The sequence below is a fragment of the Fistularia commersonii genome, chromosome 20 (genome assembly GCF_037954325.1).
Source record: "Fistularia commersonii isolate RoL2024-O1a breed Wild chromosome 20, RoL_Fcom_v1.0, whole genome shotgun sequence".
NCBI lineage: Eukaryota > Metazoa > Chordata > Actinopteri > Syngnathiformes > Fistulariidae > Fistularia > Fistularia commersonii.
Genome location: NC_141303.1, coordinates 13,963,840 through 14,221,934, shown reverse-complemented (window position 1 = coordinate 14,221,934; position 258,095 = coordinate 13,963,840). Strand labels below are relative to the sequence as shown.

The following is a 258,095-nucleotide window of genomic DNA, read 5'->3' as shown; positions in this document are numbered from 1 at the left end:
ACATCCTAGATCTAAATGAATGAAATATTCTTATGAAATACTTTGCTCTTTACACAGTTGAATGTGCTGACAACAAAATCACACAAAAATGATCGATGGAAATGAATTGTATCAACCCATGGAGGTCTGGATTAGGAATCACACTCCAAATTAAAGTGTAAAAACAAACTCCAGGCTGATCCAACTTTGATGTAATGTCCTTAAAACAAGTCAAAATGAATCTGTGTTGCTTCCTGAGTGGACACTATGATTTCACACAAGTGTGATTGACTTGGAGTTACATTGTGTTGTTCAAGTGTTCCCTTTATTTTTTTGAGCAGTATATATAAAAATGAAATTGGATATATCCACAATTGTCTCTGAGATTGTGGGGATGGGAGACTACCAGAATTTGTTAAGGAGGACGATGGCCTGCGGGAAAATTTGGTTCAGAGGTCCTGGACCTTCACAGCCTGGTGGCAAGGTGGATCTGGGGGTGAAGGGTCCCCCAGTATCCCTCCGGCCCGCCGCCTGGATCCATGACGAGCCAGTCTTCCATTTCAGGTTGCTGGTGGTGCCCAGAAAGTTCAGAGTCCACCTGTGCTGTGGAGTTGTTGCGTGAGGGCGAGTGTCTACGGAAGTTCACGATCAACCCCACCTTATTGATGTCGCGCTCCGGAGAGATAAGACTCGTCCATAAATGGTTGCCGTCAAATGTGTCGTGTTCTGTCAACAAATACGACAATAGCCCATTGAGTTCCTTTTATTAGATTCAATCACAACACAGGAAGAAGTGCAGCCATGTCGTCGGGGACACATTACATGCTACAAAAGAATCCTTGTACACGGTTGCCTTTGCATACATCCTAATAGCAGTAATAGTAATACGAGCTTTAATTAGAAATGTTATCCGGTAGCCGAGGTTGGAGTAAAGATGTTCAGCGCTTAATCTCGATTGCGATTCCGTGTTAATCCCCATCGCACGTCTAACTTCGCTCGAAAGCAAAGGACGCCTCGCTGAACTTCTCTACGTTGACGTCGCACCCGTGTGCGTACGATGTATGAGAGATGGGAGTAAAAAAGTACAAAAGAGTGACTCGCTGTAGGACGGGCACAGCTGGAGGAACGATGTGGCGATGGCAGGGCTGTTCGCTCAGCGCATGGCTTTTTCAGGAAGTTCAATGAAACGCTCCTCTCATTCCCTCCCTCTTATCTATTTTACCGAAAAAGACAAAAAGTTATGAGATTATCAGACGCCGCAGAGTTCCCCCACTCCCAGGTACCATCTTCGAATTCACCGTGTCGATATGCAACCAAATTTGAAAAGGTGAACGTGAGAAACAGCTTACAACTAAGCGGGATGACGGTCCTCGGAAGTTCGGGTGAAAACTTCTCTCGTTTAAAGTCCAAGTGAAGAATCCTGAATCAACTCACGCCAACATTTGAGTTTCTCTTGTGTCTGCTGGTTGAAAATGCCAGATTTGTCCCCTTTCTGCTCATTCGAAGTGGGATAGTGAGTTTCAATAGACAGGGATTCATTTCTAAGAGGAGCTACAACTAATCTACGAGAAAACATGCTCCCACGGTAAAAGCAGTCAAAACCAACTTAAACCCCACTCGCCGGCTTCTGCCGTTTCGGTCCCTCGCCTCCGTCCGAATCTCGAATTGCGGTTTGAAAAGGCATTCTGTCTTCGGTCACTGGGTAGGAAATGAAGAGATCTTAAGGCGGAACCTAAAGGCATGCAAATCAACTACGTTTACACTTTTTTTCGTTACTGACAGGACAGGCATGTTTCAGAGGGGAGGGCTGGACAAACACCGATCCATCTCTTTATTCTTTATTCTTCTAGAGCTAATACTGATGGAAGGAGATTCCTAGCGCAGCCTTGTATCGTAGGAAGTTGTTTGGGGTGACGTCACACACAGCTAGCATGGGGAAACTGGGAAGGATAGAGTAGCGGCAAATTCAATGTCAAGAATGAAAGTGGAAAATACTTTGCACACTTCACATTTTGGCAGTTAATCTTTAAATATTTTAAATATCTATTCATATCAATACTTCTCTATGTATTCTTTGTGCCGGGTGTGTATGTGTGTCGTGTTGTGTCGTGAGGTGAAGTGAGCGTGCACTCGCACTTGTTTGTTGCGCGTGGATCTTTTTTGTTTTTGTTTTTCATAGCCAAGAACATTCTCATGCACACGAGTGTTTCAAACACAAGAAGCGAATCCATTGAAAGGTAGTCCAAGCGTGTTTTTTTTTTTTTTTTTCTCGGTGGAAATAGCTGCAAACCGAATGGAACGTGAATTCTACAAGTCCGGGGCCTATTTCTGGAGGTCACACTGCAGCAGTAATACGATCGACGGGTCGCTCTTGGCCGCCTCTTTGAACTCCTCCAGTGAGATCTGGTCATCGTTGTTCTTATCCATCTTGGAGAAGATCTTGTCCACCCGCTGCTCCGGTGTCAGGCCGTCCTCGTTCATTTTCATCATGATCACAGTGCCCACCATCTTGTAGATCGCCTGCAGGGAAAAAGAGACAAGGTTCTCACTCGCTCATTCATTCGTCGGTTCCTCATCTACAGGACTCGTTGGACCCGGCTGGTCAAACTATTGCTGATTATGTGGCATACACACTCTTGGACAGGGACAGCTCGACTGAATTCACTCGCTTTCTGTTCCCTGGCCCGTTCACGGGCCGTGGAGCATATAAGGATTTTACCAAGAGGCCCAAAAACTGCCGGGGACCTCAAAATATCCAAATCGTTTCTATAAAACTCTACAAACCAACCTCCGATGTTCTTGAAAATAACCAATCAGAAGAAATATGAAAAGAACCACGGATTGGCCGGGATTTCTTCTTTTTTTCTGAAGAAGCAAGAATTGTGCTTTAGATGAGCAAGCGCTCCGTGCACAGACACGTCGTGACATCATGAGCCTTGGCTCAAATGCCGGACATTTCAGAGCTGCCTGAATAATCTGCTTGAGGAGATCCCAACGCGGGACTGGATCATTCTTGTTGCCTTTATCACGATTTCACAGAGTTGAACCGACAGCCTGGTCTGGCCTCGGCGCCGGGACGGCCGCGGAGTCAAGGCTTAAACGTGCAGATCTTCTTTTGGCCACTTGGCGGCGGTGATGTGACAGAAACTGTCAACCGACTCCTTGTCGAGGGGACGGCTCACCCCAACATCGTCAAGGTATTGATTGCGGATGACTTGGACTTGGAGTTTGTTCAATCGTGAGATGCTGTACAGGGCTCATTTAACAAACCCTTCAATTTAGTTTCCTAACCCTGTCTAATGGGAATGCACAACTCTCCAGAGGGGTTCTTAGATGCTCTACCTCAGGCGTGACCAATACGTCGATCGCGATCTACCGGTCGATCGCAAAGGTAGTGTGTGTAGTTCGCATGGCATTAAAACATAAACGTCATCCTATCATCCTCACTATGACATTCATCAGTTGACTGACAGTCTGTCTGTCCAATCTGACCTTTTCTGACACAGGCGTCACTGTGCAAGGGCACATAACGGTGCGCTCTAAGAAGCGAGCAAGCTAGCCTCCAATTTATGTCTTCTAAACTTATGGGTATAAAAATGAGGGGGGGAACCGGACCGATTAAAAAGACTAAAACGTATCACTTCCTTACGGAATGGGAGGTGGACTTTAATTTTTTTTTGCTATGTCATTTTCAAAGTGCGTTTGCCTCATCCGCCGGTCTGCCATCGCGATACCGAAAAAGAGAAATGTGGAGCGGCATTTTCAGAGCGTTCACATTTGACGGTCATTTTTCTCCCGGCTAACTTCAACTATGCCGCTGACTCCATTCAAGTCATCAGAATAAGTTATTTACCAAAAAAAGTAATCTGTTGTAGCGTGCCATAAGGGTTCATGCAGTTATGATCCACAAACATTTATTGTGTTAAGTACACTCAGTAGATATATGAATAAATAGATATTCAACCTTTTTAGTGGAGGTAGATCGTTTTCACATGGTCATTTGAAAAGTAGCTCACAAGGCGAAAAAGTGTGGGCACCCCTGATCTACCTCAATGATCTCCAGCATCTCCACTCGCGTTATCTTGCCGTCTCCATCCAGGTCATACATGTTGAAGGCCCAGTTCAGTTTCTGCTCGAAGCTTCCCCGAGACGTGATGGACAAAGCGCAGATGAACTCTCTGAAGTCGATGGTCCCGTCACCGTTCTTGTCAAAAGTCCTGAAGGCGTGCTGGGCGAACTTTGACGCGTCGCCGTAAGGGAAGAACTACAGAGAGGGAAAAAAAAATGAAGATTGTAGTTTGAAACCCGTTACAAACTAAAGGCCCTTTTTGTATGCGGTCTTCATGGGAGGTGACCGAGAGCCTGTCGGGAATGAAACCCTGAAGATATTATTCCAACTGTCGCGCCTGAAACAACATAGTTTACTGATGGCTTGAGAGATGACGGGGCACTTCGGTCCACCTCTCTTTGCTCCTGACTGGTCATACATGGTGTTTGCCATACATGATTATGGTTTCCGACAATGGAAGAGCTTCCCCTCGGAGGTTTTTTCCCCCGTTGGATGGAGCACTGCGCCTGGTGGTTTTATTTAGTTTGTTCTAAACAAATCGAGACTATTTCAGTACATTTGGATTAGATGTTTCAAATCAGTGAGTCTCATATTCACCAGCATTAAGTCCATTTTCAAATTAGCTTTAATTACTTCATTCTACTATTGGGAAAGGCATTGATGAAATGTGTGTGTATGCGGGGGTAACAAAGTATTCATACAACCATGATTCATCAGATGTGGAGTCAATAAACTGTGACATCTGACTGTCATCATGGACAGGAAATCCATTCTTCCTCTAAGGCCAAATATTAAAAAATTGATTGTCACTTCATCTGTCCCATCAGGAATATGCGACACAAACAAATAGAGAAATAAAGTGCAATGAGGGGCCTCTTTCCTGCAAATGCAGAACGTTGCAGCACAGTTGACTCCTGACCTCCTTCAATTTTAGCTCATAATAGCTTAAGTCTTTTTCAAAGGTCTTTATGAATAAAAAGCAGTAGGTGAGGTGCATTACTTTCCTCTAGCAAAGTGTCTGAAATGAAAGCCCTCACTTCGCTACATCTTGCTTAACTGCTTTATAGCAACAATTAATGCAAAATGGATTTGTCAATAAAATACTGCTTTTGAATTACTTTTGAAATTCAGCAGTAGCGATTTAAGTAGTAATAGTAGTAGCACTAGCAGTAGCAGTAGCAGTAGCAGTAGAAGTGGCAGTGGGCAGTGGTAGTAGCAGTAGCAGTAGAGGTAGCAGTTCTACCAGTAACAGTAGCAGTAGCAGTAGAAGTAGCAGTAGGAGTAGCAGTAGTAGTAGCAGTAGCAGAAGAGGTAGCAGTACTACCAGTAGCAGTAGTAGTAGCAGTAGCAGTAGCAGTAGAAGTAGCAGTAGTAGGAGCAATAGCAGTAGCAGAAGAGGTAGCAGTACTACCACTAGCAGTAGAAGTAGCAGTAGCAGTAGCAGTAGAAGTAGCAGTAGTAGTAGTAGTAGTAGTAGCAGTAGCAGTAGAGGTAGCAGTTCTACCAGTAACAGTAGCAGTAGCAGTAGAAGTAGCAGTAGGAGTAGCAGTAGTAGTAGCAGTAGCAGAAGAGGTAGCAGTACTACCAGTAGCAGTAGTAGTAGCAGTAGCAGTAGCAGTAGAAGTACCAGTAGTAGGAGCAATAGCAGTAGCAGAAGAGGTAGCAGTACTACCACTAGCAGTAGAAGTAGCAGTAGTAGTAGCAGTAGAAGTAGCAGTAGTAGTAGTAGTAGTAGTAGCAGTAGCAGTAGAGGTAGCAGTTCTACCAGTAGCAGTAGCAGTAGAAGTAGCAGTACCAGTAGAAGTAGCAGTAGTAGTAGCAGTAGCAGTAGAAGTAGCAATAGTAGTAGCAGTAGCAGTAGTAGTAGCAGTAGTAGTAGCAGTAGCAGTAGCAGTAGCAGTAGTGGTAGCAGTAGCAATGAGTGCTTGTTGGTCAGGTCTGCAGATGGCCATCCAGGCCTTCCCCAGGCTAGACTGTGTCTTCTGTCCTTTCAAAGCTAAACTCCAGGTAGAGCTGAGAGGAAGGAGGACTTCCGGTCGAGTCAGATCCTCCCAGAGTCACAGAGTCTGTGTGGATTATGAATCTGATCTAAAGCCGGGCTGCCCACGAGAGCGTCGGCGAGGAGGAGGAGGAGGAAGCACGACAAACAAAAAAAAGGACAGTGAGGACAGGAGCTCCGGATCAGGACAAACCCCCAGGGTGCGGGAGGCCCAGCTGTTAAGAAACAAAATGTAGTGAAGAGAGGAAAACAAGGGGCAGCGATGCAGGAAGACACGCGAGCAAATGCTCTGAGAGACAAACCGAACCGTCGTAACGGGACGGGACGACGAAAACGAGTACCGTCATCGAGGAGCTCCATCACCCAGTGAGTACAGGATGAGGGTTTCAGGCTCCAGCCCGTCACTGGTTTCTGCTTATTACTGGTTGACGGGTCTGCACAATGAAAGGCCGAGTTGAACGCCAGACACACACAGCTGCTTGGACAAAAGGCCAATGCCACTGTGTGTGTGTGTGTGTGTGTGTGTGTGTGTGTTTTAGAATTGCAATACCATCCCCAACAATTACACACACACACACACTTTTGACACAAACCATGCCGTTGTTGAGCAGAACATGAAAGCTTTTCTAATCAGAGCAGTCTGGTGCTGGTATTGATCTAATCACTTGGGGAGGGACCACCAAAAGTGTGTGTGTGTGTGTGTGTGTGTGTGAAGCTGGCGCCACACAGTGATGAGCTGCATCATTTAGGACGGATGAAAAAGTAGCTCCCAATAAAACAGCAAAAGACAGTGTTGTTGAAGTGAGCGCGAGGCCAGAGCCTCCGATTAAAGCAGAACAGCTGAGGGGCTTCCAGTGAATGGAAAGCAGTGAATAATCTATGCATGTTATGTATATTTAAATCACTAATTCTCATGATTCATAATTCTCAAGACTGTGCAGGCAGGATCTGGCGGCTGTGTTAATCACCAGTATGATATTTTCGCAGGAAAGTTGTTGAAGTAAGTGAGATCCAGAATCTTAGATGCTGGAACCGACGTCTCCGTTTACAAGCTTGAATGAATTGTTTGAAAATCAGCTATTAAAAACTTTCCTGAGATTCGAAAGATGACGACTTTGCACTTTCAATTCCTTCATCCGCTTCAGAAGATGCTAGAAGAGCTGAGGAAGGGGAAGTTGCACGTGGGAGTTCCGGCCGGGCTGCTTCTGAAACGAACATCTACCCGGCCAGAAAACTCAACCATCCTCTCCCAAAGCAGATTCCATACTCCTGCTTGGAAGAAGGATAGCGAGCCACCGGTGGGCCGCAGCAAAGACTGGAGGACAACATCACAACCAGCCTGAAAAGGGTTAACATGACTGGAACATCTCCACTGGCATAACCCTTTCATCAGAGCCTTACACGTGACTGCACTCACCCATTCACACACCACTGGGAGCACAGCTGCCATGCAAGGCACTAACCAGACCATCGGGAGCACCTGGAGGCGGATGTTGCCCAGGGACTCTTCAACATGCGGACAGGTGGAATTGAACCGGAAACTCTCTGCCTGGAGCCAATACACACACCCCCTCCCCCCAACAGCAGAGCATCTCTGTGAAAATGAGGTTAAGTAGCCTCTTGAATCCCAGAGAAGCTACCAGAGGGTCCTTGGTGAAATGAGGAAGGGGTTGATCTTCAAATTCACCATCTCAGAAATCAGAGTGCACAGTGCCTTCAGACAGGAAACATTTAACACTTGAAGTTCCTGAGGTGCCAATACCACCATCTTTTTTTCAGCAGGTCGTTCTGGAGGATATGTTTGCTCGCTGTGAGACAGTGGTGAGCTGTGCTGTAGGTATGACAGAGAAGTTCAAGGTGGAGGCGGGAGTCCATCAGGGATCAGCTCTGAACCCCTTCTTGTTTGCAATGGTGATGGACAGGCTGACAGATGAGGTTAGACAGGAATCTCCATGGTTTGCAGATGACATTGTGATCTAGAGAGGTGGAGGTATGCTCTGGAAAGGAGAGGAATGAAGGTTAGTCGCAGCAAGACAGCATATATGTGTGTGAATGAGAGGAACTCGGGTGGAACGATGAGCCTACAGGGAGTGGAGATCAAGAAGTTGGAGGATTTCAGGTACATGGGGTCAACAGTCCAGAGCAGAAGAGACACGTTCACGCTGTTTGGAATGGGTGGAGAAAGTGTCAGGGATACTGTGAGACAGAATGAAAGGAAAGGTGGAGGAGACTGTGGAGAGACCAGCCATGCTGTATGGCCTAGAAACAGTGACAATGACCAGAAAACAGGAAGCAGAGCTGGAGGTCGCGGAGATGAAGATGTTGAGGTTCTCTTTGGGAGTGACCAGGACGGATGGGATCAGGAATGAGTCTATCAAAAGGCGCATGTTAGACCAACAGGTATGGCGGAAGGTGTGATGTCCTCCTCCAGTGCTGCCAAACAGCGTGACCTCCTTGTTTTGTTGTTTGTTTTACATTGTTTTGTTGAAGCATGTCATCGAGTGGAATGACCGAGTAAGGAAAGACAATGCGCGCTTAATCCGTGACTGGGGTGTGTGTGTGTGTGTGTGTGTGTGTGTGTGTGTGGGGGCTCTGTGCTCTTACATAAACCCTCAGTGACAGGCCCGCAGACACTCACTTTGCATTGCTCCGACTGCTTCCCTGCCCCTAGGGTTCATGCAGATGCACAGCAGGCAAACACACACTCACACACACACACGTGCACACACGTGTCAACATGAATATGTTTGAACCTCTGTGCTGAGAAAGATGCACTCTAATGGTTTTAAGGTTGTTCTCGGGTACAGGTCTGCCAGCAAGGCTGAGGTGGACAATGAGGTGCCTGCAAACATGGGATGGATCATATATTGTTGCATCTGTGGTGAGTTTGAGCTGATTGGAGCCGCTGGTGAGCAGCTTCTCAGCACCTTCATCGCTTACTTTTGTTTTCCGAAGAGTGAACGCAGACATGTATCCCTGCTCTGAAGCGGCTGAGGCAAGGGAGATTTTTTTGAAATTCACCTTCAAGGAGCATCACTTCAATACTCAGACTTTCATTTTCTGGAAAAAAACAGCTTCTTGCTGTGAAAACAAAAGAACACAAAAACACAGCGGCTAAAATGAGAGGCGTCCACAGAAACCAGGACAACCACCACTGACAAAAGGGATAAAAAGGAGGAAGAATTTTTGTATTATGATGGAGCAGAAGTCTGCAACGACGCGTGTTTGTAAGCCATTCTAACTTTCTGTTTTTCTTCTAAGTACGATTAGTTATAGTGGTTAATTACTACAACCACTTACTACAGTTAAGCGGTGTGAGTAGTTCTGGCATTTAATCAAGATGACCGGTTGTGCCACTTAGTCAGCACGACGAGGTACAGTAGTAGATCTTTATGACTTCTTCTTCTTCTTCTTCATCTTCTTTTCCTTTCGGCTTTCCCCCTCAGGGGTCGCCACAGTGAATCAACTTCTCCATCTAACTTTATTCTCTGTATCCTCCTCTCTCACACCAACTACCTTCATATCCTCTCTCACTACGTCCATAAATCTTCTCTTTGGTTTTCCTCGAAACCTCCTGCCTGGCAGCTCCAATTCCAGGATGTCTTCCAATATATTCACTATTCCTCCTCTGCACACGATCAAACCATCTCAGTCTGCCTTCTCTGACCTTCTATTCAAAACATCTAACATGAGTTGCCCTCCGATGGACTCATTCCTGATCCTATCCATCCTGGTCACTCCCAAAGAGAACCTCAGCATCTTCAACTCCGCGACCTCTCGCTCTGCCTCCTGTCTTTTTGTCATTGGAACTGTCTCTCGTCCATACAGCATGGCTGGTCTCACCACTGTCTTGTACACCTTTCCTTTCATTCTGGCTGTTCTCTTCAGTCCTCTCAGTCTCCCACTTCTTCAATGCGAACCGCTTTCTCTGTATATACTCCTGCACTTCCCCTTCCTCAAAACGTTCTTAGCAAACTCTTTCAAGATAACTCCTATTCCATCTCTGCATTTGTCCACCGGGCATCTTCAACCCCCGGAGTTTGTGAATGACTACGTGTTGAAGTGAATCCCTTCACTAAATGTTGTTCTTAGTTTGATTTCATCACTGAAATGCTTGGTTTGGCACATCATTTGACTTCTAATCAACAAATAGAACAAAAAAAAAAAAAACTCTATAGAATAATGGAGGACCTTTTTCATTCAAGTAATAATTTGTGTCCTTGTCAGTTCTGCTTGGACTGTTGACAGAATGGGGAACATGCTCTTTCTTAGATTTTGGTTCAGGTCTTTATTTAGTTTAAAGCTCATCATTTATTTATTCATTTGGTTTGTTCAAATGTTCCCAGCGTGTTACCCTGCAGATGTTCATATTTTGGCTTTTACGAGTTTACTTTGTTATTCCGTCTTCCCGTCGCCCGACGTGCACTCCCGTCCTTCAGCCATCCATCATCTATTCTTCGCTCCCAAAGTCACCTGCTGGGCCTTCACTTCACTTTGTTTTTAACTCATTGCCATCTTTGTATTAGTGTGTCTGCTTTGCTCATACCTTTGGTGACAGTCTCAGTTTGCTGTATTCGAAAGTAGATGGTTCAGCTCCTGCCTCCCACCCTGTCACTCTCACAGAAAATGCCACAAGCAAATGTGTTTTTTCTGAACGGAGAGCCAAGACTGTAAAACAAGGCAGCATCGGTCGTTTGAAATATGAAGTGAGTAATTCACGTATCAGAGGCCGCTCTTTGTCCGACACGTCTGACACACAACATGGAATACGATCGGATGAAAACTGCAGGCGGCCATCTTTCATTCTCCGGCGACCTTTACGTACGGTCCAGGTTGTGGGTCCGAAGGGATGAGGGATCGATTTAGCCCTTTGGACTACAGAGAGATAGATCCATTGATCCAAACACGTAGATCCTTAAATGTACAAAGAGGAACTGGATCTGAAAAACTGTCGCTTGAACCAAAAACACATTTAATCTACTTGCATGACTTATGAGCCGCCGACTTCTAGCCAGTGTGAATGATGCCGACACGGTGCAGTTTCCTCTTCCTGGACAGCTGACAACTGTTCATCATCTGATGTTGAGAAGTTTGGCTCAGACCTGTCCCCAACCCCGGCTTATCCGCGCTTACAAAACTCCCATCTGGCAACACGGAGGGCCTTGGCGGCCAAACATGACTGCAGCAGATGGCTCCGCTGAACGCAGAGACACATTTCATTCATCAGTGGGCACCCAGGAGGACTACAGTCAGAAAGGTGTGTAGGTGTGGGTGAGCGTGTTTCTCCATAAACTGCTCGTGTCAGATATTCACATCTTAACTGTCCTTTCTGTGCGTCACTGTGTGTAACGAGGATCTGAATCTGACCGCCTCAGGTGTGGAGTGTGACCCGCTAGAAGCTGTCAGGTTTGCTGCCGAAACGCCAATAGAGGGAAGACACAGAGGGACACTGGTGTCCAAAGAGGATCAAGACTTGTTCTCAGCCGTCCCTGCAGCTGAAGATCCCCTCTTCAAAAGACACCGGACCAAAAGAATGGCGGTGCACACAGAAGATATTTCGGGGCAACCTTTTCTATATTACGCTGTCTGCTTTTTTTTTACTGCAACATTTGAAACTCTCCTATCGTTGGTTTGCTGTAACCTAACAAATGATGGCGAGCCGGGCCTTTACGTGTCCACGCGTGCGGGAAACTTCAGGATCTGCATGCAAACATTCCTGTGCTCGAACTCCCTGCTGCTCTTTGTTGTTTCCATCTGAGTTCAGACGAAGATAAAACAACCGCAAGCCACTGTCTGGTATCTGGGCCCATTTATCAAACTGGTAGATCTAAATTTATCCAACCCTAAGGTGAGTATCTGTGCTTCTTGACAGAGGGACCCTTGGATCCAGCAGGTCTGTGACCCATTTTAGCAGCACCTGCACTCAAAGGCATTGTTTGCATAGCAGCCAATAGAAATGAGTCGTCTTCAATGGTGAGACTTTATGTTGGGAATGATGAAGATCCCGTATGTGGTGAACCATCTTCTCCTCAATAGTTGGCTCTCCAATGCTGCGCATGTGAAAGCATTACCACGCTTTACTGAAGAAGACCTGAGTCCCCATGGCTACAAGCCCACGAGGGTAACCTCTTCACGTCTTCGGTCCGAGTCTCTTCAACAAGCGAAGTCCAATTTGGATCACACCTCTTGATAGTTAATGGAGGTGCTTGCTGACACGCTGCCTCAGAGTCCGGAGATCGTTTGATATCTGCAGACGTGTGAAGTCAGACACGGAGTGTGGAAGGTAGGCTGACATCTGTAGGATGGCTCAGAGACGGCTGGAAGATAACTTGGAATCAGATTGCGTTCAGGACAGGAAGCTGCGACTCATCCTCCCTGGTCTTGAATGTGTGCTCCTAATCTTTAACCCTCATATTATGTTAAGGGTCAATTTGACCCATTTCACCCATTGACCCAATGGGTCAAATTGACCCTTAACATAATATGAGGGTTAACATGCAGGTATATTTGGTCTGGTTACCTTTCGACTTGAGCTTCCCTCCCCACCGCACGCTGGAGACAAGTCTGTTGGGTTTGTAATTTTTATGAATGGAGAAGCTGCTCCTCGCTGTTAGGAATTCTCCTTTGTTTTGGAAATTGTCTTCAGTTCAGTTTCCTTTGATATCTATGTCTGGTGTTTCCACGGGACCAAACTCAGCCCGCTACGTCGCAGCAGCAGATGGATGAATACGCTGTCGTCTCGAGGGTAGACACAGGCCCTGATGTTGCTCTTCTAGAGCTAGCATGGCTTAGCAGTGTCCGATTTAAAGCGGTCATCGAGGGCCACAATAGTCCAGTTTCTGGATTGCTAAGAAAAGCTGAGACAAGAATCTGCAAGACGTCGCTTCTTTAGATCTGTCAAACTAAAGATGTAACTCCATTGCCAAGAAGACCCATCAGTCTAAGGTTCACAAACACGTTCCAGTGCATCCACATCTTCTGGTAAGGAAGAACTCTGGGGTGGAGGAGGCTCTGGGGTGGACTTCTGATCTTTTCCCAGGACGTCTCAACTCTAACAGAGCTGAGGAGAAGATGAGATGAAACATCTCAACAATGTGCAGGCCAAATCTCCTGCCCTTGATTCACATATCTGTAAATATGGATGTTCAAACTAGACATGAAGGCCTGCTGGCTGCAGCTTCTTCAGCAGGACTCTTGTAACTCTTGGGCTGAAAATGAATCCCTTCCCAACAGTCCCTCTTCCTCACACTGGAGCAGATGTTTGATAAAGGGTCCACAGGGGGAAAAAAAGGAGGAACAACAGTGAGGTCTACCGGTCAGTGAAGCTTTAACTAGCTCGACTTGACCGGGAGTTCTGGCTCAGGGCAACCGCACCATCAGAGGACGTGTGACCAGCCAGATGTTCTGCTTATTGATAAATCTGTGTTAAGGAACTCTGCAAACAACCCCTTTTACCTTCTCTGCCAGAGACTGGGATTCATTAAGCTGCTTGACCTGCAGCGGGAGACCTGGATGCGGTGATGAGTAGACAAGAGGCAGATATTTGCCGGCAGAAACCGCTTTCTCATCCTACTTTGTGAATCTTATCCCTCCGATGAGGGAGTCTCACTGCACCCCAAAGTGAATCATTCATCAATATTCAAAGTAATAAAACCAGAGAGGCCAGAAAACCCGGAAGGTCAAAAGCAGAATCCTAAACCTGTATCTGACCGTCTGGTTTCTATGAGCGTGACTACGCCGATCTGGAGCCCAGCAGCTGGTTCAACTGAAGCTCTGGGGAAACCAGCTGTTCCTCTTCCTGTCAATGACAGTTAATTGTTGATCCACTTTTTAACCATTCCCTGCTGTAATTACTGACATTCATGACGTGTGGAGGTTTGCGTAAAGACAGCGATGGAGGCACGGTTTCTGTTGTCTGAGGTGGCAAAGCTATTCATAGTGAAACATGAAGCTGATGGAACAGGTGTGTGTGTGTGTGTGTGTGTGTGTGTGTGGCACAGGAGCCAAAGCAGCTGAAAAGGCGTGACGCTTCATGAAACCAAAGAGTGGGAGGCACAATGGATATTCTGTATTCATGATTGAGTACAAACACCTACACGCTCGCTGCGGCAGCAGGGAATGTGAAGGGCTGGAACATCATACCGTCCTGCTGCCCAGAGACGCAACATATATTTATCTGCCATTTGGGGGGGGGGGGGCGTCTTCTTCTGCGTAACACAAAGTCACAGCCCAGTTTGATTAAATTCTGCAGACTGAAAGGTTTTCCGTATCTATAATCAAATTTATAACAATGTTTACACTCTTCTACCAGCACACACCCCAATGCACTGCGGACAGCAAAGTAGGAATTTCACTGTACAGGGAAACTGGTTTCTACACTGTACGTGTGAAATAAACGCTTTGAGTCTGTAAAGTCTGTAAATTGAATGACAGGAAAGAAATCCACTAATTATTTAACTGTATATTAAATGAAAGAGAGGATCTTCGCCTGCTGAAACAAACAGCAAGGAGCCTCGTCTTCCTCCTTTACACTGGAAGACAAAACGATTCCCCTCTGCTGGAGGAACAGAAGGCCATTATCACGGGGAGATGCTGAAGAGATATCGCCGCATGCTCTCGGTGAGGAGGTGTCAAAGTATTGCAAATATATTCTTCCTGAGAGGACGGGTGTTCAAGGCTGATATTCCATGTCAGCTGAAGAACCCAAGAGTGTTTTCCACGCCCGTCTTTGTGCCCGGAGACGTCCCACGGACCCACAGAACAGCGATGGAAGCATCCATATTCAGGTCGGCATCTGAAGGGAGTTGTCTTCTCTCCAAACCAGCCTATTGGTCCATCATGACTGGACCAGGTCTGGTCAGATTCACCAAGAGAAGCTCTTGTTTCGGAGCTGCACTTTCGAAGCAGCTAATGTTGGGAACAAGTGAAGACGATCTCGAGGCTGTTGTTGAGGAGCGTCTAAGAGCTATGCCAAAGCTGCAGATTAATGTTGTCAACCCATGGATTCACCAGGAGATGAGGTTTGTGAAAGTGATGAAACCCAACTTACTCAAGGAGAATGTGACTCCTGGGTGTTTGCTCACTGTGACTTTGAGACAAAATATTCTAATAACTATGAAGATGAAGGAAAGCAAGGGGACCTCCTTTAGTGAGCAGCAACATAGAAGACTGGACTGGGTAATGATAATAGTAAACTTTTCATTCATTCAGTCAATTTACCAACAAAGCCTGCAAATCCAGCAGACAGCTTCTAAATGAGCAGCTATCAACATGTCTAAGAAACTTCAAACTACCATTTGCTGCCATTCTTTGCTTAAAAAGCCCGGAAGGGTCCACTCTCCTGGGCCAAGTGTACCAGTTTGCGCAGACACACTGTTCTTTTCCTTTGAGTCCAACCGCGCTCCCCTGCTGAGGTGTAACTCTACGCCGGTCTCCTGCTCACTTTCCTCTTTCAGCCCAGAAGATGTTCCTCTTCGTAAAGCGGAGAGACACAGTGAATATGTCCCATCTGTCCGCCAAGGCACAGAATGCTGCTCTTTGCAGAGGGCTTCTGTCGCAGGTGCCAAGCGGATCTGCACTAATGCCGACCCGGCGCAGAGATAGGGGGGCACAGGTGCAAGTTGAGGCCTGGCAATCACATGCATGCATGCACGCACAGCGAGGACACCTTCATACAACACACATCTTCCATGCAAGGATTAAGACATTACTTTAAAATATTTTGGATGTTTCAGACAACCCTGTTTCTGAATTGGATCCAAGGCTAACGCATTCTTACACCCCCACCACACACACACACACACACACACAGTCACTCTTCACAGGAACAATCTGTCCTGCTAATGCGAGGTCACAGCAGACCGTTTTCCCACTTATCAGTCCCCTGCATTTAAATAAAGCCCAATCAGACACACTGTTGCCTAGAGACACAATCAATAATAGGATTTGCTTTGAAAACCTACAAGACCCAAGAGATGTGGGCCCCATTGGCCCTTTGTGAGCGCACACCTCACTGCCACGGCTGCTTGTCACTGAATTGTGCTGTTTGTTTCCCTCTGACTCCAAGCTTGATATTGTAGCTTCATTAGAACAAAAGGCCTTGATTTTCAGAAAATCATAACGGGACAAACGTTTCGGTGGAAAAAGGGAACTCCCAGAAGTGGCTGTTTGTTTCCTGGCTGGGGGATTCAAAACATTCCCTTTCTCCTGGCAGCTGATGCTTGAACTTCAGTGGCATTTAAAGAAGTGCAGGTCTGATGTGGTGCCCAGGAGGATCTTATGTAACCACAGCCCCCTCTGGCATCTCCTGACACTAGGGATGGGAGATGAAAGCCTGCTCGCAAACACTCCAGAAAGCTGAACAAGGTAGGGTATAAAATGCGGAGATATGTCGACCGAACAAAAGTGTTTGTACATTTTCCATGTAAGATGTTTATCACGCAGAATAGAATTCCTAGTCCAGGTCCTCCTCAGGGATGACGGGTCATATACCTGATGTAGAGAGGTAAATTAAACTGCGTATAATTGTTGTTTTTCTTTATGATTCTTATCTTTAGTAGCAGTATTATATCAGCAGCAATGCAGACTGCACAGATGTTGTATTGACATCCGATGTGTGTTCCGCTGCCATCGAATAAGAAACTTTGTGGCTTTATCGGTGCTTATAAACCCAAATGGAAAGGGAATGAAAGTTTGAGGTAATATTAGCATGTGATGAAGCTCATGAAGCGTCTGGGATCTGCCCTGATGCAGGATTCCTGCATAGATACAGGAGGGCAAATGTGAACATGGAGGCCTCGCCTGTGTGTTATGGAGTGGCAGAGAAACTCTTCTGGGGGTTAATGTGGTGATTCAGAACCTGTGTGACTCCACACTCCCCTTGCTGATACTACCATACACATCCCTCCTACAATCAGAGCTCATTTAAAAGCCGCTGTTTTGAATATTTTAAAAAGAAGCTACTCTCTTTGCTTACACTTTTAAATAATTACAACCTTTCCTCCAGGGATAATGAAGTCACAAGTCGTTTGTGTAAAAGTCAAATTATGATTCTTTCACAATTTGGGCTTGTTTGAAGTCATCAGATTTGTGAGTAAAGTCTGACTTCAGTCTGATCATGTGACTCCAGTACACATCTCTGATTGGAGGAGACCCGACACGGGTACGAGCAAAGTAAAGCAAAGTCTGTGTGAATTTAGTGCTGCCATTCCTTCGGCCAGTGGCAAATTTGCGCACTTGGGAAGCACGACACGCTACCTTATGACTTTTACTATTTGTTTGATTAATCACTTCGACTCATTGTTTGCCAATACCAGGGAGCATTTCGAGACTGAGCAGGAAAAACTCCACCCATAAGAAGCACTTTCTCATTTCTCCTTCTTTAATCCAAAAACAAATGAATGGGGATAATTCCCTGTCCCGCTGCAGCCCGAAATCAAATACGATTTTTACAGCTTTTTATCTGGAATGGGACTGTGTGTAGTCTGCGGTCAGAATACAGTCCAGTCATGACACTCGTTGCACCATGAAATGACTGATGGAGGACCCTCACCTTGACATAGAGCTGCTGGAACTCCTCCAGGTTGAGACGTCCACTGGGGCAGTCCTTCAGGAAACCCTTGTACCACTGCTTCAGCTCGTGTTCGTTAAACTCTGTGTTCTTCACCAGGTCCTCCATCACCTCGGGGGTCAACTTGCTGTTCTGTTTCCCCATTTTGTCCTGCAAACAATAAGATGGGGGACAACTAGTGACAGAAGGAAAGTGAAAAACATAAATTTCCTTCAAAAGAAATGCAGCAAAGCTCATGCAGGAGATGAGTGGCAACTTGTGCTTCTGATTTACGGACACTTTGTGAGACTACAAGTCCTGCCCCAGTTTCATATGTAATACTTTTAATTTAAAAAACTCTCACAATCTGACGGGTCATTGAAACAGTATTAACGGAGCTATTCCAGCCATTCTGCTTTATGCTAACACGAGGTCCTGTGCTGCATGGCGGAGAATATTCTGCTCTTCTTAATCGCATAGTCACCATGCTGTTGACTCACGGCAAATTAAATGCGTCCCGTTCAAACGAGCTTCAGCTCCTTCCCCGGGGTGAGCTGCTTCTCATCAGGCCACTCTCTAAAAGCACATCCAGTGGGTTTCACTTTGAGACGCCTTCATTCTCCAGTGCAGCTGAGGCTGGCTGATCAGACAACCCAGCGGACGAGTCGTTCATGGCAAATGTTGATTCATGTGGTTCAGATATATTTCTGCCTCTCTAGTATTAAAACACAAGGCGGCGTCAGTTGAAAAGCCTTATGCTGACTTTGTTTCAATTCACTGAAAACTAATCGGAGATTGTTTTTGAGAGGGACATCATTTGATGCCCATTTGAATGATGCTAACCGCTGAGAACCTGTGAGCTAACAGATGTCTGTAAGAAAGAATGGGCATCAGGAAATAAGCATTTTAATGTTTTTGCAAGATTTATTTAGAGCTACAACCGACCGCTATTTTCAACACCCATAGAACCGTCATAGATTTTCTTCAAATAAATGAGTGTGCTGTCAGAAAATAATGTATAATAGCTCCAAGACGATATCTTCAACTTTTAAACAGCCCAAAATATTCGCTCACTGATGTTGAACAGCACAGATGTCATATAGTGAGATGTGTCATAAAGGTCTGCTGATTCTATGTAAGTTCATTTGTTAGAAGTGAACAGTAAGCATGGAAATGATGTGCTACTGTGTCTTTGAGTTGTCAAAAGATACGACGGAGCCGGATGCCGTTACTGCACCGGGGGACGAAGACAAATGAAGATGCTCGAGGCAACATGGAAACAGCTTAAAGGTTTACGGTGAGAGGACCTTTGGAATCTAAGCGAGGAGCTCCGACGAGTATAAAGTCGCTTGTGTCTGCGGAAGACTCACTTGTCCCTGAAAGCACATGTTTGAGCTGTTCTTCAGCTGCCACAAGACACTAAAGCACCACCCCTGACCCACACACACCAAACATGCTAACTGTGTGACACTAACCAAGTCATTCAGACTCTTCCCCTGCCTGAGCAAACAAAGAAGTTGGTGGCTCTTGAAAAAAAGACACTGACGCTCGCGAAGCAACAGCACGCAGACATTTAATTCAGATTCTTGACTTCTTGTATTATTTGGCTTTGAAAAGGAATGCGTCACGGCCAGCTCTTGGCACATCACTGCTCTGCGGTTCGCTCAGCTGGGATAGGCTCCAGCATCCCCGGAGACCCTGAGGAGGCTAAGCGGCAGACGATGGATGGATAGAGGGTATTTGGACCTTGGTTCTCTTCGAGCAGTGTTTAGGATCAGTATGCTCAGATCAGATGGGTAGGATTGATATTGGACTGGCATTTGGAAATTTGAATTACAGTGGTTGCGCTTTCTTATTGGCCTTCATTTTTTATGGGCCAACAGTTCTTTTGTGGTCTTGACAGAACGAAATGACAATCGTGTCCACTCCGTCCTGTTTTGAACTGTTTCAGAAATATCTGTTTCTCATTAGGGGTGAACTGTTTTCACGCTGTGATCGGGCTGAGGTGCTGCTGGTTTGATCAGGGAAACCCTGACTTGGACCCCTTGGGGAGCAGATACCAGGGAGCACAGTGCCTTCACAGCCTTTGTTTGCCAGATGCTTCATCTTTCTGATATGGAAACATACGGTATTTCAGTTCCAGTATCGGACAGATCGCTGAGAGAAAGAAATCTAATAACAAGGTTTGGCGGTTGATACCAGTTCTTGTACAGTTACGTTTCCAAAATCAATTCTCTGAAACAAGTCTGTCTGATGCTGTTTTTGGAGGTGGTCTTCCAGCTCTCGGAGTCAGATAGCGTGGTCAGTAGATATCTGCAACATTCACTAGAGACACAGTTACATCAATTGGCCCTAAATGTCGAGATTTTGTCCTTTTTCTAAAGGAAATTAAGATGAAAAGAAATTGCAGCACGCTCAGGTTGGATCAACTGTCCGCCCATTGGGCTTGGACCGGATCCCATCACGGTGACATGTTTTCTTGTGTGCCCATTACATTTAAGGCCTTGTAGAACAGGAAGTTCTATCACCTCCAGGTATGACACAGATTATGCAATGGAAATGCACAAAAGAGTCCGGATAAAAACCTTTCAACATCCATAGAAAAAAAAGTGGTGTCACTGTGACTCCCAAGCACTAAGTGCACTCAGTTGAGTCTGAAAGGGAGAGGAAGTTGCACTATTTTATCTTCCATGACACACTGCTGGGCCACAAATCTTTTCAGACAGAGAGTCTATAAACATCAGAATGTTAACACCTCAACTCTTTGCAAAGTTCCCTAACTTAAAACATGTGACAAAGGAGTGTGAAATATGATGCTCTTTTCAGATTCAGAACCAGTGCTGATGAGTACAATTTACAGAAAATTCAAACAAGCAATAAGCGGCACGTCTGTGTCCACTACATTTCCAACATGAATACAAAGTTAGATGAAGCTCAGCGCTGACAGTCCTTGATGCTAATGCAGTCCCAGCATAAACCTTCTAGATCTCCCCTCCATGGCAGTCACAGCACAGCATATTGTGGGTTATAAATACCTGCACAGTATGTAAAGCAGATTGTCATGGTATTCATGAATAACTAGTTCCTTTGGTCATCGGTGGGTCAGTGTGATCAAGGTTTAGGATGAATATGTTAACGAACCCTCGCCTGTTATAGAGAACTCGAGGCTTTATGCACGACTGCTGTGAGACTTTCTTTTGTGCCCAGGGAACAATTATCGCTTGAAAGGTAAAAGAAGGCCATTGTCGGGGTTTCCCTCGTAAAACACCATCAATAGATCGCAGTCTTTTTTTTCCCTGGAACGGTTCACGTGTGGAATTCTTTGAAAAGTCCGACATGCCCATTTGAACTTCATTTGATTCTGCACTTCTTGTTTTGCCTGACTGTCAGTACACTGCATATATCTTTCAGGTTTCCAGGCCTCAATGCCTCAACAAAAGCAAGGCTCTTAATTCAGAACTCTAATTCATAAGTGAAATCGAACGAAAATGTATTTGCAGTGTTCCATTACCTCTATTTCTGCTATATGCTGGACCTTTCCATAAGGAAATGTGGCAGCAGATGTATAAATCAACCCGCTTTCCATGCATTTCCATCACACTGAGTACTAAAATCCATCAGTTTGCAAATCCTCGAGCTAAAATGAAGAGTATTATTCATAAACCCCTCATTGGCTTCACCGTGTCAGGGAGGGTGACAGTGCATCACTGAATTGTCTCCTTTCTTTTTTTCAAAAAGAAAAAAAAAAAAACCCGAGCTGATGCGCGAGCGATTTCGACTAACTACAGGGGAATCACACTCCTCAGCCTCTATTCAGCTGTGCTGGAGAAGAGGGTCCGCTGGGTTGTTGAACCTCAGATCCAAGAGGAGCAGTGTGGTTTTAGTCCTGGTTGTGGAACAGTGGACCAGCTCTTTACCCTCGGCAGGGTCCTTGAGGGGGCATGGAGAAGGCAATTGACCTTGTCCTGTGGAAAATCCTGTGAGAGTCCTCCGGAAGTATGGGGTACATTGCCGGTTGTAAGTCGGACCCATTTCTGATGAGAGTTGGACTCTGCCAGGGCTGCACTTGTCACCGATCCTGTTCATAACTTTTATGGACAGAATTTCTAAGCACAGCCAAGGGGATCCGGTTAACTGGCTGCAGGATCGAGTCTCTGCTTTTTGCAGATGATGTGGTTGCAGCCGAATGTGAAGCAGCCGGGATGAGGATCAGTACCTCCAAATCCGAGACCATGGTGGTCAACCGGACACAGGTGGAATGCCCACTTCGGATCAGGGAAGAAGGTCTGACCCAGGTGGAGGAGTTCAAGTATCTCGGGGTCTTGTTCACGAGTGAGGGGAGGACAGAGCGGTTGATCGACAAGCGGATTGGTGCGGCGTCTGCAGCGATGCGGACTCTGTACCGGTCTGTCGTAGTGAAGGAGCTGAGCCAAAAGGCGAAGCTCTCAATTTACCGGTCGATCTACGTTCCCACCCTCATCTTTGGTCACGAGCTGTGGGTAGGGATACAAGCGGATACAGGCGGCTGAAATGAATTTACTGCGTAGGGTGGCCGGACCCTCCCTTCGAGATAGGGTGAGAAGTTTGGTCATCCGGGAGGAGCTCGGAGTACAGCCGCCGCTTCTCCGCATAGAGAGGAGTCAGATGAGGTGGCTCAGGCATCTGATCAGGATGCCTCCTAGATGTCTCCCGGGGGTATTCCAGACATGTGCATCTGGGAGGAGACTGCAGGGAGGACCCAGGATACGCTGAAGGGACTAAGAGAAGAGACCCCGCGACCCGACTTCGGATAAGCGTGAGAAGATGGATGGATGGATGGATGGATGGTTGGTCCTCTGTTTCTGCATGAGTGAAACGTGCTGTCACCGCCCCTATCGTTTACTGCTTCCTGACAATCAAACTTCAGACTGTGGCTGAGCTTCAGTTTTGAAAATGAACATGATTCAATAGGTTAAAAAAAAATTGCTAAATATTTGATTGTATAATGATATGTACATGGGACACAGACCACTGAACAGAAAAAATGTATTTTCACTAGCTTATGTGAAGTGTTGCTATATGTATTGTATCACAATTCTTGATAAGCATCATGTGATTACGTCAATAACCATGGAGTATGAATTTATTTCCACCATTTATCGTATTAATGCATGAGTATAATTTGAACTGTGTGTAATATTTTACCTACAAGCACGCGTGTGCACCATATGCCTATATGCATTCTTGCGTTCAGATTTTTATTTGTATTAAAAACCCTGGTTGCCAAAAACTGAGGATGGGGATAAGAAGAGTATTTCAAATATGGTGCTTCAATGTGTTGGTAATGCGATCACAATATCTTCTGCTTGTTTATAATGCAGCTGTTACTCATTAATCTCCCCTCCTTCATTCTAAAGGCAGCATCAGATCACCATTTGCATCTATATGGTGCCGCAGCTGCTAGGGACCTGGCTTTAAGACACAATGTGAGCCAGGTTTCCTTGTCAATGCAACCCGCAAACCGCTTCAAGTACATCACATTGTTGCAAGTAAGGAAAAAACTTGTTTTTTAAATCATCCTCCTACTTTTTTCCATGTGTTTGCTGGCTGTTTTTCTATTTGGCCCTTCAAAATTGCCACACAAGTCAACTTCTTTTGTCATAAACCCCTTTCAATATCAACAGCGTTGTGAAGCGCTATCACCTGTCTCGAACCCTCTGTCTGTGCAGGACATCAGTCTTCATCTTTGTAATGAAATTATGTTAAACTGTCTCCTCCCAATCTAAATTGTATTGTACTGTATTCTATTCTATTCTCTCCCTTCTCTGCCCATCCAACAACGATCTTCCATTCGTATTAATGGACCTTGAAAGAACAGGATGAAATGAAATTCCCGCAGCAGCAGAAGCATGATAGCGATAGCTATCAGCTACCAACATGACAGAGATGACACACCTCCTCATACGTTCATCTAACTTGTGATCGAAACAAAAAGGAGAAATCAACACTGGGTGCACTGCAACTGGGTAAAATAAAAAACATGAATTAACTACAAAAAAAAAAAATCAAATACCAGTGACCAGGTGGTGATGGGGATGGAGCTGACCACGATCACTTTCTAGTCATGAAAGTGATCGTGACTTAAGCTTAAGATCTCTTAAGAAGAAATGATAATGTCTAAGCTACATTAAGTTCTGAAACACAGTCTAAGACATGGAGGGTGGCACGGTGACGTAGTGGTTAGTACTCCCGCCTCATGGCATGAGGGGCCGTGGTTGGATTCCCACAGGGGGCCTTCCTGTGTGCAGCCCCCACCTTCTGCCTGTGTCTTCGTGGAATTCCTCCGGGTTCTCTGGTTTTCTTCCACAGTCTGAAAACATGTGGGGGCGAAATGGAAAACTGCCCTTATGTGTGAATGACAGAGCTAATGTAACTGCCTTTTGCTCTATGACAGCTGGGATCCCCCACGACCCTAAGGGTATGATTAGCGGTAGATGATGGATGGATGGATGGATGGATGGATGGATGGATGGATGGATGGATGGATGGATGGATGGATGGATGGATGGATGGGGCAAGACATGGAGTTGAGGTTTGGTCTGCAGTGGAACCTGCTGGGTCCACCTCTGAGTCATAGGTCTTTGTCTTGTCCATTTAAAACCCAGAAAAACACTGAAGAATTGAGCATTTATGACTATAAAGAATATAAATAAATATATATGAATATTTGAATATAAAGAGATATTTTGTTCTATTTAACATCCTTGTGAGGAACCAGCAGAACTTTCACACCAACCAGGATGTTACATAACACCGTGTCCCTCTGCCATTGTCTGCCAATGGGGGATGACCTTGACAGACAGAGCCAGTCTACCCAGCCCGGCGACCCCCACCCCACCCTCAGAGCAACATTGGAGTGCTTCACCCTCTCAGTGCAATCTCATGACCGTTGTGTGTGTGTGTGTGTGAGAGTGTGTGTGTGTGTGTGTGTGTGTGTGTGTGTGTGTGTGTGTGCGAGAGAGAGAGTGAGTGTGTGAGTGAGAGAGAGGGAGAGTTTAAAAAGAGTGGCTGGGGGAATATTTGTTCATACCTGCACTAATTTGGGAAATAAAATGCAATGTGAGACTAGATTTATGTGCTGTACAACACATACCCCACCTTCCTCTGTTACACACTCACGCACATATTTGTGTGCGTGTGAGCGTGTGGGCGCCTTGCAACATCAGCACCAGTGCCAGATGCATGCAAGGATCCCCAGCCCCCCCATCCTTGCAGACCTTCATTCAGCAGTTAAAATAACTGCAGACTTTTAAATGGCCGAAGGTTGGTTTAACCATGGCCAGCTCTAACCTTCCTCACTTCTCAGCGACACCTCCAGTGTCACGCAGAAACCTTGGCGATCTCCGAGCTAAGAATGAGAAAGTCTCTCAATGAGGATGGGATCCTTCCTGTTCCACTAAAGGTGCATTAACCCTGTCAGCGGTGCGTCCCGCAGAACCCCGCAGATGTCATGACGCAGCAGCAGGTTGCATGAAACGGACCGCGGAGAGCCCCGGGGGTCGGAGACCCGTCAGCCTACCTGGATAAGGTGACGAGAGAGCGGTGATCTGGCGCCTGGTGTCCGGGGCTCCGAGCACTGAGGGCGGGCAGAGGCGGCCGGAACACTGCGAAGCTGCTCCCCAGTCGAGCCTCAACTCCTCTTGTTCTGCGCTCCTGTGTCTCTTTGTGTGAAGGTCGAGGGGGTTTTTAGTGTTATTTTCAGGCAAAGAAAGTCAGACCGGGCGGGAGGCGAGCGGTGCGGGTGAGGATGCGGGGGATGATGCTGCTGGACGCGGCTCGCTGCTCGTGATGCACCGGGAGGAGGAGGAGACACACCGGAGGGAGGGGGCGCCCTCTCCTGCGCTGCTGTGGAAGTCAGCGCGGATGTGAATAAGCACAAGTTACGCCACGGAAATAAGCAAGAACAGCCCCCGCATAGACATCATAAACACACATTTTGTTTCATCTGTAAGACTCGCCTTCGCCACCGTTTTATCGTCTGAGCAATAGGCATCATTATTTGTCTCCTTTTTCGATAAAAGTGGAGCGGGTTCGACGTCACACAATCAGACCTGCTAGCTAGCGGTGAGCTAACATGAGCTACAGCACGGCGACCTGAAGGCGCGGACTGTTCAAGGCCAGGGTCAGGTGAGTGGGAGGCGTCATGTCACGGAGTTTGTCCATTTCACTGATATATGGCTCACTAATATGGTTCTGTTTTTATTCAGAAACTCTTTCTCTTCCTCTATCTCTCTCTCACACACACATAATTATATATTTATGTGTGTATGTGCCGCTTACATTAGCTAGCAACTAGCTAGCTAAGTAGCGTGACCAAGTGGGTCAGAATCCTCAGGTGAGAAAGAATTAGCCTGGTACCTTTGCATCAATTAAGACAAATATGTCCCCTTTTTCTTTCTAAATGGTGTATATCTCAAGTATACGGGTAGGTGGTCCTCAGTTAATGACGGGATTACATTCCAAGGGGTCTGATGTTAAGTGAAACACCGTTTCTACCGTACTACCGTTCAGTATTTGCATACACATTGGCCATTTTTATAGCGCTATTTTCCCTTTTTTTTTTGCTTTAATGTTTATATTTGCCTGAATATAGGCCAATTATCAGCGCGGGTAAGCAGGTACAATACATACTCACTCACTATCCCGCACTATTTTAATATTATCGCAAAACCAATTGTAACTCCTGAGTTATCATTAACCGAGTACGTCGTTAATTCAGGACCACCTATATAGATGTAATAATAATAATAATAATAATACATACGATTTGTATAGCGCTTTTCACGGTACACAAAGACGCTTATATATATATGTGTATGTGTGTGTATGTGTGTTTTAGCTAGCTAGCTAATTGCGGCACACACTTTGCTGTTATACAGCTCGCAAAGACTTAATTTATTCTCACACATATCAAAATAATATACTGTATTCAGCATTAGTGTTATAGTGATTATTATAGTATTAGTATAGTAGTATATATGCTACTAGTAGTAGTATTTTCTTCCTCTTCTTCTTCTTTTGGCTTTTCCCTTCAGGGGTCGCCACAGCGAATCAACCAAGTACTCCCTGCTTTCCCCCCCCCCGATAACACTAGCTGTAGTTGTCCAATCATCTGGAAGCTCTCCTGACCACCCAGAGCCTTTCTCAACTCCTCCCTGAAAACCATACAACACTCCTCCCTTTTCAGCTTCCACCACTTTGTCCTCTGCTCTGCCTTTGTCCTCTTGATCTTCCTTGTCACCAGAGTCATCCTACAAACCGCCATCCTATGCTGTCTGGCTACACTCACCGACACTCTACACTCACCTACAACTACAACTACCTTGTCTATACAAGATGTAGTCTACCTGGGTGCTCCTACCTCCGCTCTTATAAGTCATCCTGTGTTCCTGTCTTTTCTGGAAAAAAGTGTTCACTACAGCCATTTTCATCCTTTTTGCAAAATCTACCACCATCTGTCCCCCTGTGTTCCTATCCAGTATACCAAATCTACCCATCACTTCTTCATCCCCTCTATTGCCTGCACCAACATGCCCATTGAAGTCTGCAGCAATTACCACTCTCTCATCTCTGGGCATATTCTGCATCACTAGCCCATTCCAGAACTTCTCCTTCTCCTCAAACTCACATCCCACCTGAGGGGTATAGCTACTAACAACATTAGGCATCACACCATCGATTTCCAATTTCAGACTCGTAAGTCTATCTAATATTCTTTTCACCTCCAGAACATTCCTAACGAACTCCTTCTTCAAGATAACTCCTGCTCCATTTCTCTTCTTTTCCGTACCATGATAGTACAACTTAAAGCCTGCTCTAAGCTTCTAGCCTTACTACCTTTCCACCTGGTCTCCTGGACACACAGTATATCCACTTTCCTTTTCTGCATCACCTCGACCAACTCTCTACCTTTTCCTGTCATAGTCCCAATAGTCCCTACCCTGAGTCCCAGACTCTTGCCTTCCCTCTTCTCTCTCTGCTTCTGCCTTCCTCCTCTCCTTCTTTGACCTGCACTAGCCCAGTTTCCATTGGTTCCCTGTAGGTCATCGGTACCAATGGCGGTCATTGTTAACTGGGCCTTGACCAATCCAGTATGATCTGGTTATTAGGTTTGATTTTCATGTTTGGTTTTGGCAAAAGTTTTTCTCTGGACGCCCTCCTGACGAAGCCCTCTGCATTCATCCGGGCTTGAGACCGGCCCAGGGAGACAGTGTCGCCCTGAGGCTGCATTGAACACTCAAGTGATCATTACGATTTGAATATTCACATGCTACTTAAAATTTCACACACAATTTGGAAACAGGTAGTTTCAGAATCAGACATCAGAAAAAAAACTTTATTTGTCCCTAAGGGGCAATTGGGAGAAAGTAGTTAAAATGAAGAGAAATTAGTTTTACTTACTCTGCCAAATATTTTAAAATCTCAACCACTTCAAAGTGGGAAGTTGGAATGTAACAGCAGAAAAGTACTTCACCATTTAAACATTTTTTGGTATATTTAATGTGTATTAAATATATTTATGTGTGTGTGTGTTTGTATGTGTGTATTAATTCATAAATTGAATGGAGTAGGGGTCGGGGCTCTGAGAAAATTTAGAAATCAAAATCAGAAATCAAATCAGGTTAAGGAGAAGATAAGGAGAGGGGCTGTTTCATCCACCTGTGCTTAGAACATTCAGTGGGAAACTCAGAAACACTTCAATTATTCCACACAACTTCTTTTTAAAATGGCTTCCTAAATTAATGATCAAAATCATCGCCACTTAATTGTCTTTCTCTTATGAGTTCACTATGTAATGATTTCAGCTGCTGAATTCCTCCATTAAACTTGCACAGAACAGTCCCTGTAGTCCAACCCTTGTCTCACACTGTGCAGAACATCATCCACCAGCATTTAAAGACAAGAGTGAAACCTGATCCCAGGCTTTAAAATTAAATTTATTTCTAGAAATATAAAAGAAAACTGCAAGCTCAAAATTGGAGGCATACTGCCCTTGATTTCATTCTTTTGCAAGAAAACCACCTATTTATCATAGCAATGTGGCTTTCAGTGGGAGTTAGCACCTTCAAACTGTTTCTATTTTAGGTTTGGATGAAAGCAGAAAATGGATCAAATCATTCAAGATGAGATCAGTCCAGCAGACGACAGCAAAATCTTTTCACAGTTCAGCCTGAAAAGACAAAGGACAGAATGCACACAGACAAACAGCTCAAATAGTACATTTGAGTTTTCATTGCTTTTGAAGTTGCAGAAAACCTTTGACTCCCCATCATTGCTCAGTTGTTTGACAAAGAATGCAGGGCAGGAAAGCTCAGAATTATCACAAAAGGAATCCTTTGTTGAAAGTGAAAAGCTGACCTCGGGAGTTAATGTAGATGTGGCAGCGAGTACTTTAAAAGACACCAACACTGAAACCAGACTGCCTGAGAGAAAAACATTCGAAGATGGAGCCTCCATTAACTGCATGCCCCGCCCCAGGAATAGAGCAGTTGAGAGTCAGGTGCAGAATGACGCCAGTCAAAAAGAAGCGCTCCCCTTAAGTGCAAGTGATGGGGAGGTCAGATATCACAATGGTTACACAGAACAGGATGGACCACATCATAGAGTTTTAACTACATACAGCCAGTTAACTTATGTTGGAAAGGTGAACAGTGTTTCCAGGAATATTGTCTCCAAAGATTGGGAAAATGCTGAATATTGGGAAAATGCTAAAGGGCAAAACTCAAACTCTGATTCAGGCAAGTATCTATTGCCTAACTATGATACCGATGAGGACTCCTCTAGACACATTGCAGAAGATGTAAAAAGTGACAGACAAAAAACAGAGTTGCCTACTTGTGGTGCTTTCCGTAACGGAAATACAAAAAGCCATGTTAATGAAAATGATATGAACCTAGAACCAGTGTCTTCTGCTGTAAGATCTCAGGAATCCGATGGTTCTCACATAACCCTAAACCAGAATAATTTGACTGAGAGCATAAGCCTTGATGACTTCCATGGGGCAAGAGAAGAGGCGGCAACTCAACCTGGGAGTGAAACAGCTGAGCACGAAAAAGAGACAGAAAAGCCTGTGAGGAGTCGAGTGGCTGCTGAAGGAGATAATGGTCGAGGCCCCTTTACAGTAATTGACCCCACAATCTGGAGGGAGACTGTCAGGGAGTCCGGGGAAAATCGCTGTAACTCAGAATGTGCTGCAGGTACGAAATTACCCCAATCAGTGACACTCCGTGAGATGGAAATGCCTCCTCTGCTCAGTTATCATGTGAAGCCCCGACAGTGGGTCGAAACTGCCGATCAGACCGCACGCTTTTACAAGCCAAGCAGAACACAGCAGAATGAAAATGAAAAAAAAGCGGTATCGCAGCTGCACGCTTTATCCAAGTCCTGTTTGTTTGCAACTGTGGAGACACACATTATTGAACATGAGGACAGCTGTCAGTGCAGATCTAGTCTTGCAAAGCTTGTTCCTTCTGGAGAAGAAGGAAAAGGAAGACTGGACATCGTGGGAAATCAGTTCAAAGAGCAAGAAGTAGAATGCTTACAGACTAAGTGGGCCCAAGCAGTTGGAACAACTGAGATTTATGAAAGAAAGTTGGCATCTGTCAAACTCAGGAACACGGAAAGTGAAAGTGAGTCAAAAGAGCTTCAAAGAAACAAGAACACGCGTACACTCGTCTCTGTCCTCTCGGTCAGTGAGTGGACAGGAGCAACCATAACTAAGGTCGATGAAAAATTACCTCTTCCTCAGGATGACTATGCAGAAAACCAGCTGTCCGTGACAGATGAGAGTGTTTTTGTGATGGTTACTTCAACGGAGGAAAAAAATAGAAAAGGAGTGACAGAGATGGAGACGTCTCTGAAATGTGATGCAGATTTACAGCTTCACTGTGAACATGGAGGTCTGACAGAACTGTCAGAGGACAGATGTGTCAGTGTCATCTCAGAACTTAACGAAGTGGCTTCAGGTGTTAAAAATGACGGTAACAAGCTTCACTGTATGTCTGAACAGCAAGACAAGAGTGACAAATTCACAGACAAGAATAAAAGAGGCCTAGAGAGAACAGAAGAGCCTCTGGCCTTGCCGCTAAGTGATGCAGTTGTGCCAGGGTCGCATGATTCCATCGGTAGATGCCGTTTTCAGCCCGTTGAAGAAAAACTCACAGCTCGAATCCGCCATGACAAATTTTCCTCAGTGCCATCTGCCATCACTCTCCGCAAATGTTTGCCAGAGGGATTTGACAACTTTGAAAAGACCCAGCTCCCACTAGATGATGACGATGATGCAGATGCTGGCTTGAGCAGCAGGCCTCCCCACACCAGCTTGGCCAGGCAGCTATTGAAAACACAAACATCTCTCTTTGGGGCAGACACTGACAAGAAATGGGGTTTGCCAAAGCAGCAGGAAGACGTTTTTGAGGAAGTGCATCAGATGGAGAAGATGCCAGATGGACTCTTAGTTGGCAACACAAATTGCACTGAGCTTATTGATGACATCAACACTCCAGCACAGATGGAGCACCTTCACCTTGAGGCACACCACATCCAGGACTGGAATCCACGGTCCATGAGTACCTCTGATGGGAACTGCTGCCCCAGCACTGAGGTGAAAAAACAATTTGACTTGGTCATAAAAGAGCTGGACTTGTTTTTCGATATTAGTCGGCATGATAGTTTGGGCAACAGAGAACGACGCCCTTGTAATAAAGCCTCTGAGAGGGAATCTTCAAATGACAAGAATCGCCTCCGCAACCCAGAGCTGGACCTCCATGGAAACTTATCGGGTAACTACAAATTGTTAAGATTCCAATAAAGTGTAATTAACTATCAGCAGATGATTGAAGTAGATGGGTAAAGCTAAAGACATGTTCCTCGAAACGTTTGAAAAAAATTCTGGTTGGTGTGATATTTTTGTTTAATACCAGATGGATTGTTTGCAAAGTTGGGATGATTTGAAGGCTCAGATCACTTCATGCCTTTCAATATTATTCACTGGGATGTTTTAATATTTCAGTCTACAAACAAACACAATGTTTGTTAGAAAATGAAAAATGCATTCAGTCATTCATTCATTACCAATACTTCTCATCCTGACAAGATATGTATGTATATGTTATGTAAAAACAGTGACGATGAAGTGGTACCTTTTTTGCATTAAAAATACGGAAGTAGTTCTACCTTTATGAGTCAGCACAGCCACTGCAGCAGTATATTATGTAACGCTCTTTAGTTAAGAGAAATATTGCCACTTCCCTTCATGTCTTGAGTGTATTTTTAGAAGTTGCCTTAAATAGTTGCCAGCATAGTGAACATTAAGCAGTGTCTCTCCTGGTGTAGACTCTGATGATGGGAGTTTGGGAACATCCGGACCAGTGGTTTCTGGTGTTACTGGCAGGCCTAGTGGAGAACAGGAGGTGCCATGTGGTAGCCAGCTTTACCAAGAGGCATCAGCCTGTACTGCCGTGGACAAGAAAGGTTCATTTTCCTTCTTTGACATTGTTTATGATGCATCAGATATGTACTCTGTATGTTTATTTGATACAAGAAATCAAAGGGGTGAACACGAATCCCTTCCTACTGTGTCTAAATGTTTTCAAAGAATGGAGTGGATGGTTTTTTTAAAAAATGATATGTTTGTGACAGCAAATGAGCAAAATGATATGTAATTTTTCTAGGAATGCATTTGGCAACCAGCTCTCTGTTAATGTGCAGCTGTGGCTTTCAAGCTTTCAGCTTTGACAGCATTCTTTGCCAGCTTCACCTGATTTAACATCCTGCTGTCCTCTGTTAATCTGACGTGCAGTCTAACATGCACATGAATTCATTTGAATGTCAGTCAGATAGGTGTGCACTGTTACACACACACACACACACACACACACACACACACACACACACACACACACACACACACACACACACATGCGCGCGCACATCCACATACAGATACTTTCATTGATTTGTCTTTCCTCTCATAAGCATTCAAGCATTATTTTCTCTTTCTCAATAACCTGAAGTTGAAAGATAACAGTTATAAATGCAAATTTAATGATAAACAGTGACAAATTAAAAAATTAGCTTGACTTTCATGCCTGTTTAAATGTTGTTTCATCTTTCCAGACGCCCAGGAGAAGAACAGGACCATGTGGTCACCATGCTTCATGTATCCTGTGCTCCCAGAACAACATCAAGGTCAGCACCAAACCAATTTAACAGTGAAAATTACTGGTCAAGGCATTCAGGAATAGAAAAAAAAAATTTGAAAGGGCTTTGAAAATCTTATTTTCCTCAGGAATAGTCAACCGTTAGTATTCCCCAATAGGAGATAAGCAGTGAATAAAACACTCAGCCTTGGCTTCCTCTGTTGCAGCGTGAATACGATACATTCTTAGATATATTATGTTTGCTGGAGGAATAGATCAAGCTGTCTGAATATTCGATGCAGGTTCATGTCTGTTTAGGGTAGGGATTCTTCTTGTTCACCTTGCGAGCTTATGTGCAACAGCTTATCGGCTGTTGCAGGAGGAAATTAAACATGTACAGTACATAGTATTTTTTACTATGCTTTGTAACTGCCTCTTCCATGCCATGTGGAGAAAACAAGAGAGTCCTATAGGTCCAAGCAGTGGTGGGCCGTTAAGGGCTCCAAGGCCCTCTCCGCTGGCCTTAAAAATATCTGAATCACAGACTGAATCACAGACTGATTTTAATAATATTTTGTCAGTGAATATTGATTAAATAATTCCAAAGGGTCTGGCTGCTCCCTGTCATGGCTTTTTCCCAGCTGTGCTGCTTCCAGATAGGGATTTTCATATTAAAGCATTTTACCAATCACATTTCAGCCAGTATTTGTTGCCAGGCAGGGCCAAAGTCAAAGAAATCTGCCTGGAGGCCTGCAGAATCAGATTTACGGGTGCTTCAGCAAAAAATTGTGTGCCAATGAAACAGTTGCTTCAACCAATCAGGTTTTGAGTTGCTATACCAAGGCCTTCTAGAAGGGTAAAGTCGTGTCAGCGTGTCACACGCCCTTTGAGTTGATCGTCAGAGAGTGTACTAGCCAGAGCTAGCAGGCTACATATATAGTGAGCTGCACCAACACAAATATAGTTGTATTAATATAATAGGTAATTTGTCAAGCCATGATGGCTGAAGGAAGAGAAGAAATTGATGTGGTTGCAGATTTATTGTCAAAGCCATTTTCAAGACAGACCTTTCAAGAAAAGCTGGACATTGTTAAGAAAGGTCAGGCAATTCCAAAGCTATTACCAGGAAAAAATCAGGACCAGGAAAAAACAGCTCCACAATAGGAAGTTTGTCACAGGCTAACCTGGACTCTGGTTTTCCACTGCTCCTTCCTTCCCTCACTTCACACACCCGCTCTCACTCATCTGAGACTGATCATTGATCAGGGCCGGCATGAAGACACCTGCCTGAGACTCATCCAGGCGCCACAAGGTCTTGTTTCTTGGTATGGGCGCTCCAGTATTTCTCCCTTGTGATTGGTCCTGTGTTCCTGGACTCTGCTTACCGATTTGGATCCTTATGCTTGTTCTTGTCCGTCTGGTGCATTGACCTTAGACTGAATGAACAAACTTTGTTTAAGAACCTCGTGTGGACTTGTGCTGCTATCCAGACCGGATAATTTCCACAACATGAGGTATATTGAGATTTTTTCCCGACTTTCTATGTTAGTTTTTCTAATATTCTATTTACAGTATACAATTGTATCTGGAACAGTCTCAACCTGTTAAAAGATCAATTTTGAGTGAACTGATTGAGAAAGGAAGGTGTGACATCACTCCCCCTGAATGATGCATCCAAATCAACATTTATTTTGAGTTCATTTTTCTATTATCAAAGTTTTAAATGACCATTTTTTTTCTGTTTCTGGTTACGGTAATGATAGATTTCTACAGCAGAAAATAAAATTGTCAAGATCACAAACTGGAAAATGTTCAATTATAGCAAATTAGCCATTTACTCAAAGAGAAGATTTATGGACGTAGTGAGAGAGGATATGAAGGTAGCTGGTGTGAGAGAGGAAGATACAGAGAATAGGGTTAGATGGAGAAGGTTGACTCGCTGTGGCGACCCCTGACGGGAAAAGCCGAAAGAAGAAGAAGAAGAAGAAGAAGATTCACTCACTGTCAACCGTCCTTGGTGGTAAACGCTGCATTCTGGAAAGACATTGCAAATGTCATGGAAGGAGGTCGTTGGCTAAAGGGAAATACGTGCGCCGATTCATATCATGTTTTATCTGTGCCCAGGACTGCAGGCCAAGAGACTGGAGCCTCTGAGAACTTGTTCTCGACCAATCCGGGTAGGACTATCCAAGAGGGCTAAAACCAGACGCCTCCACCGTCCCAGCCCTTATAAGTGAACTGGAAGTTAGACTGAGGTAACGTGTCAATGTTTAAAAGTGCTCATCTTCATGTTCACTGACTGGCTTTATGATTTTACCTTTTCTCATTTTTACTAACTAAAGGTTCTGTAAGAGCTGTGCAAGTGTTTTGTTCTGGCCTCCTAGTTGACATCCTTTTGAACTGAAGTGTCAGTTTATTAAGCTTTCCTATTCCTTGCACTTTTACATCCTTTAGCTTTACTTGTGGGAGGTTTCCACCAAACATGTTGCTGTTGGTTTGCGTCTCAGTTCCAGCGCCTACATTGCCTCAACTAGGATATTTTTCCCAATGTGGATATTTCCCTGTCAACATCATAACATGATATTTATTTCAAAGTCAATGTACAATCAGACTAGTACGTTCATATTTTGACCAAAATGTAGAGTGGCTGAAAAGTCCATGTAATCGTCTGTGTATTGATTTTAAAGGGTAAGTTGTGGGTATGTGAGGCTTGTCAACATTCACTGTGCTCTGTTACATTCTGCTTTTGCATTAAAAGTCATGCAACAAACACATCCGTGACTTTAAGTGTTGAGTTCTTTTTACCATCATACTGTTAAGTTAGATGTCAAATTATATCATTTATATATAAATCAAATTAACCAATCCATTTGTCCTCACAAATCAAATAGCATGCTGTCAGGAAACCCCTGCCTCTTTCTGTCAACTTTAACATGCGACTGCTAATAAGTTTCAACAAAACCTGTTTGTATTCATTACCTTTCAGTTCATCACTTTCCCTTTCCTACCAAAGTCCTCAGCTCAATGTCCTAAAGCAGAGGCACATTATACCATTTCCTTAGAGGAAAGACTAACACTTACAAGTAGGACAAGAACTGGCAGCTTGAACATCGGCTCAGACTTGTGTTCATCGCTGGCTTTGTATTGATGGTGAGGCTATGCAGTGGAATCAGAAATGTGGTGTTTGTGTCACTGCAGCTCACAGCTTCCTCCATCACTTTGCAGCTTTATTTAGCCGACTGTCAAAGAATAGATGAATGACCTCTGGCCCAAAACCCTTCAAATTGCTAATATTTTGAATTATTTGACTTGGATCTCCTTACAGCTAAATTGCACAATAGAGTGCCTTTGAAAATAAGACATTCAGTTTGATGTTTAGTGTTTTTTATTTTTTTATGAGTCATTGACATGAAAACAGAAGTAGTGAAGATTATATTTGTCAAACACCAGAAACTTATTTAAGCCCCTGCTTTTTCTGTCAGTTATGGGTTAAACATTTTCTTACTCTATGCTGAGAATTAAGGGGACTCCTACAAATATTTGTCCTATATATGCAAAAGATATTGGGAAGGTTGTGTCAAGTATAGAAAAGAAATGTAGCAGTTTTGTTTAAAAAAAAAAAAAAAAAACATGCTACATGTTCAATCCGTCTTTCTATTCGGACGTATCGTGTGACGCCTCAGAGTGTGGAATTAGATTTTCTTTCTCTGGCTGTTGTGTCTCTGAGCTGTATTTGACCGGGCTGGTCGCTAATTCATCCTCAAGTCAATACAGATATTTGAAGTCCTTTTATATATTATTCATAAAAATCTTTTTTTTTTGTTAACTTTTAGAGTGCTTGCAGACTATCATCTATTGTTATCTTATCGATCACACTCAGGGCACAGGCCAGTCATCTTTTTTTAGTAACACATCAGTCCACATGCTGTGTCTTTCTGCCGCTGCTATGAATAGATGGTTGTCACAGTTCAAAACCAATCCATGCAAGTGAATATCAATGATTGCAATAAAACGGACTTCATAATTTGGTCTTTTCTCAAAATTTAGACTCATGGACTGGAGGTTAATTCTGGAATTGACTTTGGTGGACTTTGATTCTAATAGAATTAATTATAAGAAAGATTGCCATTACTTTTTTATTAACTGCCTGGGTAGCTTCAGTGTCCACATTTGGCACAAATTCAGATGTTTAAATTGCAGCAAGGCCATAAACCAACTCTTAGAGCTCTCCATATTGTTGTATTGTGTCCTGTCTTTTAAGGTTGGTTTGTGTCTGTTCTTGATTACACTGAAATCCCCTCTACAAATGAACAAAAAATATTTATTCATCACAAAAGGAGCCCACAGTATTCAATTTTGGCAAGACATTTCTTGAAAGCAGTGCAGTCGGTGTCCTGAGGATGGAAATGTTGGTCATTTATCTAATTTTCAAGCCATGTATTACCTTTTTAGGTAAACAAAGCAAGTGTGTAGTAACTCAGTAGGGCACCTGTTTCCTGCACAGAACAGTTTGGTTTGTTCTCCTGAGTGAGGAGCCGGTAAGTTTAAGAAACAATATCTACAAATCTGATTTCACAAGATCATAATCATAAATTATATTGCCTGAACTGTAACAGTAGTGGATTCAGCTGTTCCTGTATCACATTTAACAACCACATAATGGGTTTTATTTTTGCAGTATGTGCTTCTTTAACCAAAAATGTCCAGATTTTCCATGTGTAAATGTACTTGGTGGAACCCACGACCAGATCACTATACCGTATTTTCACGACTATAAGGCACACACAAAAGTCTTAGATTTTCTACAAAATGTGCTGCGCGCCCTATAGTGCTGTGCGCCCTGTGTGTGTTGTTGTAAGGTGGACATAGCAGAGAACACCATGACAACGTTAAGATGAGATGAGAGATGAGAACAACTTTATTTATCCCGAAGGAAATTGTTGTGCCAGAGTTTCAAGTAAAAAACATATGGGGGAAGTGTGGGGGTTGATTGTATATAAAAGAACGGGTATGTGCGTTATGCACAACATCGTTGTTTTAACAACCCTGAAATGGCAAAGAGATACGCTTATGAAGCACAGTTTAAACTGAAGGCCATCAGCTAATGAGGAAAATGAAAGAGAGGTAAGGGTAGAAGAGGTGACTATTGCAGACCACAAAGTGGCAGAGATTAGTAAAAGTGAAGTGAGGAAGGCATTGAAAATGATGAAGAGTGGAAAGGCAGGTGGTCCTGATGATATACCTGTGGAGGTGTGGAAGTGTCTGGGAGAGGCAGCTGTAGAATTTCTGACTAGTTTATTTTAGAAGATGCTTGAAGAATGGAGACGAAGTGTGATGGTGCCCATTTTTAAGAATAAGGGGGATGTGCAGAATTGTTTGCAGTGGCGATGGATAGGCTGACAGATGAGGTTAGACAGGAATCTCCATGGACCATGATGTTTGCAGATGACATTGTGATCTGTAGTGAGAACAGGGAACAAGTGGAGGAAAATCTAGAGCGGTGGAGGTATGCAGTGGAAAGGAGAGGAATGGAAGTTAGGAGCAGCAAGACAGAGTATATGTGTGTGAATGAGAGGAACCTGGGTGGAACGGTGAGGCTACAGGGAGTAGAGATCAAGAAGTTGGAGGATTTCAGGTACTTAGGGTCAACAGTCCAGAGCAATGGAGAGTGTGGAAACGAGGTGAAGAGACGGGTTCAAACAGGTTGGAATGAGTGGAGAAAAGTGTCAGGGATACTGTACGATAGAATATTATCAGCTTGAATGAAAGGAAAGGTGTACAGGATAGTGGTGAGACCAGCGGTGTTGTATGGACTAGAAACAGCTCCAGTGACAAAAAGTCAAGAGGCTGTGCCAGAGGTCGCAGAGATGAAGATGCTAAGGTTCTCTTTGGGAGTGACCAGGATGGATAGGATCAGGAATGAGTCCATTCAGAGGAACAGCACATGTTAGATGTTTTAGAGAGAAGGTCAGAGAGGCCAGACTGAGATGGTTTGGTCATGGACAGAGCAGGGAGAGTGAATATATTGGTAGACGAATGCTGGAATTGGAGCTGCCAGGCAGGAGGTCTACAGGAAGACCAAAGAGAAGATTTATGGATGTAGTGAGAGAGGATATGAAGGCAGTTGGTATGTCAGGGGGATACAGAGAATGGGGTTTGATGGAGAGGGACCCCTGAAGGGAAAAGCCGAAAGGTGAAGATGAAGCCTTTGGTACAATCAAGACTGGCATTTTCTATTTATTGAGACAAATCATTGGGTTCAGTTGCCTCCTGTCATATTATACTGTAATGCAGTAATAATAGCAGCGAATATGGTGAGTTTTCATCAAGGAAAAAGAGGAGAGTGCTGCCACAGGAAGAACGGCCACTCAGGACCCTCAGTGTTAAGCCCCAGGAATTCCCAAAGAGGCAGACTCCGTGTCACACATGGAGTTGTAGATGGAAAGGAATATGGGGACGAATCTAACTGAGCTTAAAATCAAACAAATCCAATCTGGTGTTAGAAAATGACTACATACGGACTCACATCAGCTCAGTGATACTGCTGTTGACAAAAAATATCTTCAATTATCTGATCAGTTGAGCTTGGATCTTTGCGGTGCATCAGCTCTGACTGCTTGGACAAACAACCAAGACAGAGCTGTTTGTTGCAAAGTCCAACTTTGTGAGCAAGGAGTCTTTTCTACTGAAGAAATTACTTTTTTCTAGTTTATACTCCTTAAAGAAAAAACACTCATTGTAAATTACTCTTGTTGTAACTGAAAAAATTGAAATGGGGACTGAAACGGGGAATAGTAGCAGGAATTAGCACTTTTTTTTTTTTTTCCCGTTAAGACCAGAGATTAAAAGGCCACTGAAATCTGTTGCATTAAGTGGGGTGTAAGTGCGATGTTTTAGGAGAGAGGATGCAGAGCAGACATACTATTCCATTTGTAACCCTTGAATAATGTCTGCGGATGTTCTCAGTCATCCATGTCCTGGTGAATTCTTGTCGTTGCAACTGGACTTGAATTTCTTCCCCTGAAGACATTTCACCCCTTCTACTAGAAGCTTCTGCAGTTCACTGGGTGAAATGTATTTAATTGAAGAAATTCAAGTCAAGTTGCCACAAAAGGACGACGGGATCCTTGAATAATGTTAGACGGTTCCACTGAAAAACCACTGAGGGATTCCAAAGCCTGTTTCGACTGCTGCAGCAGCGCCCGACTACCCCCCCAAACATGCGGTTTGCTTTTCATGCACGTTAAAGCACCATAGGCACACACACACACACACACACACACACACACACACACACACACACACACACACACTCGCACAGAAAAAGGATTATAGCCTGCATGTCTTTTCCAGATCAATAACAATCGCCAGGCCCAAGTAGGAGAATCAGATGATCGACTTGGAGACTAAAAATAGACCGGAGTAGCCATCACTGGTGCACACTAGTGAGCTGGAATGTAAATGCAAAAGAGGGGCTGTAATTACACTTAGCAGATTATACATACGTCATTTATCGAAAACCTTAATTCCAAATGTATAATGCACTTTGTTTTGAGTCTTGGAGTGTCTCTGAGCCCGCTATGGAGCAGCAAATCCAAAAATAATCCTATTCACAGCCAATGTTCCCTCTGATTTTTCATTTGTCTGTGCATACAGACGACCTCCCTGAGCACACTGAGGACCACTGTGAGCAACACTAGATGTGCACGCTGTGGCCACACACTAGTATCACACCTGGGATCATAGCTTCCATTAAGTCCATATTTTTCCATTTGAAAACTCGCTTACTATTTTAGCTTTGCTACATGTTTTGCAGAGCAGACCTTTCTCACTCCAAAACCCAGTTTCACCGCTTGTTCTTCTATTTGCACGTACACCGACAGCTATTCCAACTGAAAAGAACCGCATTTTTCACTGTTTCGCCATGATAATGGGTTAGCATGTTAGCATTAGCATCACTTAACTCCGCCACACTGTTATTATTGTTATTGTTATATAGCGTGTTATATGCCGTGATTGGCTGCGTAGCGTGATTGCAATGTATCGTATGATTGGCTGGACACCTGTCAATCACAGAGTTACACAGCAAAATGATACAGGAAAAAATGCTAATTCATTCGCAGTGCGCTAACTGCGCTGAATAGGTTTTCTTGTGAGCTGAGAGTGTGGCAGCAGTGCCCGTTTGTGCAGTTGCGCAGCTTAGAGGGAACATTATTCACAGCTGAGTTTGGAATCGCTTCATTTATTTCATTCTCCTTCTGAAGAGGCTGGAAAGTGAACCAGGGATGGTCGCTGGAAATCTACCCCGCTGCGGTTCAGCTCGCGTGGACGGTAATCTTTGTTAGCGGTCCTGAAGACCATGGGATGATGTCAGCCAGCTGTTATCGCACAACTTTGCATGATTGTTTTCCCTGCCTCTAAAAGCTCTCATTTAATTGAGCAGGAAAATGTCTAAGTGCCGGTTAATTAAACGCCCTCAATGACTCATGTAGACTCCGACTGAGGTGGAAAACCCCAGCGACAGACTCTCTCTCCATATCTCTCTATATATGGTGTTTATGCCAATTTGCCCTTGGAGGTTCTCAGTCTTCCAGGTCATGGTTAATTCTTGTCAAAATCTTCTTCCTGTAGTAACCGGACTTGATTGTCTTCCCTCGAAGACGTTTCACCTCTCGTCCGAGCGTCAAACAGATCCTTTCACATTTAGCACAATCCCCTAAAACCACCACAAGCGATAAAAGCACATGGTTACATAGCAGTTACCCCAATTAATTTCGTTATATCTTATGTTTTGTTATAAGCACATCCCAGTAGCATAAAGTGTCATTTAAAAAAAAACAACAAAAAAAACTTGGATACATCAGTGTCAGAACCCAAACCGTGAATTTCACTTTTTACAATGAGTTCCATTCAGTCAAATAACATGTTAAACTGTATTGAGCCAGAAAATAGAGGATTTTGTCTCCATCCAAGCAGCCATGGCCTGATTTGCATGCAAATGTTTTGAAGTTTCTCTGTTTTAGCTCTGAATCCAAGACTTTTCTTTTTTGTTTGTATTTCACATCAAATGACTCGGAGCATCTTTACGGAAGTCCGAGCGATCGATGACCTCATTTATCAGCCGGGGAAATCCTTTCATTCCTCTGACCGCTTTTGTCTCAAGCCAGTGCAGTTTATTTTAACACTCTTTCATTCCCTAACCTCCAACGCTATTGCTGGAGGCCTCTCCCTATCATTATAAACTGTTTTTAAGCAAGCTCAACTATTTATCTCCTGCTGGCATATTTAAATACAACATAGTTCCAACAAATAAGTTTTCCAATTATGTAGCTTATAAAATCATTTACAGCTCTGTGTGTCTGAAATAGTGAAACAAGCTGGTATATTGAAGAGAAAACAAAAGTAAATGAACAAATCACTGAGCATAAATTCTGTTTACTTTAGCGTCACTGGTTCTACGCGGTCTTGTCGGATTTAGGAATTAATGAGTTGAATAGTTGTGAGGTTTAAAATAGTGCCTTCAAACTGCAAACTAAGATACAAAAGAAAAGAATTTGCAAAGGGAACAAAAGTCATGCGTCAAGGAACTAAGGAATACAAAAAGATCCAAACTCAAGCCAGATTCAGGATCAAGCGAAAGAAAAGACACTTCACTGGATCCAAGAAAAGAAAGCTGGTGATGATCATCAAGAGATTCTCCTCTGTGAAGGTGGTTGTTTTTTGTCTGTTGGTTCATTGGCGAGTTTTCACATCACACTCCACAAGCTGCCAGAAGAGGTGTGATGTTACCAATGTTACATGGCTCATGTTGACGGAACAGAAATGGCTCCATCTCTGCGGTTGGATGTGAAAATAGCCTCCTCGGTGCCAAACACATTTACCTGAAGAAATAAAAAGGAAACACTAGGACTAAGAACCGCAGAGCTTAGGCTGCACAGTACATCTTCTGCCAAACAATTAATCATCGTGAGATACTATCAAGAGGTGTTGCGAACAACAGGCGAATGCCGCCGGGCAATTAGATGGTTGGTTATTTTAGTGAGGTCAAGTCCAGATCTGGTCTGAATGCTGAATCAGTGCCAGAGCCAATCAGCTAAAAGTATGTAGGTGGGGCCACCTAGTAATGGGCTGAATAAAGCAGCTCCAAGTTATCTCATGATGCCATTATGGTACTTAATTATACCGGCTGCGGTACCATTTTATACCTCCCACATGCTTTCTGACCTCCTCCGGCATCATAGCTTCTCTACAGCAGCGGTTGAAAGCTACTGGCTAAATGTAAGATAATTATCATTTGTACATATTCAAGAAGGAATGTTTGAAGCTTGTTTGGGCTCGTTTGACGCCCAGCAAAGTCAGCAGAAGATGTTTCAGTCAGTTCTTACCGATGTCAAAATGAGGCTAGTCATAAATCTGCTCATCCCCCGAGGCCTGATGGGGAATTAATCCGCACAGATTTAAGAGGCTGTTGGTTCCCTTGTCTTAAGAAAACTTAATCTGTCAACGCTGCATAAAACAGCATCTGCTCTACTGGGTGGCGTTCATTACCTAAAATGAAAATATGAGGTAAAAGAAACAACCGGGGTAACCTCTGGGAAGCTGCTGGATCGCTCACGGCCAATACCCTCTGCTCGTCCGGTTTTCGTGTTTCCGTAACTTGTTTGCCAGTGAGACCAGAAGCTGAGCGGTGCTACTGAAGACCTGTTATTCCGTCTTATCTTTTACTCAGTTTCTCTTTTTATTTCCATCTTTCCTCACACTCTTCAAAATGGATATCTTTTGATTGGGTTTGTTGCCACACGTTAGACGTGATCCTCCTTTCTGGAGGAACTCTGATCCCTTTCACATCGGGCTTCATTTAAAAATAAGCTTGCAGCAATATTAAGTGAGAAACCCCCATGGTTGGCTGATTTGATTAATTTTGGCTGAATTTCCTGGTTCTTGAGTGTCCGAATCAAGTCTTGGTAATTCATTGGCTGTTTTGGTAGTTCTTGCATAAGAGTTCCTACAACTTGTTGTCCTAAAACCTGGTATCTTTCTGGGTTTATTGTGTTCTATGGAAATTCAGACCGAGTGTCCCAGAATGTGGACCTTGTTCTTCTCAAAGCTACATCATGACAAAAGATGATTCTTGGTTTTTATTCAAGGATTTAGAATTTTTATTGTCATTCCTCTGAGACAATGGACTGATTTGTCACGTCCCAACAAGCACCAAATTGCAAGAAGAACCTAGCAATGCAAGCCCTCTGTCCGAGAAAGCTAAGCACAGTCTGCTAAAGTGATGGATGTTACTTCACTGCCAACAGCGAGTGCTAGCTTGCTATAGCACAAGAGGAATGCTGCTGCACTTCTTCTACCAAGAACTAGTACGCTCTAGTATCATGTCTGCAGCATTTGCATCTCCGCACCGGCTGCCTGTAGAATTTAAAATCCTCTTCCTTTCCTACAGAGCCCAAAAGTGCCATCATTTATTGAGGAACGAATGGGACCCCGTCATAGTTAGCGTTAGCCTCGCCCTAGTGATGCTGCCATTGACTTACACTGCTTAGGAATATCCCATGATGCACCTCATTCCTCCCACTCTTCCTCTCCTGCCTGCCCTCATGTCTCACCATCAGTGCAGGATAGTAACCTCATATCTTCTCGAGTCCTCCGGCGCCCATGTCAGAGGTTCCCGGAGGGTGTGGCTTTGTCTGCTGCAGAGGTCTGAGCTACTGCAGAGGTGAGATCTACCGCAGCATCTCACCAGGCGTCTACCATTGCTCTTTCCATCACGAGTATCAAAGTTATTGGATAAATTCAGCCCCCACTATCAACTCTGCGGGTCTGTCTCACTGTTGACACCAGTATGTGTGTTTCCCACCGGCACGGTTGCAGTCGTTAGCGTCGTCCCTGTGGTGGAGGTGTAGTGAGGATCCTGCCGATGGACTGTGATTCTTCTTTTTCAGAATTGCATTTGACAAAATTTGCCGCTGTTTTGATTCGTGTCACCGGGATTCAGAGTTCCCTGCACCGCTATTATTAGGTGCGTTTATTTCAGCGGTAGGAGGATAGAGCTCGGGTGCACATTGATTCTTCAGACGCATTTTCATCAATGCCCCCTTGATGCACTGCAAGATACTGATTCTCTCATTGATCTCCAGGCTGCTGTTCAACACCAGTCCCATCAAAATAGCTCTGGAGTCAGCCTGATACGGCTGGGATAGAAAACACGGCGATTGATTGTTTAGAAGGCCGAGTTCACGCACGTGAGGGTATGTACTGGATTCATTATATTAATCGATCCCGAGAAATATATAATTGTCATGTAAGACAGTTCTGTGGATGGCATCAAATCTTTGTGGAGCCATGAAAAATAAATCTAAAGTTTGGGTGGCTGATGTTCCATTACCGCTGCTGCTAAGTGGAGGTCCGTCTGCTGGAACAGAGAAGAGCAGCTACCTGAAGCTGGTTCTGTAACGAGAAAGCGAGTTATTGCCAGACGCATTCTGTCACATTCAAAAGTTACCTACGAGAAAATAACACTTCAATCTGGTTTCTGCTGCATCCATTTCTATCTATGTTACTACTTCCTTTTTGGATATTTGTATACGCACAACTGCATCATGAATTGAATCCTGTGGAGGTAAAGGGCTTTTCTGTGTTACATTGCCTATATGCAGTGTCTTTTACATTTCTCCCAACACTTGTTTTAATTTAATTACACAAAACAAACAGCTAAAGATGGCGAAAACCAAACCATTAGACTGTTGGGATCTGATCTCGAAAACTCATTTTACAGCAATATTGTTACGGGTGGTTCAAAGACTCCGGTGCGGAGCAACAAGACCAGGACTCAGAAATTAGTAATAAATATTTAATGGTTGCCAAAATACAACAGAAATGGAGCCAAACAAGAACTGAATAATAGACAAAGGACGACTAGCAAAACATCAGTTTTGCTAGCACAAAAGCACAGCACGCTAGCACAAAACTGATGGCGACCAGCTTTAACGCTAGTGGACGGACCTAAGTGGCGATACAAACAAACGTTATCAATTATTGACCGGGCTACGTACAAAAAGGCGAATGAACACACTAACAAATCTAGTAATACAAGGATTCCTAATCTAAACTAACCTACGGTACTCAACTGGTGGGAAGGCAGTGAGTGAGGCTGGGGGTTCCGGGCAGGCAGAGCACGGTGTGTGGCGGCGGAGTTGGATGACGGCGTAGCAGACAGGTGGAATGATCCAGGGGTTCTGACGGACCGAAGCTGGGCTGGCGAGGCAGATCCGGTAGGTGAACCGTCCAGGTGGGCGCAGGTGTAATCCGGTGACCTTAGCTGTGGACTGTGACATTCCGGCTATTAGTCGTCCGGTGTGTGCGGCTTTTAAGCTGCACAAGAAGGGTGTGGCCGATCAGCTGCAGCTGCGCCTTGTTTGCTGATTATCAGTTGCTTCCAACCACACACTCCCATCTGGAATCAGAGAAGGGAGAGACAGAGGAACAGGGAAAACACATCAGACATTGCTTCTAGCAAACATTCCTAGCGGACGTAACAAATATTTTGAAAAACGAATGAAACACAAATATAATGTGAAATAAATCACAACATGCTTTGTTTAAAGTTCTGATCACATTTGGATTAAGGCTTCTGAGTGGTCCATTGTATATGCAATATGTGTGAGTTTAGACACACACACTCACACACACAGCCTAGAGAAGACCTCCATGAATCTCCATCAGCAGCAGACACCAGAAAAGTTTGCTATTCTTTATTTCATCGGCTCAGCTTTCCTCACGTGAGTTTTCCACCCTGCTTTTAAGATAAGATAAGATAAGAACAACTTTATTTATCCCGAAGGAAATTGTTGTTTGAGGGCTTTTGTTCGATGGCCGTTTCAGCATGAGGATGTTTGACCTCCGCACGAGGAGCTGTCGATACCGTGACCCGGGATCACGGTTCCTCCCTGGGCCACCCCACACCCCTGGAGGAATTAACTGATTTATCAAACACAAAAATGATCATATTTCTGAAGATTGAGCAGCGCCTCACCCAAAACGGAGTTGCAGAGGCTAATAAATGACTTGGTTCTGGCCAGAGGCGGCCAGCTCTCGAGACAGTCGGGTATTAGGCTGTGTGATTAGGTCCCGCGTGAACGGGGTGGATAAAACCGAGCCGTTATTGATCCAAAAGATCTGAGGAGCTAAAGTGGATGGACTGAGATGCAAAACTAAGCAAACATTTGAACGTCTTCAGCAAGTCAAGGCTCTGAATGTCAGGGCGTGGCTCCTTCATGTGAGGTTCAGCCTGCCATATTTCTTCTCCTCCTCCTCCTCCCTTCCACGAGGGAACCACTACTGCAATGCAGCAAAACAAATCACAAGAATCTATAAGGGTTTTATTGCGACACCGAGCCTCCCTGGCTCTCTTTGCTCTCAAGCTGGTTGTCTGTGGTCCAACGGTGGACAAGATTTCAAAGAATACCGGGAAACTGAATGATCCAAGATCCTTCTTTCCTGTCTTATGTCATCGAGCATCTTTGAGCAGGTTCTTCTTTCATGGCATCTCCTCCCAAAGCCCACAGGTTTAGGTCCTTCTTCACAACAGTCTTCATATTTGCCTCATTGTCTGGAAGGTTCTCCTTTCTCTGCCTGTACAAGTGTCACCTTGTTCTTCTGAGCGGAATCTTCAAAACCCTGTCAAGTGTCACAGCAAAAAATTTTTGGATTCCAGCTTCTGTGACCTCACGGAGGTGAGGTCACAGTACGGACCTCCTTAGCCCGCTATAGGGACAGAAGAAGGAAGAAACAGCCCTGGAATGGATTGAATAATTTTCAGTTCTCAAATCTAGGAAAGATTTAGAGCGTTGATGCTCTCGACGGCTCCTGGAGCTCCACCCGAGATGGAACAGGATGCTTTGACGGATTTAACCAAACCTTTTCCCCGAGTCTGAAAATGAGGAAACCCGATCAACTGCTGCCGAGTTTTGTTGTGGCTCTTCTTTATTTGGCGAACCCCTCAATTTACGTCCTGTCTAGCAGAGAAAGCCTCCAAATGACTCCTGTTTCCAGTCTGCGCTGGAAGTCCTGCTTTGTCATCCCTTTCATATCTTTCATATCAGCAGCAATTCCTCACATCCATCAATCATTGTCGCGCACATCATCATGCCACATCGTGCAATGCAGACCTTGTCAGCAAGTCTTCACCACCACAGATCTGCCGTAACCTGGAAGCAGGTGAGAAGAAGCTGCATCGAAGAGAACCAGTAAGTTACTGAGATCTCGCCGTCTTTTGTTTGGCAGCTGCAGCATCTTACTCGGAGCTGGACGGGACGAGGAAGCGCCGGCGTCCCATGGGTTCCCGATCGCTCACACCGAAGGCTCCCCGAAGTCCATCGACAGTTTGGACTCTGTCGTAAATGATGTTGAGAGGCAAGCGTTCCCCTGGACCTCCTCGGTTGTCCTCGCCCATGGCACCTCAGGTGCCTCAGGAGACGGCTGCCATTTAACAGGCCCTGGGCCGGACCAGAGTGGGGAGGAAGAGCTGCATCAGAGGGATGCAGACACGCAGCTCACAGATCTTCTCAAAGAGATGTGAGGATCGCCATCACATCTGGTTTGTTCCTTTCCTGCCAGTCAATTCCAGGATAATTAATCCAGACCCACCTCCAGAGTCTCAGACCTTCTGAAGAGAGAGCACTCAGACCCCCCGTTAGTCACCAGGTGCTGATGTTTCTTGTGACCCGGATCGATGCGTACCAGGAAACTAATCGTATCTGGTTTCCAGCTCCTGTATTTGTAGAAATGGATCTGATACGGGCACGGACAACCTGTCAGTGTGACTTTCCCGAAGAAAACACTGAGCTGAAAGCACCAGAACATCATTGGATGAATGGGTTCCACTGCAGCCTCAGCCTGAGTCAAGTCTCCTCCTGGTCTGCAGAAGGTAAGAAACCATCCGAGCATGTGTGTGTGTGTCTACATATGTGTGTAGAAGCATCTCAATCTGCATCTAGAGTTCATTCCCACATTGATGCTATTCTATTTTCCCTGTTTTCATACTGTGACCTTCAACCTTCTGCTCTCTCCATCCATCCATCTGTTGTAGATGTGTTGAGCAGCTGTTCTAAATGTGTAGTAGCTGGCTGGAAGGTGATGTTTGTTCACCTCTGATCGGCTTTCCAACCCCAGAATCCAAGAACTAGAGAAGTCTCTTCATGACGTGGTGCTGCATAGCAGGAGCACGAAGTCCGGGTGAGTAAGATACCCTCAATTGTATTTTTGAGGAGTTGTAGATAGAGAAGCAGCTCCATATCTTCATGAGAAGGTATTTACGGATGAGGCGAGGTTGATGGACGGAGGCTCGTGAGGTGGAACGTATCGCTGCTCCAAACACACTTGGATAGAAAAGTGACATCTGTCTTCTGGATTATCCGAGGCTCTTCCGATGGCAGGAGATTTTCACGTCTCTGGACGATTGATCGCCGATCAAACTCAATCTGCTGTGTGTTTGTGAGGATCTCAGAAATCTGGAGGAACTGAAGAGGCGTCTGCGGTGGTCCTGCAGCGCCGAGCCGTGGTCCTCATGCAGATTGAACTGGGTCTCACAATTAAAAGGGCTGGAGTGGTGATCAACAAATCAACAATCAATTCATCATGTAGGGTCTCCAGCAGCCTCCAGTACCCCTACCCCGACCCAAGCAACGCCCCCAATACGCAGAACACACACTTTCCACAGCGACGTGCACACACAGCTGTCAGCTGAGCCAGGCCTCTGCGCCACACACACCACTCTTCTTCTGATATTCATTCTACACAGAATCTCCTCATGTTCTGTCACATCCTGAAAGCTTTATCTTCTCTGATATAAAACCTCGATGGGTGAAGGTGTATTTTAAGCACAAGGGCAGAAGGGCAAACACACACACACACACACACACCTATCTCTAAGTAATATCCCATTAAAGAGTGATGGATTCTTGCACATGGATTCATCTTCACCTGAGCTCCTGGCAGCAGAGTAGCTCCAGATCTCCATGTCTTTATTTACCTTCTGTTGTTCTTCTCCATCACCAACTCCAGAGACCATCCTTTGTGCCTGAGAAAGGATGTCTAACTCTGATGCCGCCGTGAGGAATGCTTCCCAGGATCTTTGGCGACACCGGCCTTCTTCCAGACTCTCAGAAGTGTCTCATATGAGCTTTGGGAGGACCTTCTTCCCGGCTGATTTCTGTCAAAGCTCTGTCTTTATGTGTCTACCAGCCACATTGGCCAAAAATTTGGGCCTGATTGGTTTCTTGGCTGCGATGCCTTTGGGCCCCCTGGGATCAGGAAGCCTGGCTCTGTACAACAAGATGTTCTGCTTCCCTTCCCGCACCAAACAGCCATTGCCGTAGGAGGCGGAGGAGTCGTGGACCTAATGAAGCCTCCAGAGAATTTAGAAGATCCACACCCAGCCGTCAAAGATCAAGAGGAGGAACCTGTCTACTGAAGTGAGGATCCACCTGAGACCTGGACGGGCGACAGGCCCGAAGGACAAACTGGTCAGTGGTTTGAGAGGGGAATCAAAGTGCATACGTATAATGAAGGCTTTTCCGATAAGTGATTTTAACACGGCTCGCTTGCTCCTGGAACACCTGGACCTCAAGTAACACGCTCGGACCTTCTGAGAGGTAGGAAGGACCGGAGGGGCTCCTGCAAGCAACCTCCAGCACCTTGTCTTGGACGTTGTGTCTCTGCAGGGCACCGTCCCTTCCCGTCTGCACTCGTGGAAACTCCTCCAAGAGGACACTTTAACCTGAGAGAACCTGAGAGAACCAGGAAATCCTGGCGTTTTCTGGGGATGTGGTGGCTCCACATCTCCAACTATAGCTGAGATTTTTTTCTTCGCGGGACAGAGACGACCTTGAAAGCAAAGTGGAGGTTGTTGAAGCCAGTAGGCGTCCACGTTCTGCTGCTGAAGCTCTAAGACGGACCGGAGGAGCTCCGTCAGCAGGTGCTGAGCCGGATCGCTTCACGGCGGATCTGCGCCAGCGACGTCAAGCTTCACCCAGGGTTTCGTCCACGCAGCATCTTCAGCTCGGTATCCGGAGGGGGTCCGGATTAACATCCCGGCGACACTGCCAGTGAAAGTGAGCGACACACTCTTTTCCTTAATTCACGTTTTTCTCCTTCTGTTCAGCTTCTCCACAACAGATCATTTTCTCGGCACTTTTAATCGTGTTATCAGCACATGGGAATGCACACGCCGTACACCCAAAGATGACCCGGAAGAAGAAGAAGAAGAAGAGGAAGACCAAGAATGCCGACACACTGCGGGGAGCGAAAATGTAACGCCAGTGGATGCTGGATTCTTGGCTGTTTACATCCGCGTCCTTCATTGATAAGACAGCACAGCACACCGTTTACATTAATGACAAATAAATAGTACACAGATGCCCTGACCATAGGACAAACACCCGGTAAATGAGAGAAAAATAAAATAATAGGAGTTAATAATTGGCCCGGAGGGTATTTAGTAATATCATCGGTAGCAATATGTTATATAGTTGTAATATTCATTTGACATTGTTTTACATTCAAACTAATGTGGGCTTTTCTATCCTAACAGTTAATAGTCAGAATTAGTTTTAATCAGTGTCTCCACACACACACACACACTTATGACTCCGTGATGTAACACACATTAGGTTAGTAGATAATGACTTTTAAAACTGGAGACAAGAAGCTGAAGTGAAGTAAACCCCAGGATCTACAGTTGGATCTCTCTTCAGCACCTCCTGTCAGTCTTCTCACCCGCTTCCCACGTGCAGATTTGCAGGTGTGAGGAAATCATCTAGAGGTGAACAGAAAAGTGGTGGACGGCGCAGAAACATTTGGTTGAAGCATCTGGAGGTCTTCGCAGGACTTTCGGCCGATTGAGCTTCACCCGGGGACTGACAGATGTCATTTTATCACCATTTTCAAAGGGATGTGAAGGAGGGACGTGGCCTGGGTGGGGGCTTGGCTTGTTTCTAGAGTTATACACATGTGAACAGTCACACACACACACTTCACTGTAGATGGGTGTACTTTGAATTATTGGGCTAAGCTGGTAAAAATAGTCTTTGCAAAGAGAAGTGGTTAAATATTCAGAGTCTTTGAATGAGCCGGGGCTTCTGCTCCTTGATCTGCTTCCAGAGCTGAGGGCAAGATCATCCTCTGCGGGACCACTGACTGTTTGAGTCCCCGGACTATCTTCTGTTTTATTATCCACAGCAGAACAAAACCTTCTGGAGGCCTTAGAGATCTTCTCACTCTGAATGTGGTGTCATCATCTAACACCTCCGGTTTCCTTCTTCTATCCCAAAGCAGGAATAGAACCGCATCACCCCTGAACAGCTGACCACGACATGGTCTACCCCAGGGTTTCCTGGTGCAGCACGCAGGGAAGGTTTCACCGTGTGTGTGTGTGTGTGTGTGTCTGCATCTGTGTGTGTGTTCCCAGCACTGCAGTGACGTGCAGCAGCGTTTGCAGATGGTCACTGCAGAGCCGGAGCGTGGCTCTGCATAGCAATCAGAGGCAGAGCCACAGGCTGCGACTGAGTAGAAGAGGATGAGGAGGCCGGAGGAAGAAGAACATCACCTCTTTTCAACCTCCCTTTTCATTTTTGCCTCCGCAGACCCGTCATCACGCTTCAGCTCTGCTCCGCCTTCGCGGGATTCTCCTTCCCGGGCTTCCCCTGCAGGGGGTGAATGGATGTCAGGCTGCTTCTGCCAGATAACAGAAGAGGGTTCTTCTAAAATCGGAAGGCCGTTTGAGGCGGCGTGAGCGCTGATGGGAAAGGAGGAGGAGGAAGAACATCCACAGGCTCTGCTGGGGTCTAAAGGGGATTTGAAGAGGGCTCCAAATGCTTACGGTACTCATCGCTAATGGCTGCCTCACCGGGAGCTCCTTAAGGACGTTGAGCGGTAAATGTAACCGTTGGCTGCGGTGATGAATTCTCTTCGCTAGAATATCTGAACTGCTTCTGTGGACCACAGTCCCGGGAGGAGATGGAAGAACAAAAAGAAGTAGTCACAACCCTGGTTTCAGAGAGGGCCCAGATGTTCCACGTCCACCGGAGCCACAGAGGCGTCAAGGAGACCCGACGGTCATCTGCTCTTCGGAGCAGGTGGAGGAGAGGAAGAAGCGTTTGACCGCCGTCTCCATTTTTATGCAACAACACTCAGAACTCGGATTATGTAATTCAACATTTTCATGTATATTTCAGAGAAGATCCATTATTCACTGCAGGAGGAAGCCACACCGCCCCCAAGCTGCCTTCTAATGAGGACGTCTCCACAGCATCTCCACTGTCAGAACATCATTTGTCTCTTGCGGTAGTTGCATGTGGAGACAGACAGCAGCTGCTGCCAAGTGCACGAGATGATGAGATGTTCCTGGGCTGGTCTGCAGCCCCGACGTGCTCCAACTGAACATCTGGGGGTGCTTTTGGCACGATTTCATACTGCAGGTCCTGCTCACCGCGTCCACTCAGAAAGCCTTGACAGAACAATTGACAACCAATGTGAGCAGAACCACCGGCACACACACACACCCAAGCATCCATCAGTGGGCAGACCACTGTGCACCGACAGTGAGATGAAAGAAGGTCCTGATTTTAGGTGAGATGGACGCGGAAGCAAAATCCATCCTCGTGATGAGCTGAGATGTCGAGCGGCTCCATCCATGCCAGCCTGAGAGTTTTGGAGAACCAGGCTCATTTTCCGAACACATCGGCGGGTCCTCTGTAATCTGGCATGGTCTTTGTGATCCCGGAGGCAGCGGGTGGAGATGGAGAAGGTCCGTAGACCTGGTCCGTCTCCACTGACCGCTCCCCAAATGAAGACCTTCAAGGCCCAGTGGGGAAGGAATATTTATGAAGAATAAAAGGATGATGCTTTGGACTTGATCATGCTATCAGAGGACCCTACTGGAGGAGGCTGCAGTAGGATCCTGCTGGAAGACCCTGTTGGTTGCATCCATCCATCCACAGCTTTCCTCAGGTGATGTGACCAAAAAGACACGCGTTAAGAGAAAGAGCTTTTATTGTCCCATTCAGTTCTACATCCACCACAACATCAGTGAAATTCAACCACTGCACTGAACCTATCATGGATGAACCTTAGCAGAAGACGGTTCCTGAGCAGCTCCAGGGGTGGAGGTCGATGTCAGGCGTCTGCTCAACAACACCGGGACAGGCCAGGGGGAGCTGGGAATCCAACCATGAACGTTGGGTTCCAAGGACGACCGCTCCGACCCTGAGCCACACCGCACATCGCTGTTACGTGAGGACAACTGGTTGGTTTTCAGGAGGGACACTTGGAACGGTGAGCTTAGCTTCTGCTTCAGATCCAGGTGAAGCCCCTGGACCCGACCTGACCTCCATGCAACAAGGTACGGGTCAGTCGGGTGTCTACACGAGGACCAGAAACCCTGGAAATCAGTCCCACAACTGCAGACCTCCTGTCAGGGTTCCTGTTCAGGGAGAGAAACCTTCAAGTATCATCATTCTGCTGAAGAAGAAGATATCTTCACGTGAATTCATCCAGTCAGTGGACCTGAAAGAGCACTGGAACGGTCCAATGATCTTCATTGATTCCACTGAATGCCTGACGCAATGATCGTCCTTTGAGTCCCCGATCTCTTGTTTGCCTACGAGCGTCTGAGATGTCTCTTCTAAAATGTTCTCATGAGACCTTATCTCAGTGAGTCATCCTCCTCTGGTGGTGGAAACATCTCCCTTCACAGTGCAAAGACAAGGAAAACAGACACGTCTATCTTGAAATCTTCTTCTATAAATAGGCAGCGATTAGATAGTGATAGTGCGCGTTGGGTCCGGAGCAGGAAGAGGGAGGGGTGATGCGACCGCTGCAACCTCACAAACATCTGGCACCAGTCTGGAGGCAAATACACTCTTTGAGTCTGCATCTGGGAGAAGACCAAGGAGGAGCTGCATCTGAGCTGAGCAACGGGCAGGGTGGGGTTCCTCAGCGCTGATCAGATCAGAACTTCCAGGAAGACCAGAGCCTGGCAGATCTGAGGACGGCTGCTTACTGTCAAGACGCGTGTGTGTTTGTGTGTGTGTGTGTGTGTGTGTGTGTGTGTGTGTGTGTGACACTGGGGCGGTGTTGCAGAGCAGTGCATTGAATGCATTTAAAGGGCTCTTTTTTTTACCCAGTCTGACATCCATGGGGCCTTCAGACGTCTGGTGGTGAAGGTTTCAGCAGCTGCAAATAGGTGGAGCTCAGAGCTTCCTCTCAGACGACTCCACGTGGCGGTGAAGCTTTAACTAGTTCATGGTGAGGACCGCAGTCTCCCTCCTGGATGAGACAGACGGATGCCGACGCTGATGCCTGTCTGGAAGCCATGACACCAGTGACGTGCAGTCAGTGGAGGCAGGTGAGGCCGGGCCTCACCTGGTATCATGGAAAGAAAAAAAAGTAAAATGAAAAAATTATTTCAATAGTTCAATTTGATCAGTGATTCGTACTATTAAGTTATTTTCAACCTAACTTCACCATTTTTAGTCGTTTTTTTTTTCAAAATCGCTAAAAAAAAATCACATTTAGCGTTTAAATATAACTGCGCTGCCATGCTATGCACTGAGACCGTATTACTGTATCTGTGGATGTCACTATTAAAAATTTCAAACACTTCAAGCACTAATACATGAACTAAATTTCCATACTTTAGCTGATGTGTGTATTTTTTTCATCAACAACTGTAACGTGTTTCTCGTGCCGAGCGATCGTGAAGCGACAGCGAAGACACACTAAGTGAGGCACGCAGTGACGGTGCCTCATGCTAGGGGGGACCGGTGATCCCAGGGAGCCTTTTTACTACTCGGCTAAAGAATAATAGAATTTGCAATAGCAAGCTACTGTAAACAGTTAGCAAGTCAAGTGCAGCCATCCATGTATTTTTTCCTCTAGCTTGGCTTTATTTCCAAAATGGAGGATTACATAGCTAAACTGAAAGAATTTTCTAAACTGGACTTTCAGTCAAAGCAGGAGATAATAAGTAAGGGAAGACCGACGCCGGCGCTAACGGATTTGCTTCAGACTAGGAGACGGAAGACTCGGTCTGTTCAAACGGAGTGGTACACTCGAAAAAGGCTGGCTGTGTGGATGTCCAGTAAGAAAGCGCCTTTTCTGCTTTTCCTGCATTCTTTTCTCAACTTCTGACAATGTCCGGAGTCAAATGGGACCTGAAGAATCCACAAAGAAGCCTAATCAAACATGAGCGGTCGTCCACTCACATTCAAAGTCAAATCGCGCTCAAAACATTCGGGATGTCCAGAATAGATTTGGCTTTGAATGAACAGCAAAGACTCAACATCAGCATCCACAATGCTAAGGGAAAGGAAAACCGCTCAGCGCCGCATGGACTTCATTTATAAGAAAAGGTAAGAGATAATAACGTTTTTTTTATGTGCTTTTTTCTATGCTACAGTTTGTATATGTGTAGAATGCTGATATGATATTTTAAACAAAACACGTTAACTGCTGCCAATAAAATGGTGAATAAGCCATTCCGTAGGATGCATATGTTTGTAAATCTGAGTGATGACATCAGTGCCTCACCAGCCATGAACCTCACCGCACGTCACTGCATGACAGGTAGAAATACCTGGCGAATGGTTGGCTCTTCATCATAACCCAGCGGTGACATTTTGAGACCTTCATGGTCTCATGGGTTCTGGGGGCATTCCAGATCTGACCCCCAGACACTGAATGCTGACACGTGAGAGACCTTTCACTGCCTGTGCTCTGGACTTGGCGAGCGGGAGCCCAGATCCTGGCAGCCGGCCGCACATGGACATCCACAGGTGAAGCAGTGAAAGCCTCAGCGCCACCTTGCTCAGCGGCCGGGGCAAACAGAGGCGGGAGTGCGTTGTTTGTTTGTTCCCGTGTTTGTTCCCGGCTCCGAGGCGGCAATATTATCATGAGTGTGTGTGTGTGTGTGTGTGTGTGTGTGTTTCTTGCTCCGGGTCTGTATCTGGACACAGAATGATCTCACTGTTTGCAAAGTGCTCTATGGAGAACGCTGTGCAGACAAGGTTTGTTTGTCCTTGCCCAGGGCTGCTGGACCAGAGGCTCGACAATGTCCCCTCTAAACCCCCGCCTCCAACGCCATGGTATTAAGGTCATTTGCACAGAAAGTTGTGTGTATTTTGCTGCATCACGTCTTCCTGAAAAGGAAAAGGAGCAGGAGCTCATTGTTCTCAGGGAGTCTTAAGTCTGAAACTCAACCAGCTGCTGTTTTTGTACTTGGAAAGGAGATTCTGCGAGAACATTTGGACATTTGGGCTCAGAGTGAATCCACAGAAGATAAAACATCTGCGATACATGGAAACTGTGGCTCTTGAAGCGTAAAGATGAAAAGCTGCTGCATTCTTTGTTTTCGCTGGTTTAACCTCAGTGCGAACACAGCAGAAGAAAAAAAAAAAAAAAGCACCAAGCAGTCGCAGTGGATACTTACTGCCCCCTTCAGGACACCTACTGCTAAAGCTGCTTGATTGACATTGAGTACATTGTTAATAGCATTACATGCACAACTGACAACACACAAACACAATACCAACGCACGAAATGCATGCACACTTCAAAACAGGGGTGTTAACACTTTTTCAGCATGCAAGCTACTTATAAAATGACCAAGTCAAAATGATCTACACACAACCAAAAATGCTAAACATTCTTCATATGCATAAGGTATGTTGATGTACCTTGCATAATCATTTGAGACAATATTGCACAACACAAAAAATAAATATGTACATTTTTTGTCATTACCTTAGTTCACTCTGATGACTTGCACTGAATTGAATCATAGTCCGGACAGTAGCTGCTTCTAGACAGCCTTATAAACGATGACGTGAAGCAATCAAAGTGTTCTGGTTAAAATATCATATCAGCATTCTTTACATATACAAACTGTAGAATAGAAAAAAGCACTTACAAAAAACCGACCGCTCATGTTTGATTGTCAGAAGTTGAGAAAAGAATGCAGGAAAAGCAGAAAAGGCGCTTTCTTGCTGGACATCCACACAGCAGCCTTTTCGTTTGTACCACTCCGTTTGAAAAGGCAGTCTTCCGTCTCCTAGTCTGAAGCAAATCCGTTAGCACCGGCGTCGGTCTTCCCTTACTTATTATCTCCTGCTTTGACTGAAAGTCCAGTTTAGAAAATTCTTTCAGTTTAGCTATGTAATCCTCCATTTTGGAAATAAAGCCAAGCTAGAGGAAAAAATACATGGATGGCTGCACTTGACTTGCTAACTGTTTACAGTAGCTTGCTATTGCAAATTCTATTATTCTTTAGCCGAGTAGTAAAAAGGCTCCCTGGGATCACCGGTCCCCCCTAGCATGAGGCACCGTCACTGCGTGCCTCACTTAGTGCCTCACTTAGTGTGTCTTCGCTGCCGCTTTACGATCGCTCGGCACGAGAAACACGTTACAGTTGTTGATGAAAAAAACTATACACATCAGCTTAAGTATGGAAATTTAGCTGATATATTACTGCATGAAGTGTTTTAAAATTTTAATAGTGACATCCACAGAGACAGCAATACGGTCTCAGCCGCATAGCATGGCAGCGCAGTTATTGCGCAATCCATAGCGGGCTCCGCTGGCTCCACACGGCTCTTCTTCTTATTTAAACGCTAAATGTGATTTTTTTTCAGCGATTTTGACAAAGAAACGACTAAAAATGGTGAAGTTAGGTGGAAAATAACTTCAAATCACTGAATAAATAGAACCATTCAAATTATTTTTTCAATTTACTTTTTTTTCTTTCCATGATGCTAGGTGAGGCCGGGCCTCACCTACCTCTACTGACTGCACGTCACTGGTTCAGATTTGTAGCTGTTATGTAGATACTTTGCAAGACACTTTGACATACATTACAGCTGAGAGGGTACATGAGTTTTTAATTCGTTCATAGCTCATATAAAACAAGATTTTGTGGTTTCAAAACCCACTTCATCAACTTGCACTCTGGTTCATCTGCAGCCTGAAGTCTTCATGGATCAGGTTCAGTCATGTGGTGACTCCATTGCATTTTGCCACTAGATGTCTCTGTGAAGCCACTCATGATGTTGGACCAGAACCTGGACCTGGAGTTGACACTGATGTGGTGCCAAACTCGGCTCTGCGTTCCATAAAGAATGTTTGGGATTTTCCACTATTATGTCCGGATGTGCAGTCTGACTAACTGACAACCTCTGGGTTGGAGATGAGACGGCGGGACGAATGTCCGCCACGACTTTGGTTAGTAGTTGTGACCTGCAGACATTTATAAAAGCATGGGGGAAACTGGGATATGAAACATCCTAATTGCTTGTGTTTGAAGGGCATGATAAAGATGACAAACGCACCTTTCTTTTTTTGTGTAGGTCAGAAGAAGGTTTCATCCTCCGTAACGGTGACAGCAGTGGGTGAACTGAAACCTCCGCCAGCGAATCCGTCCAGGGCCCTGTTGTCCAGCGCAGGTATGTTCATCCCTGTCCTGCCTTCGACCGCAGTGTCAACAACTGGCTTCCAGCCTTTTCCAGAAAAGCCAGCTGCATGTGGCCTTGAACACAATGTATTTTCATTGTAGAGCCTTGAGAGAGAGGGACTGTGTGTGTGTGTGTGTGTGCGTGTGTGTGTGTGTGTGTGTGTGTGTGTGCGTGTGTGTGTGTGTGTGTGTGTGTGTGTGTGTGTGTGTGTGTGTGTGTGTGCCCCCGCACAGCCCTCAGGGCCAAGCATGCAGATCCCATTCTGCAGAAACATCAGTGTTGGACATGACTTCATCCACCAGACAGAGGAGGTCAAATAACAAACACAGCATAGACGGGGAGAACCATGGGCAGTCAACTCATGTGGGAGCTGTGGAAACCAAAACATGTCACTTGAAGAACCAGGCAAGACGTCTGTCTGCTTTCAGTTTTTTCCCCTCAAAATGATGGTTTGAAAAAAAGAAACAATCACATGTGGTTACTGTGCATATCTTAGTGTGTTTCACCTGTTTAAGCGTGTGAGAGGTTGCTGCCACTCATGATCAGCGGTTAAACGCGAAACACGCCACAGGAATAATAGGTAAACATCTGAGGTGCGTTGAGAAAACAGCTGTCGGTCAGTTTCGTGCAGAAGGATGGAGCCGGGAGATGAGCAGCCTCTCTGGCAGGGACTCACACTGCGGCTGGAAACAGGTAGCTCCTGTTGGCAAGGGGAAGATGCCGTGTCCTGATTGGATAAAGAAACATAGTAGCGAATCTAATTGGCTGGTTTTACGTCAGCCCCGGCGAGTGGCCAATCACAGGCAAGGATGGGCGGGGGTTGAGCCCAGGACGTTATCGTGCTGGTGGAGGGAGGGGCCGAGCCGCCGGGGATACGCGGGGCAACGAGGTCGGAGACAATCTCAGACCGGTAACTCGGTTCTTCCCTTCGAAAGGACAATCAGCGCCGCGCACCGGTGAGTTCCGAATGTTCAACACTTCCAAAGTCTGTCTGAAGTTGAGTTTTCCCCGAACCGGTTCTCCGCTGTGCCGCCCCTCCGGCCGACTGACTGACAAATGACTTAACATGTTGGGCGATGATACCGGGAGGGTCGCGTTAACCGTCAAACTACCGCTCCAGGGTCGCGCAAACCGGCTAAGTAACACTGAAAGTTCCCGGACGAGTAGAGATACCGTGGCGTTACTAAGTCGCGGACGTTCTCCCTCTGCCGGTTTAGCCTTTACACTGCCCCTGAAGGGTTCGTCTTCGCGGTTTCCGTTCCTCCGTCTTGCTTTGCTCTCCAACTGCTAGCACACTTAGCCTCCAAACATTAGCTGCTAACATTAGCCCACGGTATCCAGCTCCCACTTCGACCTGAGCTCCGTCGGCCCGTTTGTTTACCCCCAACCCGGTCCTCGGGTGACGCTCCGGCGTGGAAAGGCACAAACAGTTTGTAAAGTAGCAGCCCTCCGGGTAGGGAGCCGTTTTACCGGGGCTCCCGAGCCCCTCCAACCTACACGCCACTCTCCCGGGGTGTCTGCAGGACTGCGGGGGTTCTGCTGTTGAGATGATGCTCGGACTTCATCTCATTTATCTTTATCTTCATTTACAGTCAATTCCACATCTTTTATTGTGTTGTAAATATAACTGGGTTGCAGTCATGACTTGTGACAGCAGAACTTCATTCTGTGCTGCCTTATGTGTTTAAATGTCTGACCTCTGACATGCGTTGATTTTTGACATGTTGCATATTCAGGGGCGCATAGGAGGCGTCAGGTATTCTGGACCAACGTTTCTGAAATGTAATATTTAATAAGCAGAAAGAGGCATCCATCCATCCATCAGGCTGTGGTCAGTTAGTCTTCAGTAGGTGTGGAGGGTCAGGACTCCAGTCCAGACTTGCGGAGGATCTCCAGCCCGACACACATGCACTCTCCTGTGAGTTGTCAGCGTTGTGTGCACTGTGGGCTCTCGGTGACTAGAATGGCTCTTTTCTGTAGGCAAGCCAAGCACAGCAACAGCTGCGCAGCCGCAGTGCACGCGGGCGCGTGTGTGCGTGTGTGGAACACGCCGTGTTGTGTTTCAGCTGGTATTCCAGCCTGTAATTGCAGCATGTCTGGAATGCTGTTCAGTGCCGGGACTTCCATACGAGACAATCGTGGCTGTGGATGGACCTGACCTCTTGCAGAACGCAGAGATGCCAGCCTGGTTCCATGAGTCTGAACTGTTGACGTTTGTCACCGGGACTCTGTGGCTGTAAAAGTGTGAAGCTCAGGACCTTTGCTGGAGCGTCTGTCGGGTATGTTTGGCTAAAAGCAGTGCACTAAACCCCCACAGTCTGCAGTCAATCCTGGTCTTGGAAAAAGGGCTGAGAAAAATATAACAACATCTTATGTCTCTCAACCACAGTCTTAATAAAACAGCATAACAGCCTTTTTGTACACTATTGTCATAAACATACTACTCTATTATTGTTAAACTGTCTGCACTTCAGATGTTTCACCCAAAGAGTGAAAGGTGCACACATGTCACTTGACAATTGTATTTCAAATGTGTGAATAATGTGTGGGTCCGTGGCTGTAATGCTCACCACCAATATACCGGCCGATCAGTTCAATGTTGAAGTGTTACATTTTCTCACAGCTTGGCGCTTGTAACAAACAGGAAATTGTATCTGAGAAAGAGGTGGCATTTCTGCACATTGCGGTTAAACAAGTTTCATTACAGTTTTCGGAAAGTACACGGTTGCATCTGAGGGCTTCTTTTTTACCAATGTACCCCTTCTTGGCAGCTGCCACAAAGTGTCTCTCAAATATTAAAGTGAAAGTAACAGTGTACATTCTAGAAGTTTTAAACATGTGATAGGTAATAATACAAGTCCTTGAATCACTTGTTGTGCTGTGACAGCACTGGAGATCTGAGAGGATTTCCTCCCATCTGCATCTGGGCCAAGTCTTATATCTGATTGAGATTTTGGCTGAACAAGCAGTGTGAAGCTCTTATATCACTAAGTCATTGCTCATGCCAGCAAGTCAGCAGCACTAACATGGGAGATACAGAGCAGAGGGGAAACTAATCTCTTCTCACACATTCATAAATGTCAAATTGTTGCAAGACGGTGCAGATGGTCCCAAACAGGAATGAATCATAATCCAAATTACACATTATAGACTCTTACCTCGCTCAGCAACACTAATTTGATAATGCAAACAAATAGTTGCATATAATCAAAGTAATTTTTCCTATAATTCTATTCTTTTTTTTTTTTTTTTCAGAAGTCAGTCAAGAACTAACTATATCAACCCTCTGGATAATCCATTAGCTGTTCTAGTAATTCTAAAAGCAACACTGGCAAATCATTTGCACGCTAGGATACTCGTGAAAGTGATCTGAAGACGATCTGTCAGGCTTCATAAGACGATGAGGGAGAGTTTTCTCCATTTTTTGAAGATGAGTCATGGTAACAACTGGTAGATCAAGCTGTTCTGAGAGAAACGCTCATTGAATATTGAGCTTGTCGGGGTGGATGGGTGGCCTTGAGTGTCTGGTACATTTGTGATAGTCTTTTGGTCTCAGTGTAATTCTGCCTTAGAATTATTGCTTGTCATGGGTGTTTTTTCACTTTGTAGTTTCATTGACAAACTCTGAAATGCACTGCACTATGGAATTAATGTGCTTTTTTAAAGTGAAACCAAAGGAGCTGTGTATATGCCTGCAGTCTGTAAGCTGACCTGCCTGATTAGAAATCACGGTTGAATATCGATCACTGTTGTGAGTCATCATTTCATAACAAAGCAGCTCAAACTGCAGCTTTTTAAGTCCTTTTTAATTGACCTTTGGTTCACTGCTAGGGCAAAGATATTTACTGGCAATATGGGCTGGAAGCAGAGCTGTCAGTAGTCTTTAGATCAGTCAGGTGTCCTGGGCGTAACATGAATGTCAACCACTTCCTGTTACACTTCGGAACATTGCTATTTAAACTGTACTTTTGAGAAAGTTTCCTGTTACACACACAACTTGCCTCTGTCCTGTCCATAAAACATTTCAGTGCGTTATATGTCTAGGTATTTTCCCCTGAACGAGCAACAGCCTTTAGCTTTGCAAAAAGGTATATAATAAACACATAGATCCACAAGTAGACTGTTTTAACTGGATTGTAAGTGTTTTCTGGCAATGATTTGAAGGAAGCATCAACTTTCCCAGTCACCCTAAAGACAATCCAGTGTTGCAAAGCTACTGTCTTACTTCTGTCTTGTTCTAAATATTGATCGAAAAGTGTTTTGGGGCCCAGTAACTGACACCATGCCTATGGAAGTTCTCTGTCATCCAGGTCATGGTTAATTCTTACAAGTCAATGGGTTTACCGTTGTAAACATTGAGATTAACACCTTCGTGTTTGCTAATACCGTAGTACAACCACGAGACAAGCTTATTGCTTGTACCTCAGTGCATCAAACCGCCCCTCATTTCAGACCCAGACTGATATGACAACTGACCAGGTCAGAAACTAGTTAGCGACACCTGCACCACCACAACACCAGGCCTCTGCCACCTCCTGCTTCAGGCCATCTGGACTGAAGGACTAAACGTGTGCGTGTGAGCGCACATACACATTAAAAGACCATGCACACTGCCAGTGGTTTGAGCTCTCCTCCTCAGGCAATATAAAGGTGATGTCCTTGATTTGCTGCTGGTTCAGGAGGACCCCCACCCCAAATACAAAACACAAGGATAGTGATCAAAAGCCTCAGATATCAAATTTATAAGATGACCCAAAACATTCTCAGCTCTTTTTGTCTACATGACTTCATTGATCTACTGCAACATTCATTTATCTCTTTGTCCCTGCCTCTTCAAAGTATGGTGTGATTGAACATTGTGATCAATCACAGGTTCTTTCATCTTCTGTGCCAGGGGGGAATGGACAAACAACCTGCACTTCCCTATTAGAAACTGACATGCTAGTGAATGGGAGGAAAAACATAAGGCAAAATGATTGGAGCCCTTTGGTCTGACGACCGGATGAACGAGCTCAGCCATGGTTTCAGGTGATCTCCTGAAAAATGACATTTGGTTATTTAAACTACAAGTGCTCCAAACACCATCCTCTTGCACAAAGTGTCTTTTTTTCCTCTTTTCAGTCCCCTCTGATGATGTCTCAGCAAGTCTTTTCTCTCATTGCTTTTGTCTCTGCTTGTCTCAGGTAGCACATTACCTGTCTGCCTGCCACCTTTCTCTTTTCCCATCTGCCTGTTCTTTTCACCCCTTCTGTCCGGCTACTCGTGTGTGGAACCTTGTGACCCCGCTCACTTCCTGCTCACGTTTCACTTTTTTCTTCTCCCATCCGCTCAGTGAGCACATTGCTGTGCAGTTTCCAGTACATGTCTGCTGCTATTTCAGAAGCAGAGTGCTGATTGTCAGGCTTGTTGCCACTCAGTTTCTCCATTGTTTCCTCTCCTTAGATTGTAGATTGTTGTTGCTTTGTTTGCTTTGCAACATCAGAAAGTTGAAAGGCAGTAATGTGATGAATGGAAACCTCAGTGTTTTGATATAGAGTAAAATCATAGTTTTAGTTGGTTAGATCTCTCTCTGACATATGCTAGATGAGATGTCTATTATTTTGGAGACATGAGTGAATTATTGAAATGCATACCATCTGTCATGTTGGTTTTGTGTTTACTACCATCAACAATGACATTTTTTACACAAATGCCCAAAGCATTCTACTTTCTAGGGCACTGGAAAATTGGAAGCCCTTTATTGGACTACCTTTCTTGAAAGTTATGGGACTTGAATGAGTTCTCTTTGTTATGCACTGTCATCGGCTATTTCCCAAATATCCCCCGTGGAGGTCAATAAAGTATTATCCTAAGGTTGTACATTCAGATGTATTTCATCAGGTTGAATCGGTTTGGTCAAATCCTCCACAGCTTCCTATGCTTTTTGGCCCTTCTGCTTTATGACACGCGTGTCCAGTTTCCGACCTCATCACAGTCTCCTGTGAAGTCATGGACCCCTGTGACCTCACACTCTGCTTTTATCTGGTGTTACAACCCTCCAATGTGATGACAGTTGTCTCTTCCAGTCACCTACCTGTTCCGTGTTTCCCTGTCCTACCTCATAGCCCTGCATCATACACTGTGTGTGTGTTTGTGTGTGTGTATGTGTGTGTGTGTGTGTGTGTGTGCGGGCTCATAAGCTCACCTACTAAAACAAGCTAACTGAAGTTGCGGCTCAGTCACATGCAGACATGGCTCCTTTTGTATCCGCAGTCTTTTGACTCTGCTGAACAGAAGTGGCTTTGAGGGACAATGTAGGAGGAATTTCTACGCTGCCTTGGTTGCTGGTGGCTAGAAAACTGTTCTGCCCCCACGCCCCCCTGCAATACCAAACACCCTTTTTTTTTTTTTTTTTTTTTTACTTTCCTACTTGTCTGCTGCCTTGATTTCTGTCCCTCATTCCATTGTTCCCATCACATGCAGCTTGTCTCTCTGCGCCCACTTTCTGACCAAAGCCTCTGTGAACATTGACTACAACCCCCCCCCCCCCGGTTGAGTTGTTGTCTTTGTAGGAGCATCTCCCCCTCCATTAGAGGTTAGCGATGAATTAGACAGCAGGTCCAGCTGGCAGAAGCAGCAGCTGAAGTGTGTGTGAGACTGCAGTCTGTGAGGCTTGTGAGTAGGAAACATTGAGAAATATACTCTTTGCTACTGAAGAGACCTCCATTGTGCACCCAAAGACCTCAAAGCACAGGGCTAGTGGCTTAGAACAGTACGACCTTCTATGTCGCAGGACACAGAGTCAGTGATATAGGCGAGGGAAACATGGCTGCTATTGTGATGCCGGGCAGGTTTCCCCTTCGGCCAGCCCAGACTCTCCCTCCAATAACCCCTGCCGCCCCCACCCCCGGACCGGTGTCCATATTAGGGCAAAACTCTGCCAACCTCGCCTCAAGCAGAGCTCAACCCCCCTGCCAACACACCCTGCTGTCACATTTGCTCCAGAGAAGGAGCCTGAGGGAGTTGCAGCTCCTCTAACCCAGTTTGAAGGCCCATTTCAAAGCCAATCAAAACAGCTGAGGCTTTAAAAATGAATCCATAGAGCCGGGGCCGGTCACGCTGCTTGTCAAGTGGAAGCCAAGTGGGTTTTTAACATTTTTATTTGGACTACAGTTAATGGGCTTAACTTGACCACATGCCACCCAAAGTTTTCTGTTGTTTTGTAGTACATCCCCGTGTGTGAAAAATCCTTTGGAGGTATCCCTTATTCAGTTTTTCCATTTTTATTCCCCTGCTTACTTTTTGTCAAGGGAAGCTGCTGTCTAGTCATGTGGTGCATGAATAAAATGTTAAAGAAGCGCCTCAAAGTGCTTCAATACAAAACAGCCTTTTCCCAGATAAATTGTTGCTCCTTCAAGCAGCTAATGGACTGTTTGATGCCGCTGATCACTCTGTGTTTTTTGTTTTCCTACTTCCATGTATTTCGCTACCCTGTACTCTTATTATATTTACTTACTCCAGCTAGTATTTGTCAGCATGCTCGCAGCAATCTTAACGGGGCCCAAGCTGAACTTGTTCAGGATTAAAACTGACGGAACAACGTCTTGTTACTTGCAAGCTTGTTTTTGTCCCATAATATGGACTGACGCCTGATGCCTTAATCACTATTTCGATAATGAGGAAGCAAAGTGCAACCAGATTCTACAAGGCTAAGGCCAGGTTCAACCGGACTGGAATTTCCAGTATCGAGACTTTATATCACGCTTGACAAAATTATAGAAGAGCAGAAAATTTGGATAATTTCTCTCCTCGGGAGGTGTAGCTGCCAAATGATTGTCATAAATGTATATGAGGAAGTGGATCATTGGTATTGTTAAGCAGTAATAGGGGCTCCAAACATAGAAAATTTACCACGGTAGATGATATAATGAAACAAAGAATGTGAAGAGGAAGTGAAGTGATAGGAGCTGATCCTCCATTTGCATGACAAGCATTTCTGTTTCAGTGTTTCGGTTACTTAGAATCAGTTCTGCCACTTTGTTTTTATGTGATGTATTCAATGCATGGCTGTTTAAAGACAGGGTTGCATTTCATCCTCACTGAATCTGGATGGTTGCTGTGTGGGCAAAGTGTCGGGCAAAACCCAGACAGCATTGAACTGCAACTAAAGTGACATCCATTGGTTGGCTGTTGCCGTGCAGGATGGGGGAAGTTGTCACAAACACTCACGTGAACACATTTACTCGCAGGAGGGTCTCACTCTTCCGGCCCATTGAACGTCCATGACGGTTAACCCTTGTATGAACCCTTGTCTGTATGAAGGCCCAGAGCTCCCCGGGCTAGATGTACCCCCCTTCAAGAGTATGTTCATCCCCCACACCGTTATTTGCTTCACAGTTGGAGATGCGCTGCAACAATCTTTGACAAACACATTTATCCTCCTCATGGCTGAAATCATGAGACAAAAGCTCATAGCCGCTCCATCGCATGACCTCCATCCATTTCAGAATAAGCCAGTTCCGTTGGTGGAGTTAAGGCTCATTCATGTAAATAATTGATTTCCAGGTTCAAGCCTGGGTATCAGGGAAGGCACCAGCTGTCACGCCAGCAATGGTTCTGGGCTTATGGAGGATGTAGCAAATCACCACAGCTCTTGTGTGGCCATATGTTTCCACTTGTTCTATGTAGCCTCTTGTATGTACATCTGTTCATAATGTATACTTGTTTTAAATGACTATCTAGAGAACTGGATGTGTGCATTAGTATGAACAGTGGATTTTATATCCCAATAGATTAGGCTGCAGCCAGTACTGCTGCCTATCTCTGAATAGAGAATGATACAACCTTCACTATAACATAAGAGCTGAACAATGAGCTCAGAACCTTTACCAAGACATTGTTTCCATCTTACCTAGTCACACCAAACAAAATCATATTTTTAGATATTTCCTCAGTGTTAGATGAAACATGAAGACCAATCTGTCCTCATCCAAAGCAGGCCAAGGCCTTCCTTTTTGTCAGGGGAGCATGTTGAGTATATTGTCACTGTAAGGCAGAGGTCTTCAGTGGGGTCTCCATGACCCCTAGGGGGTCTGCAGAGGAACTGCAAGGCAGTTTGGCTGTGTCAGTTGATTTTTCTCATCCTGTTTTATTTTTACAATTTTTTTTCTCCCTCAAATTGAAATGTCTCTAAACACCCATTAATACAAATCCTGCATATGGCAGTGAATGGAGAATCGGAGGCAGGAGTTGTTTTCTGTCAGTCAGAAATGCAGAAACTCTGCAACTTAGATGGCCTCTGCTGGCCAGCACTCCGCTCAGAGTAGTCCTGACAAAAACAATGACAACACAAGTCCCTCTGTTATTCTAATAGCTGGGTCTTGTATGATATAACGGTTACTCATTACGTCATCACCTCACTCATTTCCAAATTTATGTTTATAATAAGAATCTACATTTGAACTGCTCTAAAACATGATTTCCAGACAATGTTGCCATCGGCACTGGTACTTAAACTGAGTCGTGTTGATCAATGGCAGCGCCATGGCCATCCTGCTCCATGTACCTGCACACATTTAGTGTGAAATGTGATCTTATCAACTTGTTCCTTTGAATAGCTTAGTGCTGAATGCACAGTAGCAAGGTATGTTTATATGTGCCCAGTTTGATATAAAAACAATTTCATACAACATTTTTAGTAGGGGGCCCCTGCTCCCTCTCTCCGTCAGTTAGTGGCCTTTGACCTGAAAACTGTTGAGGACCCCTGCTGTGTAAACTGTGAATTTATAAGGCTGCATTTGAAGGGTCATTGTGTTTCCAGTCCAGTGTGACTCCTTTACTCTTTCGGCAAGTGGTCCACTTGTCGTTGCTCCTGACCGGGCCCGTCTTCGTCATCATTCTCCGGAAATGAAAACACACCGAGGAGATGTTGTTTTGCTCCATGTCTCCATGCAGTGACAGCTGCATTTCCAACAAACAGAGAAAATGTCCACCCAGCTCCACAACCCCCACAATGCTGCAGAGTATTATAGATTATCAGTTACTCTGGAAGACTAGTTATCTGCCATAGCAATAAAACAGAAGGTTAATTACATGTTAAACTGTGTGAATTATCTTTTTATGCAGCACAAGAAAATCCCTGAGAGTTGCATATATTCAGCGTAGATGGTGTTTATAAGTGTTTGAATAAAATATTAATGCATGCCATGAGACACAATTACAATAAAATCTACTCCGATAAACCCCCGCGCTAGCTTCCAAATCTTCATAAATTAAGATCTGATGAAATATAAAGGTAACGTCTATGGTACAAAAATAAGAACCAGTGATCTCCGTGGGGCTTTTATTCTCTAAATGTCTCTTGTTAAAAGTTTACGACGTGCGATGTTAAATGAAGTAGAAGGGAAATGTCAATTATTGATGGGGCCTTTGTCGTGAAGCACAGGTGTCACGGTGTCTCAGGTGTGTAATGAAACCTGAAGCCAACAGGGACCATTTACTGTTTGTATTAAGTGCAGACTTAGTGAAGATATGTGTTCAATTATCAGTTCTGCCAGCGACAGGCCTACCTGGACCTCCTTGGTGGAAGCTCGTTGCTGTATGGTGAGGACATTCTTCATTGAGAGGGACAGTTCTGCTCTCTGGTGGTTTTATCCCTGTAAGTAACTTCAAGAATGGTTGTTACTTGTTTACATTTTTCCAAGGCTATTATTATCAATGATCATCACCCCAATCCTTGAAAAGGAAAGTGGAAAAGAAGTCAAACTTCAAATTTTCATTAGATAACAACATGGCTGGGTGATATGCTGAATCCACGCAGTGTGAGGCTGATGTTAGGGTGCAAACACACAGCTGATTGTGGGCCTGATAAGAGGGACTCGTGAACATTCACTGGTATGCTTCATTTAACTTGGTGATCTGTGGGTTATGGACTTTTGTTCTCTAGCGTAAACCATGGTTGCAGGAGACATTGGGCTTAGCCTCTACAGTTAACCCGATGGATGTGAGGACTTTTTTTTTTTTTTAGCATTCAACCACTGAACTGCAAAGTGTGCATCGGTGTGTGTGTATTGTTGACAGTCTCTCCGTTATATTCTTGTTCCCCATTTTAGTGGTCGTGTGCTGTCACTATGGAAACAGTTAGATCTTCATTTTGTCAAATTTAGTTCTACATAAAGCACAATATCAGTGAAATTCAACCAATGGATTGAACTGTCATGGGTGAACCCTGAGCAGCAGGCAGACGCTAAGCCGGGGAGCAGTTAGGGGGCCGGTGTCTTTCTCAACAATACTCCAGCAGGCTAGGAGGAGGGAATGGAACCAGGAATGTTTGGTTCAGAGACGACCACATTATCACTGAGAGTATACAGTGGGGGGCCCTCACTGTGTCTTGACGGGTATCTATAACTTGTTGACAAAAATAGGCTTTCTTTTTTTTTTTTTTGCTTTGCCTTAACCATGTTGCACAGTCACATGAAGAATATCTTTACCACTCACTTTTGAGTCAATGACTTTATAGTAAGAAAAAAACGTTCTCTCGGAGTAATTCCTACTCAATGATAAGGCTGTTGTTTGTTTTCCTCAAATGATAGTGGGATATGAAATTGCTTTAAATGTGTCACTGACCTTTGCAGTTGGTTCTTACGGAAGTCTCAGTCATCCTGTGTTTCATAGCTCACTTAATGGCCCAGATTGTTGTGTCTATCATTAATGCATTCATGCTCTGGAAATCCCTCTTTTAGCTCTCAGTTGATATTTCCTGAAAAACACGTTTTTATTTCCTGAGAGCGTGCATCTCCTCCTGTTGTGCTGCACAACATGCTGCATTGGGCGACATTAACTCAGTGACTGCCTTCCTAACGGCATGATGTATTTGCTGAATCCTGGACGGTTTGCAATGAGGTGCCATGAACTAATGTGGATGCGAATGTCTGAGAACCACGGACTACTTTCACGAATAATATCTGCCAACCAATTTTGTAAATGCTGTCCTGGTGATTTAGATTGATCGCTGTGTTTGTGCAAATGAGCCGACTGCTTAGTGTGACATCTGTGTCTCTGGCTGCTGGCCGACTGGAAAATCTGGCCGTTGTATCTGAAACAGGAAGCCGCAAAAGAGGGGGAAATATGAAGCCAGAAGTGGAAGAAGAACCGTGGGGCTAAAGTGGAGCAGAAAGTCAGAAGCTGGTTGTTGCATAAGGGATGAGAGTGTGACGTTGCTGTGTGTGTGCGTGCGTGTCCACGTGCTACTTTTGCAAACGGGTTAAATATCCAGAAGGGACGCCAAAGGTGCGTGCATGGACACATGCGCGTTTGAGGTCAAGTCAGACCACACTCATTCCCCCAAGTGAAGATGATGGTCTCGATAGTACCAACAGCGCTCTAAATGCTTGAAACCTTTGAAGAAGCTAACAAAGTGCTTTTTCCAGTTTCATCCAGTCCAGCAGATCTCGACCATGTGCCTCCCCATCTTTTTGCCATTTTATACGAGTAGAATGAAGTAGGAGATAAGAGGATGATATCTTTAACTCATTTTATGAATTCAGATAAAGAAAATATTTGTAAGTGATTTCCCTCCCCCCCTTCAGAACTGCAGTGTTTTCTATCTTCCATGAGCACGGCCCCCAGCTCAGGACAGATGGCACACCAAAAGTAACTTTTGTGCACCTGTGCAGGACAGCAGAATTAGGAGAGGCCTGGAAAATAAGTCTTAACCTTTTGTCCTCCTGCAGGGAATCACAGCCGGATATTGCATAAGTAGAAACTTGGCAAAGTGCTGTTCCCCTTTCATGAGCACTGAATGAATGGACTTCACTTGTAGAGGGAGTTTTTATTTTTGAAGGAATTTACTGGATTTTTATGTCCCATAGATTCCATAGAGAAGGCTGCGTTACGAAACTGCTTGCAGAAGATAATCGCACTGAATATTTTAAATTCCTTATAAAAATCACAATATGGTATCATCCCTGGTGTTTTCTCCCTGGGTCATTAACCTTCAAGTATCTTCTGGTTTCCTTGTGAAAGTATTGTTAATAATGGTCAATACTGGAGATGTATTATCAGTGTCCAGAGTCCCCAGATACATGTTCCGTCCTACGATCCACATTGCTTTGTGTTGTATTGAGTACAGCTGTGTGTATGTGACATGATGTTCCAAGAGCAGTTTTTCCATGATTGAATATAGCAAAGCAAAGGTTCGTAAGGTGCATAGATGCTGTTGACAAAGGTTTTCCTTTTGATGAGCACCAGCCAGGACGTGATGTTTTCTGAGACTAAAACATGAGCTCAGCATGTTGAAGATGAATTTGATGGTCCGTGTGGCCTGTTTGTGATACAGCAGAGGGAGTTTAGGTGCCTCGCAGCGACCATTTTCATCGACTTGTCACCCAATGTTTAATTTTGTGGTGAAGGAGCATCAGCCCGAGGCTTAATCAGCTTTATTTGGTCCCTCACTGACAACAGATCACATTTCCGCTCTGAATAATCGAAGCAGTGTGCGTTGTGATGAGAAATTGTATTTATTATGGGCATGCCTGCTTGTGTCATGAGAAAAGGGGAAACTTGATAGCGAGGAGTAATTGCACTCTCAGTTGTGTGACTCACCCTGCTGCAGACACACACTTGTTAAGATACGCTTGCTCGTCTTGTTTTCACTGTCATTTCCCCTCCACCCTCAACAATAGTAATGCCGATCATCTTCTCTGTTTTAGAGCCAAAGAGAAAGCGGATGATCTAGACTGCAGGTCCTGCACCGAAAAGGTAAAACACTCTTGCATGCAGAGAGCACTGAATTCGCTCGCCGTTCCATAAGGCTCATCTTGACCACTTCTCAATTTAAGGTTTAGAAAAGGATGCAACTCAAGCTGTTCATCTTGCTTCTCATTCTGCTGCGCTTAATCTATGCATCTTAAGGGTGATTATTGAATTGGCCCATTTCTTATCGATAAATAAACACCAAAATAAAGTATATTTGAGCAAATTCACTTGAACACCAGGAGCCACTTTGTGCTGCTTTCCTTAGTCATCTCCCCCAATAGATAGATCATCAATGTGAATTTAATGGTGTTTTAATTCACTGTTACTCACAATGTCACTTGTCATTTGAAAAGTGTTTATTGTCTGGAAATAAGATCCCGTTTTCTCATCCATGATAAACTATTTGAATGTGTTTTGGGAACAGGGCCTCACACCCCTGCTGTCCACATCAGAGCATTTTTAAACGTAAAGCAGTATGCCTAGCTGGTTTTCCCTCTCTTTCGTCAGAGGACTGTGGAGCTGAATGCAGATCTGTTGGTGTGTTAAATGCAAACAGTTTGCTTTAATTATAAAGCACAAACAGCCTACAGAGTGCGGTGCAGCGTCAGCGTTGCTTTTACTGAGCGAGAGGAATGTAACAGCTGAGGTTAAAAGAGGACATAGAGAATGTCAGGTAGATTGTCCAGTTTTTGTTTTTTTTAATTACAAATCATGCATGGCATTATGCGGAAGAAAAAAGCCTCTCTTTCAGACTTCCACTGAAATGCGTGCCTCTTGCATGTTATTTTGGTCGGAGCCTCAGCTCAACTTTTTTTCTGAGATACTTCTTTCAGTGGTATATTTGTGTTGTTCCCCTTTAATTGAGCCTATGTCAGCTGATTTTTAATTCCACGGGAAAGAGGAAAGTCAAAGTTTCCACTATTTCGGTCCAGGCCATATTGATAAGTGGTTGAGCGAGAGGAACTGAGCAGACAAGAAAATTTCCTCAGTAGTTTTTCCTCTTGTCTGGTCCCAGCTGAAGGCTGGAACCAGCAAATTCTTCTCTGTCAGAAGCTTAGTTGATCCAGGCATTGGGAATTTGAAAGCCACAGAAGCCCTCCTTCTGCACTCAAATAAGCTGTTTGGTAGATAACTGGCTGCAGGTGTTGAAACAACCTGGACGGAGGCAGGTTGTCGTGGATAGTCGTCCGTCCGAAACGCCAGTGTTTCAGCCTGCAGTCAACGTTCAGACCTCTCAGTCCGTGTTAACTTTGCTGTGGGTCGACACTGTGATAAGTGACCTTCTGTCTTTTAGACTGATGTATGTATCGAAATTGCAGCTCTTTGTCTGCATTCATTACGTTTTGCTCCGACTTCATTTCATATTTACAGTATGTGTGAATCTTAACCCACACCAAAAGGTCGTCCAGAAGGGCTGGAAATTGGAATTTTGGCTATTGTCACCCAAAGCAGTCTGATAGGCACCATGGCACTTCCCATATCTTACTTTGTAGATGAGCAGCAATGCAGACTCTCCTCCATATTCACAAACTGGTAGATTTCAAGTAAGTGCATGCTACCAACACGGAACCTGACTTTTGCCTTTTCTTCCTGGGTTGTTTGAAAGCTTGAACTAGAGAATTACGTGGCTGTAATAGGACACACACAATCATGCATAAATTATCCTAAAGGAAGTGGGGGGGGGTTACCTGCTGGCGAGGTCACCTAGCTGCCGGTGAGGTCACCGACATGATGGCAAGCAGCAGTAGGTTAGCCTTCATCTGGAAAAGTCAGTCACCAGCACCCTTTACTAACACACACAAACACACACCATTCCTGTGAGCTGTGTCGGAGAGTGAAGCTTTGCTGCCCCACTCTGGAACAACTGGGTGCTGAATTCTCCCTTCACATTGTGGCTGCAAAGCGTTTGTTTGGAGCTGAACAGTTGTCTTAGAACCAAAGAGCACCAGAAGACCAGAAGAAGATTGCAGCAGCAGCAACTTTAACAAACGCTCACCTCAGGGAGCATTGGAGGAAGTGCAAGATGAGGAAGGAGCAGTGGGAATGAAAATAGCCTGGAAGTTGCTGGAAGCTGTAAAGAGCAATGCGGTGTGATTATCATGCGCGTCCTGCTGCACAGAGTCTCTCTTGTTATCGCTTTACACTCAGACTTAAGTCGAGGGGAGTCAGAGCCGAGGCAGAGAAGAAAAGACTCCTCTGTGAGGAGGCTCTGTGGTTGTGCACTTTTTAAAGTTGATGAAAATAAAGTTGCATAAAGTTACTTTTCTTTCTATCCCCCATTCAAGGCCTGCGCGGAAACTCCAGCTCGATTGTTTTGTTCTCTTTCTGGTCGGCGTGACGTAGTTTCTCTTACAGTAATTGTGGCCTGGTGCTGCGTTACTGTCAGGCCCGCTGTGTGTGTGCCTGCCTCCGCTCTGTAGGAAAATTACTACCTACCCTTTACCTCCAATAAAGGTTTTATAGAGTAAGAGCCGTGTAGGACTTCAATCCTGGTGTTTGGCCACATGTTTAAAGGAAGAGACTCCACATGTCCAGAGAGGGTGGGCGTTGGTTCTCCACTCGTGGGGCTCAGGCAGGCACAGGCTCGGAGCAGATCCTGGTGCCCACCACGGCACAGTTTGAAGTCTAAATTCACACACAAAAGATTAACGTGCACGATCTAATGCACAAGCTCACAGTTATTAAAAATCACAAGTAATTTGTGATTAAAGAGGCAAAGCTAGACCATTCAGTAATGTTGGCTGAACAGAATGGCGTCAGGGATTTGGGTGGCGAATCCTGCAGTTACTTAAAGCGTCTTCGATCCGCTTCTTCAATTTGGAGGAGTTTCCGCCAGCGGCTCTCACTCGGTGCCTCAGACGTGCCTCCCGTGTAACCTTGTAATGATGTATTCTGTGTTTTCATGTGTTTTTGTGTCATCACTGTATTTCGACCACCAGGTTTGCTGGAATGGGTAACCTGCTAAAAGTCCTAACAAGGGAAATAGAGAACTATCCACACTTTTTCCTGGACTTTGAAAGTAAGTGTGGCATTGGATGGAGCAGAGAGATCGGGGGGGAGGGGTAACCTTTTTGTCCCCTCAGATGTTTGCTTTCTGTCAGCAGGTTCTTTTTTCAATACTGAAGCCATGGAGGAGCTCACCTTCTCTCCTGTCCGCTCCTCTGTCTTCTCCGTCCTCCTCCTTTCCCCCGGTCATCCTGCTCTCGAGCTCTGATTGGCCCTCTCCGGCCTCTGCTCTAATAACACGTTGAATCTCTAACCTCAGACGTACATTTTCCTCCTCTCTTTCTTGCTTGTGTCTCTCTTGCAGAAACCTAATGGGGAATCTGTTAAAAGTGCTCACATGCACAGAGCTTGAACAGGGGCCAAACTTTTTCCTTGACTTTGAAAGTGAGCAAAGCCTACCTTTCTGCTAGGACCCCTATCCCCCACCATTCCCAGTCCTTTTTCCTTTAACCCCCTTTGTTGCAGTTGGTCAGGGGTCAGTATGCTCTGTTTCGGAACTGAATTGAACGTTTACTCTCCAAAGTGTCCTTCTGCTCTGAAAAGCCATTGTTAGTGCTGATGATTGGGTTCATCTTGGCTCTAAACTCCAGGCCAGCAAGTTGAGCAACGATGAAACTGACCCTTGACCTCATCTGTCTGCTCGGACTAACTTCTCTGCATGCCCCTGCTCTTCATGCCATTCAGACATTATGATGCTCCCACGTCATATGTACATAATGTGTGTGTGTGTGTGTGTGTGTATGAACACATCAATGAATTCACTGTCTTTTGAAATTACATTAAAAGGAAATGTAAATACCAATTAAAATGATAAATTAGCACATTTCTAGTAAAGCCCTTAAATCTTCCCTGCAGTTGTAGAGCCTCAGTGAATATCCTGCCCTGTCCGTATAGTCAAGAGTATGCTGTCCTCAGTGGTCTTCCAGCTGCTTTCCCCATGCAGCCCACCAGCGACGGCAGTGGACCTGCTCTGAAGGCCAAAAGATGCTCCATATTTTTAGTTTGACACGGTGGCTCGTAAATACGGCTTGCACGTAACGGTAGATTGTTTTCAGGAGCCTCGTAAAACAGTCAAATATGATAAAAGACACTTAGCAAAGACCTCTTCCAAACTGAAAACCAGCCCTGTGGAATTCACCCATCTGGTGCTAAACAGGATTTTACTGTTCGTTCACACATGGACTGTTCAAGCATGTTTTGGATTCATCAATCTTCATTAAGACGGATGCTGTATTTCAACAAAAGGCTTTTCGTACTGTCAGTCCTGTAAATGGCCGACGAATATTGGAACACGTTGATATGACGTCTCTTTCAGTAATCGTGATCAGTTAATTTACCGTCTGCAGGGACTTGGATGTTTTAATTGTTTAAATATCTGCAGGGTTTAGTATGCCGACGCTAAAAGTATGGAAACATCTCTCTTGTCTATGATTAGTTGATCATCGGTCACAAAGACACGGAGCTCACGTATCCCTTCACCCCCAGATTCCATTCTCATTTTAATGCCATCAGTTTATGTTGTAAAAGTTGTTTCACGTCGCACTGTGGTTGACATGGATGTGTTTAAATGTGGACCTTCACCAATGAGGTTTTGATGTTAGAAGCAGCACTTTTGGAGGCTCGGGTCTTGACGGTGGCTCTCTTCTCTGCATGCTCCTGCGACAGATGCTCAGCCAACAGAAGGAGAGCGTGAAGTGTGGAACCAGGTGAACTCAGTCCTGCAGGACTCGGAGAGCATCCTGTCTGGCCTGCAGGCATACAAAGGAGCCGGCCAGGAGATCAGAGATGTGAGGATCGCAAACTAATGCTTTGTCAAACCCTGGGTTTAACCTATGAAGCAACAATTGTGAATCAAAAAACATGCAATCATGAATTGCTTAGTGTTCCAGCTCAGAGGTTTAAGAGGAGTAGAGAATACCATGCTGCTCTGAAACACGAGCCAGAAAAGTTAAATCCCCTTCTGCCCACACTGTTGGCGGTACAGTCTCTCCAGAATGACGTCCCTCATCGGGCGTGTTTTCTAAAGCCAATCTGCTGTTTGTGTTCTTTCAGGCAATTCAAAACCCCAACGACCTCATACTGCAGGAACGAGCCTGGAACTCAGTGTGTCCGCTCGTCATCAAACTCAAGAAGTTCTACAGTTTCTCTCTCAGACTAGGTCTGTCTGCCCGAGGGATCTGGTTCTGTGAGAGCAACACAGATCAGTCGTTTGCAGTCTGGCTGTTTTTGTTCTGAATTTGCAAATCGATTCTGTAAGTCCAAGGTTTTCAGGGTGTTAGTGTGTGTGTGTGTGTGTGTGTGCATTCATACAGAGGAGGCTCTGAAGAGCTTGCTGGAGAGTCTGACTTGCCCCCCCTTCACACCTACTCAGCACTTGGAGAAGGAACAAGCGTTGGCTAAACAGTTTGCCGAAATCCTCCACTTCACTCTGCGCTTTGACGAGCTCAAGGTACCGCCAAGTTACAGAGACCTCGCTGTGAAACATTCCTGCAGCAGATTGTATCACATTACAGGTTGTTTTTTCCCCTTAGATGAGGATTCCTGCCATCCAGAACGACTTCAGCTACTACAGACGAACCATCAGTCGGAACCGGATCAACAACATGGATGTAAGGGCTTTGGAGAGAAATATGGGGTGCTCGAGGGCTGAGGCCAGAGAAAAGTTGATGGCTCTCACCTGGCCAGTGCAAATCTAAAGCAGGAGGTTTCAGAAGCTTAGAGATAAAATATGCTTCCTTATGACCTTCTGCCACCAGGTCAAGTAATAACACTGTCTTGTACCAGCACACAGTGGGGTTTGGGGCCAGGTAGTGCTTGGTGCATCTCGGCCAGAAGATAGGACAAAAGCACACAGGCCGAGATGCCGTGGTGGACGTCGGGTTGACATTGATGCCCGGAAAATACGTGAGAACCCAACGACTGGCTCCTGGAGTACAGGGTATTGATGCTGAGACCTATTCTGTAACAAACCTCAGGAACCAGGAAAATCTCCAGGGCTACTTTTCCAGAGAACAGAAAAAACACGAGAAGTCTGGTCGGACTTTGACAAGGCAGAGAACGTTTATGGCAGCGGGCTCAGAGGGCGGGTGGGGAGCCGGGGGGTGGGGAAGGAGTGATACGATTGATGCTGGGAACGGGTGAGTCATGTGTGGAGGGCCGATCCATAATGAAGCTCTCTGAGCACCGAAGCCTTGTGCACGTGGAGCACGAGGAGACGACACATCTCAAAGGCCTCCGCTGTTTGAAGAGATCTAAAGTTGAGATAAGTAGTACAGGGCTGCGGATCGGAAATCGGCAGGTCAGGTGATCAGTGTCCCCACCCCTGCGCCAAGTCAGGCCCTAGATTTCAAACTCCTATTTCTGAAAACGTGTTGGATTTGGATTATCTGCGCTGAGATGTCGAGATGATGACCTGGCACGTGTCCATGTTTAGCCCTGATGGCTACAGAAGGATTTGTATGCCCGCTCTCCCGGTGACGCGTTTGCCTCTGCTTTCACAGCTGGACATTGAAAATGAAGTGAACAACGAAATGGCCAACAGGATGTCCCTCTTCTACGCCGAGGCCACGCCAATGCTTAAAACCCTCAGCAATTCCACCACAAACTTTGTGACGGAGGTGAGAGCGACATGATCACGCCGTCTCCCCTCGGGAAAGGGAAACGCATCTGTTCACAGGTTTCACCAGGTTTGTGTCCTGAGCAGAACAAGACTCTTCCTCTGGAGAACACAACAGACTGCCTGAGCACGATGGCCAGTGTCTGTAAGGTCATGCTGGAGACGCCGTGAGTTCTTCGCAGTTCTTGCACACTTTTCACTCGTTCCCACATCAACAGAAATTAAGGGTTTTAGAGCGAAGGCGCAGATGTTACTGGGGTTTTAATGTTGCCGTACATCCTTAAAACTCCATAGGCGACGACCTCTCCATTTGACAACATGACCTTAATCAACAATACCATGATTTCTTAAAGCTTTCAGAAGTCTTCATTATGCTCTGTTTTGTTCTACGATGCTATTGATTTGTGAATCATTGGAAAGACGTCTTATTAGGATAGTCTGACGAAAGACCGTTATTCACATCGGTCTGTCAGATAAAATTACAAATGACTGTCTTCATGCAAGAAATAGAATCCTGGTAAAACGATGAACCTAATCTGAAGAGTGCCTTCCATACTGGGGGCCGAAATCAGAACATTCAGCCATAAAATGTAAAGAAAATATCTATAAAACTAATGACATCTCAATAGAACATGGATAGAAATTAGGATTTTAACACACTTGACAATAGTACGGGTAATGGTTCACTATACTCTCCGTGTTCACTAGTCTCCCTGCAGTCACCATACTCACTATACTCCCGTCTGCTCTAACACTCCCGCCAGTCACTACATGCCCAATCTCTTGTCGTGTTTGTGAACATTTCAAGTCACTGGTTGGTTATGGGTCCTCCTTCTCCGGCACACACCCGCAGAAACATACCTTGCTGTAAGCTGAAGGGACAAGTGTGTGTAAAACACTCTACGTCCGCGTAGGGTTTGTTTGCCGCGCCAGCAGCAGTACGTGCAGCTCCAGCGTCTACTTTGTTACGAGCTCCCTGTGACATTAATTGTCCCCCTCTCTCTCCTTCCCAGGGAGTATTCCAGTCGCTTCAGCAGTGAGGACACACTGTTGTTCTGCATGCGGGTCATGGTCGGGGTCATCATCCTGTACGACCATGTCCATCCAAACGGTGCCTTCAACAAGTCCTCCAAGATCGACGTAAGACATGCATGGGCATAAACAGTAGGGAGAGTCCGTCATGTGATTCACCTCTCACTTCCTTCTGTTCCCAGATGAAAGGCTGCATCAAAGTTCTGAAGGAGCAGCCGGCAGACAACGTGGAAGGTCTCCTCAACGCCCTCAAGTACGTGTCACCGAGACGCTTGTCGCAGTGAAAAGCAGCCGGGAAGATGCACTCAGGCTAAATGTTCATGAGATGAGCTCTTGAAAACCAGGGCTAGTTAGAGCAGTGACGTGGACATGATCTTTAACTAGCCCCTGCTGGGTGGAGAGCGCCTGGGCCTCACATACCAGCACAGCGGTAGCAGTGTACTCACAGGGTAGCTGTGTGAGCCCTAACCTCTCTCCTGAGGGACACTCTCTGGGAAACACACACATTTTTATACTCTGCTTGAAATGGCCTCCACACTCAATAAGTTCTCCCTCCCTTTTTTTCCCTCAGATTCACCACCAAACACCTGAATGATGAGTCGACTCCAAAGACCATCCGGACGATGCTCCAGTAACACCGGCCCTGTCTACTTTTCACAAACACCAAGAGGATCCGTGCTCTGACCTCATTCAAGATGTAAATGTTTACAGTATTTAAAAAAAAAGACGATAGTAATACCGGTGTGTTTTTGCATAGTCATTCCCTCCACGGTCACCTGATGTGCGGGGACTTGACATGCCTCTTATAAACGATCTTCCCCGTCGGCCTTACATCGGAGCTTCTGGAACTTTGCGCTTGGAAGAAATCAAGGCAGTACCGCGTATCTCAGCTATGAAACAATCAGGTTTTGGAGGGTTCTTTTTTGCAATACTGTGGAAATGTAGAAGTCCGGCTTCCTGCTTGAGGAGATGGTTCCGCGTCCGGGCGAGGAGCGGACGGAGGGAGGGACTCATTGGTTTGATGTCCAGGAGTGCATCATCCTAGTAGTGTTTTTTTTTTTTCGCGTTTGCAACCCTCGCTGAAGGCAAAGCCACTAACATCTGCTCAGTCCTGGTGGGCTTGAAGGGAGGCCGTGGATCTGAGCACCCGGGCATGTCGTCGCTCTGTAGAGGCCCTGAAGGACAGCGGCGTGTCTGCCTTGATTTCAGAGCACGTCTCTAATCGCTGAGCTTTTTGTAATAAATATTTTTCTAAAAAGGCCAAAACGTTCTTTAGCAAATGATGTGACTATTTGAAAAGCTTTTTTGACCTGTTTTTTTTTTTAACTTAATTTAAGTCAGTTTTAAACCTCCGCCTTGTCCAAAGGAGTCATTTCCCCCTCCCCGTATGTATGTGTGTGTGTGTGTGTGTGTGTCCGTATGTCTGTCTGTCTATGTGTAATCGTATTTCAATTCAATACATCTCCAACAGTCTCCTCAGAATCTGCTTCTAATGACCCAAGTCACACCCTCCTGATCAAGCAGCCTGTCACTTTGTTATCAGTAGTCTTGCCCTGTCTGGGCTCCTCAGGAGCGCTGTCATGCTTACTGTCCTTGAGCCTCTGTTGGAGTCACAGGTGTCTTCCATAGTCTTCCATATTGTTGTTCTCAGAGGACTTCTTGTTGTCAGGTTCCTGCATCCAGTCAGAGCCTGAGTTGCCTTAACGACTGTCTGATGCTCGGAGCTCTAGGAGCAGTCATTCATTCTCACAGATGCCAACTCTGGAGCCAGAAACCAACTGAACCCTCAGGCGTGTCACAATACAGTCTTTTCATTAAGATTTTTGCCCTCTTGTACTTAGTAATATCTATATCTATGTAGATATAGATATGTATGTGTATGATATATATGATATATACACATATATATCTATATTGGTATAGATATATCATATATGTATATATACACATATAGATATATATATGTATGTGTATATATACATATATGCACATATATATGTATATATGTATACATACATGTATATATGTATACACGTATATGTGTATATACACGTATATGTGTATATGTATGTCTCTACATGTATTTATACGTATATTGAATGTATATATGTATATACACGATATTTGTATGTATATAAACGTATATATGTATATGCACGTATATATACGTACATACACACACACACCTGTGTAAATATATGTATGTATATACATATATATGTGTATGTGTACATATACATATATATGTATATACATACATACATACATGTGTGTGTATATACACGTATATGTAGGACATGAAGGTAGTTGGTGTGAGAGGAGGATACAGAGAATAGGGTCAGGTGGAGAAGGCTGATTCACTGGTGACCCCTGGGGGGAAAAGCCGAAACGGAGAAGAAGTATATATACATATTTGTGTGTGTGTGTGGATATCAGACGCTGTATTTCTATGCAAACTACGTGGACAAGTTGAAAGCGACGTGTACAAATGATATTCAGTGTCTGGACAGAAAAATCTCCCTGATGATTGATGTGCATGAAGCTTCTCTCTTGGCCCTAAAGATGCTACTGTGTGGTGGTTGTGATGGAGACCAAAGCTCTTCTATGTGTCAAAGAGAGTGTCTGTTGGATGTCTGGAGCTCAGAGTCCCTGGTCATATCTACTGCTTGGCTTTGTATTGCAATGAGATGTTGAGTTGAGCTGGACAATAAAGGTGGTACCTTTTCTTATTCTAAACGTCTGTCTTGTACTTTTTCTCCACTGTCGGGTCCGACAGGCCAAGTACTCAGATTCTCATCTTTGGAAAGTAGAAATACTGTATTTCCTGACATCTGATGTTACTGAATCCAACCTCCAGAAGGTCAAAGGGCAGAAGTAAGATAATACTTTATTGATCCCCATTGGGGAAATTTGTCACAGCAGTGTAACAATGGACAAAATAGTTAACAGAATGATGACAACAACAAGGCTAAAAATAAATCAGTCTTCACTGAATGGCTCTGGTCCATCAGTCAGTCAAAGAAAGAATAAATGACTTTGTGTGCAGTGAAAGTAGCGCTTGTGTTTTTGCCCCCCGTCTGTCTGTCTTTGGTGTCCATCTGCCCCCTCAGGGGTCCGGCTCAGACGCAGACAGGAAGTCCAAAACTGTCCGCTGAAGATGGGACATTGAAGAAGGACAGTTGAACATGGACTTTGCAACTCTGGGTTCAAGCTGAGCGGACGGAGGAAGAACCACCTGAGACCTCCTGATGATCCTGATTCTGCCAAAGATGGTCTTCACAAAGTCCAGGTCCTTTTTACAGTCAACGGTTCTCGGTTTGCGCTTTAACACATTTGATACAATGATCTGTTATCGGTTTCATTATTACTTTTTAACCACCATTTAGCCTTGCACCATTGGGTGTTTGGAAAAACGTCATGAGTGTGTCCTGGGGAGACCTTTGTTAACCCCTCACTGACTGATTCTCAATTCATGGTTCCATCTGAACACACAAGATGCTCTACAGTGTTGAACCAGAAGTCCCGCTTTTCTAATTAATGGTTGGAAAACAAACACATTGAAAAAAATGATCTCAGTGTCTTTTCTGTCTTTTCTGCTCTGGCTCAACATCTGTGGAGATAGCTTTGGGCTGAAGGTGGAAGGTGTTAGGTGATACTCTGGAGGTGTTTCCATGAAGGCTGGTATTTGGGTCACCGACGTTGGAAAATGTTGTATTTTTAACAACAATTTAGTAACTGAGTTAAAGGCAGGAGGGTTTTATGCTCTAGTGTATTTAATTTGGTTAAAGATGCAGGCTCTTCTTCAAGAAAGTTTGTGTTCTTATATTGAGCGTTGATTCTTGGAGGGCCCAAGGGATTCTCACTCATCTCTCTCTTCAATGCTTTTGTCCACTGAAGGGTTAAATCTGTGATCGTTTCAGGTAAGAAACTGACGACGTCCAAGAGGTTTCTGCTCCGAGATCTCCGCAGTTTCTGGCTCCTTTAAACGAGCCTGGTTCTCCTTTCCTTTGAGGAAGGAATCTTTAGATTTCTGGTCCTTTTCTGTCCAAGTGTGGTGTCCTCCTGCTTGAAGATGGAAAGATTATAACGTGTTTTCTTGCAGGATTCTTCAAGAATCAAGTGATCGATCCACACTCTGCTGCCAAGCGAGGCGGCAGGTCTGGATCTTCATGTTGGATTTGTTTCCAATGAAGCCAAACCAAGGCAGACGCTTGGCCTCTCTAGATTGGCCGGGGCTCTGGAGGATAATTAGAGATGAAATGCAGCAGAAACATCTCGAGTTCCAAGGTGCTTCTCCTCTTCAGACTTCAAACAGATACAAATGTTTGGATCAATAATTAAAATCCTCTGAGAGGAAACTTTTCGTAAGTGGGTCACAATCCGGGCTCCTTCCTGGAGATTCAGAAGCTTGAGGCTCTCATTTGTCTTCAATGCGTTTCTTCCACGTTGCATCATGCTGAGTCTTGAAAGGAGGAGGGGGTGACCTCAAGCTCCTGTGGGAACACCAGGAGGCCCTCAGCACCTCCATGCTCAGGCTGGGCATGGCTGTACTCCCAGAACTCCCTGGAGACAGTTGGCTCCTCTGTCTCCATGGCGACCACACGATGGTCTACAGATGCCCAGGGCCATCCACAGCTGAGCTGGTCAGGGGGGTCTTGAGGAGATAAAAGTAAAGACATCAACAAACAAACATCAGACTTCCAAACACAGACTTCACTGTGATGAAGAACTCTCAAACATGGTCATGACATCCAAACTATTGGGTGGAGTAACAGCATCTTCCCACTGTGGAGTCAAGAGGCAGGGTGGATATTCAGGTTTGGTGGGGGGGTTTTGTAGGATCCAAGCACCTGAACATCTCTGGGGCCTTCAACATGGAGTCAGAATGATGATTAGATCTTGGATCAACAGCATTCTGATATTGGCAGTGATGTATGAAATGTCAGCTGATAAGCCCCCCCGCAGTGGATGGCTGTCCTCTGTCTGACCCCGGTCTCAGACATGGTCTTCACAATGATCTTCTCCAGTCTTTCCATGAGCCTGTTTGGACAAAGGTGTTTGTAGATCTCGGCCCCTGCCTCGGTTGATGTGGCCGTTGACAATGTGTCAAAGGCAGAAAAGCTACAACAGATGATCAATCTGTTAGGAAAAGGCTCAAAGTCCCATGCTGCCCAAGCAGCACAGCCTACTTTTGGATATCCCCAACAACCAAGCACAATGCAGAAACAGGATACAGAAACAAACTCTGGACCCTTTATTCAGAGGGCATCCTGCAGGACTGTTTTGCTACAACCAACTGGGATGTGTTCAAGACCGCAGCCACTCAGGAGGACTCTTCTGTCAGTGCACAGGAGTATGTTGAGTATGTGACCGGGTGACCGGGTGACCAACCAGAAGCCTTGACTGAACAGTCAAGTACACCACATGCTGCGCGCCCGCACTCATGCATTTAGGTACGGCAATGAGACGGAGTATGAAGTACGGACTGAAGAAGGCCATCAGAACTGCCAAGAGGCAGTACAGAAAGAAGCTGGATGGCTTCTTCTGCACTCCTCAGGGATGTGTCCTCAGCCCCATCCTCCACACCCACAACTATGAGCAGTAAATCACTATTTCATCAGTCGAGCGGAGATGACACGCTGGCCTGCTGATGCATAGAAGTGAAACAAATCTTTTAATTACAGACTAGAGGGGGAGTTCACTGTACCTGAAGATGCATGGAGTGGACAGAATAAGCCCATATTCCATCATCCAACTCCCTTCCGTACTTCCGGTTTAGCCCTTGGCTGCTTCATCCGAAATACATCGAGTGATTCCACTCCTTTTAAATTGTAGAAATGTCACGGATCCAAGTCGGAATTGTTCAACGAGTCATTCTTAGGCTTTCCAAATTGATAAAAAGGAAAGGAAGCATGGAGTATTTACAAATGTCCTTTCTGTCACAAAGCAAGGAGAAAAAAAGCAAAAAAAGCCCTTGTCTACAGCTAATGTGATCAGGGAGACAGGTAGCTCTTGGTGTGTCGTCTGGACTTGTTTTGTGTAATAAGAAAGTTCAAATATTTCTGTTGTGGGGGCGTCTCAGCCAGTTCTCTTTGCCCAGTTGTGATGCAATTCCTTCGGACACGGATTCTGGGGACATTGGTGTGGAGCTCACTCTTACCCTCATTCACATGTACATGTCTGGGAGCTCCATGCTGACGTCTCGGGGATCCGTATCCGAAGAAAGTGTATCGTATCTGGGCTAAGAGAACTGTCTGACCCCAACCCCCACCCCCCACAAACATCAACTCCTCCCCGCAATCATATTGTAGCGTTTCAGACTGCTGTGTCCTCCAGCTGTATCCCCACAGGCACCACCCCAGGCCACCCCACCGTGACTGTTGATCCGGTGTCGACCAAGGCCGTAGATAGAACACCCTCTATGCAGAAGGGAATGTGGCAAAAGTCTTAAATAAGTCCTTCCTACCACTACTGAGTTCCACCCTCTGTCTGCAGTCATATGGGACGCATCTGTGCTGAGCGGGTAATGTACAGGACCTCGCTGTGGGGTCATGCAGCGTTCCGCCTACTGTGACCCCCCCCCGTTTCCCGCGGCCTTAGCCAGGGCAGGGCAGTTCCTTTTCAGGTGTCCAATCTGACCACAGTCCCAGCAGAGGCGTGCCTGGCCTTCCAGTCGTGGCTGCTGGACCGCTGCCTGCATTCGCTGTGGATGCTCCACAGCCACTGTGAGGCCCTTGATCATTTCAGCCACCTCATCCACCCATGGGGGTCGCTGGACAGTCTTATCACACTTCTCAGCTGCTCTGACCAGAGGAATAGCACCCTGTAACGCAGTGCCCATCACTAGCTCTTTCTCCAGTGCATATTCCAGGGCGTCAGTCAGGGTGTTGGGGTGAGCTAGCCCGGTGTGAACGCGCAGATCGGGAGGGGAAAGTGCTCTGATAAACTGGTCCCAATTCGATCTGCACTGAGATGGGATTGTGCGCATATGCCCGCCATGTCAGACTCATCATAGTTTGCCAGGGCCAGTAAAGACCAGTAAGTGCACTGTAATTAGCTCTTTCACTCGGGTCCAAAAGCAGCAGGAAAGACAAAGCATCATCCGTCAGACAAAGGGCGAGCTGGAGGGCTTTTTGCTCATCACTCCATCCATTTGGATGAGCTAACAATTCGATCTGAGCATGGAAAGCATCTCAGTCCGACTTTCCAGCGTATTTGGGAGTCTTTATGTTCACCGGTGCTTTCCTTCCACGGGCGCCGCCATCTTTGTTTACATCCTTGCCTGACGTGTTGTCTGACGTCATCACTACGCAGGGAAAACATTCTTCGCTAACTGCTGGAAGGATGTTTCTGATGACTTAGCGAGTTTCTGATGACTTATTACTGTCAAACTGTCCTCTCCCACCCGGTGTAGAGCAAGCCATACCCTTCTCCTTCTTCCTCCATCATGATACACACCGCACGATCCATCGCCCCGTCAGAACACTGTGCTAGCGAGGATAGCTAATCTTCCACCAGACGAACGGATAGAACATTAAGTTTACTTCTAAGAATAAGATGTAGCGTTTTAGTCAGGAAACACATCTGATTGACGGCAAAACGTCATTTTAATCAGCAATAGCTGTTGTCAGCCACAGCCACACCTCACAAGCCTGCCATACCTCTGCAGGTTAAATAAAAAAACAGAATTCCTTGCACCCCAAACCAAACCCACAAAACTCCCAGCAACCCCCAAATCACACAGAAGACCAGCGATTATGCACTTTTTTCACCCACGGATCCCCAGAAGGTCGGCGTGGAGCCCCCGAATCACCGGACATGTACCTGTGAATGAGTGGAGGAGTTAAGGTGGGGTTGGTGGTGGTGGTGGGGGGGTGTCAGCAGGACGCGTTAGACCGACCAAGGCGCACCTTTTTCGGACACGGATCCCCGAGACGTCGGCATGGAGCTCTATAGATGCACACGTGAATGAGTGGAGTGAATGTTTGCGTGGCGGTGTTGGCGATTCGGCCAATTCTCTCAACCTCGTGTAACCATTTAGATTATATGTTTATTTTGAATTTATTTTACTTAGAATTTAATTTAGTTTCCTAAAGAGGTGTATTGGGGAGAAAGTATATGTTGTGATTGTTTCCACCTGACGCGCGCGTGCGACCGTTGAACTTTACCGACCCGTACGTGAGAAGTGAATTAAATTTCTCTTCTCCTGCCGTAACAGTGCCCTTTTAAACCCATTTTCAAATAAATATTTAGTTATTTATTTTTGTAACCCGAAACACCCACGGTCCTGGCACGCTACCCCTTAAAAAGTTAGGGTTAGAAGTGGTAGCAGCGGTGTTTTTTTCCGTCTTCAGTGAGTTAGCCGTGGCAGCCAGCTAGCTAACGCTTCGCCGGATCACCGGACTACGATCGGGATTTCGCAATTTTTGTTACGTCCTTCTTGACTAACGCAAACCAGAGTTTTTTTTTTCACCCGGTCGTTTTAAGGTGGACAGTGTTGGAAACATGTCGCTTCAGTAGTTTGCTTATGACGCTGAGGATGTACTTGAGGCTTTGGCTCCGACAATGACGGTGCAAGCGGCGGGAACCACAGACAAGACAAAGACGATTCTGCACCACAGGGTCGAGTTGCTGCCGTACTTTCACGGCGACGGTAAGGACAAAGAAAGTTTTTCTCTGTGGAAAACGAGACTGGATGTGGCAGTTAAGGCAGCCGGACAGCAGCTAGATGTTGCTGTAATACTTCCCACTTGTCTAAGCGGGGATGCATTGACTTATTGGCTGTGTTTACCACCAGACGTGCAGCAGGACTACGACACATGTTCGACTAAGCTGAATGACGTTTTTGGAAAGAAAAAACATTTTTGCTGCACTTCCAGACATTTGTAAATGCCAAATAACGCCTGCCCAAAGAGCCCCTGGAGGTTTATGCTGCAGAGGTCACTAGACTGGTAATGGAGGCTTTCCCAGAATATGGCATGCCAGCTATTGCCTTGGAACGCTTCAGAAGATTTGTTGCTTGTCTGGACCCCATTCTTCAGTCCAAATGCCACGAGCGTAGGGCAGCTTCTCTAAAGGATGCTCTGGCTGCGGCATGTAAATGGGAACGTGCTCAGGAGGCATTGAGACATCTTCCTTCACCTGTCGCTGCATCTGCACATGCACCTTCTGCTAATCCTGCTCCACAAGAGGATCTAGTCACAACTATGGGGACAACCAGAGAAAAGAAATCTCAGTCAGACCCATCTGCTGGACTTTTTGAGGCGGTCAAACAGCTCCCGAATGATCTGCATGCTCTCCGGCTGGATGTTTCTCAGCTGGGACGTAATCCTGTTCCAGTGGCAAAACAACAAGAGATCCTGTCGTCCCCCATCTGCATCACCTGACCGTCGTGGATGCTCTCCTGCACGACATCACAGATCCAGCTGGTCCAGCAGTGATCATCGCTCCAGGTGCCCCTCTACTCACCGTGACAGATGATACTCACCTATTCCTCCATCTTCACCACTGCATTGATATGATCATCATTCTGCTTACCAGCAGGAACGCTTCAGGCGGGCCAGCCCAGACAGGCCAGCCCAGACAGGCGCTACTCCCCTCATCGGCCAGGGCCAGGAGACCCACGTCGCGGTGACTCTTATGGACACACCTTCAATGACTGACAGGTCCAGGTATGATTCACACTCGTCTCTCTCCGCCAGGCAGAGACACCCACCTCGAGGAGAAAGACACCATCATGTCAGCTTCACCGAAGACCATCAGGGAAAAGAGTGGTAGCACATGCTGAGGGCCAAGTGTCTGCTGCCTCCGAACATGAGGCCCAACGACATAAGTCACCTCCCTTGTAGAGCCCCCACACGCTACGTATCGTCTATTGTAGAGAACATTGCCACTAAAGTCTTTTTTGGACCCAGGGTCAGACATTTCACTGATTAGTGAGGCCTTTAGTTTGTCAGTCCCCTCCTTGAGAACTAAATCCATGCAGCGCTCTGAGCTCTTACCTAATCTGCAAGTGGCATGCGACTATTGAACCTGTCCAATCTGTAAGTGAGAACGGAATAAAGTGTCTCCTGTCCTGCCGTAACGGTGCTCTTTTCATTTGAAGATTATTTAGTTCTATATTTTGTAACCCGCAACTCCCACGGTCCTGGCACGCAACCCTATTTGAAAGATAGGTTTACACTAATGTGAATGACAGGCTGTGAGCCCTTCCTTGTCTCTCTCTCCCAGCAAACCCCCCGCCTTTCCCGCACGGTAGCCTGCGGGACGCGCCTCTCGCCGCCTGAGTTGAACTCATGCGCGGATGCCTCCATCTAGCGGCCATGAAATATAATCAAGCGGAGGAAAAATATGATCACGGATTCCCCCCTCGTAGCGGCGAGCGACGAGTTTCGAGCCGTGGTGCATGTGTGTGGAGAGGATGGTGGATTTCAGCGAGCACCCCCCAGCCCAGCGATGATGCACTTTTTCCGGACACGGATCCCCAGAACGTCGGCGTGGAGCTCCGGACATGCACATGTGGAGGAGCGGTCACTGATCTCTTTCAGGTTACCTGTCCATACAAGATGATGTCTACCTGCGTGCTCTTGTAAGTTACCCCATGTTCCTGTCTTTTCTGGAAAAAAGTGTTCACTACAGCCATGGCCATCCTTTTTGCAAAGTCTACCATCATCTGTCCCTCTGTGTTCCTATTCTGTATACCACATCTGCCCACCACTTCTTAATCCCCTCTATTACCTGCACCAACATGCCCATTGAGGTCTGCACCAATTACCACTCTGTCATATCTGGGGATATTCTGTCTCACGTCGTGTAACTCATTCCACAACTTCTCCTTCTTTAACTCACATCCCACATAGCCACTAACAACATTGAGTATCACACCTTCAATTTCCAGTTTCAGACTCATAAGTCTATCTGATATTCTTTTCACCTCCAGAACTTTCCAGACAAACTCCTCATTCAAGATATCTCCTACTCCATATCTCTTCTTGTCAGTACCATGATAGTACAACTTAAATCCTGCTCCTAAGCTTCTAGCCTGACTACCTTTTCACCTGGTCTCCTGGACACACAGTATATCCACCTTCCTTCTCTGCATCATGTCGACCAACTCTACCTTTTCCTGTCATAGTCCCAGTATTCAAAGTCCCTACTCTTAGTCCCAGACTCTAGCCTTTCCTCTTCTCTCTCTGCTGCTTCTCAAAAAAAACCCACCATGATATAGAAAGTCATGTTATTGAGTTGATCGAGTCAGTGAACAGATATTAAGTATTTCTGACGTTTATTTTATCTTTCGAAGTGTTTTTTTAACGTTCTGTCTATGTTGATAGACTGTGGTTACCTTGAACATTTTCCTGCTAAGTTAAGAACTGTATTGCAGGAGAAACAGTGAACTGTGGAGCCCATGCATCCTGCACATGGATATGAATGGCGAGCCACCACAATAAGAGACTTGACTCGACTGGATGTGACATCGGTAGGAGAACCTCCCTACTCTTCTGTGCTCTTTGCTTTTGGGGAATGTGGATTTTTAGTGGTCAAATCTACGAAGATAAATCCGTCTTGGCGTGCTGTTTCTCACCGCCGGCACATCTAAGGTGTACAGGGGCTTGTCTTTCGGTGTTTTTCCTTGTGAATGCAGTTTAAAAAAACAAAAAAGGAATCCCGTGCTATAAGCTACTGGTTTTATGTCATATCACATGACCTTAAGGCTACCTTAAATTTAAAGGGCGTATGGGGGGAAGCGAGGGGGGGGGGGGTGCCATCATATGTGTGACTCACCTCTGTGTTGTGGTTCGGGTTCTCGAAGCGGGCATAGAAGATGTTGAGGTCGTTCGGTAGGCTGTCTGCGGAGATGCAGATGCAGGTGGTGGACTTGTCCTTTATGTGCTGTAGGCCTTGCCACATCTGCCCAGGGTGAGCAGTGGAGTAGAAACCATCCAGCTTCTCTCTGTACTGCCTCTTGGCTGTTCTGATGGCCTTCTTTAATCCGTACTTAGCAGCTTTGTGCTCCATCTCATTGCAAGACCTAAGTACATGAGCGCGGGCATGCAGCATGTGGTGTACCTGACTATTCAGTCAAGGCCTCTGGTTGGGGAACTTCCCGATTGGGCACGTCAGCACTTCTGTTGACAACATGGTGCCCACCATACCTGTCTACTCTTGTACACTTACAGAAGAGCCCTCCTGAGTGGTTGCGCTCTTGAACTCATCCCAGTTGGTTGTAGCAAAACTGTCCTGCAGGTGGCCCTCGAATCCGGGGTCAAGATTTCTCTGGTTGCGGCGCTGGGACAGCCAGATCACATCTCTCTGTTAGTGTACCCCGTGTACAGACAAAGACTGAAACATACAGAATGGGGATGGGGTGCGGCCCCGTACGCACCACGGACATCGGGATAAACGTGGTCCAGGGTGTTTTTGTCTCAGGTTGGAATATCCACATGTTGGTGGTACATGGGGATTTTGGTCCGCAAGCTGCAGTAGTTGAAGTCGCCAGCTGCGATCACTACAGCAATTACTCAAATATGCTTTTATGTTTATCAACCCACAACGTGAACTCAGTCCAGCAGCTGTAAGGCAATATTTAAAGTGTTTTCGTCCTCAGCCATATCTCGGTCTGACAAAAAGCTAGACACTCCGAGGAGCGAGTTCCTAGTAATGATCATATGTTACTCCTTTCCTCAGCTTCCACTGTAAACGGTCATTCTATTTCAACAACCGGTTTAATCGATAATTAATTTCTCTGGGGGTAGTCACTGTATTAAAAACACTTTGATTAGAGTGTTTTGATAACTTCAACCCCTATCAATAATCTTGCAATAACCCAAACTTTTGAGTTAATCATGACAATGATTTATTGTTTATTATTTCTTTTCTCTATTGTGAAAAGAAAACCATATTCTTGATCCATTCCCTGCTTGTGACATAGCTCAGCTGCAAGCAAAAAATTGTGTGCATCAAGACAATATCATATTAATTACATAAAACTATCAAAGCACGGAATTATCCACATCTAAGACACAGTACTGTACTGCAGGGGTTCCTTGTGCGTCATGAGTATAATGAAGTTTGGGTGGTGGATTGATGCCTCCCTTCTTTTTCTCTCACGAAAGATGTTAAGCAGAAAAATGTAGAGTTGAAAATATCAGCCTTTGATACAAATCCAATTGTATTCACAAATTAAATTCTTTAAAATATGTTGCAGAAACAAAAAAGCTGATGCAAAGTCAACATGAGGTTAGCATATTTATTAGAAATTAACAAAACAAGACATAAGGCCATACACAAATTTATGAATCAGCTAGTCCAAACATTTTGCCCAGGGGGTTCTTCGGTTAGGGTGAATAAGACATTGGAAAGAAGTTAATCACAAATTTTCTTTTTTAGATTCAGTCATCGCAGGAGCAGACACCAAAACAGAAAAATAAACCTTTCAGCCTTCAAGTATGAGTACATGACAGCGATGCAGTGCTAAGCTCAGCAGTGAAGAAGGATGAAGCAGCAGTGTGTGAAGAGGATGAAGCCGCAATGTAAAATGAAGGTGAAGCACACAACAGATAGGCAGCAGCCAATTTGATACTCTGGTCGATGGTGTCCACCACTAAAGACTCAGTCCACCAGCAGTTGTGACTCCTCACTGGAACACTTTTCACATGACATGACTTCATTCTGTGAGCTGCCAAAACAATGTCTTCCAGAGGTTTGATGAGGACATTGCACATCTGCACTGACATGCTATTCCTAATTGAAGTTTCTAGTAAGCAGGACCGAGTTCAAGAGACAATCTGTCACTCTGAACGGATAAGGTCTTTGGATGACTGGACAAGTCGGGAATATCTTTTTGGTCTTCTCCCTGTCAAGGTCAGTCCTTGAGACATTTTTTGAAATGTTAAAATCTTTTTTTTGTATAAATCACATACAAACCGATACTTCTATAAATTACACATTTCAACCCAGAGGCTAAAGAAATGTGTAAATCGCCGTAGAAAACTCGGAGAAGGAGACTCCTACATTAACCAAAGACAAAAAGACTGGTAGAAAAAAAATTCTGCACAACCGCAAACTAGTCTATACAAGAGATGTGGAGGGTCCTTTTCAGGGTGAAGTCTTATTCTAAAATGTCTGATTATTAAGGGAAAAAGGGAAAGGTACGCTGAAAGGTAGCCTGAGACTGGGTCAAAGTGTGAGTGAGAAGAACTTTGTGTATATTGTTTATATGCAAGATAGTCAACACAAGCTATGTTATGCTCGTGTCAGCAGCTCCTGAGCCCATGTCTTGAAGGCAGAGGTTGTGTGTTGGAGTAGGTGCCACGTTGAATTGGTGATGGACACTGCATGACCTTGCAGACATGACACTGATACTTCACCACTGCGGGAAGAAAAAAAAAACAAAAGAAAACCTGACAGGTTAAAAAAAAAAAGACTTAATACATTCAAACATGAAACACATACCATAATGTGTGTGTGTGTTTTTAAGGATAGCTCAGACTACTCACTTGCATGAGTCCTGTAGACTGATCCAAGCCCGTTGCAGCAGGTCAGCTGTGTATGCCAGTGCTGGCAGGATGTAGTTCTGATGGAGGAGCAGTAGCAGCTCCTTCAGAAATGCAATTACCTGGAAAACACTGTCTGGTGTATTTGTCTTTACCTGGATGAAACAGGGATAAATTTGTCACAAAAAGTCATCTGAAAAGAGAGAGCTAATTTATTTCCCGTCAACCCAAACAATCTAAAGCCTGTAATTTTTTAAAAGTGTTGACGACCTTTTCTCCACAGTTGTGAGGCATATCCTACCCATTCTATGAACAGCGGTGTCTCTTCTTTGGCCCACAGGATGAGCCCACTGGTTTTCTCAGAAATGAAGATGGCTGCTGCTTTTGATTTGTCCAGACCTTGTTCCATTAGTGGACCCAAGACCCGTACACACTCAGAGTAATAATAAGGGGTATTTTTCTCTAGCCAGCTGTAGACAAAAGAATAATAAGCAAGAAAAGCTCAAAGTTGATGATTTACTTGCATATATTGAAATGTTAATATTAAATGATAAATACTAATTGGCTGATCAGAGTGATTGATGAGTGTTTGGTCCATAATATCCTGCTGGGTTAGGTAGCAGTGATTGCCATTGCACATTGAAACGTCTCCGCACACCAATGCGCAGTTAAAAATGTCATTGTACAAACATGTAAAGTACTTAAAGTTAAACAACTGTATCCACACATGCCATTGCAAAAACTAATAAGGCGGTCACTATTCTGTACTTTCATGTTTACGTCACATTCTGACAGCTGGAAAATTGCCGGAAAATTACATTCCAACATTATAGAGAACTGTAAGCAGACGAGCTAGCAGCACAGTATCTGACATCACAAGCCAAACAACACTGTGTGCACACGTCGTCTTCTTTCAAGTTTTCCCTTCAGGGGTCGCCACAGCCTTCAACCTCCTCCCTCTAACCATATTCTCTGTATCCTCCTCTCTCACACCAACTACCTTCATATCCTCTCCCACTACGTCAATAAGTTTTCTCTTTGGTCTTCGAGACCTCCTGCCTGGCTGCTCCAATTCCAGCATCCATCTACTATTATCTACTAATATCTAGTAATCTACTAATATATTCACTCTCCCTCCTCTGTACATGACCAAACCATCTCAGATGTTTTGGAGAGAAAGTCAGAGAAGCCAGACTAACATGAGCCGCCCTTCTGATAGACTCATTCCTGATCCTATCCATCCTGGTCACTCCCAAAGGAACCTTAGCATCTTCATCTCTGCAACCTCTAGCTCTGCCTCCTGTCTTTTCGTCATCTGTTTCAAGACCATACAGCATCACTGGTCTCACCACTGTCTTGTACACCTTTCCTTTCATTCTGGCTGATAGTCTTCTATCACATAGAACCCCTGACACTTTTCTCCACCCATTCCAACCCGCTTGAACCCGTCTCATCACCTCTTTTCCACATTCTCCATTGCTCTGGACTGTTGACCCCAAGTACTTTAAATCCTCCAACTCCTCCAGTCCCTGGAGCCTCACCGATCCATCCGAGTTCCTCTCATTCACACATACTCCATACTCATTCACACAAAACTTGAAGCCTGCTCCTAAGTTTCTAGCCTTACTACTTTTCCAACTGGTCTCCTGGACACACACCATATCCACCTTCCTTCTATGTATAACGTCAACCGTCTCTACCGTTTCCTGTCATAGTCCCTTCTCCCAGTCCCAGACTCAGCCTTTCCTCTTCTCTCTCTGCTTCTGAACACGCTTTCCTCCTCTACCTCTTTGACCTGCAGTAGTCCAGTTTCCATTAGGTCCCTGTAGGTCATTGGTACCAATGGCCGGGCCTCGACCGATCTGGTTATTATGATTGATTCTCATATGTGATGTTGCAACCAAAAAGTCAATTTGCCTTAATCCACGGCCAAATGTGAAAACAGGGTTTGTAATAGTCCAATGCACAGAAGGTGCTTTTGAAAATATTAGGTTTTAAGGACCAAAAACACAGCTTACATAGAAAGGGCTCTCTACATGTGAATAATAGACCCAAACGCACAAGTCTCCTTTTTAAGTGTTTATAGCAAACCTTCTGCCCTGTCCATACATAAACAGTCCTTTGATCATATAAGCTAAAGAAGTGATTATCCTCTTTGTTTTGCTATTTCAACATTTGAGAATTATAAAACTTTATTTCAATTAACAGGCAGTAACTTTAAGTATTTGAATGCTTGTTGAAGCCTTTCATAAATTTAGGTGAGTATTAGATTAAACAATCGGTGATATTTCTATATTTTGCCTACATTCATATGTTACTTGTACTGTTCAGGGAATCACTACAAAAACAGGAGCATTGGCTTGTGGAGCACAAGAACAACTGGCATGTAGGTGTGTCAGACTGACACTATCTTTCGTATGCATTTAATCACACCTTAAGTATTTCTACTCTTTTGAATATTTTTTTACAAGCTACTATTGTTAAGCATGAATAATTGGAAGAACAGTGTGGGTGTACCTGAAGCCTTGTTTGGAGTAGACTGTTATTTTACTCCAGGCTTGCTGAGACACGGCTGTAACACCTGAGTTATGCAGATACCTTGCTGTGGTCGAATCTGAAAAATAACATTAATTAGAGCTGGGTAAAGAAACAACATTTATGCCAAAACGATATGAATAGAAAAAGAATTCCCTGTGAAAAAATGGTTGATTACAATAAGGAAACTATGTTAGAGTCAGACCTGTAAAAGAGCCATGAGATCTGATGTCATGAGCAATGAAACCAGCGATAAACAGGAGCACGACCATGAGCAGCTTGGTCCATGGGAATCCACGCCCACACATCTTTTCTTGCAGATTCTGGGAACACAAAAAGGATTTTACTGAGTTTACCAACACCTGTTTCTGTTTTGAGCAGAGGCCCACAGAACTGTATGAAGGACAATTAGGTCAGCAATTACATATTTATAAATATAATGACACACACACACACAAAAAAAACACACACACACATCCACACACACTTTTTTGCCTTAGATCTATGAGATTAAAGTTAATATCCTAATATGTGATTGAGTTGGAATCCTGAAATAAAAGCCAAAATCCGAGAGGATTAAAGCCAAAATCCAATGATCATAGTAAGATACCAACAGGCCAAGATGATGAAGGTGGTTTGTCCTGGGTAAGACTAACAAATGCTCCCATTCTTCCACTTCTGTGTCAAAGGTTTATCAGACTATGGATAACTGGATGTGACAGGCAGCCCTCTTCTTACGAAATACTGTACTAGTAAACTGCTGCTAACTGTTTCAGACCAAAAAAAAAAAAAGAAAGCAACAGCAATATATGAAGTCCCTCATTTTGCTGAAGGACTTCTTTGTCTTCCTTCAATCAAAATCAGGGGTTTGCTCAGATATAAAAACTAAGAATGATGGCGAGGTAATTATATCAGCTTAATTGTCCATAAAAATCCAATACATGGAGTCTTACATATTTGATTTTATTCCTAAGTTTTTTGATGAGGGTGTCTGTCAGCATGCTCTACACCGTGTAGGTGTATGACTGCAGATGGAGCTGTTAATGTGTCGTGCGTTCATTTCGTACGTTTGTTGGTCTGTTGTGTGACTTGTGCTAAGTTTGAAAAATGGTGAAACTTTTGGAGAAGGACACATGGAAGTATGAGGGCAGTGACGTTCAGAATATTCAAAATGTGCAAAACAATTTTGATGTGTACATAGGAGCCTTTACCTGACACAGCTTACTGCATTCCTGAAGATCCTGGCATTGATTGGTACCTCTCATTTCCTCGTTTGTTACTCTGAAGGACTGGATAGTTTCTTCAAGGTTCTTCTGCAACTGAAGCATAGAAAATAAAATTACAAGTCAAACACTTGCTTACTACAACAGGGATGAAACTCTTAATTCTTGTAGGGTCTATTTCTGAAGCCAAATAAGATATTAAATGTTATTTTCATAGCATCCCACAAGACACTTGACATGTAGAGTAGGTCTAGACAACACAAAACAAGAGTATTTAATTCCTCTCCCTTCAGCCGCAGGGAATCTCAAAATCTTTGTACTTAAGACCTTAAAACACTTATAGCCTTGACTTGTTACTTTGACATTTTATAGTTTTATTTGTATGTCTTATTCTCACCTTTTCTTTATACTGTTTATACAATTTCCTACTATTATTTATTATTGTTATGTTTTACTTGAAACTCTGGCACAACAATTTCCTTCGGCTTTGGGATAAATAAAGTTGTTCTTATTCTTATTACAGGAACTCAACATTCCCCCAAGAGCAAGCACTTGGCAACAATGGCAAGGGAAAAACTACATTTAACTGGACAGAAACCTTGAACAGATCCAAGCGCAACAAGATAAAATAGATAAGACAGTCACAACAATGTGGACGGTCTTCTGTCTAAACCGATTAGGGCAAAAGGAGAGAGCAAAAGAAGACAGAGATAGAAAGCAAGAGTATCCCAGAGACAGAGGAGGTATGAAGGCTAGGAGGGACAGGCAAGAATTATCTATTACTATGTTTGTGGAGGTTCTCATTTATCCATGTCATGGTGAATTCTTGTCGAAATTAACATTAACTCAGGAGAACAATATATAAAATACTTTGTGCTAATTTTTTTTTTACAAAATGAAGTCAGGATAAATGACTAAAATGAGCACCTTTTGTAGTATACATCTTTTCAAAGCTGTTACAAGGGTGATACTGCAACTCTCGGCTCACAATAAACACACCGGTCTTTCCTTGTCTCCCACCGTAGTCACAGTAAAGCTAAGCGCTACATACGCTTCATCATATTTCCTCGTCTTAGCTTTCGGGTGACACTACTTTGTCTCATCATCTCAATCCCTGTTAAATATTTGTCCATGGTGGGTTTGTTTACTGCACTTCTTATCCCCTGCTCTCTGCCGTGTGTGTGCATGCTCAGTGCAATCAATCAATAAAAAAACAAACAAACAAACAAATAAATAAAAATCGACACCATAGAGCTAGTACTCAGAGCACACTGACAATGAGAGCGCCACTGCCACATACTATGGATGTGCAATTACACTCCAGTACAGCAAAAATAAGCATGTTCCCCAGGGTCACATGCAACCCCCCAAGCATCGCACTGGTGTGCACCACTATTTGAGAAGCTATGGATTTACATAACAAATCACCATAAGCCAGACCCGCCAAGAACCCAGACAGTTATGTTCCGGAACTGTCCACAGGTCATTAGAACTGAAGAAGCCTCTCGGATGAGAGGTGAAATGTCTTCAAAATGAAGAAATTCAAGTCTAGTTGCTACAACAAGATTTCGACAAGGATCGATTACTACTAATACCAGTAGGGCTGACAGTTTCATGGTAATAGGTGAAACGATAACAACAGCTTCAACTTCCATAAAAGAAATAATGGTGGATCCCTGGCGAGACTGCTGCAGTAGCCACCTCCCATGGGAATCTGCAAAAGGAGATAGCCCAAGGACATGGGAGTCGATATGAGGTTGATATCATGCATTGATGACGGGACACGAGTGCATACGAGTGCATAACACTGTTATGTTTTTTACTTGAAACTCTGGCACAACAATTTCCTTTGGGATTAATAAAGTTGTTCTCATCTCATCTCATCTCTCTCATACAGGACAGGAAGAGCGGGAGGAATTAGAGCCGTGCATTATGGGATAGGCCTCAGCAGAATAAGCCTCTGGCACCATATCTAGAGGCTAGCCTAATGATGAGCTTTCTCAAAAAGAAAGATTTTAATAATATACTTAAGCAAAGAGAGGGCTACCATCTCCTAGACTGAGAATGGAAGATGGGTCCACAGATGAGGACCTTGGAAACTGAATGTTCTGGCTCGTGTTTCGCTTTTAGAGACTATAGGGACCACAAGTAGCCCTGTTTGATAGGGTTTAAAGATTTCTTTGGGTAATAGAGGTATCTGGACAGTTTTATGTCTTTGCAGGTGAGGAGAAGGATTTGATATTCTACAGGGAGCCTGTACAGAGAAACCAATGCTGAGAAATATAAGCCCTCACACTAGTTCATGCTAGAATTGATGCAGTAGCATTCTGAATAGCTCTTTTAAGACTTTAATGAAAGGACAGTGCGAGAGGAGAGAGTCCCAAAATTCCAGTCTGGAAGAGACTGACAATTCCCTGGTGTCCAATAGGGAGCTGGTGGCCAATGTGACACCATCTGGGGTAGCTATGTCATTAGGTAAGGTGCTTATATGTTTAGAGCCCTGAATTATGTTTTGTGTTTTGTCAGAGACAAAAATATACCTAAAGGGAGTATACTGTATATAGGGTATTTAGGCTTGAATTTAGGGCTGATGGGATCAGATCCTTTAATTTTGCCACAGTATCATTTCATAGACGTCTTATGTATATCTTAGGTATATTTGTTTAATAGTATATAATTGTTCAACAGCGCATAATCCTGAAAAAAAAAAAAAAGATTAAATAATGATTGGATAAAAATTTACCTTACGTAGCAAAGACTGTCTGCGTTATATTATCATGTGTGAGAACCATATTCTGTTTTGCGAGCTATACAAGCTGTAACCTTATCCTGTTATACTTCTGCTATGCAACCTGTACCTACATCCTCTGATGCAAACAATCCTGTGAAAAGTGCTGGCTGTACTAAAAACAAGATTATCCCGTGAGATGCGACACCCAACTTGCGTCTACCCGTTAACTATTATCTTGCTTATGCAAATGTAACGACACCCATTACAAATAAAAGCTCATGCTATCGAAGGGAGGTCAGAGCTGTCTGGAGACTACTACGGTGGTGCTCCAACTGACTCTCCTCGCGAGCTGAACAGATTTGACTCGTCTCCTGTCTTCCTCATAGTGTTGATGTCGGCCTTTGAACCCCGACATTAATTTGGTCCTTCGAGCCGGATGCCAAGATACCTGACGACCCCGACGGAGGACATCAATCAGAAAAACCTTGGCCAAGGCAATTCTCGATTAGACAGAGAATTATGAGACCCTTTACGGGACTGATGTGAGTCCTTCCGCTGGAGTCTGACGGTTGAAGGCAGTCCGAGGGACGGCAGGGGTGAGTAGAACTCTGGTTCGTAAATAAGAGTGAAAATTGTTATGAGAGATAACAAAACGGTCAAGGATTCTAGAGGTTTGGCAAAAACCCGAACATGTGGTGCCTTTGGAAATATGGATAACACATTTTGGGTTCAAGGGTGAACTGAAAGTCCAACCATTGTTGGAGTTAAGAGAACAGATACTGAAGAAATGTAAAAACAACGCAGGAAAAGCAGAAAAGTGGGGAATGAGCAGTTTGGAATACTGGATCCAAATTGCACGAAAACGAGAAGATGGTATGCGGGGAGCGCAGTCGGAGAAACAGGACAATAAGAAAGATAAAAAGGGAGAAGAAAAAGAGGAAGAAAAAGAGTCAGATGATGAAAAGAAAGATGCCATGTATCGCAGGAAGGAAGATGACGATCCAGTGGTCAGAAGAAAGACCACTGGACCAGGTAAAAACGACTGGTCTAAAACATTTGGGAAGGTCTTAAGTCCAAGACCAAAGGAACAAGATATGAAAGATGATGGAGAATTGCACGCAGCTAAATGCGACGAAAAAGCTTTGTCTCCCATGTTAGAGGTAGCAAATCCTAATGCAGGAGTAAAAGGGGAAAGACGAACTATTCTAGTGTTCAGAACATGGACGCTGGATGACATCAAAGCTGCTTTAAAGGGCATAACACCTCACAAAGAAGACATAGAACAATGCGAGGAGGAACTGAGGTGTCTGATAACAATGTATCATCTAAATGGACAAGAAGTCCAAACAGTATTCATGCAACATTTTGGCCTAGATTGGCAGAAAATCCGAGGCGACTGGTCATGTCTCAGTAATATCACTCTGGATGGTGATAATGAACCACTAACACATGATTCCACGGTACTCTGTGATCGAATCAATGAGGTATTTGAAAGAGCAAGAACAATGTTTAAGAAAAGAGCAAATTATTGCGACATAGTACGAGTCCGGCAGGGGGACGATGAGAAATTCGAAGATTACATGTGCCGCATGAACGTTGCCTTTAAGGCCAACAGCGGACAGAGGGACAATGGGGATGCTGATGGTGCATTTCAACAACTGCTAAAAAATTCCCTGCACCAGAACTCTAGAAAGCCTGTACAAAATTGGGTGAACAAATATATATGATTGGATTTGGGTCAAAAACACTAACAGAATATACCGAACATGCGATACATGCTGATAGAGTGACAAGAGCAAAAAAGGCAGCCAAAACCCCCAAGTCCAAAACCCCTGATGTGTTCTGGGAAGATGAAGAAACAAACTACGATGACATCTTCTACCAAAACCAAGGGAGAAGACGTTACAGAGGCAGGTTCGGAGGAGGTGGACTGAGAGGCCGAGGTTTCCGTGGTCAAGGAATGACCAGAAAAGATCTAGGCAAAGGAGAATGCTGGTCATGCAGTAAAGTTGGCCACATGGCAAGAGATTGCCCGAACAACCGTAGTCAAGAATCTAATAGCCGTAGATATGCTATTAGCGAACGAAGGAGGAGTGTGCGCTGTATTCGGAGAGGCATGTTGTATATTTATACCTAATGACACTGCTGCAGATGGAAGCCTGACAAAAGCTATAGAAGTGTTGAAAACACTCAATGGGAAAATGAAAGAACATTCGGGAGTAGATACATCAGTATGGGATGAGTGGTTTAGTGTGTTTGGAAAATATAAAGCCTTAGTGTCATCCATCCTCCTGTCAGTAGCCGTATTCACTGCCATGTTAACCAAATGTGGATGTTGTTGTATACCGTGTATAAGAACTCTCACCAACAGAATAATCATCACAGCTCTCACACCAGAAACTGAAGAACAGAAGCTACAGTCGTACCCATGATTGGAAAATGAAGATAATGACTGAAAGAACTGTTTAGCGAGGACGAAAGAGAAGAAGAGTCTCCACTGTACTGAAAGAACGATGAGCAACGGATGACCTCGCAGCTGAAAAATCTGACAAAGAGGAAGCTGTGGAGCCAAGGAAACAAAGTGCTCACAAATGATAAACGGGGGGAATGTTAAGAGTAATTTACCTTATGTAGCAAAGACTGACTGTTATATTATCATGTGTGAGAACCATATTCAGTTTTGCGAACTATATAAGCTGTAACCATATCCTGTTTTACTTCTGCTATGCAACATGTACCCACATCCTTTGATGCAAACAATCCTGTGAAAAGTGCTGGCTGTACTAAAAACATGATTATCGCGACACCCAACATGCGTCTACCCGTTAACTATTATCTTGCTTACTCAAATGTAACAACACCCATTACAAATAAAAGCTCATGCTATCGAAGGGAGGTCAGAGCTGTCAGGAGACTACTACGGTGGTGCTAGCGGGATGATTTTTCCAGGCTAGATGTCAGGGACTAAGAGAGAGGATTTCACATAAGCAGTAGTTAAGATTTCACTTTAGTGATGATCAATAAACCTGAATGGAAGACCAAAGGCCACTCTGCCTCTTGGGCCTTAAATTCAGGGAATGTGAGTATTATTATGACTTGGAGGAGCGTATTAATTGAGGCTCACATGTTTGCTGTCACACAAGCAGGTGAGGCTGAAGAAATCAACGACAGTCTGATATCATGTTGTTTACCAAGACAACTTTAGATCTACAGATCAGGGAGGAGGTGGAGATAGGAGAGGACTACAGAGACTGTGGTGTTGCAATTGACTAACAGACTGGACTGGAGATCTAACACCAGGTCCGTGTACAGGAAAGGTGAAAAAAGCTCAGATCCTTTAGTGCATGCAACAAGATGTTAGAGATCTTTTATCAGTCTGTTATCTCCAGTGTGATCATTTTTGCAGTTGTATGTTGGAGGAGCACCATCAGACCAAACAGGAGATAACAGGAGACCTGGCTCTGTGATTGGTCTCAGGTTGGAGAACTTTGAGACTGAGGTGGAGGGGAGAACACTGAAGAAACTCATCAATCATGGAAAACCTGGCCCACACCCTGCACCTCACACTGAACAGACAGCAGTATAGTTCCTCTAGCAGACTGTTATAGCTCCACTGTTGATTGGACAGATACAGGAAATGTTTCCTAACACGTACCATAACCTGGTAAAATAACTTATCATTTACCATACTGCTGACTTTACATTGCCCCATTGGCACTTTGAACATTGCTTTTATGTCCTCCAGGATGTGGTAATTTTTATATTATTTATTTGAGATAATACTCCTTTTAAAGACTTCCAGATTTTTAATTATTCATTTATTTAAATTTGTTTTTGGCTTGTCACTGTCCAGCTGCAGTGGTGCTGGTGATTTTAATTACACAATTCAGGCGAGTAGAAGCAGTATATAAATTCCCCTGTTCTGTTTTTTTCTCCAGTGAGAGGAATTTAATTTATATACCATCTGACATCATGACTGCTGTCTTACCTTTGGGGGGAGGACATTCCAAGACTTTAGCAGATGATTCAGTAGCAAGCTGAGGAAAAACAGAGATTCATCAACAGCCTATTACCAAATTTCTCATAATGAGTATAAACTCTCATGATTTTGACATTTACTTTGTCAGTTTTTTTTTCCCCCCAATGGAACATCTATGGCCCTTAAAATTAGTGTGTACCCAAAAAATCCCTCTGTTAAATGCAGGTAACTCACCTGGACTGGGGTAAGTATTTGGTATAGAGCTGCCTCCACACCCCAAGACTTTGTGCATCCACACACAGACATTCAGTCATACAGCTGAGCAGCTACATAAAGACACACAGGGATGAGAGAAAACGGTCACAAAAAGCATTTTTACCAAGTTTGACAGGTAGCTTTGTTACAGAAAGTCAAAATACAAAAAATGGCAGCAGTCTTTACAGGTACATCCCAACCAGACACCAGTAAGGGATCAGATCGATATTTTATATTGTTTAAATGAGGGGAGTTCTACATTTTTTGGCAAGGGCTCTTCATTCATTTTAAAACGCATGTAACACCCAAGAGGAAGGACCTGAGTGTGATGAGACCACACTCATCATGAAGTGTGCGTGCCAGTAATATTAGGGGCAAGACTTAATTAAATAAAAAAAAGAAAAATCTAACTAGAGCCCTTGGAATTAATTTAATTAATGTAATTAACATTTTTTTCCACTTGTTCCAGCCTGCTTGAACCCATTTCTTCACCTCTGTTCCACACACTCCATTGCTCTGCACTCTACAAGTACTTGATATCCTCCAACTTCTTTATCTCCACTCCCTGTAGCCTAAACGTTCCACGTCAGTGGAACTGACTTTCCTATCAGTCTATGATACAGATGATAGATGAATCCAGAAAACACGAATCTTTTCAACATGACCCTTCAATACTTCCCTTTAACTGTCAAACAGCTACTGGATTAGTTTTGACATTGTCTTTCTGAAAGGCAGTTCCTAATTCTTATCAGCTGAATCAACTTGCTTTGCCTCTTGAAACTCTTTATCTTCTATCTTGGAGGAGAGAATTGTGTACAGTCCACAGTGATCTATATCACCAGAGCCCTGACGTGGTCAAGTGTTGATTAGCGACACTCTGCTGTAGAACATACTGAAACAGCAATGCTAATATGAACAGACAAAGTTATCATTACCAATCTCCATGCTCACACAAATTTAACATTACTGAACTGAATCTTAGCTCTAACATCTTCAGTGTTGAGGTGGTAATGAAGAGTGGAGGTGCTCCTGTGACACGCAAACTCCTTCTCACATGAAGTGAAATGAACTGCATTTTGTGTGTATTTCGAGTTTCTTACATTTACATCTGCCATTCACACCTTTGTGTTCTGGGTGGTTCCAAGTCAAACCATTTTTGACTCCGCGTTGGAAAAGGTTCCACCTTTTCGAACTCATCCATTCATCCATTGTCTACCGCTTATCCGGGATTAGGTTGCGGGGGCAGCAGCCGAAGCAGGGAGGCCAAGACTTCCCTCTCCCTGGCCACTTGGTCTAGCTCTCGCCACGGGGGGATCCTGAGGCGTTCCCTGGCTAGCCAAGAGAAATTCTCCCCCCACCATGTCCTGGGTCTTCCTTGGGTCCTCCTCCCAGTAGGACATGCTTGGAACACCTCACCAGGGAGGTGTTCAGGAGGCACCCTGACCAGATGCCCAAGCCACTCATCGACTCTTCTCCACAGAAAGGAGCAGTGACTCTACTCTGAGCCCCTCCTGGATGGCCGAGCTCCTCACCCTATCTCAAAGGGAGAGCCCTCCACCCTGTGGAGAAAACTCATGTCAGCCGCTTGGATCCGTGACCTTGTTCTTTTGGCCACGACCCACTGAGTAAAATTTTCCAGGGAGGTTGAGGAGTGTGATCCTGCTGTGGTTGGAGCACACCCTCTGATTCCAATCCAGCGGCATTGCCCTCCCGCCCCCTTCCATGTGATGTTGCAGAGGTGTGTCAGCTAGGACAGCCCCACAACATCCAGAGCCTTAAGGAACCCAGGGTGCATCTCATGCCCCCGGGGAGCAACCACCAAGGACTTTTCTGACTACCTCAGCACACTTCAGTCCTGAAAACAGGGGAGTCCACCCAAGAGTCCCCCAGCTCTGCTTCCTTGTTGGAAGGCGTGTTGTTGGGATTGACGAGACCTTGAAGTTCCTTCCACTGGACTGCAACAATCGGATCAAGGTCAGCAGCCCATCGTCTCCACTGTACGGGACTGGTGGCATACAGCTACCTCTGCCGAGCTGCCGGATGGCGGACCGGAATCCCTTTGGCGCCTTCCGAAAGTCCTTCTCCATGGCCTCACCAAACTCCTCCCATGCCTGAGTTTTTGCCTCAGCAACCACCACAGCTGCATGCCGCTTTGCCTGACAGTACCTGTCAGCTGCCTCTGGAGTCCCACAGGCCAGAAAGGCTCTGTAGGACTCCTTCTTCCTCTTCCTTGCACCCGACCTCTATGGCCCCTTCTATGGCCCCAAGGGAAGAGGGACCCATGTGCCATTTTGGGCTGAGCTCAGACTTGCCATTGAGGCAAGGAAAACAAGGGAAAACCAGGTTGATTCATCTTTTTCCTCATTTGGGGTCTTCTTGAGCCAAGCTTTGTCTGGTCCCTCATCCAGGACCTCTTTTCCTTGGGTGACCCTACCAGGGGTACCAAGCCCCTGACAACATAGCTATTAGGGATCACTGGGACAGATTACCAAACCATTTTTTTAACACAGCTGAACATTCATTCATATATTATATAACATTTTTTTAAAATCAATTTTACCACTGCAAGCATGCTCTCAAGACATATGCCATTGGTAACCAAAATAAAACCATTCATGACTGTGGGAGATCTAAGGAGATCTCCACAAACTCGGCAGTAAGTGTGGGTTGTACCTCTCTCTTCATGTCATCTGGACAGTGCGGTGTGGCTCTGGACAAAAACGATGGCAGGTATGTGTATAACGTGCTCTCAGGTTTGGCCCCGAATGCAAGTGCTTTTAGTCGTGGGTACAAACGTCTTAGCTGCTCCTGTAGACTGCACATAAAACTGTTGGTCTATTTTCTGCACAAAGTTGCAAACACACCTAAGTACTATATCTAAATAAACTGCTTGTGCTTTGTAAGACTGAGTACACACACTGTTGTGACTGCAGCGCGCGCACGCACACACACAAACACACTCACACACACACCAGATCTATTCAGTAAGTTGCTCTTGCAAGCATCTAACTAACAATGGTAATTCAATTGATTTAAACTTGTATTAATGTTTTGCATGTGTTTCCACTGAAGAGTTAATAAAGCATTATTTCTGCAGATGTGAATTACCTTGACGACAGGGCATTCTTGGGCATGAAGGCAAAATCCAACAATGGAAAGAACTCTTTTGGACCCATGATGCCAAATCCTTTTGCCAAGTTTGCATGAAGTCTAGGCAGGGAAAGCAAACAATACTAATTACATTAACTGAATTAAGAAATCAGAACACATCTTTTGAAATACATTGATAGTCAAGAAACCATTGTGATGAAAATGTGTTTTATGTACTAGCCATGCCATTCTGTTTAATGAAATTATGTAATATAAGACATCTTTGTGAGGGGTTGATCAAGTAAAGACGGAGAGAGGTTTGAAAGAAGAATGACATTTTTCATATCTCACATACTTACAGTAGAAGCCTCTCCAGATAGGCCAGTGCGTAAGATGACAAAGGCTTCACTCCAAGCACAGGAAGCATGATACCCAGCCACACTGGAACACAAACAGAAAACTTTTAATCAGCCCAAAACTTAACACTTTGGTCACACCTGTTGGCCTTATAAACCGCAAGTCATTTCCATCTTCTGCCGCTTATCCTGCACCCAGGGTTGCGGGGGGGAAGCTAGAGCCTATCCCAGTTGGCATCAGGTGAGAGGCAGGGTACACCCTGGACAAGTCAATCGCAGGGCCACATGCAAAGACAGATATTCACTCACTCACTCATTCAGGTCCATTTTCCCACTTTTTTTTTCCAATTAACATGTATGTTTTTGGAAAGTAGGAGGAAACCCATGCAGACACGGGGAGAACATGCAAACTGCACACAGAAAGGTCCCCCTGTCGGAATCAAAACCAGGATCCTTTGTGCTTTTTCCGTCTGCTATTTAATCACTGCTTCGGGACACTATTTTGCCACTTACCAAGCAGTACGTAGTATGCAATTTAGTGGTAATCTGACTATGTGCTAGATTTATTTTACTGCTACTGCCCAGACCCATTGTCAGCCATTACAACTGGAGTTAGTCCCTCTGAGCCTCGTGGTGCGAATGCTCACTGTTCCTCGACAGTCCACTTTGGTCTATTTTATTTGAAGAGTTTGCAGAAAGTCGCAAGGATGAGCATCTAAAATTGATTTTGCAATTTGCTTTTTGCAAGACATTCCCACTTTGTGGTAGAGCTTTAATATGATTGAGGAAGGAGAGCAGTTTTTTGCTTCAAGATCATCAAGTGACACTCAAAAGTCAGAAGTTTTTATAACATCTTCCCACAAGAATTACCCCCTTCCCCACAAACAAGCAGCCCATATCAGAAAAAAAATGGTGGGGATTTCTCAAATTGTTTTGCTTGCAAATTGCAAATGCTGGACATTGGTTGATGCATTACATTGCTTTGTTTCTTCATGAACCTCTGAGCCAGCTCATCTTTCAACATATTCTGGGAAAGCAGGAGAGTTGAGGCACAGAGGTGGTGTTAGGGGTGATAGTGGAAATGATGAAATGGAGTGAAATTTATAAATATCTTCGCATTTGTGAGTTTTATATAGAGCTATTCAGATAAAGTTTTTTTCCAATGAGTGTTACCTCTTAGTCCTTGGCTGAGGTCGTAATATCCGGCTTGGCCCAGAGCCCACATGATGGTCAAACACTTGACAGGACGATTCTGAACTGAGCGCAACAATTCCAAAAACTACAGTGGAGTGCGGGGGTACATCATGTGAAGAGTTATTGCGACAGTTAATAACAGAAATGAAACAGTGCACAAACTCGGTTTTCAGCTCAACTCAGAGATGTGTTTACATTTTTTTCCCCACTTCAGATAAGGCAGTGAAGTTGTTTAAGTTGCGCCCCCCCACTCACACACCTCTCCCAGATTTTGGGTGGCGATTTTGGGTTTGTCCTGTAGAATAGCTTGAATGCAAACTCGGTATCCATGTAGTGACTCCCCTAGAAACAAAGGAAAAAGATGGAAAAATGAAAATCAAAACAACCAATAAGGATCATCTGCATAATAAAGATTGACCTTTATCTTTATTGTCTTTACTGTCTTTATTAAAAATGTCACCACTGATCTTCAACAATGTAGATCAAACTGGGGAATATTTTTTCAGACAGGCTCTATGTTACAAAGGGCATTTTTGATCAATGTAAAGAGTAAATGATTTGTCAGATGTGCAGCATTATAGATACTGTAGCACCACAAACTTGAGCTTTTGCACTAATCGTCGGGGGAATGAATAGTTGCGATCTTTGGTTAAGATAAATTTCACATGGTAGGAACAATTGCCCCCACCTGACTGTCTGTCCAGTTCCCTGAGCATAGTGTAGACACAGTGGTCGAAGAAATCTGGCAGAATGTCACTGCAACGCCCAATTAGGCTTTTAATGACGGCTCTCAGCTCCTTTCCTGTAAGGCAGTAGGGATAGTCTGGGGACAGGAGACAATACAAAAAAAGTCATTTCAAAATTACATGAAAAATCTAAAAACTATAAATCTGTTGCAGTGAGCTACAGTACATTTAGGTTATTTATAAGCTTCGATTGAAGAAACCTTTGTCCGCCACTGTGATTCCCTGAATGTTCATTAGTCATACCGCATTTCACAATAGGGCAGCATTGGCTCAGTTTGTACAGCAAGTGTCCTTCCGATCAGATTGCCTAATTCTTGGCTCCTCCTATCTGCATTCTGGAAGTGTCCTTGGGTAAGACAATGAATACCCCCAGTTGCTCACAATGTTCTGGTTAGCACCTTGTATTGCAGCTCTGCTACCATCTGTGTGAGCTTTTGTATGAATGGGTGATCGCTATCTAACATAAAGTGCTTTGAAACCACAAATTGTGATCCTTCTGTCCGTCTTCTGTGTTTATTTTGTGAGTTATTCTATAAGTTTTTGGGGAGCTTGTGGATGTATAGCCTAATACAGCAAATGTGGTAGTACCACCAGATGTGAGTAACATACAGAGAATGAGACAACATTGCATCAGTTTACCAGTACCCAGGGAGAAAATTCTCTGTCCACATGGATTTAATGGCTGCACAGACCACTGCCGTCTGCTCCACTGTCTCTTTCATGAGCTCCTCTGCCATTGCCATGCTAGTTATTGTCTGAAACAATCTGAACTTTGAGCGTGGAAACTAACCTTGCACTGCCCTTTAGGGGTTGTAGAGTTTAACCATGAAAATGTAAAAGCCCTCATGGGACGTATTTGGGCAGTAACATTTGACAATCTTTCAAATGGACATACCCATTTCCGTATGTAACCTTAGTACAATGAAGGCTTAAATATAAAAAAATATGGTTCCTAGTGGCGTACCATAACAGGTAAAATGCTGCTCTACAAATACAACATTGTCACAAAAATAAACAATAATACATAGTAGCTGGACACACCATGAGGATAGCTGCTGAGAGTGGGCTCAGTCTCAGGTGCGGTTAGATTGAGGTTAAGGTATCCAGCTAGGTCTTTGACCCACACTGATGGGTTTTCTGGGAACAGAGTTTGACTTCGTGCCAACTGCTCTTTCAGATCTCCGACATCCAACTTAAGAAAGGACAGAAAAACAAACAAACAAAACATCAGTGTGGAAATGTAGGACTGTGATTCAGCATGTGACAGCCCCTACCCCATAGCCACAAGGCAACACTGCCTCTGTGTATTAATATGGACTTTATGATTTAAAAAATATCCCCAAACCTCATGTTATTTGAGTCTGTCAATAAATTTGAGATGACACGGGTTATCCGGGTTTGTACAATTCTTGTAACCTTTTTTTTCGGGGGGGGGGGGGGGGGGGTTGAAGATGTCTGCAGCTAAAAATGGCGAAAGGTTTGTTTCCACCATGATAAAGGGTGTTCTGACAAATATTCTAGCTTCTCGTTATGACAAATTATGTTTCACAAAATCATTTATGGGTAATTGATCAGTTCTAGAAATAACCACAGGGAGATCATCAGCTCTTCCTCTTTGAATAAAGTAGGAAGAATTCCACACTCAACACCAGTGTACATATGTTTTGTACACCAGTGTACAAAAAGTTCTGTTTGCTGAGTAGTCTGACGTCCTTATCCGACCACAATTCGGAGGAGAGAGATGGCTACGGCTGAAATTACGAAAGCTTAAACGACAAACTACCATCCCCATAGCATCTTGTCGCAGGGTGTGCCACTAGATGACAGTTTTGAGATTTGTGATGACCAGATTATTTGGTATGAGCATCCACTCATATATACAGTAACAAGAGAATTGGAAAAATATTTATGGCGCGCTTAGATTAAACATCATAGTCAGGACATCCGATAATATGGATAACTCACAGCTTTGAAGGCTTCCTCTAGCGTCTTGTGAGATGCATGGGCATTTGTGTTGCTGGAGTGTGACTTCTTTGATGGTTTACTTGAAGAGGACTTCTTGCTTTGAGCCTCAGCTGGAGGTGGAACTTGCTCCTTGTTCTGTTTCTTTCCTATCTTCTCCAAGGCGTCATACATAGTGTCTGACATCTTCAAGGGTGCTGAAAAAGGAAAGACACTTTTTTAGCACCTATTTATAGTTAAAGTACGGTTAGCGCTTTCTGAACACCCTGTTCACTTGAATGTCTTTTGGTTGTCTGCAACACTTTTTCATCGACCCCTCCTCTGCTGCGAAAATCAAGCTAATCCTTGAAGCTATGGTGTTCCCACCCCTTGTGCCATTTCCCCACACACTCAGTGCTCTCTTTATCCTTCACAGCCTCCTGGTGTGGTTTGCATAACAGTTTGGCATTATCCAACCCCATATTAAAACGACGCAAATTAAAAACCAAAAGGAACTGTGTTAGGACACCCTCACTTTTAAAGACTGAAGAGATATGGAAAAGACTCGTGTAATTGTCATCTCACACTAGCTCACGTCTAACGAGTAGTTTTTAGAATTGGTTGACGTGAAGCAGAAAAGGAAGGTGGATAACTTGTGTGTCCAGGAGACCAGGTGGAAAGGTTGTAAGGCTAGAAGCTTACAGGTAGGAAAGTACTTGATGTATCATCTGGAAGGAAAATAGACAAGGAGACTTGGTGGTGGAATGAGGAAGTGCAGGAGTATATAGAGAGAAAGCAGTTCGCAAAGAAGAAGTGGGACACTGAAGGGACTGAAGAGAACAGACAGATGTACAAGGAGATACAGTGTAAGGTAAAGGGAGAGGCGGCAAAGGCAAAACAAAGGGTGTATGATGACGTGGATGCTCTGTTGCACAGTAAGGAGGGAGAGAATGGTCTATACAGTTTGGAGTAGCAGAGAAGTATGTTAGACTAGTGCAGGACATGCATTCTGTGAGACATTGCTGAGGTGTGCTGTAGGGGTAACTGAGAAGTTCAAGTTGGAGGTGGGACTCCATCAAGGGTCTGAGCCCCCTCTGGTTTCCAGTGGTGATGGACAGGCTGACCGATGAGGTTAGACGGGAATCTCCATGGACTATGAAGTTTGCAGATGACATTGTGAACTGTAGTGGGAGCAGAAAACAAGTTGAGGAAAGCCTTAGAGAGGTGGAGGTATGCTCTGGAAAAGAGAGGAATGAAGGTTAGTCACAGCAGGACAGAATATATGTGTGAATGAGAGGAACCCGGGTGGACCAGTGAGGCTCCAGGGAGTGGAGATCAAGAAGTTGGAGGATTTCGAGTACTTGGGGTCAACAGTCCAGAGCAACGGGGATTGTGGAAAAGAGGTGAAGAGACGGGTTCAAGCAGGTTGGAGTGGGTGGACAAAAGTGTCAGGGGTACGATGAGATAGAAGCCAGAATGAAAGGAAAGGTGTAGATCAGTGGTCCCCGACCTTTTTTAATCACCTCGGACCGGTCAACGCTTGACAATTTTACTGCAAACTGGGGGGGAGGGGGAGTACACGTAGATTTTTTAAAATATTTTGAATATAATATATATGTCACATGTGAAACCACTCGTATACAACTTCATTAGCAGCTTCCTCGCAACATTGCGCATACAACATAACATGAGTATAATGTCAAAGTCTCTGTTTACATCCTCTCTGCCCCCCTAAATAAATGATAAAAAAAATACACGCGGGCAGAGCTAGAGTTCGCAGAGATGAATATGCTGAGGTTCTCGTTGGGAGTGATGAGGATGGATATGATCCGGAATGAGTCCATCAGAGGAACAGCACATGTTAGATGTTTTGGAGAGAAGGTCAGAGAAGCCAGACTGAGATGGTTTGGTCATGTACAGAGGAGGGACAGTGAGTAAATACATTGGTAGATGGATGCTGGAACTGAAGCTGCCTGGCAAGAGGTCTAGAGGAAGACCAAAGAGAAGATTTATGGACATAGTGAGAGAGGATATGAAGGTAGTTGGTGCGAGAGAGGAGAATACAGGGAATAGGGTTAGATGGAGAGGGTAGTTTCGCTGTTGCGAAGGGAAAAGCCGAAAGGAAAAGAAGAAGGGCTTTATTTTCACAAAATCTATTAAATGATGGTTAATGCTTCTTAAGGTCCTGCAGAAACCCTGACATTGGAGGCATTGGTGTTTTTTCATGTACTTCTTAATTTTGGTTAACTGTTGCTTTACAATTTAAAAACTTTTAGTAGGATGCTTAGGCAATTAACAGTTCCCCTCTGCACAAACTAACTTGCACCTTTGCCATATTAACCTTTATGATGAATATTCCCGGTAATGTTACACATATGTAAAGAACAATGTTGCTCGCATGGAAGAATGACCCTACTACATACTTACCTCAAAGGAAATTAAGTCTTTTTACTACCCTTCACCAAAAGTCAGTCATGTATGGCTCATCATTCATAGTATAGTTCTGCTGACAGCCAGCAAAGAAACAACAGCAATGTAAACAATGCAGGTAAACTCAAAAGTATCTGACCTGCTATAAACCTGGAGCTTTTGGGGTCTCTGAGTTTTTGGATCCAAGGGAAAAGCCCCATTATACCCTGTTATGGATACTGACCTTGGCTGCAGACTATTTTCTCAATTACTAATTTGATCGATAAAATCTTTGAACATATTGGACCAAAGAAGTTAAAACAGAAGAATTGGCTTGAATAAAAAGTACACAAATACTTAGCTAGATATTGAGTAACACAATGAGGTTAAGCAGCAGAACAGCAACCTAAATGAAAAAGTAAACTAATACCTCTCCCAAATGTCAAGTCTCAACCTCATAATAGTATATTATAATATTCATGACTGACAATAGTAAGTCGGTGTCGGTGGTTTTGAACTGGGAAGTATACATGTGCGTAACATTACTGATGAATATCTTAGTTCAAGAAATAGCAGCTGTCAACTCGTTGATAACAAGGAACATATTAGTAATCTAAAATGCGAAAACGTGCCATGGAACCACAAACGGTAGATTACAAAAACAAAACGTTAAATTGTGTATAAAAACAAAACGTTAAATTGTGTATTAGCTCTACCAGAAAGACAAGAGGTCCCAAAGCTACAACACATGCTTCACGGACTGAATTTCTTAATGATGACGTTGCTATTGTTGACACACGGTTGCTAGCATGCTACAGACATACGCTATGTTAGGAGCAATTCGTTTCCACTTACTGTGGCAGAACGTTATACTCAAGTAATTCGGCAAACACTTTAAAACTTACAATCGCGGAAGCGACGGTAAAGCCGCTGTACTTCAACAAAAAGCTGTAATAAGAAGTGTCGCGCATTACCAAGTTAGCTAACTGTTAGCATAAGCAAATCAAAGGATAGCGATTAGTTCTTCAACGTTTCGACACTGATTTTATATTAATGATTAACGTGACATCGAAAGCTCGTTTTACGGATGCTGCTACAACTGAAACTCCTTTATTTTTCATTTTAACATTAAAACCTCAATAAGTAGGTCACGTAGCAAGTCTGTTTCTACCGTGAACCATGTACACTTACGTCTAGATGGCAGGTTGGATTCGCACAGGGCTTTCCTTCCGCCGCCGCTCTTCTTGTCACCAGCTGCTTTACCACCTCCAGAGCTGTTGCTTTTTTTCCCTTTCTTCACTACCTCCCATTTGCCAACAGAACCATTATTTGAGGCCATGTCTCGGATTTCGGTAGGGGTATTGACAGGTGTGTGTTTGTGTCGGAGATGGGTGAGGGGGGTTCGGCGACTCCCTGGCCTCTTCCTCTCTGTCAATGAACAAGATGGCAGTGAACTGTAATAACCATTTAACCGTCAACGTGCCACGTCCTCCACGTCTTTGTCGTTGTGACGTCACAATATTTGACTTTTGAGAAGCGAAAATAAAGATTTGACGGGTGTCTGTCTTCCCCGAATCTGAAAGTACTTTCTATAGATGGAGTAGGATCCAGGGTTTCGCTCCAAGAACATTTTATTTTTAGCTGTTATTTAACGTTCACCAGTAAACGTGAAAGAGCGATCAAATTGATCTGTCAAACCGATCAAAAATGATCAAGATATCAGAAAAGCGCCTCGTTGATGTATCAGTTAAATAATTTGTAACATAGTAATTTTTTATTTAAAATTTACTTGGGAAAATTGATGCCAAATTAATACTTTTGAAAAAGGCATGTTATACTATAGGTACAAAAAGAACGTTTATCCCACCGTCTATAATTGAAATAATTGAACAGCATCTGATTGTTTGAAAGACACTGATTAAAACACAAATCTTCTAACTTGGAGATATGTATTGTATCTAGATCCATACTGAAAGGTATATCTGCATGCATTTACTACACGGGGATGGTTTAATAGAAGAAGTGAGTGTGGATGTGGTGATTGCATACAATACCTCCAGTTGGCATCAACTCATAACATGGCAGTTTAGTACAGACTTGGCTCCAGAATTTTTTTTTCCTCAAGGTGTTTGCAATAAATGTCTTACTAGCAAAAACAAATTATAATAATAGATAATCGCTTGTGGGGAAATTTGTTCTTTGCAACTAACCCAACATGGACTAACCATGAGCAGTAGGCTGCTGTCAATCAGCACCAGGGGAGCAGTTAAGGGTTCAGTGTCTTGCTCAACAATTTGATACCAGGAATGATTGAATCAGGAATGTTCAGTTGCAAAGGGAATTGCTCTACTTCCTGCACCATGCTTTATTAAAAACTGTTCAAATAAAAACCTTACTACTGAAGTAAATAAACAAAATTAGGTCAACAAACAGAAAGAAAAGCAACATTTTTTTGTCTTTCTTTGATTTTTATTCAGTTCAAGCTGGAAACCTAAACGATGCAAATTCATCATACGATTTCCATAGCAACAAAACAGAGAAAGGGCTTTCTCTCAAACTAACTGAACTTGTTTCGATCACATAGCTGTCAATCATAACAAATCATACCCATAGCTTCTGTGGTGCTTAATGTTATGCATAGGAAAACATCTGATCCTCTCTTGAATACAATAACAAAATTATAGATATATAGCAGCTAAAATGTTTAACTCAATTAAAACAGTCAAACATTACTTATTTAATAGTGTCTGTGGTCTCAGTTGTTTTTTTCTTCTTACATTTGTTCATCCAAATAATTCAAAGCCTGATATTTGTCTGATAAATATTTTTTAAAATGGCATCTGACTTGGCATTTTTTGGAATTAAATGCAGAGTTTTTAAAGAAAAAAACTTAAATTAATCGACAAAATATAAAATAGTATTTTCCTGGCTGTAGCCAGCCACTGGTGGTTGGCATTTGGGAATCTTTGACAAGTTTGTGTGCTACATTTAGTGCAAGATTTCAGAAAATGTATAGAGCTGATTAAAAAAAGATAAATAAATAGACATAAATACATTGTGCTTACTGTCCTTTAGAGGTTCTCAGTCATGCACATCATAGTGAATTCCTGACAAACTCTTTTTGTATTGGCATCTGGACTTAACTCATCTGAGGCTTCTTCAGTTCAAGTGTTCAGTAAAACTGAAGAAGCCTCCAAATGAGGGGTGAAATGTCTTCAAATGAAGACATTTAACTCCAGTTGCCACGACAAGAAGATTTTGACATTGTGCTTACTCAAACTAAATGTCAAAATCATTTTATGAGAAAAACCCTTCTAGTGGGAAAACATGATCAATGAAAACATACTAACTGATGTCTCTTCATTTATCTCGATGTGACTACTTTACATCTCTTTTTGACATACAGTACATGTGAGCATGTTCAAATATTTGATATACCTGCAGCCTAAAAGTGTGTTCACATGTTACATCATATGCAATATGTTCAAAAATATATACAGAAACATCATTTGTTCTGAAGCTCAACTATCTAACATCTGATCACATTTGGTGTAAAACATTGAGTGGTCTTATGTACATCTGCAAAAATTCTGATGATGATGGTATGTTATCAATCAAAGTGCACAGTGAGAAAGTGACTTGCCTCTCTTCAGACGCCCACTGTTGGCTCCAGAATGCCAGAACTGAATACCTGTAATCTCATTACTCTTAGCCTTAAACATCAATCTTGTTATGGTTGAAATAAGTCCAGTAAACCAAGATAGGCTGTTGGGCATTAGTCAGAACAGGTCTGGATACACTGCTCTTTGCTAGTATGTAAGTAAAGAGTGAGCATGAAAGAAAAGCCAGACACAATGGGAGAAACAGGGAGGTTAAAGAAAGTTAAATTTAAATAAGGAAGAGGGCTGTTACGGATTACAGCTACAGGCTATAGTTTTAGAGGTGAGATAAGGAAGACAAAGACGAGAGGACATCTCAGAAGTCCTCTTGGTCCCCGTGTGCCCCTTCTTTTATGTCATCATCTTCTGGTGGTGCAAAGCCATCCTGCAAAAGAAAGCCCTGGATTAAATTAAGGTAAATAATTATGAAATACACATCCCCTCATGACTTCATGTGTTCCCACACAGGGATTTTGTGTCTATTAACAGTCGAGGACTGATATTGTGACTTGGCCAGTAGCTTACATAGAATTCATTAAGCTCAACAAGCTCATGTTGAAAAAGAGCCATTGTTATAAATCTATTTATTTAAGGCATCTAAAGCTTTTTGCTAATTTATTTGCTTAAACATTACGTATCCATTAGTCTGTAGGAAGTTTACTTCTCAGTGCAACATCACAAATAATCACTATTTAAAATAGATGACACCACCCAGCTTACAGAGCAAGCTGGGTGGTGACCAAATGGGGACATCCCACCCTCGGCTGCAGAAGGTGGCTCTTGGGACATGGAATGTGACATCTCTGGCGGAGAAGGGGCCCGAGCTGGTGTGTGAGGCTGAGAGATTCCAACTAGATATAGTCAGATTCACCTTGAAGCACAGCGTGGGGTCTGGAACCAGGCCTCTCAAGAGGTGCTGGACTCTTATCACTCTGTAGTTGCTACCTGTGAGTCGCGGGCAGGTGTGGTCATATTGATTGCCCCCTTTACGCTGGGGTTCAACCCGGTGGACTCGAAGATAGCCCCCCTCCAACTTCAGGTGGGGGGACGGGTTCTGACTGTTTATGGCTATGCACCCAACAACACTTCAGTTTACCCACCCTTCTTGGGGTCCCGAGAGGTGCTACAAGAGAGCGCTCCTACCAGGGGCTCCCTCATTCTACTGGGAAACTTAATGCTCACGTGTGCAACGACAGTGTGAATTAGAAGGGCGTGATTGGAAAGAATGCCATCCAATCTGAACCCGAGCGGTGTTTTGGTATTGGACTTCTATGCTTATCACGGATAGTCCATAATAAACACCATGTTCAGGCATAACGGTGTCCATATGTGCACTTAGCACCAATGCACCTTAGGTCACAGGTCTTTGATTGACCTTGTGGTCGTGTCATTGGACTTGCGACTGCATATCCTGAAGAGAGGGATGGAGCTGTCCACTGATCACCACCTAGTGGCGGGCAGACTCAAACATCTGCTTGGTCAGCATTGCTGGTTGTAAGTCGGACCCATTTCGAGGGGATCCCGTTTGGTCAGAATTACACCTCCCGGGGGGTGAAGAATGATATTTTGGCAGGTCCACCTGGGAGGAGGCCACGGGGAAGATCCAGGACACGCTGCAGAGACTATGTCTCCAGACTGCCCTGGGAATGCCTTGGGGTCCCCCCAGAGGAACTAGACCATGTAGGGGGGAAGAGGGAGGTCTGTGCCTCACTGCGCCGGCTGCTGCCCCCACGACCCAACTCCAGATAAGCGGGGGAAGAGGGATGGATGAATGAATGGATACTCAGATCGCTGATGTGTTTATTCCACTTCCATCCCCAGAAATCTGATTTACTATAGTAACTTATCTTTGAAAAAGTCACTTACATCAACCTGTCACTGACTTCTGTAAAAGTTGGAAAATAAAGAAAAAGTGAGTGATTGATCTTTGTTATTGTAACTAAGCCATGTTGAATTCTATTTATTTAAGCTAACAAAATTAGCAACATCAGGCCCAGGGTCCTCAATGTGTGTGCTGGGCAGCTTTCTGGGGTCTTCCAGCACCTCTTCAACCTCTCCCTGAGGTTGCTGAAGGTGCCTGACCTCTGGAAGACCTCCTACATTGTTCCAGTACCAAAGAAGGGACGTCCGAGTACACTCAATGACTACAGGCACTAACGTCACATGTTATGAAGTCATTCGAAAGGTTTGTCCTCCAGTACCCGAAAGACCACCTATCTGCTTCCCTGGACCCTCTGCACTTTATGGACATGGTTGTGGAGGTTGTGCAATCATCTTCGCCACTCAGAGGGCCCTATCCCACCTTGAATGTGCAGGAGGCACTGTGAGAGTCACCTTCTTTGACTTCTCCAGTGCCTTCAACAGCATTCAGACCCCCCCACCACAAAAGGAAAATTTGGCGGGTACGCAACTTCACCCTGACATCCCTGCCTGGATCCTGGACAACCTCACAGGATGGTCGCAGTATGTTAGGGTGGATGGCTGTGTTTCTAAGGCTGTGGAGTGCAGCACAGGAGTGCCCCAAGGCATCGTCCTGTTTCCATTCCTCTTCACCACTGACTTCCGGTACAACTCCGGTTCCTGACACCTCAAGAGGTTCTCCAATGACTCTTCCATCGTTTGATGCATTATGACAACAAGGAGGAGTACAGAGGTCTGATCACAAGTTTTGTTGAGTGGAGAAACCAGAACAACCTCCAACTCAACAGCTCCAAGACCAAGGAGGTGATTGAGACTGTACAACAGCAGTCTTGACGACACACAACTCTGACCGGCCTGAGTGCAACTGTGCCGTTTCCACAATTCCACAATGTCACCATCCTTCCCCATTCACTACCTCACCCATTCACATCATATCTCACTCTGCTGTCTCTCTTATCCTTGTTTATCCCAGCCTGCACAGATCCTGCCTATTTATATTGATATTTATTTATTTGACATTATAACTGTTACGCTGCTGTGGCAAAGGAATTCCCCCTTGGGATCAATAAAATGTATTTTATTTTCCATAACGAACTTACTTGCCGGTAAGTGGTTAAGCTTCAAAATAATTAAGTTATTGAAATTTTTGGCAGGAAACTGAAACATATTTTAGCAACTGGAGTAAGTAACACTACTTATGAATGCTTGTATTAGGCTCTATCAAGTATAAATTTTACAGTATATAAAATCATCTTAAACATCAGTCTGGGTCCGTTGTTACCAGATGCCGATTTGGCTCGGCTGGCTTCACTTGTTAGAACCTGAAGATACACAACACATTGGGGTCTTCCATCCTTGTTCTCAATGAAACCAAACTAAAGAAAAGTCATATTTCTCAGTTTTACTGATTATGGTTTGGCACTACTTGATGAAGTGATTATATTTGAGTATGGGTCCATCACAGCTGCATGAGGTGCTGCCAAATGACTCCCGAGTAAAGTGTCAATGTCGATCCCAATGGTGTTAGAGTTTTTATTGACTTAATGCTGAACTCGGATGCCATCTGGTCGGTATCGCTGATGTGAACAAACACCTCAGTGAAGTTACATAGTGCCTTCAGGCCATCTGTTTCATTTGATTTTATTGGTGGTTGGCAAGCAGCTTTTGGGTCCATTACAGCCATACTGATCTTGAGTGTGCTAAGGCTTTTATTATGCATGGTTTTTAATTTATCCTTAAATTCAACAGGCTGAAGTTGCCACTGAGACCAGTCATCAACAAGGCAAGGATTTTTTTGATCTACACATGTTTTTGCATTTCAACAATAGAGATAATGATTACCCACACTGGAAAAATACTAAGCAAGAACAGTGGGACCAAAAATAGCAAAAATTGGGCATAAAAGTATTTTTATGTCTATATCTACTGAGTGGGGATTATTCAGAGATGGTGCTGATCTTAAGGAATACAAGTCGGCTGTCTTGTCCTATGTTCATTTCTGCACCGACGCTGTCCTACCCACAAAGACAATTACTTTCTTTCCAAACCAAAAGCCATGGATGGACAGCACAGCGAGGCTGTAGCTCACAGCCCGGGATGCCGCCTATATGGCAGGCGACAGGCTGGCTGACAGCTGGGCCAAAAGGGATCTGAGAAAGAGAATACACCTAGCCAAAAACAGACAATGCATTGAAGACAACTTCAACAACAACGACCCACACCACATGTGGAGAGTCATCAGGCCCATCACTTACTACAAAGCAGTACCCAGCAGATCAGACATGACTCCACCCTGCCTGACACCCAGAACAGCTTCTTTGCTGGCTTCGAATCGTCAAGCTGCAGAGAGGCTCCACATCCTCCTCAGCCAGAAGTGTAGCACCAGCCTCTCGTCCTGATGCTGCATCAGGTGAGATTCACCCTGAGAAAGATCAACACCAACTCCGCAAGACTAGACAGGGTGTCAGGCTGGACCCTGAAGTCATGCACAGAACAACTGGCGGGGGTCTCTCTGATATTGTTAATCTGTCCCTGCGACTGTCCACGGACCCCATCTGCCTCAAGTCCTAAATAATTGTGTGTGTGCTAAAGAGATCAACCGTCACCTGCCTCAATGATTACCATGCTGTCGCCCACCAAGGAAGCTGAAGGGAGCTGGGCTCTCCTCTCAGCTAATCAACTTCTATCAACAATAGAAGGTGTCTGTCTTCTTCCGGATCTGGCCTCTATCTACGATGCCCGGATGCAGAAGAAGGCTACGAACATTGCAATGGATGCCACGCCCATCAGGAAAGCGGTATAGGACAATCAATACCCACACATCTCGGCTGAAAAACAGCTTCTTCCCAAAAAATGTAAAAGCAATCTTCCCCATCCTATCCACCAACAATGCACTGTGTAAATAACTTGTCTTTTTTATGCTCATAAAAACCTGTACATGCTCCAAGCTGGGGGCTCTCATCACTAAAGTTCACTGTGCCTACACAATGACAATTAAAAATCTTGATTCAAGTGCTCGATACAAGTAGGTAATTTTAGTATTTACCTCTGTGGCATAAAGTATATCCAGGACTTTGTTGAGGATCGGGTTGTTCTCATCTTCTCTTTCTTGACAGATGAGTTCAATGTCTCTCAGTTTTCCGAAGTAAAAATCTCTCTCTTTCTCAAGTCCATCTACAGTCAGCTTCAGGTCGAGGAGCTGTATGCAGAGGCAGCAATAGACCGAAATAAAAGAAATTAGAAGACAGGACACAGAGTTTGCAATAAAAGAGTAATGTAACAGTACATGAGGGAATAATAAGTACAGGCTTTAACAAACAAAGGCAGGCAATAAAAATTACAAGACTTAAAAGATGGATAAGACAAAAAAAATGCTTTTCAATGTTAATAAAAAAAAGGGTTTACTTGCTGATAAGCTACTTGATAGACATCACAGAGTAAATGTCAGCAGAGAAAAAACAATTAAGAGTATGTTTAGACTGACACAAACCTTTAGAGGCTTTTTTTCAGTCCGGGAAGAACAGGCAGCAGAGACTTTTTAATATTTTTTTCATTACGACGGTAAAACATCAGTTTTCATCCATCAGTTATGGGTGTAACTCTTTGGGATTTTTTGTGGTCTGAATATGGAACAGGTACAACCGAATGAATCCTACTGCTGATCTGCATTTTTGATAACTGGTGGACAAGTCAGGTGTTTAAACAACTACAGGAACTTTTTTTAACAAAAAATCTCAGAAATCCTGGTACCTGCTGGTTGAGTTCTATGACCTCAGTGTCTCCTCCATTGCGGGCAACTGGAGAGATTCTGCGGGATGCAAGTGCATTGATTTGCCTCTGGGGTGTGGGGACAGTCTTTTGTGCAGTTGGGGATGTTCTCGTGGGTCCTGGAAGACAGAATGACATTCACCCATCAGCTCAAACATTATGATATCTTGCAACGAAACAGAATCCATTATTTGAAAGCATCCATTAGTTTTATTGAATAGAAATAAATAGATAAAAATGAGCAAAGAATCATCCAAAAAAAACCAAAAAAAACAGGATAATTGCATGACAAATATCAAGATTTTGTATTTAGTCTTTAAAAATACATCACAAAGTGCAGTTTTACACCTCGCTCCAATGAGCGCCTACATAGATGATATGACGATTATATCATCAATCGCACCATGTACTAGCAGGTTGTTGGACAAGTTAAACTGTAACCTGTAAGTGGGCAAAGGTTGAAAAGTAGGCCAAGTAAGTCAAAGAGTATTTCAATCAGTAAAGGGGAGGTTGTAGATAGAAGGTTTGTGATAAATGGTGAGGTGGTGATGACAGTGCAAGAGAAACCGGTGAAGAGTCTGGGTAGATGGTTTTATGCAAGTATTGTTTAGAAGGGACAGTATGAGTAGTTGAGGCAGGACATGATCCAAGGCATTTCAAAAGCTAGAAAGAACAATTTACTCATCTAATAGAAAATGGTCACAGTCACGAATCGCTACATTAGTGACTGCTGTGTCCTCATCGTCACCACAGAGAGCTCAACACAAAGATCCCAGATGCTAGCGTGCAGCTAGCTGGCTGCTCTCTGCACCATTGGGAATGGACTAAGGGCTCTCGTATGCGAAGAGCAGGGGGGCTCTGTATTTACGCACATGACGACTGGTGTAACAACAGCATGATTAGAGAAACTGCGTACATATCTGTTAGGAGCCGGCCTTATCTCTCCCGAGAGTGCTAACAGTTGCGATCATCCTTACTGTCTACGTCCCAACAGACACAAATACTAGCATAGCACACTCTCACCCCTGCTGAATGACATAAACAAACAGCAGCAGGGCCACCCTAATGGTGTTCACATTATAAGCTGGGGACTTCAATAAGACCAATTTAAAGACTACTCCCAATGTTCCACCAGAACACCAAGTGCCCAATAAGAAGTTAGAACACTCAATCATGTGTACTCCAACATCATCTAACCAACAGATTCCAGACTGTGGGACTTGGCCCCCAACTTTCATCTACCTGCACATCGAGTACTGGCTCTCCACAGGGGCTGCATGATGAGCCCCCTCCTGTACAGTCTCTACACCACCGCTGCACTCCGACCCACAGGAACAATAACATCGTCAAATTCGCTGAAGACACAACACTGGTGGCACTGATCTCAAAGGGAGACGAGATAGCCCACAGAGATGAGATCCAGAGACAGTCGACCTGGTGCATAGACAACAACCTGATACTGAACACCAAAAAACAAAGGAGATTATCACAGACTTCAGGAAAAACAGAACTGGCACCCTTTCTCTACATGAATGGCGAGTTTGGAGAGGTGACTCTCATTCAGGTCTCTGGGAGTCCACATCACCGTGGACCTCTTTTGAATACATGACACCTCCACTGTTATAAAGAAAGCTCAGCAGCATCTACACTTCCTGAGTCAGGGAGAACAATCTGGACAAAAAGCTACAGCTGGCCTTCTACTGTTCATTTATTGAAAGCCTGCTGACATACTGTGTTTCCACCTGGTATGGAAGCTGCACTGAGGCAGACAGAGCGAGGCTTCAGAGAGCAGCCAAAGCAGCACACAGGTTATTTATTTATTCATCTATACAACTCGGTACTTCAGCAGAGGTCGGAACATCAAGGACAGTTCACATCACGGTTCCCAGCTGTCCTCACTTGACCTCTTGCCGGCACTATAGGTCCATCAAAAAGCCAAAAGCCATCAGCACCCTGAACTCAAATTCCACAACCATCGCCATTAACATAACCCAGCCATCAATACATCTGACAATAGAAAATATTTCTCACCCTGTACACTATAATCATGCTAATACCAGCCTTCTTCTTGCAGGCTGCTGCTCCTATGGCTAATTGATCGGCTCATAGAGCACTTTTTACAGATTTTAATTTGTCTTTTGCTGCTTTAGTGTCAACAACAGCAATACTTTGTCCATGATTCGCACCCGGTACATGGGTCTAAATTATATTTTTCAGGTAGCTATCTCAACTCTGTGACGACCAAGTACACTCGCAAGCAAACGTGGCAATGTTACAACAGACATTCCACACTGCTGAGTTTCACAAATGCAGTCCAAGGAGGATGCTACTTCTTCAGATAAGGCCTACAAAAGCCTGCTTGGCCTCATCTGGACGAAGAAGACATGTAGTCTCCTGTTTTACCGTCAGACAAAACAAAAATAGAATTTTGCCACAATATGCCTTCAACTGCAAGAGCAATACCCCCACTGTAAAACCATGGTAGTGAGAACCAAATGCTTTGGGGGTTCTTTTGACCAAAGGGCTAGGGAACCAAATCAAATAAATCTGCAGCATAAAAAGAATAAAATATTACAATCCTCAACAACAAAATCTGAAAATCTACAGAGATTTAGCACGACTATGACCCAAAGCAAAAAGTAAAATTGGTTAGGGGACTAAAACGTTAACATTTTGGTGTGGTCCAGCTAGAAGCCTGACTTGAATCCAGTCAAAATCTGTGGAGAGAGCTAAAAATCAGGGTGAGGACAAGGAGACCCTACAAACAAAGGCTTGGAGCTTATCTCAAAAGATGAATTGGCAAAAGTACAAGTGGAAACATGCAAAAAGCTGGCCAGCAATTATAAGAAGCATTTGATGTTGTCATAGCCAGTGAGGGCTTCTTTATTGAGAGGGGTATGGATCATTTTTATGCATGCCGCTTTGTTGTTCAAATATGAATAAACGTTCAGGAATTATTTTTTCCCTGCAATGATATGCCTTGTACATTGTCTGATTAATCTTTTGGGAGAAGCCTGTCACCAAAAAATAAAACCAAACAAACAAACCAAAAATGTTCTTCTCCTTTCAGCTTTTCCCTTCAGGGGTCGCCACAGCGAATCAACCTTCTCTATCCAACCCTATTCTTCAGAATACCTCATGAGTTTTATGCACAGTGTCCTTAGGTGCTCTGAAAGGTAATTTTACAGTAAATAAATGGTATTATTAATTACTTTTTTATTATTATCATTAAATTGCACCCTAGGCCAGATTGAAGTATCAACAATAAATTACAGTTATATCAACTGAATGCATTGCCACAATAGAAAAATACTTGATTAGTATAAAAAAAAATATACAGTTTACAAATAATCAGCAATGGATTAATGTGAAACACATAATCCGATGATTGAAGAGGATTTCCAATTTCCAAGGCAAGTTTACTATTTAATCTTAAAACACAAAGAGAGTGTGTACGGAAGAAACTTAGCAAAGAGGACAATGATATTTGTGATCCCACACTGAAGCAGGCTGGGATGTTGTTCAGAGAAACAACTCTTGATATTTTATATATATATATATATATATATATATATATATATATATATATGATATTTTCATCCAGATTATTGATTTCTGAAAACAATCTTAGTGCAGCATGATTGATATACTATAAAAATATGGAATAATAATCATTAATAATAAATGATTCTAATTCAATGCTATCTAAGTCGGGAATACAGCTATTTGCCATAGTGAGAACACTACAAAATGTATAAAGAAATGACAAATCCACAGCGTAAAGAAAAACTACCACAAAGAAGAATTGAAACTCAATATTTCAAATTATCTTACACACATGTGGAGAGGACATTGCCTAAGGCTCTTGGTTAGAAGGATGGCTTTACCAATCTAAATCTGGGAATGTTATTGCTTTAAGCCATGGAAAAAAATGAAATAAGGCAAGTGAACATAGCTGTTTGCATCCCACACTTTTGTGAGTGTGTATGTAAATCCCAAACCTGCATTAAAAGGGGGCGGCGTTCCCTCCAGGCTCTGCCTTGACTGTAAGGGATCGTAGTCTTTCCCATCATAATTAGCATCAAAAAACTTTTTAAACCACTGAAGGAACTCAAAGTTGTCCTGGAACTTTCCTTTGACCAACCTCTCAACTGGAATAATCTGAGACACAATGAAATAAAGAGTAAAGAGAGAGAAAGTGGACAATGTAATGAGAATATTATTACAAATTGAACATGAAAAATGAACAATGTAAGGATTCAAGTTATACAGTATAGTAAAGCAGAAAAATCTCAATGAAGACCATAGGGTGATCTTGACATGAAGATTCAAAGTTATTAACATCAAGGAGTTTATACAGATGGTAAAATCTGACATTCTACTCTGTCTTGGACTCTACTTCATTTTAATACACATTTGCTGTTTAGCCTTTGAACTGCGTGCATGTTTGTGGTATCAAAAATTTGGAAAATTATACTCCCAAAAGTTTTATTTAACATTACATGACGTTAACAGTGTCATGTCTGCAGTATACAAAGTAAGTTTGACGTTTTCAGTGCAAAAAGTGAAGTATGACAGATGACATATTTGCTGATGATTTGGCAAAAAAAGAAAGGTCTGTCGCAAACAATACAGAAGTAATTTATGCACGAAGCTCCAGAACTAGACCAGTCCTGCTCCTTCCTTTCACTATGTTTCAGTGCAATTGTTACAGTAGTTTTAAGTAATGCTTCTAAGCTGACACATATGCAGTATAGATGAAATGTAATCAGATAATAAAGACAGAAATTGCTTTCAGTCTTGGTAGATTATAAATATAATCTATCTTGTCTACATCAGTGACAATATGTCTGCTTAAATGACCCAATGTATGTGCATACTTAAAGTTCTATGTGTGTCTATGAGTACGAATTTAGTGCACTCACCTTGTCCACATTCATCCTTTTGAATGAAGCCTGTAAGACCTTGAAATTGTGGATATATTCATGTTCCAATTTAGCATTGAATTTGACTTTCTTCAACAATATGCACCCTGGAAACAGTATGTCCATGAACTGACAGTATGCAGCACCTGCAGTGAACAAACAATACAGAAAAAAAAACACTTACTTTCAGGGGTTCTTTTAAACACTCAAAACACAAAATACAACCGTTTTGCAAGCCTAGTATTAAACACAGTACGTACCTGAACAGAGCTGCTCAATCTTTGTGTAGGTGAGTTGCAAAGAGTCGTTGACCCATGCCAACATGTCATGACGGCTCAGGTTCTCTATGGTCATAGAGGTGGAGTAGACGTTCACTGCCATCCTCCTGCTTCATAAAGATGTCAGCAAACATCCAGAAATTCTGAATGAGATAAACTTTTTCTAATTTTACTGAATTACTGTTATCATGACCCTGTTTACGTCTACATTTTTGAGCTAGTATAACAACAATTCCAACACAGTATGCAGAGATCTATGATTAAGACTATGGTTCATCATTTTAATACAACACTTGTAGCATGTTGTAAAAACCTAACATGCATTTCCACTTTATGGCTAAAATCATTATATATATATATATATGTGTGTGTCTTTCCTCTTTGCTGAAGGAACTTGTGTCTGAGAAGTAGCACCATGGTATAACATATCTTGTGACAAATAACGTCAAGCAATTTCTTCAGAAAACATGTTGAATACAAAAACAAATTGCCCAAATGCAACAGGGAAAAAAATCAAATTAAACAAACAAATTACTTTAAACAGTAAACCAGTAAATGTGGTTAATATGGAAATCACAGACAAGGTCAAACTTTGATCAAAAGGGCAAAAACTTTAAATCAATATCCTTGCTTGCAGTATTAGTAAAGTAAGTTAAATATAAAATGCTTGATGAGTGTTTTATAAATCCAATAATTGCTTTTTGAATGGTTTGGCTTTGCATGCCTGACAAAAACATAACGGTAACAAACAAGCTTCCTTACCAGAACTGGGAGAGATCTTGGTGTTGACTGTTAAAAACTCGGTTGTGCTGGACCACTTTATAAAAAAGATCTAGACAGAAACCAGAATCATACAGAATAGCAGTCCTGCAATGAGTTCACATGGGTACTACAGTGCTGGAAATTCCCTAAAAGTACCTCTGCGATTTGTTATTAAAAATGTTTTTCATCTTGTCAACAGAAGGTGGTGTCCTGCATAAGAATAACACCAGAGTTTTAACAGTAGATTCACCAAATTTGACTTACTTACATTCTTATCATCTGACAATTCCAACAATATCAAAGTATTTCCTGTGAACTAAGTCCAGAATAAACAGCACACAGGATGTTGTCAGCCACTTCCTGACAGCAGGATTTCATGGGTATAACATCAGTGTCCACTCAAAAAGTGCCACCATATTGAATGTTACAGGTTAATGTTATGCTTACAGTAATCTTAAAAAAGCAGGGTCTTGTTAGGTTCAGGAATCTACCCATTAACCCAATATTTGGTCACATTTGATTGTAGCCGTTACTGAAAAGTCCATTTGAATCAGTTGAACAGCTTATATTACATGAACATTATTTGGTTATTATAAAACTTCAAAATATTGTCTGACAGATGGATGCGGAGAAATTAGTGCTTTAAGGTCTCGCATTTGCAAATAGAAGAGCTTCTGCCACTAAGGTGTGAAATTTCCTTTTTTTAGTTTTTTATGGAATTAAAACATTTGAGACATGTATTGACAACAAACATCACATCATCCAATCGATTGATCTAACTCTGTTTAACATTGTGCCCTTAGTCAGACCTTAGTCAGATAGTCAGACCCTCCTTGTGACTTGATAAAAAATGGTATACATTTTATTTGATTCATTTTTATTCAAATTAAAAGAAGTTCGACAATGCATGATAAAACTGACCCTCTCTGTGTTTTTATTCTTTAATTCGTGGGGTATCCTAATGTACCAAGTTGCGAAGCAAAGTTTTGAAACGTACGCAGGGATTCTAGTACAATAGCGGAGTCGGGCTGTTTTATCTGCCTTGCATATAGTGTAGCATGGCAGCCGACAATAATGGCAACAGTCAAGCTCAACTGGCAATAATAATGAAAATAAGGAAACCAACAATTAAGTTATATTTAAAACCTTGACTGTTTAGCAGCGTACTTGATATTTTGTTGCCGATAGGTTTCACGGGTAAGCCCGGGTGTTATGACAGTTAAATCCACGGTCATGCTAGCTCCTAGCTTGCATTAGCTAGTGTTGGTCAGTGAAGTTGGCAAAAGCCCAACTATGCGTAATTAACAAAATGTCCCGTTAGTTGCATAAATATCATCGAAATTTTAAAGTCAAAATTCATTCACGGGCGACTGAAAGGAGACTCTTATATCCTTAACGTTACTCATTTGCGCCGAAGGATTTGACTGTCATCGACCGTTAGCCGTACAAGTCATTATCCGACCAATGAATTAGGACCACAGTGAGAATAGTTGAATCAAGTGCGTAAATAAGCGCACTTTAAGCTGAGTTAAAAAGACTCACTGAAGGGCAACACAGTCCCTCAAACGTCCGTCCCGTTGTTTCATGTGATGGGCTTTTCCCTTAAAAACGTGCCCGCTGCCTCAGCAGGCTGCGTAGACTGCCCCCTCTTAAGCGGCTGGCAGTGCGCCTGCGCGTTGCGATTGCGGCTTTTTGTTTAGTGCAGGTGAAACTGGCGTCCCGTCCGCTGCCATGGGGGGGAACGCGACTTCATTCAAACACATTGTGTGTGTAAAAAAGATAAATAATTGTTATTTTGTGTATGTTTGCTCAACAAAGAGATAGAAACTGGTGCAGTTGAAAGCTCATGTATTTTTAATCAGTCAGAAAACTGATATAGGACCTTGACATATCGATGGCTGGAATGCAAAACCTCCAATGTGCAAATTTTTCGATTTTGGGTTTTTGCATTGAATGGTAAGAAATGGGATGGCTCCACATTTTCAGTCTATCTGCAAGATAATCCCGCCCTTTCTTTTGACATAAATGTCACATAACAAAACTCCTATGTGCACAATGCAGCAGAAAAAAACAGGAAAAAAACACTTATCTGTATTGTCAGTGGTCAAAATACATGCTATGTATTTTTAAATTATAACATAGAAATATAGTCCGCGAACAATATTCTTGAAAACAAAGACCATACTATAACCAATAACACTTTTTTTTCCATTTCCTGAAAAAAGTGTTTTTTTCAGATTTGAGGTTTTGTATTCTTCTCTAAAAAGGACCCAAGGGGGTTAAATTAAAGGGGTCAATACGTTTTAAATGATGTCAATTGTTGCAACTTTTGGTTATTTTCATAGAGTTAGACAAAGGAAACCAATAGCCCAAGTGTGACTATAGATGTGTCATTTTAAAGACAAAAATGGCAACGGATGTGTTTTTCACTACTTTATTTGGGCATTACTTCTGTGGTAAGAAACAAGCAGCCACATACAGATTCAACAGGTTCACTGTCCAACACAACAAGAATCTACAAACACACAATCACTGACCATTCACAGTGCCTTCAAACAACAAAATCATCTAACAACAAAATGCTGTTGTAGGGCATAGTAAAAAAAAAAACAGCACAGATTGTTGTGTACCTGTGACTTCTCACAGGTTTTACTCTTTCCATCCCATGTGTTCCTTTTCATGCATGGTGTGTGTGTGTGGCACATTTGATTCACATTGGCACATATTTTCTTTTAACTAAAAAAGAAATGTCCCTAAATATGCAGTACACAGATGAGAAGACAAGGTCATATATACATGTAATACTGTTGGGCAGGAATTAAACGTCATTGGGAGGTAAGAGTAACAGTTGTTTTCTTCAGCATATGCAGCTCAATCTACCTGCTCTGTGGAGAAGCTGATCTAATTACAACCCGCTTTCATTTTCATTTCAGAATTAGACCGATACGATAATAATACAAGTCCATGAGATGCTACTGAAACTTAGCAAGGAATAATCCTTTCAATTAACAATGTAATTTGTTGGTAAACTGTGCAAAGGGCGAGTTCTGTGTTTACCTTGGGAGTTATTATACTGTATCTCTTATTGCTTGTGAAAGTTGGTACATTAAGAGCAAGTAATGTACAGAAAAAAGGCCTGGGTGGGGAGCATATGTCATCACAGATATGCCAATTACCTTTTTTCTTTGGTGGTAAAATCTCATCTGAAAATGCCATGTCAAATATTGTGATTTAGTGGCATTAAAAGCATTCTTATACATACAGACATTTGTGTGTTTCAGTGAAAATATAGTAAACTATCTGTTTGTTGCTCAGCAGGTGTCCAGATGGTTAATATGCTGGTGAGACTGAACTCAAGTGACCAAATTTAGCAGCTTCATCTTTTCATCTTTCACATTATGGACAACAATTTTTGATCATGTAAAATTCACTCCATGACAGATTTCCCCTAACTTTTCAAAAAATAATTTTCTTCAACTTTTCAACTGTTAAAGCTAGTTGTGCAACCCCACAATTTCTTGTTCATTTTCAAGTTATTTTATTTCCTGATTCTCAGGTAATTTCAGCAAAACTGAATTGTGCAGTGAACTCAAGTGAGTCTACACTATGGTCATTTTTTCAGCTTAACGTTTCATATTATCATATTTTTTAAACATGATACAGTGAATACATAGTGGCCAAGAGTTTTGGTGAATGTGACAGAAAAAAGGACATCACGTTCAACCATCTACCAGACAATACAAGATTTTCCAGGAGTTTTCTCTCATTTCCTTTCTTGGAAAATTCAAATGTTCCAGGATACATAGGTAGCCTGTATTAGGACTGTCAAAGGAATGGTAATGACCATGAATTACACCCTTTCATATAGCACAGCTGCATCATGCGTAAGCAGACATGAAGAGGTCTTACTCTTGGCTTTATCAACAGTAGGTATCCTGCTCAGTTAAGTGAGGCCTACAGTGTTGTCAGCAGTTAAACCGCTCTGGTTCTCATCAGAATACTCTGATGATAGTTTTCAAACCATAAAAACTTTGGGCACATGCCAGCTGGCTTGAACAGCTATAGGAAGGGCCCCCAAAATCACTGGAGCCCAGCATTTTTGTCTCCTTTGTGGTGCAGGTTTTAAAATCTAAATTCCTAATACAGTAAAAAAGGGACAACATAACTCAAACATGCCCCACAAGTTCTTGTGGTAGAAAAATCGATAGACCTCTCTTCTTGTATTTCTCAGAGTCTACAGTGATGGAAAAGATGGGGGGCACATAATAGAAATGCCTAAATGTTTTTAATCTCAGGTGCATACCATCTACAGAATTCAGCATTTTATTGTGGGGGAGCTAGCTTGTTTTGAAAATCAACTTAACTATGCCTTTATGGGCTCAACTCTGACTGTTGAAAGTGTGTTGCAGTAAGATCACAAAATGTTGAAAGCAGACAGATTTCATCTCCACACAATTCATAAATTACAAAAATAACAATAATAAGAAATAAATAAAGACAAATACCCATGGTGCAGTAGGAAGGCAAGCAGAGTAGGTGGTTAAATCACAAACAGAATCCTCCACATCTTCTGTTGGGTGTAAAGCTATTATGTCTACAGTGTGCTGTATGTTCGTGAGTCACAGGGGAAAATACATATTTCACTGAATCCACCTCTACTAATTGTAAATAATTTAGTGGACATCACCTCAAACCAACAAAAACTGTACTGGTTTTTACGTCTCACAGCATGTTTAGTTTCTAATTCTTGAAGCAGCTTGACAATGAGCAGCCTTGTTAATATCAGCAATCAACTTGAATTTTGAAAAAAAATAAATAAAAAAAGTTTGATCTTGTAGCCCTTCACTTCTGCGTACTTAATTAGGTCAGTCACTCCAATCAAGGCACAAAAATAAGATTTGTGTCACTTTGGAAGAATGACTGTGCAGGTGTTAGCTATTCACTAATCACGTGAATTAATTTGTCCCTTTTTAATTTTAATCCTGTGTTTGAAAAACAGTGCAGTTTTCTTGGCTGCTTGAAAATTTACAAAAGATGGAGGCCTGGATGGTTGATCCATCAAGACAAGTTATTACCAGATTCCACTGGAGCGACCACCGGGAGGGGCTAGGATCCGAGCCGAGGACCTCTTCGGGATGTGGTCGTCAACTTGAGACCCTGACAGAAAATCACAGTTCGATTGACATAAATATGAGCGTCTGCTTTTTTAAACACAATAAAACACAGTTTCTACGGTTCACATTCATCAATCTACTGACCTGAGAGACTAAAAGAAGACTCATGGAGGTCCCGGACTCCATGGTGAACCCGAGGACAGGGTTTATTGGGGGTTTCTCCATCGATGGGACCCAAACCGAGCTCCTTCTTAATAGTATTTGCAACCTTGACCACATCACCGGAGTAAGGGTCTCTGATGACCCCTTTATAAGTCTGAGTCTGAAGGAGAAAGAGAAGATATAACTGCAACAGACATGGTACAAATAAGTGTGAAATCCTAATAAAGGATCCAAATAATGGTATTTTGAACACAAGAAATATAAGGCATGCTCTGGGTAGGTAATCATTTTGGAGTTGCAGCTTCAGTTTCAAAAAATTTACGAACTAGACTTACGAGTGGAAGGAAGAATTATACGTTCTAAATATTAAATCTTGCTAATAACAATCTCACCTTCGTAGAAGAAATTTCTCTTCAAGAGTCGGCTAACGTATGATCCTTATGACATGACTGAACAACAGAATTTTTCTTTTTCCACAAGGCTACTTAATGTTTCTGTACTTTTTCTTGCTATTATCACATATTTCAGCTGATGGAATTCTTTTTGAAAAGACAGCATCGGCAGCATCAGCTTTCAGAGAAAGCATGACAATTAAATCCCTACTATAGGCTATCAAAGCAGCGCAGTCAGACCGCATGATGGGTATGTTTGCAATTTGTGAGCTGTTACCTCACACAGCACAGCCGCCTGAATATCAGCAGCCTTCTGAAGACAACCTTTTTTTTTCTCTTGTCTATATTTCATGTCAATGACTCTTAAGATACTTAACACACCTTTTCTCTCTGCACCATCTTCTTGTAGAGATAGTCAGGGAAAGTGCGCTGCGGGTAGAACTTTCCAGAACCCTCAGCGCACATAAATACACCATTCTCACACACCAAACGCCCTCGGCTGATGGTGACCAGGGGAACTCCATGGCAGCGCAGCCCCTCGTACAGATTGAAATCTCCGCCCTGCACTTGAGTGCTGACCGAAATGGTTCTGTCCAAAGAGAAAAGTCATCAGTTTGTGTGTGTGTGTGTGTGTGTGCCTACGCTGGATAAATTAAGTGAATCAGACTATGGTTATTGTAAATATCCTAATCTACCTAGTTGCATCTGGATCCCACACAACCACGTCAGCGTCTGCCCCAGGGATAATGCGACCCTTGCGTGGGTACATGTTGTAAATCTTTGCGGCGTTAGAGCTTGTCACAGCCACAAAACGATTCTCATCCATTTTTCCTGTGACCTAAAGACATGAATGTATTAACAAGAAAGGGAAGGAAGGAAATGTCAGCTCGGTATTTTATGTTATCAGGAGGAATTAATAAGTGAATTGGAACAGAAGCTCTGGAATTGAGTGTTGTTTTTAATTTTGACTTATGTAAAAGTCCCTTTCTTTTGGCTGCTCCCTTGAGGGGTTGCCACAGCAAATCATCTTCCTCCATTTAACCCTATTCCGTATATCCTCTTCTCTCACGCCAACTAACTTTATCATTTTTGGTTACATCCACAAATGTTCTCTTTGGTCTTCATCTCGGCCTCCTGTCTGGCAGTTCCGACCTCAGTATACTTCTACCAATATATTCACTATTCCTCCACTTGCATATATAACTTCCAGAACATTCCTAATAAACTCCTCATTCAAGATTACTCTTATTGCATTTCTCTTCCTATCAATAACAAGACAGTATAACTTGAAACCCGCTCCTGAGCTTCTCTGCTTGCTACCTTTCAGCCTGGTCTCCTGGTGGTTTGACTGATATGAAAGGAGGCAGACAAAATCACCCGTCAGTTAAAATACATTTTACACTGATGTTTGGGTAAGACTGGATCAGCACTGAGCTCATCATGGTAAGTCTGCTTAAGGCTTCAGCTCTTAGGATCATTACAATTGCAAATTCCTAAGCATACACAGCTGAAAATTGCTGTTTATAGTCAGGCAACACTCACCTGCAGGTAGGTTTCGCTTTCAAAATTACATTGAAAGTGAGTGAATGTAAATCTATCTGCTTTGTGTGCAACACTCTACATCACATCTTTGCTGTCAAAGGTCAGAGTAACTCATGAGCCTGTTGCGCAAGCATTCCCTACAGTTAAACATGGAAAATCTACAAATAAAAAAAAGGATCTATCCTGCTACACTATAAACACACTGGAGCAATGAAAAGGATCATCTGAATCTGTTAAATCATCTTAAGGTGAAGATGAACTCGGCCTGCGTTATGCTTATTTGTGTCACCATCAATCACTGTCTTCAAGTCAGTGTAAGTTAATAGTATTAAGTTGATCCATCAAAATCTTGGTGTGGGAAGAATTTTACAACTTATTCAGTCTCCATTTGCTCCTTATGCAACAGTTATAGATTAACCTTTCACTCTCTCCCAATAACTCATTCAGCAAAGACTGTACTTTCAGGTTTTTGTTTGTTAGATATGTGCAAGTGTCCTTACCACTCCCCTCTCCCACATGACACTCATTCTGTCCTGGACTCCAGAAACTCCATGGGGGATCTTAGTGAAGTCCTCCTTGCCCAGAGCTCTCTGCTTGGTGCTGAATGGACGGTGCTCTGATGCCACGATACTCAGAGTGTCACTGGGAACAGAATGCATGTGTTCATTCTCTGAAATCTAACACTCTTTTTCAAATTTGTCTTTGGTATCTAAGAAATTCCTGAGCTACATTCCACCTGCCATTGACCAGAGATAGACAGTGGCACAGTAAAATTTTCGGTATAGTGCACTTACTTTCCCAATAGGCCCATGAGGTAGCCGGGTGTGTTGGGGTCAAGGCGTAGAGGAGGAACAATAACATGGGCGGCTGCATGAGCCCAGTCCTGATGATAATACTGCACCCCATTCAATACAGCATGAGCCACTGTAGTCTCTGCATGAACCACTTTATCTTGAGGAAGACAGAAAAACATTATCATCTTCTTTGGGATCAAAAGTTTGACACACCAACCCAAAAAAGGTATATATTGCCAGTGGCCAGTAACTACTGAGTTTTCAAGACAGTGTAACTAGACCCTTTATTAAGTGTCTAAGCCACTTCTTTTTTTCAAGTGCAGTCTTCAAATGGATCTTAAAGAGGATAACTCCAGTTCTATTCCCCAGTATTACACAACAGAGAGAAGTGCATTGTGGTGTCTGACTTGTTTATATGTCTCAGTCAGGCTAAGAGGTTCCTATCAAATCAATACCTGTATAAATCAAAAGTTATGTCATTGATTTTTTGTCATTAAAGTATTTATTTATTTTCAACAAGTAATCCAAACATTAAAAAAGACAACACACAAAAAGACAGTCAAGACTAAACAAAAAGGACAACACCTCTCTACAACCCTCTGTACAATTGTATCATTCATGTTAGTAAACGGTGATGTGTTTCAACATATGCTCAATGTAGCAAGCCCCTAATATATAAGAAGAAGTAATCGCACACTAGAAGGAAGTTCACTTTCAAATTTCCAATTCCTCAGTATCATCCTTGCTTCAGTGATGATGCTCATGCTGTCTTTTACTAATGAGGCAAAAGTGTGCTATCTTCCAGGAGACAAACATTGGAGATTCCTGTAACCCTTGTCCCAACCACTCTCCCAATTTCTTTCTCAATTCCCAAAAGACATGCAGAAATGTAAAATTTTCTTCCAACACTTTGTATTTTCTACCAGGCCCATTCTAAAAAGGTTCATAGGAGTATCTATGTATAATTTTGTAAAGGCTAAATTTCCTTCAACTATCCTTAGTGTCCCACCTAACCTTAGGAACTATATTATCATAGAGATGCAAGAGAATGCTGGGGTTCAAAAAGTCAGGCAGGAGAATTGGAGACAGGCAAGGTCCGTACCATGAAATGAGGCAGAGGACCACTGGAATATCTCGCAAAGCAAAGAACAATCTATCAAAAGGGGCCAGTTTGGAGCTGGTACTTATAAAGGCCAGTTGATTGCCAGGGATGAACTGCAGCTGTGTTTCCAGTTGGAGTGAATACACTTACGAGGTGGGTGGGACTGGCAGACTAAGGGGGCAGAGCAGGGAAAAGACCAACTGCGAAATAGTGAAAGAATTGTGATGCTGACCTTCTCTGTACTTCTCTACCAGAATTTTTAAAGTAAATACTGCATCTTTAGTACCTTTTCTAGGAATTAAACCATATTGCTGTTTACAAATGCTAACTTCTCCCAGTGTATCCACTATTCTCTCACATAACTTCATTGTATGGCTAATCAACTTTATTCCTCTATAGTTATTCTGCACATCTCTGTTATTCTTAAAATTGGTCACCATCACACTTCTTCCCCATTCATCAACGATCTTCTCACTCTAAGATCCTGTTGAATAATCTCATACATATACATATAATAATCTCTACATATACCACACTAGTATAGTAACCCGAGGCAGCTACTGTCTATATTTATTTATGCACTATTTAAAGTCCATTTCAACTGTATATTGTATAGCATAACTTATCATCTGTACATTTCCTCTTGTAAATGAATGTCCATAGTTTCTGCCAATAGTCTACCACATTTAATGCACAAATCCATCTGTATAATATATACATAGTACCCCATCTGTGAATCACCGGTATATTATTGACATATTATACCATGTTATACTGTTATTTATTATATCTGCACCTGATTCTTTTTTGCACTTCTGGTTAGATGCTAAACTGCATTTTCGCTGTCCTGTAATTGTACACGTGTCATGACAAAAAAGTTGAATCTAATCTTTGTTTGGCCTTTGCCACCTCTACCTTCACCTTGCACTAGATCTCCCTGTACTTCTGTCTGCTCTCTTCAGATCCCCCAGTGTCCCACTTCTTCTTTGCTAACCCTTTTTCTCTGGCTATACTTCTGAACTAGCTCATTCCAGCTCTTACTTTTCCCCATCTACTGTACTTTTCTTCCAAACGACACATAAAAACTTTGCCATGTCTCCTTCCAGTCATCTGGAAGCTCTCTCTTCATCCTAAAAACCACCAACCTATGCTGCCTGATTATACTGTCACCTACCACTACTTTGCATTCACTGATCTCCTTCGGATTACATTGTCCATAAAATACATAGTCTACAACCGCGCTCCTACCTCTCGTCTGAGAAGTTTCTCTTTGTTCCTGACTCTTCTGGTAATAAGAAATTCACTATAGCTATTCTCATCCCTTTTGCAATGTCTAGCGCCATCTGTCCCTCTGTGTTCCTATTCTGAATGCCAAACCTGCCAATCACTTCTTCCATTCATTATCTACCGTTAATCCTACTCAGGGTCGGGGGGGATCCTATCCCAGCTGCCATCGGGCGAGAGGCGGTGTACACCCTGAACTGGTCTGCAGTCAATCACAGGGCCACATATACAATCAGACAACCACACACACACACATATGGGCAGTTTTCCCAATTTTCCAATTAACCTGCTGCATGTTTTTGGACTGTGGGAGGAAACTGGAGAAGCTGGAAGAAACCCATGCATACATATGGAGAACATGCAAACTCCACCCAGAAAGGTGTGTCTCTTGGGGAAAGGAACGGAACCAGGGCTCTCTGTGCTGTGAAGCAGAAGCAATAACCACTGCACCACTGTGCCGCACTCCCATCACTTCTTCCTCATCTCCGCAACAACGTGTCTACTGAAATCTGTGCGAATTACCAGTCTCTCACTTTTGGGGATATTCTGGATTACTTAATCTAACTCACTCCTGAATTTTTCCTTCTCCTATAACTCACATCCCACCTGTGAGGCATAGCCACAAACAACATTTGGCATCACGCCTTAAATTCCTAGTTTCAGACTCAATCTATCTGACGCCCTCACTACTTTTGCACATGCTTTCCTCCTCTCCTTCTTCGGCCCAAAGTACCCCGAGTTCCCCTGGTACCCTGTAGGTTATTGGCACCAGTGGCGGTCGTTGTTAACCTGAGCCTTGACTGAGCCGGTATGGAAGTGATAGGCTTGATTCGCATTTGACTCTGCATTTTTGAGGGTTTGGAACCAGCTCAAAAAGACACAGGCTTGTGGCCCCCTGAGGCTGCACTTTCTTTTTTTTAATTACTCTTTAATCATTTCTGTACCCCCTCTCTATCTATCTTTCTACCCGTCTATCCATCCGACTGACTATCTTTTAAGCGATCGATCCGTGCATCCATCAATCCATTGCTACTTGTGTGATTCGATTTGGGCGATCATCACATTCATGTCCAGCCCATCATCTACATGCTGGTATTACTAATGTGATAACTCACCCTGCATCTTAGCAGCAGCAATCATGTCTCCAGCAGCCATACTGGATACATTCACCAAGTAGATAGGACAGTGAGCCTGGAGTCACAAGAAGATTAATTAACGAACTATCAAAGAGATGCAGGCAGCTACAAATAGACAGACCATCAACATGTCGAGTCTGTTTACCCTGTTGGCGATGGTAACAGCTCTGTGAGTAGCTTCAGACTCTAGCTGCAAATAGAACAGAAAGTTTAACATCAACAGAAAATTAATTTTGGGTATTGGGTGCTTAGAACTAAATTACATCTGCAACTGTATGTACTTTATTAACAGAGCTGGCTAGTATGCAGCACTGAGGTAATATAATGTTGTTCTGCAATATGGGAGAAAAAACAACATAATTACATTTAGAAGCCTTTTTTATATCATGATCAGTGGTGGAAAATTATTGATCATTGATCATCTAAGGTAATAAGACAAAGTCTTAATTTAGCATTTGCCCAATACTTTTAGCCAACTTCTCAAAAATATTAGGCTATACTTTGCTGAGAGTTAGAGAACCTATTTATGGGAATTTTAGGATCATCTCCATAATTTTAGCGAAAAAAGATGAAATCAGTTAAAAAATAAAAATTACATTTTTTGTCACACAATGACCCGTGCTGTATATTGAATGGATAATAATGTATCCCTCTAAATCAGGGGTCACCATCATGCTGCCCAAGGGCACGAGATCACAACACAAGGACCATGAGTCAGCTGCAGGTCTGTTCTGAAAATAGCTCACCATACTCCCCTTTATCAAGAGTACTAGAGATGCAGTATCTGCTTTGAGGATGCTAATAGAGAAGTACAGAGAAGGCCAGAGGGAGCTGCATCGTGTTATTGTAGACATAGAGAAAGTATTTTACAGGCTGCCAAAAGAGGAACTCTGGAATTGTATGAGGAAATCTGGAGTGGCAGAAAAGTATGTTAGACTGGTGTAAGACATGTATGCTAGCTGTGAGACAGTGGTGCGGTGTGCTGTAGGGGTAACAGAGAAGTTCAAGGTGGAGGTTGGACTCCATCAGGGATCAGCTCTGATCAATTTGTGCTGGAAAGGAGGGGAATGAAGGTTAGTCGCAGCAAGACAGAGTTTGTCCGTGTGAATGAGAGGAACCTGAGTGGAACGGTGAGGCCACAGGGAGTGGAGATCAAGAAGTTGGAGGATTCCCCGTGCTTGGGGTCAACAGTCCAGAGCAATGGAGTGTGTGAAAAAGAGGTGAAGAGACGGGTTCAAGCAGTTGGAATGGGTGGAGAAAAGTGTCAGGGGTACTATGTGATAGAAGACTATCAGCCAGAATTAAAGGAAAAGGGGGTACAAGACAGTGATGAGACCAGCGATGCTGTATAGTCTTGAAACAGATGACGAAAAGACAGGAGACAGAGCTAGAGGTTGCAGAGATGAAGATGCAAAGGTTCTCTTTGGGAGTGACCAGGATGGATAGGATCAGGAATGAGTCTATCAGAGGAACAGCACATGTCCGATGTTTTGGAGAGAAGGTCAGAGAAGGCAGACTGAGATGGTTCGGTCATGTACAGAGGAGGAGGAGGAGTATATTGGTAGACGGATGCTGGAATTGGAGCTGCCAGGCAGGAGGTTTACAGGAAGACCAAAGAGAAGATTTATGGACATAGTGAGAGAGGATATGAAGGTAGTTGGTGTGAGAGAGGAAGATACAGAGAATAGGGTTAGATGGAGAAGGTGGATTCGCTGTGGCGACCCCTGAAGGTAAAAGAGAAGACCTCTTACCAGAGACCTGCATCTAATATAAAATTAAAATATAAAAAAAATTAAAAAAAAATTAACATTAAAGTAGCCCTAGCTGGTCTCTACGAAAACCATTGCCATGGAGACTAGCCAGTGGGCGCAGTGAAGGAGAGGAGATGATTAATCCCCAAAGACATGGCAGAAAAAAGAAAGAAAACATAATTTTCACAGTGAATGGGAGGATGAGTTCTTTTTACCACTGTGAAAGATTCCTGCGTGCGTCTCATTTGCGGGGCGACTGTTGCGACAGCAAAGCGGCATAATGTGGAGAGAGATTTCCAAACATGTCACGCAAGCTACCATGCAAAATACCTGCTGGGCAATGCACTACAAGCCTGCAAGTTAAAGGCAGATTCGCCCAAACAACAGTCTTTTTTCATGAGACTGGTGAAGAACTCCCAAAAAGCAACCAAAGCGCTTTGGCCTCACAGCATGAAGGATCCTGGTTCGATTCTGACAAGGGGACCTTTCTGTGTGGAGTTTGCATGTTCTCCACGTCTTCTCCTGTTTTCTCCTGAAGTCCAAAACCAAAGAATTGGGAAAATTGCCCTGAATGGTTGAGCAGAAGCTGGATGGGTGGATGCTGTAGATTGAGTGGTATGTTCAGTAAAATCTGAAAGTTGATTTTTATATGTTACATAATTGATAATCAGTGCAAATATGGAGCTACATAGTGCATGATTTGTTAACAATTGTTAGTGGCTAGTGAAAATGTTGTAGAAGTCACCATTTTCATAGTTGCAGAGATTTATAGAAATAAGTGTTGCATATAGATATTTTTGTTTCCTACCTTGAAAAATTGTTGTTGATAATTATTGTGAGAAATCATTAACATGATCAATGTCAAATATGTAAATTGAGCAAAATTGTTATTTCAGAAGAATGTATCAAACTGGTAGCCGTTTGCATTAATCAGTACCCAAAAAGTAGCCCTCGGCTCCAAAAAGGTTGGTGACCCCTGCTCTAAATTATAGAATGATGTATCCCATTGCAGTCTATGCAAAGAATAACAATAACAAAGACCTGAATAATCGTTACTGAACGTATGTTCTCACAGCATATTCATCTGCTTCTCAAAAGAACGAGCTTAAACAATGGGACAAAGAATTCCTCACCTCCTCTGGCCGGCTGACCTCGATACCCTCTGGTCCACTGATGCCCAAATCCAAAGCTTCCTTTGCACCCTGAAAACATCCACACAAGTCATCAAAAAGAATACCCTGCTAGTCCCCAAAAAGATTTGCTTTCATTGCAGAAAAAAAACACAGAATTATTTGTCCCCATATTTACAGATAGGAAAATGATGGAAGAAATGTGTTAAGCACATTTTAAGTGCTACATGTTACCTCAGCCACCAGCTCTCCGTTCTCGGCATGAACACGTGCAATGGCCCCGATGTCCTTGCAGGTCTGTAGTGTCTGGTACAGCTCAGAGTCCCTCAGCATCATCATGTCTTTGTAGGCCATGAACATCTGGAAGGAGTTAACTCCATGCTCCATGACCAGTGTCTCCATCTCGTTACGCACCTGAGACACAGGACATGTATGATCAATATCCTGACGTTTCGGCTTCTCCTTTTAAATTAAGTTTCAGATTTGAAAATACCACGTTGGGCTTTGGCAGTGTGCACTCTCCAGTAATTTTACACACTTACATATTTCATTCATGGAGGATTTTAATATACCAGTTTCAAGATAGAAACTTAGTTAACATGTCACAACAATGCTATCTAATGGTATAAGAAGAGTATGACAATCTTAGTTGGAGAAAACAACACTAAAATGATGACGTAAGATCACCGGGCAGATGCGGAGTTGACGTATGAAATAGTAGGGACATTAGAGCTTTATTTAATATTAAGGCATGTTGAGTCTAAGAATCTGCCCAATGTGCCTGTTAAGCATATGAGTTAACCTATATCCCTGAAAGATTTAATCTAGATCAGTGGTCGGCAACCTTTACTTCTCAAAGAGCCATTTAGACCTGTTTCCCCACAGTAAAGAAAACACCCAAAGCGAACCATTTGAAATTTAAAATGAATGAACACAGCATATAACTTTATTATTTTTGCATATCATTGCTATGTATGAACTAAAAATGTTGCATTTGTTTAAAATCAATGAACAAGAATAGAAAAATAAATACCTTTCAGCATGCAACAAAACATTTTTAACTACTAAAAAACATGATGGGTTACTTTTAAACAAAATACTCAATGTCAATTTATGAAAAAAGGCCGAACTTGAATTATCCACCAGCAGCAAACCAAAAATGCTGTCCCTCTCTCTGTGTGCTGTCATCCTTTTATCTTATTAATAGCAACAAAAATATTCTAATACATTATATTTAGATGTTACAAGATTGCCATCATCTTCAAATTTACAATTACATTTTAAAAATGTAAGAACTAAATTAAAAAACATTTTAATTAAATACTTGCTAATTATTTACAAAAGCTGCAGGGAGCTGCATCAGAGGGATCAATGATCTGCATGCGGCTCTGGAGACGCAGGCTGCCGACCCCGATCTACGTCGTTTTTTTTCATTAACTGGCCTTGAACAAGAGCAAAATAGGGGAGCGTTAATAATCTTAAAAGATCAGTAGAAGTGTTTCCTTTTGTAGGTATAACTGACAACTCCTTGGGCCTTACTTTTGGACCCCACCAGGTCACACCGACATGCAGGGCGTAGTCACAGCACGCCTTGGCATCGGCCAAGGCTCGGCACTTCTCAAAGGCATCCACCAGGGAGCAGTGTTGTTCAGGCAAGACCAGGGCCATCACCATGGTGGTACCCCCCATCAGGGCTGCCTGAGTCAGAGTAATGGGTGGGCAGGGACAAGTTATTGTTGAAGGAACAAGTGAAATAAAGAGACAAAAACTGATTATTGAAGATAACAATGTTTCCTCTATGATGCACACAGTTGATGTGCTTTGTCTGAGACAATAACCCTTGTTCATTACTGCTTTTGCAACATAGGGCCTACTTGGTGTACAAAAATAGAGTTGACAAGATACAACTTTTAAGGTTGCATGAAGAAAGATCATTCGGTGAGTTATAATTTCCTCATCTCCTTAATTGGAGAAACTTGAAGACTGCCGTATCGGTCCCTTTTTACTTATTTTCTCGGCACAATTGTTTTCCAACAAAAGAAAAGGGTGTTTATGTTTACGTCCCTTTGAAGGTTTTTGCAATTCCCAATGAAATACTAATTGTTATGTCTGTCCTATTATCTCTTTACATTCTTTACTTTCTCATGTCCATTTCAATTACTGTAAAATGTGTCATTATTGTGCCCTCTGTTTAATTGAGGTTAATTACAAAGAGGAACCCTGCCATTTGTAACTAGCATCCTGGCAGAAATATGCAACTACAACCTCACAAAATCCCCTCAAGAGCAATTTACATTTTATATCAGAAGATCACCCTACAGGCGAGTTTGTCAACATTTTTTTTACTCCTGTTAGCCCAAATGTCACTCAGCAACAAACTGTAGAAGGAAAAGACTACACTGGAAAAATGGAGGAAGACCAGGAAATAAGGGAAGCAGAGAAATATTATAGAAGAGTATAATGAAATAAAAGAGGAAGTAGGCAAAGGGAACGCATGGCAACGGAATGTCTCATTCAGCTGCGATAATTGCCTCTTTTGTGTAGCCAGGAAAACAGATACTTTGCTGCTATGCCATGTATGCTCCTATTCTCCCTCTTGTTCCCCTGCCTTAGCCATTGAGAATTATCATGTCATCACCTGCCATAAAGTTTCAGTTCTTGCACATGTTTGTATGAGTTTTTACACATATAGTATTGCACACTATGGTATGGGTTATTGCACATAAGTGACATGCTGGATGGGAGGGGTCAGAAATGATGACTCTGGATTGGCATTAATTTTTTGGGGCGGTACTGATCACCCGCTGTAGAGCTTTCCTGTCTGCAGCTATCTTCCTGGGAAACTACACTGTGACACAATATGTCACATAATCGTCACGCTTTCAATGGCAGTGTAATAGAAGGACACCAGCAGCTTCTGTTCCAGATTGTTCTTCCTCAGGATCCTATGCAAGTGCAATTGCTGCTGGGCCTTCTTTATCACCATACTGGTGTTGGTGGACCAGGAGAGCTCATCTTGGATTTGAAGACGCAGGAATCAGAAGGATGAAGCTCTGTCCACCGGGTCTCTGTTGATAGTCTTGTTTACTATGATGTTTTTGTTACCTGCATTAAGTAGTATTCCAAGTAATAATCAACCCTTAGAGAATTATTGTGTTTTATGTCTGAAACTCTTTGTAGGCAATCATGACAGGAGTCATCTTTATAAAACATGAATTTTGTAAAAGGAGAGGTCTAATGTCCTCGGTGTTGACATCGAAAAAACATGATGAAGCAGTGGTTGATCCAGATAAGTTTAGCATAACTGCAAATAATCCACTATTGTAGATCTTTAATAACAACCTAGTAACTAATAACAATCTACTTTTCTAGAGACTATGTGGATTGTTGTAAATATGTGGATTCAAAAGGACTGAAGAGACTCATAAAACAAGCTTAACCACTATGAATTGCCCAATTTGAAAGGTGCCACAGATTCAAAACTGAGGAGAGTTTCACATGATATTTTGGGTAGAGGGGTTTAAGTGATGCTTGGAGCTATGTTGTAAGGGCTTTATATCCCTATTTCGGTCACCCAAAGAAAACAAGTCATAGGTGAGCGTCAAAGCATGGCTCAAAGGAGCCCCAATGAAAAATAACAGCGATCAACCTTATTTTTCCTTGCCCACTGTTGTGACTCTAACAGAAACTTATTTCTGTATTCAACCACCATGTGTTGAACATAAGGGGTTGAATCCTTTGTTCTAACCTTTTATATATAGACGCAAAGACAATTTTTTCCACACTCAACGTCCCGACCAGACTACTGGACCTGCGGACTGCGCCCGAAGATCTCCGAGAGCCCCCAGAGGACAACCTCACTCCTGCCGACAACCGCAAATCCATTGCGGGTCCAACGCAATTGTCATCGAAACCAGCCCCGGAACATCGCATCACTGATCGGCTCATTGCAAGAGGCCAGTATTAGCATCTGGGCAAGCATGAGTTATTGATCAGTTTTGTGTTAGGGTTGTAAATGCTGTTTTCCTGTCGTTTCTCATTCTTCTCCCTGATATACAGTCAATGGTGGAAATACCTTTTTGTCACTTTGATCAACTGCTGGCACCAAGCTGACATATAAAACGGACGATCCTTAATGTAAGTAATGTAAGTTTAGTTTGTTTAGTAAGTTAAGAGGTGGAGATTGTGGACAAGTACCTTGGGGTACACATTAAAAATAAATTGCCTCCACAGTCTCACTACCTTACCCCATCCACTACCTCCCCATTCACATGTCATGCCCTAACTCTGCTGTCTTTCTTAAACAAAAATAGGCAGGATGTGTGCGGGCTGGGACTAAGGTTATTTATTTTATTCTTATCATTGCTATTGTCGCTCTACTTATATTGTCGTTTAGTTCTAGTTGTGTATTTTTCACCCTTAGTGTTCCTTTATGTTGTCCATTATTATCCCTGATGTTGTTGCTGCTGTTGTTGTTGATGCTGCCTATTTATTTGTGGATGTCTTGCTACCTTCTGCCTCTGTTTATAATCATATTCATTTTACTTTATTATTTTTTGAAATTTTAACTGTTACGCTTCAGTAACAAAGAAATGGGGATCAATGAATTTTATCTTATCTTATCTTAGTTTCAGCAGATACATTTAATTCCAAGCTTACTTTCTGATTTCAGGCAAAAGTATTTTCATTGACCCTGCCTGGGGTACTGCACTGGAAGCCACAAGTAAAAAAATATATGTGAAACAAAAAGAAAACTCGCCTGTATCATCCCTTACACAGCTTCAGGAAAAGAATGACAGTTCTGCTTTTGAACACTCGCCTTATCATGAAACATTCATCTCTACTCTGTCTCAGAGGATCTTTAGAAAGGTGGACATCATCCACAGTAAAATAAAGACTGAACAGCTGTGTGTGTGTGTGTGTCAGCATTTGGTTTTAACCAGAAAAGGTTTGTATTTGCCTCCTATGAAACGCACAAGAGAATGATCGTTAGTTTATATATCTGTATGACAGTGCAGAGAGCGAGAGGGGGTATGTATGTGTATGTACAGATGTGTCTACATTTTCAACATTCTCAAGTGCATGTTGAGAAACCTGGTCATAACACAACCAAGGTGTTGAGGGCTTGTGTGTGGGTACCTTGGTACCACTGTAGAAGTCATCCTGGATGACGGCATTCATGAAGGTCTGCTCCAGATGCACGCTGGTGTCTATTCCACCAGGCAACACCAGCTTTCCCGAGGCATCAATCACCTTTGCTCCACCGGGTATCATCAGTTCCTTGCCAACCTGATAAGGAGAAAACACACACATGTTCACACTGCATTTGGGCAATGAAGGTTCTTAAATGAAAAAAATATGAAATTATGTGTCATCTGCACAGATGCTACTCCACAGAGGATAGGAATAATACTGATGTGATATGACAAGTGTATTGTCAACTACTTATGAAAACAGCAGTCCCAAAATAAATCCAAAAAGCCTTACGGTGGCGTTTTGAATTCTTCTCCTTTCGAGTGCTCTCTTCAGAGGTTGCCACCGCGAATCCTCTCTCTCCATCTAACCCTATTCTCTTTGTCTTCCTCTCTCTCACTCCAACTTCACTTCATATCCTCTGTCACTAAATCCATTCATCTATTCAGGTTTCCTCTAAGCCTCCTTTTTGGCAGGTCCCATCAATCTTTCTACTAATATAGTCACTATCCCTCCTTTGTGCCCAAAATCACCCCAATCTGGCCTCTATGTCTTTATCTCCAAATCATGTCACATGTACATGTACAATATTTTTTCATACTCTTCTGTACTCCTTATATTTCACTGGTTACTTAAGACACTTCATAGTTTCACTTGTTACTTAAGACACTTTATAGTTTATTTGTGTTGTTATTCTCCCTTTTTCTCTTGTTTTTATTTTTTATTGTTGTATTTTTCTTATATCTCTGGCACAACAATTGCCTTCGGGATAAATAAAGTTTTTCTTCTTCTTATGTGCTGTCCCTCTGATGCACTCTGAGGAACCTCAACATTTTCATCTCTGCTCTCTCAAGCTCTGCTAATTTTTCTTTCATCTATACCGCTGTCTCCAAACCATACAGCATCGCTTGTCTCACCAATGTCTTTAACATCTTGAGTTTCATTCTGATTGACAATGATTGTAGCAAAATACACTTTTCTCTGCCCGTTCCAACCTGCCTGAAAGGTGATGCATTTGGTAATTATGAGCTACTTATTCAAGGGTGTTTCAGCACTTGTGCTCAACCGTGTTACTTTGATAAACTCAAGTTAAAACAGCTACTACCTTAATCAACATGGCTGTTTCTGTTTTTGGATCCATGTTTCTCATGACTTGGATTGACATTTAAAAATATGTCAATTACCTGCTGAATGATCCCATTCTCAATGTAGACATCTGCTTCATGGGTGAAGTCATCATTGACCACTTTGCCTCCTTTGATAAGGATACGCATGGATCCCATGTTGGTAGCCATAGTACTGTGAGGAGAATAAATAATAGCATTTCACATGGTTATTTCATAAAAAGCAATGCTCAGGACAGGGTGATGATTATTTTAGCTCTAAATACACTTTCTGCATGACTTTCAAGAATTAATAATCAAAATGTTTAATTGTCATTGTGCAGGTACCGTGAAATTCTGCAATAAGAGCTCCCGGCTTGGAGCATGTGCAGGTTTTTTATAAAAGCAAAAATAGACAGACAAGTTATTTACATAGTGCGTAGTTACATACATGATGGATGCTATGAATATGACTGAGTTAAAGTGCGGCTTGGTGCAAGATATTGTCTCTGTGGGGGGAGGATGTAATGTCTGTGGAGGTGCTCAGTCATCCAGATCATGGTGAATTGACATCAAAATCTTCTTGTCTTGGCAACTGGAACTGATTTTCTTCGCTTTTAAGACGTTTCATCCCTCACCTGAGAGGCTTCTTCAGTTCTAATGACCTTTGGGGAGTTTCTATATCATAGTGTTCATGAACAGCAGGGATAATAATGGACAACAGTTTCTATAATATTGTGTGTGGCTAAACAGGTCAGGATCCAGGTGTGAATGTGAGTACTCTGTCGGGGGGATGGGGTGTGGAAGCTTGCAAGGGGGGGGAAGGGTTGGAGGAAGAGATGGCTTTTAAAGCTCTTGTGTAGAAGCTGGTTTTCAGCCAATATGTGTGGGTATTGATTGTCCTGTACCGCTTTCCTGATGTCAGCGGCACAAACAGGCTGTTTCCTGGATGGGAGGGACCCATTGCAATGTTCTTAGCCTTCTTCTGCATATGGGCATCATAGAAGAAGCCCACAGTGCCCTGTGCTGTTCTCACCACCCGGCCCAGCTCCTTTCTGTCTCGTTCCATGCAGCCCCCATGCCACACTGTAGCACTGAGGCAGAAGATGCTTTCTATTGTTGAGCTGCAGAAGTTGATGAGCAGCTGAGAGGAGAGCCCAGCTTGCTTCAGCTTCCTGAGGAAGAATATCTGTTGCTGGGTTTCTTTGCCAGGTGTGAGGTGTTTGAGGCCCAGGTGAGATGAGATGAGAGATGAGAGGTTTCTAGGATGTAATCTGACATTCCAAGGTGGGGGGCTGCTGCAGCCTTGTATGCATCTATGTGTCTTTCTGCATCCCCTTTGCAAAGAGTCTTCATCACTGATCCCGGGACCTCCAGCCTTTACTTGGTACAGATGTACCCGTGTACAATGCTAGCCACCTGTCTCTGTATGCCTTTTGTGCCAGGATGACACCCCTCTGTTATGTGCTGGATTCTGTCAGGGGCATCAATTCAAAGCAAAAACCTGGGGTTTTGTCTGGTATCGTTAACCAGGCCTTGATTAATCTTGTTCTTCCTCTTGTGAAGGTAAGGTCAATGTCTCTGTGCTGCCTTTCAGTTTAGCCTTTTCCTGACACTGGTATGTTTTCTTATGTGATATCAGCCACTCCTTCAAGTTGTAATTGTAGATGCCATGCAGAGGCTTGACTTTCCATGTAAGCCCTTCTGCCTCCTCCTTACTGGGTATCTCTTGGGTGAAACTTGGGCTGCAACCCTCTCAGCTTCCTTATCTTGATACTGGTACTCTCACTGTAGATAACAATGTCATCTGCAAACATCATGGTCCATGGAGATTCCTGTCTAACCTCTTCTGTCAGCCTGTCCATTACCACTGCAAACAAGAAGGGGTTCAGAGCTGATCCCTGATGGAGTCACACCTCCACCTTGAACTTCTCTGTTACCCCTTTATATACATTTTAAAATAAAATTTTCATAATTATAATTTAATTCACAAGTACAAATGGACTACTGGGCCAATAATAATGCATTTTCAGAAGCTGGAGTAAGTTCACTGAAATGAACAAAAGGAGAGGTTGGCCTCCAAACATCCCTCTGTGAATCTGTGTGTATTCTGCATGGGTGAGTGTATGTAATGTTTTTATGACAGGGCACAATAGCCTCCTAGTCACAGGCAATCAACTCAAATAGGTGGAGGAGAAAGGGGGAGGAAGCAAAGGAGAGAGGGGGCAAAAGAGAACATAGAAGGGGAGAATTAAGAGAAAAGATCTGGAGGGTGAAAGTTGCACCACCAACGAGAATGAAAATGAAGCTAAAAACAATTATCACCCATAACCCAGACGGGGAAATATAAATAAATTACTTCCTGTATTCACTTTGACTGATAGCAAAACAGAGCCCAGAACATATGATTCACTGCAGCCATAAAGATTTGTCTCAACTTCAATTTAAGAATGATTATCAAAAAATATACAGATTTGCAAAAGAGCATAACTAGGTTTACCTTGTAACCATAACAGTGTTGAGGGTCAGCTTAGTTGAGTGGTCAGTGAAGTAAAAATTAAAACTCAGAGTTTTTTGAGATTATTTTCAGGAATTTTATTGGTGGACCACATTATGAGATCACTAATGAGTACAAAAGGAGTTGCAAAAGGAGTGTAATTTAAAAAAAATAAATAAATACATAAATAAATATATATATTATACATATATAAAATACATAGACCCATGCACTTTTGTCCAGAATGTTGTCAGTGTTTTTTGATGAAAATTAATCTCTTAACAAAACATAAACCACTTTTTTGAGGATAAAGTCTATTCATGTAGTTTAGAATTAGATTTATTAATATAAAAATAGAACTGCAAGCACTGTGGCAGTGATAGCAGTGTGTGTGTGTGTAACAGTCCTTAAGTGTTGGCAGCCAGAATACGACTGGTCTCCCAGGAAATGGGAGATCCAAAGTACTTGTACATGGTAAAAAAAGCTTTACATTTGTGCACACACACAAACACACAAGATAAAATGGGGAAGATACAGACATTGTTTTATGCAAATGCCTGCAAGAATGGTGAATAGAGCATTCTAAAATTGGCAAAGTTAGTTGGCCTTTGATTAAACTGTATTTATAAATCTGTTAAAAGGGCTTCTTCTTTTTAAAAGCATCACTATAATGATTGACCTCATAAAAGTGAGTGTTATTCATTTTCTATAATACTACTTCCTCTTATATTCCAATATTAAAGATCAGTTCCTCATTATTCTGACTTGAGAAAAAATAACAGCTTAACAGAGATGACAAGCTATATATTTTTGAGGGCGACTGATCCCTGCATAAACCTGTGGCCTCCAAGTGATATTTCGAGGTCTGAGCTACTTTCCATTCAAGCCCCAAGTATCTTGCAAGTATCTTGCAAGTACATGTATCTTGCTCACTACACTGAAGTGTTTTGGTAGCAAAGGCAATAACTTCTAACGGCCTGGGTTAACAATGACCGCCATTGGTACTGATGACCTACAGGGAAACAATGGAAACTGGGCTAGTGCAGGTCAAAGAAGGAGAGGAGGAAGGTGTGTTCAGAAGCAGAGAGAGAAGAGGAAAGGCAAGAGTCTGGGACTAAGAGTAGGGACTTTGAATACTGGGACTATGACAGGAAAAGGTAGAGTTGGTCGACATGATGCAGAGAGGAAACTGATATAGATATACTGTGTGTCCAGGAGACCAGGGGGAAGGTAGTCAGGCTAGAAGCTTAGAACAGGCTTTAAGTTGTACTATCATGGTACTGAGAGGAAGAGAAATGGAGTAGGAGTTATCTTGAAGGAGGAGTTTGTTAGGAATGTTTTGGAGGTGAAAAGAATGTCAGATAGACTTATGAGTCTGAAACTGGAAATTGAGGGTGTGATGCTCAATGTTGTTAGTGGCTATGCCCTGCAGGTGGGGTATGAGTTTGAGGAGGAGGAGAAGTTCTGGAATGGACTAGATGAAGTAATGCAGAATATCCCCATCGAAGTGCAGACTTCAATGGGCATGTTGGTGCAGGTAATTGAGGGGATGAAGAAGTGATGGGCAGATCTGGTATACAGGATAGGAATGCAGAGGGACAGATGGTGGTAGATTTTGCATAAAGGATGGAAATGGCTGTATTGAACACTTTTTTCCAGAAAAGACAGGAACATGGAGTAACTTATAAGAGCGGAGGTAGGAGCACCCAGGTATACCTGAAACCTGAAAGAGATCAGTGACTGCAAAGTAGTTGTAAGTGAGAGTGTAACCAGACAGCATAGGATGGTGGTTTGTAGGATGACTCTGGTGACAAGGAAGATGAAGAGGACAAAGGCAGAGCAGAGGACAAAGTGGTGGAAGCTGAAAAGAGAGGAGTGTTGTATGGTTTTCAGGGAGGAGTTGAGAAAGGCTCTGGGTGGTCAGGGAGAGCTTCCAGATGATTGGACTCTGCAAGAGCAGAGCAGTGGTCTGATGACACGATAGACATGGTTGTGCATGAGTGTGCAAAGTTGTGTGTGTTTCTATAAGCCATTTAACACAACAGAACAAACATGCATAAGACAAATGTATACAAGAATAAACATGAAAGAACAACATTTAAAGAGTCACATCTGATCTGGAAGTTCAGAGATGAATGAGCCATGAGAAGTGTCCACATAGGCTGTAACTGAAGCAGTCTAACAACTAACAACTGCTCAGATTGGGATGAGGGTCGTGTCTCGGCACAGGTAGCACTGTAACTGTCATTTTGATGCAAATCACAGGTACTTATTAATCTTATTGGATTTTTTTACCTACTCTTCTGATATTTAAAATTTGCTTCATTTATTAATTTAACGAGTCACCCTCAAGCTAAGTCTATTTAGTTAAATTTTAAACAGTTAAATCAATTAAAGCTCAACTTTATTATTCAGTATCTACTGCTAATCCTGCACTCAGGGTTATAGGAAGGCAGGAGCCTATCACAGTCATTGGGTCAAGGCGAGGTACATCTTGGACTGGTAGCCGGTCAATAGCACGGCCACAAGAGACAAAAAATGCACTCTCTCATTCACACATCTGGGTCTCCAATTCATCTTCTGCAACTTTTTGGATTGTGGGACGAAACCAGAGAACATGGATGAAACCCACATAGACATGGGGAGAACATGCAAAAAACCAGGATCGCTTTTCTTAAAACATCTAACTTGGTCGTTGTACATTCTGCTTTCCCAAATGTTCTAGAACATAACAGGAAGGGACTTGTAATATCAAGACTGTCACCAGTGGAAGCGATGAAAGTTATGCTGGCTGATACAGCCAGCTATTGACTGTATGGGAAAGGTCTGAGACATTTAAAAAAGTAAAATGAAATATTTGACTGAAAATATATTGATTTTCAAATATTTCAGAGATAATTTAGCAAAGTGGCCCTCGCTGAAAATGAGTTTGACATCCTTGCAATAGATGGATGGATGGATGGATGGCTATATAAAGTGATCATTTACATCATCCAATTAGGATTCTTTCTAATGTGTTCTCGTTTTACTGTGCTGTGATGGTAACCCCTAGTCCAGGGGTGTCAAACATATGGTCTGCGGGCCGGAACCAGCCCGCAAGGAGTTTTGAACAGGTCCGCAGGATAATTTGAAAGTGAAAAAATGTATAAAAGACAGGATTTGTTTTTTTTGATTAAATACAATTTGAGAAGTTTCCACTATGGTGGTCAGAGTAGAAGACAAGCCACATCACCGAGACAGACCAATCAGCAGACGTTAACAATGAACCACCTGCTGCTTGTTATGACGTTGTTTCTACCCTGTTCTCTACCTCTCCGCTACTCCCCCATTGGCCAAAATGCCGTTATCAAAACAGAAAAAAGTAGAGTGTAGAATTTTCAAAGAAAAAGGGACTACGTCCTATTTATTTACGAAGACGCACGGGAAACCTTTGTGCTTGGCGTGTTTGCAACAGGTTTTGGTATTTAAGGAATATAATATATGGTGCCAGTACGAGACTCATCAGAGGGAAAAATATGACAGCTTGCAAAGACAACTGAGCAGAGATAAGATCAATGAATTGCTGGCTGGTCTGAGGAAACAGCAATCCACTTTCACCCATAGCCCAGAAATCAGCGAAGCACCGGTAAAAGCCAGCTAGCTAATTGCGAGCGAAAATGTGCAATTTGATTTTAGTCAGCAGCTTCACTACAAAAGAGTAAGGTGGAATTCTACTGTTCATGCAACTCCATACATTTTCAGTATGTATTGTATGTTGTATATGCATGTTTCATGGATGAAGTTTACACATTTACAGGTAAATACTTTCTTCCTTACACATTTAATAGCACTTTCTTTAGTTTGTAAGGTGTAGGCCGGGATTCAATTTAGATTTTATATGCACATGGTTTAAAAATCCCTTTCTTTATAAGTCTTATCTAACCTTAAAGTGCATTACTATATTTTTCAATACCAATTACTCGTTGAAGTTTTGTGCCTTTGTACGATCAGTGGGATCAGTTGCAATGCATCCATGTGAGTAATAAAGGTAAATTGTCTAGGGAAATATGAGGTGTTTCATGAAATGTTTTGTAAAAGGATTGTTCATTAAATTCCAAGATTTTCCTAATGCCTTTGTAATTCTTTACACCAAAACAGAGGAAAGACATGATATTTTGGTTATTTATTGCTAAGTATGCTATCATTTTAATGGTCCGGCCCACTTGACATCTACCTAGGCCAGGGGTCGGCAACCTTTAACACCCAAAGAGCCAATTGGACCCAGTTTCCATGGAAAAGAAAACACTGGGAGCCGCAAATAATTTTTGACGTCTAAAATTAAGGTACCACTGTATATATTGCTTTTTATTACCTTTACACTTTGTATAAACAAGTGTGTCGCTTATGAAATCCACAAAGTGCTACAGAGAAAATTAAATTCTATTTATGGAATGAACACATTTTGACCATTTTGAGCTTTAGGCTTTCAGAGCGTTGACCTGAATTTTAAAAATAAATTGGGGAAAAAAAAAAAAATACTGTGTCAGTTAACGATAAAAAATAAATATTTTGAAAATATCTTCATAAATATTTATTTTACCTGGTTAATGGGACTTCTGCGCACAGCATCTGCAAATCGGAACAATACCGGCTTCCGCAAGTGTGACGTTTATTTTGAACGGCGAAAAATAATAAGTATAATTTTATTTTAACATGTCAAGATCACAATAATCTTCCAACTTAGAACTAAAGGATTTTAGGATTTTTAACCCTGGCCTAAAGGCCTAAACACACCTACAATATTGCGCATGCGCAAAAAAAACCCCATCACACTAATCACTCCAAATCCTGAAACACATGAGCGGTCAATCAAACGAACCTACGCATGCGTTGTCATTCACACGCATGTTGTGTGTATGACAACCTCCGCCCCTGGTTCTCATCTTCGCTACGTTTGTTGAGAATAAGCTGTTATATAACGGTAAACACAAATAACATTACACCTTATTGCACTGAGAGCACGCCAAACACACACACACACACACACACACAATCATTCGTCGTCAAAATGCTCGAGCACAACGTGTATGAACGTTAAAAAAGGTGAGACTGTCTGACATTTTTCGAAAACACGCACCATTAAATGACTGTAACGATGAAAAATGATAAAAGAAAGCCGATAATTTTCAGATGATGTAGCAACAAGACAGCTGCCATCGGTGATTAACGTACCTACTTTCGTTGATTTTATCGGGGAAAAAAAAAGAAAATCTATTACCATCGCTTAAATAGGTGGAAAACAAATGTGATATTCTTATAATAGTCCTGGTTTCTTACCAAATTCGTAATTTCTAGGTTGTCTGGCCTTCCTTAGCAGGAGAATCTCCGGTACCCAGCGCTTGAGCAGAGGACAGCTGGCACAGAGAGAGCCGCAGATGCTTCTTGGTCGACGGTCAGGCATCAGCCAATCAGAAGACGTCAGATCAAGAGAAACTGCAAAAGCTGACCAATGGGAAGTGACACATTCCGGTCAAGGACAGAGGCGTGTCTGCTACCGGGAGAGGATTGTTCTCTAATGGTTTTAACACATTTCCAATGGCATTTTCTTTTTTATTATCATTTTCAGATGCATCGTGGTTATTTGTAGTCTCGCTTTTTTCAGACCCCACACCTCGCAGTTTGTCTGCAATTTTAATTGATTAATAATTACACAGTGAAACTGCTGCTAGGCAGAGACAGGATTTACTGATGTTAATAGAATATACATTACAGGACTGTCTCAAAAAATTAGAATATTGCGATAAAATATCGTCTGTATTGCAATTAAAAAACAAAAATTACTTTTTCATGATATTCTAATATTTTGAAATAGGATTTTTGAGTTTTCTTAAGATGTAAGCCATAATCAGCAATATTGAAATAATTAAAAGCTTGCAATATTTCAGTCGATTTGTAATGAATCCAGAATGTATGACATATTTGTCTTTGTAATTGCATTACAGAAGATAAAGAGCTTTATCACAATATTCTAATTCTCTGCGAGAGTCCTGTATATATAGTCATTTGACACTGCAAAGCTTTACAGTGGAAATGATAAAGGAGCTAACAATAAAAACAATGAGACTAAAATAAAATGTAACACTTAGTTTGAAAATGGAAAAACAAGACAGAGACTTTTTTTTTTCTTTACAATGTCTCTGGAGATAATTTTTGAAATGAGAACTGGGCCTATGAAGAAAAAACGACCTGGCATTCAGTAAATCACACAGAGCTTTTGGGCTAAATCACAAGAAAGTCCTTTTTTATTCACGGATAATTTCTTACATTGTTCAAGTACAAAGTTAAAATGCCTTTTTTAATTATTTCATACTCATACAAGAGTAAAATAATAATAGTGCCTTTTCATTACTACGACAAACTTAAATACAGTCATTGTAAAGACAAACTTGATTTTACCCCGAACAATATATATATTTTTTTATTTCAGATACAATTTTAGCACCTTTTGAAACACCACCAATTCCTCCTTTCCTAAAAGCTCATCTTTCATTTAGTCCATGAGATGAGTGTCTGAATGCGCTGCAAATGTTGTAGTTATTATAGGTGTTGTGAATGTATCTGCACTTGAGCATCACTCGCTCTGAGTTAAGAACAGTGTTTTGTTTGTATGATTGTATCAGTGCTAAAAACAGCGCATACCTCAGCCTAAGAGCTGTTGATAGGTGAACAGAAACACCATCACTACATCATCTATTGCTAACAGCTGACAGGTGTCAATCAAAATACTGCTTGCTTTTCCCCCTGCTTTAGTCCAACCACACTCTCAAACAGACGGTTAAAATCACACCAGTTTTGTCCAGATGAAAATATGTCAGTACTGATTTCAGTACTCTTTTTTGACTATGCGTCTAAGACGAAGCAGCAGGAATATCTATCCAGTGATACTTTGGGCAGATTATTCACTGTGGTGACCCCAAAAGAGAAGCCCAAAGGAAAAAAAGATTCTGGTTGTTATGCTGATAAGAACATCCTTGAATCAAACTGAATAAAATTTTTATCAGTGTTTATAGTTATACAATTTTATATACAACATGAATTGTAAATAAGATTGGTTAATTTTGTCTCATTCAAATAGTATATATAATCCTACAGATGCTAATAATTTCATGATTATTTGTTCGTAAATCTTTAACAGAGGACATATAAAAGGGATTTGCTGTCAATATTATCATTTTTTTGTCATAGCATTAGCAAGACCTTTTGTGCTTCACACTGCACATCAACCTTTCATCATTATTTGTATGTTTATCTGTCCGTTTGTATTAGTGCAAATAAACAACTATAGACAAAACAAACCTGTACAGTTTCTTATGTATTACAAGGTCTACCAGGGTAAACGCATTTAAATTTTCAAGATCAAGGTATGAGTCAGAAGGAGGCATGCTACTTGATTAGCATATTTCATGATTAATTTGGATTAATCCAAATCTATACTAGATCTTTGGACCAATACCCATATCTGTCACAAAAAAATATCAGTATCGATAAATAGGATGCTATAGCAATAGCTATTGGAGTCATCACATTTAGTGCAATCGTATGCTGACATTTCCTGTGTAGCACAAAATCCAGCACTACTCCAATAACTAACTGGATTGAATGTTTTTATACTTTCCTTAGTCCTGAATTAATTAATATTTTGACCTTGTGATTTTTCATGTTTTTGTTTGTTTCTTGCTTTTGGTGACCAAATGTCCACACAAAAGTTAATGATAGCCCGATGGTTATTTGACAAGGCGTTTTACAAACAAATGCAATCATTTATATCAGCACGGTGCAAAAGGAAAAGTTCTTAATCATGACTAAATTAAGTCTGATGAAACGGCTGTGGAGGAGGTGAGCAATCAACATCACTGCCTCTAGAGCCTTGCTATTAGGTTGAACAAAAAGCAAGCTGAAGTTGTTCCATAGCAGCCTTGTGCTGTTTTTTCTCGGTCTTCTTGTCATTCTGCATCACCTCAGGAATGTTGTAAGATGCAATGCCAACCAGACCAGAGAGCTGTTAAAAAAATTGCAAACTGAAGCAGTTTTGCAACTGATGTATTGTCGCATCTGGTGTTATTTCAACTCATCTCATGTTTGAGAGTGTCCTGTCCCTCAATTGGTTCCACTATTTCTTCGGACATCCTTGAATACAATAGAACAAGTCACTATGCTAACTGTAATATATGCTCTTTAGCCTCTCTCCCCTCTCTAGGCTGAGACTGAACTGAACTGAGGACCGACCTGGAACAGTACACACACACAATAACAGATTACTTTTGTCATTATTATTATCATCATTACTCCCTAATCTAACATGGAATCAGAGATTACACTGACAGATTGACATGCAGCACTGGGGCTGGGGTAGGTGGATGGTGGGAGATTGGGAGCACCAGGCGGCGCAGGGTGATGTCACACCCAGCAGTGCCATTGTGGCAACAGGTGACCGGCACAAACACTGTGTATGAATTTGAACGGATGACATGTTTTGCGAAAGGAGTCAAGAGAATCATTAAAGTTAATACTGTTTCCAGCAAATGTATGTCTGTGCGTGTGTGTGTTTGTGTGTGTGTGCGTGTGTGTGTGTGTGTGTGTGAGCAAATGTGTGTATAACCTGCAATAGCACTGTAAAAAAGAGCAGAATTTAAAAAGCACCTGAAGGTTGGTTGAAAAAGCACCTGAATGGTGGCTGTATAAACGGAGAGTAAACTTGATGGACGTAAACCTGCTGGTTTTGCAGTTTTTCATTCTTTTTCTGACTTTTTATGCATGGGAGCATCAGCATTTTAAGCTGCATGTGTCCAGTTTTTTTGGCTGGTATCTGAGGAAGGTCAGAGGATTGGAAGGTTTCCTGGAAAAAAATGGTCGACTGAGGACCAAAAGCACCAGACTGAAAGGTTTCACAAAAGATAGCACTGTTTAAATAAACAAACTGGTTCAAAGCAACATTTTGAACCATTATTGGAATATAATAATCTCAACAAGATTTGATTATATTTTTATGCTATACACTTGATGACCATTTCTTTTCTTCGCCTGACTATTTTAAGATCGTAGAAGGTCTCACTTTATCCCAGCATTGAAAAGTCCCTTAAGTCTCTTTGCATGAAGTAAGCAAAAATCTATTATTTATACAGCGCTATCTGTTTCAGTCTTAGGAAGTAGAAAACCATAGTGCCTACAGAGTGAAGGCCAGCCTCTGGTTTCAGTGTATGTCGCTGCTTTAACTAGACAACATTTTGCATCCAATTCAGAAAATTGGGGGCCGATCTGGGGTAACCACATCAGTTAGCCTTGCACCTTTATCTGAACAAACCAGTGCAACATTGGGCAGAGACACAAGAGAGCCTGTGATGTAATTGGAAATGTAACAATTAATCCTTAATTTGTAAAATTTTTACATGTAAAACTTATGTAGATGACTATTTACTTTTGTATTTCTCAGGAGCGGTGCTGCTGTGGAGGCAGAAATAATCTTCCCAGATGGGTTAAAACTCACGGAGTAAGGTCCAGGCCGTTCATATTTTAACCGCACACTGTAGAGAGCCGGAGGAAATTCAGATTTTTTGGGATCAAGTTCAGGAACTGAAAAGAGTGGATGTGGAGGACGCATCACAAAGCCACCACAACATCTCATCCAGCTTTCAGATTATGCGTTATCAATGCAATTACTTTGAGCGCAGATTCATTGACCGTGAGTTTCACAAAGTAAAACTGCAACATAACAAACTGATTTATCAGCTACGGAGCTCAACACTACAGTAAATAACTGATTACTGACATTCTTGATTATGTTAGTTACTTGTCACTCCTCTAACTTATGTAACAAAAGAAGGCAGGACACTGTGTGTCTTAAAGACAAAGCTCAAGACAAAGCAATCCACAACAAATTCAACCAGGTTACTTTGCATCATCAAGAGACTATTTCTTAACAGACCAGTCTTTTACAAAACAAAAATGCATGTCACTTACAATGAATCATGTCTATTTGATTAAGTCTCAAGAAACTATTTAGGGAGATAATCTTACCACATTACAATGTCAGATTAAACTGTAGCATCCTATTTCCTCTTGTAAGGCCTACGTAGCAGCCAAAGTAGTTACTATCAGACAAAACAACATCACATTATTTGGAATAACAGATGTAATACGACAGTGCTAGTACAACTATAAAAATGTGTCGCAAAACGTTAAAATAGCATTAGCAAAGGCGTAAACTTCGAAAAGATAGTGTAAATCATCACCGAAGTTCAGCTATTCTTCAAATACAATCACTGCAAAACTCACATGCAAAGAATAAAAAATATGTCAAATAAAAAAAAAAAAAATGCAGAAAGTGCACATCATGTGTAAACCAAATGGCATATGAAGGTTTTAACAACTAAAATGCCAATGACGCTGTACATTTAAATGGGTATGGCATGAAATATAGAATAAGAGAGGACCATGCTGTATTAGTTAAAAATAACTGACTCACAACTGACAGTTTTTGCTATCATCTAGGAAGCATTGTTGGCATGGGAGAAACTGTTGCAGTTAGTTATCCTGTACAATTTGATCTTGATTTTTATTATCTAATATCGTATGATCTAGTGATCTTTAGCAAGGCACATTCACATTCACAGTTTGTAACTCCAAGGAAATATGAACTTGGCTTAAAATATTTCCATTAGGCTTAATTAATACTGCAAGAAGTCTGTCTGAAGTCTGATTATTTCTTTGACTCAGCTCATTAAACTCACCTCCTGAGATTATGAGTTCATCAATAGCTCTTCCGTCTATAAATTTGATTAAGTTTCATTTAAGATCTTGAAAATTTGGATGATTTTTTTAATGCTCTCAAGTGTTTTCTGCACAATAAGTTAGGTGTTCGGTATGTGCAACAAAATCACACATTATCAAGGTTTACTGGAGTGGCCGGCCAAATTTTCGCTTCTGTTATCTTTCTCGCTTGGTTTCACCTGAACACCTGGTTATAAAGCATTTGGTTTAACTTGAGACATAAAAGAGCTGCGACTGAAACAAACAGAGACTGTTTAGTCTCCAAGAGCACCGAGACCTGTAGAGGCGTGGTATTAGTGGTACCTTTCGGTTCAATCACTGCCTTGCCAGCACCACAGATTATGGCTGGTGTGTTTGTATATGTGAGGTCATTGTACTGTCACTACACATGAATACAGAGCTAAGTATTATGGTTCATTGTGTTGATGTATTCAGAGATAAATTAAAAACAAGAACTTGAGTGTGTCAGTTTTGCATCCCGTGGACGTTTGATCTCTAGCTACTACAACGTAGTAAAGCCAGACGACATCAGTTTCAAGGTCGGACAGGAAGTTTGTCTGTGTGTTTGTGTGCGTGTGTGTTTGTGTGTGTGTGTTTGTGTAAAGATATACAGTACAGAAGCAATCCACCTGTTTGTGTGTGGATGAGTGTGGTCAATTGGGTCATTCTGCGTCAGCCAACCTTCATGTACAAGCTTCATGTATTCTGTGAGTATTATCTGCTTTTCTGTTTCATGTTGGTTTTTGTGTCATACATTTTGAGTTTGAGAGTGTGTGAGAGAAAAACAGGGACAGAGACATAGAGTGTGAGAGAGCGAGAGAAAGAGAGAGAAAGATTTGATGTGTGACTAATTGCAGGCAAAATACTCCTTGAGTGGGGCGAAGAGGTGTCTGATGACAGGGACACTCCAGGAACGTCCCAGCAGCCTTTGCCTGGCCAGACGACTCATGTTGGACACATCAGTGTAATGGACGGGGAAGCCAAAGACCCTGGAGACACGTGGGGACAACTTTTGATGAAATAAGTTGAAGTAAAAAAAAAATAGACTAGTTAGCGGGCCCTTAATTTTAGAACAGACATGTTGACTTCGAAACAGGGCAATGCAACAAAGTTAATCCTTACTACAACCGTGTTCTGGAGCTTGATCATACAGGATACGCTATTTTCAATGAAGAACTTCAAAACTATCTTGATGTTTTTTGTTTACATTTGTAGTTAAATTAAAAATTAAATGTGCATATTAAACATATTCCACATGACTGGGTTTAGAAAAAGAATGTTAATCTGTAATTAAGCCACATGGGTAAGCCATTCTGCGGCAGGCATTGTCAGTATCACCAAACATTCAAAATATTTATTGTCAAATGTACACTGAGTAAAATTGTTTCCCTGTCCAGAAAAAGGCAAATGTAATAGGTGAAAAAATGTCAACAGACAAGATATTTTAGTTTGAGAAGGGACTTCTGCTATCGGGAAGGACTGGTGATATTATCCTGAACTGAGGGCTAACTGAAACTGTAAAATGTTAAAGAAAAAACTGCCAATAAAAATAATGCATAAAAGTAATCATTTGTGTCCAGTGGTGTTATTAAAAATATCTGTTCTTCCAGTATAATATTAGATTGAGCATCTCTGATTACAAATAAAATTTTAGAAAGGGTTACTAACACAACCTCCTTGCTTGTATTAAAAATCAAAATTTTTGATGCTTACATTTTGAAAACTTAAAACACATACAAAAACACGGAAACATTACCTTTCCATTTCAGTACACCAGAGAATGTCCTCCTTGTTGTCCATGTAGACAGGAAAATGCTCATCTTTCCCCTGCTTCACAGAGTTGGAGCGAGTCGTTATCGTGCGCAACTTCTCAAACTAGAATCAGCGTCCAGAACCAAACACACAGATGGACACACAGATGGACACACACATACCTTTTTTTAATTCTACTGCTATTCTCCTTGAGAGAAGTCATTTTATAATAGATGGTATTGGGGGAAAGTAGCAACAAGACGAGTTTAATTATCACATTTGAAAATAACAGCTGACCTGAATCTCTTCTAACAAGTAGTGTGAAAGACAAAATACTGCATTACAACGAGTGTGTTAACAACAAAGAAATGTACATGTAGACAGACGGACGGACAGACAGACAGACAGGCACACACGCAAACGCACACACGTGCACATGCACACAAGCACACACACACACCCACACACACGCAATTTTAATTACACATTCAGATACCTTAGCTGTGCGGCCATGTTCGAGGCACTCTTGTAGGTCAAGCCTGTCATTTGACATGGGTGTCAGCGGCCTGTCATCACCACATTATTGGTAAGAAATTAAGTAAAACCAGTTAAAACATGTCTATAGAGGTTCTAACTAATTCAGATCATGGTTAATCCTTGTCAAATTTTATCCTTGACAAATGTCATCTGAGAAGCTTCTTCAGTTTTGAAGACGCCTCGAGGATGATAGGTGAAATGTCTTAAAGAGAAAAAAATCAGGTCCATTTTACCAAGATTTTACTAAGTTAAAACATGAAAAATCTGGATTAGATGTTGAGTTTTGATTCATATTATTGTAATATAAGCATGTGTGTCACCTGGACATGCCTGGCAGGTTTCCCCAGAAATATCGAGCTCGGTGAGCAGCAGATACCTCTTTGGCATCAATCATCACTGGGTTACACTGAACAGAAAAAGTAGGTTAGCTGCTTTGTTGTTTACTTTTTGAGAACAAGACTCTTTCCAATATCTTACTCTAGGTTACTCTCTGATGGCTAGGATGTGACTTGAGATATTCTTGACTGCCTCTAAATTAAAATAGGGCCATTTACTGAAATATAAATATTGATTTACACATTTAAAAATTGCATTTTGGGGGGCTTTTCAGACAGTTCCGTGTGACCAGTCATTTGATCAAATGAATAAGGGTGACAAATAAAAAAGTAGAAGATGTTCGGCATCGTTACAGCATCAAAGTTTGTTTTGTAAAAATAGGAAAACAGTAAATTAACCTTTTTCATTTATCGTATGAAACAACCTTATTTCCATTTCAAAAATACCTAAAGCTTTTTTATACAAAAAAACTTGGGCCAAAATGTCTATGACATTTGTGTGATTCAGGTCTTGTTTTGGTGATAGTTCATCCCACCTCTAAAAAGCGTGAGATGTCGCGCTTGTCACTGACTCCCATGGCAACCACATTCTCGAACAGCCAGAAGAAGGGCCGCTCATCGCCTGGTTTGGGTCGAGCCTCATGGAGCAGACGGTAGAACTCAAAAAACAACCGCCCAGTTCCCTCTGTGGGCAAATATCATCCATCCATTTAATATGTCATTAGATTATTGTTGAAATTTTAAGTCCCGACATTATTTCTTTGTATTTTTTAACAACAGAAACATGATTTAAGAACCATTCCAACCATATAGTCCCTTCCGTGCAGGGTTGACTATTGAGAGGTCATTGCATGGACTTCCTCCAATCACTAAGTCAAAAGGTCCCCAGTCTTCGATCTGATGGCAAAACATAGCACGAGACAACAGAAGAGTTACTATTACTACTTTATATTTGGCATTCAAGGCATCTTGTGTGATAGGAACATACCAATATTACATGCAAACACCCTCAAATTGCACAGGATTTAAACTGTAAGTAGGAGAATTTTACTTACATGTTTATGAGTTACATTGCGTACATCACCCACATACATGATGCGTCCCTGATGCCGAACCATGCCAACAGTAATGGAGTCTTCACACACCTCGGATGCCACATACTTGTCAACCTGGATGCCCAAATCTTTTAATACCAAGAGACCTAAAAGAAAGTGTAAAATTTTTTTGAAAATATGAGCAAAAAGCAACACAAATAAATCTTTTTGAAAACAAAACTGAAAATACACATATGCATGCCAGCATGCTCACACCTGTAGCAATGCCATCAAACAGAGATAAAACCCTGATTGGTTGCCTTTTTTCTGCTGCAATTGGAGGATATAACTTGGCTGGTTCCTAAAAGACAAGAATGAATTAAATTCAGTCGTGCACCACTTGAACAAATCATGGGGCATCTGATGGGAATTACTATGACAAGATAAGACAGACTTTATTGATACTACAATGGGGAAATTCAATGGTTATGGCAGCATCACAGCATATAAAAAAGTATGCAAATAGTAATAATGGAAAAAAAAATGGGGAAAAAAATGGGGTTCACACAAATGAACAAGGCTATGTACAATATAAACAACAGAAAAAAAAGAAAATATGAAAAAATATAAAAGAGAAACAACAGAAATGCCTTGTGCAGAGAATGGTCATAGAATTAGCAGGTGCAGAATAGGGGATGAGGTTAGTAAAAAAATAAGACATAATGAATAAATGTCCTGGAGGATGTAAAAATAAAGATAGAAAAATTTAATTATTGCATGGATAATGTTGATGAGATGCAAAAATAGGTATGAGGAAGTGGGATATATTAATGCTAGTTTGAGAAAAAGATTCTAGTGACAGTAAAACACCATTTATTACATCTTGTAAAAAAATGTTACTCCAAAGCATCAGAGAAATAACTGCCTTCATTGCACTCATGGTCATCAAGTAGAAATTTGATGAACTGTTGTGAGGGTGTCAGGGGGAGAAGCAATCTAAAAAGATTTTGCAAATGGTTCCACATTCAGCAGCATATTGTCTTTTGTTTTATAAACCTGGGATTAAAAACAGAAACAGACTTACGAATTCCTGTTCATGGTTGTTGGCAAAGAAATGCTGCAGTCTACAAGGCCAGTCGTCTCTTCGCCTTAGTAATCCATAGGTGTTTCGAGGGCCGCACATATAGCAGTTCCATGGGTCTTCTTTAATGGCCGCGACTGCTGAACCAGCCCCGACCAATAGATCAACACACTCCACACAGAAACATCTGTGAGCACGCACAAATACACGGAACAGATATTTAGACATCCATCTAATTTTGTATTTACAATTATTACTTAGCATTATATAATTCAGTGAAAGTATTTACGCGCCGCTTATATCTGCGATATCAATGGACTTTCATTCTTTGACGTGACTTTTAAAGGCCCCTTAAAACAAGGAAGGAATTTTTCAACAATAATTCCTTATTCCAATTCTTTGTCTTAGGTAATATGGTATATATGGGGAAGAAAAATCAAGCCAGTCAAAGCCTTTCCAATGTTGTCTGGCAAAACAATTCAAAATGCTTAAGAATTTTAAACTTACTTTGTATCTAATTTGAATTTGGGTATTCCAGAATGTGCTGGGTGTGGTATAAGCTGATATTTCAATAGACCTATGAAATAAGTACTGTAGGTATAAAAACAAAATAACAATTAAAATTTTTTTTTTTGTTTTCTTCATAAAATAAGCTCTCCTGCTTCAATAGCACTGTGGATTTGTGGACAAAAACTATATTTAGATACTGAGTTAAATGCTGTTTAATCATGGCTGGGTCAAGGAAATAGATGAAGCATTGTCTTATTTTGGTCCAATGGCAGGCATATTTAGAAAATATCTGGTTTTCTTCATTTCAAACAAGACACCTTCCACCATGAGAATAACCAAAAACTTTTAAACTAAAAATCTATAAAAGATTGTAAGTGTGTGTATATTATAAATTGAATTAGCTTTTAGGTCTTTGACTTAATCATCATTTATCTGTGTTCCTGATTTCCACTGCCTGCTGCATTTCAACTAGATTGCTGACTGTACATTTATCTTTTAATTTGACTAGATAGCAATATGACAACAAAAGCTGTTGGAATTAAGTGCTACATTAATACATACAAACTCAGCTAAAGATAACGCCACAAAATGTGTGCGCATCCTTTTAGCGGCAAATTGTATCAGATCTGGGTCACATGCAATGCAGACAGTACAATATAATTGAAAAAAGCAAAAAACAAATGCAGACTCAAGTCCCCCCTCCCACTATAACCCTGACGGCAGAATTAGAAGTAAAGATAGGCTCAAAGTAAGCAATGAGCAAAATATCTACATATCTACTGACCGACAGCAGTTGTTATTGCCACACATGAGCACTTCCCTTCCTCCACAGCAGATGGTGCAGTAGGACTGGTAACCATCATCGTCATACTGGTAGGCACACTCAAGGAAGGAGTTCTGCCAAAAAAGAGCCATGAGAAGTTTGTCACTTAATTTTTTTTGTGTGTGTCTTTAAATTTTAAGTTCAGGAGGGCAGGATCAACAAGTACCAGTGTAAAAAATGTACTGGGGTCAGGTAGCTAAACATCTTTTGTCCATTAGAGAGCAGCTGTGCGTAGAACTGAATTTACATCTACAGGTAATGATCAGCTTACTTCTAGTCTATCCATAAGATATTTAAAATCTTATCACTTTATAGGAAGAGATATGATACAAATCAATAAAATTTGTCTTTTGATAGGTAAGTACTTACTGGATACCAGGAGTAAGCTCTAACTGCTACACCATGTGAGGATCTATATTAAGGATTTATAGTGACTAACAAAATCTATTATGTTTGTATAATTTTAGTGTTTTTTGTTGCGTTTTCACCTCTGATTTGCATTGTGTTTCTTTGGCATGAATCTAAACAAAAATGACTTCTTGCACCGACTGGAGTGTATTGGTGACAAAACGAAATGAACGAATTAAAAGCTACATAAAGTCTGCTAGCTCCTCTGCTAAATAAATATCATATCAAAATATTGATTAAAGATGTATTACATTGTGACATATACTACAAATGTGTATTGCCTGTATATTGAATTACAAAAATGAGTTTCTGAAACTATATAGTATCTTTTTCGCCTTTCGGCTTTCCCTTCAGGGGTCCCCACAGCAAATCAACCATCTCCATCTAACCTTTTTCTCCGTATCTTCCTCTCTCACACCAACTACCTTCATATCCTCTCTCACTACGTCCATAAATCTGCTCCTTGGTCTTCCTCGAGACCTCCTGCCTGGCAGCTCCAATTCCAGCATCCGTCTACCAATATATTCACTCTCCCTCCTCTGTACATGACCGAACCATCTCAGTCTGGCTTCTCTGACCTTCTCTCCAAAACATCTAACATGAGCCGTCCCTCTGATAGACTCATGTCCTGATCCTATCCATCCTGGTCACTCGCAAAGAGAACCTTAGCATCTTCATCTCTGTGACCTCTGGCTCTGACACCTGTCTTTTTATCACTGGAACTGTTTCTAGAACAGCATCGCTGGTCTCACCACTGTCTTGTACACCTTTCCTTTCATTCTGGCTGATAGTCTTCTATCTCATAGCACCCTTGACCCTTTTCTCCACCCTTTCCAACTGCTTGAACCCATGTCTTTACCTCTTTTCCACACTCTCTGTTGCTCTGGACTGTTGACCCCATGTTACATTCACGCAGATATACTCTGTCTTGCTGCTCCTAACTTTCATTCCTCTCCTTTCCTGCACATACCTCCACCTCTATAGATTTTCCTCAAACTGCTCTCTGCTCTCACTACAGATCACAATATCACCTGCAAACATCATGGTCCATGGAGATTCCTGTCTAACCTCATCTGTCAGCCTGTCCATCACCACTGCAAACAAGAAGGGGCTCACAGCTGATCCCTGATGGAGTCCAACCTCCACCTTGAACTTCTCTGTTACCCCTACAGCACACTACACCACTGTCTCACAGCTAGCATACATGTCCTGCACCAGTCTAACATACTTCTCTGCCACTCCAGTCTTCCTCATACAATACCAGAGTTCCTCTCTTGGCACCCTGTCATATGTTTTTTCTAGGTCTACGAAAACCCAATGCAGCTCCCTCTGGCCTTCTCTGCACTTCTCTGTTCGCATTCTCAAAGCAAATACTGCATCTGTAGTACTCTTCCTCGGCATGAAGCCATACCACTGTTCACAAATGCTGACTTCTGCTCTCAGTCTAGTTTCCACTATGCTTTCCTATAACTTCATTGTGTGGCTCATCAACTTCATCTCTCTATAGTTGCCGCAATTCTGCACATCCCGTTTATTCTGAAAAATGGGCACCATCACACTTGGTCCTGATGATATACCTGTGGAGGTGTGGAAGTGTCTAGGAGAGGCAGTGGTTGAGTTTCTGACTAGATTATTCAACAGGATCTTAGAGAGTGAGAAGTTGCCTGAAGAATGGAGACAAACTGCCTTTCCACTCTTCATCCTCTTCAATACCTTCCTCACTTCACTTTTACTAATCTCTGCTACTTTGTGGTCTACAATAGTCACGTCTTTTACCCTTGTCTCTCTTTCATTTTCCACATTCATCAGCTCTTGAAAGTACTCTTTCCACCTTCCAATCACTCTTCTAGCGTCTGTCAATACATTTACCTTTCTATCCTTAATCACCTGGACCTGTTATACAGCCTTTCCATCTTTATCTCTCTGTTTCGCCAACCTGTATGGATCGTTCTTTCCCTCCTTACTATTCAGTTGAGAATACAGGTCATCGTACAAACTTTGTTTTGCCTTTGCTACCTCTATCTTTACCTTACGTTGTATCTCCCTGTACTCCTGTTTGTTCTCTTCAGTCCTGTCACTGTCCTACTTCTTCCTTGCTAACCACTTTCTCTGTCTATACTCCTGCACTTCCTCATTCCACCACCAAGTCTCCTTATCTACTTTCCTTCCAGATGACACAGCAAGGGCTCTCCTACTTGTCTCCTTGATAGCACTAGCATTAGTTGTCCAATCATCTGGAAGCTCTCCTTGACCACCAAGAGCCTTTCTCAACTCCTCCTGGAAACTATACAACACTCCTCCCTTTCAGCTACCATCACTAAATCCTCTGCTCTGCTTTTGTCCTCTTGATCTTCCTTGTCACCAGAGTCATCCTACAAACCACCATCCTATGCTGTCTGGTTACACTCTCACTTACAACTACTTTGCAGTCACTGATCTCTTTCAGGTTTCAGGTCTATCTGCATGTTCCTACCTCCGCACTTCTAAGTCACCCTATGTTCCTGTCTTTTCTGGAAAAAAGGTCTTCATTACAGCCATTTCCATCCTTTTTGCAAAATATACCACCATCTGTCCCGCTGCATTCCTATCCTGTATACCAAATCTGCCCATCACTTCCTCATCCCCTCAATTACCTGCACCAACATGCCCATTCAAGTCTGCACCAATTACCACTCTCATCTCTGGGGATATTCTGCATCACTTCATCTAACTCATTGCCAACTACTACTCCTCCTCAAACTCACATCCCACCTGCGGGGCATAGCCACTAACAACATTGAGCATCACACCTTCAATTTCCAATTTCAGACTCATAACTATCTGACATTCTTTTCACCTCCAAAACAGTTCCTAACAAACTCCTCCTTCAAGATAACGCCTACTCAATTTTTCTTCCTGTCAGTACCATGATAGTACAACTTAAAGCCTGCTTCTAAGCTTCTAGCCTTACTACCTTTCCACCTGGTCTCCTGGACACACAGTATATCCACCTTCCTTCTATGCATAATGTTAACCAACTCTCTACCTTTTCCTGTCATAGTCCCAATATTCAAAGTTCCTAATCTCTGTCCAAGACTCTTGCTATTCCTCTTCTCTCTTTGCTTCCAAACAAGCTTTCCTCCTCTCCGTCTTTGACCTTCTGTAGCCCAGTTTCCATTCGTTCCCTGTAGGTTATCGGTACCAATGGAGGTCGCTGTTAACCCTGGCCTCAACCAATCCGATTTGAACTGGCTATTACAATTGATTTGCGTGTTTGGTTTTGGCAAAAGTTTTACGCTGGATGCCCTTCCTGATGCAACCCTCTGCATTTATCCGGGCTTGGGACCGGCTCAGGGAGACACTGGTCCGTGCCACCCTGAGGCTGCATTCTGAAACTATATAGTATGATTGGTTTATTATCACCATTTTATTAGCTGAGTACATTGACTTCTATCTTACTTTGCAACCCTGGCACATTGCTCCTATGAAGAGAGGATGCTCCAAAGAAACATTGAGGCTTCCACAGGAGATACAAATGTCTGAAAAAAACAAAACAGGGGTCAAAGTTATGCTCACAATGTTGGATTACACTAACACTAAGACTAGTCCTATGTTCTTTAGGGCAATTTAATGATTGATTCATACGTAAAATGAAAATTCTAATTATTTTAAAGTGCACAACTCATTTGGAAAAATGCTTTGAAAATTAAAAAACACAATTTCCAAAATGAGAGGAACAGTTCTTGGTTAGAAAATTGCTTTTGATTGATATAACAATTTGCAAAACAATTGTTATTAAATAGCAAAATACTCACGGCACATATTTACAGAGGCCATATCATATACAGTACATTTGCGTTTTTTTTAAACAAAGCATTCATTTAATAACTGTCCTGTAGCAATTAGAATAGATCTAATGATCTTAGCGACACCAACCTTCTATGTTCCTGGTCTTTTTTTTAATATCCTGAATGAGTCTTTCTGGAACAAAGAACAGCAGCACATGATTTTTGTTCAATTAAATAATTTCCACATAGTATGAAGAGAAAGCATAAGAGCTTTTAATAGGACTAAATAAATGGATTCCTTTGTCCATCTAAAGGTCTTTTAAAAGTTGTACTGTAAGAAGGTTGTCTCCAAACAGCAAGTCACAATTAGTGCGTGCGGTTATGTTTACCTCTAGTCCCTTCATCAATCACCTCTCTGAGCTTTGTTTTCTCTGCAGAGTTCTTGCGGGGTTTCTTGGCAGGAGGAGGTGTATACGCAGCCTCAGGTTCGGCCCACATCTCTGGGTAAACTTCCTTATATGGATTTTGCTCCTCTATAAAAATTAGGAAATACAATGAACTCTTTTTTAAGCAAAAGGCACATGATTTCCATACATCTACATTCACCTGTCCGATGGTGTTGTAAGAAAGTGAATTAGTGATGCGCGCATTGCAGTTATATCCGGGGGCACTGTGGTTAATCCGCGGATTGGGAGGGTCAGGTCAAAAAAATTAACATTCTGATTGACAGCAGACAGGTTGCTGGTGGGTTCTACCTGTGAACATATTATAGACTTCATTAAATACTTGTCTTGTAGCAGTCCCCACCACAGTATACATTATAGACTAGTAACAGCAATTTTGTTATTTTATTGTACAAAAAAAAAGCGGGACGGTATTATACATACATTAAGAAAGTGAATTTCAAATTCACAATTCACTGTGGTATTTAATCACAGCAGAATTTCTGACTCAAACCCTATAAAAATACAGTAATTCATAAAAAAGCCAATGTAGAGTCAAGGACGCACAGAGACAATAAGCTCATGTTTCTCTGTGGCGACCTTTTAAAAGGATGGGGTGATATAATCAAAGTTCTTCGAACTGATTACTTCAGGCGGGTGGCAGGTGATTGACTTATGCATACATGCCGATTCGGAGGGTGCCAGTAGCTGATCCGCGCATCACTGTTGTGACTTTAAAAAAAAAAAAATCTAATTAACAAAATAAATACCTAAATTAATAAAATGGGATGGGGGCGTGTCGACATGTTCTCCAATATGGCGTTACATTTAAGTTTGTGTGTTTGTGTGTATCACTGTTTGCATGTAGTGTGTGGGGGGGAGGGGGTGCACGTGGGTGTGTTTGTGTTCAGGTGTTGATAAATACCCTCTGGGGGGTCAAGTGACTGCGGGCCACTGGGTAAGAAGCCAGTCATAGCCCATTCTATCATCTGTCTGGTCTGAGGCTCCACCCCTTCTGTATCGTCACTTGCGTCACAAGAAGGAGTGGGCCTTCCTGCCCGCACACTTGCAACCTTGACAAAAAAAAATAAAAAATAATCCCAATCTTTTTACATCTACAAGATGTTGATACAAGAAGCAAAATGCTAATATCATGATAAAATCATTCATTAACTGAAATAACCATTTAGAACATGTTATACTAGTTTGCACTGATGTAACACGTTTGAATATCAGTGAATAAAGACAACGTCCTCAAATAGGAAAATATCAGGCATGTCAGTAAACAGCCTTTAGACCTAACAAAGTAATAACGGAGCGACCAACTGTGCAAAAATATTGCCTTTGAGGCTGAATCACATTGACTTGAGCAGTAGGAAGCTGGCTACCTGCAGTGCCTCGAAGATAGCTTTGCGGTACATGGACTGCTTGTTGTAGGTGGGCTGGTGGAAAGCAGAGGAGAAAGAGCTCAGAGGCATCAGTTTCTCCACACAAACCTGCAATATAAAATAAAGTAAAATAAAAGCAAAACATTTAGAACAGTCAGTGATGAAGTCTTAAGCTGATGTAAAAAGAGTGAATTACTTAACAAGCTTATCAAAACAGCATTTGTTCTCTCACTACCTCTTATTAGAATTATCAGGCAGAGTTTTTAGGTTTTAGGTTAATATCGGTTTCATTCATCATTTCATATACCCACCACAGAGAACTTGCCATCCCCAAACCACATAACCCAGCGAGTCCCGTCAGCAGCTCGACTTCGGCCGCTCATCCACCAGGACACAATCCTGCCAGGCCACCAGGAGAAACCTCGCAGCTTCCCAAACACCAATGTGCCGATGCCAAAGCCTCTGCCATCCTGTGAGCGTGGATAACAAACACGATTATTAGTTTCAGGACTAGAGGGGTATTTAAAATACACTTTTTAATTGTTGCCATATTTTGAATGTAAAGCAGTGGAGAGGAAAAATTGGCGTTGCATGGGAATGGACAAGCGCGTTCATATTTTTTGGCAGATAGAAATATTTTCAAAAATAATTATTTTGTACCTGCTGTATGCAAAGTTTGAATTTGATTCAGCTATTCCAATTACTATTGTCAATCACAAACATATTTAGTAATTATAGATTTGAGATTTTGAAGAATCATGGAAAAAATACCTAATATAGATCAAAGCTCACATGGATGTGTAGATTCCATACCTTTCAAAATATTTCTAAAACCATTCGAAAAATAATTCTGATTACCCAGCGTCACACAAGGTAGAGTCTACACTTCAAACTTCAGCAAGAAATTTTGAGTTAATTTATTCTCTTCTCTTTTGGCACCAAAATGCTATCACCCTAACAGACAATGTCCTTTTTTTTTTTAACTGTCCTATTCTTTAAGTAAAAAAGGTGTTTGACCTAAATTAATCTGGATACAAGTTTAGAAATTATTTTGACAACTTGCAGGCCAAGAGGCAAGAAAAAAAAACATTAACATACAAAAATCATAAACAAATAAATGTAACAGCATCGCCACACAGACACACTGTCACTGCTTTATCAAAGTCTACTGTCCATGCCTAATTTCATTGTGATTATCTATTTATTGGGGCACCGTGTACAAAACCTCTACATAGCACAAAAAGATGACTACCAGATTCTAGCTAGATACTGCAGTTAATTTCAATCTGTGGTCCCATGGAAACAAAATGGAAAAGAATAAAAAAAACATTTCATCACACACACACATATCTGTCCAAGCCGTCACAGTATTCCCATCACTATTCATCTACCTCCAAGGATAAATAATCGTACATAATTTATAATCACTCTTAATCACATAATCACTCTCGTAGCTTGTATTCATCGATTAGTCACTTCTGCAAATAACTTTAACACTTCATGTTAAAGTGTTGCTAAAAAGTGTTGTCATACTGCTCTGTCCACAATGTTATTGACAAATAGATTCACAAGCAAATTGACCTGGTACTCTATCTCCCTGGGTGCAGCCTGGGCTGCCCTGGTAACAGGCTCTGGTGTTACAGCAACTGTTGGTGAGGCGGGATCTGTTTGTGGTTGTGAAGGAGGAGGTTCCGGGCTGGCAGGCTCCTCCTCTCTTTGAAAGTCTCCCTCTGATAGATCGTCCATCATGTTCATCTCGGCCTCTCGATACGCCCGTCTCTCTGCCTGTGAAGAAAGAACAAAAGCCAGTATTAGCCTTATATAAGAAAAGCCTAAATGAAATAAAGGCTTCAGAAAATTTATCGTTACTGTTTCACACCAGCCAACATAGATTGAGGTTGGTTCTAATCATGTGAACCAGGCAAAATGCTATCTTGAAGCTTGACATTAAAATAAAGTCCAATTGAGGGAAACTTTAGCAGCTGGCATGATAGTCAGGAGGAAATGGCCCACATCACACGCTCAATATGTCTGAGGTTCAAATTTGTTGAATCAATTTGACGTAACATTTTCTTTTTTTTTTTTTATTCTGTCACCATGTGAGAAACATCTTCTTGATTCCTCTGTCTGGGGGGCACATGTGGAGAAATTGACAGTTAAGCTGGCTTTGACTTCATTTAGGTTCAGTATGGGGACAAACCATACTGACATTAAAACTACATGTGCAATAGATTGCCCTGGTAATGCCTCCGCTCTGAATTTAATATTCAGAGCATAATAATAGAAATATTTGGCAATTCTTTCCAGATTATTACATTAATAGAATCCATTAAATGTCATTATTGTTATTTCAATGCTCTTTAATGATTGGGAGTGAGAAATCAGATCTCTGTGATGAAAAAAGAATAAGAAGTTGAAAAATGATCTGCGTGAGACAAATCTTACAAGTTGTGTCATAACTATTCAATCCAGTGATGGAACTTTTGATGGAAGATTTAGTTGAAATGGCTTTTAGGATCCTATGAATAGAAATTTTAAATGCCTTCTGAAATCAATACAATGGTTTCAGGGAAAAGGGGTTCGTTTTCAGGGTTGTAAATGTCTCTGAGTAACTTGGACTGGACATGTTATATTTTTGCTGGTAAAAATGTTTTTAAATTTTATTTTTTGTATGTATCATGAATATCCTTGTTGTGTTTAGTCTGTCGAGGATGTTGACACTAAATAAATCGTACATATAGGATTATAAGATTTCTGTTTTGTTTTAGCAGCAATTTGTTGTGACTTTCCTGTGAGTCTATTACTGACACCTTGCCATTGTTTTTGTTTATGTCTGACATGTCTCAACTTAAATTCCCCGACCCTTTTTTAGTCTGTAAGCAACAGGCATCCATTTGATGACATCTCTATTTGAATCTCTGCAGTTGCTCTGGTGATGACTTAACCTCGGTGCCCTGGGCAATGGAAATGATCTTTTAACTGATCTCTGAACTGGAAGTGAGTATGTAGAAAGCATGCGGTAGGGAAGCAGATGAGTCAATTCAAGACTGAAGAAGCTTCTCACATGAGAGTTGAAATGTCAAGAGAAGAAAGCAAGTCCAGTTACCACTGTAAGATTTAACAAGGGTTTACATTATTTGTGTAAGTGTTAAGGTTTTTGGGTAGAGACCAAAGCAGAGGGCCTTCTTCCTGAAACAAAAAACAAAAAAAAAATCAAAGCAGAAATATCTGTAAAAATTAGCATTGTGTGAAAGACAAGCATGATCTCTGTAGGAAAGTAAAAATCTTTAATAATTGACAAAATTGTAAAATAATAAAGATCTCTCAGTGATAAGAAAATTTATACTTCTTTCTTTTAATATTCTGAATATATTTTAATGTGTTTGATATTTTTTTACAAGTGTATTCTCCACAATTCCAGCTGGGCTAAAAACCATCCCAACCCCCTAAAAATGAAAGCATTTGGTGCTAGCATAAATGATGGCATAAATTTAACTGAACGCAACACTAAAAGTGACAATGTTGCTCCTGGACATTTCTCTCCTCTGTTTGACCCTGAGGGCAGGGGGTCACTCTTCACAGCTTCTGTTGACCTCTGACCTCATAAACCCCTGATCAGCCTGTTACGTGGATCATAGGCAGACCACCCACAGACCACATTTACCAACAAACGCACATGAACACAACTGCACTGTAAAGGCAAAACCATATGGTTTCGAAAACACAAGGGATACTTGAATTAAATATGTCTTAATCTTTATCAATATTAAAAGGCTTTCTTTTTGTTTTTAGGCTGTTGTTAAAATAAATGTAAGACACCATTTTATCTAAATTATCCAATAGTGAGGTCACATTTTTCTTTTTTTATTTAATGAAACCAGACTGCACTCAAATAAATATAATGTTATCAATGTACTTAACTATATATTTTTAATTAGATAAAAGCGTTGCTGTTATGAATGCTCTTAATATTTTTCAGTGCCATCACATCTTTATCTGGTTTAACCCGTAGTTGGTGTAGTCATGAAAACTTAGGAGTCAAGTTTGCTTTCTCTGCTTGGATTTCTGTCAATGCAGCACATTTGTCTGGAAAGTGCTGAAGGGTTTATATCACATTACAACAAATAAAGAGTAGATTCAATCATCACATTCACAGAAAATCATGAGCCTTTTTAAGTTAAAATATATACTGAAATAATTTTGTGTGCTGAACAGAGATAATCAATTATTCTAATAAGATAAACTCTATCAATGTAATTACCCACACCAAATAACTCATATGCTGGGCCTATTAAGTAACACTTAGCTGTCACAAAGATGATTATAATGCAACAAGCCTTTGGTTTTTTGCATGAATCAGCCTTGAATATGCCATCCAAAGTTGAGTTGATTATCAAGTTAACTATGGACACAAAGCAGAATAAATTAAAGTTTGTTGAGTTGAGTGTTTTCATTTTTTTTTAAGGGACAAGTATCCAGAATAAAGGAGAAAGGCTGAAATGTTTTGAGTTACAACTTTTAACTTTGGGACCCCATGGCCCATTCAGTGTTTTCACACTTAGCACCCACCCCATTGACATCTGACCCCTCACCCTGTGACCCAGCCCATAAACCATTTCTCAAACCACACCCCTTTATGACCGTGACTGACCCTGACCTGAAACTGAACCTGTGTTCAACTACTAACACCTATTCACACACATGCACGCGCGCGCACACACACACGCACGCACGCACGCACGCACACACACACACACACACACACACACACACACACACACATACACATACACACTACTGCAGTAGCTCTAGTCTTATCTTATTGTCAGGAGGCAACACACCATGTGGCTGCACTTTCATTAGCATCGATTGCAGCCTTGGGACATATTCAAGAAAACCCAAAAAACAATCAGTGGTATTCCATGAGGCTGTCATTATAAATTGAGTTTTATAGACCACGTGAATCAAATTATCATCTTTGCTATACATAAATTATACAAGATATAAGATATATAAATATTTTCCTCCCTCTAATCTCAGCTTTTTTTTTAAAATGACAGAATAGATTTTCTTCCATGTGTGACATGTCAAGCACTCCCGACAACTAAATATGCTAATTCAAATGGATCCCAAAAGTGAGATCACAAAATCTAAGGCTTCATAAATCAAGTTGAGTAGAGATTACAAGTCAAACAGGTTGAAAAGCATATATCTGCCCTGGTCGATTATTTAAATAAATCGCCTTAATTTCTCCCCTGACATATGTGGAGCTGCATAACAATTCTATTGGGACTGTAACCTGGACACACCAAACAAAAGAGGAGGGATAAGATTATAGCAATTTTTCGATAGGACAAACTGAAACTGTTCATCCGTTATGCGCTATTTTCCAGCAAATAACGCTGTGTTACAACCTTAATGATATTTTTCATATTATTGTCTGTTATTATGCAACAAACAAAAATGCAAGAAAGCATAACATATTGTTAAATGAAATAGCTTTTCCAGAAAGTCATCCTTGTAGATGGGTTTATCCTCTGAGAGTAAAATTAAGCTATGGAATACAATGCTTTACAGAGGCGGAAAAGAAAAAAATAAATCACTTACAGAGCAGTCATGGCAGTGTTCCTCCCTGGTTCTCTTTCTCTCTGTCATTTTCTTCATCTGTCTGTTCCTCACTTCTTCCTCCATCTCTTTTGCCTATTTTTTTTTTCCCTGTGTGTCCTTGGCTATACCCGCCTTCAAGCCCTTTACCCTGACATTCCCTGCTGATTGGCTGGCAGTTAAGTATCTGATTTAGTGGCTCCTTCACCCTACCAGATGTTTAGATGAACTTCTACAACACTCATGCTCAAGACACACAAACACATATGAACACATGCATGTGAATGTGTACACAACATATGTCCTGCCAAATCAAATCAGCACATACGGAGGCTACGGTCATATAGCTTCTAAAAGGTGGAGAAAATGCACAAATAAAAATATACAATATGCTATCCCCCACTGAGTATTTATTTTCTTGGCTGTAACTTTAGATGTGACATAGGAAGATGCCAGATTTTTTTAAGTCCGAAAATTGGTGTGTCTCCCACAGTTCCAAGGTTTATCCTTATAAGAGCAGTGAGCAATGTTGATGGGGGTGTTAACAGCTGGCTGAAGTTCAACTAACACACAGGGTAAACACACAAAAACACACATTGCACCCACGCATGCACGCACAACCTGGAACTAATGAACCTCTGTCTGTCTTTGTTACTGATTTCAGTCATTTCTCAGTCCCTGTCAAGAATGGTTTTGCTTTCACGTCACTACTTTGACTTTATCTGTCTACTTTTTGTAGAATATTTCAGCCATCTTTTGCTGATTTCCTTCACTTATATTTTGATTTTTTTTTTCTTAAGCTTTCTTCAAAATCTTGAACCCCTTTTGACCTTTCCTCTTGTAGTTAATATTCATCAGTTACTTTGCAAAACAACAATATCCATGAATTTTTACCTCCAGGCCACTAAAAGCATGTCCCTGCTGTCAATTTAGTTCTGCCCTAATGACTAACCTACATCATAACTTATCAAAATATGAGACCTTTTTCTTAACCATCAAGTACTTATGCAGACTCTGTACTGAAACTCACCGATTTCTAATTATTGAAGTGAACATTTATTTTGTTTTGAATTTGAGTATAAAAAAATTGAAAACAAGAAATGTATGTTGTATATTTACTTGGTTTTCACCTAAGCAAAGGAAGCATTTTCTTTCGTAGCTCTCTTCCTTGTTAGCTTCCTCCTTTCTAAATATATAGATCACTTGCTCCCTCGCTCCCACACTGTCATTGTTATTCTGTCCACCTAGTTTCTTCAAGTCGTAAATATTTCTAAGGTCATAATATATAGCTTGAAAAAAAGTTCTGGTCACAAACTGAGGGAGGGTCTTGTAAATCCAGAATTTGTGACCAATTCAGTATCCAGCTGGCTCATTGATGTAGTTACATGCAAATGCTGTTCTTTTTAGTTAAGAACCAAGTTGGGGCCTGGCTTGAAACTATGTTGATAATATTATTTTTGATGGAGATTTGATAAATAGAGTCCAAAAAGTTTTCTGAAAAGGCAGTAAGTATTAAGTCACATGCAGGAAATCCCTCGCTCACCCTCACATGCACATGCCTTGATGTGCAAAGAGACGATTTGATTGAAAACACAAGCTAGAGTGACGTTGACTGGCTGAGGATAACCTGCTACACATAGTTTCTATTTGCCCTTGTGATCTTTGCCTGCTTGCCTGCATTACCAAAAATCCTTCTTGCGTGCCAGTCATTGTGTTGATCAGTCTTTCATTGTCTTGTTCAACTTGGCCGCATATACATCCTGTTTCACTCACTCCTGCTCTCTCGAACATGTGCCCATTTAAACACTCCATTACTTTCATACAGTATGAAATGCAAACGTAATACATATTTTTTACACAAATCGTTCTATTACCCAGTCACTGTTGTCCCTCCATGTTAGCAGAAGGTGTAAGTAAAAACACAAGTTAAATTCCTTGGATGAGTAAACACCCTTGGCACTTAAAGGTGATTCTGCTACATGTACACTTTCTTTACATACAGTACTGTATATACAACACTGTATATATACAGCACTGTCTACATATACATACATTTTAGATGGATAGATAGACAGACAGAATCAATTAGTGAAATAGCAGCTGTTGTACCTGTACTTGTTAAGAGACAGACAAATTTAGTGGAATGGGGCTTTAGTGCGCCTGCTTAGTATCTTTGTTACCAAAACTCCTGAGCAGATATTTTGACATCAAGGTCTTCATTACTTTTTGGGCACATCCAGATGAAGACAGAGTAGCAGATACTCAATGGACTAACTAGCCTCAGCCAAACTCTGACAACCATTCATTCCATTTAAAGGTTACAATTTACTGAGTCGTTTATTATTTACTGGAAAATTGCTTCTGTTCATGATACTTAAATTTTATTGTTGCCTTATGCAAAAAATACCACCCATTTGTTTTTTGTAGGTGATTGGGAGGGAACATGCAGATAAATGATTGATTACAATTCACTTCCTAGGTCACATGTCTGAAACACAAGGCCTACGGGCCAAATCTGGCCCACCACGTCATATTATTTGGTCTAGACAAAAATGTCTGATTGTCTTAAAATAAATAAGCCAAACGCTTGCATTGACCATAAACTGCATTTCCCAAAATTCATGCCAATCATGTTACCTGTGAAGTGACGGCTTCCTGCAATTAGATTGCAGTGTATCCACATCAATGCAATTTTTAACAAGTGGAAGTGAGAAATATAAATGTTCCCTATATGTTCAGGAAGAGAAAAGTTGATGCAGATGGAATCAGGGAGGCACGGGCCAGTGTCTCCCTGAGCCGGTCCCAAGTCTGGATAAATGCAAAGGGTTGCGACAGGAAGGGCATCCAGCGTAAAACTTTTGCCAAAACCAAACATGCGGATCAATCATAATAACCAGATCAGTCGAAGCCAGGGTTAACAGCGACCGTCATTGGTACCGATGACCTACAGGGAGCCAATGGATACTGGGCTAGTGCAGGTCAAAGAAGGAGAGGAGGAAGGTGTGTTCGGAAGCAGAGACAGAAGTGGAAAGGCAAGAGTCTGGGACTAAGAGTAGGGACTTTGAATATTGGGCCTATGACAGGAAAAGGTAGAGTTGGTCGACATGATGCAGAGAAGGAAGGTGGATATACTGTGTGTCCAGGAGACCAGGTGAAAAGGTAGTCAGGCTAGAAGCTTAGAGCAGGCGTTAAGTTGTACTATCATGGTACTGACAAGAGGAGAAATAGAGTAGGAGTTATCTTGAAGGAGGAGTTTGTTAGGGATGTTCTGGAGGTGACAGAATGTCAGATAGACTCATGGGTCTGAAACTGGAAATTGAAGGTGTGATGCCCAATGTTGTTAGTGGCTATGCCCTGCAGGTGGGGTATGAGTTTGAGGAGGAGGAGAAGTTCTGGAATGGGCTAGATGAAGTAATGCAGAATATCCCCGGGGATGAGAGTGGTAATTGGTGCAGACTTCAATGGGTATCTTGGTGCAGGCAATAGAGGGGATGAAGAAGTGATGGGCAGATTTGGTATACAGGATAGGAAAGCAGAGGGACAGATGGTGGTAGACTTTGCAAAAAGGATGGAAATGGCTGTTTTGAACACTTTTTTCCAGAAAAGACGGAACATAGGTTAACATATAAGAGCGGAGGTAGGAGCATGCAGGTAGACTACATCTTGTATTGATGAGGTAACCTGAAAGAGATCAGTGACTGCAAAGTAGTTGTAGGTGAGAGTGTAGCCAGACTGCATAGCATGCTGATTTGTGGAATCACTCAAATGCCTAGGAAGATCAAGAGGACAAAGGCAGAGCAGAGGACAAAGTGGTGGAAGCTGAAAAGAGAGGAGTGTTGTATGGTTTTCAGCGAGACATTGAGAAGGCTCTGTATGGTCAGGGAGAGCTTCCAGATGATTGGACAACTACAGCTAGTGTTATCTGGGAGACAAGTAGGAGAGTACGGTACTTGGTGTGTCATCTGGGAGGAAAGTAGATAAGGAGACTTGGTGGTGGAATGAGGAAGTGCAGGAGTGTAGACAGAGAAAGTGGTTAGAAAAGAAGAAGTGGGACACTGACAGGACTGAAGAGAGCAGTCAGGAGTACAGGGTGATACAACGTAAGGTAAAGATAGAGGTAGCAAAGGCAAAACAAAGTTTGTACGATGACCTGTATTCTCAACTGAACAGTAAGGAGGGAGAGAACGATCCATTCAGGTTGGCGAAACAGAGAGATAAAGATGGAAAGGATGTATAACAGGTCTGGGTGATTAAGGATAGAGAGGGAAATGTATTGACAGAAGCTAGAAGAGTGATGGGAAGATGGAAAGAGTACTTTGAAGAGCTGATGAATGTGGAAAATGAAAGGCATTGAAGAGGATGAAGAGTGGAAAGGAGAGGAATGAAAGTTAGTCGCAAGACAGAATATATGTGTGTGAATGGGAGAACCTCAGGTAGATTGGTGAGGCTACAGGGAGTGGAGATCAAGAAGTTGGAGGATCTCTGGCACTTGGGGTCAACAGTCCAGAGCAATGGAGAGTGTAGAAAAGAGGGGAAGGGACGGGTGGAGAATGGGTGGAGAAAACTTTCAGGGGTAATGCGATAGAAGACGACCAGCCAGAATGAAAGGAAAAGTGTACAAGACAGTGGTGAGACCAGCGAGTCTATCAGAGGAACAGCAAATGTTAGATGTTTTCGAGAGAAGCCAGACTGAGATGTTTCAGTCATGTACAGAGGAGGGATAGTGAATATATTGTTAGACGGACGCTGGAGCAGGAGGTCTCGAGGAAAACCAAAGAGAAGATTTATGGACGTAGTGAAAAAGGATCTGAAAATAGATTGTGTGAGAGAGGAAGATACAGAGAATCGGGTTAGATGGAGAGGGTTGATTCACTGTGGTGACCCCTGAAGGGAAAAGCCAAAAGGAGAGGAAGATTTTACACTAGGTTACATTTAGTTAGATTTATACTGTTACCGTTGCATGTGTCGTTTTGAGAGTCTTTAAAGTTACTAACAAACAAAAAACAAAGTGTGCCAACTGTTCTGAGCTCAAACCTTTACCTCAACTACTAGCCTCAAAGGGAAAACAGCCTGTACTCATGTTATTTGTAAAAAGGGACATCCCAGCTCCAAGACAAATGTCAGTTAGCTCAAACTACTTGGATTGGCAAAAAACCCTCCTCTTGCATTATCATTATTAAGCATCTGTAACAATGACGGATTTAGTATAAAATGCAACATGAGTTTTCAGAGATTTAGATGATAAGCATGAAGTCACATAACACGTTTACAATTTTCCTGAGAATCTTAATCAAATCATTGCACTAATGTGAAGGACTTCTGGTGTAGTCATTTTCTCTGTCCCAAATAGTTGTTCACATGACAATAAATGGTCTGCTGGTGCGAACAACCATAAGGTAGCTTTAAGTCAAATAAAGCTTTCACTGTCAAGCAGTTTGACCAATGTCTATTCTAAATTTTTTGGCTTTTATTGAGTATAGTACCTCTGTGGTTCGGCTTGGATTTAAAACAATCGTCTCAGAGAGGACGGACTGCTCAATTATTTTAACTTTTACTTGACATTCGGTCATTCATTCCATTCCATTTGTGTGACTTTTCGTTTGCAATGAGAGGAAGGTCTCTCCCTTCCTGTGTAAATAAATAAACGCTCAAAAGCAGTGGACAGGAAAAATGCAGAATATGTTAAAATGAAGAACTGCTAATGTAGAGTCGACAATAGATGACAGGGGTTTTTAGTTTGTTGTGGAACATACAGATTGTGAAATTGCTGAATGCATTCTGAAACTAAAATGTGCCACTCTGCAGAACAATAAAGTTCTAAAATAAACTCTGAACTGAAATGAGGACATGATTACAATTCCTAAATCATAAGTCTGGAGTACTTCTTTTGTACAAAAAAAAGTCATGGCAATTGAGACCTGTCTTGGTTATTGGGGTAAACGCTTTTCATCACTTCTCCAGAGCAAACCACTGCTGCCAACAGCTATTTTTATTACTTTGTAAAGAAAGAGACTAGCTACATGTTTGTTTGTCTGTGGGTTTTTTTTTTTCCGCAAAAACATCTGCGGATGTTTCAGAAAATATACATTTTAAAGTGTATAGAACAAAGAAATTACAGGTAGTCAAGATACTATAGATAAAAACGGTTACTGAAAAAAGTACCAATATGAACATCCATCCATTGTCTACTGCCTTTCCAACACTTAGGGTCGCAGGGGATGCTGGAGCCTATCCCAGCTCCAGCATCCAGGAATATCCCAAAATATGAACAAGAATTAAATTTCTTTCCAATGGCTTAGTGTATCCTTTGATACTGCATAAATAAATGAATTGTATATGAATTCCTTAATTTGTCTGTAGACGGAAAGTCCTGTCTCTCTCGCACCTCCATCTTCCAGCGGCTCAGCCATTCATCTCTCTGTCTCCGGCTGATGTAGTATGGATCTCCAGCCTGGAATGTCACCCTGGGGACTGGCTTTCTCCGCAACCTCCCAGTCTCTCCCTGCACACAAAAGAATCACATAAGGTTTGCAATATTCTCTGCAGACTGCATTCCTAAATATGCATGTATGGAAACATATATGGCAACTGAAGTATGCTTCATGAACTTTATAAAACTAAATAATAAGCTGGATAACAAACAGTTTTCTGACCTCTCTGGGGGAGTCACAATTTCTGTCATCTGGCTCATCTGCAGGAGAACAAAGGTTGGAAGAAATGGGCCAGTTGCAGACTTAACAAGAGGTATGATGAGGAGGTATACTCATGCTTTATTCAAGTTACAATATCCATATCCATATTTAAAGTATTAACGCCTTCAAACACCAAATCTGGAACTAATTTGGCTACAAATACAAGTAATACAGCCGATAATATTTATGTGCGTGTGGGAGAATTTTACATTAAGACCCACCTGGCTATAACTCATTCAGTCTAAAGTGTCAAGACTGATCTCAATAGATAGAAAAAAACATTTACTTATTTATTCATAAGACATTTGGTAGAGTTAAGAAGCTGAATAAAAATAACACTTATATGACTTTGCACATTTATACCCTTATTTCTCCCAGTTTGCTCTAGTTTCCGACGCCCTCGTTTCTTGCGAGGGGAGGGGGAAGGCTCCAGCTCCTCAGGTGGGGTTGGGGGAGCATTCACGCAGGGGTCAGAGGTCGCCATCTCCTGGGAAACAGAAAGAGCACAGCCTGTCTGAGAAACTGCTGAGCACCCTTGTCTAACCTCATCAAAATTAATCCGGACATAATTATTGAACACACATGCACAGGGTTTATACTATACAAATGGAACACATGCACACTCAGTCGCACTGACTGCAATAAACAGCAATAAGTCTGCCCTCATTACTACAATGTAGAGCAGGTACACCTAGATGAAGTCTGGTTAGGATCAGTGTAATAAACACCCAACCTACCATTTACAACATCCACATGGACACATACACGCACACATACACAGAAAAAGAGAAGTCACACACACGTACAAGAGATGAGCAGGGCATAGTTGTTGATTCATGATACTAACAACCTCTCTAAATCGCATACAATGTAAAATACGACATGTAAAAATAAAAATAATTCGAATACAGAATTGTTTAGGTGATCTATTTTTCTAACAGTCTCCAAATAAATGCTTTATCTCTTAGCTGAACAACATCAATTATACTAATCGGTGTGTCTATGAGGCCGACTTGGATTTGTTAATGTGCTATTAACGAGTTTAATAAGTTAAAAAAGTGAGGGGAGAAGAGAATGATAAGCACAAAGGCTACACTCATCCTCCTCCTTACAAGCCAACCAAGGCTGTAATGAGCAGGTGAGAAGGTCTATAAAAGGCATAAGTGACAGGAAGGGCCTCAGGACACACAAAACTACACAAGCACAGACATCTAACATAGTAACTGAAAGTATTAACAGAGCTTTTAAATATATGGATTTTTGTGATCATTAGTGGCCTCAAACATTCCATATAAAACATATGTAAGCAATGGTTGCCCATGCATCAGCCCCTGTCTTAAAGTTCATGTGGGATCGAGCACTAAAAAGCCAGTTTTTTTGTACTTTCTAGTCAAGAAGAAGTCACATATAATTGGGGACAAAAGAAATGGCACTAAATTAAGTACAATGGCACATTTAGCTTTCAATTTGAATTGTGCTAATCTTATTTAGTGCAAAAAAAACAAAACACAGATGTATCTTTATTGAGAATAATATAAAAGTTAGGTTCAAAACATTTAATTACCAAAAATTGAGTATAAACAATGCATTCTGACTAAAATAATCTTGCTTAGCAATAAATATCAAATATATGCTTCCAAAAATGTACAAATTTCAAGGACTGTTAGAAAGACATGTCTAGAATACGTTAGCTCACAAAAAGTACAACTGGTAAGTTTAGAATAACTAAAATGACTTTAAAATGTCTCAGCCTTAGCTTTAAATGAAAAAAGTGTACTTTTTCTATATATAACTGTATAACTTAACTGTATATTTTGCACATATGATACCATCACATGCCCTTTTAGGAAAATATCTATATTTTTAACCCTCAGTAGACATCATAGCTGCATGAAGCAATCTTTAACCACTAGGAATAATTATGACTGTAACACAGCAATGTGTTATATTATATTAGCTCATACAGCTAATGTAACAAACAACCAACTACTTACTCATTCAGCAGAAACAGAGGAACATGGGCTTTCCATTGCAGTCGTCTTACTGGCCACGAGTCAAATGTAAGTGCATGGCAGCCCTGGTTTCGTCCCCCAATTGCAGAGAAAAATATCTGGATGTCTTTTGAATCGTTATATGTTCCACGTTCTTCAGCCACAATTACCCCCGACCTGTGTGCCTTTTTCAAAGAATATGAAGTGAGTTCGTAGGGTGAAAGCGTTTAGATTTTGTTAAAAAAAAGTCAGCGGAGTGAACCGATGCTATGGCTGCAAATTCAGGAAACTATAAGCTGGAGTGGCATTTCGTGATGCAGGAAGTTGTCTGATTGCTTGATGCAGCTTTAAAGTTACACTGAGAGCATTTTAAGTGATATCGCAGATATCAGCCAAGATCCTCAAACAAAAACTGCATACATTTTTTGTAATAACTCTAAAATGAATTCACAGAACATAAAGGTACCCAGTGAGTTATTGTGATTATATCCTGTTTTGTGACTTCAAAAATCTTGTTGCTGGCCATGACTTCCTCTTCTCTCAGTATCGACTCTAAATTAGTATTTTTGGTGTCAAATGAAAGATACAGTGAAAGTACTTGTTTGTTCTAACGAACAAAAGTGTATTACTTCAAGTCCAAATCCAAAACATGTACAGACTGTTAGAGACACCAGATTTGAAGTAGAACAGAAAAAGTTGCAAAAAGTAAAACAAACTCGCCAAACAGTAATAAAACAAGAACTGAGACACACTAGATACCAGATTGAAGAAATATTAATGATAATCATCAACATCAATCATTAATATTTTTGTCAGAATTAAGTAGCCCAGGGATGCGCTTCGTCCTAATTTTGTGGAACAAGTTTTTTATACGCACACACGCACGCACACACGTGTGTGTGTGTGTGTGTGAGTGAGTGTGTGTGTGTGTGTGTGTGTGTGCGTGTATTTGTATATAAATATATACATATGTAGAGAGAGAGAGAGAGAAATTTATATATATTTAAGTGTGTGTACACGTATGACGGACAGACAGACAGACAGACAGATAGACAGATAGATAGCTAGATAGCTAGATACAACTGCAGAACTGCTCAACAGCAAACAGCAATTATCATTAGGTGAGAGAAAAATGCTTTTTCTTCCCTTAGTCTGAACACTATTTTACCAGCACTATTAGATTTGAACCTTTGAGGAACAGGAAAATACTACATCCCTTGCTACAGTTTACCCTTCCCTCCCTTTTCATATGGTTGAGTTAATCAAGATTGTTATAGTTTGTGGGTTTACTCATAAATTATAGTTGTGATTTTTCATAGTAAAGGCTGCTTATGTTTGTTTTTCAATGTTTGAAATTTAGTGAGGAAGGTCATTTCAGAATAATCATGCACTCAGCTGCAGATCACTGAAAGGGAAAGTACATTTGCACCTGTTATCAGGTAGGCACTGAGGTCTGTGAGGCTAGGTGAAGACGACTAGAAATTACTGCAAGAATGTTTCCAGTATTTATGGTTTTACGCTTAAATCATTTCTGTTAAATTTCTCCCTGAGTTCTTTTGATTTTGTTATCAATAAAGATCACATCTTTGTTCATAAATCTCCAGGCAACCCTGCTTCCCAAATGAAAGCAAGCTAAAATGAAACAATGCACCCTGGGGCCATTGTGCAATGTAGTATAATAAACACAAGACCATATGATATAATACATAAAGCATAAAAGCTAGAGAGCTTTTTTTTTGTCATTTTGGATAAAAGCGTCTGCCAAATGACTGTAATGTAATATAATGTAAAAAAGGAGGTTGTTAGAAAAATAAATTCTGAAAACATCAAAAGCTGGGCAAGAAAAAATAAATAAATATATATATATATATATGTTATAAAAATGGTCAGAAGTCTAGTCAAACAAGTATGTAAGGCCCTCATAATCACTGGAGAGCAAGACAGGCCAGGTGTTACAGCATCCAGAGAGTGAAGAAGATGGTGTAAAGCAATGATGCAGTAGACACACAGCATAAGGCTAGGGATGCTATGACAAACAGCTTCACCAGGCTAGCTACAGCTGAATCTAACTATATGCACATATCCAGAGACATACTGTCAACAGGGAGAGAGAAGCCTAGAAACTTAAGTATCAATTGAATATTGAGATGCAGAGCAATCAGGAGGTTGAGATGAGACCAAAAAATCCAAAAAGACCAGTTGAGAAAAAAAAAAATTAATGCAGAAGAACGCACTCTATGCTCGAGAACTCGGACTTGCTACTCAAGAATGGAGGATGGAGGTTATGCAGCACAATGTTTGTTTCAAAATACCTTTGTTTGTTTTTTTTTTGAATGCTTTTGAAAACAGAGCTACTGTTTATACATAGCATAAAAAGACTGAGTCAAACTGCTACTCTTTTCTATCTAATTGACACTGGATGATTTTGTTGTTATGATAATGGTCTTTGATGTAATGAAAGGCTGTTCTTGCTAAATATTAGTTGATGAGACATATCAACAACAGCTAGAGAAACAAATATATTTCTCCAGAAGAGATTCATACATTACTTTTATAATCACCACTAAGATCTGTAGTGAAAGAAGTGGTCCATGCCCAACAAAAAGATGATAATAGACCCCAGAGACATTGTATTCTTGCAGTAGCTCTGAAACATGTCCAGGAAGCAGTGTGGGTAAAGAACATTAAATAACCTCCAAGCTGCTTTCATTTCTACACAATGGCCTAAATTTTTATGGCAACATATGCAGAATTTTGCTTGCATTGGTTTCTTCACTGTTTTGATGCTACTTACATGTGAGTCAGGAAAATAGCAGAAAGTATGTTGAAGAAGAAAGAACTTTAACTTCATATTAAATGCTGTTTTTGTTCCTCTTTTCATTTGAGATACATGGTCAGAATGTTTTTTTTTTGCTGAATCATGTTACAGTAGTATGTTTTGAATGACCTTGTGTTTTACTACTTGTGTCAGCGGAGACATTTCTTTCTCAGTGAAATTAAATATGACTGCTTTAAAGTGCCATAATGTAGGTTGAATTCCAGTGTTTGGTCATTGTGGTTTTCCTGTCTCTTGGAAACCAGTTCCCTGAAACCATTCATTTTCCTACTCTATGCTGTAGCAATACTATATGCTCCAAGGGAGTTAGCTTTCTTATGAATATTCCTGTGAATGGTATGCTTTGTTGAAGTTACAAAGTTTTATTATACACATACAGTACATTTATATAAGGTCCTGGTCCTACTATATGCAAACCTATATTGTTTAAGTAACTTACAAAAAAGGGCACCACACAGGTATATTCCATGTGTATTTCTCATGTGGTTCTCACGGTAAAAAAAGGGAGAGGGGGCAAGGACAGAGAGAGGGTAGAGGAAATGACTGATTCTTGATCGAAATAAAAAGTAATGAGGACAATGAAAAAGGACCATGGAGATAATCTACTTGTACAATAAACCACCCTTAATAATATTCTGCAAAGTTATTAAAGGCACAGGTATGTCCTATATGAATGTAGTGAGGCAGCCCTCCTTCCTTTCATGCTCTGTCTTCTTTGTTACACTGACAGCTGTGCATGGATATATTTATTTATGAGACAACAACTGACAGATAATAAAGAGGGAACATAAACCATGCACTGATATACAGTTCAGTTTATACTTTAACAGGAAGAAAAACAGTCACTGGACTGTACGGTATAAAACTGTTCAATGTGATTATTTTGTAGAGCCAAGCCTTAGCGTCTATCTATACCAAATAAACAAACGTTTGAGGGGCGGCGCTGTTGCTAAAATGCCAAGATTAAAACGATATAATTCATGTGACTTTTCTAGTCTTTAAATGTGTACAAAGAACCCTAAAAACAGTTGTGATAGCTCTTTCCCCCCATGAGAAGAAATGCACTGCACATGTTCTCACAAAGGCCATAGCAGCATTCTGCGATTATTGTGGCCTCAACTGACACACCAACAGGATAACTGTAATTAAGCTCTAATGCAAGTATGTGTTCTGTGGTCTTCTACCATTACAAAGTCATACAGTCAAGGGTTCATATAAATATAATATATATTGCAAATATATATATTCCCCTTCTCAGATATGTTTGGACCACCTCCTTCATCTTTCTTTGCTAGGACATTAATCATCAGACCTTCTTGTTTGGACACTCAGACTGCACGTTCCTGTTTTAAGATACTTATTTTGTTTTGAAACCTGTGATATTTTTGTCAAATAAAAACTCTTGTTTAATATCAATTTTTGTTTAATTAAAACATGAATGACTGATTTATTTATCATAATTTATTTCATATAGGAAGGGAATTAACTGAGCCACATTTCTGAAGAGCATAGTAACACTGCTGTTTTCTGAAGCAAGGCCACAATTATTTAACTGTGCAGTCGTCATCTTGCAAGAAACTCTTGCATGAAAAAGCTCAACCACAGTGCAGCTTTCTACTGCAATCTGAAGACAAACAGCAAAATATCGCTTAACGTTGGTGCTGCCATGCAAGGACCTGCTTGTAGCTGACAGAAGCATTTCAGCAAGGCTGTAAGTTTGCATTTACCGGTAAATGGCTGAAACAATGCTTGTGACTTCACTGCTGTTGTGAAATACAAACACAGGAGTCTGAGATGACTTCATGGCAGATGGTCTGGCTGAAAAGAGGTTGGGACTGACAGGACTTAAACAGACATGTTTTCAGGTACTGAACGCATTGGTGCATAAACATACAGATATGGAAAGCTGGACGAACCAGTTTAGTTTTGATCTGTAAAAGCAATCACAGCAAGGAATTTTATACTAGAAAGTTTCAGAAATAATTATTGAGGTTTGTGCAAAATTAAACTTTGCAGCTGTAAAGGCTACAGTAAAAATCCTATTTAATAGTTTTTATGATCCTGAACTGTCTGATGGCTATAAAGCGTTTGGTTTGAAATAACACCTTCTTCTTTTTTTAATAATCTTGCTTTTTAATTCGGGCAGTGTAAGCGGTACCATATGTTGCTGTTTAACATGTCTGCAACACTCCTTTAAAAACAAAGAACCTGTTAGACTTCAACTTATTTGTGTTCCCTTATTTTTCTAACAATCATAATTCAGGTTTCTCAGATTTTGCAGTTGTCAAAACATGGTGAATTTTTTTTTGTTCTATGAAGAAAGAAAGCTTGATGTGACTATGACAAATGAAAAAAGGGAGACGTCAAAACTTATTTTACAATGATTTAATGATGGGCCAGTGTCTCCCTGAGCCAGTCCCAAGCCCAGATGAAAGCAGAGGGTTGCGTCGGGAAGGGCATCCAAATGGATAGAGGTAGCAAAGGCAAAACAAAGGGCGTACAATGATCTGTATGCTCGGTTGGACAGTAAGGAGGGAGAGAATGATCGATACAGGTTGGCGAAACAGAGAGATAAAGATGGAAAGGATGTACAACAGGTCCAGGTGATTAAGAATAGAGAGGGAAATGTATTGACAGATGCTAGAAGAGTGATGGGAAGATGGAAAGAGTACTTTGAAGAGCTGATCGATGTGGAAAATGAAAGCGAGGCAAGGGTAGAAGAGGGGACTATTGTAGACCACAAAGTAGCAGAGATTAGTAAAAGTGAAATGAGGAAGGCATTGAAGAGGATGAAGAATGGAAAGGCGGTTGGTCCTGATGATATACCTGTGGAGGTGTGGAAGCGTCTAGGAGAGGCAGTGGTTGAGTTTCTAACTCGATTATTCAACAGGATCTTAGGGAGTGAGAAGATGCCTGAAGAATGGAGACGAAGTGTGATGGTGCCCATTTTTAAGAAAACGGGATGTGCAGAATTGCGGCAACTACAGAGGGAGAAAGTTGATGAGCCACAAAATGAGGTTATGGGAAAGAGTAGTGGAAACTAGATTGAGAGCAGAAGTCAGCATTTGTGAGCAGCAGTATGGCTTCATGCCTAGGAAGAGTACTACAGATGCAGTATTTGCTTTGAGAATGCTGATAGAGAAGTACAGAGAAGGCCAGAGGGAGCTTCATTGTATTTTTGAAGACCTAGACAACACGTATGACAGGATGTCAAGAGAGGAGCTCTGGTATTGTATGAGGAATCTGGAGTGGCAGAGAAGTATATTAGACTGGTGCAGGACATGTATGCTAGCTGTGAGACAGAGGTGCGGTGTGCTGTAGGGGTAACAGAGAAAGTTTCAGGTGGGACTTCATCAGGGATCAGCTGTGAGCCCCTTCTTGTTTGCAGTGGTGATGGACAGGCTGACAGGAGTTTAGACAGGAATCTCCATGGACCATGATGTGTACAGATGACATTGTGATTTTTAGTGAGACCAGGGAACAGGTTGAGGAAAATCTAGTGAGGTGGAGGTATGTGCTGGAAAGGAGAAGAATGAAAGTTAGGAGTAGCAAGACAGAGTATATGTGTGTGAATGAGAGGAACTCGGGTGGAACGATGAGGCTACAGGAAGTGGAGATCAAGAAGTTGGAAGATTTCCAGTACTTGGTGTCAACAGTCCAGAGCAACGGAGTGTGGAAGAGGTGAAGAGAGGGGTTCAAACAGGTTGGAAAGGGTGGAGAAAAGGGTCAGGGGTGCTATGAGAAAGAAGACTATCAGCCAGAATGAAAGGAAAGGTGTACAAGACAACGATGAGACCAGTGATTCTGTATGGCCTAGAAACTGTTACAATGACAAAAAGACAGGTGGCAGAGCAAGAGGTTGCAGAGATGAAGATGCTTAGGTTCTCTTTGGGAGTGACCAGGACGGATAGGATCAGGAATGAGTCTATCAGAGAAACAGCACACGTCAGATGTTTTTGAGAGAAAGTCAGAGAAGGCAGACTAAGATGGTTCGGTCATGTACAGAGGAGAGATAGTGAATATATTGGTAGACGGATGCCGGAATTGGAGCTGCCAGGCAGGAGGTCTCGAGGAAAACCAAAGAGAAGATTTATGGATATAGTGAGAGAGGATATGAAGGTAGTTGGTGCAAGAGAGGAGGATACAGAGAATAGGGTTAGATGGAGAAAGTTGATTCGCTGAGGCGACCTCTGAAGGGAAAAGCCAAAAGGAGAAGAAGAAGAAGAAGAAGAAGCTATGAATAGAAAATAAATGGTACTGTTTTGGCAAATAGATGATTCTAAAATGCATCAACATCACTGGACAAGTAACTGGCGAATCACGATGATTTGTTCATAAATTGAAAGTTGTTTTCCAATTCCTTATCTTTTTGTCTCTCAGAAGGATAGAAATTGCTGGCTCTACCTCCACTCCAAGGGCAATGATTAGTGGAAAAGTGCATTCATTGCAAGCCACTTGGTATTTCTTTCATGGAATATTTATGTCAGCCATATAGACATGCTGCTTCATCCCAGCTCAGTCAGGGTATTCTTGTGTTAAAATACAAAAACAACGTTCGGCATATTTAATTTCAGCGTGTGACTCTACTCAGACAAATTGAAACAAATCTTCAAAAATGTTACCTTTATATTTACTTAACTATATTAAACATTTGCTAGTATTGACATGTCACATAAAGTTAGTGAGACTATAAATTGTGCAAAGTTACTGTCGTGATTATTTAGCTCTAGCACCTATAATTTCTGTTTTTCAAGTGTTGATATAAAGGCGAATGGAAATAATGTCACTTCAGTTACTTGTCTGACGAGTAACTAGTGGGATAATGTAATGTACACTTGTAAATATGTATGCAAAGTAGGTAAGCCTGGTGTAAGTTGGTGTACAACTTGCAATTAAGTAGCAACAATCTAAAGAAAGATGTATGCACCTTGACAGTAGGATATGGTCAAGGTTACTATTGTTTTTCTATTCTCAGTTGCTTGTCAGTTTCTCTGTCTCATCTATTTGTACTTCAGTTGTCCTCCCGGGTGAACTGTACCCCTTTACTTCCACTCTGATCTGCTGATTATACCTGCATCATATCAGGCTTGACTTCCCACAAGTATCCTTTTGACTGACAACTTATTTACAGTGACAACATTTGATTTTGATCAATGTTTTTTTGTCTTCTTAATGTTTGCCACTGTGATGTGCCTCCAAAGTTGAAGATTGCCATTATTTGCCTACAGCTAGGCTTAAGTATTTACCTGCTGTCAGTCCTCTCCTAAGCTTGCCTGCCAAATACTCACATCCATTCCCTTCATTTCAGAATCATCCCCATGCTCACAGTCCACTACCACATTCTCCATTCTTTGCCACATTTCATCCTTCCCTTTAATACCCTCAAAATCATTGTACCTGTGGTGATATTTGTCCACTAAAGCAGATGAACCACATATTACTTCTTTGAGGATTTCAATCCACTTTAATCCTTGCACAAAGCACTCAACATTTGTGATTGGCAATCTGTCATCAGCTGTTGACTGATCAGTTTCATTTAAGTTTTTTGTGTTTATCTAAAAGCCTCTCAGATTTTATTCTAATAAAATAAATACAGAATGACTGCCTGACTGAGATAGTGATCTTGTTTGAAAGAGACAGTTTTGTGGGTCTATCTGACAAACCCATTAGTTACGATTTTAACATGCAAAGTAAATAATAAATCAGGAAAATAAAAAGACTGTAGAACTGTAGAAGTCCAAGAGAACATTTACAATACTGATTTCACTTTGGTGTGTTCGGAAAACCAACAACTTCAATAAATGCAGTATTGTTACAAGCGGTCGCGGCTGAGAATCAAGAGAATCAATTTTATTGCATTAGTTTCGAGTAACATAATAATGGTAATGTACTAAATCAAAAATCAGCATGAAATGTAAAGTCATGTGCAGCAAAATGGCATATGGTGTGTTTCCACAATTGGAAATGTTTACGGAGATCAAAAATTATGGGGTGACATGGAAACAACATACAAGGTCAGGGTAGAAAACTTTCGGGAAAAAATCTCAGGACAACACCTACATACAGGAGAATGTTGATAAACACAACTTGCTCAAAATCAATTCTGACAATATAGGAAGAGACTCACGATTTCTGTGGTCTTTTGAAAATAGTGTGCTTATTGTGCATGACAGTCAGCAGCTCTCAGATGTGACAGAATACATATAAATCATGGATGAACAGAGCTGTTTTTGGGAATATCTGCTGTGTATTAATAACCGTGGAGTGTGAGCAGTTAAATGTAGCGTATAGATACCGTACTCACAGGAAGTTTGCGTTTCCTGCCTGGTCGACCCACTCTGCGCTTGCTCTGGGGGCTTGGTGGTGTTGCCTCCTCTGGACTGTCCTGATCTGCTCCATCTTCACTCTGTCGCATTGTACAATATAGAGGCCACGTCAAGGCCCAAGTTTCTTAAATAACTTCACATTTTATAATATATGTCAGCACTGAAAGGCTTTTTAGGAAAAGTATGCAGTTATAAAACATTTTGGGAAAGAAACTGGAATACACAATATTTTTTTTGTTTGTTTTTTCTTATGTAGATTCAAAAACAATGTTTAAATGACACTTGAGATGTTTGTCTGGAGTTTTGATATTTCATAGTGCTCGGAACTCCAAATTTTATGTGGCCTGTGAGAACGTCTTAAAAGGTCTGATTGCCCTAAATAAATCAAACACATGCATCGACCATAAACTATATTTCCCGCGATTCATGCCGATCATGTCACCCATGAAGTAACAGCATCCAGCCATTAGATTGCAATGTATCCTCACCAAGTGGAATTGAGAAATACGAGTGATCCCTAAATGTGATCCCATCTCTAAAAAGATGGGAAGGCGAATACATGCTTGTGCTTCAAGGAGAAAATACGGTACGTCTTTCATGTCAATCTACATCTACATTTTAACACCAATCATGGAGCTAAGTATGTCAAAGTTAGCCTTCCAGAAAAACAACAAATTGTCCAAGAATTAAAAGCCAAAATGTTACATAAATTCCACACAAATGTATCTGAAACATTTTGGATTTGAATGAGTAATAAATACAGTAATTTAACATTAAGTAGTTACATTTATTTTACATTACAATTGGTTACATTTCGGTACATTTATACAGTTACCGTCAAATGTGGCCCTTCGAGGGCAACCTCAAAATGACTTTGACAAATCTAGTTTATAGGTAGGCGCTGAAATTAGGAGATTTGGACGTGCTCTTTAAAGTAGCAGCTCTCATGTTTAAAAGATCAGCAGAGCAACACTGTGTAAAGACTTTTGTTTATCAATTTATTTAAAGAGTATCCAATCATATTTTGGGGGGTATGCAATGATATTTTCTGCACATCGAAGCATTCTCACTGTCTTATGAGAAAATTTGATTGAGAGGAGTCAGATAAGGTGGCTCGGCATCTGGTCAGGATGCCTCCCGGGGGAGGTATACCATGCATATCCATCTGGGCGGAGGCCACGTGGAAGACTCAGGACATGCTGGAGAGACTATGTCTCCAGGCTGGCCTGGGAACGCCTTGATATCACCCAGAAGAACTGGACTATGTCGCGGGGGAGAGGGAAGTCTGGGCTTCTCTGCTCCGGCTGCTGCCCCCCCGAACTGATTTCAGATAAGCGGAGAAAGATAGCTGGATGGATGGATGAAGAATAAAAGGCCAAAGTAGAGGGAAGTCTATATCATGCAGAGATCTCTCATTTTTTTCCGACATTTGGCTGATGACAAGTTGAAATCTCTTTACCCATTACATTCGGCTATACATACAGCACATCAGCTAAATTTGACCACAGCATTTAATCCATCATGGCGAAACCATGAGCAGAAGGCAGCCACTGAGGAGTGTCAGGGGCGCAATTAGGCAGGCTGGGGGGAGCATGGGAATAGAACCAGGAATATTTGGGTGTAAGGCCGACCGCTCTAACCCCCTGACCCACACCGACCTGAAGATATTTTGGAGAGTGATAAATGAGTCACACTCCATCAAACATTATGACTCCTTTCCTTGGGGCTGAGTTCCAATTTTATAAATTTTTCTTTTCTCAAAAATTACCATACCATACTCTATCCTACAACAAATGCCACATAAAAAAAATATAAAGTAATGTTATCAATAACAATAAGGCAGATATAAAAATAATACCTAAAACATATAAAAACAATATTATTCTTTCTGCATGACATTAAACTTGACATGAAATTATTCTTGTAGATAAGACAGAAATACTAAGCATACTCAATATTATGAACATGTTTTGCTTTCTGATTTCATCTCGGTGAAGTAATGGGCCGTAACTAACAAATGCATGTACTTATTTGCATCATTATGATATGTTTTATCATATTCAAAAATTATCTGTTATGAGTGACAATGCAACAAACTTATCTTAAGTTCCATTAAGTTAAGTTCTACGATCATCTTTTTTTTTTGATTTTGTCATTTCTATTGAAGAAGACTGCCATATGTAAAAAAAATTCCCCAAAGTTAGTTTTATAAATGGTACAGATTTTTTGGTGTATGTATCATATATTAAGATGAAAACATAAACGGATAACAACATATTAGAAGCTAATGATGAAAATGATTTAAACTGATATACACCCTCCTGCTTCAGACATTTAACAATATATCCAACAGGATTATTTCCCTCCTTTCTCATTTGTCCTGCATATGAAATACATGACACTGTAACGCATATGTGAATATATTGTCATGTTGATGTACGAATAGCTGGCCTGTACTCTCAATATGGAGACGAGCAGGTGCTATGTTACACTGTACTCTCTAAATTAATAATATCTGCTCTCCTCTTGACGTTGTTCTGCAATCACTGCCTTCGACTCCGTATCGGCCTTTTGTCAGACTCATGTTTCCAATTATGTCTTGCTCCCGCTTCTTGTTGCGGTGATACTGGAGTGGTTGCTGGGTGCAGGAACTGCTTAGCAACTGCCTTCAACGGGCCCCTATGCTGACTAAACACTGATGTAATTTCCCTGATGATCGTCATAGCAACCAGCCAGTAATGGAACTGCACTTGTCTGCGTGGGTTGCTTTCCATATGCCCCGGTAACAATTTGAAACATACAACAACAACAAGAGCATTTTTGATAAGACTGCTGTAACTGTTGAATAAAAGCAAAATTAATTGTGCTAAGTCAGTTATATACTTGAAAGCTACAGTACAGGAGCAAATCTCTTCAAGCTTCGTTCACACACAAACAGACTAGCCAATCGGTTCCTATGGTCTATTTCGGTCTCCCAGCAGGTTATTTTAGGCCACTGCAGTTGCTTAGCAACCAGATTGCAAACCAGGCGGGCAGAGGATCCCATCAGCATCAGACAGCTTGTCCTCTTTCTTTCTCTCTCTTACATTCTCCTCTCTAGGCCGCACAGTCATTTCTGTATTCTGCTGTCTACTCATTTGGATTACAGACCTACTAGAGTGAATAACTTTACACTTTCCTACTGAAGAAATAGTCCTCATTTATACACATACTGAGAACAGCTGCGTCAGCAAACAATCTGAGCATCCCCATTGCATATTAACAGCGAGTAATGTCATCATGATGTAGTTGATTACACTTTAGCTACATTTCAAATAATCATGAACAGGGTAATGTGGGTAATTTGCAAAAAAAGACTAGAATTTAATCATTTCCGCAACCTCCGGCTTCAGAGGTTCATATTTCTCGATTTCCTTGAGCGGTTCAGCATCCGTCCAAACTGGGCAATTCCCCCAGAATGTATTCACGCCTACATAAATGGACTTAAATCTGTTAATATTCATAACGTCAGTTAACACATTCCCTGAAGGGATGTCCTCATGATGTGTCCCCTTAAAGGGATCCCAGATGTTATTGTCCTATTTGATCAATATTCGTACCACCTACATAAAAATGATAATAAAATCTGTCAACATATCTCCGTTTGTATAAAATTGAAAAAAAAATTGACTTGTAGCCTGACATTGTTGTTTACATCGCAATGCTGTCTGGGAAGTGACGTCATGGGGTTTAACTGGGCTCTGTCCCATCAATTTTACTGTACAATGTAAAAAAATCTGAGAGACATAAGTGAGGAGGATAACGCTGAAGATAAAATAAGCTTCAAAATGAAGACGAACAAAGACGCAAAGAGGCAAGAGACACCAAAACTTGCTGGTGTGCATGTGGCAACTGCATTGCAATGCTAACACAGAGAGAGCATCTGTTGTAAGGAGCTCCGCTTTTTGTCAACCACTATGACTAATCTTATAGACCGCTGTGCTGATTAACTCAGCGTGAGATTCTTCCATGATCATGCTAGTGCCAGTCTTTCGTTATCTACCTCTGCAGTAGCGGGTTGATGACATCCTCGCAGGAGAACATCCACTGTCACCTGCCTGTGGTGTTTCTTCAAGCAGACTCATTTCCCAAGAACCTTTTGTATGCTTGTGAAGAAAACTGTAGGAAAGGGCATTTAAAACTAGCAGCACCCGTGAGCTCTTTCAACAGGTTAGCTCTACTAAATGCATCAAATCCATCAGGAGAGTAGCAGCAAGAACACAGCTGTGGATCCTGAGGAAGTTGTATACATCCACAGGCAAATTCCCACTCCTGGTCTCCTGTACCAACCTTTGAGTTCCTGGGACCATTAATGGATTTGTTCGTTCCCCTACCTTGCGTCCTGTTCCTGACTTCAATTCATTTGAAAAATGAAAGTCAACTATTAACTATCTGCTGGTGTGGGGTCTTGTGTTGCACTTGGATCAATCAACCCTGCCCCCCAAATTATGACAAGACATTATACAAGGTGCAAATGTAGTCAAGCAGTATTCCAAAAAAGTGAAGTGATGTGATGGTACAAAGAGACTTTAAATAAACATATTTGTCTTTAATCCGTAGCATTTTGCAACAGTATGGATTGAGATTAGTAAAAGGGAAGTGAGGAAGGCATTGAAGAGAATACAGAGTGGAAAGGCAGTTGGCCTCTTGAAGTGTCTAGGAGAGGCAGCAGTAGAGTTTCTGACAAGATTATTCAACAGGATCTTAGAGAGTGAGAAGATGCCTGAAGAATGGAAACGAAGTGTGATGGTGCCCATTTTTAAGAATAAGGGGTGTGTGCAGAATTGCGGCGACTTGATGAGCCAAACAATGAAGTTATGGGAAAGAGTAGTGGAAACTAGGCTGAGAGCAGAAGTCAGCATTTGTGAGCAGCAGCATGGCTTCCTGCCTAGAAAGAGTACTACAGATGCAGTATTTGCTTTGAGAATGCTAATAGAGAAGTACAGAGAAGGCCAAAGAGAGCTGCATTGGGTTTCTGTAGACCCAGAAAATACATACGACAGGATGTCAAGAGAGGAGCTCTGGTATTGTATGAGGAAGTCTGGAGTGGCAGAGAAGTATGTTAGACTGGTGCAAGACATGAATGCTAGCTGTGAGACAGTGGTACAGTGTGCTGTAGGGGTAACAGAGAAAGTTCAAGGTGGAGGTGGGACTCCATCAGGGATCAGCTCTGAGCCCCTTCTTGTTTGCAGTGGTGATGGACAGGCTGACAGATGAGGTTAGACAGGAATCTCCATGGACCATGATGTTTGCAGATGATATTATGATGTGTAGTGAGAGCAGAGAACACGTTGAGGAAAATCTAGAGAGGTGGCGGTATGGGCTGGAAAAGAGAGGATTGACGGTTAGTCACAGCAAGACAGAATATATGTGTGAATGAGAGGAACCCGGGTGGAACGGTGAGACTACAGAGAGTGGAGATCAAGAAGTTGGTGGATTTCCAGTACTTGGGGTCAACAGTCCAGAGCAATGGGGAGTGTGGAAAAGAAGTGAAGAGACGGGTTCAAGCAGGAATGGCAGGAGAAAATGGTTAGGGGTACTATGTGGTAGAAGACTGTCGGCCAGAATGAAAGGAAAGGTGTACAAGACAGTGGTGAGACAAGTGATTCTGGATGGCCTAGAAACTGTTACAATGACAAAAAGACAGGAGGCAGAGCTAGAGGTTGCAGAGATGAAGATGCTTAGGTTCTCTTTGGGAGTGACCAGGACGGATAGGACCAGGAATGAGTCTATCAGAGAAACAGCACATGTCAGATGTTTTGGAGAGAAGGTCAGAGAAACCAGACTGAGATGATTCAGTCATGTACAGAGGAGAGATAGTGAATATATTGGTAGACGGATGCTGGAATTAGAGCTGCCAGGCAGGAGGTCTCAAGGAAAACCAAAGAGAAGATTTATGGATGTAGTGAGAGAGGATATGTAGGTAGTTGGTGCAAGAGAGGAGGTTACAGAGAATAGGGTTAGATGGAGAAAGTTGATTTGCTGTGGCGACCCCTGAAGGGAAAAGCCAAAAGGAGAAGAAGAAGATGTGTTGACTTTGACAGTTTGTATTTTGGTGTCCTAATTTGAGGAAGTGATAAGGTACAAATGTTCATAGTGTGACAATATGTAAGGCGTTGCAGGGATTTATGTATAGCAGTTGACTTGTGGGAGCTGGTAGTGTTGGTGCTCTTTACACCTCTCCAGTGATGAAATGGGTTATGACGGGTGTGATGTGTCCGTATACTGTGTGTACATAGCAGTAGTAACTCTTTATTGTGGCACTGGCAGATTAACATGTTAATGGTTTTACTGTAACAAAAACCCCAAAATATAAAACTTTTTCTTCTCACCACATCATTAGAGGTTTCAATCTCCAGGGTCTGAGGTGGCTCAGCAGCAGGACTGTTGGATGGCATGTCGAGGAAAAACTTGGTAAAATCAGGCTTACAAATTGTGGTTTAAAAAAATAAATAAGTAAAAATAAAAAATAAAAATAAAAAAAAAAAAAATTAAAATCAAGCAGTCAAAACATTGGATGGATCCTCTGGAGCAGCAGCTGCACCGTCATTCAATCTGACTTTTCGATGATCACACGCTCGTTCAGTCCTTCCCCCTCTCCTGTGAGAAAAAAGAAAATACACAAACAGACATGTGAGTGCAAAAGAAAAATTTGAAAAAAAAATGTAAGAAACGGTTCCTCCGTCATTTGAGGTCAAAAGTGTAAAACAAGCACTTGTACCCATGTATCCATTGACTGCATGAAAAGATGAATGGGTTCTTCCATCTGAAGCAGTCAATATTTCATTTTGCAAGCTTTAACAGGTAAACACACGGACCAAATATGCATGTGTCTTTATAGACATTTTCTTGCATCAATTCATCACGTTCATGGAGTAGAAAACAGCAACTTATATCTATATTATTTATGTATCTAATAACGATGTTAGATATATCTTTTTTTTTGACTTATAATGATCAATGGATAATGAATTCTCAGATTTCTTTTATTATTGCTAAAAGATTAGTCATGACCTAGTAAAATCAAAACCATCAAATCACAATCTAAAACCATATCAAGAAATAGTCCAGAAAAAATAAAATGATTTACCTTAAAATCAAGAAATTATCAGAAAAGAAACAGGAAATAATATTTCAAAAATGAATAAGACATTTCCTAAAAAACATAATTGGAAAATTTGCATGAAATGTCCAAAAATATAAAAGAGAAATCACTACTGGATAAAATCACTGATAAACCCTCTAAAACAACTGTCTAAATAATTTGACAGAAATCACCCACAAAATAATGAAGATGCTGGGATAAGTCAAAAATAGAAAATCATCAGTAAATCACCTCAATTAGGTGTAAAAAGGTGTAAAGTGTAAAGATTAGCAAGAAATTACATCAATTATGTTTATATCAGAAGATTAGACGCAACATTTTTGTTGTTTATGAAATGTATTGTATTAATATATGCAAAAGGTGCCAATTTTCACGATATGAGTGCTGCATTCAGAGGACTTTTATTCGAATTTGAATTCCGTTACCAGACCAACTAAATTGGCATAAACTGTATAAACACAAACTGTAATACGCCTAACATGTAGCATAGTACACTTTTAATGCAGTGACGAGATGAAGCAGTACGTAAATGCAACACATTAGTGATCAGACAGTTTCTCTTGACATAATAGATTTTTATCTCTCCTCAACTTGGAGAATTTAGTCTTATCACCTAACTGCCTGCTTGTCCTCATGGGCATTTCTTTCTCAAAATAAAGAGGCTCTTTTGATTATCTCTAAGTGTATTTCTTGCTTGTCTAGTCTTGTTTTTTACTTTATCAAGATGACTATGAAGACCCAAGCACGGCATAGCTGTGTCCTAAATTTGACAGTCGGCAAGTCCTGGGACCCCATGACTTGGGTTTGGTGTCAATATGTAGTAATCACTTGACATTTGGATACTAACACATAATATTTTTCTCCCAATATTTGGGTTGATGTAACACACTATTGAAAAGGCTGAGTTTTGTCAAAATAATCTATTTATCCAGCATAAACACAAGGGAGAAGCACAGCCTGCACAATTAGGATTAAGGATGACCCTCTCAAAGGTGTTAAGCCATATGAAACAACTTGAAAAAAATGTTTTTATAGGGGAAAGAAAAAAGAAACTTATTCCTTTTTATCAAAGAATATGAAAACTGCCCTCTCGTCTCAACCTCAAAATTGTGATCTTTCAGCTCAAACATTCAACTTAGCAAGACATTTCTAACTGAAAGGACAGGTCATTTTAGTTTTTAACCTACATTTCTGCTGTAGATTTTTGTTAATTGTGAAAAACAGGAGAAAAAGAACAGACTGGAATGTCATGCTTTGTACTTCAAAATTTTGAAATGGCAGTGCTTAAAGCAGCACAAACCCGCAGCTGAGGTAACTGCTGGCGGTTTTCTAGCCAACGTGAAAAATGAATGAGACACCAATATTTGCCTGGGCTTTGATTTAATTGTATTAGAGCAGCAGTGGCAACATGAGGGTTAGTCTGAGTAGCCTACAAGTCATTTTTCTTAATGGAGCATGAGCAGTCACCAACTTGTACTGCTGAGAGCGAAGAGTATGATGTGATCAGACTGGTATCAGATATCATCAGTCACAACACAAAACGAGCAGAGAGTAAAATATTTGAATTTGCCAGTTTTAAGAGTTCTTGGCAAGGGCTTGTTTGTGAGCACTGCGAGCCAGCAGCCTGTCTGATTTCCCTTAAGATGGGTTGTACAGTATGTCACTGCTCACACTGTAGCCTTACGTCACCTCTTGTAAGGACGTCAGGCTGCTGGCCAGAAGAAAGACAGAGGTGGAAACTTTGCAGAAGCGGGTGTACAGTATCCATCCCTCAACTCAGGGGTCTCCTAGACCAAGCTCCAGGCTGCAAGCCAAGTAACTCCTTTGACTTTGTCATATTTAGGTCACACTCACAACTCTATAGCGAGTCTATAGCATTTTAGTTGTTCCAGTCATTATGCCAAGAGGAGTTTGAAATTTGAACACTGTCAAGGCCTATGAAGGAGCCTGTGCTGGTTGGAGAAATGATTGCGCAGAAAAAAGCTTCAGCAGAGCATCAAGGTAGATGGAGTGAAAAGGTGGAAGACAGGGAAGTAGGTTATATGACTTCAGAGTAAAATCTTCAATTATATACACTTCTTCACTGACTTGAACAGATAAAAGTTACAGACATGTGAAGTATAATAAAATAATAATAGTATACAATAATTAACATTTAACCTATGAGAAATAATGAACAGGTTTGCTGATTTATAGCTCAGAGCTGAGAAAAAGCATGTTATCTTCATCTATTAATTGTAAGTCATCTGTGTTTGGAGAACACTGACATTTATTTGAATGCACAGGGGCCTTGGTCAAGGTGATTAAAACAAAAAACAATCCGCTAATAAAAGAAAAAATAAATAAAATTCAGATGTCAGGGTATTGGAAGTACTGCACCGTCTGGAAAGGATAAATGCACCCAAACTACAACTTACAAAGGTCAGTACTTTGTTTTTGATGCCAGACAATACAAAGTTGCACAAGACAAAAAGCCAAAGGCGTCTGTTACCATTCTGCAGAAGAAAAAAAAAAAAAAAAAAAAACTCCCAACTTCTTTGAAGAAACCTTTTATTCTTTTAAACGCACGCCGGAAATGCGGAGATTCCTGCTGCTAGCTTGACGCAGCCAAGCTAAATGACAATTTAGGGAGCGACCTCACGCGGCCTTTACTAGACGGCCTCTCAAAGACGTAGTTTAATCCCGAAAGGGGTGTGAGGGGCTGACCTGCGACGAGAGGCACATATCTGAGTTTATAGCCACATATCCTTTACTGGGTCAGGCAAAAACAAAAAAAAAAAAGAAAAGAAACATTAACGGGAGCGCGATTGAAACCGAATGCACCCGTTAACCCCGGGAGGCGCGCCCCCGCCTGCGCGGTTCCGCGCGCTGATGTGTCTGTGCAGCCGGTGGGTGAAGTGAACGGCGCGCTCCAGTTTAACGTTAATGTTACCTGCCGTTTCCATTTGGAGGGGAGGGGAAGAGGAGGAAGGGGTCCTCCGTATGTTTGACCGCGGCCGGCTATTCACCGTCGCCGGCTTGCCGTGATTAGCCCACCGTACAAAACAACTACCACAAGTTCACTCGTCTTCTCCCTCTTCACGCGCACATCCTCTTCTCAGACGTAAGCAGCAATTTCGCTGCGGGCGCGCGACTCCTTACTTTCCTACATGGGCGTGTTTAAGCTAACTTAATGGCCGCCAATTTTAGGAGCCAGAAATGTAATGTTTGTATTTACCGTGTCGAGCGACCGTGACGGCCGTCGTTCTCCCTCTTCTCGTTCACTCTCGACCTCGCTTACTCGCTCGTTCTCCCTCTCCCCCCCCCTCTTCACCGCTCGACCGGGTCTTCTCCTCGTCGCTGGCTAGTTCCTCCCAGCCTGCCTCTCAATTCTCTCTCCGTCCGACCGGCTCTCTCTCCCTCTCTTCCACTAGCCGCAGAGGCTGCAGCATCGGAGAATCTCCGCGGGGTCCTAAAGTCTACAATGTCAGACATGCGCGACAGGTGCAGTTTGTGTTCACCTGTGACCCGCGGAATGAGTGACGTCACCCCCCCCCCCCTTGTTTGCATTAGCGGTTAGCCTTGAAATCAAAACCCCCGAGTAGACGCTTGTTTTGCAGTACTTTTGCGTATTCATGCTTTACTCAAATGTCATCATTCGATTTTACTTTTGCTCCATTGCTCTGATTTACCCGATCGGACCCAAGCTCCAGTCTAGGCCCTTGCCCCAATGTGATCGCTTTCGCTCTGACGTCACTCCGTCGAGTCTCTCCATTGGCATTTATAGCAATAACAAAAAAATCTCAAATTTAACAAATTGCCTTAAATGTATTATTGCGATCATTACCTTTGTACAAATTATATTATCTTTTTTATCTATCTTAAGAATGACAATCGGGGTCCTGACAACAAATTTTAGAGATATTTCTGAAAAATTATACTCACATGTTCAGTCTGCCTCCATGGCACCTCATCAATTCCTTCCTTCAAGGTGAAGCATTTCAGGGAACAAATGGAGGATGATGGAGACTGTGAGGACACTGATCATCCCATTCAGCAATTAGAGTGGCATTTAAAAAAAAAATATTGTCTGGATTATAATCCAGACTGGATGAACCTTTTAATACAGTAAATGAATATCATTGATGTTTTTGAATCTCTTTTATCCTGCCAATCACACACAGCTGGGTGGGAGAGAATCTTCAAAGTTGGTTTGTGATTCCTTGAATCTTAATTACTCTACAGCTCCAAAGCAAATTCATCAAAAAATGACTGGAAACTTATAATCCTTTTTTTTTTTGCCACATGCTATTCCGAAAATTACAACATTCGATCTTGCAAAACGTACTTTGATTTTCACAAAGTACCATCTTTGTCATTGATTTAACCTGTGATCGTGGGTTTGTGTTTTTTTTTAAATCCCAACATCATGATTTTTCAATGTCATAACTCACTGTCTTGAATTGACTTAACATTTTGACAAATTTATTTTTTATTCTTGAGTTTTTATCTAGTGACTTGAGATTCTTTAATTCCATGTTTATCATTCTGTCTTACAATTATGCCGTTATGACTTCCAGGGACAACTGTGAGCTTCCTTTTTTGAGATTTCAAGTTTAAACTCACTTATTGTCGGAGTTATTTGTCAACATTGGAATTCAACATTTTATCTCAAAATTTCCATACTTTCTTTCTATGTACTACTCTATGTACTACTATCTTTCAATTATCTCTTAATTCACAGCAAGCAATCTGTCTCATGGAATGATTATCATAACGTAAAGAGTGACTGCTTGTTTTAACTGTTGAAAGAATAGACGGTTATACTGAGTTTGACCTTTGGGATATAAAGTGTGTGCTGCACAAAACAAACGGTCATTGCTGGTGGTGCTGGAGGAGGTAGATTATTTATGGCAGTCAGGGTAGGTTGGGTCACAAACAGACAGACAATCTCAATGAGCCTCATTCAGTCTATAGATAGACTGACAATACCTCCACCTTAAACTCTGTCAAACACCGCAATGACCTCTGCAGGAGGCTCATGGAAAAAAAAGAGAAAGACACTCATCCATGCTAGTGAGACACTATAACAGGAGAAAGTTGAAAGTCCTTAACATCAAGGGTTAAATATGACCTGCACTCTGGTGTATAGACATAAGAAGGAAAAGATAATTTTTATTGAATTTTTTAAAATGCACTTCATTTGTAATGTCTTTTGGTGATTGAATTTTATAGATGCATGGAGTGGTGAACTAAAAAACAGGCATTCAAGAATTCTTTGAATTACTTAAGGGAAGTTTCATCAAAGAGATAAAATGGTAGAGGAATTAGGAAAGTATTTTAAGTTAAATACCGCTTAAAAACAGCATCTTTATCATACTGGGCAAATACTGACTTTGAAGAAACATGGAGGTAATGAAGAATTGTGTTCCAAAATATTGAAGTAAGATTGTTGAGTATGATGCTGCCCTTACTTTTTTGTGACGTGGGGACTGAGACAAGGACAGTTGACATGAATAGTATAGAGGTGATCAAACACTTTAGATTCACACTGTCAAATCCAGCAGGTTTAGGTTGATAGTGTTTCAAGGTGAGGACCTTAAAGGACTCCCTTTCCAACACACACGCGCACAAACACACACGCATGCACGCACGCACACACACACACACACACACACACACACACACACACACACACACACACACACACACACACACACACACACACACACACACACACACACACACACACACACACACTTCTGATGTCTCAACAGAAAGTAGTGTGTCAAATTAAAAAAAAGGTCCATAAATAAATATTTTACCAAATATTGTACCAAAATCAACCTCTAATTCTAAATAACACAGTTTGTTTGTTTCATTAAATCAGAAATAAACAAACATACCTCAAACAAGTTTGGTAATTCAATTTGGTTAATTCTCGTTTCACACACAATGGGTGTCCTTTTCTCTCTTTTCATATTTTCCCTTTGTAATGTAAACTCATACCAATTGTAGGGTCCAAACAAAAGACAAAAACTTGCACTGGATAACAATGAGACAGTTTTACTCATTTAGGTGAAGATATGTTTTAATATATCTTCCCTTCCTCCTCTGTTGTTTGAGAAAAGAGGTTTATATAGTAATAAGCACACACACAGACATACTTAAGTACCTGAACACAGGTGCAACTGTTACACCAGCACCTATGGCACTATTCTTGTCCAAACACTTGTTTGCGGACTGATATTTGTAGCTTAAGGACAAATGTCTCAGCAGGGCCTGACCACAACGGCATACACTTAAACAACAAATGAATAAATGTCAAAAATCACACCAAATCAATAAATACTGAGCACACAGTGCCGAAACTCATAACTTTGCAACTTGTTTTAGTCTTTTGAATATATCCTACCTTTTTGTCATTCTCTCCTCTCCTAGTCTCTCTTGGCTTCACACGCTCCAGCTTTTATCAAGACATTCCCCAAACATTTTTTTCCTCAAACTTTTGTCTTCCAATCATGACATCCCTGGCACTTTCCCCCTCCCTATCATGCACAAGCTCACAGGCAAACATGCTTCCGCACACATCAGTAGGATTCAGCTTCCTCTTTTAGCTCGGCCCATTCCAAATAAAACTAAAGGAAAACCACAGTGGCAGGACAGACAGAATCACAGCAATACATCAGTAGGGACCCAACGGTTGTTCAGAGTCCAGCATAATGATTGGCTGATTGGCAGGAAAGCTTAAAACTCTTTCATCACCGCACTCCATCACCAAACTCCTTCTTGGGCTGCAAGAACACGTTGCTTAGCCTGAGGAGAGAGAAATTAATTGTCAGAGATTGTACTCCACCCTTCAGGAGTTCATTCCCATTGTTGTTTCCCTTCGTAACATGAGATTCAAAGAATATTTCACACACACTGTTTGCATCTGTCTTTTCATTTAGAGAGTGGAATCTGCAAGAAAGTGGAGCGTTCCAAAAATGCCAAATTAGTCTTATAAAAATGCATCCTTCTCATGGAGGATAAAACATTATTTGAAAATTAAATTATCTTTGAGTTGTTTTGTCAGACTTTCTAATTTTTTGGAGATTTAAATACGTCTTTCTATCGCAGCTGTGTTTGTGGTTGTACAAGTATGCTGTGTGTGATGCTGAGTACGAGCGTGTTTGCAACCAAATGACAGGAGAAGCACCTAATTTTATGTTCTATTTGTACTATACAATGATAATAAAGCTTTTGTAATTTCAGTCTACTTTTTTAGATGATGATTACCATAGAAAATTGAATGAAGAATATACATAATTTACTTCAAAATGTAACCACAAAAAGGAAACATAAGGTGACATCAATTTTAAGAAGCAATTACTTGTTGGTTTTATGCTCTACCAATTGTAAGAGTTCACACATTTCCAAGATGGTGAGTCCCAAAATGAAGGGGCACAGCCAAGCATTAAGACACAGTTTATGGTGGATTTTCATTTCCTGCTAAAATTTAAAACTTTGAGACGTGGGTTTTTGCTAATCATTGATAATTTATTTTCATATGATGCATTTTTCTGTAAATGTATAATTTGGATCAGGGGGAGGATTTCTCGCTAATTTAGGTGAATTTACTGCAGCTTTTTGCGTGATCATTCTGTGTGTGTGAGAGCATTTAAAAACAACAGCTTGTATTAATTACTTACTGTTTCACGTAAGTCCTTCAATCATTTTAACCTGCTAACAGAAGACAGGGATAGTGTTTTCAGTGGAAATGCATTCAAAAAAGTTTCATAATTTCAGCAAAAGATAAGTCACTGTGGTCATTGTGTGGACAATGACAGGCTACAACTATGGTCTTAACAGGTTATTAAACATTTAGTATTCTGATATGTGATACATCTCTACACATTGAATATTCCAGAAAACTATGTAGGAAGATTAATTATTATCATTATTATTACATATTGATATTACTGTTGTCAGTTTTGGATGATAATGGTAAAATTTTAACACAGCTATGATGGTTTAAAGAGGCGGAATTTAAAAAACCTGGAAAAAAAAACCCTCAGAAAAACCTCTTCAAACCATTATGAATGCAATAAGAGTTAGCAATATCGTGTATGTCACAACAAAAAAAGGAAATAATTACCTCTGTCCTTCCCATTCAACAGTCTCTCTTCTTCCTCCCGACCATCATCTAGTAGGGGTGGAAAGGGTTGAAAATAATCGACCATTTGAATTTCTCCCAGGCCAAAGTTTATGAATGCATCTAATAATAATAATAATAATAATAATGTCATCCAAAAGGGTCTGCCTGTCAGGAGAAACTAGCAGAGACTCTTCAAGTGCCCTCTATTCCGTGGTGAGACTGATGGGCTGCGACTCCACAGCTTCAGTTGAATTTCACAGCACTCTCAGAGGAACGTAAAGCCTCTGTAGGTAGTTGTGCTCAGGAGAAAAGCTTCAAAAGCCTGTGTTCACAGCTGGCAACAAATTGAATATAGTCCTTCAGTAGTTGACAGAAGTCAAATACATTACTTCAAAAGAGTGCACATTCAGCTTGGGAGTATGATGAGGGACGATCATCGAGGTCGTGAAGTAAATTCAGATTCAAAAAACATCTGTCATGGTCAGTGAAAGGTGACTCACATTACAGTAGGCTTCATCATTTCTTTAAACAAATTACCTGCAGACCAATCAGCTCCTTGGAGAAGTGACAGTAACCATTCTTCTTCAAGGATTTTTTTCTTTCTAACTGCAACTGTCGCTTAAAAATACTTTCCTTGTTTTTCATTCCTGTGCACAACAAACTAAGCATTGATTATTTGCGGTGCTGGACCTTGAATGAGAATTCAATTTTATTTTTGAAATATATGCTAATAAATTTCACTTCGATACCTGGGTGTTGTTCAAATAAACACTAATATTGTCTCAAAGAACATTACATTCAAACCACCCTGCTTTTCAAACAGACTAAATCAGGGGTGGCCAACAAGCTGCTTGCGAGCTTCATGCGGCTCTCAGGCTCCCCCACTTTCAGTTTGCGGCTCCTCGGTCGCTGCTACAATTTTAGAAATCTTTTACGAAATAGTTTTTCCATTTTGATAAATTGACATTGAAAATTGATATACAGCATAGTGTATACTGTCTGACAGTATCTCCATAGTGTTATCAGCTTATCTGTAACAAGTGTGCTCAATCCTAAAATATTCTGGCAGCTCATTGTTGGTGAAGTTGCTCTGACTTATCAGGCCAGAAATCTGACTTCAGGAAGACTTTAGCATGAGCACCAGCTTGGACTTGTATGTAGATCGCAGAGACAGTCAGCAAATGTAGAGCAAAGCGCAAATATGGAGAGAATAGGACATTCACATCTGAAGGGGATGGGCTGTATTTTTTGTGGGGTGAAATGGGAGATCTTTGTATTGGATGTGCCAGACTTCACTGTGTGAAGTGTTATTTCAGATTCATCCATGCTAAAATAGACAAGGAGTTTACCAAAGACAGTGTTCTTCCCAACCACAAGGTTCATATCATGTCATCATCAAAATCATACTGTGTAGGTGAATTTGTTGAAACCTGAATTTGAGTCATTGATGCTATTCTTAATTCTGACAATGACCATTTGAAACAGTATGTGTCCAACTAGACCATTGGATACAGAATATAAGATAAAAGCAACTTCATGGAGAAACATGTATATACAGATCTTAATAAATGCTAGTGTTTTGACATTGCTTCAGCTGAGACATACAATCTGCAAGAAAAGCCACAGGCGTCTGTCTTTGTACATTTTGTCGTAAAACAGCACAATTAAAGAAGAGTTTCTTGAATTGGACTTGTACCATTGACCAGAAAGGTCATTATGAAGCCAAAGTTGGAGCTGTCAAAACTAACAGCAATAGGCACAGATGGTACAGCAGCTATGCTGGGATCTACAAATGGACTTCTCGCACTGTGTCAAAGCTGACCATTTCCTTGATTTTTGGATTTTTCACTGTATTATCCATCATGATCCCCTGGTGTCAAAAATGTTGAACATGAACCAATTTAGAAACCTGTGCTAGAAATTGTGAATGAAATTTGCTCGTTTTTTCTCATTCATAGACAGTACCCTCTCCACTGTACTTGTACTGTCAGATGGCTTGTACGCACTGCCCCTCGAGTTATCACAACTAAATTCAAGGCTGACCTGAAAACACTGTCTGATCTCCAACTGAGTGAACAGAGGTAAGACAGTATTTAACTCTAATAACATTGTAAAGCTACAGATAGGGATGTAAGTGGTTGTGGCTGTGGTGGTATAGAAGTTCTTTTGTTTTGTAGCACTTTGTGTCATTGTGGTGTGTTTTTTGGTTCTTAGTGCCGGCTAAGGTTGCCACCTCTGAATTAAACAACTGCTTATAGCCAGATGGCTCGGTGAGGCAGTCATTTCTATGAATTTTACTCAGTCCAAAAGTTTGGATGCCTGTCTGTGTTGATATTTGTTTGAGATGATTTGTTGTTCTTCAGTGAAGTGTGTTTGTGATTGGGGGTGCTGTACCAACTGTATCCCTTCTGTGCGCTCAAAAAGTTGATTATTATGAGAGCGATGGAGACCCTCTGTTGGTGGTTGGGGTTCCTCAGTTTGATAGGTCTTAATCAGAGGCAGTTCTAGCACTGTGTCATTTTGTAGACAAGCCTGACAAGGACACAGAAATTCAGCATCTAGTCCATGTCACCACTGAGAAAGAACCATGTGGGGGCGGGGTGTTTCTTGTTATCTGTTCTTGTCCATTTCTAAGATTTCCTGAACATACTTGTTTTCCGAGCTCATGTATGATTGTGTGCATGTGGGTGTGTGTACCAGAGTGAAGTTCTTTGACCAGTGAGGACACAGTGTTGGTGATTGAGTCAGCAGCCACCAGAAGGTCATTCCTCAGGTTTCTCCTAGGGCCTAAATAAAACAGAATTAAAATTATTGCATTGCAATTGAATGAATGAGAAAGTAGTCCAATTCTGATCCTATAATACACTCCAAATCTTTAAGGAATTTCAAGACAGGTTTCAGAGTGTATTTTTTCCTAAATATTCATTTCACTTACAATACTAAGATGCCTCTAGGCAATTACCATAAACCATAAACAATTCATGAGCAGTGACCACAAGGTTGATTCCTTCAGTCAAACTGACATGACCTTGAGCGAAAATCATATGAGAAGTGTTTGCATGCATCAAAAAGAACCGTATCAAAATCTTTCAGCACCAAATCCAATTTGTGACTTTTCCACAGAATTTCTACTCATACTTTTGGGTTCAAAACTTAATAAAATTACTTTCATTGGCCCCAACATATCATAGATCAGTTCTTTTAAGCACATTATGACAATAAAAACATTAAAAATCCAAATAAAATAAGCATGGACTCAAATGAAAGATTTCATTTTCTGCTGTTTTTTTTTTTGTTTTTTTTTTTTTAACGTTTAGTTGTAATGCAATACCAGAGGATAGACATTTTTTTTTACATATTCATGAGTTTATCCTCCAAGAGCCCTGTGTTACCTTGAGCAAAAGCCTCTTGAACATCGTCACCCACCCCTGCAAGGGAATCTTGTGGGGGATACATGTGCATCTGTGGAGACGCAGTGCCAACTAAGCGGACGGCTGATGTGTTCAGTCGGGGAGGAGAGGGTTGAGACGTGCCAGCCGCCTGCGCCTAACAGATTTGTTTGCAATTGTTAAATCATTTGGTAGCATACTGATCATAGCTGAGTTTGACTTTGTGATAACTGACAAAGCTAAAATCCTCTGTACATGCTGGAAAATTGCAACATCCACTCTTAGCAAACTTACTGCCTGTCGCAGTTCTTCATCCTACATAGCCCCAACATGAGCAGTTGGAAACAAATAGGCAGGTAGAAGATGGAAAAGAAGAGGACAAAGACTATCAGGGCTAGAAAATAAAGTAAAACTCCAGAGGAGGAAATCAGGTGAGCAATTAAGGAATGTTACTGTGAGGACGGATGCCAAACTGATGGACAGACATGTCAGGAAATGAAAAGAGCTATTCTTCGAGGAGTGATAAGACACTGTGCCAAAGATAGTAGTTTGCGCGTGTCACCTTGAGCAACTTCATCAGTCCCTCGAGCTGCACCATCAGCTCTCGCCTGCTCTCTTGCAGAGAAGACATCCTCTGCTCTAGCTCGTCCTTCCTCTGTCTGCAACACACACAGTTTCATTGATGACATGTCAGAAAAGAGCATTAGTCAAATAACAGAGGCAGAAATATAGGAGTCAGAGGTTATTGGTGAAAATGTTCGGAGTCACAGCAGGAGGCCAATCTCACTTCTCGTGTTCGCCGCCTTAGAGCCGGGTTGTCAAACTGATTTTATCTATATGCGGCCTGATGTAAAGTCAAGGGGGCCTGACCAGTAAAAATCATAAGATAATATTTTGTCATGGCGAGGCTCACCATAGCACCGAAACTTGCTGCATTCACACCAACCATACAGGTTTCTTATTAACCTCAACAAAGAAAAAGAAGTGATCGTTTTTTCTTGGAAAACCTTACACTCCATGTCCACTTTTCTCTTTTTTGACGACATCTTGCTGATGAGTGTCGGGGCCAATGGAAAAGCAGGTACACTTTGTAACAATAAAATGTTATTTACAGACATGGAAGCCGCATTGCTGCCATCTGCTGTGAGTTCTGCCCCAAGCAGACAATATAGGAACTGCGTTTTTATTTAAAAAAAAAAAGTAGTTCATGATTTTTATGTGTTTTTTCAAAATGTATCAAATTGTAAATTTATTCCATGATCTGGACTGGACCCTGTGGCAAGCCGATATCGCAGGCCATACATTAGACACCTCTGCCTTAGAGTATAAACACGCCATTTATCATCCAGATCAGAAATTGGTAAACTGCTGGGCCCAACGAACTTTTAGCCTGCTTAGGTATGTAACCTGAACCCTAAGGTAAAATGCTGTTGGAAAATATGAAAATAACAATACTCATCTTGATTTTCGATCACTGAAATGTCCTGAACAGTAGAAGAAAGAGAAACCATACGGCAGTTTTGAAATATTTTCCCCACTTGGTTGGGGTTCCACATTCGGCAAGGGAATTGTTGGAGATGAAACAGAAGGGCACAAGGCTAAAACAACCCTGACCAAAATGTTAAGTTTGAAAGTATAATTGAGATGGAAACTAATCCTTAGATGACAGTGGCACCATCTTTTTGAATTATTTGAACATAAGTCATTTATGTTATTTTAGGTTTTGAACAGCATGCAAATGTCAGTCAGTAAGCTGCACACCCAATGTTAAGGCTTTGGAAACCAAAATGCAAATTAAGCATTTATAGTCTGTTTCCTAAGCAGTATGCGGTCTGGACAAGAGTTCTAAGCCGTGACAGGACTCCACCCTTCCCGGACGGCCTCCTATTGCGAGGCAGGGAACATTAGCAAATAAACAAGTAGTGTGAGAATCTCAGTCATAAAGTAACTACAGATTTCTATCATTTTGATCCCCAGTAAAGCTTAGAGTAAGTCAGAGGGACAGTTTTTCTAAAACAGGAAAGGTTCTCTTCTGAAGAACTTGACCTTCTAATAGTTCTGTAGACCCATCTGCTATGTTTTTCCCCTTGTATACATAATATATACAACTAAGAGCAAATATTGTCAGACTATATGGGGTGAAAGACAGTGATGATGGCTTTGGTAAGGGCAATGTAAAATTTGGGTTTTGTCTGCTTTTATAATTGAGTGATGTGGCTCAGGAAGATTATGCTGGACTTTGGATACATTATCTATCTTCTATGGCAGCTGTGGCTAATTTGGAAGAGTGGGCATCTGTCCAATCGGAAGGCTGTCTGTATGCCAAGCAGTCCTTGGGCAAGTCACAGATCCCCAGTTGCTACCAATGGTCTGGTTAATGCACTGTATGACAGCTGTACCGCCATCACGGTGAGAGTGTATGGGCGAAAGTAAAGCATGTAAATGCTAGATAAGTGGAGACCATTTTACATTCCTCTCAGCTTCTGCCCTGGCAGTTCCAAACTCAGCATCCCTCTACCAATATATTTACCGTCCTCTTTCCTGATCCTTTCTGTCATCATCACTTCAAGAGAGAGCCTCAACATCTTCATTTCTGCTATATCTGGCTCTATCCCCTAGATTTTCCTTAGTGCTCCGTGTCTCTAAACCAAACCCCATCACAGGTTTCACCAATGTCCTGTAGACCTTTCTTTTCATTCTGGCTGGTATTCTTTTATCACACATCGCGCCTTATACTTTTCTCCACCTGTTCCAACCATCTTGCACATGTTTCTTCACATCTTTTCCAAACCCTCCGATGATCCTCAGTACTTAAAATCCCTTCAAGAAGGGGCTTAGAGCAGATCCATGTTACAGTCCCATCTCCAGCACTCTGTCACACCTACCTCTCATACAAGTCTTGCATCACTCTATTATTACTTCTCTGTTATACCAGACTTCCACAGTTCCTCTCTTAGCACCCTGCCATATGCCTTTTCTAGATATACAAAGCTCCCTGACATTCTCTGTATGACTTCACAGTCCTCTTCATCACTCATGGCCTGTCTCAACTCCTCTCTGAAAACTTCAGAACACTCTTTTTCAGCGTCCACTGCTTTATCCTCTCCTCTGCTTTTGCCCTCTTCATCATCCTTTCCACCAGAGTCTTCCTTCACACCACCATCATATGCTGTCTAGCTAGAATTTCACCTACCATTTCATTGCAGTCACTGATCTCCTTCAGAATATATACTGTCATTTCCGGACTATTAACTACTACTTTTTTCACACACTTTGAACACTGCTGCTTAAAAATGATGCAACTGATTTATGGATTTTTATGCCGCCAAAATATTGTCACATTGGACCAATGAAATTACACATAGACTCCGCAGAACACATGTGTTTGGTTGACATTGAGAGCAACAATGAAAAGACAGACTAGGGAAGTGTGTGATGGAGGGATTCTGAGGCTGTTTAATTCTGACACTGAAGAAGACAACTTTAATGGTTTTAGTGCACAGGAAAAAGATGAAGATAGCAATCAATGACTTTTCCTAGTAGGCTACTGTATTTTTTTTAACCAGACATGTTACAGGCACTGTTTGGAGTAAAGCATTTATGGTACATATTTAATTAAAAGTAAAGAAAAAATCTTTCTGTGTAAATATCTCATGTTACAAATAGACTATTGCAGCTTATAGAAAAGTGTGGCCTATGTATGTACAATTATTTTTCCTTTGAAGTTAAGGGGTTTCAGCTTATATTCAGGAGCACTCAGTCCGAAAATTATGGTAATTATGGTAATCTTCAGATAATAGACCAGATTTGTGTTTCTACTTCTGTTCTTATAAGTTACCTATGTCCCTTTGAGGAAAAAGTACTCACCACCATTTGAATCGTTTTTGCACGTTTTTGCCACCATCCATCCCTCTATGTGCTTATCCTGGATACCAGACCTGCCTATCACCTCCTCATCAGCTCTTGCGCCTGAGCCAATTACCACTCTCTCACCTCCGAGGATACTCAGCATTTCTTCTTCTAACTCTCGCTAGAATTTCCCCTTCTCTTCTAACTCACACCCACAGTTACGCACTTGAGAGTCCATCCAACACTCTTTTCACTTCCAGAACATTCCTTAAAAATTCCTTCAGGATAACCTCTACTCCATTTTCTCCCCATCAATTCCATAATAGAACAACTTCAATCCTGCCCCTGAGCTTCTACCCTTGCTACCTTTCCACCTGGTCTCCTGGATACAAAGTATAGCCAACTTCCTCCTCTGCATCATGTAAACATTAAATATCACTCTTAGTTCGAAAGCAGGGGTGTCAAACTGAAATACACGGTGGGCCAAAATTCAAAACTGGGACAAAGTCGCGGCCCAACATTGATATTTATTGAAAAAAATCTTCCTCCACATATAACAATAAACCTTTTCATATGGACCAAAACAAGTTCTGCTTAATAACTAAATATGGAACAAGAACAGCTTAATACTATACAATGTATAACTTATTATTGCACACATTGAAAATCCTGTTTTCTGCCTAAGTAGAAGGGTGCCAGTATTAGCATAAGGTCACTATGACTACTGTACACAGAGGAGAGGGTGTTTATGTGTCCTGTTGTGATTTTCGTGCCAAAACAGCGGCAGAAAATTCTGGGATTTGTAGAATTAGCGGTACATGCACTGTAGACTATACCAGCGGACCAGCTCTAATAGTCATTTGGTATGGCTTTGCGGGCCAAATTTGGCCTTGGGGCCAGAGTTTCACACCTATGTCCTAAACTCTTGCCTTTCCTCTTCTCTCTTTCTAAAGATATACCTCCCTACTGTCCTTCTTCTACCCAAGGCAGCCCAATATCCATCAGCGTCATTAATGTTCAGAGGAGAATTTAAAATCATTTCCCCATATTTGAAAGAACTCATAGAAAGCCTACTACCCAGTCAGATCCCTGAGCTCCCACGAGGCAGGGTTACTTGTGATCCTCGAAAAGGGTATAACGGAGTGTTCAGTTATGGGGATGAACCCCATCTCTGTTTAAGAATAGGCCTAAGACCTTTATTTTCAAGAAAGCTAATAGTTAGGGCTAGGCTAGCCCCTAGTTGGGCTGCCATAGGCTTGCTCTGTTGAGTCTCATTCCTTTCATGCTTCCTATTCTGTCTTTACTCACGTCCCTTCATCAGTGCATGATAGTAACCTCATGTCTTCATGGAGATTCCCAGGAGCCGTGGCTTCATATACTGCAACTGCAAGGCACCCATCATTACTTTATTATTTCTTTCATGAATACTGCGGCCTGAGTTCGACTGGCAACCGGTCCTGGGTATACCCCACCTCTCAGCCATTGACAACTGGGATAGAATTCTGCATCCCCATGACCCAAAAGGCTGGATAAGTGGTATATAGTGAAAGAACATTAAACCCATTATTGTATTACATCATCAGTACCTTGTAGCTATGAGCACTGATATTATTAGTATCAGATGTGACAATGTCACATAGATTTGGAGAAAAGGTGTATGGTGCCAAGTTTTCTACGTAATTAGACACAATTATCATCAACTTACGCTACTACATATTGTTATATTACGTATATTACAAATGCTTGCATTGTATATGACTACTAGGGTAATTCTTTTGTTTACAAGTATTAACTTGGAGGTGAAGATTTGGAAAAAACATTTTCAAATTATAAATATGACGAAAGTTGGTCATGATGTATTTTCAGACCAGCTATGCATCCAGTCAAATTCACTAGCGACACGGCCACAAATTTTCATCCTTTCATTTGTCTATCTGCACCAAGTAGTTGGCTTTGCTAACAAGATGCAACATGACTGCAAACGATCAAGTTCCAAAATCTATAACACAATAAAAATGTGATTTCATACAAGAGCCACTTTTTAACTCAGTAACTACTGCATCAAGCAATTAATGCAACAGCTCTCAGTAAAACTACAAAAGGACCCTTAATATTTTTATGACAACCTGAAAAATGTCACCAAGGCGTACTAATTGATGTTCACACAGCTGTTATTGTTCTCCATTAAGAAGATGCACATTGTAAATTCAGTTTCCCGAACATTCTCAAAAGGAGATTTTGTTTTTGTGGAAAAGAATAATCACACCAGAACTGATATTTAAATTGGCTTTTCAGAAACTTCACCATCTGTCACTGCCATCTGCCATAAACCCCTTTCCCTCTGTGCTGCAAAGCAACACTGCAGATTTCCCGCCAAATCTAAATCCACAATACAGCACTAAAAATAACACGGCTTCAGAGTTGTTTTGGGTGTAATACACCTAAGTAACTGACTCAGTAAAAACTATAAGCAGGATTGCAAACAAAACAAAAGATTGTGCAGTGCATGGAAAATGCCTGCAGCAGGTTTCAGTGCAGCACCTGGCAGCCTGGTCTCTGCAGGGAGACTGTGTTTACCTGAGCAGGCGAAGCTCAGCCAGCAGAGTTGGGTTGGTGCTGCCTTTCTCTTGTCTGGGCTGGCAGGCCGCATCATGCTCTGCATGGAGCCATTTGATCTCTGCCAAGATCTCTCTTGAGAAATGAAATGAAAAATACGTTGGTCAGTGATACTGAAGGACTGAAGAAAGACAGACAGAAGAAAAGAAAGGACAAAAACATTTGTCACACTTCAGCATCTATCTGAGAGTGAATAAAATGTTTTGGGGAATGTCATTTGTCAAATTTGCATCTTAAAATTTGACAAACCTAATGAATGCATTGTAAAAAGATTGTAAGAACTTTTACACGCCAAAATGCATTTTGGTTAAGGCAGGGGAAAAAAGGGAAAGCAAAACCACACAGGTGTGTGATGTCAAAGACGCACAGCAGTATAAACCCACATTATAACATCTTGAGATATTTAGCCCCAAATTAAGCATAAGTTGAGGCAATTTTGCTCAAGTACATGAAGACTCCTAAATGATTATCACACAGTGATCCCACACTTCTACAGGGTTTCAGCAGATATCAGCTAATCTAATTTAATGCTTTTTAATGGGCTTTCTAATGCAAATTTAAAGGCCAAGTTCAACTGCAGATTTATAGTAACAGCAATCATTTACATCTGAAATAGATTTCACACAGTAGCAGATGTGACATATGACCTTCTGAGTGACAATGGAACACAGAAAAAAAAAATCACATAGATTTAACATCGAGTATGATTATTAGTGCATATATCTTAGTTTCTTTCGTCTTTGGCTCCAAAATTGGTTTTCTAACTCATTGGAAATCATCAGAAAACCTACCGTAAGCAACATCGTAAATCCTCACCAATCAATCATCACACTATTCCAACCAACATGATTAAATGTTTATATAGTCTTATCTAAATACATTGTGAATAATGGGGTTTTCTCCCATCAAGTGTATAAAAATTTTGAATGCCTCCAAAAAACCTCCTGGAATTTAATACTTTTCAATGCTATAAAGCTTTGATTTCAGCAAAATCCATTTGATGTCTTTTAATGCTTTAATATGAACAGCAGAAACCCTGTTCTACCTGTTTTTGGACTCCAGCTGGGCAATGAGCTCCCTCTTCTGTTTGTTCACATCAAAGTTGATGCTCCGTGTGGGTATTACCTACAAATGAACAGATGCAGACACAAGATTGATTTGTCACGGATACAAACAAGGTAGATTTGTAATTTATGACATTAAACCCAGGACATTGTTTTAGGAAACCTCTTTTGCGATCAGATTCACATCAGATACATCTTGTATTTTAAGAAAACTATATTATCGACACACCCCTGTGCTGTCAGTCTCCGCAAGTCGAGATGTGTAGCGGGCTATTAGTTTGTGCTCGTCATCTTGCCTATTTGGACTGACGAAACTGCAGACAGAGACAGAAAGTGAGAGTATCAGAAACCTTTCCTTTTTTATAATTTGTGCTCAAATGTTCCACTCTTCCCAAAATGTTGATTTTTTTCTGTCACATATGCATATTAATGTGTGTCAAATACCCAGGTGCAATGCAGAAGCTTATCAACACAAAATAATTCAAATTCAGATAAAATAGAAATAGGAGCACAGGACAAGGTTTCAACAAATAAATCAAAAGTAGAAGAACAGTATTTTATAGAGAAAACCATATAATGCTGCACTGACAAATTCAATAACAGTTTTTTGACCATCATTACAAAGAAAATGAAGACAAATAATTCCCTCAGTTGTGTTTACAAAATAAAAACTCTGATTCAACATGAGCAACTTGAAGCCTGAATAGATTTCCCTTCTTTTATTATTCCTTTTCAGTCCCATAACAGTATCAACAAGGAGATTCATGGATGTACTGAAAGAGAACAGGAAGTTAGTTGGCATGAGAGATGATGATGCAGAGAATAGGTTAGATGGCGGGAGATGATCACTGTGGCGATTCCTGAATGGAGCAGCCGAAAGGAAAAGAACATTATCAACAGAAATTGAGAAAATAAGAAGTTTCAAGAGTAGATTATTGTCATATAATCAGTTTTTTTAAACGGATGGTTTTCAAATGTTGAACCATGTCAGCAAAAGATGATAGTTAACAAAGCACTTCTAGCATTAATGTGCAGTAGGTTTTGTTAAATGCATGTTGAAGTTGATGTTCACATAAAAAAAACATTTCCAAAAAATCAAAGGTGGCAAAAAGATTATTTAATGCACTACCTGAATAGACAATGTGACACATTTGAAAATTATCAAGCCTGTTGCTGTTACTGGAAAAAAAAATAGACTATAAAATATTTTATGAGCTGAATCCCATTAGAGACAAATGTGTGCTTCTAAGTATTTCTTGATATTTATTATCTTTCAGTTATATTTGTTCAGCGATGTCAGTAAACTGTAAAGTAACCTTTACAGCCATTATCAGTTTTCATTCCCAGAGATGTTCATCGTAACCACTTCCCTACTGTTTTAAGCATATCATAAGCTAGATGTCAATACCGTCAGAAGCTAAATTCAAGTCTCCCCCTTCACAACAGTCTTTTGTGGACGACTTTATTATCAGATGTCCTTCCTTCAACCCTCTGCATTTGTCAGAGCTTTGGACCGGCTCAAGGGGAACACTGTCTTGTGGCCCCTTGGGGCTGCATCTAATAAGCGCTGTCAGTTTACTATAAACAGAGCATGAAAGATCTTGTGTGCAGTCCCTGACTAATATGACACGATGCTTATAATTCATTATTTTTGATTAAGACATTGTCAAATCGAGGAGCAGGAAAGGGGGAACAGTGGCAAAAGTTCTTGGTGGAATTAGACAAAATTGATTTTAGCTGGCACTACCTAATATTGTTATATTACATGTATTACATTTCATACTCTTGCATTGTGTTTAACTATTGGAACACTTGTAAACAAACAAATTACACTGTAAAGATTGGAAATGCCACTTTTCAATTTTGACAATAATTTTTATTGTATTCTGTTTGGCATGCATGTGACTTCTTTCTATCAGAGAATTGGTTATTGTACTCAAAGGTTAGGTTACAAATGAAAGCGGAGAACACTGTCAAGACCAGGAAACTGAATTGTTCACACCCGTTCCTCGTCGCCAGTTAAGTTTTAATTTGTTTTCACCTCATTTTAGTGTACGCACGCACACACACACACACACACACACACGCGCACACGCACACACACACACACACACACACACACACACACACACACACACACACACACACACACACACACACACGTGTGTGTGAGTGTATATATTTCTTTGTCCTGTGCTAGTTTATCATGCTCCTATCCCTTCATTCCTTGCCAGAATCAGGTTGCTAAAGTGTTTTTTCCTCACATACCTCATATACGTCTATATCTTTTATGCCAAAACGTCTCTGTATTTAAATATTATTCTACTGATAGACTTCCATGGTTGACCTTTTGCAGTGGTGTGTCGTCAGGTGAGGTAGAGCCTCACATCTGCACGCACAATTTCTCAGCATGTCCCCAATAGGTTTGTAGCAAGATTTATTATATACACATCATGGCTTTCTACAGCCAGGGGAATGTTTTTCATGTAAAAGAGTGGCAGAATTATTCTTGGTAATTTGACTATAAACTGCTGAGACATCTCACAGGGTGAGGCGGACAGTACTTTGCCGGACATGAGCTGGTCTTGTTGCTGCCGTTCTTCTATAAGCGGCATAGAATAAAATAAATAAAACAGAATTACTTTTACAACAAAGTAATTGACCTTAAGTGAATATTCCCTTTTTCTTGTCCTCTTGAAGAGCAACCAATTTCAAAATTGATTAAAGAATTTAAAGTTTCATAAAGTAAATGCTTAAGTGAGGACTGAAATTGTACACCTCTCCATACTTTTTTATTTGTTTAGAACACATGGTGCGTGCGTAGCAAATTTGCTCTCTGTTATCACTTGCAGCTACTTCTCTGTGGGAATGCTCCTGTATGTTTTTGGTAGGATGTTAGAGAGAGAGAAACACTGATGAAATATGAAAAAAAATTACCAGTGGTCAATATGCATGCAGCCAATTAAATAAGGTCCTCTTTTAAGTCAGTGCTGCACTCAGTCATGCGTTAGGGTTCTGTCACTCTTGTCCAGTCATTCTATCTTGTCGTGACAAACATGCTCTTACCCTGAAACATCGCTTCACCTTGTGCCTACACACCAATCTCTTCGGTAAATTGGAGATCCCCGGTGGTTGTGCTAAGTCTTTACTGTACTACTGAATGCCCCAATCACCAGTTATCATATGCTAATGTGTGGTCCCCCCCGTGCATCTCTCTCACCATGGGCTGTTCTGGAGGCGATTCACATAAGCAGCGATCAGAGCATGCTCCTCATTCATCCACTGAGCTGCTGCTATACTAGATGATCAAAAGACAGACATGAATTACTTCACACTGATGTACAAGTATCTTTAGAAGGGTGAAAAAATGGATCACAAGCCATATTTTTAAACAGCACATATATTAACACAGCATATCACCCTTAATTTAATTTCTTATTTCCATACCTTTCGCTTGGCACATTTATTTACATTACATTTAAACAATGTAGTAGCTTTTTAAATGTGGAAAAGTTTACACTGGAATGTGTGCCTTCAGTGACTTCATACAATCATGCCCTCTCATAACACAATAAAGCATTTCATTTGTTTAAATGGGAGATTTTTTGTTTATTTCCAGCCACATATTTGCAAAACGCAATATGTCAGGGGATGGAATAATCCATCTCTCCTTTTTGTGCCATTGTTGTATTGACTTGGTTCAATTGCTGATATACCCAACAGTCATGAGTGGAGAAGCATTCAGTATTCTAAAGGACCATAAACTACAAAACAATATTTTTTAACATTCTGAATAGACAGGACAAGGTGTTATCGTCACTTGGGCCAAAATCCTAGGTAAAACACAGCTAGAAGTCCGATCCAAGTTGTAGGAAAGCTATCTAAAACAAACAACAAGCCAGCTAGTAGCAGGCGACCAACCCACCAGTCAGACACCACTTACCTACATTGACCAACAACATGCTGAAGCATATCATCGTGGTTTTCAAGTAGGCACCTTCCATCATCAGTGTTTCATCAACTTTGCCCCACGACACCTCAAGAAGGCTTGACAGTGAAATCCAGCGTCCTGGAAACACCCCTCTCCATGCTACGTAGCTGTTCCAAAAGCAAACTATCTTTCTGTAACAACCTTCCCAGCTACCATGCTTCCTCCTTAGCCACAACCATTCACTTGCTCGCTCTGCTGCCTGAGACATGTCACTGACAGCAATTTTAAGGCTCCGTCCACAAATGCCCAACTCATGCAGTAAGGCAATGACACTTTGCCACAAATCCACGACAGCCCACCTCTACAGGACGCACCCAAGCCATCCAACCTTGCTGCTCTGCCTCTGCTGCCATCTCAGCATACCTATCTTTTTTTTACACTCCGTACCCTCGTCAACTCGATCCTCTAAGGAGACTGTAAGTTCGATTAAAATAAACTATCCTCTTGACCCCAGACCACAGCAACAAAACCAGCTAAGTATATATGCTGGTACCACCAGCTGCTCGTTAAGATTAGTCATCAGCTCCCAGGCCCCGGCTTTACTTAGTACCCTGCGTGGTGCCTTGTCCGAAACGATCGAACCTTTTCTCTCTCACGCACAAATTTAATCTACCTAACCTCCCTATTACCGACTACAGAATTAATTTCTAAAGGCTTTTCTTCCACTGCTGCTACCAAACATTTCAAGACCTGGTTATGACGCCAAGGGTATCACCACTGGGAAAGACTAGGCTTACACTCTGCCTATATATGTCTAAGCATGCCCACCCAAAAAAACAATGGGCAGGCAGCGCACTCACCCAATCATTGCTTTAAGTTCTGGGGAGATGTCAATACATCATATGTAGCTCCTATGACAAACCTATTTCTATTCGCCTACATGCTCCACAACTCTCTCAACTTCAGGGGTCTCCTCTTTCAACATTCTTCCAATTTACCCAATGTCCTTGCTCTGCCTGCGCCATTGCTCTAGTATGTCTTACTACCTCATCAACTATCAACTTCCTCTTTTTTTGCAACTGTTGCCTTGCCCCGCACCGAGTCATTTCTAGTCTAACCTTAGCACACTTGTACTCTTCTGACAAGCAAGAAACTCCAATATGCCTTTCCCATACAAGGCTGCGGAGCTTCGGCAGCGTGGAACTCCGAGCCATTTCCCAATAACTGACCTTAAAATCCCTTCAAGCTTCTCTACCTTTGACAGGGGAAACTCATACATTGTTAGCGGCCACATCAGCCGAGGCAACAGTCCAAACCGCAAACACCACAACTTCAATTTCCCTGGAAGCCCTGACCTATCTATACTTAAACTGCCTTGACTAATTTCCTGCCTCAACTGCTCAAATTGTCCCTTATCACTAAGTCTTGCATCAAACCATCTACCCAGACTCTTCACTGGTTTCTCTAATACCGCAGGCACCGCCTCACCATTTACCATAAGCTTCGAGTCTACTACCTTCCCTTTAATGACTGAAATACTCCTTGACTCACTTGGCTTAACTTTCAGTCTAGCCCACTGCAGATTACTGTCTAACTCATATGTGTCAAACTCAAGGCCCGCAGGCCAAATGTGGCCCGCCACGTCATTTTATGAGGCCCACAAGAGTTTAAAAGGTCTGAGTGTCTAAAAATAAATAGGTCAAACGCGTGCTTTGACCAAAGACTACATTTCCCACGATGCCTGTCGACTATGATACCCGCGAAGTGACGGCTCACTGCCACTACACCGCAGAGTTTCCATATCAATGCCAACAAGTGGAATTGAGAAATTAATAATGATCCCAAACACTGTTCCCTCGAAGTGCAATCGCGCGCTGCTCCAGCATTCTCCGCACACAGCAAATCTATGCTGCGCATTGAATAAAATCAAAGCTGAACTATTAATAAAATAAATGTGTTTAATTTATTTACAGTTCAGTTTTGCTGTGCACAGAGAACACTGTAGCAGTGCGCGATTGCGCAAATGTGCAGCTTAGAGGGAACATAGATCCAAAAACGTCCAGGCAGAGAAAAGTTGATACAGCTGGAGGACTGTTTCAAGAAAGATGGGAAGGCGAATACTTGTTTGGGCTTCAAAGAGAAAGACCGGTATGTCTTTTGTGTTCCAAGACGCTGTCGGTTGTCAAAGAGTACAATCTGCGGCGGCAATATGACACCAAACACAGAGCTAAGTATGCCAAAGCTAGCCTTCAAGAAAAGCAACAAATTGCCCAAGAATTAAAAGGGAAACTGTGGTCACAGCAGAGTCTGTTCTTGAAATCCGGAGCCAGAAACAATGCAGCGCTGAAAGCTAGCTTTATTGTGGGTGAAGAAATCGCCCACGCTTCAAAGTCTTTTTTAGAAGGAGCGTTTTTGAAGCAGTGCATGCTGATGGTCTGTGAGCAGGTGTGTCCTGACCAGTTACAGACTTTTAAAAGTGTCAGTTTATCAAGAAACACCATCGCGAACCAAGTTAAGGAACTAGCAGAAAATCTTGCAACACATCTGGTCGATGAAACACGCAGCTACACAGCTTTTTCATTAGCTGTTGATGAAAGCACAGATAACACGAATACAGCGCAGTTATCAATTTTTTTAGAGGCATGATCTCTCTATCACTGAGGAGCTATTGGATGTGGCTGCAATGCATGGGACCACAACGGAACAGGACATTTTTGATGCAGTGGAGAAGTCTCTAACTCAAAATGCATTACCCTGGGAAAATTTGGTGGGATTAACCACAGACAGTCCACTGGAAACATATGGAGGAAAATTGGGCTTCGTTGGATTATGTGTGCATACAGACAAAATAGGTAATCAAACCATCAGTTAGATGAAAGGCTGTAAGCACCCTTTTTTTTGTAAAATGCGACATCTGTCATACATGCCGGGACTGTGCACATACTGACACACATGAATGAGCTGGATGTGAAACTATAAGGGAAGAACTGGTTTGTCCATGAAATGCAAGCGAATGCCAGAGCCTTCAAAACCAAGCTGGTTATATTGTCAAAGCAAATGTAAGAGGAGTCTGATATGTACCGTTTACAAATGCGTTTTTTTTTTTTATATGTAAAAAAATGCTCATTTATAAAAAATGTCTTATTTTCTACTTATTTGGGGGAAATAATACTAAATATGTTTTCTTTCAAGTCTTTAACAGTCCTTACCTTTTGGAGGACTCCGGCACTGAAGAGGAAAGCAGCACGGCCTCACTGGTGTTTCCAGTAGGATAAGGAGGACTACAGACAAGAATATTCACAGTTAAATGATATTGAAGAAATGTACAATCCACAAAGCAATCACAGGACGATAATGACATTGATTCCTGGAGATCTTTCTTACATTTTCTGAATGTAAGAAAACCCAATCGAGCAAATCCACATACTCAGACACTCTCATGTGATTTGGAGTGCGTGTAGTCATGCAATAGTGAATTGAACGGGTTTAAGCAAACACAGACAGGGTAAAGATCACAGAGTGAAAAAGACTGAGGAAGTACAGGAGAGGGAAACACAAGAAAGTTGGAGGGGAAGATTTGGATGGAGCTTCTTTGTAAGAATACTCACAACCAAAAACAGTCACTGTTTGCTGGCCTGCATGCAAGCCAACCACTTGAAGAGATGCAATGGACCTGTCCACTGATTTTAGGACAAGCAAACACTGTGGATCAGAAGGGGTGGAACCGACAAAATGGTTGGCTGCAGAGCAGCAACTTTTTTCTTCTGCTGTTATCTGTATCTTTGGGAACTTGAAATACTGCATCTGATACCAAAGTTATAAAAACATCCTGTCTTAAGACTTAGTTTTTAAATTATTTTATGCAGCAGTTCTATTACATCTTCATGTAACATGACTCCTATTAAATTATAGACGACATGGTAGACGTAGAATATTGGCAAAGATGTCACAATACAATATGTATTGGGGTCGTCACAAGATGCCATATGAGTCATATTAAACTTGCTTTTCCTCTTTTCTTTCAGCTGCTCCCTTCAGGGGTCACCACATGGAATCAACTTTCTCTATTCAACTATATTCTCTATAACCTCTTCTCTCACACCAACTTACTCCATACCCTCTTTCACTACATCCATAAATGTAAATGTTATATCCGGTCTACCTCTTGGCCTGCTTGGCAGTTCCAACCTCAGCATCAATCTACTACTAACATATTCACTACCTCTCCTCAGTATATGTCCAAACCATATACCACCAAACCAAACCATGTAGTGAGCTCCTCAAGACCTTCTACTAGTCTATGGTGGCCAGTTCACCATTCTTTGTTACAGTGTGCTGGTGGGGCAATGCCAGGACTGGAGAGGTCAACAGGCACAACAAGCTTGTGAGGAAAGCCCGCTAGGTGGTAGGACTGAACTTGGACCATCTTGAATGGCAGTGAGGAGGGTGAATGACAAAGTGGAAGCTATCCTGGACAATCCCCCCCCCCCTGCATGACAAGCTGTGGCTGATGGGCAGCTATGCACCACCCCGGTGCAGAACTCAATGCTACCGATGCTCTGACCGGCCAGAGGGGCATCTGTGCTACCACAACCTCACTACCTCACTCATTTGCACATGTAATGCCCTAACTCGGATGTCTATTTTTTTTATCCTTTTTGGTGTCACTCCACATGCATCATGTTTATTTTTGTAATTGCTTTTGTCACTCTGTCTGTCGATTTATTTGTGGATGTCTTTTGGTATCTTTGAATTTTCTATCCATTTATATTTATAGCCACTTCATTGATACCAAAACATATAGCAGAACTGGTCTCATGACTCACTGTAAATTCTATCACTGTTTTTATTAACTAAGGACCATCCAAAATGTTGATCTGAAAACATTTCCATCTTCCCTATTTTAGTCTTTTGCCGGAAGGCAGGCATAATACAATATGGAAGGGGGGGACCTTCAATATCAATATATATATTTTTCCTATACACAGTTTCTATGCAAAAAGTACTACAACATGCAGCAATATCAATGATTATCCCAAAGTGAAATTGATACATTGCAAGATTCACCACTAAAAAATCTTGATCCAAAGCAAGGGACATGTCTTGAACTTGTCCCCTCACATTCTGTAGCCACTGGGTTGTGGGAACTTTGGCATGTATAATATGGGAATGTTCAGGTGCATGGCTGCTTCTGGTGATTATCATACAAAGGTAGTTAAGCTTCGAAGCAGCTTCCTCCAGAATCTGCTTTTCTCACATTGAGTAACTGTTAGGAGTTCAAGATTCGCACAACAGTGTGTAAAAAGTTCCACAACAGTGTGTTAAGCTGGAATGACTGGAGCAAATGAATCAAATTTCTATGTTTGCACCACCTACACAATCTGATCCAGCAGGGGTTGTCATCATCAACACATGATGGCCCCACAGTTTTTTAGTTGGAGGTAGGACTTTGACAAAAAAGGTCTCTCTAGGCTTCTATTTTCACTGGGACAGTAAATCATCTTGGATGAAAGAAGCTGCATTTGGAAAGCTTGGACTATAACACTTTGAAATTCTATTTATTCTCCAATGTTGATCTGCCTCTGCTAAGTTGCTTTGATTTCATTTCGGGCTGAATGCTTGTCACATCTCAGAGCAAATAGTGGAACAGAGTGGGCGCTCATAGAAGAGGGGAAGGAAAAGATATTGAAAGAGCAGCAGATCATTGGGAGGTGGAATAAAAAGGCTGTACATGAATTATGATAGATATTTAATATAGGGAGGTAGGGGAAGGGGTTGAAACTGTTTAACTGAACCCACATAACAATAACAAATAGTGTCTGAAGGAAATTAAGTTGAAGTCTGGCGACATCTTACACAATGTTGGCCAGGTTTAATGTCTTCTCTGGTTCTTCTGGGTAAATGGGGCGGGACAGGTCCTTGGATGACACGCAGCCCAGAGTCCTGCTCAAGGCTCGACCAAGCTTATTTGCTGGTGACTTCTACAAACAGATCAAAAGAAAGTCAGATGAGATCCAGCAGCACAATAATTTAGCGTTTTCAAATTTGATTATGTATCATTCTTCAATAATATTCATTCATTATCTAAAATTATCCATCCAGCATTCATGGGCGAGTGGGTGGTGGAGCCTATCCCAGCTGTTGGCCATAAGGTGGGAATCACTTGCCAGTCAATTACTGAGGGGCCACGTGTGGAGACAACTGACCATTCAAACCGTCATTCACACCTCTGAGCCATTTAGGGTCACCAGTTAACTGACAGCATGTTTTTGGACTGTGGGTGAAAAGCAGAAAACTTGGGACACGGCATGGGGAGAACATGCAAACTCCACACAGAAAGGCCCCATGTAGGAATCGAACAAGGGACCTTCCTGCTAAGAGACAGAGGCATGAACCACTGCGCAACAGTGACACCTTAACAACGACATATTATTTCATAAATGATTCAGGACACTCCTCTTCAAGCTGCCACCTTATTGTTGTAGAGGGGGTTTACATGTCCCAGTAATCCTGGGAGCTAAGTTGTCAGGTGCTGTATACCACCTAAGGCAAACAGGTCCCAGGTGAAGGAGTACATAAAGCGTTGCTCAGAAGCCCCCCAATTGATGAGCAGAAGAAATTGACCCAGTTTTCTCTTTCCTGGAGCCCCCCCATGGAGCCAGGCCCAAGGGTGGGCTCAATGGCAAGGGCCTGGTGGCCGGGCCTGCACCAATGGAGTTCAGCCGGCATAGCCCGAAAGGACAACTTGGGTCCCCCTTCCCTTGGGTTCCCCAAGAGGTTCCATCTATAATAAAGCTGGACTCTACGCAACTTAGTCTGGGTTCTGAAACCAGTGTCCTCCAGAGGGGCTGGATTTTCTGATTCTGGACTCTACATTCCTACCCTCACCTATGGTCGAAAGCTGTGGTTATTGACTGAAAGAGCGAGGTCATGGATCCAAGTGGACAAAATGAGTTTTCTCTGCAGGATGTCCAGACTCTAAAGTTCGTCTGTCCAGGAGGGAGTAGGGTTGCTGTTCCTCCACACGGAAAAGAGTTAGATGAGGTGTCTAGGGTTAGGGTCAGAGGATCAGAATGCCTCCCCGGTGAGGTGTTCCGGACAGGTCATACTCAAAAGACGTCCCGAGAAATACCCACGAAACGTTAGAGAGACCATTCCATCATACTATTGTGCACTCCTTACCTCACTTGTTACTAAGACACTTATAGTTTTATCACTGTTTACCAAGACACTTTATAGTTTCACTGAGACACTTTATAGTTTATAGTTTATTTTTATTTCTAATTCTGCCTTTTCTTTTATTATTTATTACTGTTATATTTTCTGTAACTCTGGCACAGCAATTTCCTTCGGGATTAATAAAGTTGTTCTTATTCTTATTCTTATTCTTATTCTTATGTGTCTTGGCTGGCCTGCAAAGCCTGAGGATGCCCTTGAAGAACAAGACCAAGTGGCTGGGGAGAGGGAAGTCCGGGTCTGTTTCAGTTGCTGCCTCCGCAACCCAACCCCGGATAAAGCGGCAGAGGATGGAGGGTTGGATGTATTTATGACATATTAAGGAGGAAAGTAATAAGTACAAATTGAAGAATTTGTATATTTAGATGGCCAGGGCTGCGCATCATATTCATTTACTTTTTGACCCAATAATGTCCAGGATTTCATCTTCAAAATTGTTGAATTTTTAAATTCAAATACAGAATTCAATTATTCAAATATGTTCAAATACAGGGGCAGGCACATAGTATGGAAGCCTCATCTCACCTGAGAATGTGCAATGATATTTATTTATCTATTGATATTGTTGTTGAGTTTTGGTTATCTATTTTTCACCCTTACTGTTCCAGTCTGTTGTCCATTCTTATTACTGATGTTGTTGTCGTTCTCCCTGGTGTCTATTTACTCATCATGTCTTTCCTGTCGTCTGTCTTTTAACTGTATCCTTATTTATAATTATATTCATATTTATTTTGACATAACTGTTACACTGCTGTGACAAAAGAATTTCCCCCTGTGGGGATCAATAAAGTTTATCTTGTCCTATCGAACTCAATAACTGGGTTGTGTTTTGTAACTGGAAAGTTTCTGTTCCCTTCTCCCTTTACATCTCCGATTCATTAATACCTTGACCATAACTTGAATTCATTTTGTGACCATGGTTTTAACTCAATTTGTTCATATATCAAATTTAATTTCCCTCATTCAAATGAACTGAAATGTGATAAATCCAATCCATCCATCTTCTGCCACTTATTCGAAGTCACGGGGGAAGCGGCTGGAGTAGAGAGGCCTTGACTTCCCTCTCCCCAACCACATGGTCCAGCTCTGCTGGGCCAATCCCAGGCCAGCCTAGAGGCATAATCTCTCCAGTGTGTCCTGGGTCTTCCTCTTGGTTTCCTCCCAGATGGCCAAAATGTGTGTGAAAATAATAGTGATATTTTTTTTACAATTTTTTTTAATGTTAGGCTGCTAATTTATGTTTGGTTCATTAATTTGTAAATCTGACAAATGTTAGTGCTTCACTAGCTATGAACCTCAACACACATCATTGCTTGGTATCATATAAAGAAGTATATCTTCAGCATTTTTATTGTTGGTAGATCATTTTGGCTGAATTGGTCAGTTTAAAAGTGGCTCGCAAGCCAAAAAAAGTGTAGGCAACCTCAGTCTAAAATTCATTTATTAGGTAAGGAAACAAGAATTTAGGATTGAAGACGAAAAACTCGAGTCGGTTTAGCCAATGTGCATAAACAGACACTCGTATGCATGTGTCTCACACTCCCCCCCTGGTGTGATGAATGACATGTCATATGGTGGCTCACCCATGACGAGTGTTCCTTCATCTGATGCTGGTTACTGTGCGAGCCGCTGACATTCCCTTGCCAGAAGCAGTTCTGGCAGAGCTGGTAACTACGACAACGGAGACAGCGATAACGGAAGCCTGTCATGCCATTACTCCGACAGTAGGAGCATGACACTGGGTGATATACTGAGAGGGAAAAGACAAAGAGAGATGTGTGTGATGTGTGTGACAGCCATATGAGACAGGCACGTGAATACACTGTAAATTATTTGGTTGGAGAAATGTATGACAGTTGAAAACTGTTTTTATGTTTTCATTGATTTATTTGAAGAATATATTGGGCTTGAAATGAATTCAGCACATAATCTAACCCTGTAAAACTTGACCTTAATTTTGAGAAAAAACAACAACTACATAGTGTATTTGCACAAATGTTTTTGTGTTTGGTGCATGTGTAGATCTCTACCTTGCTCTACATTGGCGAGACGATGCATGAGAGGCAGCCAGATCAAGCATGGAGGGGAATCAGAAATAATGTCCAGGAACATGTTGAGCATCACTCTTTTCTGTGAAACAGCAACTATTTCAGTGTAAGAGGTCACAGTCACCGCAAGAAAAACAACTCGCAGGACAACAGAGAAACCATTACAATCCGAACAAATATTATGATCCTGCTTGGAATGGACTTTCCTCCTCTTACCCCTTAGGGACAAATAGTTACCCTGTTACTGATTCTTTTACAGACACCCTTTTGAAAACACACTCCACTCATCGGAAACGCATGCATAGGCTTCAAAATCATGTTCACTGTCAACTTTGACGTTCGGTTCAGTAGTTCAAAAGACGGTGTCTATGTGTTTACCTGCTGTGGGAAGCAAGACCGTGCGGCATTGTGTGTGTAGCCAAAAGACGGCCCTTCATTCACAGCAGCAGGCAGCTTGAGAGCCTCCTTCAGAAAGTTGTCAAACTTGGAGAGTACCAACACACCGTGGGAGTCTGATACCTGAGAAAAGACATCTGCCGACACACATATATTTATATATACACACGTTTGTTTAGATATTTTGGTTTGTTTGTTCTTAAGTTTTAGTATGACACTTTTAATATGAAATCAATTACACTCATCCCAAAAAACTAGTGGCTCAGGCGTTAAAAGCAGTTGTCTTGGAACTGAACATGCCTCATTCCCAGGATTGCTTCACCCCGTCCTAGCCTGTCAAAGTGTTGTTGAGCAACTCAGTAGTCAGGATCTGATCCATCTGATGCTGCTCCCTGACTTTTGAAAATAATCGAGTATTTAATTAAAATGTATTTTATTTCAGTTCGTTCATGTTATAATTTGACAATTATGGCGATCTTGTAACATCTAAATAAAATGTGTTAAAAAAATGTTGTCACTCTTAATAAATGACTGAACGCGCCTGTAAAAGTATGACAGCACAGAGAGAGGTCAGCATCTTTGGTTTGCTGCCGGAGGATAATTTAAGTTCAGCTTTTTTTCATAAATACAAGAAGGACTCAAATAGACATTGAGTATTTTTCTTAAAAGTAACCTTCAACCAACTTTGTTTTTTTCCTGAGTTCAAAATGTTTAGTTGCATGCAGAAATGTAATTTTGTTTTCTCTGCAGTTGGTCATTGGAACAAATTTCGATTATACATTCAAAACGTTTATTGTCACATGCACAGTGTAGAAACTTCTTTCCCTGTACAGTGAAATTCCTACTTTGCTGTCCGCAGTGCATTTTAATACATAGCATAAAGGCAAAAAATATATATAACATTATATGCCATGTTAATTCATTTTAAATGCCAAAAGGGTTGTGCGGCTCTTGGTGTCTTCTTTACTGTGGAGAAACGGGTTCAAATGGCTCATCAAGTGCTAAAGTTTGCTGACCCTTGCCCAAACTGCTCCACTTCTCATTAAGCTGCCTACTTATCCATGAGCAATTAAATGCAATGATTGGATTTCACTAATGTGCTCAATGCTGAGAATAATGTGTTTTTTTGTTCATTTTAAACAAGTCCACATCTACATTTATCGCTTTTACTCAGTGGTGTCAGACTTGACAAAGAATATCTCAGACATTCAACTAAAGGAACAGAGGGCTTTTTTGACTTCATTAATAGAAACAATAATAATAATAATTTATCCTTTATTAATCCCTCGTGGGGAAATTCATTCTCTGCAATTAACCCATCGTGGATGAACCGTGAGCAGTAGGCTGCCATCCGTCAGCTCCAGCAGAGCAGTTAGGGGTTCAGTGTCTTGCTCAACAACACTTCAACACACTAGGAGGAGCCAGGAATCGAACCAGGAATGTTTGATTCGAAAGACGATTGCTGTACCTCCACCTAGAAATAGCCCAACCAATTTATTGCCAACCATTAGCATTTCTATTCCACAAGGTGGCACTTATTCAACCCACTTACACACACAAATGGGCAGCAGAACGCAGAGTGGGTCGTTTGTATCAGATATGCCATGTACTTACAGCGGAGTTTATCCAGAAGTTTCCCTCCACACAGCAGCGCCAGAGTTGCTTTTACAGAAAACACTGTAAGTCGGCTGTCTGCCTCGCTGGAACATACAATAATAGAGAGAAACAGTTCATCATGTAAAATACTGAAATGTTCTTCAATTTAACTTATATTAGGGACCATCTTTAAACAGATTTACACTGCAGTGATTTCTCTAAAATTACCTTTCAATAGCAGCCAGTATGAATTCAACCAACAGTGCAGCGCTCTCCTGTGGGTTGATGGTGTGTGTGGTGGGCAGACGCTTGCTGAGCTGGTTGTACAGAGATGACACTAGGTTCTCTAGCCTTGTTACGGAAATACCAGAATTCAGCTCAACAGTGTTGAGACCAGCGTCCCGCACTGCTTCGATCACATGGTAGATGTCGATCAGATGCACTATAGAGATAGAACAGACCATGGACGTTTTTGGAACCAATATATTACTACTTTTGCTGATTTTGATTTCATTTACACAACAAATTTAAATTGAGTGGACTCCCCTTAGATAACATTTTTTATAAATGCTGTGAGTCTTAAAACATATTGTAGCCTTATTTGAGGAGACCTCTACATTTAAAAATTCCATAATTTTCCATAATTAGATGTTCCTTGTGTATCTGCTGGCATTTTTTCCAACAATATATATTACACATCACAATTTCCAATATGAAAACTCCACACCATATCACTGACAAGAAATATTCCATATACAGTGAAATATATTTCCAGCCCCAATTAAAATAAATACTTATTGTGAGTTTATGCAATCCTGGAGAAGAGCACAAGTGACCCACAGTTGCATCTCCTCTGTATAAATCTCAGCTTGGTGGCTGTTCGGTATGTAGAGAGACAAATGGCATCAAGGTTCTGTTCCGCTGTGAAAAAGAAGGGTACATTTTTTGTATTGTGGGTGATTGGATATCTAGAAATACATTTTAATGAGAAAATAAATCTAAAAACAGCAAATTCAGTAAAAAAAAAAAAAAAAATCCTTTATAATATATTGAACAAAGTCAGATTTTGAAGTGTTCCAATGTACACTCACCAAGCTCCACAAGAATCTGCTTTCCTACTGTCCCTGAAATCTCCAAGTCCCCCCTGCATCTGTCTCTCTGATACCCCTCCTCCACCACCATCCTGCATGAAAATACAGAAATTTAGAGGTTCAGGAGCTTATACTTTCATTTTGTTTAAATGCTGCAGTAAACAAGAGCAATCATTTAATTTTTCAGATGGTGCTGTTTTAATCCTAAACACAAGTTCACAGTGATGCCACTCTATTTTGTTATTTCATACCTTTGACTTAAATGAGTTACCTTGATATACACTCCTCCATACGTTGATATCTGAGTTAGCCACTGACTTACATCAATGAATTAGATATTGTGACAGTGGCACATACTTATTCGTTTCATTGTGTGGCTATTCTACTGTATGTATAATACACAAAATGTTTATTATACATACAGATACATCATGTATACATCATGTGTCAGCATTACATCAGTAGTGGGAGAGAACTGACTCCAAGTGCATGGAGGGAGGAAAGAGAGTTTAGAGTGTTTCTCATTTGTTAACTGTACCTGTCATTCAGTGTCTTCCATTTAGAGAGGCGTACTGACTAAATTAAAAAGTGTTATATGATCACTATTCAAGGACTGTTAAGAATGGAACAGATCTGTATTTAGTGGTGTATCTTAAAATCAGCACATCTCATTTTTCATGAGAAATATTAAGACCAAATAACTGCAATCTTTTGTAATGAAACATTACTCCTTGAGCTACAACCTTATCGTGATAGAGGGGTTTGCACGTCCCAGTCATCCTGGGAGCTATGTTGTCAGGGGCTTCATGCCCCTGGAAGAGTCACCCAAGGCAAACAGGTGAGGGACCAGACAAACCACAGCTCAGAAGACAACCAAAGAAGAATAAAGACTTTGGATCCAGTTTTCCCTTGCCTGAACGTGGGCCAGGCACTCGTCCAGGGGCTTGGCCATGCTCAGCCCAAAGGATTGATATGAGTCCCTCTTCACAACAGGAAGGCCAAAGGGGGTCGGGTGCAGTGCGAGCCACGCGGTGGCTGGGGCGGGGAACCTTGCTGGTCGGACACTCGGCTGCACAAGCTGGCTCTTAGGACATGGAAAGTCACCTCTCTGGCGGGGTAGGAGACCGAGCTGGTCCGACAAGAGATTCCGACTAGATATAGTCGGACTCACCTCACCTGCCACTCAGAAGAGTGTGTTTGGGAGAAATGGACCCCCAGATCTAAACCCGAGCGGTGTTTTGTTATTGGACCTCTGTGCTCGTCACGGATTGTCCATAACAAACACCATGTTCAGAAATAAACGGATCTATTTGTGCACTTGGCACCAACGCATCTTAGGCTGCAGTTCTTTGATCAACCTTCTGGCCGTGTGGTCGAACTTTCTGACCTGCCTCTGCAGCATTGTGTGGATGTCGGGGACTGGCAGATCGGGGTGGTGATCCCCTTTTTTTTTTAAAAAGAAGGGGGATCGGAGGTATGCTCCAACTACAGGGGGATCCCACTCCTTAGCCTCCCAGGTAAGGTCTATTCAGCTGTGCTGGAGAAGAGGGGCCGCTGGGTTGTTGAACCTCGTATCCATGAGGAGCAGTGTGGTCTTCGTCCTGGTTGCATAAACAGTGGAAACAGCTCTGTTTCGAAAGGGCATGGGAGTTTGCCCAACCAGTTAACATGTGTTTTGTGGGGGGTGCTCCAGGTGTGTGAGGTACTGAACCCCATTATATGGGCTGTTCAGTCCCTGTATGATTGGTGTTGGAGCTCGGTCCACAGTCAGACCCGTTTCCCGGTGAGTCTGACTCCGCCAGGGCTGCCCCTTGTCACCGATTCTGTTCATAACTAGTATGGACAGAATTTCAAGTACCTCCGAGTCTTGTTCACAAGTGACGGAAGGATGGAGTGGGAGATTGACAGGCGGATCGGTACAGCGTCTGCAGTGATACAGATTCTGTGCCATGATGTGGTCTGTCTTGGTGAAGAGGGAGCTGAGCCAGAAGGTGAAGCTCTCAATTTACCGGTCAATCGACGTTTGCACCCTCACCTATGGTCACGAGCTGTGGGTAGTGACCGAAAGAACAAGATCGCGGATGCAAGCAGCCAAAATGAGTTGCTGCCCCCTCAACCCAACTCTGGATAAGTGGGGAAGATGGATGGATGAACATTAAACATACTTTTACACATTTTTAACATATTTTTTTCAATCTCATATTTTTCCACATCTATAACAATTGCTCCTTCTGGTTATTACATTATACACTCACATTATTTGGCAGAGAACAAGCAGATTTTACTTTCTGTTTTTTGGCCGTACACCATCATAATGAGTGTGTTAGTGAAATGGATACATGTTTTCAGTGCTGGCCTAAAAGTGATCTGTAAGGTAAATATGGTAAGATTGATAGAAATAACTACTTTATCCTTGGCTAAAAGTAGGACAAGGAGTGGCCTTGTACCAACTTATTTTATTTGTGCAAGTAAATGCACACACACCAACACAGTGGAGTGGAATGCCTAGTAAATAAACAAGTAAATGAGAGCAGCTGATGTAATCTGAGCTGAAAGCTGACATTTGTGAAAATTAGCCAGTATACAGGGAGAGGAGAAGGAACAAGGAAGCAAGTATGTAAGAAAGACACCATTAATTACTGATTTCAGGGCACAATGGAAAAAACAATGACGACCAGTTTCAAACTGCTAACAGTACACTATCCCACAGAAGTGATATGCATTAACATACACTCATGCAAATATTTGCATGCTTTGTAAAAATGTGGTGAAAAGCAAACCCCCAACACACACAAGCACATTCCTGCGAGGATCCGAGAGCTTCCCAGGAGACTTCATGCTTCAAACAAAAGGAAGATCGATCTCTCTTTCTCTCTCTCCCTCCATCGCTCCCCCCACCCTTCCCTCTCTCTTCCCCTTCCCCTGTACAGCAGGTATTGTGTAAGTTTGAACTACATTTAAAAAAGTTATTTCTGTAGAGCAGTCTACAGTTCATTAATTTCAGGCAGCTTCGCCCTGCCAAATCAATCCAAACCCGGTAAGTCATAATGGTCTATTTTTAAACAAAGACCCAGTTAAACCCACAGAGGAATAAAAATTATGTGAATGCCTAAAAAATTGATCAAACTATCTAGATAATATAGTCATCTTAAAAGATGAACAGAGCACTTATACCTCTCTTAAAAAATGCAGATAGGATTTGGTAGCAGCATGTTGTCTGTTTCCATCTTTAGCCCATTGTCACAGCAAATGTCATATACGGTCACACTTCCTTGGTGAATTTACTCTGATTGATTGTAAAGAAAGAAGCTGTCAAATCTCAAGTAGTTTGGGGGTTTTGACAGTTGTCGACATGTACTGGAAGTCGGAAATTAATTGACGGAGACCAAATTGATTTATCTACGTGATTTTGTCCGAAGATGATGGATTGACAGGAAGTAGTTATATTGAGCAATAATATCAGAATAATGAACAGCAGGATGACTGCGTTTTCACTCCAGGCATCCATGGCAACAAGATAATGTCATGGAATTCATAAAACAGTTATAAATATGAACAGCTGTTGTTGCTCATGTACAGGGATGTGAGTACTTCCAAAACACTCGGGAGCTCACCAGCTACTATGCTGGTGACCAAGGCAGATTAAATCGCTATTTCAAGCCTTAGAGATAACAGCACTGTCTGAATATCTGTTGGGAGCTGACACAGAGATACATTTGGTCTGTGAGGTTTGCCTCCTATTTTAAAGTCACAGAATCCTAAACCACCTTAGATATAATTACTCTTTCGACAGACACTCATGACAATGTAATAGAGCCAGGAAAGGCTTGGTTGCTGCATTCTGATCTCTGGTTCAAAGGGTGCCCATAAAGGGTGGTCTTGCATAACTGAAGTCTGCACCTGCTGCTTGTAATGGAAAAAGTGCACGGTGGAAAAAAATAATGTGTGACCCAAATAGTGGGGAGCTTTGCTCATGTAAATGACTATATTTTTAATCATGAGTAGCGGACAAATATGCAGTTTCCAGTAGCCAATAATGCTAACATTTACACTGGCAAACCTGATGAATTTCAAAGCTGTGACAGGTTCTTCTGTTAGTTTAGCATCGGACAGACGAAGAATTTGATTCGGAAAATACAGAAAGGATCTCAAAGTAGTGACTGCTGACAAACAATATGTTTAGCATGTTTTTGTTGGTAGAGATGCACTCTGCCTTTCCACTATGGTATTTAATCATGCAGACATTCGCTGAGCTTTGCACAAACAACACATATCTGAAAAAAAATTCCATCACCAGGTAACTTCTGATTCAAAAATAAGGAAACAGGAAACATCAGATATTTATTTCAGCATGTTGGTCTATTTGTGTGTGTGCTTGCTGTCATACCTCTCAGTGCCACGGGATCACACAGGATTGGAGAGCCTCAGTAAACAATGTCTGGAAGAGACACAAGGTAAAAAGAAAGATAGTTTTACACAGGTATTTTCATTGTGAAGATAGCAAAATGAAAAAAATCTTACATCCATGGAGACACTCACGCCTATTTTGAATAAACAGTCATTCATCTCATAAGTGATTAGAAGCCACTGCTTGATTCAGTGCATATTCAGGAAAAAAAAGGAGACGGTTAGACCAAATTGTATATAATGCCTGGGAGGAAAGGATACCTGTCACTATTCACTGCCTTGCAAGAAGCTCAACAGGCATGTTTTTCAAGAGAGTAGAATAATCTATAGTAGACCGTGATATTTCACACATCAAGTCTAAAAGCACAGGTGGCAACACCACAACAGCTTTGAACCTAACAGAAGCATGATGGCTTTTATGTAAGGAGAGTGGCTTACTTTGTAAAAGCAGTACAGTTCAGTGCAATGCATTTGATCTTTACTTCATATTATGGTAATATATATATATATAGAAGCTGCTATAGCTGCAAACAATGGACCAATGTCATATTGAACCCTATGGATAAGGGATGGGATGTCACTTAAGTTCATATGCGAGTCAAGGTAGGTGAGTGAAAATCCCTGCCCATATAGTGGGATGGGCATGCACGCGCACGCACGTGCATACACACACGCGCACACACACACGCGCACACACACACAAATGCTGAGGTTCTCTTCGGGAGTGATGAGGAAGGACAGGATCAGGAAAGTGTCTATCAGAGGGACAGCACATGTTAGTTGTTTTGAGGAGAAGGTCAGAGAAGTCAGACCGAGATGGTTGGGTCATGTACAGAGGAGGGATACTGAATGTATTGGTAGATGGATACTGAAACTGGAGCTGCCACGCAGGAGGTCTCGAGGAAGACCAAGGAGAAGATTTACGGACATAGTGAGAGAGGATATGAAGGTAGTTGGTATGAGAGAGGAGGATACAGAGAATAGGTTTAGATGGAGAAAGCTGATTCGCTGTGGCGAGCCCTGAAGGGAAAAGCTGAAAGGGAAATAAGAAGATATACATATATCATACATACATATATACATATTATATATATATATATATATATATATATATATATATATATATATATATATGTGTGTGTGTGTGTGTGTATATACTGTATATATCTGTTGTGGAGCTGAGTCCCACAACCAAAGTTGTTGAATCACCAGGATGGTATGACAACACCACTGCTACAGTAAGGCGACTAAAAAGGGGTGAGAGGGTTTTTACCGCCCATTGAACACTCCTCCACAGACACCATGCATGCCACAAGAATGCATTACGACTTGCAGCTGCTCTTCATTTTCACTGGCATGATATATATATATATATGACAGTGCCACTTGAGACATTTCACTGACATTGCTGAAATGGCTATGGGAAGGATACTGTGCAAATCCTAGTAACTGACAGTGTTATTGAAAATGTGGTCTGTCTTTGAAACAGCTTAAGGCCAACATTATGACACAATGAATAGCTGAAAAATCCCTAAAATTATACATTATATATGTATATACTATAATTATACATATACATTATACTAAATACAACATTGTATTAAGAGGGAAAAGCTAAATTAAGTTTAAGACCAACCAGTCAGTGAGCACTTTTTCCATCTACTATTAAGTGACTCAACAACCAAAAAAAAATTGAACGTGATAAAAAAAAATGTAAAACTAAACAAAAGCAGATTGAATAAAAAGCAAACTGGTCTCCCAGCTCTTCCATGTTTCAGTTCTGACCTTTTATCCCTGTGCTACCATAGAGACAACCTGGCTGAGCCAACATAACCTCCAGTGTGTCATCAGGCAGGTAAAAACAGAAGTAATGCTTCTCTGGTTACACATTGAGGAGTGAGTGGTTGCATGCCAGGGCTTTTTCAAAAGCTGGTCCAGGATGTGCTCTGACTTTCGGGTGTTTTTATGTCTGTATTAAATATTAAAAGGCCACAAACATATTATCAAAACAACCGTTGTTTGTCCCTTCCCAAAATGCTATATTCCTTTCAAAATAAAAGCATGCATTTGGTGGAAAAATTGTGAGGAGGTATCATGTGTCCGAAATACATTAACGGACTCAACAGCCAAAAAACATTGAGCGAAAAACAAAATCAGAAACTCCATGGATCAAGCATTTTACCTGGCAAATTGAATTGCTATATGTCGTACATAAATATACAGTTTCATTAGTTTGGCAGAATAACTTAGTATCAATTGATAATATCCTTTTCATACAACTCCATTTTGCCGGTGATTCTTTGTCCAATTCGTCTATTGTCTTTTACAGTTTTCATTTTAGAAGTTTTCTTGCACCTATAAAAGACAAAATGCTAGTAAGACAAGCCTGTGTGTAAAACACTGGACCACAGCAGCACACCTCTTATAAACATCCAAAGGCAGTGAATTGGTGCAGACCTTTTATCTGTAAGTGAAGAAGACTAGAAGATATAAGCTTAATTAGACAAACTCACCAGATAAAAATAATATACCTGTCTCCATCCTCAGATCCTGACAGGTTAAATTCACACTTTACATCTCATTCTGATTTACCAGACTTTGTGCAATTTAATTACACAGAGTAAAGTAGTTGACACTGTGGTTACACACGCTTTAAAAAGGGGTATTCAGATTATAAACAATGACCACAGGTGCTCCCCTCGCTCTCCAAACTCTGAGTTATGCATATTGGTCAACTGACTCCTCGTTATTGATGAAAAATAGCCTCTTTGGCTAATTCTGGCTTTATTACTCGTGTTTTATTCATGTGTTTTATTAAATTGCATTGTCTCCTTTTGAATCATTCGTGGTCCATGTGATCAGTAGCAAATTGGGATCTCAAGATAGCCATTATTTACTAAATCAACATAATGTTATAATGTTCTATTGATTGAAGACCTCAGTGGAGGTCATCAACTAAAAAAATATTTCAAGAGCTATAAATCACGAACAACACAATCTACATGACAAACCCTGCATTGTTTTTGTGTTATTCTTATTGTTTTCCGCCTGGTGTGAAGGGAGCACACGAATTGAGTTTCATGGCATTGCATTGTCTGAATCCCCATATTCTTACAACATACATAACAATGAAAATCTCAAAAAAAAACTTGAATCAACATTTCAGTTACATTTTAAAAAAAGTCCATATTGCTTATTATTTTTGTTTTTCCACAACCCAGTGCCAGGCACATTCGGTTTTCATTGCCATTGTACGGTTAGAATTTCATTGTACGGTTAGAATTCACCAAAATGTCACTCTAGAAAGAGGAAAAACACTGCAATTTCTGAGAAAAGCTTTACCAGGATCATCTCTATGCAAAATATGGAGTCCACAATTTGATTCCACAGGACAAGAGAAAGATGCCTGTGCTTACTTCAGACTTCTGAAATGACTTTCAGACTTCTGCAGTTTTGTTTGTTCGTTGTTATTGATACAGTGATAGTCAGTGGGTAGTTTTTCCATAATTGAAAATTTACACTAAGAAGAAACATGGCAAATTATTGGACACTGGATAGGTGACTTGGTCCAGGACATGTTGACAAGTGTGCTGTTTTAGTGTAAAAAAAATTATCTTTTTTAAAATTATCTAACAAATATAAACCCCCTTCCCCCCCCATATGGCACCATGAGCAATGGAAAAGCAAGCCCTGGTATTGCAGGAAAGCCAACCCAAACCAAGCTGAACTTGACACCATGGATGGAAATGTACCATAATGACAGCCCTTTCACTAGTCACACAGTGTTGTTTTCCAAAGCACTGGTAAATCTTGTTAAGAATAATGCATGTGTACCTCAATATCACACTTATCAAGAGAACTCCTTGTTTTTGTATTTTTGTATCATTGTATCTGCACAGACCAAAGATCTGTGGTATGAATTGACTTAGTCTAAACTGAAATCCAGCGTTATCAACTGTCTTTGTGGGATTCTGAGTTGGGTCCAATGCCCAAAACACTGTCTGGTTGTTGTACCAGCTGAAAAGACGCAACAAATGTAGATACCATGCATTGCATATACAAAGACAGAGATACACTGTGGCATATGTAGATGAGAGCATTTCAAATTAGGACAAAATAACAAGCTCGATAGTACGGAAGGAGAGCCAGACAAACTAATGAGTGATAAATGGTAAAAAGTGGAAGAGAGAAAAACATACAAAACAGACTTGACACTGCCTCCTTGTTGTAACCATAACCATAAAGAATCTATCTTACTGATCTTTCCAGGTGCAGTTAAAAGTTGTGACGCTTTGAAGAAGGGGAAACTTCAATCCTAATCTAGTAAATGGTCTGCGCTTGTATGGGGCTTTCACATCTTATGGTATCAAAGTGCTTCACACTAGACAGCATTTGCCCCCCCACACACACACCACACACAGACACACACAGACACAGATTGCAGCAAAGCTGGCATGTAAGGTGATGACCAGGCAATCAGGAGCAACTTGAGATCTTCTGTCTTGCCCTAGCATGCTTTGAGATGCAGACAAGAGGAGCCGGAAATAAAACCATCCATCAGACAGGAGAGAGGCTTGCTCTCCCAAGTGAGACACAACCGCCACGGTTTAATTTTTCATCACAATATAGCATTAGCACACAGACTTCCAAATCTAAACAGCAAATATTCAGATTTGCGCTACATTCCCTTAATGTTTGACCATCCCATTGATCAGTGAGCAACTGGTCTAGTGTCAGGGACCTTGGAAAATGCTTGAGAGAATTCCGAAAACGCACAAAGGCTCACTATTGCGTGAAGAGTAAAGTAATTGTTACAAGCTGTAGTTTTACAAGTCTGTCATCACACAATGTTTTGCCGGATATCTGCTCATGGAGGAAAAACTATCATAGCATAAAAAAAACAGTTTTTTTTTTTTTTATTCAATTTGGTATTGCAGGCAATGCCAATATCTACTTTCCAGTTTCTGGAGGAAATCATAATGCTGAATCACAAATTTACAATTTTGTTTATCTAAATGTCAAGACAAATTAAATTAGCATGCCAGCGAGATTTAAAAGATCTTGTTAGAGAACAGACAAACCATGGCTCAGAAGACCCCCAAATGATGGTTGGTTTTCCCTTGCCCATTTGTGGGTCACCGGTAACCCCTCCTGAAGCCAGGCCCTGGGCTGGGGCTCGATGGCGAGTGCCTGATGGCCGAACCTGCACCCACGGGGATCAGCCGAGCACAGCCCTAAAGGTAAACATCCGTCCCCTTTCGCTTGGGCTCGCACTCATTGGAGTAGCTAAGGGGTCAGGTGTGTTGTGAGCCGGGTTGTAGTGAAAGAGGGAGACCTTAGCAGTCCAATCTCCTGCTGCAGAAGCTGGCTCGATATCCATTCTCTGGTGGGGAAGGAACCTGAGCAGGTGTGCTTGAGGCTAGAGGCTAGATATAGGGGGACTCACCGCAATGCACAGCTTGGGCTCTGGAACTAGGCCTCTTGAGAGGGGTTGGACTCTTTTCTACTCTGTAGCTGGGTCCCCGATGAGAGGCGGGAGGCAGGTGTGAGCATACAGATTTCCCCCGACTCAGCACCTGTATGTTGGGGTTCAACCCAGTGGATAAGAGAGTAGCCTCCCTTCGCCTTCAGATGGGGTTCTGACTGTTGTGTGTGCCCAAGGAGCCAACAGTAGCTCAGACTAGCAACCCTGTTTGGAGTCAGTAGGGGGGGGCTGCTCGAGGGCCACTCCTGTCAGGGACTCCCTCAACTTACTGGGGGGGGCTTCCTTCGACATTCACGTTGGCAGCAACAGTGAGACCTGGAAAGGCGTGAATGGGACAGTCCCCCCTGATCATAACCCAAGTGGGTTTTGTTACTTTTGTTATGGACTTCTGTGATCGTCATGGACTGTCCATAACAAACACCACATCCAGGTGTAAAGGTGTGCACATGTACACCTGGCACCAACACACCTTAGGCTTAGTTCGCTGGTCGACTTTGTCGTCGTGTGGTCTGACTTGCAGACGCGTGTTTTGAACACTCAGGTGAAGAGAAGGGCAGGGCTGTCAACTGATCACCGCCTAGAAGTGAGTTGACACGGATGGTAGAGGAGGATGCAGGTCAGATCTGTGAGGTATGTAATGTGAGGGTCCGTTGGGAACTTCTAGCAGAGTCCACTGTCAGAAAGAGTTTCAACACCCCCTCTCCAGCAGAGCTTCGAATACATCCCAGGGGAGGCGCAGCAGACCAGAGCTGCGGCCGTAAGGTGGTCGGTGCCTGTCGAGGCGGTAATCATGCCATCAAGCTGAGTCCTGTCAAGCCTTTTCAGGCATGCTGTTTAGCAGTTTAAACAATTACCATATTTTTAACTTAAACTTTAGGTTTACTCAAAGTGTAATCAGTACTATTAAAACCCTACTAATAAAATGTAAACTAAGAATCCAAAATTTAATTAAAGTCAACCTCGCTCTCGTTGAGAATATAATAACGCATTTTATGCTAAACCCTCCCGTCGCTATTCGGCTTCATTAACCCCAACTGTACTTTAACGTTACTAAAGTAATCACTTAACTAAACATTGTAGGTAACGATTTTTAAAAACATCAATTTCCTCAAATACGGTGTCGCAAAATCTCCCTCTTTCGCACAACCAGGAAACGTTAAAACATTTCTGATTTTTGAATGTCACAAGCGATAAAATAAATCACAGCAATAGCGGTTTTGATTCAAAAAAAAAAAAAAAAAAAAAAAAAGGAAGCATGTCTGCGCAGTACTGTTACACGTAAGGAAGGGAGGGACAAAATTAAAATTCTTTCAGCCGAATCCTTAAAATTCTTCAGTTGACAACCTGGAGCGCCAGAAATATAAGTAGCGCCTTAAATGGGTCAAACTTTTTCGAGGTTCTAAAGTTACCAACTTGTCGGGAGCTGGATGATATCTGAGCGGCCATATTGAAGAAAAGTTGTACTATTCGTTCACCTTGTCTAACCCCCCCCCCGCCTCCGAATTATTACACATGAAAGATAACGGCTCGGCTAAAACTATGTAATACATTTCAGGAACAAAAACTTAATTAAAAAGTTAATTCAGACTGATACGGTTTCTAGTTGGATAAACCGTGGAACGGTTTTACTCACCGGAACTATTTTCGGCAGGTATTTGCGACCAAATACCGACATGAAGAATGAATTGCGTGGCTCCGAATTCAGCTCGAAGTAAGTTTCTCCGCTTCACCGCTTCCAACCGTTAGTTTCCCTCGTTTGTCTTCTTACTAGCTGATTTATTATCGTCCCGGAACCGTTGTTTATTTCCGTAACAGGCCGTGTTTGTCGCCCTCTGTACCGGTCATCGCACCGTGATGAAGTGAACTAATTTTGAAAGAAAGTCACTCCTCTCGACGTTCCGCCCCTCCCTCTCTTCCCCGTCTTGACAGTGTGTGTGTGTGTGTTTGTGTGTGTGTGTGTGTGTGTGTGTGTGTGTGTGTGTGCGTGTGTGCGTGTGTGCGTGTGTGTGTAAAATTCAGCTCCATGTCAATGAATATTCCGTTGACGTTGAATAATCTAGTGGATTGTGCTAAAATATGCCATTGGTTTTCAGATGTTTGTCTATCTCTTCCCTGTCTTGACAGTGTGTGTGTGTGTGTGTGTGTGTGTGTGTGTGTGTGTGTGTGTGTGTGTGTGTGTGTGTGTGTGTGTGTGTGTAATTCAACTCCATGCCAATGAATTCTCCGTTGACGTTGAATAATCTGGTGGATTATCAGACTGTTTAATTCCTCTCCCTTCAGCCGCAGGGAATCTTAAAATATTAAACCTTAAAAATAAAAACTCACCCACTTACTATAGATTTTAATAATTTATCTGTATGTATATTCATAACTGTGCAATATTTCATTTCATAACAGCTGCATGTGCAATATATTTTAATACTCTTGTGCACTCCTTATCTTTCACCTGGTACTTAAGACCTGAAGACACTTTATAGCCTTGACTTGTTACTTAGACACTTTATAGTTTATTTGTATTTCTTATTCTCCCCCTTTTTTCTCTCTTCTTTTTTTTTTTTTTTTTAGTGTTTATACAATTTTCTACTATTATTTTTATTGTTATGTTTTTCTTGTAACTCTGGCACAACAATTTCCTTCGGAATAAATAAAGTTGTTCTTATTCTTATTCTTATTGACTTGAGCCAAAAAATTGCAGACCTTATCCATTTAAAAAGGAGTCACAAATAAAAAGAACATGCACGAAAACAAAGTCCAAAAAATTATTTAAAAACAATCGAGGCCTTTGGATTATGCATAATTTGCAGACCTTGTGTTGTCATTTCTTCTGCATTTGCTTAAGAATATGAACTGAGTACTGTACTTTAATTTTCCTCACAAAAAGACAAACATAACATCTGGGAACATCTGGGAAATCTGGAAGTACTATAACATTACAATCTGATTTTGCCTTAATAAGAAAAACAAGGCGCAAGGGTTTATGTTCCCGCATAGTTCTGTCCCAACTGAGGCTTTGCTGTGCGTTTTTTGCATCTTCTCCTTAAGTCTGCACAGATTCACACGTGGTTCTAGGGGTTTCCTTCCACAATTCAAAAACATGCAGAAGGATAATTCAAAACTGCTTAGATGTGTGAATAACCATTACAATCGTTATATGTCTCTATCTATATGTTAGCAACCCCCACAACCTTCATCGTAGCATAAGTGGTAAGATCAATGAATGAGTGTCAAACATAAATTTTACACTTACTGGCAAAACATTCTTAAAGTTCAAATATGTGTCATAAAAATGTTGTTTTCAATAGAAAATACCACTGAAATTACTGTTACTGACATAAGTGATTGAAGCTCGTTACGACACACACACACACACACACACACACACACACACACACACACACACACACACACACACACACACACACATACACATACACACACACACACACAAACACACACATACACTGCAGTTTAGCTTGTTACATCAAGTTACACTGGACCCATCATTAGACAGCTGCAGGCTATTGCCACTGTAGAAGTCTGTATAGATAGCCAGATATGTATATTTAAACTCAATCATCCCACGCAAAGTAAAAAGTACAGGGTCTGCTATTCAGGGGAGGGGCAGTTTATATGAGTTGCACAGCTTCTGATGCAGCAAAGATATGGTGTCTGTTCATAAAATTGGTGCTGGAACACAAACCACGGTAGGACTCTTTGGATTTTGGACCTGGCACAGTTTGAGAGGTGGGTCCAATACTTGCCAGTGCCTCAAAATATATGTGAAAAGACAATGTACATTTTTTGAAATGCAAACAATCTCAGCCATGAAAATCACCAATTTTGAGAAATATGTGCAGGCATTGATTAAAGTTTGGATTTAGACAACCAAAAAGTACTGTTGTGAAGGGACAATGCACACCATAGTGACCTTTCTAGCCTCAGGAAGATTTATGCTTTCTGCATGCCTTCTCTGAATTATATTTGACAAACCCTCATTGTTCAGAGGTTGTGAAATTCAGCAACCCTGTGTAACAATCAAACACAACAAGACACCCTATTGCTTTTCAGTGTTTCAGCAAGATTTAGATTCAAAGATGCAGTTTGGAATTTAGAGATGAATAAGTTCTTGTGGATGCTATGGATAAAATGTTGGATTGGTACTTCAAACTTTTCAAAACTATTTGTGTACATTATATTTTGTGCACAAGTTACTTTTACTAAAATACATGATCGGCATTTCATAGAAATTTCCCCTCTGTTCATAATAACATTTTAATGGCCAAAGCCTTGAAAAAGTAATAAAATCACTGAAGACAAAGTACAAACCATTGACTCACTACTTTCATTTTTCAGTCATATATTCAAAAATGCATTTTACTTTTCTTATGTCCTACTCACTGTTGGGAAAGTTTTTTTTCACCCTGAAAATATCAGTAGCTAATTGTAACTTTACATCAATTTTGATGTAAGAGAAATATTTTTTTATATCAAATTACCCAAATTCTTCAACAAAAATCTTGTATTGCTCAGCATAAACTTCAAGGCTCATGATGTTTTGGCTGGTATCAAATCTTCAAACCAATTTGTCAACATTATCTCAACACATGTCACCAAAGAAACAGGAAAAAGGAACAAAGTACTGAAAACATCCAGTAGTACTTTGTCTTCTAAGACATAAGTCTGCTTATCTGAAGGGACTAGATGTCATATTTATATTCTAGATGCTGCAGATAGTAAAAGATAGAAGAGATGGCAACAAAAATCACTACAGTACATTTTTAGATTGCTACAATTCTCATTCTAATAATCCTAAGGGTTTTAGATTTTCAGAAACATAGTTTAAAATCTGCACTATATACCTTAATGCCTCAACTGAAATAAGAGCATAGGCATGTGTTTGTTATATATCATACCTGCATATCTTCTGCATCCTGAACAGGGCTGGCCTGTGAGTCCAGATTGCTTGGGCAAACTTCTGCCAAATGATCCAGAAGTCAATGTTAGTGTTGCGGTGCAGATATCAGTGGATGGATACATAACCATGCCATCATTTTTCCTCTTGGACCCATTTGAGAAGGACTGTGGTTTGGGTTATCAGGCTAAGGTGCTGCGGTGCATGAGTCAGAATGGGAAACGGTCTGACACAGCCCTCACTCTGTCTGACTCAAGGGAAAAACAAAGATTTTTCCTCAGAGCAGGGAAATGAAGTGGTCAAAGACCTGCCATTGAAAGGTTTGCTCATTGTTGATGAGTTGCTGG

At 41.9% G+C, this 258,095-nt stretch overlaps 8 protein-coding genes and 1 long non-coding RNA gene across 21 annotated transcripts; 2 read left to right on the top strand and 7 right to left on the bottom strand.

The window, feature by feature from the left end:
* Positions 1-726: 726 nt before the first annotated feature.
* On the bottom strand, positions 727-25,429 carry LOC147223044 (visinin-like protein 1). The gene is made up of 4 exons (XM_086166912.1): positions 25,154-25,429; positions 17,599-17,766; positions 4,028-4,243; positions 727-2,499 (listed from the first exon to the last, which is right to left on the bottom strand). The coding sequence occupies exons 2-4, from the start codon at positions 17,758-17,760 to the stop codon at positions 2,302-2,304; spliced, it is 576 nt and encodes a 191-aa protein (XP_086023038.1). The 5' UTR covers positions 17,761-17,766; positions 25,154-25,429; the 3' UTR covers positions 727-2,301.
* Positions 25,430-30,398: 4,969 nt separating this feature from the next.
* LOC147223043 (uncharacterized) lies at positions 30,399-35,437 on the top strand. The gene is made up of 4 exons (XM_086167407.1): positions 30,399-31,415; positions 31,969-32,106; positions 32,752-32,823; positions 34,899-35,437. The coding sequence occupies exons 1-4, from the start codon at positions 30,434-30,436 to the stop codon at positions 35,009-35,011; spliced, it is 1,305 nt and encodes a 434-aa protein (XP_086023533.1). The 5' UTR covers positions 30,399-30,433; the 3' UTR covers positions 35,012-35,437.
* A 23,345-nt stretch (positions 35,438-58,782) lies between these two features.
* Positions 58,783-59,827, bottom strand: LOC147223042 (uncharacterized). The gene is made up of 3 exons (XR_015107699.1): positions 59,788-59,827; positions 59,159-59,355; positions 58,783-59,066 (listed from the first exon to the last, which is right to left on the bottom strand). It is a non-coding gene; the product is annotated as an uncharacterized LOC147223042 (long non-coding RNA).
* Positions 59,828-60,144: 317 nt separating this feature from the next.
* fam49a (family with sequence similarity 49 member A) lies at positions 60,145-83,405 on the top strand. 3 transcript variants are annotated; one of them, XM_086167306.1, is made up of 13 exons: positions 60,155-60,237; positions 72,970-73,018; positions 75,955-76,034; positions 76,326-76,405; positions 77,687-77,808; positions 78,074-78,179; positions 78,334-78,470; positions 78,553-78,630; positions 79,522-79,638; positions 79,725-79,804; positions 80,651-80,777; positions 80,852-80,922; positions 81,241-83,405. In XM_086167306.1, exons 4-13 carry the CDS (start codon positions 76,333-76,335, stop codon positions 81,302-81,304), a joined length of 975 nt encoding a protein of 324 aa, XP_086023432.1. In that variant the 5' UTR covers positions 60,155-60,237; positions 72,970-73,018; positions 75,955-76,034; positions 76,326-76,332; the 3' UTR covers positions 81,305-83,405. The 3 variants fall into 3 exon arrangements, with proteins under 3 accessions (XP_086023431.1, XP_086023434.1, XP_086023432.1); XM_086167305.1 differs by lacking the exon at positions 75,955-76,034 and having other exon boundaries at positions 60,145-60,237; XM_086167308.1 differs by lacking the exon at positions 76,326-76,405 and having other exon boundaries at positions 60,145-60,237.
* Positions 83,406-93,904: 10,499 nt separating this feature from the next.
* On the bottom strand, positions 93,905-117,066 carry tmem214 (transmembrane protein 214). Its single transcript, XM_086166813.1, has 17 exons — positions 116,815-117,066; positions 113,239-113,432; positions 112,315-112,465; positions 111,216-111,350; positions 110,787-110,869; positions 110,507-110,612; positions 109,337-109,418; positions 108,996-109,097; positions 108,561-108,702; positions 105,867-105,958; positions 105,642-105,690; positions 98,911-99,018; positions 97,905-98,022; positions 97,682-97,778; positions 95,466-95,634; positions 95,168-95,319; positions 93,905-95,040 (listed from the first exon to the last, which is right to left on the bottom strand). Exons 1-17 carry the CDS (start codon positions 116,960-116,962, stop codon positions 94,914-94,916), a joined length of 2,055 nt encoding a protein of 684 aa, XP_086022939.1. The 5' UTR covers positions 116,963-117,066; the 3' UTR covers positions 93,905-94,913.
* A 1,004-nt stretch (positions 117,067-118,070) lies between these two features.
* LOC147223039 (microtubule-associated protein RP/EB family member 3-like) lies at positions 118,071-132,590 on the bottom strand. 3 transcript variants are annotated; one of them, XM_086167190.1, is made up of 8 exons: positions 132,478-132,590; positions 130,936-131,005; positions 130,156-130,316; positions 129,896-130,041; positions 128,972-129,131; positions 124,953-125,089; positions 124,249-124,401; positions 118,071-119,667 (listed from the first exon to the last, which is right to left on the bottom strand). In XM_086167190.1, exons 3-8 carry the CDS (start codon positions 130,274-130,276, stop codon positions 119,599-119,601), a joined length of 786 nt encoding a protein of 261 aa, XP_086023316.1. In that variant the 5' UTR covers positions 130,277-130,316; positions 130,936-131,005; positions 132,478-132,590; the 3' UTR covers positions 118,071-119,598. The 3 variants fall into 3 exon arrangements, with proteins under 3 accessions (XP_086023316.1, XP_086023315.1, XP_086023317.1); XM_086167189.1 differs by having other exon boundaries at positions 130,156-130,283; XM_086167191.1 differs by having other exon boundaries at positions 130,156-130,280.
* Positions 132,591-133,355: 765 nt separating this feature from the next.
* Positions 133,356-159,560, bottom strand: LOC147223038 (dihydropyrimidinase-related protein 5-like). The gene is made up of 14 exons (XM_086166638.1): positions 159,452-159,560; positions 151,720-151,834; positions 150,482-150,631; positions 146,882-147,040; positions 145,577-145,756; positions 145,346-145,414; positions 142,607-142,651; positions 142,441-142,516; positions 138,940-139,096; positions 138,646-138,787; positions 137,299-137,441; positions 136,985-137,192; positions 136,194-136,371; positions 133,356-136,092 (listed from the first exon to the last, which is right to left on the bottom strand). The coding sequence occupies exons 2-14, from the start codon at positions 151,828-151,830 to the stop codon at positions 136,007-136,009; spliced, it is 1,704 nt and encodes a 567-aa protein (XP_086022764.1). The 5' UTR covers positions 151,831-151,834; positions 159,452-159,560; the 3' UTR covers positions 133,356-136,006.
* Positions 159,561-165,640: 6,080 nt separating this feature from the next.
* Positions 165,641-210,999, bottom strand: dnmt3aa (DNA (cytosine-5-)-methyltransferase 3 alpha a). Of its 6 annotated transcripts, none has more exons than XM_086166631.1 (23): positions 210,830-210,999; positions 206,840-207,107; positions 200,447-200,548; positions 189,679-189,802; positions 189,277-189,314; positions 189,009-189,125; positions 178,601-178,804; positions 177,331-177,489; positions 177,020-177,127; positions 176,557-176,704; positions 175,578-175,721; positions 175,337-175,381; positions 174,860-174,939; positions 170,975-171,087; positions 169,684-169,867; positions 168,876-168,960; positions 168,621-168,766; positions 168,372-168,462; positions 168,102-168,250; positions 167,551-167,636; positions 167,190-167,259; positions 166,698-166,816; positions 165,641-165,930 (listed from the first exon to the last, which is right to left on the bottom strand). In XM_086166631.1, the coding sequence occupies exons 2-23, from the start codon at positions 206,903-206,905 to the stop codon at positions 165,789-165,791; spliced, it is 2,520 nt and encodes an 839-aa protein (XP_086022757.1). In that variant the 5' UTR covers positions 206,906-207,107; positions 210,830-210,999; the 3' UTR covers positions 165,641-165,788. The 6 variants fall into 6 exon arrangements, with proteins under 6 accessions (XP_086022757.1, XP_086022759.1, XP_086022761.1 ...); XM_086166633.1 differs by having other exon boundaries at positions 166,698-166,771; XM_086166635.1 differs by having other exon boundaries at positions 166,698-166,768.
* Positions 211,000-213,644: 2,645 nt separating this feature from the next.
* Positions 213,645-254,617, bottom strand: dtnba (dystrobrevin, beta a). Of its 4 annotated transcripts, none has more exons than XM_086167061.1 (22): positions 254,470-254,617; positions 247,332-247,382; positions 242,945-243,036; positions 242,694-242,774; positions 242,082-242,295; positions 241,872-241,957; positions 240,240-240,394; positions 239,844-239,943; positions 239,397-239,563; positions 236,434-236,558; positions 233,787-233,858; positions 229,867-229,944; positions 226,876-226,960; positions 226,628-226,707; positions 225,544-225,657; positions 219,680-219,776; positions 219,412-219,432; positions 219,121-219,274; positions 218,426-218,515; positions 215,729-215,776; positions 215,283-215,316; positions 213,645-214,407 (listed from the first exon to the last, which is right to left on the bottom strand). In XM_086167061.1, exons 3-21 carry the CDS (start codon positions 243,033-243,035, stop codon positions 215,309-215,311), a joined length of 1,866 nt encoding a protein of 621 aa, XP_086023187.1. In that variant the 5' UTR covers position 243,036; positions 247,332-247,382; positions 254,470-254,617; the 3' UTR covers positions 213,645-214,407; positions 215,283-215,308. The 4 variants fall into 4 exon arrangements, with proteins under 4 accessions (XP_086023187.1, XP_086023189.1, XP_086023190.1 ...); XM_086167062.1 differs by having other exon boundaries at positions 214,259-214,407; positions 215,283-215,313; XM_086167063.1 differs by lacking the exon at positions 219,412-219,432.
* Positions 254,618-258,095: the final 3,478 nt, after the last annotated feature.

Excerpts from the sequence above, each read along its gene's own strand:
- LOC147223044 (XM_086166912.1), bottom strand. The coding sequence starts at position 17,760 with ATGGGGAAACAGAACAGCAAGTTGACCCCCGAGGTGATGGAGGACCTG. Across the intron at positions 4,244-17,598 it reads TCCAGCAGCTCTATGTCAAG|TTCTTCCCTTACGGCGACGC; the intron begins GTGAGGGTCCTC and ends CCCTCTCTGTAG. Across the intron at positions 2,500-4,027 it reads AGATGCTGGAGATCATTGAG|GCGATCTACAAGATGGTGGG; the intron begins GTAGATCAGGGG and ends TTTTCCCTGCAG.
- LOC147223043 (XM_086167407.1), top strand. The coding sequence starts at position 30,434 with ATGGTTACTTCAACGGAGGAAAAAAATAGAAAAGGAGTGACAGAGATG. Across the intron at positions 31,416-31,968 it reads CCTCCATGGAAACTTATCGG|ACTCTGATGATGGGAGTTTG; the intron begins GTAACTACAAAT and ends CTCCTGGTGTAG. Across the intron at positions 32,107-32,751 it reads TACTGCCGTGGACAAGAAAG|ACGCCCAGGAGAAGAACAGG; the intron begins GTTCATTTTCCT and ends TCATCTTTCCAG.
- fam49a (XM_086167305.1), top strand. The coding sequence starts at position 76,333 with ATGGGGAATCTGTTAAAAGTGCTCACATGCACAGAGCTTGAACAGGGG. Across the intron at positions 76,406-77,686 it reads CTTTTTCCTTGACTTTGAAA|ATGCTCAGCCAACAGAAGGA; the intron begins GTGAGCAAAGCC and ends CTCCTGCGACAG. Across the intron at positions 79,805-80,650 it reads AAGGTCATGCTGGAGACGCC|GGAGTATTCCAGTCGCTTCA; the intron begins GTGAGTTCTTCG and ends TCTCCTTCCCAG.
- tmem214 (XM_086166813.1), bottom strand. The coding sequence starts at position 116,962 with ATGGCCTCAAATAATGGTTCTGTTGGCAAATGGGAGGTAGTGAAGAAA. Across the intron at positions 113,433-116,814 it reads ATCCAACCTGCCATCTAGAC|CACCCTTGAAGATGTCAGAC; the intron begins GTAAGTGTACAT and ends TTCCTTTTTCAG. Across the intron at positions 110,870-111,215 it reads GGAACTGGACAGACAGTCAG|GGGAGTCACTACATGGATAC; the intron begins GTGGGGGCAATT and ends CTTTGTTTCTAG.
- LOC147223039 (XM_086167190.1), bottom strand. The coding sequence starts at position 130,276 with ATGGCAGTGAACGTCTACTCCACCTCTATGACCATAGAGAACCTGAGC. Across the intron at positions 125,090-128,971 it reads GCCGCCCCCTTTTAATGCAG|GACCCACGAGAACATCCCCA; the intron begins GTTTGGGATTTA and ends TCTGTCTTCCAG. Across the intron at positions 119,668-124,248 it reads ATATACTTTATGCCACAGAG|GATGGCTTTGCACCACCAGA; the intron begins GTAAATACTAAA and ends TTTCTTTTGCAG.
- LOC147223038 (XM_086166638.1), bottom strand. The coding sequence starts at position 151,830 with ATGGCTACCAACATGGGATCCATGCGTATCCTTATCAAAGGAGGCAAA. Across the intron at positions 150,632-151,719 it reads AGAATGGGATCATTCAGCAG|GTTGGCAAGGAACTGATGAT; the intron begins GTAATTGACATA and ends TCTCCTTATCAG. Across the intron at positions 145,757-146,881 it reads TGACCTGGTGGGGTCCAAAA|GTGCGTAACGAGATGGAGAC; the intron begins GTAAGGCCCAAG and ends CCTGTGTCTCAG.
- dnmt3aa (XM_086166631.1), bottom strand. The coding sequence starts at position 206,905 with ATGCCATCCAACAGTCCTGCTGCTGAGCCACCTCAGACCCTGGAGATT. Across the intron at positions 189,803-200,446 it reads GCAGGAAACGCAAACTTCCT|GAGATGGCGACCTCTGACCC; the intron begins GTGAGTACGGTA and ends TCTGTTTCCCAG. Across the intron at positions 177,490-178,600 it reads CCAGGGAGATAGAGTACCAG|GATGGCAGAGGCTTTGGCAT; the intron begins GTCAATTTGCTT and ends CCACGCTCACAG.
- dtnba (XM_086167061.1), bottom strand. The coding sequence starts at position 243,035 with ATGGTGGTGGAGGAGGGGTATCAGAGAGACAGATGCAGGGGGGACTTG. Across the intron at positions 241,958-242,081 it reads ATACTGGCTGCTATTGAAAG|CGAGGCAGACAGCCGACTTA; the intron begins GTAATTTTAGAG and ends TGTATGTTCCAG. Across the intron at positions 239,564-239,843 it reads TCTCGCCAATGTAGAGCAAG|TATATCACCCAGTGTCATGC; the intron begins GTAGAGATCTAC and ends TTTCCCTCTCAG.